The sequence below is a fragment of the Monodon monoceros genome, unplaced genomic scaffold, assembly GCF_005190385.1.
Source record: "Monodon monoceros isolate NGI ecotype Baffin Bay Population unplaced genomic scaffold, NGI_Narwhal_1 Super_Scaffold_11, whole genome shotgun sequence".
Taxonomy (NCBI): Eukaryota; Metazoa; Chordata; class Mammalia; order Artiodactyla; family Monodontidae; genus Monodon; species Monodon monoceros.
Genome location: NW_021703767.1, coordinates 87277243 through 87565600, shown reverse-complemented (window position 1 = coordinate 87565600; position 288358 = coordinate 87277243). Strand labels below are relative to the sequence as shown.

Here is a 288358-nt window from a genome sequence, read left to right as displayed (position 1 = left end):
GGAGAAACACACCAAGACACATATTTATCAAACTACCAAAAATTAAATACAAAGAAAAAATATTAAAATCAACAAGGGAAAAGCAACAAATAACATACAAGGGAATCCCCATAAGGTAACACCTGACCTTTCAGCAGGAACTCTGCAAACCAGAAGGGAGTGGTTTGATTACTCCAACCAAGATTACTCTACCCAGCAAGGATCTCATTTAGATTCAACGGAGAAATTAAAAACTTTACAGACAAACAAAAGGTAATAGAATTCAGCACCATGAAACCAGCTTGACAACAAATGCTAAAGCAACTACTCTAGGCAGGAAACACAAGACAAGGAAAAGACCTACAATAACAAACCCAAACAATTAAGTAAACGGTAATAGGAACATAAATATTGATAACCACCATAAATGTAAATGGATTAAATGCTCCCACCAAAAGACATAGACTAGATGAATGGATACAAAAATAAGACCCATATATATGCTGTCTATAAGAAAACCACTTCAGACCTAAGGACACATACAGACTGAAGGTGAAGCAATGTAAAAAGATATTCCGTGCAAATGGAAATCAGAAGAAAGCTGGAGTACCAATTCTCTTATCAGACAAAGTAGACTTTAAAATAAAGACTATTACAAGAGACAAAGTAGGACACTACATAATGATCAAGGGATCAATCCTAGAAGAAGATATAACATTGTAAATATTTATGCATCCAACATAGGAGCACCTCAATAAATAAGGCAAATGCTAAGAGCCATAAAAGGGGAAATTGACAGTAACACAATCATAGTAGGGGACTATAACACCCCACTTTCACCAATGGACAGATCATCCAAAATGAAAATAAATAAGGAAACACAAGCTTTAAATGATACATTAAACAAGTTGGACTTAATTGATATTTATAGGACATTCCATCCAAAAACAACAGAATACACTTTCTCTCTAACTGCTCATGGAACATTCTCCAGGATAGATCATATCTTGGGTCATAAATCAAGCCTTGGTAAATTTAAGAAAATTGAAATCGTATCAAGTATCTTTTCCAACCACAATGGTATGAGACTAGATATCAATTACAGGAAAAAATCTGTAAAAGATATGAACACATGGAGGCTAAACAATATACTACTAAATAACCAAGAGTTCACTGAAGATATCAGAGAGGAAATAAAAAAAATACCTAGAGACAAAGGACAATGAAAACATGGCAAACTAAAACCTATGGGATGCAGCAAAAGCAGTTCTAAGAGGGAAGTTTATAACAATACAAGCCTACTTCAAGAAACAAGAAATATCTCAACTAAATAACCTAACCTTACACCTAAAGCAATTAGAGAAAGAAGAACAAAAAAAACCCAAAGTTAGCAGAAGGAAAGAAATCATGAACATCAGATCAGAAATAAATGAAAAAGAAATGAAGGAAATGATAACAAAGATCAATAAAACTAAAAGCTAGTTCTCTGAGAAGATAAACAAAATTGATAAACCACTAGCCAGACTCATCAAGAAAGAAAGGGAGAAGACTCAAATCAGTAGAATTAGAAATGTAAAAGGAGAAGTAACAATTGACACTGCAGAAATAGAAAGGATCATGAGAGATTACTACAAGCAATTATATGCCAATAAAATGGACAACTTGGAAGAAATGGACAAATTCTTAGAAAAGCACAACCTTCTGAGACTGAACCAGGAAGTAATAGAATATATAAGCAGACCAATCACAAGCACTGAAATTGAGACTGTGATTAAAAATCTTCCGACAAACAAAAGCCCAGGACCAGATGGCTTCACAGGTGAATTCTATAAAACATTTAGAGAAGAGGTAACTCCTATCCTTCTCTAACTCTTCCAAAATGTAGCAGAGGGAGGAACACTCCCAAACTCATTCTACGAGGCCACCATCACCCTGATACCAAAACCAGACAGAGATGTCCCAAAGAAAGAAAACTACAGGCCAATATCACTGATGAACATAGATGCAAAAATCCTCAACAAAATACTAGCAAACAGAATACAACAGCACATTAAAAGGATCATACACCATGATCAAGTGAGATTTATCCCAGGAATGCAAGGATTCTTCGATATATGCAAATCAATCAATGTGATAAACCATATGAATGAATTGAAGGAGAAAAACCATATGGTCATCTAAATAGATGCAGAGAAAGCTTTCGAAAAAATTCAAAACCCATTTATGATAAAAGCTCTCCAGAAAGTAGGCACAGAGGGAACTACCTCAACATACTAAAGTCCATATGTGACAAACCCACAGCCAACATCGTTCTCAATGGTGAAAAACTGAAACCATTTCCACTAAGATCAGGAACAAGACAAGGTTTCCCACTCTCACCACTCTTATTCAACATAGTTTTGGAAGTTTTACCCACAGCAATCAGAGAAGCAAAAGAAAGAAAAGGAATCCAAATCAGAAAAGAACAAGTAAAACTGTCACTCTTTGCAGATGACATGATACTATACATAAAGAACCCTAAAGATGCTACCGGAAAGCTGCTAGAGCTAATCAGTGAATGTGGTAAAGTAGCAGGATACAAAATTAATGCACAGAAAAATCTCTTGCATTCCTATACACAAAAAACGAAAAATCTGAAAGAGAAATTAAGGAAACACTCCCATTTACCATTGCAACAAAAAGAATAAAATATCTAGGAAAAAACCTACCTAAGGAGACAAAAAAACTGTATGCAGAAAACTATAAGACACTGATGAAAGAAATTAAAGATGATACAAACAGATGGAGAGATATACCATGTTCTTGGATTGGAAGAAGCAACATTGTGAAAATGACTATACTACCCAAAGCAATCTACAGATTCAATGTAATCCCTATGAATCCACCAAGGGCATTTTTCACAGAACTAGAACAAAAAATTGCACAATTTGTATGGAAACACAAAAGACCCTGAGTAGCCAAAACAATCATGAGAAAGAAAAACGGAGCTGGAGGAATCAGGCTCCTGGACTTCACACTTATACTTCAAAGCTACAGTAATCAAGACAGTATGGTACTGGCAGAAAAACAGAAATATAGATCAATGGAACAGGGCAGAAAGCCCAGAGATAAACACATGCACATATGGTCACCTTATCTTTGATAAAGGAGGGAAGAATATACAATGTAGAAAAGACAGCCTCTTCAATAAGTGGTGCTGGGGAAACTGGACAGCTACATGTAAAAGAATGAAATTAGAACACTCCGAAACACCAAACACAAAAATAAACTCAGAATGGATTAAAGACCTAAATGTAAGGTCAGACACTATCAAACTCTTAGAAGAAAACATAGGCAGAACACTCTATGATATAAATGACAACAAGATCCTTTTTGACCCTCCTCCTAGAGAAATGGAAATAAAAACAAAAATAAACAGATGGGACCTAATGGAACTTAAAAGCTTTTGCACAGCAAAGTAACACATAAACAAGATGAAAAGACAACTCTCAGAATCGGAGAATATATTTGCAGATGAAGCAACTGACAAAGGATTAATCTCCAAAATACACAAGCAGTTCATGCAGCTCAATATCAAAAAAACAAACAATGCAATCCAAAAATGGGCAGAAGACCTAAATAAACATTTCTCCAAAGAAGATATACAGATTGCCAACAAACACATGAAAGGATGGTCAACATCACTAATCATTAGAGAAATGCAAATCAAAACTACAATGCGGTATCACCTCACACCACTCAGAATGGCTATCATCAAAAAATCTACAAGCAATAAATTCGGAGGAGGTATGGAGAAAAGGGAACCCTCTTGCACTGTTGGTGGGAATGTAAATTGATACAGCCACTATGGAGCACAGTATGGAGGTTCCTTAAAAAACTACAAATAGAATTACCATACAACCCAGCAATCCCACTCCTGGGCATATACCCTGAGAAAACCATAATTCAAAACGAGTCATGTACCACAATGTTCATTGCAGCTCTATTTACAGTAGCCAGGAAATGGAAGCAACCTAAGTGTCCATCGACATATGAATGGATATAGAAGATGTGGCATATATATGCAATGGAATATTACTCAGCCATAAAAAGAAATGAAATTGAGTTATTTGTAGTGAGGTGGATGGACCTAGAGACTGTCATAAAGAGTGAAGTAAGTCAGAAAGAGAATGATACCGTATGCTAGCACATATATATGGAATCTAAAAAGAAAAAAAAATGGTTCTGAAGGACCTATGGGCAGGACAGGAATAAAGACTCAGATGTAGAGAATGGACTTGAGGACACAGGGAAGGGGAAGGGTAAGCTGGGACGAAGTGAGAGAGTGGCATGGACATATATACACTACCAAACGTAAAATAGACGGCTAGTGGGAAGCAGCCGCATAGCACAGGGAGATCAGCTCGGTGCTTTGTGTTCACCTAGAGGGGTGGGATAGGGAGGGTGAGAGGGAGACCCAAGAGGGAGGAGATATGGGGATATATGTATATGTATAGCTGATTCACTTTGATATAAAGCAGAAACTAACACACCATTGTAAAGCAATTATACTCAAAAAAGGTTGTTAAAAAAAATGAAATCATGTATGAGACCACCATAGTAGGCAGAAAATTTAGAGCAGTTTGCTATTTGTGTGGATTGCAGTAGTGGAGGGGCTGAGCCTGGCTCACTTAGCTGCTTGAGTCTGCTCGCCCCATGCATGGTTTCCCTATGTAGCATTTGCAAACACCTTTTGACAGTTTCAGAGAAAATTTACATGTTGCTTGGCATCATTTTAGTGTCAACGTATTTAAAAATCAAATTCTAATTTGGAAAATCATTCTATATTTCACATATTTGAGATTCTCTATTAACTAGAATAGAAAACCCACTTTCTGACCTTGCTAGATAACAGTATATTATCTGAGCAGATTTCAAAAGTAGGTTGAGTAAGTGGCTTCACCTGTGATTACATTTGAAGCGTCAAATGGCCCCTGGGCAAAAATATCTCCCTTATATTTTACAGGTCACACCTGAAAGAGAATTTTATAAGGACCCTTGATTTAAGTGGTTAAGTAATTTACCTTATCTAGGCAAGTAATATATTAGCAGGGAATTCAATCCAATTCAATGTGAATGTGTTGAATGTCTATGATGTACAAGGCATTATATTTTTAGGAATATAATGTGTTTTAGGAATACAAGGATGAATAAAACATCTTTCCCTCAGAAAGCTTATGGTTTGGTGGTGGATTCTGGCAAGTGTACATCTACTTACATGATATAGTTTTTTGTTTATGGTAGGAAGAAATATTTTGATGGGTGATACTGGTGAACTTTGAGAAGAGGTGTGGATGCTGCTGGGAGAGGTTGAAGGCTACAGTCATATGGAATTCATGGGTAGATTGGTGACTTTGGTATCAGTCAATGAAATGTGTACCAAAAAGATAAGATGAGGAGTGTTATAAACACATTTTGTTTCCTCTAGAAGCTTGAATTTTACATCATAGTGCTGTTGGAGTGTGGCCAGGAGAGACCAGCTGACTGGCTGTCAAGAAACCTAACAAGGTAGAATATACCTTGGTTAATTTACCCCAGTCTAGGATTTAGTTCTTAGCTCTGTAGACTCAGAATCTCTGTGTGATCTCCCAGAACTAATTAAACCCATGGATATTGCCTTAGGTTCACAAAGCTTACAAGAGATGTGTGTTTAAAGCCACAATAGAATGCCAATGATTAATTTGTCATAAAAATATATGATTGTCAAGTCAATTTTCATAGTATACAGAATGAATTCTCTTTCTGTGGGAAAAGTTTCAGAATGTTGTTAGGTAATCATGAGATCAGAATAAGGACAATTATTTTTGTAGTTTAAATATTTAATAGCATCAGACTCTGATGCTTCCATCAGTTAACAAAAGGCCTGTAACTGGTGGCTTATAGGACATTTGGAACTTTGGGTCAAAATTCTGCCTTAGATCTTGAGTCTCCTAATTACTAGGTTCCCCACTATGTTCCCCCTAACGTTATAAATTTCTTGTGCATCTTTCCAGAGATATTCTACGGCTATACCAGCAAATATATATTTATATACATGTATTTCTCCCCTTTTCAGCTAAATGATAGCACGTTGCACACGCTATTCTACAATTTGCTTTTTTTATGAAACAATACTATATGTATGTTTAAGACATATTTTCTATGAGTAGCTAAAGTACTGACTTATTCCATTTTTTTATAGTTGTGAAAAATTCTATTGTAGAGAGTGTCATGATTTATTTAACCAGTCCCATACTGATGGGCATTTCATTATTTCAGTCTTTTGATATTACAAACCACGTAGCAATGGCATATCTTCAATGTCTTTGTCTCTGTTGGCTTAGCAGTCCCAGTTCGTTTTCTTCTTAAATTTTATGTTCCTCAAGATTTTATCCTCTTCTCACAGTACTCACTGACCCTGGCAAATCATATTCATTTTCATGGCTTTAATTATCGTCTATATGCTGATGCTTCTTACATCTGTATTTTTAATCCATATCTTTCTTTTCATGTCCAGAACTGTATATGAATTGCCTGCTGTACAGTTCATTGGGATGTCCAATGTGAATGTGAAGTTTGATATGTGCTCAAATGGATCCCTTCATATTCACTACTCCTATGCCCCCATCAAATATGTTCTTCCTTAGTATTCCTCCTACCTTGATGACTGACTCCACAATCTCCCAGTTGCCCAAGGTAGAAAGTTGAGAAGAATCATGACTCCTCTTCAACATCTTCATCCAGTCACCAAGTATTGTTTTCCATTTTTTTTGAATGTGTTACATTTAATTTTTTAGTAAGTGTTGAAGCAATGTTGAGAAAGAGTTGAAAGCATTTTCTTCCTACAGTCCTAATTAGAATAGTCAGAATGTTGCTTTTTTTTCCTGATAACAACCAAAACATTTATTCTTAATAGTATACATTGAGAACTGTTGATTTGATTTTATTTTTTAATAGTTTCAAAATTTTTTTAATTAATTTTTATTGGAGTATGGTTGTCTTAAAATGTTGTGTTAGCCTCCACTGCACAACAAAATGAATCAGGCGTACACATACAGATATCCCCTCCCTTTTGGATTTCCTTTGCATTTAGGTTACCACAGTACATTATGTAGAGCTCCCTGTGCTATACAGTATGTTCCCATCAGTTGTCTATTTTATACATAGTATCAATAATGTATATGTGTCAATCCCAGTCTCCCAATTCCTCCCACCCCACCCCTTTCCCTCTTGGTATCCATTCATTTGTTCTCTACATCTGTGTCTCTATTTCTGCTTTGCAAATAAGATCATCTATACCGTTTTTCTAGATTCCACATATATGCGTTATTATACAATATTTGCTTCTCCTTCTGACTTACTTCACTCTGTATGACACTCTCTAGGTCCATCCACGTCTCTACAAATGACCCAATTTCGTTCCTTTTTATGGCTGAGTAATACTCCATTGTATATATGTACCACATCTTCTTTATCCATTCCTCTGTTGATGGACATTTAGGTTGCTTCCATGTCCTGGCTATTGTAAATGGTGGTGCTATGAACACTGGAGTGCATGTGTTTTTTTGAATTATGGTTTTCTCTGGATATATGCCCAGTAGTGGTATCGTTGGATCAATCACCAAGTATTGTTGATTCCACTTTTTTTTTTTTTTTTTTGGCTGCATTGGGTCTTGGTTGCTGCACGTGGGCTTTCTCTAGTTGTGGCAAGTGGGGGTTACTCTTCGCTGAAGTGCACGAACTTCTCATTGTGGTGGCTTCTCTTGTTGCAGAGCACGGGCTCTAGGTGCACGGGTTTCAGTAGTTGCAGCACGCGGGCCCGAAAGCATGCAGGGCTTCAGTAGTTGTGGCATGTGGGCTCAGTAGTTGGGGCACATGGACCTTAACGCATGCAGACTTCAGTAGTTGTGGCACACGGGCTTCAGTAGTTATGGTGCGTGGGCTCAGTAGCTGTGGCGCACGGGCTTAGTTGATCCACAGCATGTGGGATCTTCCTGGACCAGGGATCGAACCTGTGTCCCCTGCCTTGGCAGGCAGATTCTTAACCACTGCATCACCAGGGAAGTCCTTGATTCCACTTCTTATATACTCTCTGTGATGTTGTAAGAAATATATATATTTGGTCATTCAGATGACCAAAAGGTATTTCTCATATATATTTGGTCTTCATCCACAGTTCCTGGCTCACAGCTCCCCAAACCCTTGGAAGTTCCTAAGTGTTGAGAGTGATAAATGTATCTTTTGTTATGTGAATGTACTGACTTTTTGAAGCATCTAAGGAGTGGGGTTGGTTGCTGGAAGAACCAGCAGTGATTAGAGGGTTGGGACTCAGTCCTACCCCTTGATTTCCAGGGAGGGGAGAGGGGCTGGTGGTCGAACCAATCACCATTGGCCAATGATTTACTCAATCATGACTATGTAATGAAGTCACCATAAAAACTGAAAAGGACAGTTTTTGGTCCTTTTTTCGGAGAGCTTCCACATCAGGGAAACAGAATGCTTCTGCATGCCACTCTGCCGGGCCCCAAGCTCCATGAGGACAGACACTCCATTGTTTGAGACCTTTCCCTATCTATCTCTTCATCTGGCTGTTGATTCCTATCCTTCAATATTCTTTTACAATAAAACAGGCAATCTAGTTAGTAAACAAGTTTACTGAGTTCTGTGAGTCATTCTAGCAAATTAATTGAACCCAAGGTCATGGGAACCTCTGATTGATAGTCAGTCAGTCAGAAGTACAGGTAACAGCATAGACTTGTGACTGGCATCTTAAGTGGAGGGCGGTCTTGTGGGACTGAGCCCTTTATCTGTGGAATGTGATTCTATCTTTGGGTAAAGAGTATCCGAATTGAGTTGAATTCTCAGACACTCTGCTGGCATCTGAGAATTTCTTGTTGGTGTGGAGAAGCCCACACACACGTTGGTATTTGGTCCGGGGATCCTATTTACTCTCAAATACTGTTTTTGTTCCTACATGTCAGTGGTTCTCAAAGTGTGGTCCCTGGACCAGCAGCTTTAGCATCACTGAGAACTTATTAGAAATGCAAATTCTTGAGATATGCTTCAGGCACACTGAATAAGGAACTCTGAGGCCCATGGGGCCCAGTGGTTTTTTTTTTTTTTTAATATATATATATTTTAACATCTTTATTGGGGTATAATTGTTTTACAATGGTGTGTTAGTTTCTGCTTTATAACAAAGTGAATCAGTTATACATATACATATGTTCCCATATCTCTTCCCTCTTGCGTCTCCCTCCCTCCCACCCTCCCTATCCCACCCCTCCAGGCGGTCACAAAGCACCGAGCCGATATCCCTGTGCCATGCGGCTGCTTCCCACTAGCTATCTACCTTACGTTTGTTAGTGTGTACATGTACATGACTCTCTCTCGCCCTGTCACAGCTCACCCTTCCCCCTCCCCATATCCTCAAGTCCGTTCTCCAGTAGGTCTGTGTCGTTATTCCTGTCTTACCCCTGGGTTCTTCATGACATTTTTTTTCTTCTTAAATTCCATATATATATATGTTAGCATATGGTATTTGTCTTTTTCTTTCTGACTTACTTCACTCTGTATGACAGACTCTAGGTCTATCCATCTCATTACAAATAGCTCAATTTCGTTTCTTTTTATGGCTGAGTAATATTCCATTGTATATATGTGCCACATTTTCTTTATCCATTCATCCGATGATGGACACTTAGGTTGTTTCCATCTCCGGGCTATTGTAAATAGAGTTGCAATGAACATTTTGGTACATGACTCTTTTTGGATTTTGGTTTTCTCAAGGTATATGCCCAGTAGTGGGATTGCTAGGTCACATGGTAGTTCTATTTGTAGTTTTTTAAGGAACCTCCATACTGTTCTCCATAGTGGCTGAACCAATTCACATTCCCACCAGCAGTGCAAGAGTGTTCCCTTTTCTCCACACCCTCTCCAGCATTTATTGTTTCTAGATTTTTTGATGATGGCCATTCTGACTGGTGTGAGATGATATCTCATTGTAGTTTTGATTTGCATTTCTCTAATGATTAATGATGTTGAGCATTCTTTCATGTGTTTGTTGGCAGTCTGTATATCTTCTTTGGAGAAATGTCTATTTAGGTCTTCTGCCCATTTTTGGATTGGGTTGTTTGTTTTTTTGTTATTGAGCTGCATGAGCTGCTTGTAAATTCTGGAGATTAATCCTTTGTCATTTGCTTCATTTCCAAATATTTTCTCCCATTCTGAGGGTGGTCTTTTGGTCTTGTTTATGGTTTCCTTTGCTGTGCAAATGCTTTGAAGTTTCATTAGGTCCCATTAGTTTATTTTTGTTTTTATTTCCATTTCTGTAGGAGGTGGGTCAGAAAGGATCTTGCTGTGATTTATGTCATAGAGTGTTCTGCCTATGTTTCCCTCTAAGAGTTTGATAGTTTCTGGCCTTACATTTAGGTCTTTAATCCATTTTGAGCTTATTTTTGTGTATGATGTCAGGGAGTGATCTAATCTCATACTTTTACATGTATCTGTCCAGTTTTCTCAGCACCACTTATTGAAGAGGCTGTCCTTTCTCCACTGTACATTCCTGCTACCTTTATCAAAGATAAGGTGACCATATGTGCGTGGGTTTATCTCTGGGCTTTCTATCCTGTTCCATTGATCTATCTTTCTGTTTTTGTGCCAGTACCATACTGTCTTGATTACTTTAGCTTTGTAGTATAGTCTGAAGTCAGGGAGCCTGATTCCTCCAGCTCCGTTTTTCTTTCTCAAGATTGCTTTGGCTACTTGGGATCTTTTGTGTTTCCATACAAATTGTGCAATTTTTTGTTCTAGTTCTGTGAAAAATGCCCTTGGTAGATTCATAGGGATTGCACTGAATCTGTAGATTGCTTTGGGTAATATAGTCATTTTCACAATGTTGATTCTTCCAATCCAAGAACATGGTATATCTCTCCATCTGTTTTTATCATCTTCAGTTTCTTTCATCAGTGTCTTATAGTTTTCTGCATACAGTTTTTTTGTCTCCTTAGGTAAGTTTATTCCTAGGTATTTTATTCTTTTTGTTGCAATGGTAAATGGGAGTGTTTCCTTAATTTCTCTTTCAGGTTTTTCGTTTTTTGTGTATAGGAATGCAAGAGATTTCTGTGCATTAATTTTGTATCCTGCTACTTTACCACATTCACTGATTAGCTCTAGCAGCCTTCTGGTAGCATCTTTAGGGTTCTTTATGTATAGTATCATGTCATCTGCAAAGAGTGACAGTTTTATTTGTTCTTTTCCAATTTGGAATCCTTTTCTTTGTTTTTCTTCTCTGATTGCTGTGGGTAAAACTTCCAAAACTATGTTGAACAATAGTGGTGAGAGTGGGAAACCTTGTCTTGTTCCTGATCTTACTGGAAATGCTTTTAGTTTTTCACCATTGAGAATGATGTTGGCTGTGGGTTTGTCACATATGGACTTTAGTATGTTGAGGTAGTTCCCTCTGTGCCTACTTTCTGGAGAGCTTTTATCATAAATGGCTTTTGATTTTTTCGAAAGCTTTCTCTGCATCTATTGAGATGATCATATGGTTTTTCTCCTTCAATTCATTCATATGGTTTATCACATTGATTGATTTGCATATATTGAAGAATCCTTGCATTCCTGGGATAAATCCCACTTGATCATGGTTTATGATCCTTTTAATGTGCTGTTAGATTCTGTTTGCTAGTATTTTGTTGAGGATTTTTGCATCTATGTTCATCAGTGATATTGGCCTGTAGTTTTCTTTCTTCGTGACATCTTTGTCTGGTTTTGGTATCAGGGTGATGGTGGCCTCGTAGAATGAGTTTGGGAATGTTCCTCCCTCTGCTATATTTTGGAAGAGTTAGAGAAGGATAGGTGTTACCTTTTCTCTAAAGGTTTGATAGAATTCGCCTGTCAAGTCAACAGGTCCTGGGCTTTTGTTTGTTGGAAGATTTGTAATCAGAGTCTCAATTTCAGTGCTTGTGATTGGTCTCTTCATATTTTCTATTTCTTCCTGGTTCAGTCTCAGAAGGTTGTGCTTTTCTAAGAATTTGTCCATTTCTTCCAGGTTGTCCATTTTTTTGGCATAGAGTTGCTGGTAGTAGTCTCTTAGGATGCTTTGTATTTCTGTGGTGTCTGTTGTAACCTTTCCTTTTTCCTTTCTAATTTTATTGATTAGAGTCCTCTCCCTCTTTTTCTTGATGAGTCTGACTAATGGTTTATTAATTTTGTTTATCTTCTCAAAGAACCAGCTTTTAGTTTTATTGATCTTTGCTATCATTTCCTTCATTTATTTCTGATCTGATTTTCATGATTTTTTTCCTTCTGCTAACTTTGGGGTTTTTTTGTTCTTCTGTCTCTAATTGCTTTAGGTTAGGTTGTTTATTTGAGATGTTTCTTGTTTCTTGAGGTGGGATTGTATTGCTATAAACTTCCCTCTTAGAACTGCTTTTCCTGCATCCCATAGGTTTTTGTTCATCATGTTTTCATTGTCATTTGTTTCTAAGTATTTTTAATTTCCTCTTTGATTTCTTCAGTAATTCTTGGTTTTTAAGTACTGTAATGTTTAGCCTCCATGTGTTTGTATGTTTTACAGATTTTTTCCTGTAATTGATATCTAGTCTCATAGTGTTGTGGTCGGCAAAGATACTTGATAAAATTTCAATATTCTTAAATTTACCAAGGCTTGATTTATGACCCAAGATATGATCTATCCTGGAGAATATTCCATGAGCACTTGAGAAGAAAGTGTATTCTGTTGTTTTTGTATGGAATGTCCTATAAATATCAATTAAGTCCATCTTGTTTGATGTATCATTTAAAACTTGTGTTTCCTTATTTATTTTCATTTTGGATGATCTGTCCATTGGTGGAAGTGGGGTGTTATAGTCCCCTACTATGATTGTGTTACTGTCAATATCCCCTTTTATGGTTCTTAGCATTTGCCTTATGTATTGAGGTGCTCCTATTTTGGGTGCATAAATATTTACAATTGTTATATCTTCTTCTAGGATTGATCCCTTGATCATTATGTAGTGTTCTACTTTGTCTCTTGTAATAGTCTTTATTTTAAAATCTATTTTGTCTGATATGAGAATTGCTACTCCAGCTTTCTTTTGATTTCCATTTGCATGGAGTATCTTTTCCCATCCCCTCACTCTCAGTCTGTATGTGTCCCTAGGTCTGAAGTGGTTCTCTTGTAGACAGCATATATATGGGTCTTATTTTTGTATCCATTCATCTAGTCTATGTCTTTTGGTGGGAACATTTAATCCATTTACATTTATGGTAGTTATCCATATGTATGTTCCTATTACCATTTCCTTAATTGTTTTGGGTTTGTTATTATAGGTCTTTTCCTTCTCTTGTGTTTCCTGCCTAGAGAAGTTCCTTTAGCATTTGTTGTAAAGCTGGTTTGGTGGTGCTGAATTCTCTTAGCTTTTGCTTGTCTGCAAAGTTTTTAATTTCTCCATCAAATCTAAATGAGATCCTTGCTGGGTAGAGCAACCTTGGTTGTAGTTTTTCACTTTCATCACTTTTAATATGTCCTGCCACTCCCTTCTGGCTTGCAGAGTTTCTGCTGAAAGATCAGCTGTTAACCTTATGGGAATTCCCTTATATGTTATTTGTTGCCTTCCCCTTGCTGCTTTTAATATTTTTTCTTTGTATTGAATTTTTGATAGTTTGATTAATACGTGTCTTGGCGTGTTTCTCCTTGGATTTATCCTGTATGGGACTCTCTGCACTTCTTGGACTTGATTGATGATTTCCTTTCCCATATTAGGGAAATTTTCAAGTATAATCTCTTCAAATATTTTCTCAGTCCCTTTCTTTTTCTATTCTTCTTCTGGGACCCCTATAATTCAAATGTTGCTGCATTTTATGTTGTCCCAGACAGTCTCTGAGACTGTCCTCAATTCTTTTCATTCTTTTTTCTTTATTCTGCTCTGCGGTAGTTATTTCCACTATTTTATCTTCCAGGTCACTTCTCCATTCTTCTGCGTCAGGTATTCTGCTATTGATTCCTTCTAGAGAACTTTTAATTTCATTTATTGTGTTGTTGATCATTTTTTTTGCTCTTTAGTTCTTCTAGGTCCTTGTTAAAACGTTTCTTGTATTTTCTCCATTCTGTTTCCATGATTTTGGATCATCTTTACTATCATTGCTCTGAATTCTTTTTCAGGTAGACTGCCTATTTCCTCTTCATATGTTTGGTCTGGTGGGTTTTTACCTTGCTCCTTCATCTGCTGTGTATTTCTCTGTCTTCTCATTTTGCTTAACTTACTGTGCCTGGCGTCTGCTTTCTGCAGGCTGCAGATGTGTCGTTCCCATTGTTTTGGTGTCTACTCCCTGTGGGTAGGGTTCGTTCAGTGGGTTGTGTAGGCTTCCTGATGGAGGGGACTGGTTCCTGTGTTCTGGTGGATGAGGCTGTATCTTGTCTTTCTTTTGTGTAGAGCCACATCTGGCGGTGTGTTTTGGGGTGTCTGTGACCTTATTATGATTTTAGGCAGCCTCTCTGCTAGTGGGTGGGGTTGTATTCCTGTGTTGCTAGTTGTTTGGCATAGGTTGTCCAGCAGTGTTGCTTGTTGGTCATTGAGTGGAGCTGGGTCTTAGTGTTGAGTTGGAGATCTCTGAGAGAGCTTTCACCATTTGCTATTATGTGGAGCTGGGAGGTCTCTGATGGACCAATGTCCTGAATTTGCCTCTCCCACCTCAGAGGCTCAGGCCTGACACCTGGCCAGAGCACCTAGACCCTGCAGCCACACGGCTCAAAAAAAAAGGGAGAAAGAAAGAAAGAAAGAAAGAAGAAAATAAAATAAAGTTATTAAAATAAATTTTTTAATTGTTAAAAATAAAAAAGTAATTAAAAAGAAAGAAAGAAAAGAGCAACCAAACCATGAAACAAATCCACCAATGATAACAAGTCTTAAAAACTATACTAAAAACAAAAACAAAAAAATGAACAGACAGAACCCTAGGACAAATGGTAAAAGCAAAGCTATACAGACAAAATCACACAAAGAAGCATACACATACACAGTCACAAAAAGAGAAAAAGGAAAAAAATTATATATGTAACAGAAAAAGGAAGAAAGCAACCAAATCAGTAAACAAATCTATCAATGGTAATAAGCTCTAAATACTAAGCTAAGATAAACATAAAACCAGAAACAAATTAGGTGCAGAAAGCAAACCCCAAGTCTACAGTTGCTCCCAAAGTCCCCTGCCTCAATTTTGGGATGATTCGTTGTGTATTCAGGTATTCCACCGATGCAGGGAACATCAAGTTGACTGTGGAGATTTAATCCGCTGCTCCTGAGGCTGCTAGGAGAAATTTCCCTTTCTCTTCTTTGTTCACACAGCTCCTGGGGTTCAGTTTGGATTTGGCCCTGCCTCTGCATGTAGGTCACCTGAGGGCATCTGTTCCTGCTCAGACAGGACGGGGTTAAAGGAGCAGCTGATTAGGGAGCTCTGGCTCACTCAGGCCGGGGGGAGGGAGGGGTACGGAGTGCGGGGCGAGCCTGTGGCGGCAGAGGCCAGCATGACATTGCACCAGCCTGAGGTGCGCCGTGCGTTCTCCCAGGGGAGTTGTCCCTGGATCACGGGACCCTGGCAGTGGCTGGCTGCACAGCCTCCTGAGAGGGGAGGTGTGGATAGTGACCTGTGCTTGCACACAGGCTTCTTGGTGGCTGCAGTAGCAGCCTTAGCATTTCATGCCCGTCTCTGGTGTCCACACAGATAGCCACGGCCCGTGCCCCTCTCTGGAGCTGGTTTAGGCGGTGTTCTGAATCCCCTCTCCTCACGCACCAGGAAACAATTGTCTTTTGCCTCTTAGGCAGTTCCAGGCATTTTTTCTCATTTCATTTTTAAAAGGTTTCCACTAATTTTCTTCGTTTGAAAACCCATTTGTTTGAAATAAGACAGTGATCTCACAGTTCCTCAGGTCATTATTATTATCTTAAATTTTTCTGCACTGTATCTGCACAGAAGTATCAGGTAATGGAGCAATGGAGTAATTAGCATGTTAGATAACAGAATGTTTGTTGAAATTCATTGCGTACAATGTGATTCTTTTATAGCAGTTTAAAATCCCACTTCCTTTTACCTCCTTTCATAGTGGTAACTATATATCCCGGGTCATTTCTGTTAATCTCCTGTCTTCTAACTAACATCAGTGTATAAATAATGTTCATAGTACTCTGTAGAACACAGACCCTAGAAAGTTTCCAGCCACAGTCTGAATTCTATGAAAGGGCAATCCCACAGCAAAAAGTCTCAGAGCAGAGTACCTTCTTCTGTTATGTATTCAAAGACACTTCTCTTTTGCCAGGAAATAGCCCCCATATGGAAACTCCAGATCTATAACTATTGAAGAATATTCATTTTTATCTTATTCAGGAAGATCTTCTAACTCCAGAGAACTAACTGCAAACCTTAAGATGTAAAAGACTGCTTTTTTATGTATGAAAAGAAGTCCAACCACTTCTCACTGGAGATGAAGAAAATGTCGGCACACTAACTCAGAAGATGAAACAGGAGCCACCACTTGGGAAGAGATGACAGTGAAATGTGGAAGGAGGCAGAGGAGATTTAAGAAATCAGATTAGCTGTGTCTTAATTACCAAGATTCCAAAATTAATCTAGACACATATTTCTGAATTCATTTTCAGTGGGATTTTATCTCTGCTCCCCTTTATTTTAACTCAATTGGGGCATTATTGTCAGAACACAGCAGTCTCATGTGATGAACTACATTTTAACTAAGTCATTATATGCTGTTGGAGAAGATTTGCTATTCTGCTTTAGTCACATTCAAATAAGTGCCAGTATTATTTAATACACTGTAAATATTTCAAATCAAAACCTTACCCAAGGGCTTCCTTGGTGGCACAGTGGTTAAGAATCCACCTGCCAATGCAGGGGACATGGGTTCGATCCCTGGTCTGGGAAGATCCCACATGCCACGGAGCAGCTAGGCCCGTGCACCACAACTGCTGAGCCTGTGCCCTAGAGCCCTAGAGCAGCAACTACTGAGCCCAAGTGCTGTGACTACTGAAGCCCGTGTGCCTAGAGCCATGCTCTGCAACAAGAGAAGTCACCACAATGAGAAGATCGTGCACCACAACGAAGAGTAGCCCCAGATCACTGAAACTAGAGAGAGCCCATGCACAGCAACGAAGACCCAACGTAGCCAAAAAAAAATAAGTAATTAATTAATTTTAAAACAACAACAAAATATAAACCTTACCCAAATAATCCTCACACAACTGGGAAGGGAGCACCATCACTGAGCCATGCTGAGTATATATCAAATACCTTGATAGAGTAATAATGGCCTATTAATCAGAGCACAGGTTAAATGGGCCCACCATCTGCTCTACATCAATATTCTGATAAACTATTTAAAGAAACAGCAATGTCACTACCATCCTATACCAACCCACGCTTTCAGAATGAAAGACACTGGGTCAATTATCAACTATTTCCACATAGCAGTAACAGTCATGGATTTGCGCAACTTGAATCTAAACCTAAGTACTAAAATAAATCACGGGCTCCCGGCATTAAAATATTCAGTCCTGTTTTTTAAAAAATTAAATCTTTGAATATTTTTTCAGGTTCCTCAGTACACATGTCATAGCAAAAATTCCACTGTGCTGGAATTGACTTATAGTCACATTTAATGATTGAGTGCCCACTACGTACAAGACTCTGGGTCTCAACAGTGATCAAGAGAAACACCATCTCAGCCATCATATTACTTATGGTGTAAGTTCTGGTTTCTAGTCTCAAATCTACAACTCAGCTTGAAGGTAGTGACATGATCTTGGACAAGTCACTTAATCTATCAGCCTCTTTTTTCTCATCTGTAAAATATAGAAGTTGGACCAGATCCTTACGAGCACTAAAATACTACGGGTATTCATACTGCTGCCGCTGCTGGGTCTGCATCACAGGAAGCAGACTGAAGTATTCATTTTCCAAACATCAACTGGACAGTGTGAAGTTTACTGACTTGTGTCTTACCATGAACACACAGGTCAACTATGTCCAGTTTTAATCTTTAAAGCTTCACCTCAGATAAGACTTTTGGGTCCTTGAATGCTATTGGGAAAAAAACATCATACTTAACACACACAGTATTAACATTTAAGAACTTTCTTTTATGAGTTGAGAAGCAATAACAGAGGGGGCTAATAATTTATAATTGTGAAGGATTAATTCATGTCTTCAGCTGTGAACATGAACACACAGTGCCCCTTCATCCATATAAATGATTCCATCTGGATATCTGTGCTGCTACTAAATTCATCAAAAGGTCAAATGAGTTTCAACTTTCAAAAGAAGAATATAGATTTACTCCCTGTATACCTCCTTGATGTTTTAATTATTATTTATACTTATTCAGCGTCGTGTATTTAGTGGGACTGAGAATTCAGAATTAGGAGCTATGATCTGAAATCTAAAGTTTCCAGGTCTGCTTAAAAGTCATAGAATCCCAAATCTGGAAGAAATTCAAGTCTAACTCCCTCACTTTAAAGGTTATATACATATATATACACACATACACATACATATATACCCCAGAGAATTACCTGATTTTCCCAATATCCTATAGCTAGCAAGTGACATTGAGGACCTGAACCCAGACATTTTAGCTCTTTCCATTAAGGGAAAATAATCCCTCAATATACACAAATGACAAGACCATATCCAAAATTCTTTCTAGTCTAAATTTCTAGGCTCCCTGGAGATGGTTAAAATCTAGAAGGTTCGTATACTACTGAACACAATTAGGCCTTCCATTTTCTGAGTGGAACTGAGAGCAGCACTCTGTCAATCTGAGTTCTTAGTTGCAAGTAACAAAAGACTTCAGCTGATTTAAGAAGGACAAAAAAAAAAAAATTAAGGCTTTCTGGGTAGTTTCTAGAATCATCAGAAAATATGGGGAAAAGGGGGTAGGAAAATAGAAACAAGGGGAACTTGACAGCAGCCAAGACCAAAACAAAACTGAGGTCCTAGACCAGACTGGTGGCGACAACACCACAGCAGTCCCCACACTCTAGACCCTGCATGCTGCTGCCATCACCCTAGACTGGATTCTCTACTGGCCTTGGTTATTTGCTGCAAATCCAAAGAACAGTCAAGGTGAAGCCCTGCACCTAAGCCCTAGCTACATGGCAGGTTGAAGAACATGCATCTGGCCTTTTCAGCTTCTAGCATGGAACGCAAGCTTTGCCACAGGAATTCCCCAAATATAGGAAGGGGTCAGATCCAGAGAAGCTAACCAGCTAGCTAGACAAAATGGACTGATGGACATAAATAAACCCTTGTTCACAACAAGTAATATATTTGAGAAACTTAAAGAAATACATCCATGTCTACAAAAATTAAGCCCCTCTAAGGGTGACTGAAACTGATCACTATGCAATATTCCAACTAACCTCAAGAATTTAATAATAGTGTAGAAGCCAACTATAGCATGGTACATATAATATATATAGGAAGATCCACATTATAACATTTATGCTATCATCTTTGGGTGGTGGGAAATGAGTAATTTTGACAAATTTACTCTCAGCTAGAGCTTCTAAATTTTTCTGCCACTTATATACACTTATATGTATTACATATGTAATAATTTCTTACCAAAATAATAATGAAGGGAAGAGCTTTCTAATTCTACTGGTAATTTTACATGATTCCAGAGATTTTAACAATATATGATGCTTTCTAAGAGAGCACGTATAGCATTTTATGACATTCACCAAAAAAAACCCTTTTAAATGTTAATTTTATTTTTGCAGTTGTTCTAGAAACTTAAAGATTCACATTTTTCTGTAAATAATTTCCTTAAAGACTGGAATCTTTTAAATTACTTTTAAAAGGAGGGGGCACAGTTCTGGTTAAGAGGGAGTTTAACCTGTCAAAACACCCTGTATTTTTCTCTTTACCAATTCATACATTTCCTTTCCTGACAAGCTTTATTACCCTCAATTGCAGTTGCCTATAACTCTCTACTGCTCTTGCTCCTGGAGGGTTAATTTATAACATTTGGATTTCTTGGCACTCTTTCTTTCTTTTCCCCAAATACCCAAGCCCTCTACCCCTTAATTTTGCTAGTTAATTCTGTGCCCAGTCACTATTTATAGCTGGAAATAATCCCAGATTCGGACAGCTGGTCTTGTTTGGAGATCTATAATCTCATTTAGTTTTACCACATATGACTCTAGGCCACAAACACATTAGGGCATGTATGTGAACTAAGAAGTTTAATAAACATGAAGCATATGTGCACAAACACGGATCCTATATTGTAAATTGCATACCATACTTTAAGGGAGAATGGACTGATAGTACAGCTAAGAGTATCTTTGGCACCGTTTTAGGCAGGGACAAAGTTTCCCCTCCAGGTCAGTAGGCTCCTAGCATCCTGTGAGCAGACCATGGTGTTTCCTATTGTTTCTTTCACCTGGAGCATCCTCCCTGAACCTCTCCACCAGCCTAAGGCCTACACATTGCTCAAAGATCAGTTCAAATTCTGCCTTTTTCCTGAGAGATATACAAATGTGTAGCTAAAAATGAAAAAGGGGAATACAAGCCTTGAAGACAGATATAAATAATAATCATAGGTACCACTGCTACCAAGTACCAGATTTACTTTTCACATCATACCACCCTTATAAGCATGGAATGATTATAACTATCATGTTACAGACAATGTAACCATTCTGTGACCTTAGAGAACTTTCAGTCTGATGGAATCAAATTTGTGCAAATTCACACAAAGGGCTAAGGGAGAATTTGCCCAGAGAATAAGAGTTTATTATAGCCTGGATTTGGGGGAAAACCCCTGCAAGGAAGCCCATTTTACAGACAAGGAAACAGGTTCACAGAGGTTAAATGTTCACGATCACAAACTAATAATTGGTGGAGCCAGAAAGCAGACACAGCAGGTCTGTCTGAGCCCAACATTCCCCCTCTTTCCACTATGGGAAGTTAACATATTCATTGTACGTTCCCAACACTAAGTGTATCAGTTACCTAGGGCTGCTGTAACAAATTACCACAAACTTGGTGGCTTATAACAATGGGAGTTTATTCTCTTATAGTTCTGGAGACCAGATACCTAAAATCAAGATGTCAGAAGGATTGGTTCCTTAGAGGGAGAATTTATTCCATGCTTCTCTCCTAGATTGTGGAAGGTACAGGCAATTCTTGGTGCTCCTTGACTTGTAGGTGCATCATTCCTATCTCTGCTTCCATCTTAACATGGCCTTCTCCATGTTTCTCCTTTGTGTCTATCTTAAATCCCCCCTCCCTTCTCTTATAAGGAAACTAGTCATTGATTAAGGACCCATGTTAAATCCAGGATTATCTCATCTCAAGAACCTTAACTTAATTACATCTGCAAAGACCCTATTTCCAAATATCACATTTTGTGACCTTTCCTAAGGTCAAATTGACAGGTACCTGGGGTTAGATCTTGGACTTATCCTTTGTGGGAGACATTATTCATCTCACTACACAAAGCACATTGTTTACAAGCCTGTTCTAACTTTTACTTCTTGGCTGCAGGCCTCAAGTTCATCCAGGGGTTTGTGAAGAATTCTTGAGCATGTGCAAAGACTTGGGCATGTAGGCCATCTTCCAGACCACCAAGAATAAGTGGGAGTTTACCAAGACCCACTGTAAACTGCCTCATTCCCTTTATCTCCCTAGTAATTTTCTCACTAGTCTGTTGGTTTCTTGTTTATTCCAACTAGGAGCACAACATCAGGCTAGCTGCATCATTAACCTTCCGTTTATTTGCCATTTCTGACAATAATTGAGGGCATGGGGTTTCCCACTCTCCTCTCCAAATCAAGTCAGGCCCCTCTAGTGGCTAACCTGCTCTTTTTCATGGCTTGCTCCACCCTGACCAAACTATCACATGCTAGAACTGTGGGAGGTGGAATGGAAGCAGCCCAGGTTAATACAGCACAGACTCATTGCTTGTACCCGAGGTTCAGCAGTTGTTGTAAAATAAATACTTATCAATTTGTTGTATGCCCTAAGTCAATTTACAGATCTCTGAAATGGTTGTTTTTGGTAGTGTTATCCAGTTTTATCATTGCTTTCTGAGAAGAGGATTTGCTATGCTCCTTACTCTACTGCTCCAATCTCTCAATATTAACTAAAAATAGAGCCATTGGGCTTCCCTCTTGGGGCACTGATTAAGAATCCGCCTGCCAGAGCAGGGGACACGGGTTTGAGCCCTGGTCCAGGAAGATCCCACATGCCGCAGAGCAACTAAGCCTGTGCACCACAACTACTGAAGCCCGCATACCTAGAGCCCGTGCTCTGCAACAAGAGAAGCCACCACAATGAGAATCCCACGCACAACAGTGAAGAGTAGCCCCCGCTCGTCACAACTAGAGAAAGCCCATGCACAGCAATGAAGATCCAACGCAGCCATAAATAAATAAATAAATAGATAGATAGATAGATAAATAAATAAATAAATATTAATTTAAAAAAAAATAGAGCCATTGCCACATTGCAATCGTACTCTCAGTAGTGAAAGGAGAGAGGCAGAGAAGTTTCCAGAAATGCTCTCTCTGCACAGTTGGGATGGGACTAGACGGAGTGGGAACTGACAATAGTTTCTTTTTCCCTTCAAGCATATTTATTGTCTACATTTCTCAATATCTCAATAGTAAAAGAAAAGAGTATTATTGCCTAAGCCTATATTTTATAGATGAAGGGAAGAGTTCAAGATCTAGATAAAATAATCCATCCATCAAGATGCAAATTGCTACAGCAATTGCAGGTTACTCTGTATACATAGTCAAAAAATTCTCACCTATTGTCATTGTCCAGGGACCATACTGATGCATTTTAAATATTTATGAAGGTTTGTTTTAGTTTTATAAATCTATAAACCTGTTATTATGAAGTTTCCATAGCTCTTCTTTCTGACGAGGAAGCCAAATCATTGAAAACCACTCCTATTTATAATATAGTCCAGTTAAAAGGTGATAAATGCAATCGTTCATTATTGACTTTGGGGCTATTAAGGTACAAAGTAACTGTATCTACTTCTCCATCTATTCTTTCACCTGCACATGCCCATAAACATAACTGCAAGATAGTCTTTATTTCAGAGGCTACAAACTAGTAAACTCTGGCTGAAACAGAGGTTTTATTTAGCTCTTATAATACATTTTAAAATATTGAGCTAATAATTAAAAATCCTCATATTTCACATAAAAAAATGAGCACCTGCTTTTATTTTGAAAAAAGGGCAAGCAGTCTCCAACATGTTGCAACCTCCACCTATCCCGGTAGTTTCGCTGACATCGAGAACCAAAGTCAGCTGCCATCAATCACTTCACTTGTGTTATTTTTCTTTTTATGGTAGAGAAATATTTTTTGTAAAAATATCTTTATTAAAAATAGGAAGACAAAATAGAAACTAAGAGGGCTATTTGATTATCCTTCACCCTGTTCTCTTCACTTAATGCCCTTTGTCTAACCCCTATAGGCATTTGAATTTGTGATCTTCCCTTTTTGTTCCTAGATTAAAACCAAATAATCTCTTGAAATAAAAATAATTCAAGATTGTGGGGTTCTTGCTTATCAGGTTGGCCTATGCCAGAAGGTAGTCCAGAAGCTGTCCAAAAATCAATTGATTGCATAGTATAGTGGTTACATGCCTAGATCCTAGAGCCAGATTATTTGAGTGCAAATTCTGACTTTGCCACTATAGATTTTGTGACCTTGGGCAAATTACTTAAAGTCTCTGAGATTCAGTTGTCCTGCCTGTAAAATGGGGAAAATAATAGCATCCACCTTGTAAGGTCATTTGAGGGTGAAATTAAGTGCTCAGAACTGTGCCTGGTAAGTGGTAAATGCTATATACATCTTTGCTATTATTCTTATAGAAAAGCAACCACCCCTATAAGCACTCCCACATTGTCGAGTGTCAGTGGAAACAATCATGCTTTGTAAAACTAATCTATCCCCAGGACACATATAAACATTTTTATGAAATTATGTCTACACAATTAAAATTGGTTAGAGAACAAAGCAATTAACTAATAAATTGAACTAATGTAGACAGTTAATTTGCCTGGATAATTAATTCAGGTCTTAATTTTTTTTAACCTTTCGAAGCAACTAGTAGAGCTTGGATCCTGAAATGTCTAAATATCTACATCAAATCTCCAAATTACTCACTTTGCCTACATATTCCTAGTTGGTTATTTTTTTAAGTAATTTGTTTAAAAATAATAACAATTATGTCTTCAACAAAAAGTTGAAGTTCTACAAATATTAACGTCCCATCTAAGTACAAGTCCCTTGAGCTCCCTACTCTACCTCTGAATTTTTCCTTTCTGAAAGGATGTGCTTACAACTCAACTTCCTTCCCATTGTCCTTAGAACCTCTGCTTGGACGGTTAGAGATTTATGGTAATCTGAGGCAAGGAAAGGAAAGAAAGTAAAAATGTACCTAATTCAAAGGAATACACAAAGCATCATTTATAATTTAACAAAAATAGATCAAAGGCAGCTGTTAGATTCCAATACATGCATTCCTTTAATGCAGTAAGGGGAAAATATAAGGGCATGAATACCACTGAATAACACAGAGTGAGTCTTAATTATCTGTCCTGGAAGCAACCTATTCGCTTAAACATTGCCCAGCAATACAGGGAGATCCCTGCACCTCAGCCCCAACTAGAGCCCTAACTATGAAATCTGTAGTCCCAGGAAGGACCCATCCTAGGCCATTCTGGTTTCCAAAGGCTCTACTTGCAACTTCAGAATAATTTGTGATGTCCACTGGAGACTCCCAGGGCAAAACTAGACATTATGTTGGTGGATTTGATCAACCAAATCAAAATAGCTACATCAAAATGTAAAAGATTTTTTTAAATTACCAATTAATGTGTGCGACAAACATTCCTCATGTTTACCCCAATCCTGGAGCTCAGGGATAGAGGGTCAGCTTCAGGAATGATACGTCTCACATGACAAGGAATTTTTTTTTCTTGCAAGTTTAATGGTTCTCAGAAAATGACCAACTTGGGTGTTCTAGACGCTCTCATAGAAATAGAGAGGACACTACCAAGGGCCAGTTTCAAGTTTCAAATGGGGCCACTGATGAAGACGTTAATAAAGCAATGAATACCAGGTTCTGACCATACAATAAGTATTTTAAAAGTTCAGGGGTCAAATTGGAGCTAACTTTTCCTACCCCATCTGTCCAACAGCTCCTCCCTGCTTTCAAACTCACTTTGCCCTCACTAAATTAATTATTTCATAAAACTGAATTAAGCACTGCCAGGTGAAACAATTTGGACTCCTGGAAAAGAGCCAAAATATATTTTTCTGCAAAGTGTTCACCTAGAGAATCAAACTACCCACAACACTATAAAACACAGACAAACAATATATATGCATGAGCAGAGCAATTGAAGGGCCCCATGTATTTTTGGATCAATGCAAGCTTTGGACCAAGCAAGACTGAGGGAAAAGAACAGTGAACTAAAAGGTAAAAGAATGGGCTGTAATCCTGAATGCTTACACAACACGCACTGCCTGTGTAACCCTGCACAGAACATTGTTCCTCTCTGACACCAGTGAGTGAAGTGACCAGATTAGATAGAAAAGTTCCCTTTTAAGGAAATTAATTTTACAATTTTCTATGAAAGTAACTTATCATGTGTTTTCTAATTATTTTCTTTTCTGAGATGTTTTTATATTCTCCCTTTTTGCCTTGTTTTACATTACATTTCATTATTTTGTGGTTCTGTTAGCTTGATAATTTATACTTTCCACAAGTAGCCTTTTAGTGAATGCCTTAGATTCTACACATACCTCTGACTTTTTAAAAAAAATTATAGATGATCTGAAGTTTTCTTTCATATTGAAGTACCCCAGCAAGTGTGCTGCTAAAAATAATTTTCAATTTTTCCAAAAGACATTACTATTTTCAAATAATATTTATAAATGATACATAGAAGTGGTTAAAGTTTGTTTCTTTAGATATCCAATTGTTGCAGTACCATCTTTGAAATCACTTTTATTTCTCTATTAAAGTACCTTGGCACATTTGTTGAAAATAAATTGAACATGTATGCATGAAAAAAAAAAGAAAAAACAAGAAAAGTTCCCTTTCGGCTCTGACTAGAACTTAATACGAAGAATACCAAAGACCTTCAAAAGGCTTGTTGCTGTATTCCATAATGGTACGGTTTAAATTATTAGGAAAATCCTGAGCTTTTCAGTTCAGTGGTGTTTCTTATAACAGGCTTTGTCCAGGATATCATAAACTGAGCCTTTAAATACACACAGAACGTAGAGTAAAGAACCAATTAGTATAAAGTAGAATTAAACATGGAAACTTCCTAGGGGCATAATCTGTGAAAGAAAGTAAACAGTATGTTTAAAACTACAAATCTCCCCCAGAATAAAAATACACAAACACGCATTTTGCATACAATTTTAGAAGACTCACTGACCCTTAGAAAGTTTTGAGAAAAACTGGAATCTGAACATGAGAAATTAAGGGGACAGAGGAGGGTGACCTAATGAGGGCTACCTAGCCAGTGTGGGACAAGGGTATTATGTGATACTTTGCTTAAAGTCTAAATGCATTGTATTTGACAGCTACTTTATAATATAAAAAGCTTATTATGACTAGTCTTCAGTTAGAAGGCAAATACGGCATTTTTAGTCACATTCCAGCTTTTGAAAACATTAACATAATATTTTCATTCATTCATCCCGAAAAGGAAACGCTGTTCATTTTCATTCAAAGACCAGTTTCCTTTTCATTCTTAAAAAAAAAATAAATAAATCTGACAAAAGGCATGATGAGGTGCCCTCTTCTGTTTCTAAACAGTTAATGCAGGGTTATTGAATCCAAGCAATTTTTGGAGGATTTCATATTAAACTGTGAACACAGCAGGATTTTAAAATCCTACTCTATTGACCTCCAGCAATTGGAATATCTCCTTATGCAGCAGAAGTTCCTCTTTGCCAATTAAAGAGTCCTCATTCCTCTCTCTGTGTAATAGTATACCCTGTTCCTGGCTGAGAAGAAAATAAAATTAACCTTGGGCTGGAGGCTGTGTGCCTGATTTCCCTGGGCGAGTGAATGAGCTCACCAAATGTATAAATAATGTGCCCAAGTCCCCTTGTTGCTCAGTTTTTTTATATTCACTGCCCACAGCCTTGAGCACAATTCCAAACTGTTAATGTGTTAAATATTTTCATCAGGGCTTGATTCCAGTTGCTGAAAAACCAATACGATAACAGTAAACCCAGAAGGGCAGCCCAAACTTCCTGTTCTTTGTTGGCAGAGTTTTGCTGTGCAACTTGCAAAGTTTGACAAATTATGCAAAGAACCAAATGTAAAAGGAGAGTTCCGAGATCCACATTGAGGTGCTGGAGCACAGTTTTAGTGGAACTGCTTCTGGGCCGCTGCCAGTAGCCTCTGGGCAGGAAGGAAATGCAAATTAAAAGGAAAAATTAGGCCATTTTAGAGCAAAGCCATTTTTCAGCAAACGCTCAGTGCTAACACTAAAGAATAAAGAAGGCATTATGTAGTTTTAAATTGAATTAATTGATTCTTTTCCTGGGTTCTTCTAAACTGCTTCTTTCCCTCTTCCCTGGAGGCACTGAGGGGTTTTGATAAGAGCAGCGGGCTGTTCTCACCCTTGGTACTTCATACAACCTCTTCTCATCTCATTCAACTACAGAAAGTGAGTTTGTCCTTATGTAGGATGTGTAACCTTTGCCAACATCAAAGCTATTCGTTTTTTTTTTTTTGTCTTTTAATCATCTTCAAAACTAAACAAATAACTCTAATCTAGAAAACTAGACTTCGGAATCAGAAGTGAATTTTAGACACCTCTCTAGTACTTACCAGTCCTTTGAACTTGTAAGATTCAGAAATAGATGTTTCCTGTTACACTATCAAGTGGCTGTTAAGATAAAATGAGATTATATATGGAAGTTCACTTTAACACTATTCTTTGCCCTTTATATTTATTAACTCATTTAATCCTCGCAACAGCTTTACAAAGTGAAGACTATTTTATTCCTATGTTACAGATAAGAAAACTGAGATAGAGAAATTAAGTATTTTGCCTAAGTTCTCCCAGCTACTAATGTCAGAATCTCTGACACTCAGACCCAGGTAGTCTGGCTCCAGAGCTCAGACTTTTTACAACTACGCACACCGCTTTCCAGTATGGATGTCAAGGGTTGTCATTCATTCATTTGTTCAGCAGATATTTATTGGCCATCTACCATGTGCCACACACTCTTTGATTATAAATGAAAAATGATCAAATCAATAAGATTTTTATTACTTTTCATTTTCACTTTCTTCACCCTACAGAAAATGAACAAAACGCAGAAGGAGAAGAAGAAAGAACCCATCACTGAGACCCTTTTCAAGATAGTCTCATAGAACCTTACGATGCTACCGTTCCGAGGAGAGGACCCCTCTGTGGCGCAAACTCAGTTACTGCTGATAAGAGGGTCTAGGGGTGGGGGAGACAATGGTGCACAGCAGACAGCCTCCCCCTCCACAGCAGGTGCAGAGGGGGGAAGGCCACAAAAGCACAGGCAAGCTAAATCGGGACCAGGATTTCCTGCTCACTGAACAGCAGAATCACTAAGCAGCAAACCCCAGAGCCCCACTAATCTTCAGCCTGCTTCACTAGGTTCTAGAAGATCCAGGGAGACAACGTGAACTCTGAACACACTTGCTGGACGGAAAGCGCTTATGGTGTTAGATGTAATGACCAGGCGACCTGTAGTGAGTGACCCCCACCTCAGCAAGGACTCCAAAATTGGTAGCTCTATACAGGAGACACAGATGTCGTATTTAATTTGTAAAACGAGGGAAAGGAGATTCAAGTCCCAGAATTTACTTATAATCATCTAGAAAAAAAAAATCATTAGAAAAAGGATAATTAATTGTTTTAATGCTAATAAGGCTTTCTCTTCCAAAGTAATCAAGAACGTCAAATAAGTTTAACTTCATTAGTCAATCACCTTCCCCTGTAGTAAGTTATCTTGGCTATTATTTACCCTACTTTTAAGAAAGGGAAAATTTAAATGATCAAGAATAAATAGGATTGTGATATTGTGACATAATAAGAGATAGATATTTGGACTTCATCCCTGATTACTGGCACAGAGTTCCTAAAACCCTTCTAATTTCCTAAGTCATAGGGGTGAGAGGAGTGTCTTTTGCTGTTCATAATAAGCCCCTTTCAACCCCACCTGACTTTATGCTAATGAGGTGACACTCAGCAGACTGCTAGATAGTTTCAGGATGGGGCTGGTAACCAGAGTAACCAATAGTGTGATTAGAAGGTTGGAACTTTCAGCCCCACCCCTGACCTCCAAGGCAAAGAGAGGGACTGGAAATTGAGTAATCACCAATGGCCAATGATTCAATCAGTCATACCTACATAATAGAACCTCCATAGAAACCCTAACCAACAGCGTTTAGAGAGCTTCTGGGTTGGTGAATGCATTCATGTGCCAAGAAGGGGGCATATCCCAAATTCCATGAGGACAGAAGCCCCTGCGCCCTTTCAATCTCACCCTGTATACTTCTTCATCTGGCTGTTCATTTGCATCCTTCAAAATATCCTTTATAATAAACCAATAATAGTAAGTAAAATGTTCTCCTTAGTCCTCTGAGCTGTTATGGCAAATTATTGAGCCTGAGGAGGGGCTCAGGGGACCCTCCAATTTGTAGCCAAGTCAGACAGAAGTCTGGGTTACCTGGGGGCCCACTACGTGCAATTGGCTTTTGAAGTGAAGGGCAGTGTTATGGGACTGAGTCCTTAACCTCAGGGTTCTCTAACTCTGGGTAGTTATTGTCACATTGAATTAAATTGTAGGACAGCCCTATTGGAGTCCACAGAGAATTGGAGAATTGCTTGGTGTGGAAAACCTACACATTTGGTGTCAGAATTGTTGGCAGTAAACACAGATAATAGCAGAGACATTCAGGCATTCCTACCGGAAGCTACAAAATGTCACCTGCCAGGAAAAAGATTCCCCTATCAGGGAACATGCACACTTTCTTCACTTGAAAATGTCGATTCCTTTTTGAAAATTCTGGCTAAGTATGGGCTCTGTCCTCTCCCATAATCTGCCCTTCTGATGAATAGTAACAGTATTAACTTGGAAAGCGCAACATCCCTCTCTCACCATACTTTTTGCCCCATCTTCTAGGACACTTGGAAAGAGGAGGATCTTGGAGACCATTGTTGTCAATCAGTTCTCTATCACACTACACACACACACACACACACACACACACAGAGTGTGTGAGTGCATATACACCATCCTGACCCTGAACAAGCTGGTAATCTTCAAAGACACAGGTGGAATGAGTAAGAGGTGCACTAAGTTCACAGAGGCCAGTCAAGCAGTCCAAGGGTAATCCTGGGCCCCAGAGTTCAGACATTTACTCAAAACAACACATCAAAATCATCTCAGAAAAGTGAAAGAGTAGACAGAAATAACTACAGATATTATTCAAAAGCAAACTGAGGGGTTAATGGTGTGGGGGATTATAAAATGGAAAAGAAGAGTGAGGCTTCATCGCCAGTGGTGCTTTTCTGCTGAGTAGGGCTGTCATTTAAGAAGCAGAAGGAAAACAGAGAGCATCCATGACACTGTGATGCCTGGAAACTTTTCAAATTCAGCTTTAGATAGAGGTTTGGGGTCCGAAGGAGGCTCAACATATCAAGAGGGATTTAGGTCTCATCTTTAAAAAGCACCTGAAAAGAGAGAGCAGTTAACACACTGGTAACCAAGGGTTAACAAGAGAAGATGTGAATTCTGTAGATTTTTGGAACACACATTCTTCCAAAGGCAGAAGAACCAATTAAATGACATAGGATCACAGATTCTTGGAAAATGTTTTAGAGATGTAGACCCTTGTTCCATTCCACATGATTCTGTAGCCTTTGACTGAAAATTTTTCTTTGTTCATTGGGATGAAATTTGCCTCCATATAACTCACATTTACTGATCCTAGGAGTAGTGAGAATAAGTCTCTGTGACAGTTCTTAAAAAATGAAGGCAGTTATCAATCCCTCTCCAAACCTGCTCTTCTCCAAACCAAATAGCTACAGTTCCCTTTGAAAGTCAGATGACATGGCTCCTAGGGTCTCTCAAAACCCTAGGAGCTCTGTTTTGGCGTCAAACTTCAGTGGCCTAATAATCACCTGGAATGCTTGTAAAGTTGAGAGGAAGCCTGCCAGCCACACCCCACCCCCATGTTCTGTTGTAGTCAAATATCTAGAATGGGACCTGAATCAGAATGTTTAGGTCTCTCTTCCTGATGCAGGTGGCCTAAGACCCACACTTGAGAAACTGCTAGTATATTCTTGCCACATTAAAGTGTGATGTCACAAACTGGATGTGGCACTTCAAACTCCCTCCTACTAATCCAAGGTCGAGTGAAACAATAACCCTCTCTGATCTGGACACACAAGCCTATTTTCAAAGCCTCACCTCTTTTGGATAAAATATTTTGTCAATTCTGTCCTTTGGGAATATAACTACAGAGCACATTAACTTTAATGTCTAAGTGAATATGTTTTATATGACCCAAATCATAACTGTGAAAGTTGTATTTGGAGTTTTATTATGATGGGAGCAGATATAATTCAAAAACAGTCTTTTAAGTCCTGACCCTGGTCCTGCCTGACAGGAAAGATCCTGACAGCCTAGGAATATTCTTACACACTGATCTCTTTTTAGTTGAAACGTTTTTACTATTATTATAGTCTTTGGAGAATTATTTACTATTCTAAAACTTAATCATTTTATGTGCCTATTCTTACTTTTGATCAGAGACCACCCTGTCAGTATTCTTCATAAGTCCCCAGTGTCATAGGATCTGTGGACAATTATAAGAGCTCCTTCTAGGAAAAACAAAAGACAGTACAGACTCCATTTTCATTTGGGGTTAAATGGGTGGAGACACAATGTCTTACCCAGCAGAATAGTGAAGTGGAAAGTAGCAACTCCAGGTTCAAGTATGAATCAGGAACAAGGCATGAAGCAATGTCCTGGCCGGACATCGGATATGCCCAATTGGAGCGAGGCCTCCGCGTGACCAGAGACAAGTCCCCATATCAGATTTCAGGTGTGACAAGAGAATAGAGGCTTCCCTTGTCCCTGATCTAAACAGAGAAACTTTGAAAGAAACTAATTTAAGAGCCAGACTGGTTCAGACACCCCAAAAGAATAATGTTTATGAAAATAAAACAGAAGATACCGATCATCAATGTTTACAAAATAGTTCAGAGAGGTGCCATCAGCCAGTTTCCTCTACTAGTAACAATGTATATAACTACAGTACAATATCAAAATCAAGAAATTAACATGGGTACAATCCACAGACCTTATTCAGATTTCACCTGCTTTATATGTGCTCCTTTGTATACGTTTCTATGTGGGTATATGGTTCTCTGCAATTTTATCACATATGGAGATTCATGTAATATTATAATATTATGATATATTATCATGATATTATGATACCATATCATACCATAATAATATTATCAAGCTTTAAATAGGAACATGATGATTTATTTTTTAAGCTTCCACGTTGTTGGTGAAGTTATGGAACTAGTATTGTAATGAAGTTCAACCTCACTATTAATCAAAGAAATCCTGTGTAAAATTTTAAAAGACTCTTTTTTCCTTTTAAATCAGCAAATTTTCCTAACTGATAATATTCAGCGTTAGAGTATAGTAAGTCTGGCGTGCTCATGGTCTGCTTCTAGGAGTCAAAATCAGTACAACTGTTCTGGAAACAAATATATATCAAGGGCCTTTTAATTTTTTTCCCCCTTCTGATCTAGCAACTCCCCTTCTAGAAATATAACCTAAGAAAATAATCAGAGAATTGGACAGTTATCAGGAAAATATGTTTACTTAATATTATCTACACTAGTGAAAAACTGAAAACAGACTAAATGTCACAAAAAGGCCATTGAAGCAATGCTATGTTATACAACAATTAAAAGTGGTGCTTTTCAGGGACTTATAGCCTAAAGAGAATCCCTATAATAAAATATTAAGTAGAAATAGTAGCTATAGCTCATACCTCACATTAGTTTTGTGGAGATGTATTTTTAAAGCCCTGGGCTTCTGCTTCTGGGAAGGTGGGGAGGATGTACTTTTCTCTAGTCCTCCTGCTAAGGAAAATGTTATATGTAAGACAATCATAGGAATAATCAGAAAGGTGGAGAAAGGAAGGCCCAATGGCTAGGGACCTCAAGATGCAAGGAATGATATGGTCGTGAGTACCCTGGATTTTCTGTTTGCCTCATATATCCCAGACTTGTACAACAGCTAAGGAAGCCAGCTACTCAATAAATAAGGGCAGATATTTAAAACGCTCCGACAGCGGTGGGATAGGGAGGGTGGGAGGGAGGGAGACGCAAGAGGGAAAAGAGATGGGAACATATGTATATGTATAACTGATTCACTTTGTTATAAAGCAGAAACTAACACACCACTGTAAAGCAATTATACCCCAATAAAGCTGTTATAAAAAAAAAAAAAAAAAAAAAACTCCGACAAAAGCCTGCTGTCTCTAGCCAAAGGACTAGGAGAGGGGGAGCCAAGCAAGATAGTAAATGTTCAGACAGAAACAGCTATACTCTAGGCAAATACCACAGAAAAACCTGTGGTTCCCAACCCCACCCATGCCAGCCAAGGCTGAGTGGGGAGCTAGACTTCCACCCTCACCAGGCACCCCAACACCCCTGCCAGAGTTGCATCTGAGAAGGCCAAGTAGAGAACCTGGACTTGCATTCCCATCAGCCAGTAATGAGCCCCCACTCTAACAGTATCATTGGAGATCACATGGGAGCCTGGACTTCCACCTCCACTTAGTGCCCCCTGACATCCCCAGTGGCGGATCAGAGGAGGCCTACTGATGAGTCAGGATCCTCACCACTGCCCAGCAGTGATGAGGCCACTGGGTGTCAGTTGAGGCTATCTGGGGAGCAATAACAAGGCACTCCAACCCCTTCCAGCCAGGCAGGTGTCAGTGGAGGCCAAATGGGGAGCCAGAATTCCCACCCCTGAAAGGCAGTAATAAAGAGCCTCTTCTTGAATGTCAATAGATGCCAAGTTGGAAACCTGAACTTCCAGCCTCACTTGGCTGTTTCAATGTTCTGCCACCATTTCCCTGCTGGAGCAGGGCTTCACGAATCCAGCTGATACAGAAGGTTTAATTAAGATCCAAGGTCTTATAACAAAATGCTACCCAAATGTCCAGATTTTGTTAGAAAGTCATCTGTCATACTAAGAAACAGGAAGATCTCAAATGGAATAAAAAAGACAATTAATAGATGCCAACATTGAGATGACAGAATTATCTGACAAACATTTTAAATTATCTATCACAAAAATGTTCAATGAGCAATAATTAACACACTTGAAACAAATGAAAAAAATTGAAAGCCTCAACAAAGAAATAGAAGATATAAAGGAGAGTGAAATGGAAATTTTAGAAATGAAAAATACAATAACCAAAATAAAAAACTCAGTGAATGGGCTCAGGAGCAGAATGAAAGGGACAGAGGAAAGAATCAGTGAAATAGAAGATAGAATGATAGAAATCACCCAACCTGAACAACCAGAAAGAAATACATACTTTTAAGAAATGAACATAGCCTCAGGGACTCGTGGGATGATAACAACAGATTGAACATTTGTGTCATCAGAATTCTAAAAAGGGAGGAGAAAGAGGAAGGGGCTGAGAAAGGACTCAAGGAAATAATGGTGAAAACTTCCCAAATTTGGCAGAAAACATAAACCTACAGATTCAGTTTGGGAGAAAATCCCAAATAAGGAAATCCAAAGAAATCCATACCAAAACACATTATAGTCAAACCTCTGAAAATGAAAGACAAAGAAAAACTCTTAAAAGCAGTAAGAGAGAAATGACATGCCATCCATAGGAACGAACTATTTGAATGAAAGTGTATTGCTTATTCGAAACCACAGAGGCCAGAAGGAAGTGGCACAACATTTTTCAAGTGCTGGAAGAAAGAACTGTCAACTCGGAATCCTATATCTAGCAAAAATAACCTTTAGGAAGGAAGAGAAAGACAGTACATTCCCAGATGAATAAAAACTATGAGAATCTGTCACCAGCATACCTACCCTAAAAGAATAGCTAAAGAAAGTTCTCTAAACAAAAAGGAAATGATAATAGTAGGAACCTTGGAAATACAAGGACCAAAAATATGGGTAAATACAATAGACTTTCCTTCTGCTCTTCAGTTTTCTAAATTATGTTTGAGAGTTGAAGCAAAAAATATTACACTGTCTGATATAGTTCTAAATGTATGTGGAGGAAATAGTTAAGACAATTATAAGGAAGCAAGGGTAAAGGAAAGTAACAGGGGTAAGGTTTCTACACTTCATTTGAAATAGTAAAAGGACAACACTAGCAAACGGTAACATTAGGTATACATAATGTAATACCTAGAGCAACCATTTAAAATGTTATACAAACAGATATCACCAAAACACTATAGATAAATTAAAATGAAGTCTAAACAATGTTCAAGTAACCCCCAGGAGGGTAGGAAAAAGAAAACAGAAACAAAAAGCAGAGAGAACAGAAAACAAAAAATAAAATGGCAGTTTTAAGTCCTAACATATCAATAATTACATGGAAATGGTTTAAATACAATAATTAAAAGGCACAAGTTGGCAGAGTGGATTAAAAATCATGACATAACTATATGATGTCTATGAGAAGCTCACTTTATTTTCTTTTTTTTACTTTTTCTTTTTTTATTGGGCTATAGTTGTTTTATGTTGTGTTAAGAAACTCATTTTAAACATAGCAATATAAGCATGTTGAAAGTAAAAGGATGGAAAAAGGTATACCATGAAAACATTCATTTAAAAAGCAGTAGTGGCTATATGAATATCAGATAAGTCTTCAGAGCAAAGAAAATTACTAGAGACATTATATAATAATAAAGGGGTCAATCCACCAAGCAGATATAACAGTCCTAAATTTAGATACACCAAATAATAAAGTTCAAAATATGTGATGCAAAAATGATGAAACTGAAAGGAGAAATAGACAAATTCACAATAGTTAAAGACTTCAACACTCCTTTCTCAACAATTACCAGAACAACTAGATAGAAAATCAGCAAGAATATAGAACTCAAAAACTTATCAATCAACATGATCTACTCATTCATAGAATATTCCATGCAACAGCAGAATACATATTTTTTTCGAGTTCCCAAAGAATATATTCCAAAATAGACCATATTCTGGGCCATAAAACAAACCTCGACAAATTTTTAAAAATTGAAATCAGGCAGGGAATTCCCCAACAGTCCAGTGGTTAGCAGTCCACGCTTTCACTGCCAAGGGTGTGGGTTTGATCCCTGGTCAGGGAACTAAGATCCCACAAGCCATGCAGCACAGCCAAAAAAAAAAAAAAAATCAAGCATCATTCTTTGACCACAGGGTAATCAAACTAGAAATCAAAAATAGGAAAATCTCCAAACACTTGGAAGTTAAGCAATATGCTCCTCACTCTTAAATAATCCACGTCAAAGAGGAAGTCTCAAGGGAAATTTTTAAAAATATATTAAACTGAACAAAGTGAAAACACAACACATTAGCACTAAAGCTGTGCTGAAAGTGAAATTTACAGTGTTAAATGCATAATTAGATACAAAGAAAAATCTCGAATTGATAATACAAGCACTTGCCTCAACAGTCTAGAAAAAGAAGAGCAAAATCAACTCAAAGCAAGCCTAAGGAAGGAAATAGTAAAGAGAAGAGAAGAAATCAGTGAAATTGAAAACAGAAAAACAATAGAGAAAAATCAATCGAATGCAGAAGTAATTCTCTGAAAAGATCAATAAACCAACAAATCTCTAGCAAGACTGACAAAGATTAAAAAGAGAAAAGACACATATTACAAATAAAATGGAGCTAGCACTACAGATTCTGCAGCCAACAAAAGGATGATAAGGGAATACTATGCATTTGAAATAGTACATATAACAAACATTGACAGTTTAGGCAAACTCAACCAAGTATCGAGATTTTGCTAGGTTACTCATTTTAATAATAATTCCAGCAATAAGTTAATTGAAGCTTGAAAACAATACCTTCTTTTCATTTTCTTATCTTTTAAAACAAAAACATTCCCTCTAAACCACTGTGGGTACTGCCCCCCAATCAGGTTCACCGTAGGTACCTGCTCAAAATGCAGATTTCTGGGTTCAAGCCCAGGTTTACTTAATCCAGACCCCTGAAGGTGGGGCTAAAGAACCAGCACCCCAGGGATTCTAGTGCACACTGAAGCTCGAGAACTCCAGCCTCACCTCAAGAAGCCCTGAGGTGAAAACAGCCTGATTGTTTTCAGAATATTACCTTTCGTTCTTCATTCTTGTTCTATCTTTTGCTACCATCCCATGAGTGAAAAATAATTGCCGTAAGTAAAGGGCTTTTAGCCTTGCTTCATAAAGCAAAGATGATGATGCAAACAAGATTTTCACAAAACTAAATATGGAAAAACCAGCCTCAATGGGAAAATGCAATTTCCCTTTCCCACATTTTTTTTCCCATTACTTTACCCATATATGCATCCACACTTTTGGTTGTTTGGTTTGTTTACTTCGATTTAGGCTCCTGACTAAATTTGTTAAACGTAGTCGAGTGTTGCATCCCTGAATCAGGCATAGCGTCCTGCCATCACTCCATGCAGCTATATTCCTGCCTGTGTTGTGGTGAATCAGTTGTGCATGTCTTCACAGGATGGTTATGAGACAATGGAAAGATTCCCACAGACATCAAGCATGTAACGTTTATTTAATGGTAAGGATGTGAAAACTTTGAAGATGGTTGTGTAAAGCAGGCAATAACACAAATAGAAGCAAATACATTCCACAGGGAGATTCATGGCTGTGGATAAACCACCCTTCTGGGCATGAGAATTTGCTGGGCAGGAGACATCTTTTCCGCTCTCATGGAGACTGGTGCCTCTCTGTTCTGGAAACCACCCGGACTATGCCAGACTACCAAACACCCCCAAATCCTTCCTAGGTGTTTACAGCAATGCTGGGGAAAGCAAAGGTACTTTTTCCAGAAGCATGTTGCCCCATGTTCTGGACAGTCTGTCCATTCCTGTATCATTTCCAGAATATGTCAGAGCCTCAAGCACTGTGGTTTCTGGAAGTGCCACAAGGAAAACCAACAACAGAGGAATGGTGCCATTTGGCAAAAGTAGAAGTTTAGTTGCCAAGAACTTGACAATGTTCTAAGAGGCAGGCACAGTGTCACTCATATTTTAGGAGCTTTTGAAAAACAAGACCAAGACCAATTTACTCTTCCTTCTTTTTCACTTTCTAGTCAAATTCAAACAAGGTCACCACCTTCTACAATCACACTGGCTGGCTTTGTCTCCTGCTCCATTGGGAAAATTTAGGTCAACTAACATCACCCATCTCAGCTTTCTTTTCCCTAAGTATGTATTTTCTACATTAGCTTCCCTTAAGAAACCATGAGACATAGTGGTCAAGAGCATGAACTTTGAAACCAGATTACCTGGCCATCTGACTATGTACCAGCTGTGTGATCTTGGGTAGTTACTTAACCTTTCTGTGCCTCAATTTTCTAATCTGTAAAATGGGGATAATAATAATACATACCTCACAGGATACAAGAGTCCTTGTGAGGAAGAAAGGCTTACACTTGTTAAATATTTTGAAAACACTCAGAACGTGCCAGGCACATAGTAGATAGTTTTTTGGCTATCATTACTCCTATCTCAGAGAATGAAGAATCCTTCACCTTTTAGAGGTAAGCACCTGCATCTGCACCCCTGATGCCCTTCCCATCATCTCCAACAAGAGCGGACTCCATCAGTGTCTTCTCCCTCTATCTGCAATCTCTCCCTCTCTCCTAGTTCTTTCTCCTCAGCCTTTAAAGATGCTCGAGTGTGGAGGAGTTAGGTAAGGGTCCACAGAGGAATCTAAACTGAAGCTGGCCTTGAAGGCTGAGTAGGAATTTGCTGATGGAAGGAGGGGAGCAGGGAATCGGCATAGGGCTGCAGGAGTGGGGTTTCAAGCAAAGCAAACAGCACTAGCAAAGGGCTTTGATGTTGCCTGGAGTGCCTGAGGACTTGCTCTGGGTGGTCATGGTGTAGAATACCTGGAGTGAGTCGCTAAAGGAGAGTCTCTAGGACACGGTCACAACTGCAAAGACCTGCAGAACCAGGAAGGTAAACTGAACAAGTCAAGTGGGCTGGTTAAGAAAATTGGGAATGGAGGAGGTCTTAGCCTTGGTGCCCACCAAGCAGAGCCTGCGACAGGGGCTTAAGTACAAGCAGTTTATCTTAAGGAGGTCTTCCCAAAGAATGAGAGTGAGGGGCTGGAAAGAGTGAAAACGAGGAGAGAAAACCAATCCAAGAGTGAAGGTGATCTGGTTACTGCGGTGGAAAACTGCAGCTCCGTTCCACTGGGGACTCTCCAGGAGCTATGGAGAATTACTACATGGAACACAGCTTGGAATTATTCCCCCAAGACATAAAAATAGGGAGTATTTATCAGCTGGCTCTTGATCCTCATTACCAAAGGGCTGCCACATAGGTTATTAACACCTTGACGCTTACAGGTTTGCACCTATAACAGAAAGGTTAGAGTTCCTTCCTGCTTTCCATCCTGCAGCAGCAGAGGAGCTGCGGGGCAGAGAGCAGGCTTGTAGTTCCAGAAGCCCCAGAAGAGTCCAATAAAGGGTGGCGGCCCGGCTGTTTTTGCAAAGTGGAGAGCTCATGCCCCATCCAAAAAGTGTAGCCACAGCTCACACATCATCACCTGACTTATACAGAAATGCTGCCCAATATGGCCAGAAATCCAAATTTTTATGGTAAATCCATTGGCTTTAGTCTCTTAGGAACTAATTCTAATTTTTCTAAAACACTGTGGGGCTAGAGAAAATATATCTGCAAGACAAATTCAGCCTTAGGCTGCTGGTTTGTGAGCTCTACTTTAAAAAGACTTTGATTTAATTCTATGACAATAGGGAAGCAGTGAAGGTTTTAAAGGCAAAGAATGACACGGCCAGATTTGACTTAGGCTCCTTCCTCAGATGCTTGGCTTTTACTCTTCAGGGCAACAGTCTATGAATTCCAAAAGTGGCAACCACCTGTGATAGGGCAATTACAAGGTAGCACATAAATCTCTCTTGAAATCCAGCACAGGCCACAGTTTTTCTAACTGGTAGTGACTCTGTAGAGTCCTTGAACCCAAAGATGAATTCCTGTTTTCCTCGCCAGCTACCAAGTGATAAAATGGTGATCACATGCAAAGAAACATGAAGCTGCTCATTTTCCTTCCTCGGTCCACTAAGAAGGACTTGGCAGGAGGGCACGTGGATGAAATACATGGCGGCATCAGGCAAAAGCCATTCTGAGAGTGCCCATCTGCAGAACACAATGAGCATTTCCTAAGGCTTTTGCTTGTGAACCCATTGGGTGGATACTGTGCTGTCAGCAATCAAAGAGAATTCCTAAGGAACAAACTTCATCATCCTCATACACAGGTGGAGGAAGGGAACAGAGGAAAAACAGCGTCACACTCAGCAAACGAAAATCCCCCAGGCTGCTGACTGCGAGCCACGGGCACTAGAGGAAAGCGACAGTGGGTCCTCACGCAGAAATAGAGGCACAGTTCTCGTCCCAGGGAAAGGCTTTGCCTTATAGTTTTATCCATCCAAAACAGGAAACATATAACTAAGGTGTCGCTGCTTGCCTTTTAAAATACAATTCTGCTACAGCAGTGAACTCTTCAGCTTTGGTCATTTGTTTTAATTCTCTAGCGTGTATTTTTAAGCTGTAACGGGGGTGAATAAATTCATATCTAGTGTCACACATGGAAGAATTTAGCAAATCTGGGCTAGAGATGAGAACATATGGTTAAATAAGAAGCACTATAACAGATACTAAAAGTTAAAGGGCTTAGAAAACTTCTCCAGTAAAACATAAAAGCTATATACTTAGAGATACAGTGAAATAGGTTTGGAAGGATGCACATCATGCTAGTAGTACGAGTTACCTCTAGGAAGGGAAAAGTGGGGTTGGGGAAATGGGGATTTTAAGGAGCATTTTCCCTTTTCAAAAGTGTTGGAATATTTGACAGTGAAAATGTTTGTATGTCTACTTACGTGATTAAACATGAACTTAAGTAATGGGAAAAAACAAATTTTTGAGAAAGTTCCTTCAGGTCACATAAATACACTTCAAAATAGCTGATCCAGTTGTGATTTAATGCTCTGTTCTATAACTTATTTGCAAAAATGCAGCGTAACTGGATAGGTGAATAATTATTCCCAAGACTCCACTGAAGGTCAGAAATGTTTCCAATTTTAGTGTTGGGCAGAAAAGCCCACATCACTAAAGGGACAACGTCCCAGGTTCTCTTTCTTTGGGAAGCGGCAGTTTTTATGCACTCAAATCCTATGCCCTGTCCAGTAAGTGGGTGGCAGCTTCCCCCAGGAAGAGCCCCAGACTGGATGCTGAAAATGGAGTGCTTCACAGCCCGCTGAACACAAAGCACAGGGCCTCAGCATCCTGCAGTGTGATCTTTCTTAGGACTAACGTATTCTAACTTTCTGTCAAACTGCACTTTTTCACTCAAAATTTCTTAAGTGGAAAGGAAATTTTGCAACAAATTTTAAGAGAGATAACATTAACAAAGTGCTCTTTAGAAGATTATCTGATATATAGTTAGTACCTTACAAGTGTGAGTTAAGCAAATTAAGCTCTATGGACTAAGAACTAATTGTACTTAAAATAGGACAAAGCATTTGCTCAAGTGTTTTGAAAATTTCCTGCAATAGAAATTCCATCATAATATCTACCTGCCTGCTCTAGCCCCTTGTTGGTAAAACTGTCCTTTCTAAAGAGCCATCCCAGTAAAAGCCAAGCAACACACACAATGCAGCCACGGCTGTTTTGGTCCAAGCAGTCATTCTAAATCTTGGCTACATATTATAATCACCTAAGAAGCTTTAGAAGTCTCAGGAGACGCAGGCAAATCCTAGAGCAATTAAATCAAAATCTTTGGGGAATGACCCAGGCATAAGTTTGCTGTTATTGTTATTGCTGTTGGCTTTAACTCCCCAGGGGATTCAACTGTGGGACTGTTTGAGGACAACTGATCAAATTTTAATATGCCTACAAATCCCCTGGGGATCTTGCATAAAGATAGGTTCTAATTCAGTAGGTCTGGAGTGGAGTCTGGGATGCTGCATTTGTAACAAGTTCTGAGGTGATGAAGCAAGGATCCAGTTTCTAGAGTCTATTGAGATAAATTTGTAAAATCCACTGCAGTATTGTTTCTAAAAAGGAAATATTGAAAAACCACCTAGATGTTCATCAACAGAAGGATGAATTCAGACAGTGGGACACTATATAGTATTTAAAATGAATAAATTATAGCTAAATGTATATCGATAAATCTCAAAAACAATGAGAAAAAAGAAAAATAGAGATATCTGCATATTGTGATGCCATTTATATTAATTTTGAAAGCATAAACAATACTATATATTGTTTATGATACATATGATATTAATATAGTAATGTACGTGGAATAATAAATACCAAGTTCAAGATGTGGGTTTTTCTGGGGAGAGATGAGATTAGAATTGGGAAAATGTGCACAGTGGGCTACAGCTGAATCTGTACTTCAAAATATCAGAATAAAATATGGCAAAATGTTAGGATTTGATAGCGCTGGCAAGCTTTGTGATGAGTATATGTACGTCTGTTTGGTTTTCCTCTATATTGCATATATGAAATAATTCATAATTTTTAAAAGTTTAAAATTTTTGTACACCCACGTTCATAGCAGCATTATTCACAATAGCCAAAAGGTAGAAGCAGCCCAAATGTCCATCAACAGACGAATGGATAAACAAAATGCAGTATATACATACAATGAAATATTATTTGGCCTATAAAGGAAAGGAACTCTGACACATGCTACAACTTGGATGAACCTTGAGGATATTAAGCTAAATGAAATAAGACAGTCACAAGAAGACAATTACTGTATGATTCCACTTAAATGCGGTACCTAGAATAGTCAAATTCATAAAGACAGAGAGTAGAACGGTGGTTGCCATGCTCGGGGTGGGGTGGTGGGCGGGAAAGAGCGTTTTTTAATGAGTTACATAGTTTCAGTTTAGGAAGAAGAAAACAGTTCTGGAGTTGGAGGGTGGTGGTAGTTGTACAACAATGTGAATATACTTAATGCCACTGGACTGTAGACTTAAAAATGGTTAAAATGATACATTTTGTTATGTATATTTTACTACGATTTTTAAAGGTTTTTAAACTTAAACAAATCACAAGAATATATACATCCATCAGTAGAGGACCAACAAAAGAAATTTTGGAATTATACAAGGGAACACCACACTGTCAAAAAGAATGAGATCCACATGTGTTGGTATAGAATGACTGCCAAGGCACATTGGTCACTGGAAAAAGTGTATGAAATGCCACCATTCATATTGCATAGAATATCTCTGGGAAAATAGCTAAGAAACTGGTAACTGTGATCGCCTCTGAGGAAGGAAACAGGGAAGCATGAGTTCAGGGGTGAGATCAAGACTTATCTATTCAAAAAACTCAACTGATTTTTAAATGATCAATTCTCTAAACTATCCATACTACTAAGAGGGATGAAAATAAATAACTAGAACTCGCACCTAATACCCCAATTCTGAGTAACTGAATGTTAGAGAGGTTAAGTGACATGCCCAAGAGCACACAGGTAACAGAACTGGAACCAGTTATCTTAGTATGTACTTTTTCTAAACGTTTGAAATATTTAATAAAAGACTTAAAAATATGTCTCTTTATGGACTGCTAGCTTATTGAGGCAGAAAACATTATGTTCTCCAAAATAAATTATGTTTGAGAAAACCTCAGTATTATCTAGTTTAGTTTGTATATTGTCAGCATGATTTACACATGTCTGTTAACATTTGTCCCTGTATATAATTTTTTAAATTTTCAACAATCTTCTTTGATGATTTTTCTAGTCCTTTCCTTCTAGTTTGGGACCTTTGTTGACCATCATTTTAATGTAGTTTCCATGCTTGTTGTTCACATACCCAAAAATGTATGGATAATGGATTCTTTAAAGCAAAATAGACATTTTTTAAAACATCACCAAAAAAATCATAGACACATATGCATATATATACAGACATATACATACATATGTATCCTGAATCCAGATCTGCCACTTTTCCCACTCTGCACACTTTAGCAGATAAAGTTGTAAAAGAATACACTCCTCAATATCTCCCAAAGACATATCTGCCTTTGCTTTATTTATGGATAAAAAGTCTTTTCCACCACTAGGTGTTTTTTAGCCAAAGATCCTGCTTCAAAGGTAGTGTACCAACCACATTCAAACTGCTAACTGCAAGATTTAAAGAGTCCACAGGGTGGCACTATATACCTTTGGTCAAAGTCCATAACCTGGTAAGCTGTTTCCAGAAAACAAGGATAGAGAACACCCTCTATCATCAGCAAAGATTAAAAAATTGAGGCTAATATGAAAGACATCTTGTTCCTGTCTGGAGGGTTGGCTGCCAGCCAAAACACATTTGAAGCTCCAATTACATACTTAAAAACTTATCCAAAATGCCAAGCAGAAGTTATAGACTGCCCGTGGTGGAGCATATTTCTTCCAGTGGCAAATTTCCGTCTGTTCCTTTGGACATACTTCATTACAAGTATTTGATCATCTTAAAACATATTTCCATCTACTCCCCCCAATACACATCTCTCTCTGTCTCTCTCTCTGTCTCTCTCTCTGTCTCTCTCTCTCTCACACACACACACACACACACACACACACACACTATGGAGTGTATTTTCAGGTGACTTTTGTTTTCTGATACAGGGTAAGAACTCATAATCACATCTCTATTAAATAATATTTATACTTCAAAATAGTTACCTGTCTTTATCTTTTTCTAAGTTCCCAATTTTCAACAGTCTATGAATGTCTCACAAGTAGGAATAAAACTTGGTGGGTTAAGTTTCAACTCAGATGATAAAAATCTTAAAACTTATCACAACAAGATCTATTTCTGATCTTAACAATCTTGTATCAATTTATAACAGACTGGGAAAGTTCAGTGTTAGTCTTTGCCATACAGGCAATTTTAAAAGATAATACCCCATGCTTGACCTTGAATAGATTTTCAGCAAACACATAAGCCTCAGAAATGCCTGAAGAAAGAAAATCTGACAAGCTCAAGTGGTTTAAAACTCTGTTTTTATGCCCATTATCGTGGCTTTCTTTTAAGCTAAAAATCTCCTGTAGATGATTTAATAAAATGTGACGATGCCTTGAGTATTTTACAACACACAGACAGATTCAATACAATCTGTTCACTTCATTCAGAAACATTTTTTCTGTGCAGACACAAGAATTTTTCCCACGACAGTAAGCGTATGTGTCTTGCATCCCAATTAAAAAAAACCACAACAGCACCTTCCAGGCCTATAATCTTCTTTTTAAAATAAGCATTCAAGTTCAAAAGCACATTGCATACAGTTAACCAGGGTGCTTAAAAGACCATACCCCAGTAATATATTGTTTATATAAGCTGATTATATTTGCAAGAGTATTTTATATGTGAAATACACAAAAGATTAGCGGGCATATACGCCTTTTAATATGTGTTTATTTCCAGAAGCAGCAGTTATGGTCCCGCTAAGCAACTTTTCTCAGAATTTGAAGGAAAGATAAACTTTAAAATACATCAACAAAATTGAGAACTCGCTCCAGTCCCAGGTGAACTCCAGTGATGGGGGAAAGGGGTAGGTAGCATGGGCAGCTGGGTCAATTCTACTGCAAGCCCAAGTAGCTGACAATACTCTGCATGAGTTCAAGAAGCAGGTGGTAGAGTACATGCAGACTGATGAATGGTGAATCCACAGCCATCAACCATCTGCATCAAAAATAACACCTCAGCACCTCAGTGCTGACAATGTACCTTCTTTCCTTGATCTCCAACTCATAAGCAAATGATGTGCAGACAAGAATCAGAAACTCTTTTATTAAATTGAACGCAAAATGACTGTTATAATAATGTCAAGCCTTTATCAGAAATCAATACATAAGTGAGTATACACAGCCAAAATGAGCCATCAACAAAAGCAGTGTAAATTTTAAATAACTTTCAGATTTCTCTATCCAATATGCTGAAGAAAATAAAACCAAAAGAGCAATTTCAGTTTCACAATTCACAGTTGAGTGGTTTTAATCCCATGACACTTTTGTCATTTATGTAGCCTCAGAACACAAACAGATTTCCAAAGTGGTGACTGGCACATAGCATATACAGCATATACAGATGTTAAACCCCTGTATGACATTTAGGGAAAATTGTAGGAAACAATCCCAATTTCATACAGTTTTGGCTGGCATTTTTTAGCTATATCCTTTACCAGAGACCTTGTCCTAGTGAAACAGTAAAAGCAGTTTTAAAAGTTTGCCATGCCATTAAATGAAGGGTTCTAAAGCCTCCCTTGGTTTTCCACGATTTTATTCTCTAATTTAAAACAATGGCTGCGCAACATTAACAGTGAAAGCAAAATCAGTTTTGCTTCTGGATCTAGAGCATACTTCCAAGAGAGGCAACTTATTGTCCTAGCAGATACATGAAATGCTGTAGAGCAGAGTCTGACATACTCTAGTAAGGCATTTCAAAGCAGACACACCACACCCAAAGTAAATTATTACGGCAGCCGAGGATACCACAAGGTGAACACCAATTAATACAGAATAACATGAAATTCTTACAAAACGACACACTAATTTACAAAACCACAGAAATATGCTCAAGTACCAAAAGAAGGCAAAACAATGACCAGCCACTCTAAAAGAGTTTTGTTCCCATAAATGCCAGATTTTTCAGAGTAGAAATAAACTGCTTTATATGTGCTTTGCCCTAGGGTAATATCGTTCATCCAGACACATGGGGTTACTTTTCCTTAAAAAAATATATCGTGTAGAGAATATACATATAATCAGCGATATAGAACATTTATTTTCACTAGTGAGGGGGTCACTTAAGCACTTACATAGAAAGAGTTATGAATGAATAAGAAAGTTATATAATGCAAAAGGAAATCTGATAAAACCTGTATTGTTAGTGAGATTTTTAGCAGTTGCATTGACTTAATGAGGAACTCTGACCATGGAAAAATCTTAAGTTCAAAGAATTGTGAAATGTCTAAAAGTGAAAGTCTAATTAGTAAAAATACATATTTTCATTTTAAGGGCCCCAAAGGAAGTGTTATTTTGAAAGCCATGAATTTTATCAAGCAAGCACAAGAACATGCATCAGGAATACTGACGTTTCAGTTCTGACTTACCCGCTGAATCTTCATGACCTGCAATAAGTCACTTAAATTCTTCCGATTTTGTCCACAAAAAAATTGGCATAAAAATAAAGGCATATGTCAAAACTTTTCCCTAAACAGTACTAGAGTAAAGCTGAAGATGGTTACTAAGGCTCACAATTTCAACAACTCATCGTACAGTACAATCATTTTTAATCCTGCTAATTATGGCTAAGAGAAAGCACGGGCAATTACAATTCTCAGGGAAGTCAAAGGCTTTAGATAAATTAATGGTTCCACTTTCTAAACTACTCAATCTGTTCCTGTAGAGTTGATTAAAACAGCTAATAGTCTACGGGGTTGACTCTTTACTCCTCTCTACTTTCTGGTAGAACATGTGAAAGTAGTAAAAGAAGTGATACCATGGGGAAAAGCAGCAGTAGATTGAAATGAGGTATAGCTGATTTAATAAACCCCAATCAGTAATTTACAGTTTTCTAAAGAAGCTGCATAGTTCAGCAAAAATACATCATAAGAGGAGGGGTAAAGAAAAAATTCTTGTCATGAAGCTTTAAAATGTATGACAATTAGCATTTAAAACAACCAACACCCGAAAACTTCAGTTTGAAAAGGAGTCGTCTTCCCTCACTCTAAACACATACAGAAACTGAAAGTGGAAGGCTAAAGTCCACAGGAGAAAAGGACATATGTTAATTGGCTCAGGTTTTCAACTTCATACACAGCTTTTTAAAAGATGTTAATATGCAGACAAATATTAAACTACAGTTAATGCCACCTATGCTAAAGTGTTTAAGGGAAATGTCTGAAATTTACATTAAAATGTGTATTTTTTTAAAACTCCATTGTTTGATGGATAAATAGAGGGATAGACAGATATGCAGTAATACAAGTACTGGAAAATGTTGATGGTAGAATCTAGTGGTAGTGTATTGTAAAATTCTTCAACTCTATGTTTAAAAATTTTCATAATAAAATGTCAAGAAAAATGTTAACATTTCTACAAGAAAATTAATTTAGCACTGTGTTTTAAAGACTCAAAGTACTCAGGCAATTTAAAATTTTAAATTAATTGAAGCAAGGAAAATTTTGTTTTAAAACACCTTGAACCTGATTTGTGAAGATGCCTGTTTTTAATGTAGAGACGAACTAGTACAATTAATAAGTATTGTGAAGACAGTCTCTTCACACACTTCATTTGCAAATACATAATTCTATCCTCTCTACAGATAAGTTTGAAAAAGACACTGGAATAAAGTTTTTCCAGACTTCAATATCAAGCTCTCCCAATCCACCACACTACTATTCACTAAATATAAATGTAACACAGATCAAGGCGAAAAACAAAAATCAATGACTGTTGCCAGCCTGGGACAACTGGATTCATTTTCAGGATGTATGGTTCCTGATCAATAATGATACAGTCTTACTCAATATCAAATTGAGATTGCATAAAGAAAAAAAAAAGATGTAGAACACAGAATGCGCATAAAGCTTTGTTATTCCAAGCTCCTGTTTTATGAATCGTGATTAATGGCAATAATTCTATCATCTCTTCTCTCTGTGAAATGCTAAAACTTGCTAAAGGCACTCATATTCTGGGCTTATCAAAGACAGGGTCACATGGTACCATAAGCCAGGTTTTTTTTGGTAGCTACCCAGAAAGGGAGTTGATAAATGATCCTCCCATTCATAACAAGAAGGCAAAGTCAAACAGCTATCAGTAGAAATATCATATGAGAAGCTATTTACACAGCTATTTGTCCATTCAGTTAGATTGACAGTAATAGCTCACAATGGCAGGGGTCCACCACCAAAAAACTAAAGCAACAACAAAATATTCTTTATTATGCCTGAAGCTCCTGAAGGGTGATTTTGCTGGTTAAAAAAAAAAAGTTGGTAAGGTGGAATATTTTTAAAATATCTGTTCAAAAGCCTGCATTAAACTTTTGCCTATACTGACAAAACATTTCTCTATCTCTAAAGCAGCTCTGTTGTCTTTAGTACATGTCCCAACAAGTTTTTTTAGAAGGTACTTCCAGCCTATGTTCTGACACTGAGGAAACAAAACAGATTAGGTTCCAAATCCATCACTCCTAGGCCTCTCTGTAGAGCATATTATGCAGAACAGCTACCTGTCTCCCCTGACACAAGCAAGACTCGTTTCACATGGGTCACTGGATAGTCCTCAAACTGTCGTTGCTCATAATCCCAGCCAATTCAGGAGTGAAGGAATCATTAATCCCACCACTAATCTATCTACAGAGGAAGATTTAACCAGATATAGATATATACATATATCCTTTTATCCTTGTTCAAAGTGTAGATAGTGTAGCTACAAGCAAGCACACCAGTACTGGAGAACAGCTCTGTAAAATAAAGTGGAAGATCTCATGCTTTCCTTTTAGTTGTTTAAGTAAGAGGGACATGGGGATGATCTCTGATAGCCATGGTTCTTCATTCAATCTCAGGGTTTCAAAAACTCTAAATGGTTTTCTAAGTTTACCAACTAATGAAAAGGGGCAATAGGGAGGAGGAGTTGGAGGCAGAACTTCTTCTAAATGAATCGTATAAAACAAGTATTCACCTTGCGGAATTCTGTGCTATAAGAGACAAGCAGACAAACGTCATAAACAACATGCACATATTTACAAGTTGTGGTACGTGATACACAAAGACAAGACCAACACAGTGTTTTCAATGTGGGGTCCAAAGGATTACATGGCACACTCGGTTCTGTAGCTGAACATTTTTGAAAAAACACTTCGAAGGCATAAGCAATCCAATCTTTTAATTGGAACACAAAAATTTTTCCTTCACAACTTCTTGCCCTCGATATCTTAGAAGAGTTTCTAATTGTTCTCTTCGAACACTGATTTTTGAATGACAACTTACACAAAGATATTCACAGAGAAAAGAGACGTTGATGCTCTGAGTTCTTCTTGCAGATAATTACTGGAAGCTACTTACTTGACTAAAGGTTTTCCATTGGTTAGGCCTCTGTCCGTCCTTATATACAGAATATAAAAAGATACTAACATGATTCCTGGGGAGCACAGAGTGCAAATTCTAAAGCACAATAAAGAGCAGGACTCGATTTCACTAAATGAAACCAAATGAGATCACGTATCACTGACTGCAGTAGTAACAATAGCCTTCTTTGACAGGGGAAAAAAACCCACTGTCTGTAAGGAATGCATGAGTATGAGAAATTGTACCATGAAGAGATGTATTTATTTAGGCATTTCCTTTCTGACACCTTTGTCACACTTTGTTTCACCTATGGAACACAGGAGAATATTGCAAGGTAACAAGCTCAAAACATAACCCACTGTCACAGAGATGTGTGATTTTTTTTGGACGTGTATGTAACCTTTATAAATGATCATAGAAGTTATTTATCAACTTCCTAGAGTTTGGAAATTAAGGAGCAAACCCAGCTATTGTAGGCAATATGGTATCTAAAGTGTCATATAAAACAAACACATCACTCTTTTTTAGTGCAAAGAAATGTAACAAGTAAGAATTAACACTACAAATCTAACTTTTTTCTTTAAAAGAAAATGAGTTTATGGATTCATAACATCCATTAAGGGCACTGAGAGATGAGAAACCTGAATATGCAAGGCCAGGAAAAACATTAAGGCCTTAAGTCCACTGCTGTTATATATATATAATGAAATTGTTACGTGGGGAGAGTAGAGGGAATCCTTCCTTTAATTTTATTTGCAAAGGAAAAACTGAAAGTGGATGAATGCCACTTTTATAAAATGTAAATTTTTATCCACAATCTTTTACTGTTATCTAAGGATTCAATGAAATCTTCTCTATGGTATCACATAAAGCTATATGTACATAGTTTTATACATATATGTGTGTATATATATAAATACATATATATACACACACACATACCTATACATGTGTATACATATATATAGTCACACATACTGAGAGGGGAAAAAATGAGATTTTTAAATAATCACAGAACCATGTGGCCAGAACTGTCATATTAAAATCTACCAAAAAATTATACTTAGCAGCAAAATGAGTAACCTACTGACCAATAAGATAGGCTCTAAATTGCCCTAAAATAATCAATTATACTTTATAGGTTACTACAAAAAGGGTTATTATACTAAGAGTCACAGGTCTACATAGAACCTCAACAGAATATTATTTCATTCTTTTGTTTCTGGGAGAAAATAAAATTACTAAGCAATTTTACTTTTAAAAAAACCACCACTTCAACAGAAGGGCAACTTGGTGGTGTACCAGAGGTAAATCACAAAACTTAATTTTAAATATGGGTCTGGTATTTAAAAATTGTTCAGAAGTACTAAAGGAGAGGAATGATGATTATAATTTTCCTTCTTCTCATCTCTTTGCCTACAGAATTTTCAAGGAAAAATAGGAGTTTTATTTTTAATTAATAATATAAGCAATCAAAAGTGAATTTACCATAGTACACAGATACTGCTCAATATAAACTACCTGGTGAACATGGCCTTTCAAAAGAAGTATGGATGAGCACCAGTCTTATCCATGTAAATACAGTAAATAGGTAAAATATGGTTAATGAAAGTTCATAGAATCCTCCATTATTTAATCTAGATGTAACACTAGAGCTTCTCATTTTAAAAACAAAGAATAAAAATAATAATACTGTTGAAATTATCAGATATGAAAGTAATCTATAATATATTTTTATTATCTTCAAGGAAGCTAGATTATAAAGAATAATACCAAAGTTCAGGTATTTTTCTATTGGAAATGATGATACTAAAATTTGATTAACTTTTTAAAAAAATTCTTCTCTATCTCAGAAATAGTAAAGGTGTGGTATTTTTCAGGACAGTCAACAAACTAGCAAGACAAAGAAGAATGTAAGTAAAACGTAAGGATCTGTTTACCTAAAAAGTCTACGAAAACAAACATCAAGGGATCTGAACTTACAGTTGAGACCATCATATAAGTACATGTTATTATCATCAAGTAACTCTAAATTGAAATATCAAACACATTTCATTTCCTAAAACCAACTGAAAAAAACGTATTTTTTTTTTTAAGTCACATCTATTCTAAACTCATTAGATATTCAAATGTGAGGCTTGGAAAGCCCACAACATAGCTGCGGCATGAAAATGAGCTTATTGGATAAGCTAATTCAACTGGGGGAAGAAAAGAGGTGGGAAGAAGGTGAATTTAAATTTGTGAAATTCACAACTGGAAATGAAGTTTCACTGTTTGGAAGTACACAAGCACATTAGAACTGTCTGAATCCAAGAAAACCTGCATTTCAATAATTGGAGGACAAGATAAAGAGAAAAACTGTCCTGGGAAGGACTCTAAAGCAGTTTTACATAGTATATCCTACTGACAACGCATTGAGTTGAGGTGGTGATTCCAAAGAAGCCTTGGGAAACTAAAATCTTTGCTTACCTGTTTTTACTATGATCTGAAGCAAGAACTCAATAAAATTATTTATTTAGCAGTACGTAACACTAAAATTGCAGAAAAAGATGACGTTTTTAAATAGCTAAAGCTCTATGTGGTCAGGCTACTAGTTGACCAGAACTCGGTCAAGATAAAAAGTTATTTCTCATGGGGTAGGTAGGTCACAGGCTTTAAGCAGCTCAACACAACTGACCTGAAAAAGCATCATGACCTAAGCATGTTCTCTTCCTTCCCCAGTTTTGACACCTTGTGGTATCACTGCAGGTTAGGTGTATTAACATTAAGCAGAGGAATGTACTCATATCAAAAGAACCACAAAGCAGAACATGTTGACAGAAGGCAAACAACAGGCAGGACAAGCTGCTCTATCTGAATATGACAATCACTATACATATCCCAGATTCTCCATCTCATTCCTGTACCGCTGTTCAGACACCTTGCTTTTATGTTGCTTGCTCTCTAAGTGCTGCCGGAATTCCATTTCTTCGCCGGCCCCAACATTACACATGGAACAGTAAAACTGGCCACTTGGAGTAACGCACATGGCCAGATCCCGTGGAATTCTCTGCCGAGAGCGGGGATTGAAGTAAGGACCTGCTAAAGCAAGAGGCAAAAGTAATGTACTCACTTCAGCACACTAAGTGAATGGTGGTCTGACCAATTATCACTGTAATTTGTAATTCTAAGCTCAAAGTATAAAATTCACAGATTCCTAGCTTTAAAAGAATGTAAAGTTAATGGGTGTTTTAAATTACAATTTTATACAGGTTCAACTTAAAAAGCTAAAATGATTCCTCCAACTATCGTCAGAAATGTTACTGTAGAGCCAGCCCCAAACTCTAAATGGCAATGTCTCTAAAAAGTAAATATAATTTAAAAAATACTTTCATTTCCAAGCATTATATAAAAATCTGTATAATTATGCTAATTCTTTAATCCAAAAATTCTAAGAATTATACTAAGAAAATGTTGAGAATTTTTGCATAGAGATTTATGAGCAAGGACATTTATTTCATCAGAGTTTATAAAAGCTTTTTTGGGAGGGTGAGGGGAAAGGAAAGATCCAAAAATATAACTCGAAAAATCATGGTAATGAATGCAATGAAAAACTATACAGTCACTAAAAACAAGGTTATAGAAAACTCTTTAGTAACAATATTTGATTATAATATGCTATTAAGTAAAATAAAAATATCACAAAATATGATTACATTTCCATTTTACAGAAGTAACATACACAAAGAATTGGAATGATGTAGGTGGAATTATTGATAATTTTTTTCTTTACGTAACTGACTTCTTAAGTTGGACCATTAGCTCAATCATTTTCTGCTTTTCCTTTCTACTATAATAATAAACATTTAAGGCTTTTCTCAAAATGTTACTTTAACTGCATGCTACAAATATTGGTGTATTTTTATTACTATCTGGGTCTAAGAATTCTCCATCACCAGTATGATTTCTTCTTTGGCCCATGAGTTATTTAGAAATGTTTAAAAACTTCCAAACACATAAAAATTTTGTTTGCTTTTTTATATTTTTATTATTGACATCTCATTTAATTGTACTCTGATCAGAGAACATAAGTCTAAACCACCTTCTATCCTAAAGTTTTTTTAATCTAATATTAAGAGACCTACCTCAGCTTCCTTCATTTCAGCTGAATATTTTTTACCTAATCTTAAAATCTTTGTCTTTTAACTGGGACTTTAGTAAGTTTACATTTATTGCAATTACTGATATATGTGTAGATTTTCATTAATCTTATTACATTGTGATTTCTATATGTTCCTTTTTTCTATGCTTCTCTTGCCTTTCCAATTAGCTTTTTGTTGTTGTTGTTTGTTTTACTGTTCACATGAGTGACCTCTGCTCATATGTGTATGCATTGGAGGCTGGGGTAGGGAAAGGATGAGGGACTGCTCAGTCCTACTCTCCCTACTGAAGGTAATCAGAAAATGCAGGAAATATTCCTATAAACTAGTAATTCTGAACTGAAGGTATATATCAGAATCACTGAGGAAGCATTTTAAAAACACACATATGTCTGAGTACCACTCTAAATTTACTGATTGAAAATCTCTAAGTCATGGTTCAGCCATGTGTATTTTATAAAAACTCCCCAGATAATCTGAGTCACTATCCTGGTTGAACACCACTGCTATAATTTTTATTTTCCCCAATAAATGGGGATTTAATATGGTGCAACTTTAAACCAAACAGCCCATTTTTATAACTCATTTAAATGTCTCAGCTGACAAATACCAGAAGAAACATAAAGGTACTATAAGAGACCTTAAAACATAGACTTGGTTTAAAATCAAAATAAATAATACTCTAAATAGGAAATAAATAAATAAGACCTGAAATAAACACCAGCTTGAAAAACCACTAGACCAATTCCACAAAACAACAGCTAACCCCAAATTCTCAGGGCTATCTATTACCATTAAAGGAAATAAAAATAGAGGAGACCATTTGCAGAATGTAGTGAAGGTATGTGGAAATCCATAGAATACCTGAATTATTCTGTACTGCATACATATTTCTCCTATTAGGCATCATCTTATATTCATTCCCTTCTTTCCGGGTCCGCCGTTGACCAACCTCTGAGGATTCTCTGGAGAAGAGAAATTTTAAGAGTGAGACTTCTAAACAAGGATCCCTTTCAACTTTTTTCTCTCTAGAGACAGTTAGTCTCACATAACACGCTGGCCTAAGAGAAAACAGCAATACCTACGAGAATGAGTTACTCTGAGCTTCCGCCAGCCGCAGCCTCTTGGCATGATTCTTCCCTTGATAGTGAGCCTGGGCCACAGCCGGAGAACTGAAGGAGGCATCACAGAGCTTACAGTAATCATTCTCTGTGGCCAGAATCACTCTGCCTCCTGGCTTAAAGGAGCTCATCTGACAGCAAAGACACGAGAAACAAGGTTTAAAAATGTGCACTTTATTCTCTTCTTCTCCTCAAAGTTCCTTCCTTCTAAGAGTTGAAAAATAACCGAACGTTATGGCATGACCACGAACACTCAGCTTTATAAGGACAGGAAATAATTCATTCCAGAAAGAAAAAAAGAAAATATGGCTGGGAGACAATCGTGGTTTTGCATTACAGTCACCTGTGTACCAAACTGATGAATGCCTCATTGCTATCTCCATTGAAGAAATTTTAGAAAAGAAGTTTAAAAACCCAATATGGAAGATTTAGGGCAGTACAGGTAAGGCCTAAAATCACATTACCAGAAAGAACAAAGTCCTCCCAGAATCCACCAACAAGTATTTACTGAATGCCTACTGTTTATAGGGCTTGCTAGCTAATGCAAAAGTGATATACAGACATGTATTTAAAAAATGAGCCCCTATCCTCAGAGTCTGTAAATTAGCTACAGATATAATATAATTAGGGGGGAAATAACCAGCAGATCCAGACAATTGTATTCAGGTTGGGAAACAGTGAGTTAAGGGAAACCTAACACAGTGCCTGGAAAACAGTATGAACTCAGTAAGTATTGCTGGGTTAACAAAACATGACACATTAGATTTTGGCTAAAGAAGAATAAAATATACAATAAAGAATCTGGAAAGCATATCATATCAGGACCAGCTGAAGGAAATAGCACTGTTTCACCTGGAAGGGAAGATTTTTCTGGGGACAGGATAACTGTTTTCAAAAATCACAAAGGGCTATGCTATCAAAGAAGCCTAAGGCTGTTTGCCCAGGAGGGTGGAGCCAGTTGAAAACAGTCCCTAACAGGAAGCAGCTGTCCATTTTTAGAGCAGCCTTCAGGTATTAGCACTGTGACAACTACTCAGCCTGAAGATCTCTCTGGGTATTTTCCTGTCCTCTGATTCTCTTTTTAACATATCTCATTTTCCCCACAAACTCATGAGGACATGAATAGCTGATATTGCTATCCACACTGTAAGTACTGAAAAACTGACACTCAGAAAAGTAAAATTATACCATGGTGTTTAGGAGTAGAGGTCTAAGGTCAAGAGAAATCATTTGCTCCACCACTTTATAAAATTTGTAACACGATGGACAAGTTACTTAGTTTACCTGGGCTTTTAATAAACTTCCAGGTGAAACCAATGCTGCTGGCTCATGGATCATACTTTGAGAAATAAGGTCAATACCTCTGAGTTGTTGCAAGCATTAAAAGAAGTCAGGACCCAGGCCAAGAATGAGGCAAGGGAGGCACTTGCCATGGGCACACAATTTAAGGGAGCATCAAAAAACTCAGCAATCAGGATTAAAAATACTTAATGGGGGGTTTCCCTTGTGGCACAGCAGTTAAGAATCCGCCTGCCACTGCAGGGGACATGGGTTCGAGCCCTAGTCCGGGAAGATCACACATGCCGTGGAGCAGCTAAGCCTGAGCACCACAACTACTGAGCCTGTGCTCTAGAGCCCACGAGCCTCAACTACTGAGCCCACGAGCCACAGCTACTGAAGCCCGCGTGCCTAGAGCCGTGCTCTGCAATGAGAGGCCACCGCAATGAGAGGCCTGCACACCGCAACAAAGAGTAGCCCCCGCTCGCCACAACTAGAGAAAGCCCGCGTGCGGCAACGAAGACCCAATGCAGCCAAAAATAAATAAATAGAATAAAAGAAAAATACTTAATGGAATATTTTTATCAATCAAACTTATTGCAAAAAAATCAATGAGGAACAAAACAAAAATCAAAATTTTAAATAAAGACAGGATCAGCAACAGTGCCATGCCAAGCCACATTGCTGCCTAAGGCAAAAGGAAAATTAATAACACTTATCCTGTCTTTAAGTTTTTGACATTTTGTTCACCATTGACTTTTTCACATTAATTTTGAATTTTAAAAATATCACATTATTTATCTTGATTACTGAGTATTTTGGCTCCCTCTTAAATTCTGTGCCTAAGTCAAGTGCATCCCTCATCTCACCCTAGGCCCAGCTCTGAATGAAGTAATGCATGAAAAGTGCTTAGCAGAGTACCTGGCATAGTAAGTACTCAATTAAAGTGATTATTATTTATTATTATTTATGACCTATAGAAAAATAATACTTCAAAGACAGAGTAGCATCCATACTTCAGAGGCTACTAAAGTACAGGAATATCTTGCCTCAAAGCACCTGATCTATCTCCCAAAGAGTGAAAGGAACTTGGCTCTCAAGTGTGTGTCATGATACCAAAGTCCAGAAAGAGTTTATACAGGCTCTCTGCATAGAGGTAAGAAAAGGGCAGCCTCAAGAAACTGATCTTGCTGGAAGGCAAAATATAAAGTCAATGGGATTAACTGCGATAGAGATATAAATGTTTAAAAATCTCTCATTCAGGGCTTCGCCTAGACATTCAGGGCCATTTAACCCAGAATTTTGAGAAATGCATAGAGAAAGACTCATGAAATAATTTTGTTTCGTCATTTCATGCACCGTAACCAAAGCCAATGAGAAATCTTGGGATTCATGGATTTTTGCATGCATTAAATCCAGCACCACGGAGTTCAAGGAGTTAAAAGCACTAAGTAGGACCTTTTAGGAATATTTGCTCAACTGTACCTTGATGGGCACATAGACAACAAATTTTACCCATGACCATCTGTGCATAGGACAGTGCCCACCTTGACACATGTGTCTCACCTGCGGAGGGACTGGAACAGCTGGAGTAGCCACAGGTTCCACTGCATTGCTCATTCTGGCAGGAGGAGGACAGCTGTTTGCTGCATAGTAATTTCGGAGTTTCTTACCATGATTTTTACCCTAGAAGTAACATGAAATGAGAAATCACTGTGAGGAAGATTTGTCAAATTGAGTTAATGTATTTATTAATAAATAAATTTTATTCTTTCAGAGATATGCAACAGTGGGATAAACAGACCACTAGCTAGATTTGATTATTACATCTTAAAGTAGAAGAGTCTACTCTTTGATTCTAACAGAATGATTAAGTTTATCTGGGAACGATAAGAGAACAAAGCCAAAAGACATTAATTTCCTATATATTTCTGGAAAAGTACCACATTTTCCAGATCTGTGTCCTCTCCCAACTTGTTGCCATTCATATGCCACTGCCTAAATATGAATTTTATGACACTCTGATCTAATCTACTTTGTAAGTCAGTAATGAAATGGATAATCCAATTACTTTTACAAAAATAGCACTTACAGAGCATCTTTTTACTTACAAAGAACTCTCATATGCATTAGCTCATTTGCCACTCACAAAAATCCTGTAAGAGGAATTTGTTAATGTTATCCACATATGACAGCTGAGAAACTGCAATCCAGAGAGTGTGGGGAACTTGCCCCCAACACCTTCAGGAGGTCTAGCAATGGGGCCGGAGCTTGAGGCAGGCCTTCTGAATCCAAAGCAAGGCCCTTTTTCAGTACAGCATGATGGCTTCAGGATACACCGTGAACCTCTATTAAAATGGCTTTCCTCTCTCATCATGTTTCGTTTAATTTATTATTCGCAAGTTTATGGCTGAGCTGATACAAACTGGTGGGAAGGGTCAGTGGTCTAAAAGCATTCTAAATGAGGGTAAAACCGTATATTACTCTTTAAACTGCACTGTAAAATCCAAACCTGTAGACAAATATTTATTCACCATCTACTACATGCTTAGCCCTAGAAATAAATAGGACTAGCATATGGTCTAGAGGAGGAGACAGATACGTAAGCAGTTAAAGGAATGAGCTAAGTTCCACTTTTTGGCCACTGGAATGCTGTAAAGGTGCTTTTACCATGGTCACAGTGATCTCCAGGAGTCAAATACAACAGTCACGTCTGTGCTGTCATTATGCTCTAACTCTAAGTAGCACCATACTATTCATACTCCCTCCTTCTATTGTCTTCTATGACTACCTCTTACCTCCCTACCTCTCATTCTCTAAATGCTGCAGCGTCCAATGCACTACCCTCAGCCCTCTTTTATCTCCATCTATACACAAACTCTAGGTTATTTTACCCAGTCTCCCAGCTTTAAAATAGAATCAATAAGTTGGTGACTCCCAAAATTACCTATATCCATCCCTGTTATGAGCTAATTGCTTGTGTCCCTCCAAAATTCCTATTTTGAAATCTAATCCCAATGGGATGGTATCTGGAGGTGGGACCTTTGGGAGGTAATTAGGTCATGAGGGTAGAGCCTAATTAGTGCCCTTTAAAGAAGAGGCCAGAGAGCTCCCCGGCCCTCTTTCCACCATGTAAGGATATAAGGAGATCTCCTTATATCCTTACATATAAGGATATAAGCCTGTCTGCAATCTGGAAGAGGACTTTGCCAGAACCCACGCATGCTAGCTCTCTGATCTCAGACTTCCAGCCTTTAGAACTGTGAGAAATAAATGTTTCTCGTTTAAGCCACCCAGCCTATGTAATTTTATAGCAGCCCCAACAGACTAAGACAATCCCTGACCTTCAGAGCCATATACCCAACTGCCTTCGTGCGATCCACACATTGCATTCTTAAGAGGCATATCCAACTTAAAACATCTAAAACATAAATTTGGGTTCCCTCCCCACCACAGAACTTTCTCATCAGTGCCACCACCACTATTCATCCACATGTCAGTAAATGGCACTACTCTCCACCCAGTTACTCAAGAAAAACCGAGGGGTCTTTTTCTTGAGTCCATCCCTCCTTAAAGCCAACACATGCAATCCATCAGCAAGTCTTGTCAGCCTACCTCCAAAATATGTTTCCTAAGTCATTCCATTTCTTTCCATGGACACTCAAATGCCACAGTAATCTAAGCTACCAACTTTTTTCACTTGTAGTAGGCAGCACCTCCTAATGGTCTCTGCTCTACACTCTCATCCCCCTAGCATTCTCCTCATAGAAGCCATACTGACAATTCTAGACATAAGTCACATCTTGTCACCTCTCACTTAAAATATTCCGATGGCCTCCCACAACTCTTACCTGTAAGTCCTATTTGATCTGGTCCTGTCTATTCTCAGACTTGATTTCACACAGCACCCCTTCCTCCTCATCACGTTCCTGCTTCACGGCCCATCATGCTGGTCCTTAAACATGCCAAACACATGGACTCTAGGGCCTGTGTACTCGCTATTCCTTCTGCCTAGAATGTTCTTCTTTCCAATCTCTACATGGCTGGCTCCTTCTTATCTTTCAGGTCGCAACTCAAACAGCATCTCACTCAACCTGAGGTGTCACCCCCATCGCCCAAACCCACTCCCCACACACACTCTCCATCACACCGCCACACTGTCTGCTCTCACTTTATCATAGTGCTACTTATCACTATCTGAGATAATGTTTGCTTATATTTTTCTCTTTCCTACCCTCTGGAATGTAGACTCCTTGAAAATAAGGGCCTCGTCTGTCTTGTATAGCTCCAATTTCTAGAACAGCTTCTAACATATAGCAGGCAATCAATAAATATTTGCTGGATAAATGAATCACTATTATAGTGGAGATAAGGAACAAACTAATTAGGAGAACACAGAGAAGGAATGGCTTACTTCTGCCTGAGTGTGTCAGGGAAAGCTTCCCTGAAAAGGGGACATGTGAGTTATCTTTTAAAATGAGCAAGTTTACTAGGCAGGTAGGGAGTGAGGGGAACGAAAATTGGGAAAGAGGAAATAGTGTGAGCAAAGGCCCAGTCTGCTGGAGAGATGGTCTTCAGGATCCTTTGGAAAAGAGGTAGGAATTGATATACACAGGGAGCTAATTATTCATGGTTTTGTCCATGATACAGAACTCAGACTTTAGAGGCAGTAGGGGGGCCTCTGAATGACTTTAAGCAAAGCAGTTACATGATTGGATCACATTTGGTAAATATCATGGGAAATGTGAAGACAGAGAAGAGAGTCAAAGACAAAGCCCTAGGATGATACAATATAGTGCAGTAGAGAATGAGGATCCAGAAAAATGAGATTGAGAATGCCTGGTTTATGAAGTAAAATGAAAACCAGAGAAGTGTGGCATTGTGGAAGCCTAGAACAAGGTGTTTCAAAAGAAGAATCTAGGTATATACATTATTAACCCAGGAACTTTTACTTCCAGGTATTACAAAACAGAAACACACATATAAGGAGGTATCTATAATAAATGTTCCCAGAAGGACGGTTTGTAACCACTGAAAAGTGGAAACAACTTGACGGTTTGTAACCACTGAAAAGTGGAAACAACTTAAGTGTCCAACTACAGGATAATGGATAAACTGTTCATACAATGTAACACTATACTGTAGTGAAAGTACACATCTTAGGCCATGCGTGTCAACATAAATGATTCTCATAACAAAATGCTGAATAAAAAGAACATGTTGGAAAAGAAGATATGTAAGAGTAATCATTTTAATCTGGGGGTTAAAATATGAAAACCACTACATTTTTTTATAGGAAGATACATATGTAGCAAAAGTACAAAAAAGTGGGGGGCATGAACAATAAATACCAACTTAGTATAGTGGCTACATCTGGGAGCATAGGAGCATCTACTGTTGGGAAAGGACACAGCTTCAATTGAATTGATAATTTTCACTCTTGAAGCTAGATGGCAAATACACATGTTCATTATATTATTTTAAATACTTCTTATGTCTGAGGGACTTCAAAATGATTTTAAAACACCAATAACAAAAAAGGGAGTGGTTCACCAGGTCAGGACAGAGAAGTAATACTTGGATTTGAAAAGACACAGGTCAAGAATAACTTTGGTAAGAACCACTTCAGTAGAGGAGCAGGGGATAAAAGGTCATATGAAGCGGCTTAGAGAGAGAATGGGAGATGTGAAAATGGAGACAACCCATATAAGCAGCTATATAGAAGAGTTCTACCATGACAGGGAGCAGAGAAATAGGGTACAGAGTTAGAAGGGGAAATGGGTCAACAGAAGATTTTTTTTAAGACGGCTTAGGCTTCTTTGCATGACAACAGGAGGAAGTCAATAAAAACAAAAGAACAGATGATGCAGGAGCTAAAGCATAGCTATAGAAGCACAGTCCATAAAAAGGCAGAAGAAGATGAGGTACACAGGACTACAGGAGGGATCAACTTCAGATAGTGTCAAGCATTTTATTTCCAAAGCAGTATCCACAGTAGTATTCGAGCAGATACTGCATCCATACATAATGATAATAATGGCAATTAACAATTTTGAGCACTTATGTTACAGGCAGTATTATAAACACTTCATAAATATTATCTCATTTAACCTTCACAAAATCCCTATCAAGTAGGTATAATTATTATCCCTATTTTACATATGAGGAAACTAAGTTCAGAGAGTTAAAAATTTGCCCAAGAGCTTTCAGATAGCTAGGTAGAGGCTGCCCAGATTTGCATTTCTACATATATCCTCTATGAACAATATAGAACAATAAGAAAAACAAATAAAACTGCACAAAAACCATGTCCTCCATACAACTAGAAGCCACAGAATGTCCAGACTCCAAAATAACTGTAAGTGAAAAAGAAAAAACATCATATCCCAGTGAGTAATCACTCATGCTCCTGCCACAAGCCTTCACAGTAAGTAAGAGCAGTCCAGCAAAAACTGAAGGACAGAGAAAAGAGGAAGCTAGCAGCAGGCCTAAAATTGTTTTATGACCACTACCAGAAAAAGTAAATCCCTTAATTTTATAAATACTAAAACATGATCCAGTCACTGACTGCTGGAGAGGGACTTAAATGTACACATGATCTGAAGTGGGTATCTTCAAAGTGGCTTCTAGAGGAGAAAAGAGGCAAAAAGGAAGGGAGAGGCACCCTTTGGCAACTGGCAGGTGAAAGGGAAAAGAAGCAAAACAGGAAAAGTTAGCGTCCTTTAGGACAAAACGGAACAAAACGAAAATCAGAGGACATGCAAACACTCTCCTGACCACCGTAAAAAAAAAAAAAACACCTCACAAATTATTAAAGAACTGGACTTTGATACAGTAATAGAAGAGGTTGCCATTGAATTAAGAATCTCATAAACTACCCAAAATCCACATAATGAACAGGCAAAAACAAATCAATTCTATACAAAGTTACTACCAAAAAAAGCAATACATCTCAGCAAATGAACAACCCCTCAAAGGAAAAAAAAACAGGGCTTCCCTGGTGGCGCAGTGGTTGAGAGTCTGCCTGCCGATGCAGGGTACATGGGTTCGTGCCCCGGTTTGGGAAGATCCCACATGCCGCGGAGTGGCTGGGCCCCGTGAGCCATGGCCACTGAGCCTACGCATCCGGAGCCTGTGCTCCACAACAGGAGAGGCCACAACAGTGAGAGGCCCATGTACCGCAAAAAAAAAAAAAACAGAAGAAAACAACACTCCAAACTGAATTAAATATAGTATTCAAACAAAACTTTGAGGATATAAAAAATCACCTTGAATCAGGAATTCAAAATGTACAAAGAAAAATGGGCAAAATGTAATGAGAAATGAAAAGAAGGAAAATTAAACCCAGGAAAGAAAAAGATAATTATGCCCAAAATGAGGAGTAAATACAAGTGTCAAAGAAGAATAGACTCAAATGAAAATGTAATAAGAGGCATTGAAGAAAGACAGAAAAGCAGTCAAGAAAATAAAAATGATACAAAGAAAAAATTTTAATGGGTCAGAGAGGAAGCAATGGAAATGAAGACAAGTAAAGAAGGAATAACTTATGTAAAACTGGAGTCCCTGAAGAAGAAAAGCAAAACAATCAAACAGAACTAATATTTGAGGTACTTCCCTGGCGGTCCAGTGGTTAAGACTCCGCACTTCCAGTGCCGGGGGTGCAGGTTCAGTCCCTGGGTGGGGAACTAAGATCCCACATGCCACTCAGCATGGCCAAAAAAAAAAAAAAGAAAAACTAATATTTGAAACTATAATTGTCCAAAATTGTCTAAAATTGTCCAAAAGTAAATGAAGATCTGAATCTACATACTGAAAAGGCATACCAGGTATCTGGGAAAATTAACCCAGAACAGTCAAATCTGGGGTAGATCTTTTAAAAGGTATGAGACTTCAAAGAAAAAGAAAAAAGTCCTCAAGCTCTCCAGGCAAAAAGATCAAATAACTTACAAAGGCAAAAGAATTAGAATGGCATCCACAATATGCAAAACAAGGCAATAATGGAGCAGCATTTTTTAAAAAATAAAGTGTGAAACAAGGATTTTATGTCCAGCCAACTCTTCCTATATCAAGTGTCAAGACTATAGAAAAACAGTTTTAAATATATAAGACCTTAGGAATTCAATACTTAAAAGTCACTCTTCAGAAACCTATTAGAGCTTCATTCAACAAAGAAATGACTGGGAAAACTTCAGCAAAAAGGCTGATGGTAAGTATTTTCATATGTCTAATTGTATCAAAGACTAAATAAAAGGTGAAGATGAGGGTGAAAGATCAATGTTCAAATATTATACATTATGACACAATGGAAATAATGCAACAAAAAATGGGAAGAAAAAGGACAGGGGAAAGTAGAATAAGCTATTGATTCTGCAATAGGCAACTGTCGGGATACCATTAAAAACTGACAAACCAGACATTAAAACATTAAATAACCAAACAGGCTGGTAAAATCATTTTAAATAGTATAAACAATATGAAAATGGACTACAAAGGATGGTATGGTGTGACACTTTTCTAAATATACCTTTATGTATGATTCTGACTTTTAGAACTATGTTAACATTTTACAGACTTAGAAAAAGAATCAAAGCCAACAAGAATTGGGGAAGACCCGAAATGAAATACATACAAACAGAAATAAGCCTAACTATATGAAAAAATAAATACCATAACCGCACTGAAGGCGGAGGGAAGAAAAAAACTATTCACATATTCACATAGTCTCAAAGTATCTCCCCCATGATACTTATTAAGCACAAAAAGAAAACCAGTAGCTTTACAAAGGACAAACCTAGCAGGTAGCACCTTTGTAAACTAAGTAACTTTGTAAAACAGTATTTTAACTACACACTGTAATGCTAAAGACAAAAAGAACAATGCACAAATATTTTCTTCTCATTAGTAGGCTTGTTTTTCAAAAGGACATAGATTATCAATCCCTGAACTACTTTATGTGTACTGTGAGTGAGTGAGTGTGTGTCTGTGTTGTGAATAATGAAAGTCCAGGTTTCTCACTATCAAAGAAAGGAGTTAAACATTAAGATAAGGTGGAAGGCTGGAATGAACACTGTCATGTTGTATTGAAATTTTAAGCATCAGCCTGAACTCAGTTTTCAATATGTGTACGTATAGATAAATACAAATGTATGTATACATACATATATATTACTAGCTCTGTCATGAGAAGATCTAGAAGCAATGACACTGCAGTACCAAAGGGCACACCTAACACTTAGATTTTGGTTTCTAAATACCATTCTCCAATAAAAGAAACCTGGCTCCTTGAAGAAATGGTTGGCATGGGGAAGGTACAACAAAATACTGGAACATTTTGTATTGTCAGAAAGTAAGGAACTATGCAAAAAATTATGGAGACATATCAAAAGAACATTAGCAGCAGCCTGAAGGGACACACACTGGTCAAACGTGAGACAGTTAAAACATCAAAATAAATTACAGTAAGTGTTTATATCCCTGGAATAAAATAAGAATCCATAATCCATAGTGATATTCATTAATTAATTAACTAATTAAGAAGAAAAAAGTTCTCCTTTAAAGTAAAATTCTAACTATAAATGTAGAAAGAATGATTAAAACAGAAAAATCACCATTTGGCAAACACCACAGTAATAATTGTTGCCAGGAAGAATCATCAATAGATGCTAAAATCACTGAGTAAAAATATAATGAGAAATATTCACGTAGTCTCAAAGTATCCCCTCATACGATACTTATTAAACATGAGAAGAAAAATAATAACTTTATAAAGGAGAACCCTGGCAGGCACCACATTAACCAGTGATCAAAGTTAACAGCACCAGTGATGCAAAATAGTCACATCATGTCCTTCCCAATATGAGGAACTGGGAAGGACACAACCTTGGTTCTATGGTATTCCTGTCCAAAAAACCACATAACCTGAATTTAAGCATGAGAAAACAACAAACAAACCCAAACTGGGACATTCTACAAAACAACTTTTCAAAAATTGCAAGATGGTAAAAAGCACAGGAAAACTTAACCCATCCAGATTAAAGAATACATAACAACTACATGCAAAATTTTATCCTGGATTGGATCCTGGAATCAGAAAAAGTACATTAGTAGACAATTGGTGAAATGTAAACAGTCTGTGGATTAGATAATATTGTTATCAGTGTTGATTTCCTGATTTTGCTAATTACACTGCAGTTACATAAAATATTAAATTTGGAGAATCTGATGAGGTGCATTCAGAAATTTTTTAGAAGTGTTTTGTAAGTTAAAAGTTACTCAAATTAAAAAGTTAATAAAATAAAATAAAACTTGCCCAAAGCCACAAGTAAATGCCAGAGCTGGGAACACGCTTGTTCCAGAGCCCATATCAACATGCTCCACTGCACCTTAGGACAACTAAACACAATTAAAGACTAACTCAGGTACCAGGAACTGTTCTAAATGTCTTAAACATACTAACTTGCAGGTATTATAAGTATCATCATTATCATCATCATCTTCATGAGGCACAGAGAAATGAGGAAATATTTCCAGTATCATACATCTAGTAAGTAGTAAGACTACAACTCGAACACTAGCCTAACCCCAAAGTCCATGATTTCATGTTCTTAACTAATATCCTATAAAACAGATGCTAGAAAAGAAAATAATAAGAAATCAAAAGATCCTTAAAAATTAAAGATGTGATTGTCAAAATAAAAAAAAATTCAACATAGCATTAGAATTTAAGAATATCTCTCAGAAATTAAAGAAATAAGAGAGAAGAGATAAGAAGTATGAAGAATCAATCCAGCTAATCCAAGATAGAGCTAACAGAATCACTGGGAAAAAAAAAAAAGAGAGAGAAAATATAGAGAAGAATATTATCAAGGAAATAGTACCTAAGAAAATTCCCCAGAGTTCAAGAGAAACAGGAGTATGCAAACTGAAAGGATCCACTAGTGCTGACAGGGACAAATGAATAAAGACCCAGACCTAGACACATCCATCATTGTGAAATTTCAGATACCAAGGATAAAAAGGAAAGCCTAAAAACTTCCAGAAAAAAAAGGTCCAAATTAAAGTGGGTCACCCATAAGAGAATAAGAATCTGAATAAGATTTCTCTTCAGCAACACTAGGAAGACAAAAAACAAAACAAATCAAAACAAAACACACACATACACAAACACAAAAAAATGCAGTATAGCCTTTAACATTCTTAGGAAAATAATTTTCAGCCTGGAACTGAACTGTCAAATATGAAGATATAATACAGACATTTTTAGAAACACAAAGGCTCAGAAAAATTTATTTCCCATTCATCACTCCATCACTTTTTTATTTTTTTTTTTAAGATTTTTTTTTGATGTGGACCATTTTTAAAGTCTTTATTGAACTTGTTACAGTACTGTTTCTGTTTTATGTTTTGGTTTTTTGGCCACAAGGCATGTGGGATCTTAGCTCCCCAACCAGGGATCAAACCCACACCCCCTGCATTAGAAGGTGAAGTCTTAACCAGTGGACCTCCAGGGAAGTCCCTCCCTCACTTTAAAGAGAGAGATGTGTTGTAATATAAATTTATATTTATCCTTTCTTCCTTCAAGTAAGGTGAAGATGTACTCCAACAAAACAAGATTAAAAAAAAAAAAAGAAAACATGTATATTTAGAAATAGTAGCCTAAGCTATAGAGTAATGAAGAGAAGTTCAAAATTAACAGCTGTGCAGCAAAGCCAGAGGGCAACCAGTTGAGACTGGAGAAAGAAGATAGAGGGATCCAGAAGACGGGGCGGGGGGAAGGATCCCACACAATAGACAGAGTGATCAAGAGTTGGAAGGGAAAATGAGGATATGATAAAAATACATTATGTAAGAAAAAGAAAGGAGAAAAGAAAAGCAATAAAAAACTATAGGGAATACAAAAATCTACACAATGAAGTCATGATCCAAATGTAAAATATCTAGTCCAAATTAGAACAGGAAATCAGTGGGTTTCATGAAGATAAGTGAAATGGACTGTAAACAATAAACAGAAAGATTAAGAAACTAGTAGATTTTTTTAAGGCATAAGATTCTTCTCTGTATATTTTTTAAAAGTGTGAGAAACTCAAAGAAAAACAAAAAGCTATTTCAAAGTTATAATCCACCTATGAAGCAAACTAAAATGGACATGATTTTGAGTAACTGGTGACTTAAAAGAAAGGGCTACCCATCTGAGCACCTCTTTTAAGTAGCATGGAATCATGACATTGGAAACAAAGAGAAAGAAACAGCTTTGCAGTGAATATTTCCCTACTGTTAATAATGCAAAAGCTGAATATCAGTTTTCAAGGGTCGGAATCAACCTGCAAATATGAAGCATGGGAAACTTAATTTGATTACAGAATAAACAAAAATGTGATAAACCTTGATAGTGTCAAAATAAAACTACAGCCAACCCAAGATGGGAGGTAGAAAGAAGAATGGAGAAGAAAGAAAAGGTAGGGGATGGATAAGGAAGAGAGAACAGGTGATTACTGCTTTTCATTATAAGTACTTTGTTCTATAGGCATTATTTTGTGAAAAATATCTTTTAATGTTTTAAGGAGAAAGCTGTTACCAGTGCAAATGCTACAAAGAGGTCAAGTGAGAAAGCTAGATTTGGCCTGTAAAATCACGGATGACCTTGAAAAGACCATTTCATGAGAATATTGGAATGGAAACCAGAGTACGGTGGGCTGGGAAATGAAGACCTGAAGAGGACAAGTATGCCCAGCAGAACTCTAAGGACAGGAGAGAAGAAAAGAAAGGTTGCTAACAAGAAGAATTAAAAAGAAAGGGAAGGTTGTTGTTGCTATTTTTATTTACATGGGGGAAAAACCTAAGCATGTTTTTAATTTGACTAAGGTAAAGAAGAGACGACAGGTGATGAAATCCAGAGTACAGGATGAGGAATCAGCCTTGTACAGAAGAAGGGATATCTATTCTTCTGGAATACAAAGAAATGAGGTAGGGATGGATTCAGTTTGGGAGGCGGAAAGGCGGTAAGATCCAGCTAACAGGATCACAAAGAGCTTCTTCATCCACTAATGAAGTGTATTTTGACCATTCTCAGTACACTGCAAGCTCATATGAAAAACAATCAGATAGGAAATTTTTGAAAACATAAAAATTAGCTGAAATTAGAGATTATGCTATCCAAAGTTGGGTGATCAATGTGAAAATGTATGTGCCAAAATCAGTACTTTAAATTTGGGGATAACATCAGTTACATTCTCTGTATTATGAATTAAGATCACTACCTTCCGTACTACAATTCTAGAGCTACTTTTTCCCCCTGTGTTCTATCTCTCTTTCTTTCTTTCTTTTTTTTTTTTTTTTTATATATTTTGGCTGCATTGGGTCTTTGTTGCTGTGTGCGGTCTTTCTCTAGTTGTGGCGAGTGGGGCCTACCCTTCAGTGAGGTGCGCGGGCTTCTCATTGCAGTGGCTTGTCTTTGTTGCAGAACACAGGCTCTAGGCACACGGGCTTCAGTAGTTGTGGCACGCGGGCTCAGCAGTTGTGGCTTGCAGGTTCTGGAGCAGGCTCAGTAGTTGTGGCGCACAGGCTTAGTTGCTCCACAGCAATGTGGGATCTTCCAGGACCAGGGCTCGAACCTGTGTCCCCTGCATTGGCAGGCACATTCTTAACTACTGCGCCACCAGGGAAGTCCCTATCTCTCTTTCAAATTAACCTGATTACTATGATAGGTTATTATTTGGCTACTAAATATTACAAATAGAAATCTATGTTTATGACAGATTTTTAAAATTTACCTTGAGTAACTAGTTCTTTTTCAAAAGAGTACAGGAATTAACAGAAAAAAAATTGTTGACTTTATTTTAAAATGTAGATGCTTTAGCAAAATTTATCCATGCTTTTTGCTTTTTAAATTTCTGTTAATGACCTTCCATCCTAAAGTGGTTCTTCCTCTAGGCATTTATGCTGCTGAAACAGTGTTATGTTACTCCATGACAGGCTTACCCTAAGTAACCTGAAGCCTGCAGACGAATTTTAATAAAATGAAGACATGTTTTTCCTCCAATGGTTTTACTTTAAATTATAACTAAAACCATGATTTTGAGACCACAAAAATATGTACCCTCATTAAAAATTAAACAACAGCTAAGGGTATTTTGAAGCAAGCTGACTGGGTTAAAAAGCTCTGGGAATAAAACTAAATCTGTGATGATCACTGATACGCATGGGTCATTGCTAAGGCAGCCCCAACTTAAGAACACAGGGATAGCAGGGAAAGATCGCAGTGAGCTTAAAGGGAAGTATTTATTGAGCAGTTTCCATTGTATGTCCTGGATTACTGGAACATGATACAGTCAGACTCTAGTGTAACACCACTCAAACCAGACTAAAGGTTGTTTACAATACCCTGGGCAATTTGAAACTTTGAGATTTCAACAATGGCATCAACTAACTAAAACATTTTGAGTAGTGTAATCAACCGTGATTTATTACCTCACATGAATGTGTTTCTAGCTTATAAATAAGCTACTACTGACCCCTTTTATCTCACACATAATTGAAATAATGAATTTGTAGTATTGGTATCACTCTGTATTAAAAATTACAAAGCAGGCGTTTAGAGTTGAAATAAAACTTTACTCCCACCATCTCACCAGCCATTAGCTTTATTAGTCTACAATCATTGCCATTCTGCCTATTTCTGGTTCGCAATAAGACTTACTCATCAGTCTTACTCTTGTCTTTAGCAGCCTTTTAAAATCACAGCCTATTCATGTACCCTTGGTGCAGTCTCTGATGCATCTTTCAGGCTAACATTTCTATGCTTTGCTTCTATGTTGGTTCATCCACCTCTAGGTTGTGTTCATGTTCTGATTGTTTATTATTCTGATTTACTCTTTGATCCACACTCTCTCATCTTGACATTTCTATCTCGTTGAAATCCAGATTTCACGTCTAAATTAGCTTTCGTCTATGCTACCCTAATGAAATTGCTCTGTACTTGTATACATGAACTGCTTTGCTTTGTTCCTCTGCAGAAAACTTCTTCTTCTTTAAGAATTACCAGTGACATTGGTTTCATTCAAATCTTTGCTTCTAAGCTCTTAGGAATAGGCTTTTATTACACCCAAACTTTTCATTTTCCATTAGGTTCCACTCTCTTGATGCCTGCTTGCTTCTTCTCTACTCTAACCTTCCTTAGTTTTTGGCTGCTTAAATTGTTTCTATGACAGGCTGTCCTTTTCCTCCAACTTTTCCACTTAAAAATTCTGATTATTGAGAAATTTATCTAAAATTCACTTCCATTTTCTTATATTTTCTAGTTTATATATTCACTGTATCACTGAGGGAGCTGAAATTAAGTATATATTACTCATAAGCTAAAAAGTTCAGAGCGCACACACACACAAATGTAGAAGAAAAGAAAAAATCTAAATAAAGGTTGATTCTCTTTCTTATTTAGTTTAAGCCTTAGAATCCAACGACCCTGCTCAAACTGAATTCTCTCTATGTATAACCAAAAGCATCCATCACTGTCTATGAAGTCACAAAGTGATATTAGGAGAAAAAAAGGCAGGAGGTGTATGCACAATCCATGCACACATATTAAAATTACACATTGCCCGAGAGTCTTCCCTCATAAAAGTAAACAACTCTTCTGTAAAGAGTAATTATATGTTTGTATGACACACAAGTGGGCTTGCTCCCAAGTTAATGATTTACTAGGGGCTTTACACAGCTAAAAATCAAAACTTTACAACCCAGGCTTGATTTTTCATAGTGAGTCGTAGGCCATAAAACCGAATATTCCACAGGAACAAATGAAGACAAAAATTAGCACTGTGTCTTGGATTTGAGATAAATCATCCATCCTAATAGACTCCAACCGAATGGCAAAACAGGCAAAGGAAGACCCTGTATCAAACCATCGTCGTGGAGAGTGGTACACAGACAGAATGAGAGTAGGGGTTGGGGAAAAGGAAAAAAATGTAAACTAAAACCAGAAGAGGCCTTTATGAACCAATAATGACACGTGTCAAGATCTGGGTGATAATCAACTCAACTTTTTGCACCAGAGGGCAAAACAAACCCAAACAACAGGAACTCCAGAGAAGTAACATATCATGTTTTCCCCTAAATCCCAGAGAAAACAATTCACCACCAAAATGTTTCTGATGTACAATCACAAAGTGACACAATTATCACTCTTCAAGATCAAAACAAAACAAAAAAGACTTGCACCCAGAGTAAATAAAAACTTTAAGTTGGAGAAAGTTGTAGAGGCACAATAGAAGAAACATCTTTGTAACAGTCATCTTTCTACCATACTGTCCTATTATTTTAGATATTCATGCAAAGAATAGATAGTCAAATCAATGATGACCCAGAAGATACACTTTCATTCAATGGCATTTGGCCTCAATTGCTTCTTTGAGCTCTTTTCTCAAAAAAAGGATATAATTTTATATACAGAAAACAATCTAGAATAAAAAGAAATACTGTACTCTCTTTCTAGCCAAAATTTAATTTTCCATTTGTTCTTAGGTAATAACATCCTTTAAAATTGTCCTTTCCACTAGTTATTCTACATGGAGGTGGAAGCTTTACATCTTAGAAATAAGTAATAGCTCATACTAAAGGCTAAAAGGAGTCAGAGTATGATTATTAAAAATGAAGAACAGGGTTCAATACTGCAATGTCATTTTATTCTCGCTACAGAAAGATACCTGTGTTTTCCTTAGCAGTGACAGAGGTCACCAGGAAAAGCATAAGATTCATAGACAGAGAATACCCTGAACTGATACAAACTGTATTAGCTAGAAGAGAATATTTATAAAACTAACTCTTCTAAACAATTTTGACACTGGATTGAGTTTGGTACACCATGTTTCAAACAGCTGTTCTCCTTAGGATCACAGGTTCAAACGCGCATAGACGATTTACATTTAACAACTGGTAAGCTGTCAAATGCCACACAGCTAAGTGTAGGAGGTTGAGAGAGACGCCATCCTATGAAAAGCGATGCTTTTTTTTAAAGTAGGAACATTGTGTTTTTAGCCAAACAAACTAATACTTAGCCATCTTATTATTCCAGGCACAACTGGTCATTTCAGAGACAACTCTGAATTGGGCAGAGCCCTGAAATGTTCTCCCACTAAATGCCTGATTTTTCTCTTCTTCCCTTACCTGATAATGAGCCTGGGCTTGCTGTGCTGAGTTCAAGGTGACATTGCAGAGCTTGCAGTACAGGGGCTTACATAGCTCCTCCAGGGCAGTGTCTTGCTCCCCTCCCTTAGGTAACTCTTCTTCCCCGGCCAGAGGCAAGGAAGCCTCCTGCCCAAAAGGCTTCTGCGGCGGAAGCGGCAAGGTTCCTGTAGACCTGGCGGCCACTGACATAGGAGGAGAGGATGAGGGCCGCTTAGGCGGAGGAAGCCCAGCGTGTTGCAAGAGGATCATTGGGTAGGAAAGACTTGGGCATAATCCAGTGGGTGACGAGAAGTCGGGTCTTCAAATCTGAATCAACAGCAAAAGAATACTTAAAAATGTGTCCTCTGCAATATGACGTGTAAATGACCACACCATCTGCCCCTTCCTCTACTTCTCCAAACCATCTTTAGGACTCCTTTCCTTTTACCTCATCCAGCAGACTGCCCCTGTGTGTTAATCCACACTGACACAGTGCTCTTCCACTGAGAACAGCTTTATAGATCTGGCTTGATTTTGCTTGGCACAGCTCCAAATGCAGTCCCTCTGGCCCAGGAACATTATTAACAGTATTGCATCCGTGGCTAATTAAATCTAAAAATCACATGGCTGAAATGGACATCAAAGGTCACCCAGTCCAGACCCCTTCCCTCAGGCACACTTAAACACTCCTGATGATAATAATGCATAGACAAAAAAAAAAACACCACCAGCAAAGAACCTTAGCAAATATCTCCTTTCCGTGCAAACTAGTCTTTCTATCCAAATGATATCAAAAAGAATGAAATAAAGAGTTTCACTGCTCAGATTACTGCCAGCACTTCTAGAACTAGCTAAAATATCACAGAACTCTAGGAAAAAATCTGAGTTACCTTGTGACAAAAATAAATAAAAGTGTACCTTCTGATCAACTAGTAATATTTAAATAATTGAGCCAATGACTCCTCAGAGCAGAGGCTGCAAGCAGACAACCTATACGCCACATGCAGCCACAGATGTGTTCTGCTTGGAATATACAGTGTTTTGTTTTGCTTTCATTTTTAAATTGAATTAAAGTTAACATTTAAAAATCAAAAGATTTGTGGCTCCTCTTGATAAAAGGGTGATCTGGCAACACTTGGCCCATGGTCCTACACGGGCAACAATTAGCTAGTTAGTGCTGACAGGCACTGTCCCGTGGTAGCCAAGCTTGCCTTCTCTAGGCCACCTCAGTCCCCACTCAGCCTGCTGCCTATATTCATATTACTGGCCTGCTCCCCGTAAGCTTGAGTTTAAGACCCCACCTCATATAGCCTTAGACGGTATTCATGAGTCCACTATAAAATCAGAGTATTTTCTCTCCCTCTAGAGGTAAATTACCTACATGAAATAGTGTATCAAGTAAATGTCCAATGGCATACTGAATCACACTACCACAAGCCTCAATATAATTCTCGTTCCTCAGTATTTCGACTACTTGCTTTCCCCTTCTTATTAAATAACTGATAGTCTCTATTCTGTTTCCCTCAGAGAAGACCCAGTATGTTCCAATCCCACTTCAATTTTATCTATGATTTCTCCAGTCTCCCACCCAGATGGCAACTTCTAACCCTGAGTATCTCAAAATGAACCACAGTATGCACTTTGAGTTCCCACAATTCTAATTAACCCAAATTAAAATCCTTATTTCAAACTCCTCTATTCTTTTCACTCTCAATACTATTAAAACCTCTTTTCTTGGTCAATAGAATATGGCTATTTTAAGCTGCTGGAATTTTCCATCTGCAATAGAAATGTGTACATTTTATGACAATAATAGATTTACTAAAATTAACCAAGAACATTTCGAAAAGTTAAAAGTCTCTTTTACCACATTTAATAAGTATATACACATGGAAATTGCAACCAAGTAACAGCTTTTATACTAAATTCAGGGTCTTGGGGTAGCAAAGGACATCAGTGCAATGGGAAAATAATATAGTAAAGGACAAAGTACATAAATTATTAGTCATAGTACTTAACAATACTTCTCATTAAACATAATATTTAGAAATACAACAATATTATTTTATTCTCAAGCAGAAGTATGCTGTCCATTTCTCTGAGAATATTTTTTTAAAAAGCAATACAGATTTAGAACATTTAAAAAGTCAGGGTCTCTATAACCATATTATTTCTCTCAATTAAGTCAAAGACATTCAGAAAGCAAATGCAGATACAGATATTTTGAAAAGGGAAACTAAGGAGACAAAGACCACTTTTTTAAAGTTCAACTACTTAATTATAATAATTCATAATATTAAAAAACTACACATACCACCTGTACAGAGACATACTGATACCAAAGTGCCAATGACAAGCTGTCAGCTCAGAAGAGAAATGGTGGAGGAGGGTGTCAAAACATCTGGATAAAGGAAATCAGCAATATAAACAGAAAATCAAATGCTACCAAATGCCTAGACATGTCTGGACTTGTTTTATGAAAGTTTACTCCCACTTGAGGAAATACCAGCATGTGTCTCCCCCAGTGTTGTCTACAGGCTTCCATCAAAATAAAGGCCTGATAAAATCCCCTGAATTGAAGAAAAAATTCTCACCAAGTACAGACTTACCCATTATTGCATCTTACCTTTATAATGTTTAAAGAATAGCTAGACAGTCCAAAATTCTTTCTTGTAATATTTAACAATCGAAACGATGTCAACTCCCCCCAAAAGCGTCTGTGCATGACAATTACATCAGGTATTTCTATACTTGCAAAAAAAAAAAAAAAACTAGCAGAAAATAAAAAACTAAAAGAAATACTAAAACGAAGCCTTCAATGAAAGCAGGAATGGTGGAATATAAAGAGACTCAAAGCACTTGCGACTCAGATCTGCTCAACTACTGCATTAGATTAAAAGAAACTAACTTGATAGCTGATGTAAATAAAATATTCCTTGGATCATAAAAGCCATTCAATTTGATGCTTGAAGTGGCATAAATGAAGGATTTATGGTGGTTAATATCCCGGTTTGGAAGGGGTTGAGGGGCAATAAAGAAAATCAAAGCTTCAGTGTACCCTATTTAAAGAAAACGAATGATCATATAGCATAGTTTTCATGATCGGACTGGGGCCTACTCTTCACTTACTGTATTAAAGACAACCACTTTCTCATTTGGAGAAATCTTCTTAGGAAAGGGAACACAATAAAGGAACAGGTTACTGGCACCTCAACAAACTAGGGAAGTCCGTAATTGGGAATTCTGGAAACGAGGGAAAGACGGTGAGCGTTATTCAAAGGTCATCAGAACGCAGCGAGAAGGAATGAGAGAGAGGAAAATAGAAAAATAATCAGTTGAGGTAAGGTATATCACATAAGGAAGACCCAAAAGAACGGAAGAATCTGGGGGAGCAGAGGCCTTGGTGGATTGGCGAATGTTCTCTAGGCTCAGCTATGACGGTTCCTAATCCCAGGGAACCTTTCACGTTATTTGAATCAAAGCTACATATACTTCAGCATCGCCCACATATACCTTACATTCTTAAAATGTGCATGCATACACACGAGCGCGCGCACACATACATACACATACACACGCACCTCAATCCCATAAGGATGCCATCACGAAAGATGGAATCCCCGGTCTCCCACGGGGCGGGGGCAAGCGCGAGGGCCAAGGCAGCTGCACGCCTAAAATGATCCAAACAGTACACGTGAAATGCTTATAAACAAACAGATAAATAAAAGCAGCGCAAGTCTGTCACGTGGAGGGCAGGTGGAAAGACCGCACCGGAAAGGAACTCCTAGTCCCGTCGCTCCTGTGCTCGTCCTAAATGCCCCGAGGCTCGCGATCGCCCGCACTTACCGGAACCCCCAGAACGCTCCGGGAGTCTGGGCGCCGCGTCTGCCCGGGACGCCCGCCGCCCTCGGTCCTACGCACCCCGCTCGGCCCGGTTCAACTCCGCCTCCCTCCCCGCAACTTTCTCGCTGGTCCCGCCGAGCCCCCTCCGCAGCTAAAGGCTGACTGTCAAAAGTCAGTCCAACCGGACCCACAGGGAAACAGCTGCAGGAAGTGACTGCGGAACCCGGAGGCGGCGGAGGAGGAGACTGAAGGCGCCGGCCCGGCGTCGCCAGTGCGCATGTGCCTGGTGGAGCAGGCCCCGTGGCGGCGGCAACTACAGCGGCGGCGGAGACTCCAGCCCCGGGCTGGTGGGGCGCGCGCCCGGCAGGTGCGGGGACTGTGAGCGCAGGGACGCTGAGCAGGAGCGGCGAACCAAGGCACGAGTCAGAGGGAGGATGCACCACCGCGAGTCCTAAGACCTGTTCATCATATAACCTGGAAAGTTGATCCAGAGCAGAAACCTGGGCAGAGTTTTTGCAACTTTCATCTCCTGTCATTGAGATCCAAACCTTTTTCATTCCAGCCCCACCCTCAGTCCGCTGATTGCCGGCTAAGGCGGCAGAGTGGAGTGGCCAAAATATCCAGGATCTTTTAATCTGCTGCGACAGAACCTTTAAATTGCACCTTTCCCCAGGAAGGAGGAAAACTAGTCCGGCTGCGTACTCATTGGTCTCCAATCACACGAGAAAACACGGAGGGAGAAGGAGAGTCAGAGACAGACAGACAGACTTGCCCTCTCCCCAGCATCAGAGTGGGCAAGGGATAGAGAAGACCTTCTCTTGAGCGCGCGCGCGTGCGCACACACATACACACACCAGCCTCGCCTGCAAAACAGGAAAGACTAGGAAGAGACTGGCTAAGGCCAAAATGTCACATCCTCTCATAGTCAACCTCAACACTTTCAGGGTTGACATTGAAAGATGAGCTGAGAAAATTCCAGCTCTAAAATTCTGTTAACTTGTAAATTAACCCATAGGAATATTTCCGGGGGGGGCACGTAAAATATGCATAACATAAATTTACCATTTTCACCATGTTAAGTGTTCAGTTCAGTGGCATTAAGTACATTCACAACGTTGTGTACTTATTTTTTAATCATTAATTAAAATGTCAAGGAGAGCTACTTATAGAAAGATGTGCCTTAGTAGTAGGCAAACTACTGCAGGAAATTAAAGCTGTTTCTTTGGTTGAAACACACCATCCAATGCCACCACCAACACACCAAATTGACTGTTTTCTAGAAATGACTTAATAAATACATTGACTGTTTAGCAATCACACCCACAGCTAGTGTACACAGGCCATTTGGGGAGAGTAATCCATCATGCTTAGGTAGAAAACAAATTGTTTTTCTGAACGAATTTTCTGTTTATGTATACATACTTTATATGTCAAGTTTTTAAATGGCCACATTATTTTTAAGTAGTCTGGTTTGATTCTTCCATCTGAAACTGTCCAGTTTCCCCATCGCCATTTATTGAAGAGGCTGTCTTTTCCCCATTGTATATTCTTGCCTCTTTTGTCATAGATTAATTGACTATATAAGTATGAGTTTATTTCTGGGCTCTCTATCCTGTTCCATTGATCTGTCTGTTTTTATGCCAGTACCATGCTGCTTTGATTACTGTAGTTTTGTAGTATAGTCTGAAGACAGGGAGCATGATACCTCCAGCTCTGTTCTTCTTTCTCAAGATTGTTTTGGCTGTTCAGGGTCTTTGTGTTTCCATACAAATTTTAGAATTATTTGTTCTAGTTTGTGAAAATGCCATTGGTATTTTGATAGGGATTGCATTAAATCTGTAGATTGCCAGGGGTATTATTGTCATTTTAACAGTACTAATTCTTCCAATCCATGAACACAGTATATCTTTCCATCTGTCTGTGTCATCTTCAATTTCTTTCATCAGTGTCATAGTTTTCTGAGTACAGGTCTTTTACCTCATTAGGCAGGTTTATTCCTAGGCATTTTATCCTTTTTGATATCATGGTAAATGGAATCGTTTCCTTAACTTCTCTTTCTGATAGTTTGTTGTTAGTGTATAAAATTGCAACAGATTCCTGTATAATAATTTTGTATCCTGCAACTTTACCAAATTCATTGATTAGTCCTAGTAGTTTTCTGGTGGCATCTTTAGGATTTTCTATGTATAGTATTGTGTCATCTGCAAACAGTGACAGTTTCACTTCTTCCTTTCCAACTTGGATTCCTTTTATTTCCTTTTCTTCTCTGATGGCTGTGGCTAGGGTTTCCAATACTATGTTGAATAAAAGTGGCAAGAGTGGACATTCTTGTCTTGTTCCTGATCTTAGAGGAAATGCTTTCAGCTTTTCAACATTGAATATGATGTTGGCTATAGGTTTGTCATATATGGCCCTTATTATATTGAGGTTATTCCCTCTGTACCCACTTTGCTGAGAGATCTTTATCATAAATGGATATTGAATTTTGTCAAATGCTTTTTCTGCATCTGTGGGGTGATCATGTGATTTTTATCCTCCCTTTTGTTAATGTGGTGTATCATGTTGATTGATTTACAAATACTGAACCGTCCTTGCATCCCTAGGATAAATCCCATTATATCAAGGTACATGATACTTTTAACATATTGCTGAATTTGGTTTGCTAATATTTTGTTGAGGATTTTTGCATCTACATTCTGTGATATTGGCCTATAATTTTGTTTTTTTGAAGTGTCCTTGACTGATTTTAGTATCAGAGTGAAGCTGGCTTTGTAGAGTAAGTTCAGAAGCATTCCTTCCTCTTCAATTTTTTGGTATAGTCTGAGAAGGACAGAATTTCTTTAAATGTTTGGCAGAATTCATCTGTGAAGCTGTCTGGTCCTGGACTTTTTTGTTTGGAGATTTTTAGATTACTAATTTAATTTCATTACTGGTAATTGGTCTATTCATATTTTCTATTTCTTCCTGATTCAGTCTTGGGAAATCATGCATTTCTAGGAATTTATCCATTCTTTCTACATTGTCCATTTTATTGGCATGTATTTGTTTGTAGTGATCTTTTATGTAATTCTGTGGTGTTAGTTGTAACCTCTTTCATTTATGATTTTATTTATTTAATTTTTAATTGCTTTCTTGATGAGTCTGGCAAAAGCATTATCAATTTTGTTTATCTTTTCGGGACTTCCCTGGTGGCACAGTGGTTAAGAATCCGCCTGCCAATGCATGGGACATGGGTTTGATCCCCGGTCCAAGAAGATCCCACATGCCATGGAACAACTAAGCCCGTGTGCCACAACTACTGAGCATGTGCTCTAGAGCCTGCGAGCCACAACTACTGAGCCCACATGCCACAACTACTGAAGCCCACACGCCTAGAGCCCATGCTTCACAACAAGAGAAGCCACCGCAACAAGAAGTCCGGGCGCCGCAACAAAGAGTAGCCCCCGCTCGCCGCAACTAGAGAAAGCCCGCACGCAGCAACGAAGACCCAATGCAGCCAAAAATAAATAAAATTTTTTTTAAGTTTTATCTTTTCAAAAATCAGCTCTTAGTTAAATTAATCTTTTCTATTTTTTAAGTCTCTATTTCATTTACTTCTGTTCTGATCTATATTGTTTCTTTCCTTCCACTAACTTTTGGTTTTGTTTGTTCTTCTTTTTCTAGTTCCATTAGGTGTAAGGTTTTGTTATCCACTTCATGTGAATGCAAATGTTCATGATCCTCTTTCCTCACTGGGATGGAAAAGAATTTATTTACCAAAATCAGTGACCACAAATAATGTACCTGAAGCCACATTCATCTGTTCTAACAAAAATACTACACCCAGCATGACTACTGCAGCGAGGCTATTACAGCGAGATAGTCTACAGTTATTCTGCAGGATCTATATGGCTTCTGCAGAGGCCAGTCTGGTGAATTAAATCGAGATTATCATCTTTGCATCTTTTAGATATTTAAGGGACGCACTCCACTGTCTTCTCTGGGATGCAACATTGTTTTTGATTCACTGTTTTGGCTGGGGGTAAGGGTGAGAAGTTTCAAAGGCTTCCCCTTAGTTTTCCCTGGTATGATATTTCTTACCTCACAAACCAAGACCCATTATGGGGCTATGACATGCTTGACATAACCAAGAATGTCGTTCCCAATTTAGCAACATGAAAATGAACACCGGGTGGGTCTGCAGTCTAATGGACCAGTGGGAAGTCACACTTTGATCAAGACTCCATTCATTACCTGCCCCCCATGTGCTTCCAAACTAATAGGGCGTATTATGGACTGAATGTTGGTGTCCCTTAAAAATTCATATATTGAAGACCTAGCCTCCAGTGTAGCTCTATTTGGAAATGAGTTCTGTAAGGACATAAGTAATTAAGTAATTAAGATTAAGTGAGATCATAAGGGTGGGGACTTGATCCAGTAGGATTGGTGCCCTTATAAGAAGAGACAACAGAGAGTTCATTCTTTCTCTCTTCACATGTGCACATAGAAGAGGTCATGTGAGCATACAGGGAGATGGTGACCACCTACAAGCGAAGAGAAGAGGCCTCAGAATAAAACCTACCTTGGGGGCTTCCCTGGCGGCGCTGTGGTTGAGAGTCTTCCTGCCGATGCAGGGGACACGGGTTCGAGCCTTGGTCTGGGAGGATTCCACATGCCGCGGAGCAGCTGGGCCTATGCGCCACAACTACTGAGCCTGCGCGTCTGGAGCCTGTGCTCCACAACAAGAGAGGCCGCGATAGTGAGAGGCCCGTGCACCACGATGGAGAGTGGCCCCAGCTTGCTGCAACTAGGGAAAGCCCTCGCACAGAAACGAGGACCCAACACAGCCATAAATACATAAATCTAAAAAAAAACCTACCTTGACATCACCTTGATCTTGGACTTCCCAACCTCCAGAACTGTGAGAAATAAATTTCTGTTGTTTAATCCATCCAGTCTGTAGTATTTTGTTATGGCAACCCAAGCAGACTAATATAGGGGCATTATGACACTTTGGGTTTCTGTTTATCAATGTCAACTTATTTCCTGCAGCGTTAATAGTCTTCAACATGTCTGGACAGTTCCCTTTCCTCAGTGAACAGAACTGTCACCTGAATAAATGGCCATAGGTCCCTTTGGGCAAAGACTGAGGCTACCATCAGGGCATGTACTTCGTGTGGTATTTCAGAGAACTTCCTCCTGGGAATCTAGCTACCTCTTCATGTAGCAGGTTCTGGACCTGAACACTGACTCAGGTCTGGGCAAGGGATCATCTCTTTTCAAATTAAGGTAAGATTTACATAGCACAAAATTCATCATTTTAACCACTTTAGAGTGTACAATTTAGTGATTTTTAGCACATTCACAATGTTGTACAATTATCACCCCTATCTAATTCCAAAACATTTTATTACCTCTAAAAAGAAAATCTGTACCTATTAAGTAGTTGTCACTATTTTCTATCCCACCAACCCCCCACCAGCCCCTGACAACTACTAATCTACTTTCTATCTCTATGGATTTGCCTATTCTAGACATTTCATATAATTGTATTCATATAATAGGTCACCTTTCATCTTTACTTTTTAATGGAAGATAACCCTTAGTTTCCTGCTTATCCATTGCCACTTTCTTTTGATTATAGGTACTAAACAGCACCTTCATTGCCTGCTCATCTCTTTTGTCTCTAGGGATGCCATGCTCTGTTAATCATCTTCACAATGTTATGGGGTTCAAGCCTGCCTCTATGAACTGAATGTTTGTGTCCCCACAAAAGCCATACACTTAAAGCCTTAATCCCCAATGTGATGATATTTGGAGGTGGAGCCTTTGGGGAGTAATTAAATTCAGATGAGATCATGATGGTAGTACCTCCATGATGAGATTAGCATCCTTGTAAGAAGAGGTGGGGACCAGAGCTTCTTCTCTCTACCATGTGAGGATACAGCAAGAAGGCTGCTGTTTATAAACCAGGACGAGGGCCCTCACCAGAAACCACCACACGTGCTGGCACCTTGATCTCCGACTTTCAGCCTCCAGAACGGTGAGAAATAAATTTCTGCTGTGTAAGCCACTGAATGTATGGTATTTGTTATAAAAGCCCAAGCTGACTAAGACAGCTGCCATTCCAGCCCCTCTGGACATTACAATAATTGCAACCCCCTGGCTTCTGGCAGATAAGCATCACCCTCTGGCCTCTATAACTTTGGGGTCCCATTGTTCCCATTGCTATCATGAGCCAAGCTCTGTGACAACTTCTCCTTCCATCAGTTATAACCTACAAAGGAGAGCCACCACTGACCTTGTTAGCTATTCCCCTCTCACTTATGCACTCATGATGGTCTTGGTAATGATGTGTCCTCTGGGTCTTGGGCTATAATTCCTTGGTGGGTTTTCTGGTGGTGCATAATATAAACATTTTGGCATGCCCAATCCCTAAGCCTTCCTAATCCCTAATCCCTTCCTCCACCATCAGCCATGGTAGTTCAGGCATTTAAATTTCATTCAGCCTGGGCCATTGCTTTCTCCAAGCTTCTAAGAGTCATCTTAGCTCTGAGTTTGCACCATCCTCTGGCATCCTTGTCAGGATGTTAAATCTCATATCCTAAGAAAGTGGCCCCAAGTCAATAACCTCTTCCTTATCCAGTCTTAAATTTTAGTCACTTTGATCAAGAACCTTCCCGGGCTCCTGTCAGTACATGCTGACTCATTTTTGCAGCTCCTTTGGTTGGTCTCTTTCTTTCCATGTCAAGTCCAGCATGTCCTTGGATGGGTTATGTTGTGACTTAATCTTAGTTATTGGTCTGGAAGCCAGAAGAGGAAGCAAGGACAGATCTTGAGGGAGCCTCTACTGCTTTGCAGAAGAGAGTCCTCTGTAGTGTCTTCCCCCATGGGGGATAGAAGATAGGAGTACTAGCTCTTAATACGGAGGGGCAGGATATCTCTGCAGGCTCTGACGGTTCAGAGGAATCTGGGGATTCAAAATCTTTGAGGTTATCCACACAAATATCCTCATCCCATACATCAGGGACCCAAGTTTTCCAGCCAAAGCCCTACCTTGACATAGCAGTCCTGCCTTAGCTAAGAAGTCAATTGTCTTTGAAGACCGGTGACTCAAACTAAGTACTGAGTATGGTTTTCAGCAATTTTTGTTGTCTCATTGCAGGAGATAAAGGCCTTTTGTAATTACCAAAGAGGTCTTATGACATTCACACTTAGTTTTCAAGTGTTTGTTAAATGCCCTCAACATTTCTTTAGCCCCCTGTAAAGCATCAATGCAACTTACTATCAGTCAGCAAATTTCATGTCATTGTTTTCATTGTTCACCCACTACCACCCTGGCACTTTTCAAAAGCTTGAATTATTGTACCAGTCAAGGCATTCTCCACCAGAACATTTTCCCAAATCACCAATGGTGAAAGTGTAAACAACTTGGCTGCCATCTTGTGCTAGAAACTATCTTTGCCACACATACCACTTGGGATGCCAGCCAAATGGTGAATGATCCAATTCATAATCTTCACTGCTGGTGCCTTACTGCATCACTTCAGGTCCTTGAGTAAGCAGACACTAAGGTAGTATTAGGAGTGCAAGAGTTTTATTGGAGGGTGAGACCTATCAAAGTTAGAGGGAATAAAGCAGGACTAGGCAGGAAAATCCATCAAAAACCAATGTAGATCTGACAGTCTTGGCATACCCAGTGGGGCTCTCCAGAATAAAAAAATGCCTATTAGAACTCTTGTATCCTACTTTATGATATGTTTATTTGAATATAGAAACAATGTTTTGAATTAGTCATTGCTAGGGAAAATTTTAGTAAAAGCATGTCTTGTGGTAAATTGACAGAATTCTGTAACAGTGAACACCAATTTGAAAAATTGGATTCAAGCAAGCTCCTACCAAACATATTTTCAATTTCTTCTCAATTTTCTCTATTCTCTTGAGGTAAGAATATTTTGGAGACCCAGAACCCCATAAATGTGTAGGTAGGGATTACAAGAGGTTTGTTTGTGTGTGTTTGCTTTTACTACATTTCAAGCTATGAAGGGAAATCATCAAGAGGAGGCACTCAGAATGCAGCTACAAAGATAAGTGGGTGCAAGCAGAAACATCAGGCTAATTTAATGTTAGACATTCTGTAAGAACAAGTCACTAGTGACATAAGAAAGACTGATAGGCTCCTTAATCCAGGGTCAGTATATTTTACAATTTGGGGATTACTTGTCAAAAGACTTTTTCAATGAAGAAAGTGAGATTTTACCATTAAAGCTATAATTTCCAATCACATGTATATTTAACAGTCTCAAATGGTTCATGACCCTCAAGATCAACCTTCTTCTTCAATCCTCAAGATTTACCCTCAAAGTTCATTTTTCATTGAAGCAACACTATTGTTTTCAGTAAAAACATTCACAATTTATCATTTTTACCATCCTGTGAAATGTTCTCAATAAATTCTACAGTATTAGCTAATAAATTCAGGAGATAAGCACCTCCCAACTTTATATGTGATAGATTTCACCACATTTATTAATTTTTTCAGTTTCTATTCTGTTCACTAAAAATCCATCATCTTGTTGAAAATATTTTTGTTTGTACTTTGCAAATAAATATGAATTCACAAATATTCTCACTGTAAACAATAGTAAACAAAAATCAGTGAGAAGCTAGATCAATAATGTTTGTCATCAACATGTTTGCATACATGTTTTGAGCATATAAAAATGTGTCCTTCAACAGTATAGTTCAGAAAGGTCAATTGTTTCAGCTTGGATACCAATTTTTGAGGCAAAACATATTTTAGCTAAATCTGCAATACCAAACCTTCTCCAAACATTCTCCCATTCAGTAGCATCGTTGTCCACAAGAATTCTGAAAATAATTTTAAAGGCAGCTTTAATTATTTCATTTTTGTTTAAAACTTTTAGTGATTTTCTTCATAATTTGTGGGGTTGGTTTTTAAAAACCACTGAAAGATGGGTCATTTTATGCAGTTACTCTGACTTTATCCCCATAAGTCACGCTAAGGTTCAAGCTATTTTGCACCTCCATAATAATAAGACTCATGCTTGAAGAAGCACCAATGGTAGAGTCCTGTACTCCTCACCAAATATACATGTGCTACTCCACATTTCCTTAGACATTTGCAGTTAGATAAGCCTGTGTGACTAGCTTTGGGTTGGGAAAGAAAATAAGGTATGTCATTTCTAACTCAAAGCTTTTAAGAGCCAGTATGTGATCTTCCAATCTGGAAGCCACGTTTTGAGATAACAGTCACAATATGGAAGCAAACTAGATTCTTGAGTCCCTGTTTGGAACAGAGCTGCCCTGCAGAGCAACTGGACCCACAGTTGACTGGTCAAGTGAAAACTAGCCACTGTACCATTAAGCCACTAAGATTTTGAGGTTAATTTGTTAACCTAGCATAGCCTAGCATCTGAGTACATTCTACAATTTTTTTTTTAAGGGAATAGTTTTTTTTGGTTAGTTGTTTTTAATTTTACTAATTTATTTATTTATTTTTGGCTGTGTTGGCTCTTCGTTTCTGTGCGAGGGCCTTCTCTAGTTGTGGCAAGTGGAGGCCACTCTTCATCGCGGTGCGCGGGCCTCTCACTGTCGCGGGCTCTCTTGTTGCGGAGCACAGGCTCCAGACGCGCAGGCTCAGTAATTGTGGCTCACGGGACTAGTTGCTCCGCGGCATGTGGGATCTTCCCAAACCAGGGCTTGAACCCGTGTCCCCTGCATTGGCAGGCAGATTCTCAACCACTGTGCCACCAGGGAAGCCCCATTCTACAAGTTTTGATTACTGCTGACTCTCCCTACTGTGATTGGAGTAATGCTAATTCTTTTATTTTCTGCCAATAAGATAGTCTTCAGGGAAAATGCCACTCGCTCACAACCTTTGATCATTTCAGTTATTTTCTTTATTCGAGTATGAATAATTTACATATTCATAGGTTTTAAGCTTATACTATACATCAAAATTTTCATTTGCCACTACCCATGGGTGGCCCTAGTTGAAAATACAATTTTAAATGTATAATATTACATTTTTAAGAAGAAAAAGAGAGGCATTACAGTAATTTTTAAAGCAGAATTTCAGGTATATTTGTATTACAAGGGAACTCGCCGCCAAGGAAAGTAAAACTAAGTTTCATATTTATAAACAAAAGATTTAATTATGGGAAATTATGTTAGGAAGTTGAGCTGATTTGTGAGAAAATTATTTTCTACAATCTAAATCATATATAAACAAATACACAAACAAATGTATGCAGGGGTTTGAAAAGAGGCTACCTTTTCAAAATGTTAAATGTGTGAGCCTCGGCAGGGTGACTGAAAAATCACATGGTCTAGATCTAGGGGGCAGAGGATGAATAATAGAGTGGAAATGGGTTCACAGCAAAAATGTACCCAATTGGGAGGGGGCAAAGGGGCAAATAAACAAGGTTTCCTTAATGATACAAAAGTCCAAATTTCCCAGTAATTCTCGGTATATAAAAATATTAAAACATATAAAACTTGAACAAATGTAAAACATAAAACTGGTAAAAGACATAAAAACGCAAGATAACTACTGATTTTTCTTGTGGACTTATGTGACAAAATGTTTTAATAAAAAATATTCACGGGCTTCCGTGGTGGTGCAGTGGTTGAGAGTCCGCCTGCCGATGCAGGGGACACGGGTTCGTGCCCCGGTCCGGGAAGATCCCACATGCCGCAGAGTGGCTAGGCCCGTGAGCCATGGCCACTGAGCCTGCGCGTCCGGAGCCTGTGCTCCGCAACGGGAGAGGCCGCAACAATGAGAGGCCCGCGTACCGCAAAGAAAAAAAATTCACAACTTTCCCCCAAAATCTTCACATAAATTTAATGCTTCAGAAAGATGGGACATGTTAATTCTTTGGTTTTAAGTATCCCCAGTACGCTGATATATATAGTCCCAGGGACAGAATTACCTCAATTTGAGAAACGTCACTCCAATTTCCCTAAAGATTATTCTGTATTACACTAGTACATCTGAACACTTTCAATTTTGAGTGTGTAGATTTTTCATATCAGTGCTTTCACTTAGTGATATTTTGTTTCTATGCCACCAGTTTACATTAAGGGGTACCAGACAGTTCATGTTGCTACAATAGAATATCATAGCCTGGGTAGATTAAACAACATTAATTTATTTCTCGCAGTTCTGGAGGCTGGGAAATCCAAGATCAAAGTGCTGGCATATTCAGTGTCTGGTGAAAGCACTCTCTTCCTGATTGGCATATGGCCATCTTCTTGCTGTACCATCACGTGGCAGAGAGAGAGAGAGAGAGAAAAGGAGAGAAAGCGAACGCTCTTAGGTCTCTTCTTACCAGGACACAATTCCCACGGTGAGGACCCTGCCCCTCCATGACCTCATGACCTCATCTAAATTTAATTACCTCCCCAAAGCCTCACTTCCCAATATCATATAACATATATATGATAAATTTTGGAACATAAAAATAAAATTCATATGTAACTCATACCTGAGCTCTTTTAGATATATTGTTGAGAGCTTGTCTATGATTTCATATAATGTTCTCTTTATGCAGTTCCATGAAATAAATTAAATTTGTTTCATATCTCAATCTGGAGGGGGGGATGGGAAACAATTTTCTTTTTCCCACAAAACTGCTTTGTTTTTTAAATTAATAATGCTGAATCTTTTAACTGGATCGTGGTGAAGCCGTTTGCCAGGACGGCCCCCAGTGATCCCCAATGATCATATTCTTGTGTAGTTGCATCTCACAATGTAATAGGGTTGGTCTGTGTGACCAACAGAATACTACAGAAGTAATGGTATGTCATTTCCAAAACTAGATCACAGAAGGCAATATGGCTTCCTCTCTTGCCTTCTCGCTTAAATCAGTCACTCTGGGAAATCCAGCTGTCATATCATAAGGACACCCAGGCAGCCCTGTGGAGAGGTATGGTGAAAAATCAACGCCTTCTGCCAACAGCCAGCCAAGAACCAAGACCATCAGCCTCAGCCAACAGCCATGTGATGAACTATCTTGGAAATGGATCCTGCGGCCCCAGCTGACATCTTAACTTCAGCCTTAGGAGAGACCTTGAGCCAAAAGCAGCCAGCTACACCCCTCCTAGATTCCTGACCCTCAGAGATAATAAATGTTTGCTATTTTAAGCAGCTAGGTTTTGAGGTAATTTGTTATACAGTAATAGATCATTTATCAATCTGCTTCCCTCTTTCTTTTGACTGTTAGGAATCCTAGATTCATATATAAGGCTCACCTCTAAAATTTATACAGGACTCTCAGCATGTATTTTTGTGTTCTAACATTATTTCCTTATTTTTATTTTTCTCTTACCTCAGTTTCCTCTTCTATTTATATACTCTTATTACAATATATGCTAAAGCCACCTCAAATAGTTTTTATGGGAATAAGGCAAAGTATTTTTTATGACAAAATGAAGAAAAATAACCAGAGGAGGATAACAAGATGAAAGTTAAGAAGTTACTATTCCATGCTATACCTAAGTTTAAAGCTTTCTTCAACATGGAAGAAACAAAGCTATTATCTGAGGCTTTCTTAAAGGATTTGAATGTAAGTTCTAGATAGGAAAAAATAAAAATATTCAACAGAAGTATAAGCTATTTGAAATGAATGTTATGCTTTTATCCTCTGAGTAGTGATTCGGAACCACTAGTCCACAAAGATAATTTCACCAGTCTGCTAGAAAATAAGAAAAATAAGGGCAATGCAGTCAATTTTCCATTAAATTAAATTTATTTAACTTAAATTTGGCTGTTTATATTGAGATTATGTTCTTTCTAATCTTGATGTATCTTCTTTTAGAATATGGTAATGATAGTGTATTGTGGGGTTTTTTTAATGTTCTTAATCACACAATTTCCCCATTTCTCCCAATATTTATGTGATTTTGTTTGGTTGTATCTTATTAAATGTTCCCTGTGCATGAAACCACTAAATGCAGAAACCACTGCTCCTAGAGAAGTATTGAAGGATGGTGGTGAAAGTGGCAGGGCAGTGCACAGATTTCAAGGCAAGGCCATGTTTGAGGGACAAAAACATACATACTTTCAGTATACACTTTGTTTTCATAACACGAACTCCAGACAAGAGAGCTCAACCAACGTGCACCTCAGGCCCTCCCCCTGGAGATAATACAAGAGATTATACAACACTTTTGCTCACTTAACATTACCTACATTCTGAAGAATGTCTACAGATAATATATGTACAGTAAGTCCCCTACATATGAATGAGTTCCATTCCAAGAGCACGTTTGTAGGCCCAATTTGATGTAAGTGCAACAAAGTTAGCCTAGGTACCCAACTAACACAATCGGCTATATAGCACTGTACTGTAATAGGCTTACAATGCTTTTCACACAAATAACACATAAAAAACAAACACAAAAAAATAAAGAAAGCATTGTTAATCTTACAGTACAGTACTTTGAAAAGTACAGTAGTACAGTATAACAGCTGGCATCCAGGGGCTGGCATCGAGTGAGCACGCAAGAAGAGTTACTGACTGGAGGAGGGAGAGGAGGTGGAGGATGGTAGAGCTGAAGGATCGTCAGCAATAGGAGACAGAGGGCAAGCTGCACTTTCAGTCACGCCTGACGTTGATGGCACAGGTTCTGGTTCCTTGCTGGATTCAATTCTATCTACCCTCTTGAAAAAACGATCCAGTGACGTCTGGGTAGTAGCTCCTTTTCTCGCTGTAGGTGACATGGTAGCACTGGATTGTATTCTGAACGACTGTTGCAACCTTCGTGTACCATTCTACGTTCGGGTCCCGTGCCTCAAAAACTAACAGTGCCTCCTCAGATAAAGAGAATCCCCTTGCCATTTCCTGCATCGTGAATCTCTTTGGTTCTTCAGTTACTTCTTCCTCTTGTCTCTCTTTGTCCTTTCTCTGGACCTCCAATTCCATCAGGTCTTCATTAGTAAGCTGCACAACCTAAGTACACAAAAGCACAACCACTTGCAGAGGATGCATGCACGCGACAATGTACGCCAGACATGTGAACTAACTTATGTGATTGGACGTGAAAAGGCACGTTCGCATCTTTCAAAGTTTGCAACTTGTAGGGGACTTGTTGTACTATGTTTCAAATGCATAGAACTGCTAGGCATAACTAATCAAATTCTATGAAAAGTGGTCTAAATTTATGGCAGGTTTTTATATATGTGTCATCTTCTAATTACTAGATACAAAAATATAATTTCAATGAGATGGGCATAATAAATTTTTTTATGTTTTTAACAAGGGGCCCTTGCAATAGTGGGAAACTGGTGCTAAACAAATGTTTTTGAATAGGTTAGAGGGGCTTGAAAGCAGAATATAGAAAAGAAAAAAGTGCTTGAATCTTCTTTCCCATAATACAAGCTCCTGGGAAAAGTTCTTAACAGTGATAAACTCTCAAACTGACACATAACTTTTTTTTCTCTTCATAAGGTTAAGTGGTTCCTTGCTGCTATCCCCAAATGAAGTAAAATTGCCTCACTTTTAAAAAAAGGTGAAATTCTTTCTTTTTTCAGATTATCTGAAGAATGTGTTCAAGTCTAATATCCTATTTATGAGATAATAATAAGACCAATTCCATAAACTACCCTAGAAAATCAGTAATTTCTTCATAAAAAAGAGCTCCAGTTTCCACAAGTAATATAAGTAGATGGCTACAGCCTGCAACTTGTCATAGAGGAGTCAAGATATTCTGCATCTCCTACGTGCTTTGAATATTTAAACATGCTTCCAGTACTTACTGTACTTTCCATTCCATTTTCTCTCCCCCCAGCTTTAGGTTTCTTTGTGATAAACTGCATATTATAAACACACATCTTTCCCAATACTGGATATTGAATCCTTTTAATTATAGAAACATGTTCAGACTTAATCTTCTGGATTTTTTTTTAACTGTGAGAGGATGAGGATATGTCTGAAACTATTTTGCTACCTTTTAGCAGATGGACTTAAAAGAAGAATGGCAACCAGTTAACTTTCCTTATTGCTCCAAAAATTCTTTCACTATAATCCCCCACCCTTCAGGAATTGTTTTCTAATCAAGGTTTACATTCCCCTCAAAACTGGAGAATAAACAAAGCTCAGCAAAGTAAATAGCAAGAAAAATCACTGTATCTTAGAGACTGAAAGATAAAAACAAAACAAAACAAAAATCTAAACTCAAGCCTCGAATTTATAAAAGAGGACAGTAAGGGCCATGTGTCTTGATTCATGTCACACCACCACTTCCAACAGGAGCTAGAATTAGAATTCAGGTCTCCTGGCATCGGCTTAGAGTTTCTTCTATTTAGGAATTCATGATGTTGATGGTACAACTGGATAGAGAATTGAGGAAAAGGAGAAAGATAAAATATTCTAATAAATCATTCCAATTCTAATTTGGTACTTCTCAGAGGAAACTTCAAGGGCCCCTAAGCCTGGAAGGGCAGGAAGTCCTCCTTCTGGAGTCTCTTCCATCACAGCAAGTACTGGCTTCAAAAACAACTTAATTTTACACTTGCCTTGAAAGTCTAGTGATGATGTCATGGCTGACTTACCCAGCCAACTCTCCTTCAGGACCACAAGTTTTCTAAAAATGAAATAAAAACCAAAGCAGTATTTTCCTCTGCACAGAATAAAAAAGAAAGGGGATGGGGTGGAGGGAGAAAGAGAGGATGACACTGTAATAGGCATATGACAAATTAAAGCCAGAGAATAAATTAAATGGCATTTTCTGACCTTAATTTACTTAGGGTTTTTTTTAATTATCAAGAAATGGTAAGATACACATCATTTTAAACATTAAAAATCATCTAGAGGAAAACATTAATGAACTTTCAGCAGGTGGAGTACATGAACCCAGGAGAGAGCAACCTTGGACAGAGGGTATTCCAAATTGCACCACATTCCACTGCACTACCTCATATTGTTAATTTTTAAAATTATATGAGTTACCTTTTGTACCCACAATTCCTTGAATTTTATATCAGGTTCTTTCACTGACTTAGCTTTCATCCCACTGTTGGTGGTATTGCAAATTGAGACAGCCACTATGCAAAACAGTATGGAGGACCTTCAAAAAATTAAAAATAGAACCACCATATGATCCAGCAATTCCACTCCTGGGAATACATCCAAAGAAAACAAAAGACACTAATTCAAAAAGATACCTGCCCCTGCCACATTCATAGCAGCATTATTTACAACAGCCAAGATGTGGAAACAGCCTAAGTGTCTACTGATGGATGAATGGATAAAGAAGTTGTGAGATATGTAACGAGGAAATCCTACAATTTGTGACAACATGCATGGACCATGGAGGCATTATACTTAGTGAAAGAAGTCAGAGAGAGAAAGACAAATACTGTACAATCTCACTTATATGTGGTATCTTCAAAAAACAAACAAACGAAAAACCCAAACTCCTAGAAAAAGAGATCAGACTTTGATAACCATAGGTGAAGGGATGGGGAGGGGGAATTGGAGGAAGGTGGTCAAAATGTACAAACTTCCAGTTGTAAGACAAATAAGTCCTAGGGATGTAATATACAACAGGATGACTATAGCTAACACTGCTGTTCAATAAATAGGACTGTTGTTTAGACAATAAATCCTAAGAGTTCTCATCACAGCAGATTTTTTTCTTCTTTCTTTCCTTTTTACTGTATTTATATGGGAAGATGGATGTTAGCTGAACTTATTATGGTAATTATTTCACAATATTTTAGATTAAACCATCATGCTGTATGCCTTAAACTCAAACACTGATGTATGTCCATTAGTTTTCAATAAAACTGGGGGAAAAATTACAACATCAACTTTATTACACTAGATGGCAGCAAATAATTAGAAGGACCAAATAAAACATTTGAGTATCACATAAATATTGAAGCGCTGGAGTGAGTAGAGACATAATGGTAATATTTGAGAAAGAAAAACAAAACCTGGCTGACTCATAAACATTCTTTAAGATTTATCATTTATATATTCCTTCATTCAACAAACATTAACAAATTACTAAACAAAAATTTAGACTACAAAAAGTACTATGGGAGTACTTCCTCTATGCAGATTCTATAATTCTTAGATACCACACGAGGACTTACTTTGTTGCTCTTGTACAAAGAGCTATGTTTTGGTGTTTGAAGACTCCCCATTTACTGTATAACTTTGATACATAGTAGGTTCTCAGATTTTACATTCAGTTACTTACTAGTTTCCAGTCACAACATGCACTCTCATACCTCTGTAGTTTTTCATATGTTGTTCTCTATATCTGGAATTATGCCCAACTCCCCACCACACACACACACACACACACACACACACACACACACACACACACCACCCCTTTCAAGTGCTTTCTCTTTGTCTGACCTTCAGTGACTATCATAAGCATATCAGAGCTCACTCTTCCAAGTTCCCACAGCATCCTAAGAATGCCTACAATAGTGGGGAGTTCTGTGTTATATTTGACTGTCTTCTCCACTAGACTATGAGCAGTGTGTCACATTTTTATATAGTCACCACCCAGCACAGCTTCTCTTACAGAGGAGGCCTTCTGTAAAATTTTGTTGAGTGATTTAGCTGTGTTACAGAAAATCAAGCTTCTGTGTTAGAGGTCTGCTTATGACTAACAAATGTAAGTGCCAATATCTTATAATTCGTTGTGGTACCATATGGATAAGACTTGTAAAAGTGGTCAATAGACCAGAATTCCCTCCAAAACAGAGTTAAGGTTCATGATGACACATTGTTACATAATACCAATACAGGAACATGTCCGAGATATTGCACGTTCGGTTCTACACCATCTCAATAAAGTGAGTATCACAATAAAGCGAGTCACATGAATTTCTTGGTTTCCCAGTACATATAAAAATTTAGTTTACATGTAATGCTATATTACGAGTGCAATAGCATTATGTCTAAAAAAGCATATATATCTTAATTTAAAAATACTTTATTGCTAAAAATTGGTAAGCATCATCTGAGCCTTCAGTAAGTAGTAATCTTTTTGCTGGTGGAGGGTCTTGCCTTGATGTTTTGATGGTTGCTGACTGATCAGGGTGGTGATCGCTGAAGTTTGGGGCGGCTGGGGCAATTTCTTAAAATAAGACAACAGTGAAGTGTGCCACGTCTATTGACTCTTCCTTTCACAAATGATTTCTCTGTAGCATGAAGTGCTGTTTGATAGCATTTTACCCACAGTAGAGCTTCTTTCAAAATTGGACAACCCTTTCAAAGCCTGCCACTGCTTTATCAACTAAATTTATGTAATATTCTAAATTCTTTGTTGTCATTTCAACAATCTTCTCAGCATTTTCACCCGGAGTAGACTCCATCTCAAGAAACCACTTTCTTTGCTTATCCATAAAAGGCAGCTCCTCAAGCTTAAAGTTTTATCATAACGTTGCAGCAATGCAGTCACATTATTAGGGTCCACTTCTAATTCTAGTTTTCTCACTGTTTTCACCACATTTGCAATAAAATCCTCCTCTAAAGTATTGAACTCCTCAAAGTCGTCCATAAGGATCAGAATCAACTTCTTCCGAACTCCTACTACAGTTGATATGTTGACCTCTTCCAATGAATCTCAAATGTTCTTAATGGTATCTAGAATGATAAATCCTTTCCAGAAGATTTCCTATTTACTTTGCTCAGATCCATCAAAGGAATCACTATCTATGGCAGCTATAGTCTTTAAAAAATATATTTCTTTTTTTAAAGATTTATTTATTTATTTTTGGCTGTGTTGGGTCTTCATTTGTGCACGCGGGCTTTCTCTAGTTGTGGCAAGTGGGGGGCTACTCTTCATTGGCGGTGCGTGGGCTTCTCATTGTGGTGGCTTCTCTTGTTGCGGAGCACGGGCTCTAGGTGCAGGTTTCAGTAGTTGCAGCACACAGGCTCAGTAGTTGAGGCATGTGGGCCCTTGAGCCCATGGGCTTCAGTAATTGTGGTGGGTGGGCTCAGTAGTTGTGGCTCGCAGGCTCTAGAGTGCAGGCTCAGTAGTTGTGGTGCACGGGCTTAGTTGCTCCAAGACATGTGGGATCTTCCTGGACCAGGGATCAAACCCATGTCTCCTGCATTGGCAAGCAGATTCTTAACCACTGTGCCACCAGGGAAGTCCCTGAAAAATATATTTCTTAAATAATAAGACTTGGGCGCTTCCCTGGTGGCGCAGTGGTTAAGAATCCGCCTGCCAATGCAGGGAACACGGATTCAAGCCCTGGTCTGGGAAGATACTATGTGCTGCAGAGCAACTAAGCCCATGCACCACAACTACTGAGCCTGAGCTCTAGAGCCTGCAAGCCACAACTACTGAAGCCTGAACACCACAACTACTAAAGCCCATGCACCTAGAGCCCATGCTCCACAACAAGAGAAGCCACCGCAGTGAGAAGCCCATGCACCGCCAACGAAGAGTGGCCCCCACTTGCCACAACAAAAGAAAGCCAGCACACAGCAACGGAGACCCAACACAGCCAAAAATATATACATAAATTTATTTTAGAAAATAATAATAAGCTGAAATTACTCCTTAATCCATGGGCTGCAGAATGGATGCTGTGTTAGCAGACATGGAAACATTACTCTGTTGCACATCTACATTGGAGCTCTTGGGTGATCAGGTGCATTGTCAATGAGCAGTATTATTTTGAAAGAAATCTTTTTTTCTGAAGAGCAGTTCACAACAGTGGTCTTAAAATATTCAGTAAACCATGTTGTAAACAGATGTGCTGTCATCCAGGCTTTGTTGTTCCACATATAGAGCACAGGCAGAGTATATTTATCATAATTCTTAAGGGCCCTAGGATTTAGGGAATGGTAAATGAGCATTGGCTTCAACTTAAAGTTACCAGCTGCATAGCCTCTAACAAGAGAATCACTGTGTTCTTTGAAGCTTTGAAGCCAGGCATTGACTTCTCCTCTCAAGCTATGAAAGTCCTAAATGGCATAGTCTTCCAATATAAAGCTGTTTTATCTACATTGAAAATCTGTTTAGAATAGCCACCTTCATGGATCTTCTGGATAACTTGCTACAGCTTCTGCATCAGCACTTGAGGCTTCACCTTGCACTTTTATGTTATGGAGGTGGATCCTTAAACCTCTTCTAGATTCAAACTTTTCTTTTGCAGCTTCCTTACCTCTCTCAGCCTTCATAGAATTGAAGAGAGTTAGGGCCTTGCTCTGGATTAAGCTTTGGCTTAAGGGAATGTTGTGGCTGGTTTGATCTTCTATCCAGACTGCTAAAACTTTCCACATATCAGCAATAAGACTATTTTACTTTCTTATCATGCATGTGGTCACCGGAGTAGCACTTTTAACTTCCTTCGAGAACTTTTTCACAACTTGGCTAACTGGCACAACCGGCCTAGCTTTTGGCCTATCCTGACTATCAACATGCCTCTCTCACTAAGCTTAATCATTTCTAGCTTTTGATATAGAGTGAGAAACATGCAACTCTTCCTTTCACTTGAACACTTAGAGGTCATTGTAGGGTTATTAATTGGCCTAATTGCAATATTATTGTGTCTTAGGGAATAGAGAGGCCTGAGGAGAGGGAGAGAGACTAGGGAATTGCCAGTCCATGGAACAGTCAGTGTACATACAACATTTATCCATGAAGTTTGCCGTCTTATATGTTCGTGGTGCCCCAAAACAATTACAGTAGTAACATCAAAGATCACTGATCACAGATCACCACAACAAATATAATAATAATAATAAATTTTGAAATATTGTAAAAATTACCAAAATGTGACACAGAGACATGGAGTGAGCCAATGCTATTGGAAAAATAGCGCCAATAGACTTGCTCGACACAGAGTTGCCACAAATCTTCAATTTGTAAAAAATGCAATGTCTGCAAAGTGCAATTAAATGATATATGCCTGTAATAAGGAGTAATATGAGGTGGAGAAAGAGAAGCAGAAAAGGAAGAAAAGAATGAGAAGAGAAGAAAGGAGAGAAGAAGGGGAAGCAGATGGAGAATAAGAGGAAAAAAGGGAACAGGGTGCCAAGTGCTCTTCTAAGCAACTTAGCTCATTAAATCTTTATAATACCCCAGGGTAGGGTCTATTTTTATTCCCATTTGACAAAAGAGGCTCTTAACATTTGAAAAACATACTCAAGGTGACAGACAGTAGGTGATGGAGTCTACAATGATTCCACTGACCTTTAGTTTTGTCTGAAACCTACCATCAGACTAACTCAACACTCAATCCACTAGTTATACAAACAATATGCAGGTTTTCTTAACACAGCCTTATAACACCTTGGTTTATCTATCATACAGCTTTAGGAATAGAAGAATTCAATTCAAGTAAAACAGTAAAGAGGCACCACTGAGTACTTCTAACCTACACTATATTAGAAATCTTTGCCAAAGATGCTGTGGATTAAGGAATCTGAGTACTGATTATAGTTGATGATATCATGAGCAAAACAAACAAAGAGTAAAACAAACAAACACCTCTAAAATACATTCATACATCTCTTTCTCTTACAGGCTATTTAAGTTTTTCCTTTTACTTTGTTTTTCTTGATTCCTGTAGCAGATGTTAGCTGTCTGTTTGCCTCCTCTCCCATGACCTCATGTCCAGAATCTGTACCCCCTTCCATCTCTTTGGGTATTTTGTCAACTATCCTGAGTCCAAAAAAAAAAAAAATTCAAAGGAATTAGAGGAAATGTAGTGAGGAAAAGAAAACTTAAAATAAGCAAATAAAGATTACTAATGTCCTATGAAATGACAGAAGATAGGGCATCAGAAACAAGAACAGGATGCTATAAAAAGAAACATTCAGAGGCAAGATACGTTAGTTATCTATTGCTGCATGACAAATTATCCCCCAACTAAGCAACTTACAACAAACATTTACTATCTTACACAGTTTCTGTGGGTCATGAATCTGGGAGGAAATTAGCAGCATGGTCTGTCTCAGGGTCTCTCATGAGATTACAGTCAAGCTGTCAGCTGGGGCTGCAGTTTTCTGAAGACTTGACAGGGGCTGGAAGATCTTCCTTCACAAGACTTATTACATAGCTGTTGGCAGGAGACCTTAGTTTCTCACTACATGGAACTCTCTGTAACACTATTGTGTGTTCTCACAACATGGCAACTGGCTTCCCCCAGAGCAAGTAATCCAAAGAAAGAGCAATAAGAAAGCCACATTGCCCTTTATGACCTGGTATGCAAAAATCACACACTCTCACTTGTACTTTTTTTGTAATCATTAGAAGCAAGTCACTAAGTCTAGCCCATACTCAAAGCGAGGATTATTAGGCTTTACTTTTAGATGGGTGCACCAAAGAATTTGTGGAAATTCTTTAAACCACCACACAAGAAGAAAAATAGTTCTAGGAAATTAAAAATATGATCAAAGCATGACCATCAAAATAAAAATTTAGTAGGCACATTAAAAGGTAAAGTTAAAAAGTCAGAGATGGTTACTCTCAGAAAAATGGTAAGAAAAACACAGTTTTAATCCAGATGCTCAAATTCCCAAATAATTGGAATTTCAGGAAGAGAAAACAAAGAAAATAAAAGGGGGGATAATTAAAGTAAAAATTTTCCCCAAATTGAAGGACACATCTCTAATTTCTTAAAAGAACTTCCCCACTGCCTAGCACAAAGCGTGAAAAATGACCCAAACCAAAACATGATAACACTAGAAATAAAAAGGAGATCCTAAAAGCTTCCAGAGTGGATTTTTTTTTTTTAATTACAAGTTCCCAAGCACTACACTTCTGGTAATCAAATTCAATACATTTGCATGGGACCAAAAATCTTTATACTATTTAGCTCCCCAAGTGTTTTTAAAACTTAGTCAAGGGACTTCACTGGTGGCATAGTGGTTGAGAATCTGCCTGCCAATTCAGGGGACACGGGTTTGAGCCCTGATCCAGGAAGATCCTACATGCCGTGGGGCAAGTAAACCCGTGCTCCACAACTACTGAGCCTGTGCTCTAGAGCCCGCGAGCCACAACTACTGAAGCCCACGAGCCACAACTACTGAAGCTGCATGCCACAATTACTGAAGTCTGTGTGCCACAACTACTGAAGCCGCGTGCCTAGATCCCATGCTCTGCAACAAGAGAAGCTACTGCTATGAGAAGCCCACGCACCGCAACGAACAGTAGCCCCCACTTGCCGCAACTAGAGAAAGCCCACATGCAGCGACGAAGACCCAAAGCAGCCAAAAATAAATAAATAAAATAAATAAATTTATAAAAAATAAAAATTAGTCAAGTTTGGAAACCATTGGTTTAAAGAGTTCTGAGGAGAACGAGGTAAACATTTTCATACTGAAGTATCACTTTTCTAAAATTGTTGGACATATTTTTCCAATATTCTGCTATAAATAAATCCACTTTTTTGGGGTGCAGTGTTTAAGGATCCACCTGCCAGTGCAGGGGACACGGGTTTGAGCCCTGGTCCAGGAAGGTCCCACATGCTGCAGAGTAACTAAGCCCGTGCACCACAACTACTGAGCCTGCACTCTAGAACCCGTGAGCCACAACTACTGAGCCCACAAGGCTAGAGCCTGTGCTCCACAACAAGAGAAACCACTGCAATGAGAAGCCCACGCACCACAACGAAGAGTAGCCCCCGCTCGCCGCCACTAGAGAAAACCCGTGCGCAGCAACGAAGACCCAACGCAGCCAAAAATAAATAAGTAAATAAACAAAATAAATAAATCCACTTTTTTTTGTGGGTGGCAGAATTATCCTCATTTTATAGAATCATAGTGGAAAGAGGAAAAAAGAATTTCTAAAGCACACCTTAAACTAAATTTTAGTTCCATGTAACCTTCTCAGATTTATACACAAGGAATGGAAACCTATTTTCTAACAGCATTAAAGAAAGAATAAAAGGAAATGACTTAAACTACAGCAAAATAGCCTCAGGGTAAGGAAGTTTCCTGACATTGAGATTTGTCAAACACTAACATGGGTTTCTAGGGATGTTATGAAATATTCACCTTGGAGAGTTTTTAGAAAATGTTTCCCATCTGTCTGAGTTTAGAGAATAAGCCTGAAGAAAAGAAGATGGTTGGGAAGATTAAATATATTTGTTTACTCAGTAAGTTCTTGTTGAACTACTACTAAGTGTCTGGCACTGTGCTAAGTGTTGGCGGGTATTTTAAGACAGCACTTTTCAAATTTATTTGATCATGGAATACTTCTCAAATGAAAGTTTGTGAATAGGTCTCCATCAAGGGAACTTCTAACATATAATGCTTATTTGCATAAAAAGAAAACAGAAAAAAGTCTCACAGATTAACTGCTACAAGAAAATAAAAAGTAATAATTATTAACAAAATTTACCAAGCTTAATAAAACAGCCTTCATTTCATATTCTTGTTATAAAATGATACACATTTATTAATTACATTTATACACACTTACATAAAAATATCAACTATACTTTTTCAGAACTTGCAGTTCATCCAAGTGATCAGTACAAGATACAAATCTGTTCTATAATCAATTAGAAATGTAATGGGGGTAGTTGGAGTAGGGAGTTATTCCACAGAGCAATCAAAAACTGAAATATCTATCAGTACAATTACAGGGAACAGGACACATACAAGCTTTATAAGAAGAACCTGAGAGTAATTTACTGAAACATATCAAAGAACCCTTGAATAAATGGAGAATGGAAGATTCAGTATTGTAGAAATATCAGTTCCTCTCAAATTAACCTATGGATTCAATGTAATTTTATATAAATTTCCGTGTGTGGATGGGTAGGTGAGTTAGTATAACATGGAAACTGATTATAAGTTCATCAGGAAGAATAAATACATTAAAATGGACAGAAATGGATGGCACATTGATCGTAGATGTTAGTTCCTCTTCTTCCAGTCCCACCTAAAAATGACATTAAATGGATTCTTGAAAGAGATGAATAAACTCCCAGGGAAAAGGAGGACAATGGCAAATGATATCAGCAAATTTTGGGAAGATGGAAAACAAATAGAAATGATAACAGAAAAGAAGAGGAAGGTAAGATGCCTATCAAAGAGAAGCATGTTGATTTACCTCACTGAATCCCTGACAAGCTCAAAATATGGATGAGTCAAAGCCTAGTTGTGAGGATGAGAGGCAGGGATGAAAACAGAGAAATTCGTCAAAAGTTTGTATGCAAAATGACTGGAATAACAGGTTATCTCCTCAATTCAGCACAGCCAGATCACTATCCTCTTTGAAGAAACTGAAATCAGAAAGGCTCTATGCTTAGACAAAACAGGCACAGCAAAGAGCAGGAGAGAAGTACGTTGTAAAAACCTGAATTCTGAGTAGTGAGGAGCTAGGATCCTTCCTTCATCCTAGGAATCCCAATGATCAGACACATATCTCACAAGCAGAAGACTAGAGGATCCTTTTTTAAAAAGAAACTGAGCAGCTCTGGGACAATTACATACTAGCATCTAATACTAATGTCTAGGGATTCTAACAGCTGAATCACGCTACCTTGAAGCCTACCACTCAGCCTTTTTAGTACCTCATTCTAAAATATAAATGGATAGTCTGGGTCACCAAACATTTGAGGAAAGTCTCTAACATTTAATACTGAAACAAACAAAAGAGGGGTGGAGAGTGAGTGAGGGGGAAGGAACCCCAATCCAGAAGGAAGAAAATATACAAATGAAAACATCCAGACATTTTGTTATGCTCATTGGCTGGGTACAGGGACAACATTTTTTTTTAAGGACAGGATTTTATTTTAAGTAACAATCAGAGAATAAGAAATAGCTCTGGAAATTTTGGAACATAATCATAAAAACTAAAAATTCAATAGAGGGATCAGATTGATATGTTCCAGATGGTACAGCAAAGGAAAGGTTAAAGAGACAGACTATAGTGCAGATAATATTAACAAAAACCAAAAGAAGAATGATACAGGAGGTATAAATATATGACTAAAAAGAATTCCAAAAGAAGAAAATGGAAGAAAGAAAACAATCAAAGTAAGTTTTTCCAAAGGACAAGAATTCCCGGATTAAAAGAATCTACTGAGTACCCAGGAATATGGATAAAGAAAAACTACACCAGTATCATTAAACCCTAGTACCAAAAATCATAAAATTATGGTACACTTAGAATAGAGAGTTTAGAACTCTCAGAGAGAAAAACAGATCACTTAAAAGTAAATGTGGACTTCCTGGTGGTGCAGTGGTTAAGAATCCACCTGCCAATGCAGGTGACACGGGTTCGAGCCCTGGTCCGGGAAGATCCCACATGCCTCAGAGCAACTAAGCCCGTGTGCCACAACTACTGAAGCCCACGCACCTAGAGCCTGCGAGCCACAACAAGAGAAGCCACTGCAATGAGAAGCCTGCGTACCGCAACAGAGTAGCCCCCACTCGCCGCAACTAGAGAAAGCCCGCGCGGCAACAAGTCCCAACTCAGCCAAAAGTTAATTAATTAATTAATTAATTTTTAAAAAGTAAATGCAACAATTAATTTAGATCATTTTAAAATGGTGACAATTGAGTCAGGCAAGAATCGACAAAAATTCTAAAACTGGTAGGTGAAGTAATTTGAGAACAGAATATATAGTCAAGAATTTCCACATACTTTATTTATTAACTATAAAAGGAAAAATAGTAAGGTATAGTGGAGCAATCTGACAGATACCATTTTAACCAAGTGATCGAAGTTAGTATTACATGGTGGTTGCCAAGGGGAGGCGGGGGTTGGGGGAGGGATGGAGTGGGAGGCTGGGGTTAGTAGATGTGAGCTTTTATATAGAGAATGGATAAACAACAAGGTCCTACTGTATAGCACAGAGAACTATACTCAATATCCTATGATAAACCATAATGGAAAATAATATAAAAAAAGAATGTGTATATATATGTATGTATGTATAACTGAATCACTGCTGTTCAGCAGTAATTAACACATTGTAGATCAACTATACTTCAATAAAAAAGTTAATATCACAAATAATAGGGCAAATTGACATCATGTACCTCCTGATAAAATGTACTGAAAAGAACACAACAACATTTATGCAGTATTCCTGCCAAAAATGTATAACCTGAATCTAAGCATGACAAAACATCAGACAACCCCAAATTGAGGGACATTCTACAAAATAACTGGCCTGTTTTTTTCAAAAATGTCAATGTCATAAAAGACAAAGAAAGTCTGAGGAACTGTTCAATATTACAGAGACATAAAAACTTGGAAACTGAATGCAGTGCATGACCCTGGATTGGATCCTGGTCATTTTAAAAATGGACATTATTAGGATAAATGGTGAACTTTTAATAAAATCTGTGGATAAAAGTATTATAACAAAGTTAAATTTCCAGATTTTTATAATTTCACTGTTGTTATTTAAGTGAATGTCTTTGTTCTTATGAAATACACACTTGAATATTTAATGGTAAAGGGATGTGTTCTGTGAAATTTACTCACAAATGGCTCCAAAAAGATGGGGATTACAATGGTATCTAATTTCATGATAGCAACATAGTTACAAGCCAATGGAGCAATGCTCCTAAAGTTCATAGGGAACATGATTTCCCTCCCAGAATACTATACTCAGCTGTATTATCAGTTTTCTATTGCTATAGAGCAAATTACCATAATCTCAGTCACCCATTTATTATCTCATAGTTTCTGTGGGTTAGAAGTCTGAGGACAGAGTAGTTGGGTTTCTTGTTCAGGGTCTTACAAAGCTGCAGTGTCAGCTAAAGCTGTGCTGTCATCTGGAACTTAAAGTCCTCTTCCAATCTCATCTGAGTTGTTGGCAGAAGTCAGTTCCTTGAAGCTATATGACAGAAGAGCTTGTTTTCTTGCTGTCAGCCTGGGACTGATCTAAGCTCCTAATGGCTTCCCCTCACGTCATTGCCATATGGCTCCCTCTTCTCCCAACATAGCAATTTGCTTCGTCTTCAAGACCAACAGGAGAACATCTCTCTGATGTTTCACCTTCTCTTGAAGGATTCACCTAATAACGTTAAGAGCCAGTCAGGATAATCCCTCTTTTTATTAACTCAGAGTCAACTTATTAGTAAGTTATTCATGGAATAATACCCCATCATATGTACTAGTACCATTCACACTTAACAGAAGTGTATTATGCATCAGGGAAAGGAAATCTTGAGGACCATGTTAGAATTTGGCCTGCCGCATCCAGCTAAACATTTGAGTTTGAGAAAATCTGGTTTTCAACCCCAGCACCACATTAGAATCTCCTGGAGAACTATTAAATCTTGGTATCAGAATTCTCATTTAGTTGATTTGAGGCAGGGTCTGAGAAGATTTTGCTTTTGTTTTTGCTTTTAAGGCTCTCCCATGTAATTCCAATATGCAACCAGGGTTGAAAACCACTTGTTTACAATGAAAACCTTTTCAGATATACGAGATCTCAAAGAATTTACTTCCCATTCACCCTTTCTCAGGAAGCTACTGGAGGAGTACTCCTCTGAAATGAGGAGGTAATCAAGGAAGAGGAAAGCACAGGATCCAGAAAACGACTCTAAAATAGGGAATAGCAGAGGGATGTCCCAGACGACAGACTGCAGGAGCCTAGGAAGTAACCATTCTGGACTGGAACAGGAGGATGAAGGGCTCCAGGATGAGGGTCTCTGAGAAAAAACAAGTGGAATTAATAGACTAGCTGATATTTCTGAGCATTGGATGAAGAGAACTAGTATTAGGCACATGACAGAATTGATATGTAATTGGAAAAAATAGTAAGAATAGGTACATAGAAAAATACACATTTGATACATGATGCAATTATTTTCTTAAGGAAAATTAAAAGCTTTTCAAGACAGAAAAGCACACACTACTTGGCTATGAAGTTAACAATATTAATATAGTCATAATGTAAATACTGATCCTTAACTGAAAATTATAATTACACTGAGACTATAAAAGGAGGGGAAGCAAGGGTGTATATGTGTCTATGTAAAAGAGCTAAATCAAGAAATTGCAAAATAGAGCTTTAATACAAATTATAGGATAGAAGGGATGGGGAACTACTGTTTTCTATATAATCTTTTCAGTATTATATTTTTTAACTATGTGCATGTATTAACTGTGTTAAAATTTTTTAAAAAAGAGCAAAAGGAAGCACATGAGTAATACTGTTAAAATAAATTGATAATGGAATGTCAGGTTTTGTTTTTACCAGATATTCATTTTTATTTATTTATTTATGGCTGTGTTGGGTCTTCGCTTCTGTGCGAGGGCTTTCTCCAGTTGCGGCAAGCGGGGGCCACTCTTCATCGCGGTGCGTGGGCCTCTCACTATCGTGGCCTCTCTTGTTGCGGAGCACAGGCTCCAGACGCGCAAGCTCAGTAGTGGCTCACGGGCTTAGTTGCTCCGCGGCATGTGGGATCTTCCCAGACCAGGGCTCGAACCCGTGTCCCCTGCATTGGCAGGCAGATTCTCAACCACTGCGCCACCAGGGAAGCCCGGAATGTCAGTTTTTACTCAACAGACTAGAAAAGTTAAAAATTCTTACATGATAAATTGTTACAAAAGATAAGGGGAAATTCACAACTGGTAGGATGGTAAATTGGAATAGCAACTGGGGAAAGCAATTTAGCAGTTCAACAAAATAGAAAACATGGGCACGCTACTACCTAGAAATTCACATTCATGCATGAGCCATACAAGGATATCCGATGCAGTATTGCTTGTAATCTGGAGAAATTGAAAATAACCTGACCATTGATTGGCATATCACTAAAATGCATTGGTTCATTCAATAAATATTTATTGAGTGGCTGCTATATGCCAAGCACTGTTCTGACAACTGGAAACATAGCAGTTACTAATACACACAAAAATCCTTGCCTTCATGTAGTTTACATTCTTGTAGAAGGAGATATAGAATAAACAAACAAAGAAGTTCATAGTATGTTTGATGGTAATAGGAACTATGGAGAAAAACAAAGCTGGGAAGGGCTAACAGGAGCCCTGGGAGAGAGTGTGTGTGTGTGATTTTTAAAAGGATGGTCAGGGAAATCCATACTGACATTTGAATAAAGACTTGAAAGAAGTAAGCAAGCAAGCCCAGTGAATACAGGAGTTGGGAGTGGAGAGAACAGTGTGCCAGGCCTTTAAAATAAATAAACTAGATCAACATATACCAACATAGATAGATCTCAAAAAGATAAAGTTGAGTAAAAAAATGTACCAAAACACTACTTTTAAAATAATTTTAAAATAATAATACTACTTCTTGTTCCTAGATATAGGTAAGTAAAGTATGAAAATGCAGAACTTTAGAATAAAACTAAGAAGGAAAAATACCAAATTAAAAATAGTGGTTGGTTCTGGGGAAGAAAGAATTAGAATGCAGCTTGGGTATGGGGTCAGATAATGCTTAGCTTTACTGCAATATTTTATTTATTTGATGTGAAACAATAAATTTCACTCAGACATAACAGACTGCTAGATAATTGTTAATTCTGGGTATAAGGAAAATGGGTGTTATATATTTTTTTGTACTTTTCTGAATTTAAAATTTCTCAAAAAGATTAGCCGATACATTTTTTAAAATTATTTATTTATTTATTTGGTTGTGCCAGGTCTTAGTTGCGGCAGGTGGGTTCCTTAGTTGCAGCATGCATGTGGGATCTAGTTCCCTGACCAGGGATCGAACCCCAGCCCCCTGCATTGGGAGCACGGAGTATTAACCACTGTGACACCAGGGAAGTCCCTAGCCAATACACTTCTGAAGAGAATAATGAGAGCAAAACTGATCTATCAGATATCAAAATGAATAATAAAGCTACCATGATTCAAATACTGCCATGCTAGCATAGTCAGAGAGATTAATGGAACCGAGTAAAGTTCAGAAATAGATTCAGAGGTATATAGGAATTTACTACATGATAAATATGGCATTTCAAGTAAGTGAAGAGACTAGAAAAATGGCAAAGAGGTAGAATAAGTCATTTACTAAAGAAAATGAATCTCAATCTTCATCCAAGTTGTGTGTATCAGCAATTTGTTCTTTTTTCCTGCTAAGTAGTATTATATGTCATGGGTGTACCAGTTTCTTTAACTATTCATTTATTGAAGGACATCTAAGGTAGTTGTAACTTTTGACTATTTTGTAAAATAATTTTTGTGTGTATATATATCAGGGAAAAAAGACTAGAAGATGTACACCAAAGTAAAAATAACCATCATTTACCTTTGGGGAGACTTTTTTTCCTTTAAACATTTCTTTAATGTCATTTTTGTTTGTTTATTTGGTTTTTGGCCATGCCACACGGCAGGCATGTGGGATCTTAGTGCCCAGACCAGGGATCAAACCCGTGCCCCCTGCAGTGGAAGTGCAGAGTCTTAACCACTGGACCGCCAGGGAAGTCCTATTGTCATGTATTATTTTTAAAGAGTAAAAATAACATTTGAGTGAAGCAGCTTTTATAAAATTACATTTGCCAACATTTAAATGAGAACAGTGGTTTTTGCCTTATTATCATATAACACCCACTAACTATTAGGATGATGTCATTGAAATGGATACTCTTACTACAAAATCAAATCTCCTTCTACAATTTGTTTTTATTGCAGCACAATGTAAAATTTTTGTTTCACATGAGAATTGTACACCAAAGTGAAGAAGAAAAGGAACTACATGTTTTTCAACATTCAGGTATCCCTGAGTTAGGGTGCACTGAAAATCACTTAGCTATATTAAAAGATTTGTTTTACCCAACATTGAAATGTCCCTTCTATTAGAACATCATTATCCTACACTTCTAACACCCTGATATTTAACTAATATAAGAGGTTCCTAACACAAATATTCCTGTTGTTTCTTAGGCAGAAATATTTTAACAAAATGGTATGTAAATCCTTAGACTATACAATGGCACTAAAAATATATTTGGCAACCATAGAATTAGTTTTACCCATAGCTACTGAGTATAAGAAAATTGTTCTTTCTTGTGGTCTACATGCAAAAATTTTTAACAATGTTGAATTTTTTAAAATGCAGTAAAACTGATTATTTTTCCCTTAAGAGCTGTTTCTCCCAATTGAACTTCATAAAAATACCTGCAAGGTATATTAGTAGCTAATGCTCCCTGAGGTAAAGATAAAAATTTGAAATGAATGGGAAAATACAGGTTCTTAGCAGAGAAATAGAAACCAAAACAAAGAGCCAATTAAAAATTGAAAAATACAATATCTGAAATTTTAAAATTCCCTTGGTGGGCTCAAAAGCAGAAATGGATATAAAAGATAAAAGTAAGTGAAATGGAAGACAGATCAATAGAAATTATCCAATACAAACAAGGGAGAGAAAAAAGGTTGAAACAATGAACAGAGCCTTAGAGAGATGGAGGACAATATCAAAATGTCTTAACATTCTCGCCATTGGATTCCCAGAAAAGGAGAAGGAAATTGGGTAGGAAAACACATGAAGAAACAACTGCTGAAAACTTCCCAAATTTAGTGAATTACATAAGTTTTCAAATTCAGGCCCTCAGCAAACCCAAACAGAATAAATTCAAAGAAAAACAAAACAAACAAACAAAAAACCCTCAACACATAATCAAACCATTGGAACAAAAAATGTCAAAACTTGAAATAATCTAGAGAGAATTTTCAAGACAAATTACATACAGGGAAAAAACTATTTGAATGATCATAGATAGGGAAGACAGTAGAACATCTTTAAAGCCATAGGGGAAAAACCCTGTTAACTCAGAATTCTATGACCAGTGAATATATCCCTTAGGAATAAAAAAAAAATAAAAATATTCTCAAATGAAGGAAAACTAAGAGAATGTGCCAACAGCAGACTTGCTCTAAAAGAAATACTAATTGAAAGTCTATAGGCTAAAAGGAAATGATACCAGAAGGAAACATGGGTTTTCAGGTATGAAAGAAGAGAAATGGAAATGGAAAATGGATGAGTAAATTTTAAATATTAGATTTTTCCACTTAGGTTCTCTAAAATATGTACAGGAATACCTTAGAGATATTGCAGATTCAGTTACAGACCACCTCAATAAAGCAAATATCACAATAAAGCAAGTCAAATAATTTTTTTGGTTTCCCAGGGCATATAAAAGTTATGTTTACACTATATTGTAGTCCATTAAATGTGCAATAGCATTATGTCAAAAAATGTAAATAGCTTAATTTTAAAATACTTTATTGCTAAAAAATGCTAACCATTATTTGAGCCTTCAACAAGTCATAGTAGCAACAAGAAAGATCACTTATCACAGATCACCAGAGCAAATATAATAATATTGAAAAAGTTTGAAATATCATGAGAATTACCAAAATGTGACGCAGAGACATGAAGTAAGCAAAAGCTTTTGTAAAAATGGCACCAATATATGTGTTTGACTCAGGGTTGTCACAAACCTTCAGTTTGCAAAAAGAATGAAATGTCTGCAAAGTGCAATAAAGTGAAACATGATAAAATGAGGTATGCCTGTATAACTGTTGAAAGCAAAAATTATAAAATTGTCTAATGGGGTTTCCATATATATCAATATAATACATATACCAACTATACCATAAAGGTCAGTGAGTGGCAGGGAGAGGGACCTATATGTCTGCAAGGTGTCTTTCCACATTTTACTTGAAGTGATGTAATACACTCAGTAGACTGTGAAAGTTTATGTATATATATTGTAAGCCATAGAGCAACTATAAAAAAATACGAAGATATAACCAAAAAGATAATACATAAATTAATTAAAATGTAATATTAAACTACTCAAATAATCTGCAAGAAGGCAGGAAAGTAGGAACAAAAAACAAATTTTTTTTAACATAGGGAACAAACAGAAAATAACTAATAAAATAGTAGGCCTAAAGGCAATCATATCAATAATTACATTAAATGTAAATAATTTAAACACAGTGATTAAAAAGAGAACATCAGATTGGATTAAAAAACAGAGACCTTGGACTTCCCTGGTGGTCCAGTGGTTAAGAATTCGCCTTCCAATGCAGGGGAAGTGGGTTCAATCCCTGGTCGGGGAACTAAGATCCCACATGCAGCAGGGCAACCAAGACCACACGCTGCAACTACTGAGTCTGCACACCACAATTATAGAGAAGCTCGCATGCCGCAATGAAGAGCCTATGCGCCACAACTAAGACCCAATGCAGCCAAAAATAAATAAATAAAAATTTAAAAATAAAAAAGAGAGACCTAAGTATTGTCTACAAGTAACCCATTTTAAATATAACAATATAGATAGATAAATAAAAAGACAGGAAAATATATATCATACAAATACTAATTAAAGAAAGGTGGAGTAACTACATTAATATTAGAAAAAATAGATTTCAGAACAGGGATATTACAAGGGACAAAGACAGTACATAATGATAAAAAGAGGCAATTCATCAAAAACACATAACTCTAAATGTGTTTACAGCTAACAAGAGAGCTTCAAGAAACGTAAAGCAAAATTACACAGGAATGAAAGGAAATATAGACAAGTCCACAATTATAGTTGGAGACACCAATGCTCCTCTCCCAGAAATTGACAGAACTACTGGAGAAAACCAGTAAGGATATAGAAGATCTAACATTATCAAGCAACTTCACATGATTAACATAGAACATTCCACCCAGTAACACACATGAAATGTTGTATTATAGGGGCACATAGGACATTTACCAAGATATTCTGGGGCAAAATAAACCTTAACAAATGGAAAAGAACTGAAATCTTTAAAGTATGTTTCCTGGGACTTACCTGGTGACACACTGGTTAAGAATCTGTCTGCCACGAATTCTATCAAACATTTAGAGAAGAGCTAACACCTATCCTTCTCAAACTCTTCCAAAATACAGCAGAGGGAGGAATACTCCCAAACTCATTCTACGAGGCCAGCATCACCGATACCAAAACTAGACAAAGATGTCACAAAAAAAGAAAACTACAGACCAATATCACTGAAGAATATAGATGCAAGAATCCTCAACAAAATACTAGCAAACCGAATCCACCAACACATTAAAAGGATCATAAAACATGATCAAGTGGGGTTTATCCCAGGAATGCAAGGATTCTTCAATATATGCAAATCAATCAATGTGATAAACTATATTAACAAATTGAAAGAGAAAAACCATACGATCATCTCAAAAGATGCAGAAAAAGCTTTTTTTTTTTAAAAAAAAAAACCATCTTTATTGGAGTATAACTGTTTTACAATGGTGTGTTGGTTTCTGCATTATAACAAAGTGAATCAACTATACATATACATATATCCCCATATTGCCTCCCTCTTGCGTTTCCCTACCACCAGAAAAAGCTTTTGACAAAATTCAACACCCATTTATGATAAAAACTATCCAGAAAGTAGGCATAGAGGGAACTTACCTCAACATAATAAAGCCCATATATGACAAACCCACAGCCAACACCATCCTCAATGATGAAAAACTGAAAACATTTCCCCTAAAATCAGGAACAAGAAAAGGATGTCCACTCTCACCCCTATTACTCAACATAGTTTTGGAAGTTTTAGCCACAGCAATCAGAGAAGAAAAAGAAATGAAAGGAATCCAAATCGGAAAAGAAGTAAAGCTGTCACTGTTTGCAGATGACATGATACTACACATAGAGTATCCAAAAGATGCTACCAGAAAACTACTAGAGCTAATCAATGAATTTGGTAAAGTAACAGGATACAAAATTAATGCACAGAAATCTCTTGCATTCCTATACACTAACGATGAAAAATCTGTAAGAGAAATTAAGGAAACACTCTCATTTACCATTGTAACAAATAGAATAAAATACCTAGGAATAAACCTACCTAAGGAGACAAAAGACCTGTATGCAGAAAACTATAAGACACTGATGAAAGAAATGAAAGATGATACAAACAGATGGAGGGATATACCATGTTCTTGGATTGGAAGAATGAACATTGTGAAAATGACTATACTACCCAAAGCAATCTTCAGATTCAATGCAATCCCTATCAAACTACCAATGGCATTTTTCACAGACCTAGAACAAAAAATTTCACAATTTGTATGGAAACACAAAGACCCCGAATAGCCAAAGCAATCTTGAGAACGAAAAACGGAGCTGGAGGTCTGGCTCCCTGACTATACTACAAAGCTACAGTAGTCAAGAGAATATGGTACTGGCATAAAAACAGAAATAAAGATCAATGGAACAGGATAGAAAGCCCAGAAATAAACCCACACACATATGGTCACCTTATCTTTGATAAAGGAGGCAAGAATATACAATGGAGAAAAGACAACCTCTTCAATAAGTGGTGCTGGGAAAAGTGGACAGCTACATGTAAAACAATGAAATTAGAACACTTCAAACACCAAACACAAAAATAAACTCAAAATGGGTTAAAGACCTCAATGTAAGGCCAGACACTATCAAACTCTTAGAGGAAAACATAGGCAGAACACTCTATAACATAAATCACAGCAAGATCCTTTGTGACCCACCTCCTAGAGGAATGGAAATAAAACCAAAAATAAACAAATGGGACCTAATGAAACTTAAAAGCTTTTGCACAGCAAAGGAAACCATAAACAAGACGAAAGGACAACCCTCAGAATGGGGGAAGTATTTGCAAATGAAGCAACTGATAAAGGATTGCTCTCCAAAATATACAAGCAGCTCATGCAGCTCAATATCAAAAAAAAAAAAAACAAACCAATCCAAAAAAGGGCAGAAGATCTAAACAGACATTTCTCCAAAGAAGATATACAGATTGCCAACAAACACATGAAAGGATGCTCAACATCATTAATCATTAGAGAAATGTAAGTCAAAACTACAATGAGGTATCACCTCGCAGCAGTCAGAATGGCCATCATCAAAAAACCTACAAACAGTAAATGCTGGAAAGGATGTGGAGAAAAAGGAACCCTCTTGCAATGTTGGTGGCAATGTAAATTGATACAGCCACTATGGAGAACAGTATGGAGGTTCCTTTAAAAACTACAAATAGAACTACCATATGACCCAGCAATCCCACTCCTGGGCATATACCCTGAGAAAACCATAATTCAAAAGGAGTCATGTACCAAAATGTTCATTGCAGCTCTATTTACAATAGCTAGGTCATGGAAGCAACCTAAGTGACAATCGACACAGGAATGGATAAAGAAGATGTGGCACATATATACAATGGAATATTACTCAGCCATAAAAAGAAACGAAATTGAGTTATTTGTAGCAAGGTGGATGGACCCAGAGACTGTCATATAGAGTGAAGTAAGTCAGAAAGAGAAAAACAAATACTGTATGCTAACCCATATATATGGAATCTTAAAAAAAAAAAAAGGTTCTGAAGAACGTAGAGGCAGGACAGGAATAAAGATGCAGACATAGAGAATGTACTTGAGGACACAGGGAGGGGGAAGGGTAAGCTGGGACGAAGTGAGAGAGTGGTATGGACTTATATACACTATCAAATGTAAAATAGATAGCTAATGGGAAGCAGCCACATAGCACAGGGAGATCAGCTCGGTGCTTTGTGACCACCTTGGGGGTGATAGGGAGGGTGGAAGGGAGACACTAGAAGGAGGGGATATCGGGGTATATGTATATGTATAGCTGATTCACTTTGTTATACAGCAGAAACTAACACACCACTGTAAAGCAATTATACTCCAATAAAGATGTTAAAAGAAAAAAATGTATGTTTGAGACAACTTCAAATTTCCATACTTTCTGGCTTAAAGTCAGGGCAGAATAGCCTGAGACTGCCTGAAAAGCCTGCTTCCATTTCCAACATTCTATATTTGTGAAACAGGGTTTTCTGCAGTGACAGCAACCAAAACAAGATTATGGAGTTGACTGGACATAAGCAACACACTTCCGGTGTCACTGTCTCCCATCACCCCCAGATGGGACCATCTAGTTGCAAGAAAACAAGCTCAGGGCCTCCCACTGATTCTGCATTATGGTGAGCTGTATAATTATTTCATTATATATTGCAATGTAATAATAATAGAAATAAAGTGCACAGTAAATGTTATGCACTTGCATCACCCTGAAACCATCCCCCCTGCCCCAGTCCATGGAAAAATTGTCTTCCATGAAACCCGTCCCTGGTGCCAAAACGGTTGGGGACTGCTGATACAGATGCCTAACATATTCTAAACACTGAATTACAGGGAAAACACCTTCGGAAGCAAGATAAAACACATGACAGATCAATGGTCACCAAATAAACCAAATACATCAATCGTGAATTGGGCAGTAAATGCTAATCCTGCACCTCTGAGTAATCATACATTCAAGTACCAGTTATGGCATTTTCTGCTGTGACACATGGTTTCTTAAAGGCAGATTATCACATAACAAAAATCATTTAATTAGCATTTTTCTATTACAAATTAATTTTAGAAAAATTATATACCTAGCATAATTTTTCCTCACTAAGGACTATCTATTAATATCTCACTAAACTCTGGGCCTGGAAACACAATTTGGGAAATGCTGCCTTACGCTTGCTTTTTTTTTTTTTTTTAATTTCCTGCTCTTGAGTAACACAGTGTTCTGAAAGTGCTGAAAAACACTGGTTCAAGAAAAATATTTATAAACTTAGACCCCTGAAATGTGAGATGAAAACAAGAGCTTAAGAAAAGAAAGCACAGTAAATACAGAAATACAGTCAAATGAAACTATGACCACATATAGGAATGGATCTTATTTAAGATTGGGTATGGATGTGTGCTCCAGCAAAAACTGGTCATTGGTTAGCTTTTTGCTCTGGATGACAAGTTGGACTGTAACATCTCTAGAGTGGGTCACTTCCAAGTCCTCTGCTCCTTAAAATTCAAGGGAGAGCCCTAGTTTGAGGACTTGTATCACAGATTTCTACTATCACCGTTCCTACGGCTTTTCAATACAATGAAAGGCCACTAGGGGGAGAAACACGCAGAAAAGCGCATCCTTATCAGTTGTGATCTCAAAAGGCAACAGATCCTATTACTCTCAAGCAAAGAGAGGTTTCTATGGTACGCAGTACCAATACACCTTGCATCTAATCTGCAACCGAAATGGCTTTTCTGCAGTCTCTGTGGGCGCTACGCGAAAAAAGCACGTATTCTGAATAGTCAGAAATGAATCCTACAAGCTGACTCAAATCTGGGGGAAAAAAGGACATTGCAAAAGGTCTCCCCTGCAAAAGGTCTCCCCGAGTGAGTCAAAGAATTGCGGTGGGATGTGGCAGTGCATTCCTCTTTCCGGATGGGCTATAACTTAACCTTACGTTGGCAGAAGGACGCGTAGCAACGTTTTGTAAAAGGCCTTGTTTCTAGTATTCATATCCAATTCTGGTTAGCCACTGACAGAGGCGGTTAGCCACCACATCCCCTTCCCTCGCCCCTTAACTAGAGGAAATCTCATTTCCTCCACGGGCGTAAAAGTGAATGGACCCGCTTCCTCCCAGTACTCCTCTCTGTATCTCTCGCTCGTAGAAACAGATGTACGACACATATGCCGCCACAGGATGACGAAACAGCCTCACTACTGCAAAAGACAACAGCATTAAATACCAGCGCGCCAGAAAAGCACCCATAACGCCTCCCCAGCTTCAGGAACAACACCAAAGCGCAAGCGCACTGGCACACTGTTACCCGATTTACCCACTTCCCACTCCTCGTCTCCGCAGTTTCACTTCCCTTCATTTGCTCATCTGCTTCCGGGGCATAGTAGGCTCGGCCCCTCCTCAGCTCTCACCCTCCTCCTCTGCCCGAGGAGGGGGGAGTCGAGGGGGTGGGGAAGAGTTCGTTGTTTGTTTACACGATGTGAGCGGAAAAAGAGACCAATAAAGTTTATTCTGGAAACAAAAGGAAAAAAACAGGGGTGACAGAGAAAGGAGACGGGGGCGGGGGCGTGTGGTTGGGGCTAGCGAGGAGAGGCAACGAGAAGGAGAAAGCGGCAGTTCCGGTGCCGCCGCTGCGGCCGCTGAGGTCTCGGGCTGCTGCCGCCGGGCCGCTGGGGCTGGGGCTGCCGGCGAGGCAGGGCTCGGGCCCGGCCGGGCAGCTCCGGAGCGGCGGGGGAGAGGGGCCGGGAGGCGGGGGCTGTGCCGCCCGCTCACCTCTCCCTCGGCGCCGCCGCCGCCGCCGCCGCCCGCGGGGCTGGGACCCAATGCGGTTAGAGCCGCGGAGCCTCGAGGAGCCCCAAGCGTGAGTAGAAAGCGGACTGGCCGGGAGCGGGCGCGGTCGGGATGGGGCCGGGTGGGTGCTCGTCTTGGGCGGGGGCTGCCTGCCGGTCGTTTCTCTCAGCGTCGGCCCGCATCGGAGTTCGCTTGCGATCGCCGCTCCCTCTACCCCGCCTGCTGCTGGCCTCACCCAGATGCAGAGGCGAGGGTTCGCCGCTCCCTCTTTTCTCCCTCTGGCCGCAGCCTCGCTCCTCGTTTCCTTCCTCTCCCATTTTTGGGGATGGGGCGGCTAGGACTGAGGAAGTGCGCCCAGGGCCTCCGCCCCGGCCGCGGTGGCTCGGTCCCCCTCGCCCTTGCACATCCACCCGGCCCGCGAGCACCGCGGCGTGAGGGATCCCGGCGCCGAGCCGCGAGCTGTTCCTGAGGGGCTGTCACGCCCGAGGACTCCGGCCCCGCCAGCCCGGCGACCCTGCGTTTGCCTCATACTGGGTTTAAATCGCCCGGCTGGGGCTTGGAAGGAAAACCTCCCCCCCACCCTGCTGTTCTCCTCCCACCCTTCCTCTCGAAGTTGTTGTTTTCGTCTTAACCGAGACAGTCAAACGTATTGGATCTTTCATTCATAGACCTGAGACGTTGTCTCGTGATTTGTGCCTTTACTAATTCTGTTATGTGGTGCCTGCTTCATAGCTCCTAAGTGGCTCGGAAAGGTAGGGTAGCGCCCAGGATTGGGCTGTGTCAACACCAGACGTTCGGCCAGTGTGTTTTGATCGCGGTTTGAGGGGTTTATTTTAGGATGCAAAAGGAATAGTGGTGGTGGTGGCTAGTTACCAGACTTAGGAATCGAAAGCTCTTTTCTTGGTTGTCAGTAATTGGGGAGCTGTTTACGTAGTTATATAAAGGGTAAGGGGAGCGCAACAAGAGGGGATTCTGTAAAAACAGCCTACATATTCTTTAGTGAAGTAGAGTTGTGATTTTGTTTGGTGAAGCTTCCTCATTCCAGCACTGCGCCTTTGTGCACATGCAGGACATGGGTTTGCGAGATGATGTTTTGAATCGTAGTTTGTGAGGCCTGGGAGAACCTCTAGAAAACTTGGGTAGGTGAACTCCTGGTAACTCAAGTCGTCGGTAGTTAACTGCGGCCACATTTGAACTACTGTGGGCAGTACTGATCGCATGTTTTCCTGCTCAGAAGATGGGTTCTCTGGGTATTTGCTTACATTGCACCGTACAAAATTTGTTTATTTGCTGGATTGCGTGTTGTTAAGGAAAGACCTGCAAAATACTTAAGATACCATATTGCTAATTTAATTTGTATAAATCAGAACACGTCTTTATTAATGGACTCCAGAAGCAATTGCAGTGTAAGAATTTGTTAATATGTCTGTGTATTCAAGTTTTAACATTTTTTAACTGAAGCATTGAATTCTGGTTGACAGCCTAGATCTCCATCTAAACATCACATGTCCTGGAAAATTTTAATTATCAGATTAACTGTTCTGCAGTGTCATCAGCCAAAATTATCTGAAGAGGGCCCAGTGTGTGTGTGTGTGTGTGTGTGTGTGTGTGTGTGTGTGTTGGTGTTTTGTTTTCTAAGTTTTTTCATTTCACGTTTTTGGATAAAATTAAATTTCATCCATAACTTTTTTCAAAAGTTTCTTGTGGGTTTTTCATCATTGTAAAATAGAGTGCTTTCCTATTAAAATCACAAAATAGGTCATTGAAAGAAGTGATAGCACATCGTAATAGTAATAGCATCATGAAATGAAGGTGAATGAATATTAATAGTTTATCATTGACTATGAATATAAAGTTTGAAAGGCATTCCTATCAGTTTCAGTTAAAGAGTTAAAAATGAACCACATATAAATGCAGAACAGTGTTTTTATATGTCTAAAGTTTTTTTTTTCAATTTTAAGTAAATTGGGTAGAGCATTAAAGAGATATCACTAAATACAAATGCTGTACTTAAACCCCAAAATTAGCACGTGAAAGTGTATATTCTCATGGGCAAGGTATATGTGAAAGTGAGACTATAAAAGAGCAGTGGCTTTGCCTGGCTCTGGATGGAACAGCCCTTCTTGAGGCAGAGCTTCCTTCCTGTCAGGGGAAGATCCTCTCCATCCCAAATAAGTATTCCCTTAAAAAAAAAAAAGTAAATTTATAAATTAAATACATATATGATAAGGTAGATCATACATTTCCTAAAACAGTTTACTTTGTGTATAACTTTCCTTATTAGTGCCCTTTACTGAATAAAGAATTTTTAACATTAGCTATTACCATTTAAAGGGCATTTTGCTCTGTTGATCTGTTTATTTGCAAAGGGCTAAAACTTAATCCCGTTTGATCTCTTTAGAAACTAAAATAGTATTAAAAGGATCAGTTCTCTATTTTATTATTTAAATATCTTGAACTTCAAGGTAGGGGTGATTCTTTAAATGAAATGTGTTTCTTAAGCATCATAAAAGATTTTATCTCTGGTGAAAATATTTATAATCTTTAAAATTGTGCAACTTTAGAAGCATAAATCTTGGAAAACTATGGTTTATATTTTATTAGCATAGTTATTGAGCTATTTTATTAAATATATTTATCTTGAGCTACACAACAGCCCTGTAGAGAAGGCAGTATTACTGTCTCTGAGAAATGACATTTTAATCTAAGGTCAGACAGGTGTCAGGTGACAACTCATTGACAAAACTAATGCTTTTGACTCCTTTCATTTTATCATGCTACCTCTAACCTGCTCCAGCCTGCTTTTTAATAGGTAAAGAAACTAGGGCCCAGAGATACTAAGATCACCTTTTCCCTTATTTGCAGTAATAAATGTATATGTTTAATTCCCCATATAGCTTAAACAGTGGTTTTTGATCCTGGCCACATATTAGTATCATCTAGTTAGCTTTTTAAAAATATCAGTGCCGGGGTCTCATTCCTAGAGATTCTGATTTAATTGGCCTGAGAGGGACCCCAGACATCTGCTTATTTGTTTTTAGGTTCCCCAGGTAATTCTAATAGACACGATTGTAAAGCCCTTGCTTTCGAAGACCTGTATGATTTGTTTCTTGCTTCTCTCTCTAGGTTCATCTCTTCCTCCTCCTCCTCCAGCTCACTTGGCCTTTTCCTGCTTCATGTGCAAATGCTGTTTGCTTTTCCTGAAACATTTGCATATTTCATACCCTTTCCTTAACTGGTTGACTCCTACTCTTCTTTCATATCAACTCCTTTGAAAAGTCTAGTCTGGGTTAGGTGCCCTTGCTTCCTGTTCCCATAATATCTTGTACTCCTCTGTCATAGCATTGACTCACTGCATTGGTAATTGCCAATTTATTTGTTGGTATCCTCCACCAAGATGTAAATCATGAGAAGGATAGGGGCTCTATCTTATATACAGTTGTATTCTCATTGCCAAGCACAGTAGCCAGTACATAATAGGCAGTTATTCACTGAATAAATAAATATATTGACAACAGACTTCTTTACAACATGTAATAATTTATAAATGCCAATTAAGCTTTTATTCTTGCCAAACACATTTATTATTTTTGGTCACTAAATATGTACATCCCTGCACCTGCCACACATATGAATTTTATTTGGAGACAGTTGAGATGTTCTAAATTACATATAAATTATATCAAGAGTGATACTCAACCTCAAACACACACACACACACACAAATAATTATACACAGAACTGTGCTGGAAATCAGGAGATATGAATTCAAATCCCAGCCTCACCACAAGTGTGTGACCTTGGGCAAGTCTCAATCTTTTGGGGCCTCAGTTTCCTCATCTGTAACATAGAGGAATTGTACTGAATGTTCTACATGGTACTCAGTGATCTTGCCTTAAAATCCTATGAGTACTAAAAATATTGTCTTTGGAAAATCTGAACCTGCTTGGATCAAAACCTGGCTTCTATACTTACTGGCAGGATTACTTTGGACAGATTTCCTAATGTGTATAATGGGAGTAATTACTACTCAACAGACTTGTTGTTGTTGTTGTTGAATTAAATGAGATAATATAGATCCAAGAAAGTTTTTGTCCTGGATCAGATGTTTAAAAACATGTTCATTTCCTTTCCCCTTAAAAGGTGTTAGATCTCATGATTGGACTTATTTGAGATAAGAAAAAAGACAGTTTATGTAATAAATCCTGTTTTCCACTTTGCTGACTGCTAGCTCTACAGATATGACTAGGGACCAAAAACCACGTGGCTTTTAGTTTCATTTTCTTAGAACCTTATTCCACTGTCAAAACATCCAGGTGTGAGTCAACCTGCTTGGGAAAGAATTATACCTAGAAGTTTGAACCATGACAGGATAGCAAGTATCAAGCTATCTATACATCCATAATACATAATATGGAGGAAGGAAGAATCTAAACTGATGACCTTATGCCATCTCCAAAGATAAGTAAAATCAGACTTGACCATTCCAAAAGAATGGACAGATTAAAACTAAGGATGATTTACAAAAGAAGACCCAGAGATTTTGGTGAAACCTCTGTTTGCCAGACCTTAAAATTCAGGAACATTTATTTAGTAATTTCTAGGAGATACAGGGAGTATACCTCTGGTCAAGACCAATTTCAGAATATTGTTCTCAATATCAGAAGTGGTTACAGATATCAGCAGACTGAAGTTATTGATACCTTTCTCTATTTGGGAGCCATGTATCTTAATTTTATATGGTTATTTTAACCTTCATTTATTTGGTAATAGAGTTACCTTACATACAATGTAATAGTATCTCTGCTGAAGTTTCTGGATACAAATCTTATTTTTGTATAAAGCAAATTGACTTGTCTGAGTTCTCCCTTAAGTTTATGTTTAAAGTGAACTTTATTATCTTTTTAGAAAAAGCACTGTAATAAAAATTAAAAATAGCGGGTAGGAGAAACTGGAGTCTTAAGGGTGTAAAAAAGGAAGCATGAGGGAACACACAGTGGAGTCTGAGGATTCGATTTAAAGGCTGGAGATTTCCATCATTCAGAAAGGTTATTCAACCTTAGATATACTGGTAACGTTTTATAGACATTTATATTATTCACATTTAATCCTTTATTAACATGAATCAGTTGATGCTGGTTAAGGAATTTTTAGATGTTCTCTCTCCCTCTCCTCAACTATACAGTTTGGGGAGTTTAAAGTTAAAATGCTTCAACAAAAAGTTTATAAATTTATAGTAAAAGTGGTGGTTTAGAGTTTTTTCTTCAAGTTTAATATTTCTTACAGTGAAACTGTTTTTAGTATGGATTATGGTGCTGTGGTCTCGATGGCTGAAAGACTGAATTCCAATCCCAAACTGCTACTTTGTGTTTGTGTAAGGGGGAGAGGAGGCAGACTGTATCACATCTTTGCCTCTCTTTCTGCAATGATACAATAGGAATTATAATATGTTGCTTGCTAATAATTCATATAATTAATGACATAATTTAAATGATCCAAATTGCATAAAATTATTCATGGGGAAATGTGTACATATTAATCGTTATTTTAAATTTATACTTAGTACAAGAATAACATATTTCGTATTTGGTCTGACAATTAAACACTCATTTCTTCTGTATCATTTTGCTAGTTAGCTTGATAGTTTATCTAAATTGCACTCATTTATAAGAGGTTAAGTTTTAGTAACACTTAGTATATAATTGGAATTGTTACAAAGGAGTCTCTGTATCAGGGCCAGCATTGCCATTTGAAATAAGTGTGGGATTTAAAAAGAAAAAAAACAGTAAGAATTTTTACAGGCCATACTTATCTGCTACACTTCAGATTTTAAATATTTGTGTAGTGGAAGCCAAATAAGTCAGTGTTGTGATGTGAAAAAAGCTACATTAGGATAGAATCATTCTGTTCTGATCATAACTCTCTTGCCATACTCACCAAGAGTTAGTAAGATTCAGTGGAGAGATACATCTTATAAAGTACTGTAGAGATTTAAAGCAATATTATGAAGATAATTTTAAGCATAAATTTTTTAACAGGAGGAGACCATGTTTGTGTTCATTTTTATATCCTCAGCACGTAGCATAGTACCCAAAAGTAGGTGATCAGTAAGTGATATTTTTGCAGTAGAATCATAATTGGGAATCAAAACACTTTTCATATCTTTCTATCAATTAGTAGCTATATATTTTAAACTATCTGAAAAGTATATAAATTGCTGTGCCAGTCTTAGGTGATCATTTACTGAATATAGATTTTAAGTAGATAGGAAACACATTTCTATAAGTTGTTAACTAGTGCATATTTCTACTGATGTTTGTAGACATTTTTAACAAAGATTGATAGATTAGGAGAAGCCGTGTCCTAAAAGAACATTGGGTCAAGAGTCTGAAAATCTAGGTTCTATATTGAACTATTAACTAGCTCTTTGGCGTTAGATCTTTACCTTTTAGCACTTTTCTTTACCTGCAAAATTTCTAAGCTTCTTTACAATTCCAAAATGCTATGAGATTCCTAGCATTTTAAAGTCTCTTTCTTTTTTTTTATTTTAATTTTTTAATTTATTTTTTTGGCTGTGTTGGGTCTTTGTTGCTGCACATGGGCTTTCTCTAGTTGCGGCAAGCGGGGGCTACTCTTCGTTGCGGTGCATGGGCTTCTCATTGCAGTGGCTTCTTTTGTTGTGGAGCACAGGCCCTAGGCGCATGGGCTTCAGTAGTTGCGGATCGCGGGCTCTAGAGCGCAGGCTCAGTAGATGTGGTGCACGGGCTTAGTTGCTCCGTGGCATGTGGGATCCTCCCGGACCAGGGATTGAACCCGTGTCCCCTGCATTGGCAGGCAGATTCTTAACCACTGCACCACCAGGGAAGTCCTAAAGCCTATTTCTGATTTCAGGGAAGAGTAAGTTAAGCCACTCCTTAGAGGGAAGATGGTCCTATCTCAGTTTGTTGTATCTTCAGAAGCAAAAATCTTTTTTTCTGCCTTTTTATAAATTTGCACATATTTGAAGGCCCTTTGTGAAATTCTGTGACAGAGAAAAGCTGCCATCAGAAAAGAATGGACTGGAAAGATTTTCTTTCTTTCTTTCTGAAACCTTCAGTGACTTTGGAGGATCAAAGTTGTACAGGCATGGCCATTTTGGTTACTGGCAAAGGCATTGCCAGTAAGCGACTGACAGGCATTGAGAGTAGATCATCCATTGCACACCAGTTGCCAGGGTTATGAAGGCCAGAAAACCTGTCACAGCACCCTTAATAGCCATTGGCAACCATCTTTACTTTAGTTAAAGACTTCTAGGAAAATATGTTCCATACTTTCCTTTGGTAACCCATCCCACTAGATGGTTTTCAGAAAATATGTTCTAATCTTAGAAACATAATTCCAGAGGCATAGTAACCCTCTTTTCTAGATGTATCCTCTGTTGTGCAGACAGATATATGAAAAGATGACAAAAATAATTGTCCTTGTCAGAAAACAATGGTGTGTATGCTACTGATTTGTTGTTTCTATGAATGTTCAAATTACCTTCAACTTTTGAATAGTTTTTAACCAGCAAACTGTTCAGGTAATGAGGTATTATTTAGAGTTATTTTGAGTATGTACTCATTTTCCAACAAGCTAAGCAGATTTCTGTGGCTTTTCTTTGACAGATCATCCTTTTCCAAGTACTCTTCTGATGGACTTACTGCAGGTCTAGACCTGAAAGTACTATTGCATTTTGAAACAATTGACTGCCTTTAGCCTAACTAAAAGCAAGTGAATTGTGTGTGTGTGTGTTGGGTTTTTCCTTAGGAGGTTAACTTCTTGACAAGTACAAAAACCTTGGAGTTCTCTGCTAAATAAGCTGCTTTTCTGGAATATAGATTTATGGGGCATGTGATCAAAAGTAAAGCAGCATTAATGGGAAAAATTGTCAGGAAAAAGATTGAAATTAGGCACAACTATAAAATCAATCTGAAATCAAATCATATATGACCGCAAAGAAAGGAAAAATTGTATTTTCACACTGTCGTTTTTATACTTATTGTAAGTATTAGCAGTAACATCATTTTAAATTTATTTTTCCCATGAAGATTTCCTTAAAATCTAATGGCTATTATTTGCAGTTGAGACCTTGATTGGCAGCATCTTAAAGTATTTATGAAAGTGATATTCATACTCTTTTTCTCTAAGTATATACCAGTTGTAAAAGTTGAACATGACTTTATCAAAGCAGTTTCTGTACTAATCTTGATAATTACAATGGTAGTAAAATCAAAAGCAGTTTATAATATTAGCGATTTTATGGTTCGGGGACTGGTAGTTTGTTTTCACTAGAAGTGACCAACTTTCAAATTTCTCAGTGATATTGTAGGACTTAAGATTTCCTTAAAATCACTGTGAATAATTTTGACTATTTCTATGCAGTGAAATGGCTCTTTTTACAGCCATGTGTTGTTCACAGACACTACTAATATACAGCTAAATGATCTACTAATGAACAACGACTGAAGCACAGCTGAATGTATCATGCGATGGTGTTTTGTTGAGTTTAAATATCAGATATATAAATTTGTTATGTACATTCCTCCTGCAAATAATTTTTTTCCCCAGCCAAAATGGGAGCAAGTAATCTGACAACAGTACAGAATATTTGAAGTCAGAACAGTCTTAGAAAATACACAAAATATGGTCAGTGTATGTAGGCTTCTTTAATTTTCTTTTCCTAAATATATGTCACAATGGCTAAGAGCATGTGCTCTGAAGCAAGACTGTCAAAATTTCTAGTTTTGTAATTGAGGGCAAATTATTTAACCTGTCTGGGTTAAACATTCTCTGGGTTAATACGTATTTCCTCATTTGTAGAAAAGGGATAATAGCAATACCTACATCATAATATTATAATGAAGGTTAAATGCCGAATACATGAAAGCATTTACAACAGTGCCTAGTACATAGTAAGCACTTAATAAATATCTGTATGCTACTTGAGAGCACTAACCATGTCATATTCATCGATTTATTTGGGGGCTTTAACATTATGTAGTGAATTGAACCCTGTACATTTTGAGGATTTACTAATGAATCCTTTCTCTGGAGAGTGAACGGTAAGGTTCCTTTCTAACAAGCTTCTTGACATTACTGCTTGCTTTTTGTTCTATTACAACTTTTTAAAGTTTCATTCTCACTCTGGGAATTTGAATTCTATTTCATACCTAGTCCTAAGAGAAGTTAGCATATAGAGATTTAGCATGATCGGAATGAAGGTTTAGTGGACAGAAAGGAATTAAGTAAATGGACGTACATTTTTCACACCTAGTCTGAGCTTCCTATGGATTGTTTTTCCCTGTCCATTCCTGGAATCTCAGAATCCTCAGATGTCCTTTTTCTTTTTCTTTTTTGTTGAAGTATGGTTGATTTATGATATTAAATTAGTTTCAGGTATACAACATAGTGATTTAGTATTTTTCTAGACTATACTCCGTTTAAAGTTATAATAAAATATTGGTGGAGATCACCGGGGAAGATGGCGGAAGAGTAAGACACGGAGATCACCTTCCTCCCCACAGATACACCAGAAATACATCTACACGTGGAACAACTCCTACAGAACACCTACTGAACGCTGGCAGAAGACCTCAGACCTCCCAAAAGGCAAGAAAGTCCCCACGTACCTGGGTAGGGCAAAAGAAAAAAGAATAAACAGAGACAAAGGGATAGGGACGGGACCTACACCAGTGGGAGGGAGCTGTGAAGGAGGAAAGGTTTCCACACACTAGGAAGTCCTTTCGTGGGTGGAGACTGCGGGTGGCAGAGGGGAAAGCTTCGGAGCCACAGAGGAGAGCACAGCAACAGGGGTGCGGAGGGCAAAGCGGAGAGATTCCCGCACCAAGGATCGGTGCCGACCGGCACTCACCAGCCCCAGAGGCTTGTCTGCTCACCCGCTGGGGCGGGCGGGGCTGGGAGCTGAGGCTTGGGCTTCGGTCGGAGCACAGGGAGACAACTGGGGTTGGCGGCTTGAACACAACCTGCAGGGGGGTTAGTGCACCACGGCTAGCCGGGAGGGAGTCCGGGGAAAAGTCTGGACCTGCTGAAGAGGCAAGAGACTTTTTCTTCCCTCTTTGTTTCCTGGTGCGTGAGGAGAGGGGATTAAGAGCGCTGCTTAAAGGAGCTCCAGAGACAGGCGTGAGCCGCGGCTAAAAGCGCGGACCCCAGAGATGGGCATGAGACGCTAAGGCTGCTGCTGCCGCCACCAAGAAGCCTGTGTGCGAGCACAGGTCACTATCCACACCCCCTTCCGGGGAGCCTGTGCAGCGCGCCACTGCCAGGGTCCCGTGATACAGGGACAACTTCCCCGGGAGAACGCATGGCGCACCTCAGGCTGGTGCAACGTCCTGCTGGCCTCTGCTGCCGCAGGCTCGCCCTACACTCCGTACCCCTCCCTCCCCCCGGGCTGAGTGAGCCAGAGCCCCTGAAGCAGCTGCTCCTTTAACCCCGTCCTGTCTGAGCGAAGAACAGACGCCCTCCGGCGACCTACACGCAGAGGCGGGGCCAAATCCAAAGCTGAGCCCCGGGAGCTGTGAGAACAGAGAAGAGAAAGGGAAATCTCTTGCAGCAGCCTCAGAAGCAGCGGATTAAAGCTCCACAATCAACTTGATGTACCCTGAATCTGTGGAATACATGAATAGACAACGAATCATCCCAATTTGAGGAGGTGGATTTTGAGAGCAAGATTTATTATTTTTTCCCTTTTTCCTCTTTTTGTGAGTGTGTATGTGTATGCTTCTGTGTGAGATTTTTTCTGTATAGCTTTGCTTCCGCCATTTGTCCTAGGGTTCTATCCGTCCATTTTGTATTTTATTTTTTTCCTTAAAAATTTGTTTTTTCTTAATAATTATTTTTTATTTTAATATCTCTATTTTATTTTATCTTTATTTTATTTTATCCTTTCTTTCTTTCCTTCCTTCCTCCCTCCCTCCCTCCCTCCCTTCTTCCTTCCTCTCTTTCTTTCTTTCTACTTTTTCTCCCTTTTATTCTGAGCCGTGTGGATGAAAGGCTCTTGGTGCTGCAGCCAGCAGTCAGTGCTGTGCCTCTGAGGTGGGAGAGCCAACTTCAGGACACTGGTCCACAAGAGACCTCCCAGCTCCACATAATATCAAATGGCGAAAATCTCCCAGAGATCTCCATCTCAACACCAGCACCCAGCTTCACTCAACGACCAGCAAGCTACAGTGCTGGACACCCTATGCCAAACAACTAGCAAGACACGAACACAACCCCACCCATTAGCAGAGAGGCTGCCTAAAAAATCATAATAAGTCCACAGACACCCCAAAACACACCACCAGACGTGGACCTGCCCACCAGAAAGACAAGATCCAGCCTCATCCACCAGAACACAGGCACTAGTCCCCTCCACCAGGAAGCCTACACAACCCACTGAACCAACTTTAGCCACTGGGGACAGATACCAAAAACAATGGGAACTACAAACCTGGAGCCTACAAAAAGGAGACCCCAAACACCGTAAGATAAGAAAAATGAGAAGACACAAAAACACACAGCAGATGAAGGAGCAAGATAAAAACCCACCAAACCTAACAAATGAAGAGGAAATAGGCAGTTTACCTGAAAAAGAATTCAGAATAATAATAGTAAAGGTGATCCAAAATCTTGGAAATAGAAGAGAGAAAATGCAAGAAACATTTAACAAGGACCTAGAAGATCTAAAGATGAAACAAGCAATGATGAACAACAAAATAAATGAAATAAAAAATACTCTAGGTGGGGGCTTCCCTGGTGGCGCAGTGGTTGAGAGTCTGCCTGCCGATGCAGGGGACATGGGTTTGTGCCCTGGTCTGGGAAGATCCCACATGCCGCGGAGCGGCTGGGCCCGTGAGCCATGGTCGCTGAGCCTGCGCGTCTGGAGCGTGTGCTCCGCAGTGGGAGAGGCCACAACAGTGAAAGGCCCGCATACCGCAAAAAAAAAAAAAAAAAAAATACTCTAGATGGGATCAATAGCAGAATCACTGAGGCAGAAGAATGGATAAGTGACCTGGAAGATAAAATAGTGGAAATAACTACTGTAGAGCAGAATAAAGATAAAAGAATGAAAAGAACTGAGGACAGTCTCAGAGACCTCTGGGACAACATTAAATGCACCAACATTCGAATTATAGGGGTTCCAGAAGAAGAAGAGAAAAAGAAACGGACTGAGAAAATATTTGAAGAGATTATAGTTGAAAACTTCCCTAATATGGGAAAGAAAATAATCAAGTTGAGGAAGCACAGAGACTCCCATACAGGATAAAGCCAAGGAGAAATACGCCAAGACACATATTAATCAAACTGTCAAAAATTAAATACAAAGAAAACATATTAAAAGCAGCAAGGGAAAAACAACAAATAACACACAAGGGAATCCCCATAAGGTTAACAGCTGATCTTTCAGCAGAAACTCTGCAAGCCAGAAGGGACTGGCAGGACATATTTAAAGTGATGAAGGAGAAAAACCTGCAACCAAGATTACACTACCCAGCAAGGATCTCATTCAGATTTGATGGAGAAATTAAAACCTTTACAGACAAGCAAAAGCTGAGAGAGTTCAGCACCACCAAACCAGCTTTACAACAAATGCTAAAGGAACTTCTCTAGGCAAGAAACACAAGAGAAGGAAAAGACCTACAATAACACACCCAAAACAATTAAGAAAATGGGAAGAGGAACATACATATCGATAATTACCTTAAATGTAAATGGACTAAACGCTCCCATCAAAACACACAGATTGGCTGAATGGATACAAAAACAAGACCCATTTATATGCTGTCTACAAGAGACCCACTTCAGACCTAGAGACACATACAGACTGAAAGTAAGGTGATGGAAAAAGATATTCCATGCAAATGAAAACCAAAAGAAAGCTGGAGTAGCCATTCTTATATCAGACAAAATAGACTTTAAAATAAAGACTATTAAAAGAGACAAAGAAGGACACTACATAATGATCAAGGGATCAATCCTAGAAGAAGATATAACAATTGTAAATATTTATGCACCCAACATAGGAGCACCTGGATACATAAGGCAAATACTAACAGCCATAAAAGGGGAAATCGACAGTAACACATTCATAGTAGGGGACTTTAACATCCCACTATCACCAATGGACAGATCATCCAAAATAAAAATAAATAAGGAAACACAGCTTTAAATGATACATTAAACAAGATGGACTTAATTGATATTTATAGGACATTCCATCCAAAAACAACAGAATACATATTTTTCTCAAGTGCTCTTGGAACATTCTCCAGGATAGATCATATCATGGGTCACAAATCAAGCCTTGGTAAATTTAATAAAATTGAAATTGTATCAAGTATCTTTTCCGACCACAACGCTATGAGACTAGATATCAATTACAGGAAAAGATCTGTAAAAAATACAAACACCTGGAGGCTAAACAATACACTACTTAATAATGCAGTGATCACTGAAGAAATCAAAGAGGAAATCAAAAAATACCTAGAAACAAATGACAATGGAGACACGACGACCCGAAACCTATGGGATGCAGCAAAAGCAGTTCTAAGAGGGAAGTTTATAGTAATACAATCCTACCTTAAGAAACAGGAAACATCTCGAATAAACAACCTAACCTTGCACCTAAAGCAATTTAAGAAAGAAGAAAAAACCCCTAAAGTTAGCAGAAGGAAAGAAATCATAAAAATCAGATCAGAAATAAATGAAAAAGAAATGAAGGAAACGATAGCAAAGATCAATAAAACTAAAAACTGGTTCTTTGAGAAGATAAACAAAGTTGATAAACCATTAGCCAGACTCATCAAGAAAAAAAGGGAGAAGACTCAAATCAATAGAATTAGAAATGAAAAAGGAGAAGTAACAATGACACTGCAGAAATACAAAAGATCATGAGAGATTACTACAAGCAAGTATATGCCAATAAAATGGATAATCTGGAAGAAATGGACAAATTATTAGAAATGTACAACCTGCCAAGACTGAATCTGGAAGAAATAGAAAATATGAACAGACCAGTCACAAGCACTGAAGTTGAAACTGTGATTAAAAATCTTCCAACAAACAAAAGCCCAGGACCAGATGGCTTCACAGGTGAATTCTATCCAACATTTAGAGAAGAGCTAACGCCTATCCTTCTCAAACTCTTCCAAAATATAGCAGAGGGAGGAACACTCCCAAACTCCTTCTACGAGGCCACCATCACCCTGATACCAAAACCAGACAAGGATGTCACAAAGAAAGATATCTGCAGGCCAATATCACTGATGAACATAGATGCAAATATCCTCAACAAAATACTAGCAAACAGACTCCAACAGCACATTAAAAGGATCATACAGCATGATCAAGTGGGATTTATCCCAGGAATGCAAGGATACTTCAATATACTCAAATCAATCTGTGTGATAAACCATATTAACAAATTGAAGGAGAAAAACCGTATGATCATCTCAGTTGATTCAGAAAAAGCTGTTGACAAAATTCAACACCCATTTATGATAAAAACCCTCGAGAAAGTAGGCATAGAGAGAACTTACCTCAACATAATAAAGGCCATATATGACAAACCCACAGCCGTCATCGTTCTCAATGGTGAAAAACTGAAACCATTTCTTCTAAGATCAGGAACAAGACAAAGGTGCCCACACTCACCACTATTATTCAACATAGTTTTGGAAGTTTTAGCCACATCAATCAGAGAAGAAAAAGAAATGAAAGGAATCCAAATTGGAAAAGAAGAAGTAAAACTGTCACTGTTTGCAGATGACATGATGCATAGAGAATCCTAAAGATGCTACCAGAAAACTGCTAGAGCTAATCATTGAATTTGGTAAAGCAGCAGGAAACAAAATAAATGCACAGAAATCTCTCGCATTCCTATACACTGATGATGAAAAATCTGAAAGAGAAATTAAGGAAATACTCCCATTTACCATTGCAACAAAAAGAATAAAATACCTAAGAATAAACCTACCTAAGGAGACAAAAGACCTGTATGCAGAAAATTATAAGACACTGATGAAAGAAATTAAAGGTGATACAAATAGATGGAGAGATATACCATGTTCTTGGATTGGAAGAATCAACATTGTAAAAATGACTATACTACCCAAAGCAATCTACAGATTCAGTGCAATCCCTATCAAACTACCACTGGCATTTTTCACAGAACTAGAACAAAAAATTTCACAATTTGTATGGAAACACAAAAGACCCTGAATAGTCAAAGCAATCATGAGAACGAAAAACGGAGCTGGAGGAATCAGGCTCCCTGACTTCAGACTATACTACAAAGCTAAAGTAATCAAGGCAGTATGGTAGTGTCACAAAAACAGAAATATAGATCAATGGAACAGGTTAGGAAGCCCAGAGATAAAAGCACGCACATATGGTCACGTTATCCTTGATAAAGGAGGCAGGAATGTACAGTGGAGAAAGGACAGCCTCTTCAATAAGTGGTGCTGGGAAAACTGGACAGCTACATGTAAAAGTATGAGATTAGATCACTCCCTAACACCATACACAAAAATAAACTGAAAATGGATTAAAGACCTAAATGTAAGGCCAGACACCATCAAACTCTTAGAGGAAAACATACACAGAACACTCTATGACATAAGTCACAGCAAGATCCTTTTTGACCCACCTCCTAGAGAAATGGAAATAAAAACAAAAACAACAAATGCGACCTAATGAAACTCTAAAGCTTTTGCACAGCAAAGGAAACCATAAACAAGACCAAAAGACAACCCGCAGAATGGGAGAAAATATTTGGAAATGAAGCAACTGACAAAGGATTAATCTCCAAAATTTATAAGCAGCTCATGTAGCTCAATAACAAGAAAACAAACAACCCAATCCATATATGGGCAGAAGACATAAATAGACATTTCTCCAAAGAAGATATACAGACTGCCAACAAACACATGAAAGAATGCTCAACATCGTTAATCATTAGAGAAATGCAAATCAAAACTACAATGAGATATCATCTCACACCAGTCAGAATGGCCATCATCAAAAAATCTAGAAACAATAAATGCTGGAGAGGGTGTGGAGAAAAGGGAACACTCTTGCACTGCCGGTGGGAATGTGAATTGGTACAGCCACTGTGGAGAACTGTATGGAGGTTCCTTAAAAATCTACAAATAGGACTACCATATGACCCAGCAATCCCACTACTGGGCATATACCCTGAGAAAACCATAATTCAAAAAGAGTCATGTACCAAAATGTTCATTGCAGCTCTATTTACAATAGACTGGAGATGGAAACAACCTAAGTGTCCATCATCGGATGAATGGATAAAGAAGATGTGGCACATGTATACAATGGAATATTACTCAGCCATAAAAAGAAATGAAATTGAGCTATTTGTAATGAGGTGGATGGGCCTAGAGTCTGTCATACAGAGTGAAGTAAGTCAGAAAGTGAAAAACAAATACCGTATGCTAACACATATATATGGAATTTAAGGAAAAAAAATGTCATGAAGAGCCTAGAGGTAAGACAGGAATAAAGACACAGACCTACTAGAGAATGGAGTTGAGGATATGGGGAGGGGGAAGGGTAAGCTGTGACAAAGTGAGAGAGTGGCATGGACATATATACACTACCAAACGTAAAATAGATAGCTAGTGCGAAGCAGCTGCATAGCACAGGGAGATCAGCTTGGTGCTTTGTGACCACCTAGAGGGGTGGGATAGGGAGGGTGGGAGCGAGGGAGATACAAGAGGGAAGAGATATGGGAACATATGTATATGTGTAGCTGATTCTCTCTGTTATAAAGCAGAAACTAACATACCATTGTAAAGCAATTATACTCCAATAAAGATGTAAAATATATATATATATAGGCTGTCTCCCGTATGCTATGCAACATATCCTTGTAGCCTATTTATTTTATACTTATTAATTTGTACCTCTTAATCTTCTACCTCTATATTTTCCCTCCACTTCCCTCTCCCCGCTGGTAACCACTGGTTTGTTCTCAATATTTGTGAGTGTGGTTTTGTTCTGTTATATTCACTCATTTAATTTTTAGATTCCACATGTAAGTGATAACATACAGTATTCGTCTTTCTCTGTCTGGTTTATTTTACTAAGCATAATACTCTTGAGGTTCATCAATTTTGTTGCAGATGGCAAAATTTCATTCTTTTTAATGGCTGAGTAATATTCCATTGTATACATATATACCACACATTCTTTATCCGTTGGTGGACACTTAGGTTGCTTCCATATCTTGGCAATTGTAAATAATGCTGCTTATGAACGTTAGGGTGCTTGTATCTTTTTGAACTAGTGTTTTTGTTTTCTTTGGCTGTATATCTAGGAGTGGAATTGTTGGATCATATGGTAGTTCTATTTTTAGTTTTTTGAGGAACCTCCATACTGTTTTCCTCAGTGGCTGCACCAGTTAACATTCCCACCAACAGTGTACAAGGGTTCCCTTTACTCCACATCCTCACCAACTTTTGTTATTTATGGTCTTTTTGATGATAGCCATTCTGCCAGTTGTGAGGTGCTATCTCATTGTGGTTTTAATTCACATTTCTCTGGTGATTAGCAAGCTTGAGTATCTTTTTGTGTGCCTGTTGACTGTCTGTATGTCTTCTTTGGGAAAGTGTCTATTTAGTCTAATGCACACTTTTTAATTGGGTTGTTTGTTTTTTTGGTGTTTAGTTGTGTGATCTCTTTATATATTTTGGATATTACTCCATATCAGTCATATCATTTGCTGATATTTTCTCCCATTCTTTAGGTTGTGTTTTCATTTTCTTGATGGTTTCCTTTGCTGTGTAAAAGCTTTTAAGTTTAATTAGGTCTCATTTGTTTATTTTTGCTTTTGTTTCCTTTGCCTTGGGACACAGAGCCAAAAAAACATTGCTAAGATTTATGTCAGAGAGTGTTCTGCTTATGTTTTCTTCTAGGAGTTTTATGTTTTCCAGTCTTAGGTCTTTAATTTATTTTGAGTTTATTTTTGTATATGGTATGAGAAAATGTTCTAATTCCAGTCTTTTACATGCAACTGTCCAGTTTTCCCAGCACCGCTTATTGAAGAGACTGTCTTTTCTCCACTGTATATTCTTGCCTCCTTTGTTGTAGATTAATAATTGACCATAGGCGCAAGGGTTTATTTCTGGGCTCTCTATTCTGTCTAAGGATCTGTTTTTGTGCCAGTGCCATAGTGTTTTGATATCTGTAGCTTTGTAGTGTAGTCTGAAGTCAGGGAATGTGATACCTCCAGCTTTATTGTTTTTTCTCAAGATTGTTTGGCTATTTGAGGTCTTTTATGTTTCCATATAAATTTTAGGATTGTTTGTTCTAGTTCTGTGGAAGATGTCATGGGTATTTTGGTAGGGATTGCCTTAAATCTGTAGATTGCTTTGGGTAGTATGGACATTTTAACAATATTAATTCTTCTAGTCCATGAATACAAGATATCTTTTCATTTCTTTGTGTCATCTTAAATGTTCTTCATCAGTGTTTTAGAGTTTTCAGAGTATAGGACTTTCACATCCTTGGTTGAGTGTATTCCTAGGTATTTTATTCTTTTTGATGTGATTTTAAGTGGGATTGTTTTCTTACTTTCTATTTCTGGTAGTTCATTATTAGTGTATAAAAAAAGCAGCAGATTCCTGTAAACTAATCTTGTATCCTGCAGCTTTCCTGAATTCATTTATTAGTTCTAATAGTTTTGGTGTGGAGACTAGGGTTTTCTATATACAGTATCACATCATCTGCAAATAGTGACAGTTTTACTTCTCCCCTTCTAATTTGGATGCCTTTTATTTCTTTCTCTTGTCTGATTTCTGTGGCTAGGATTTCCAGTACTGTGTTAAGTAGAAGTGGCAAGAGTGGGCATCCTTGTCTTGTTCCTGGTTTTAGAGGAAAAACTTTCAGCATTTCACCATTGAGTATGATATTAGCTGTGGGTTTGTCATAAATGGCCTTTATTATGTTGAGATATGTTCCCTCTATACCAACTTTACTGAGGGTTTTTATCATGAATGGATGTCAGATTTTGTCAAATGCTTTTTCTGCATCTATTGAGATGATCATGTAGTTTTTATCCTTCCTTTTGTTAATGTGGTGTTTCACATTGATTTGCAGATACTGAATCATCTTTGCATCCCTGGAATAAATCCCACTTGATCATGGTATATGATCCTTTTCATATATTGATGAATTGTTTGCTAATATTTTGTCAAGGATTTTTGCATCTATATTCATTCAGAGATATTGGCCTGTAATTTTCTTTTTTTGTAGTGTCTTTGTCTGATTTTAGTATCAGGGTAATGGTGGCCTTATAGAATTAATTTGAGGGTTTTCTGTCCTCTTCAATTTTTTGCAATAGTCTGAGAAGGATGGGTGTTAGCTCTCCTTTATATGTTTGGTAGAATTCCTCTGTGAAGCCCTCTGGTCTTGGACTTCTGTTTGCCTCCAGCAGCTGTCTTAATAGCACTCTGCCATTGAAGCAGTACTTGTTTCATGCTACTAGGTATTTCCTTTCCCTGTCTTTATGCACTAAGTGGTAATTGTGTCATATTGTCACATAGTTGCTATGTTACATGGCTTTTGTAGAATTCTCATGTCATGTTTTAAAGCTGCTTTTATTTCACTTCTCTATTATACCTGCTATGAAGTCTTAATGAATACAGATTTAACTCTTTTGTGTATCATTCTGTTTGTTATCTAGTTTACACTGACTGGGCATTGTGTAAACCTTACAAGTTATTTGCTTGAAAATAAGGAAAGCAGCCATGTATGCTGAATATTTTCATCAGTTCAGTCTGTTAAGTCTTTGCCTTAATCACTAATGATGCTACCTGGCATCATTGATGCAAGTTTCTATGGCATCATCTACAGTAAGTCCCCTACACACGAACCTTCAAGTTGCAAACTTTCAGACGTGAGAACGTGCATTCGCACGTCCAATCACATAAGTTAGTTCACGTGTCTGGCATACATCGTCACGTGCGTGTGGTTGCGCTTTTGTGTACTTTACTGTACAGTACTGTATAGAGTACAGCAGTACAGTATCTTTATTTCAAGCCCAGGATGTCTGGAAGCAAGTGTAAAAGCAGCGGTGATGTAGCTGGTACTATACTGTACTTTTCAAGGTACTGTACTGTAATATTAAAAATGTTTTCTTCATTTTTTGTTTGTTTTTTACATATTATTTGTGTGAAAAGTATTATAAACCTAATACAGTACAATACTATATAGCCGATTGTGTTAGTTGGGTACCTAGGCTGACTTTGTTGGACTTACTCTCAGAACAGAACTTGTTTGTATGTAGGGGACTTACTGTACCTGGTTTCAGTACTGTGGTTGGCACCTTATATAAATGAGACTATTAGTTCATATTTAAGTTTTTGCTAACTATATGTGAATTTATGTTTTCTTACCTCTTACTTTTTAACAGTTTTCACCAGACTGCCCTTTATGGTCATACAAGGTAACTTATTTTTCTCAAGTTGATGATCCCATAGTCTATTTCTCTCATGTACCAGGTTAATAATAACAATAAAACCCACACACTTTTTTTGTTTTTGTTTTTTTTAACATCTTTATTGGAGTATAATTGCTTTACAATGGTGTGTTAGTTTCTGCTTTAAAACAAATTGAATCAGTTATACATATACATATGTCCCCATATCTCTTCCCTCTTGCATCTCCCTCCCTCCCACTCTCCCTATCCCACCCCTCCAGGTGGTCACAAAGCACCGACCTGATCTCCCTGTGCTATGCAGCTGCTTCCCATTAGCTGTCTATTTTACGTTTGGTAATGTATATATGTCCATGCCACTCTCTCAATTAGTCCCAGCTTACATTTCCCCCTCCCCGTATCCTCAAGTCCATTCCCTAGTCGGTCTGCATCTTTATTCCCGTCTTGCCCCTAGGTTCTTCTGACATTTTCTTTTCTTTTCTTTTTTTTAGATTCCATATATATGTGTTAATATATGGTATTTGCTTTTCTGTTTCTGATTTACTTCACTCTGTATGACAGTCTCTAGGTCCATCCACCTCACTACAAATAACTCAGTTTCGTTCCTTTTTATGGCTGAGTAATATCCCATTGTATACATGTGCCACATCTTCTTTATTCATTCATCTGTTGATGGACACTTAGGTTGCTTCCATGTCCTGGCTATTGTAAATAAAGCTGCAGTGAACATTGTGGTACATAACTCTTTTTGAATTATGGTTTTCTCAGGGTATATGCCCAGTAGTGGGATTGCTGGGTCGTATGGTAGTTCTATTTTTAGTTTTTTAAGAAACCTTTATACTGTTCTCCATAGTGGCTGTATCAATTTACATTCCCACCAACAGTGCAAGAGGGTTCCCTTTTCTCCACACCCTCTCCAGCATTTATTGTTTCTAGATTTTTTGATGATGGCCATTCTGACCGGTGTGGGAAGATATCTCATTGTAGTTTTCATTTGCATTTCTCTAATGATTAATGATGTTGAGCATTCTTTCATGCGTTTGTTGGCAATCTGTATATGTTCTTTGGAGAAATGTCCATTTCGGTCTTCTGCCCATTTTTGGATTGGGTTGTTTGTTTTTTTGATATTGAGCTGCATGAGTTGCTTGTATGTTTTGGAGATTAATCCTTTGTCAGTTGCTTCATTTGCAAATATTTTCTCCCATTCTGCGGGTTGTCTTTTGGTCTTGTTTATGGTTTCCTTAGCTGTGCAAAAGCTTTGAAGTTTCATTAAGTCCCATTTGTTTATTTTTGTTTTTATTTCCATTTCTCTAGGAGGTGGGTCAAAAAGGATCTTACTGTGATTTATGACATAGAGTGTTCTGCCTATGTTTTCCTCTAAGAGTTTGATGGTGTCTGGCCTTACATTTAGGTCTTTAATCCATTCGGAATTTATTTTTGTGTATGGTGTTAGGGAGTGTTCTAATTTCATTCTTTTACATGTAACTGTCCAGTTTTCCCAGCACCACTTATTTAAGAGGCTGTCTTTCCTCCACTGTATACTCTTGCCTCTTTTATAAAAGATAAGGTGACCATATGTGCATGGGATTATCTCTGGGCTTTCTATCCTGTTCCATTGTTCTATGTTTCTGTTTTTTTGCCAGTACCATACTGTCTTGATTACTTTAGCTTTGTAGTATAGTCTGAAGTCAGGGAGCCTGATTCTTCCAGCTCCGTTTTTCTTTCTCAAGATTGCTTTGACTATTTGGGGTGTTTTGTGTTTCCATTCAAATTGTAAAATTTTGTATTCTACTTCTGTGAAAAATGCCATTCGTAATTTGATAGGGACTGCATTGAGTCTGTAGATTGCTTTGGGTAGTAGAGTCATTTTCACAGTGTTGATTCTTCCAATCCAAGAATATGGTATATCTCTCTATCTATTTGTGTCATGTTTAAATTCTTTCATCAGTGTCTTATAATTTTCTGCATAAATGTCTGTCTCCTTAGATAGGTTTATTCCTAGATATTTTATTCTTTTTGTTGCAATGGTAAATGGGAGTGTTTTCTTGATTTCACTTTCAGATTTTTCATCATTAGTGTATAGGAATGCCAAGGATTTCTGTGCATTAATTTTGTATCCTGCTACTTTACCAAATTCATTGATTAGCTCTAGTAGTTCTCTGGTAGCATCTTTAGGATTCTCTATGTATAGTATCATGTCATCTGCAAACAGTGACAGCTTTACTTCTTTTCTGATTTGGATTCCTTCTATTTCCTTTTCTTCTCTGATTGCTGTGGCTAAAACTTCCAAAACTGTGTTGAATAAGAGTGGTGAGAGTGGGCAACCTTGTCTTGTTCCTGATCTCAGTGGAAATGCTTTCAGTTTTTCATCATTGAGGACGGTGTTGGCTGTGGGTGTGTCATATATGGCTTTTATTATGTTGAGGAAAGTTCCCTCTATGCCTACTTTCTCGAGGGTTTTTATCATAAATGGGTGTTGAATTTGTCGAAAGCTTTCTCTGCGTCCATTGAGATGATCATATGGTTTTTCTCCTTCAATTTGTTAATATGGTTTATCACGTTGATTGATTTGCGTATATTGAAGAATCCTTGCATTCCTGGGATAAACCCCACTTGATCATAGTGTATGATCCTTTTAATGTGCTGTTGGAGTCTGTTTGGTAGTATTTTGTTGAGGATCTTTGCATCTATGTTCATCAGTGATATTGGCCTGTAGTTTTCTTTCTTTGTGACATCCTTGTCTGGTTTTGGTATCACGGTGATTGTGGCCTCGTAGAATGAGCTTGGGAGTGTTCCTCCCTCTGCTATATTTTGGAAGAGTTTGAGAAGGATAGGTGTTAGCTCTTCTCTAAATGTTTGATAGAATCTGCCTGTGAAGCCATCTGGTCCTGGGCTTTTGTTTGTTGGAAGATTTTTAATCACAGTTTCAATTTCAGTGCTTGTGATGGTTGGTTCATATTTTCTATTTCTTCCTGGTTCAGTCTCAGAAGGTTGTGCTTTTTTAAGAATTTGTCCATTTCTTCCAGGTTGTCCCTTTTATTGGCATATACTTGCTTGTAGTAATCGCTCATAAGCCTTTGTATTTCTGCAGTGTCAGTTGTTACTTTTCCCGTTTTCATTTCTAATTCTATTGATTTGAGTCTTCGCCCTTCTTTCCTTGATAAGTCTGGCTAATGGTTTATCAATTTTGTTTATCTTCTCAAAGGACCAGCTTTTAGTTTTATTGACCTTTGCTTTCATTTCCTTCATTTCTTTTTCATTTATTTCTGATCTGATCTTTTTGTTTTCTTCCCTTCTGCTAACTTTGGGGTTTTTTTTTCCTTCTTTCTCTAATTGCTTTAGGTGTAAGGTTAGCTTGTTTATTTGAGATGTTTCCTGTTTCTTAAGGTAGGATTGTACTGCTATATAACTTCCGTCTTAGAACTGCTTTTGTTGCATCCCATAGGTTGGGTCGTTGTGTTTTCATTGTCATTTGTTTCTAGGTATTTTTTTATTTCCTCTTTGATTTCTTCAGTGATCTCTTGGTTATTAAGTAGTGTGTTGTTTAGCCTTCATGTGTTTGTATTTCTTACAGATTTTTTCCTGTAATTGATATCTAGTCTCATAGTACTGTGGTCAGAAAAGATACTTGATACAATTTCAATTTTCTTAAATTTACCAAGGCTTGATTTGTGGCCTAAGATATGATCTATCCTGGAGAATGTTCCATGAGCACTTGAGAAGAATGTGTATTCAGTTGTTTTTGGATGGAATGTCCTATAAATATCAATTAAGTCCATCTTGTTTAATGTGTCATTTAAATTAAAGCTTGTGTTTCCTTATTTTCATTTTTTATGATCTGTCCATTGGTAAAAGGGGGGGGTTAAAGTCCCCTACTATGATTGTGTTACTGTCGATTTCCCCTTTATGGCTGTTAGTATTTCCCTTGTGTATTCAGGTGCTCCTATGTTGGGTGCATAAATATTTACAATTGTTATATCTTCTTCTTGGATTGATCCCTTGCTCATTATGTAAGTGCCCTTCTTTGTCTCTTGTAGTAGTCTTTATTTTAAAGTCTACTTTGTCTGATATGAGAATTGCTACTCCAGCTTTCTTTTGATTTCCATTTGCATGGAATATCTTTTTCCATCCCCTCACTTGCAGTCTGTATGTGTCCCTAGGTCTGAAGTGGGTCTCTTGTAGACAGAATATATATGGGTCTTGTTTTTGTATCCATTCAGCCAGTCTGTGTGTTTTGGATGGAGCATTTATCCATTTACATTTAAGGTAATTATCAATATGTATGTTCCTATTACCATTTTCTTAATTGTTTTGGGTTTATTATTGTAGGTCTTTTCCTTCTCATGTTTCCTGCCTAGAGGAGTTCCTTTAGCATTTGTTGTAAAGCTGGTTTGGTGGTGCTGAATTTTGTTAGCTTTTGCTTGGCTGTAAAGATGTTAATTTCTCTATCAAATCTGCATGAGATCATTACTGGGTAGAGTAATCTTGGTTGTCGGTTTTTCTCCTTCGTCACTTTAAATATGTCCTGCCAGTCCCTTCTGGCTTGCAGAGTTTCTGCTGAAAGATCAGCTGTTAACCTTATGGGGATTCCCTTGTGTGTTATTTGTTGTTTTTCCCTTGCTGCTTTTAATATGTTTTCTTTGTATTTAATTTTTGACAGTTTGATTAATATGTATCTTGGCATGTTTCTCCTTGGATTTATCCTGTATGGGACTCTCTGTGCTTCCTGGACTTGATTAACGATTTTCTTTCCCATATTAGGGAAGTTTTCAACTATAATTTCTTCAAATATTTTCTCAGTCCCTTTCTTTTTCTCTTCTTTTTCTGGAACCCCTATAATTCGAATGTTGGTGCATTTAATGTTGTCCCAGAGGTCTCTGAGACTGTCCTCAGTTCTTTTCCCTCTTTTTCTTTATTCTGCTCTGCAGTAGTTATTTCCACTATTTTATCTTCCAGGTCACTTATCTGTTTTTCTGCCTCAGTTATTCTGCTATTGATCCCTTCTAGAGAATTTTTAATTTCATTTATTGTGTTGTTCATCACTGTTTTTTTGCTCTTTAGTTCCTCTAGGTCCTTGTTAAGCATTTCTTGTACTTTCTCCATTCTATTTCCAAGGTTTTGGATCATTTTTACTCTCATTTTGAATTCTTTTTCAGGTAGACTGCCTATTTCCTCTTTATTTGTTAGGTCTGGTGGGTTTTTGCCTTGCTCCTTCATCTGCTGTGTTTTTCTCTGTCTTCTCATTTTGCTTAACTTACTGTGTTTGGGGTCTCCTCTTCGCAGGCTGCAGGTTTGTAGTTTCTGTTGTTTTTGGTGTCTGTCCCCAGTGGCTAAGGTTGGTTCAGTTGGTTGTGTAGGCTTCCTGGTGGAGGGGACTAGTGCCTGTGTTCTGGTGGATGAGGCTGGATCTTGTCTTTCTGGTGGGGCGGTCCACGTCTGGTAGTGTGTTTTGGGGTGTCTCTGGCCTTACTATGATCTTAGGCAGCCTCTGTGCCAATGGATGGAGTTGTGTTCCTGTTTTGCTAGTTGTTTGGCATAGGGTGTTCTGCACTGTAGCTTGCTGGTCATTGAGTGGAGCTGGGTCTTGGCGTTGAGATGGAGATCTCTGGGAGATTTTTGCCATTTGATATTATGTGGACCTGGGAGGTCTCTTTTGGACCAGTGTCCTGAATTTGGCTCTCCCACCTCAGTGGCACAGCCCTGGCGCCTGGCTGGAGCACCAAGAGGCTGTCCTCCACACAGCCAGGTACGTGGGGAGTTTCTTGCCTTTTGGGAGGTCTGAGGACTTTTGCCAGTGTTCAGTAGGTGTTCTGTAGGAATTGTTCCACATGTAGATATATTTCTGATGTGTTTGTGGGGAGGAAGGTGATCTCCCTGTCTTACTTTTCTGCCATCTTGAAGCTCCTCTCCCCCACACTCTTTTAAATACATATATTATTGTAATTAATTTATATGGAGATTGCTTTAGAAAGTATCTAATTTTGGCATAATTGTTCAACATTTTTCATTTTTACTTTTTTAAATAATTGTTATCATACTCCCCAACCTTTTTTTTAATAGATCTTCATTGGAGTATAATTGCATCACAAAAATGTGTTAGTTTCTGTTGTACAACAAAGTGAATCAACCGTATGCATACATATATCCACATCTCCCTTCCCTCTTGAGCCTCCCTCCCACCCTCCCTATCTCACGTCTCTAGGTCATCGCAAAGCACCCAGATGATCTCCCTGTGCTATGCTGCTGCTGTGTGTTAGCATATGGTATTTGTTTTTCTCTTTCTGACTTACTTCACTCTGTATGACAGACTCTAGGTCCATCCACCTCACTACAAATAACTCAATTTTGTTTCTTTTTATGGCTGAGTAATATTCCATTGTATATGTGTGCCACATCTTCTTTATTCATTCATCTGTCATTGGACATTTAGGTTGGTTTCATGTCCTGGCTATTGTAAATAGTACTGCAGTGAACATTGTGGTATATGTCTCTTTTTGAATTATGGCGAAACATTTTTTTTTAACTAATTAATTAATTATTTTAATTTTTGGCTGCATTGAGTCTTCGTTGCTTCCCGCAGGCTTTCTCTAGTTGCAGAGAGCGGGGGCTACTCTTCGTTGAGGTGCGCGGGCTTCTCATTGCAGTGGCTTCTCTTGTTGCGGAGCACAGGCTCTAGGGCACGTGGGCTTCAGTAGATGTGGCACACGGGCTCAGTGGTTGTGGCTCACGGACTCTAGAGTGCAGGCTCAGTAGTTATGGCACACGGACTTAGTTGCTGCACAGCATGTGGGATCCTCCCGGACCAGGGATTGAACCCGTGTCCCCTGCATTGGCAGGTGCATTCTCAACCACTGCGCCACCAGGGAAGCCCCCAAACATTTCTTATGCATGTAAAACTGTATAGAATTTTGTATCTTTTGGGTGGGGGGATGATATTCGTAATGAAAACAAAACAACACAACAGTGGACTGCCCTTGAACTGACAAAGAATTTATTGACAGAATGTGGGAGAAAATTTGCTCGATTTTCTAAGTGTACCTGTTAGTGTGTGTGTGCGTGTGTGTGTATATGTATGTGTATATATATATATATTTTTTGAGTTACCTCAAAACCAAGCTTTAAATCTCACGAATCTGGGAAAGGGGAAGGTTACGGACTTCGTATATGTTATATCCCTTAATCTTCACAGTAACACTTCAATACGCATCACCTCTCCATCTCAGATTAGGAAATTGAAGTTACACATGTATTCAGTACAGTGGAGTCCCGTCACATTTAATTTACAAGAATTCAGTTACATATACTCAGCCAAAAGTAAAAACATGGCAAAAGTAATCATAAATATTGCAATCACATCCCACTACTGAGCGTTTGCTTTAAAGTAGATGTGAGATTAAAGATGTGAATTTGCTCTCACCTCAACAGGTCTCAGTGTGTAGGTCTGAACTCACTGTGTTGAGTATGATTCTGTTATTCAGACATATGTAGTGTTCATACAACATGGCCTCCAGTACCAATTCTCTAGTGCTGAACTAAAGAAACAGCAATTTGTTCCAGTGTTGGAAGAAAAACTGCTGTTTTAGATTGGTTGAGCAATTGTGGTGATTTCCAAGGTGGCCTTACAGTTGTGCCCACAAGAATTTATGCATGTGCATTCTCTCTGGTACATGCCTGCACCTGCATAAATCCACACCATTTTAAATACAACATATATTTTATATATTCCATATATAAATTTATTGTGTTCTAGATTGCTGTATATATATTATATCTTTACACAAAATATATTTCTATACAAGGTGGTATACAAAAAATGTAGATTGCAATTTATGGGGGATTTAAGAGATTCTTTTCAAGGAAAATGTTGACTCTGTAAATCTGCAGACTATGTATGTATTGTTTGCCACTGTATACCCAGAGTCTAGCATGTAACCAAGTACAAGGTTTATTGAATAAATGGGCAAAAAAGTTTAATCATTCAGCTACATATTTTTTTTAAATACAAATATATATATGGTGATCACATTTTCTAAGCCCAGATTTTGAAGGCACTTTTGAAACATCTGCTTTATTCTCCAGATGGATTAATCTTAAGTCATATTAGAACAATCCAGAAAATAGAATATTAGAAATAACAACTATCTCCCATTTGGTCCTAATGTGACCACTAGACTTACTGTTATTTATGTTTCTTTCCTTTCTCCTTTCTGTTCTTTTATATGCATATGGATTTGCTAAAGGAAATACAATTATACTAGGAAAAATTTATTTTATGAAAACTCTGAATGGGTTTCTTCTCTTTCACCTAAAGAACTGGAAAGACTGAAGGATAGAAAATGTAAATAAGGTGACAAATCTACATGTTATCCTCACCTCCTTATGTAATATTGATTCCCTTTGTACAAATACTTTTTGAATTCCTATCTGATTTGTGTAGGGAAAGAGAACTTCCCCTAGGTCCCTGGAAAGAGCTGAGCTGCCATGTGGTGGGGGAGGAAAGGTTTGATGCAGTGAAACAGGTTATTTGCTTATAATTCTAGATCAGAACCAGAATATCTAACCTGCCTGCTAACTACGTGACACTGAATGAGCCACTTACGTTTTATAAGCCTGGAAAGTTGATACTGGATGGCTAGTGACTGAAAGAGATGTTTCCAGGGTACTGTGTTCCAGAAATGAGCTTATGCAAACAAACTTTAAGAATGTAGAACTCAAATAAGAATGTAGAATTCAAATAAAATAGCAACTCTAAATAAAATAGGAGCAAGAGTAATTCAACAGTATATTAAGTCTATTTTACGATTACCAAGTAGGAACTATTCTAAGAAGGCAAAGATGGCTTAATATGAAATTTTATAATGCATAGATCAATAAATCCAATAAGGGAAATAAAGATCATATCAGTAAATATGGAAAAGAAATTAATAATTGCCTTTTGTCTCTTTAAAACCAGGAACAAAGAGAATTTTCTTAAAAAGTATATCAAACTGAAAGCTAAAATAATGGTTAATGGTGAAAAAGTAACCGTTTTTAAAAATTTGGAAACCATTATCACTATATTATTACATAGCATTGTTCTGGAAGTTCTGACCAATAAAATAAGACATGAATTAGAAAGAAGAGGAATAGATACTGAAAAAGAAGCTGCACAGTCCCATTTTCAGTGTTACATAATTGCATTCATAGGAAAACCAACTGAGAAATTACTAGAATTAATAAGAATATAGAGTAACTAGATTTAAGACAAATAGTTTAAAATCAGTGGTTCTCCTTTATGGTAGCAATAATTGTTTAGCAAATATAATAGAAAAGAAATCATTTTTAACAGCGTACAGAAAAAGGTTAAATTACGTTCATAAGAAATGTGTGAACCCATGTGAAGAAACCTAAAAACTATTAGGATATGGACAGAGTACAGGTGTAATGAGGACAATGTCATGTTCCTATGAGAGAAGTCCAACTATTACAAATACCAGTTTTTCTCAAGTTAACTTACAGATTTAACATAGTCCTAACTTTTAAAAAATGTGTTTGAGAAATTAACAAGATAATTCTTGATTTTGTCCAAGAGACTAAACAGATAAAATGGGATAACTTTTAAGTGAAAAATCAAGAACAGTATCAGAGAGCTAACCCTGTAGCCCTATCAGATATCAGAACATACTATAAAATTGTAGTAAATCAAGGAGTTGGATACTGGTAAAAGCATTCATAGGAAAGTCGGTAAAAGGGAATAGCGATCCCAGAAACAGACATTCTAAATATATAAAAGTAGTTCAAAAATCAGTAGAGAAAGGAAGACATTCAATAAATGTTTCTGAGAACAATTAAATAGTTACAAAAACAAAATCAATTTGATATTTAGCTCATCTTATGTACCAAAATAAATTCTGGATAAATTGAAGAGTGAAGTGGAATAGAGTAAATATTCTTATGCTAATCTCATTTAAGAAATATATTTATCTGGATGGGGAAATAACTTCCAAACATAAAAGAATTGCCAGGGGAAAGTTTATTACATTTGACTCTCAAATAAAACATTGGCATTTATTCTGTCTATTTCTCCCACCTCCCCTCCTACTCCACTTCCCAATACAAGTGAACAAACTGAAAGATGTGCAAACCAGGATTATAAATTTGCAAAAATATAATATAGAGATGTTTAAGTTTTAAGGTGTTCATACAAATACTTCTAAAAACACCGTGATCTATGTAAATGAATGAGCAAAGAACTTGAAAAAACTAAAGAAAAAATAAAAACATATGGGAATATGTTTTTCCCAGAAAGGTAAAGAAGTGAAACTAAAAGATACAGTGATATATTTTTACTTTCTGAATTAGCAAGAAATTTTTTCTCACGTTGTTGCTGGTTAAGGTGCTGTGAAATGTCCTTGCTTGTGTATTTTTATTGGCAGTCGAAATTGATTCAACCCTTCTGGAAAGCAAGTCAGCGATTTTTTTTTCTTGCCATTAAAATTAACATCCCTTTTGATCTCTTAATTCCATTTGTGTCATTAAAATAATAATATAAATTTTATTTTTTAAAAAAATTTTTTGGAGTATAATTGCTTTACAATGGTGCGTTAGTTTCTGCTTTATAACAGAGTGAGTTACCTATACATATACATATATCCCCATATCTCCTCCCTCTTGTGTCTCCTTCCCACCCTCCCTATCCCACCCCTCTAGGTGGTCACAAAGCACCCAGCTGATCTCCCTGTGCTATGTGGCTGCTTCCCACTAGCTAGCTATTTTACATTTGGTAGTGTATATATGTCCATGCCACTCTCTCACTTCATCCAGCTTCCCCTTCCCCCTCCCCATGTCCTCAAGTCCATTCTCTACGTCTGCGTCTTTATTCCTGTCCTGCCTCTAGGTTCTTCAGAACCATTTTTTTTTTTTTACATTCCTTATATATCTGTTACCATACGGTATTTGTTTTTCTCTTTCTGACTTAACTTCACTCTGTATGACAGACTCTAGGTGCATCCACCTCACTACAAATAACTCAATTTCGTTTCTTTTTATGGCTGAGAAATATTCCATTGTATATATAAGACACATCTTTATCCATTCATTTGTCGATGGACACTTCGGTTGCTTCCATATCCTGGCTATTGTAAATAGAGCTGCAATGAACATTGTGGTACATAACTCTTTTTAAATTATGGTTTTCTCAGGGTATATGCCCAGGAGTGGGATTGCTGGGCCCTATGGTAGTTCAATTTTTAGTTTTTAAAGGAATCTCCATACTGTTCTCCATGGTGGCTGTATCAATTTACATTCCCACCAACAGTGCAAGAGTGTTTCCTTTTCTCCACACCCTCTCCAGCATTTATTGTTTGTAGATATTTGATGATGGCCATTCTGACTGGTGTGAGGTGATACCTCATTGTACTTTTTTTTTTAACATCTTTATTGAAGTATAATTGCTTTACAATGGTGTGTTAGTTTCTGTCTTATAACAAAGTGAATCAATTATATATATACATATGTTCCCATATCTCTTCCCTCTTGCGTCTCCCTCCCTCCCACCCTCCCTATCCCACCCCTCTAGGTGGTCACAAAGCACCGAGCTGATCTCCCTGTGCTATGCGGCTGCTTCCCACTAGCTATCTATTTTACGTTTGGTAGTGTATATATGTCCATGCCACTCTCTCACTTTGTCACAGCTTACTCTTCCCCCTCCCCATATCCTCAAGTCCATTCTCTAGTAGGTCTGTGTCTTTATTCCCATCTTACCCCTAGGTTCTTCATGACCCTTTTTTTTTTTTCTTAGATTCCATATATATGTGTTAGCATACGGTATTTGTTTTTCACTTTCTGACTTACTTCACTCTGTATGACAGACTCTAGGCCCATCCACCTCATTACAAATAGCTCAATTTCATTTCTTTTTATGGCTGAGTAATATTCCATTGTATACATGTGCCACATCTTCTTTATCCATTCATCCGATGATGGACACTTAGGTTGCTTCCATGTCCTTGCTATTGTAAATAGAGCTGCAGTGAACATTTTGGTACATGACTCTTTTTGAATTATAGTTTTCTCAGGGTATATGCCCAGGAGTGGGATTGCTGGGTTGTACGGTAGTTCTATTTTTAGTTTTTTAAGGAACCTCTATACTGTTCTCCATAGTGGCTGTATCAATTTACATTCCCACCAACAGTGCAAGAGGGTTCCCTTTTCTCCACACCCTCTCCAGCATTTATTGTTTCTAGATTTTTTGATGATGGCCATTCTGACCGGTGTGAGATGATATCTCATTGTAGTTTTGATTTGCATTTCTCTAATGATTAGTGATGTTGAGCGTTCTTTCATGTGTTTGTTGGCAATCTGTATATCTTTTTTGGAGAAATGTCTGTTTAGGTCTTCTGCCCATTTTTGGATTGGGTCATTTGGTTTTTTGTTATTGAGCTGCATGAGCTGCTTGTAAATCTTAGAGATTAATCCTTTGTCAGTTGCTTCATTTGCAAATATTTTCTCCCATTCTGAGGGTTGTCTATTGGTCTTGTTTATGGTTTCCTTTACTGTGCAAAGGCTTTTAAGTTTCATTAGGTCCCATTTGTTTATTTTTGTTTTTATTTCCATTTCTCTAGGAGATGGGTCAAAAAGGATCTTGCTGTGATTTATGTCATAGAGTGTTCTGTGTATGTTTTCCTCTAAGAGTTTGATGGTGTCTGGCCTTACATTTAGGTCTTTAATCCATTTTCAGTTTATTTTTGTGTATGGTGTTAGGGAGTGTTCTAATTTCACTCTTTTACATGTAGCTGTCCAGATTTGCCAGCACCACTTATTGAAGAGGCTGTCTGTTCTCCATTGTATATTCTTGGCTCCTTTTTCAAAAATAAGGTGACCATATGTGCATGGGTTTATCTCTGGGCTTTCTATCCTGTTCCATTGATCTATATTTCTGTTCTTGTGCCAGTACCATATTGTCTTGATTACTGTAGCTTTGTTGTATAGTCTGAAGTCCAGGAGCCTGATTCCTCCAGCTCTGCTTTTCTTTCTCAAGATTGCTTTGGCTATTCGGGGTCTTTTGTGTTTCCATACAAACTGTGAAATTTTTTGTTCTAGTTCTGTGAAAAATGCCATTGGTAGTTTGATAGGGATTGCATTGAATCTGAAGTTTACCTTGGGTAGTATAGTCATTTTCACAGTGTTGATGCTTCCCATCCAAGAACATGGTATATCTCTTCATCTATTTGTATCATCTTTAACTTCTTTCATCAGTGTTTTATAGTTTTCTGCATACAGGTCTTTTGTCTCCTCTTAGGTAGGTTTATTCCTAGGTTTTTTATCCTTTTTCTTGCAAGGGTAAATGGGAGTGTTTCCTTAATTTCTCTTTCAGATTTTTCGTTGTTTCTGTATAGGAATGCAAGGAATTTCTGTGCATTAGTTTTGTATCTTGCTACTTTATCGAATTCATTGATTAGCTCTAGTAGTTTTCTGGTAGCATCTTTAGGATTCTCTATGTATAGTATCATATCATCTGCAGTGACAGCTTTACTTCTTCTTTTCCGATTTGGATTCCTTTTATTTCTTTTTCTTCTCTGATTCCTGTGGCTAGAACTTCCAGAAGTATGTTGAATAATAGTGGTGAGAGTGGACCACCTTGTCTTGTTCTTGATCTTCGAGGAAATGGTTTCAGTCTTTCACCATTGCAAATGATATTGTCTGTTGGTTTGTCATATGTGGCCTTTATTCTGTGAGGTAAGTTCCCTCTGTGCCTACTTTCTGGAAGGTTTTTGTCATCAGTGGGTGTTGAATTTTGTCAAAAGCTTTTTCTGCATCTATTGAGATGATCATATAGGGTTTTTCTCCTTCAGTTTGTTAATATGTTTTATCACATTGATTGATTTGCATATATTGAAGAATCCTTGCATTCCTGGGATGAATTCCACTTGATCATGGTGTATGATCCTCTTAGTACGCTTTTAGAGTCTGTTTGCTAGTTGAGGATTTTTGCATCTGTGTTCATCAGTTATGCTGGCCTGTAGTTTTATTTCTTTGAGACATCTTCTTATTTTGGTATCAGGGTGATGGTGGCCTCGTATAATGAGTTTGGGAGTGTTCCTCCCTCTGCTATATTTTGGAAGAGTTTGAGAAGGATAGGTGTTAGTTCTTCTCTAAATGTTTGATAGAATTCCCCCTGAAGCCATCTGGTCCTGGGCTTTTGTTTGTTGGAAGATTTTTAATCATGGTCTCAATTTCAGTGCATGTGATTGGTCTGTTTATATTTTCTATTGCTTTCTGGTTCAGTCTCAGAAGTTTGTGCTTTTTTAAGAATTTGTCCCTTTCCTCCAGGTTGTCCATTTTATTGGCATAGAGTTGCTTGTAATAATCTCTCATGATCCTTTGTATTTCTGTAGTGTCAGTTGTTATTTCTCTTTCATTTCTAATTCTGTTGATTTGAGTCTTCTCCCTTTTTTTCTTGATGAGTCTGGCTAATGGTTTATCAATTTTGTTTGTCTTCTCAAAGAACCAGCTTTTAGTTTTATTGATCTTTGCTATCATTTCCTTCATTTCTTTTTCATTTATTTCTGATCTGATTTTCATGATTTTTTTCTTGCTGCTAACTTTGGGGTTTTTTTTTTCTTCTTTCTCTAATTGCTTTAGGTGTAAGGTTAGCTTGTTTGTTTGAGATGTTTCTTGTTTCTTGAGGTAGGATTGTATTGCTATAAGCTTCCCTCTTAGAACTGCTTTTGCTGCATCCCATAGGTTTTGGTCGTCATGTTGTCATTGTCATTTGTTTGTAGGTATTTTTTGATTTTCTCTTTTTTTTGTTCAGTGATCTCTTGGTTATTTAGTAGTATATTGTTTAGTCTCCATGTGTTTGTATTTGTTACTGATTTTTTCCTGTAATTTACATCTAGTCTCATAGCGTTGTGTTCGGAAAACATACTTGATACAATTTCAATTTTCTTAAATTTACCAAGGCTTGATTTGTGACCCAAGATACGATCTATCCTGGAGAATATTCCATGAGCACTTACAAAAGTGTATTCTGTTGTTTTTGGATGGAATGTCCTATAAATATCAATTAAGTCCATCTTGTTTAATGTATCATTTAAAGCTTGTGTTTCCTTATTTATTTTCATTTTGGATGATCTGTCCATTGGTGAGGGTGGGGTGTTAGCGTCCCCTACTATGATTGTGTTACTGTCGATCTACCTTTTTATGGTCATTAGTATTTGCCTTATGTATTGAGGTGCTCCTATGTTGGGTGCATAAATATTTACAATTGTTATTTCTTTTTCTTGGGTTGATCCCTTGCTCATTATGTAGTGTCCTTCTTTGCCTCTTGTAGTAGTCTTTATTTTAAAGTCTATTTTGTTTGATAGAATGGCTACTCCAGCTTTCTTTTGATTTCCATTTGTATGGAATATGTTTTTCCATCCCCTCACTTTCAGTTTGTATGTGTCTCTAGGTCTGAAATGGGTCTCTTGTAGCCAGCATATATAAGGGTCTTGTTTTTGTATCCATTCAGCCAGTCTATGTCTTTTGGTCGGATCATGTAATCCATTTACATTTAAGGTAGTTATTGACATGTATGATCGTATTACCATTTTCTTAATTGTTTGGGGATTGTTATTGTAGGTCTTTTCCTTCTCCTATGTTTCCTGTCTATAGAAGTTCCTTTAGCATTTGTTGTAAAGCTGGTTTGGTGGTGCTGCGTTCTCTTAGCTTTTGCTTGTCTCTAAAGGTTTTAATTTCTCTGTCGAATCTGAATGAGATCCTTGCTGGGTAGAGTAATCTTGGTTGTAGGTTTTTCACTTTCATCACTTTAAATATGTCCTGCCACTCCCTTCTGGCTTGCAGAGTTTCTGCTGAAAGATCTGCTGTTAATCTTTTTTTTTTTTTGCAGTACGTGGGCCCCTCACTGTTGTGGCCTCTCCCATTGCAGAGCATAGGCTCAGCGAGCCCGCTCCGCGGCATGTGGGATCTTCCCTGACCGGGGCACGAAACCGTGTCCCCTGCATCGGCAGGCAGACTCTCAACCCCTGCGCCACTGGGGAAGCCCTCTGCTGTTAATCTTAATGGGGATTACCTTGTATGTTATTTGTTGCTTTTCCCTTGTGGCTTTTAATATTTTTTCTTTGTATTTAATTTTTGATAGTTTGATTAATATGTGTCTTGGCGTGTTTCTCCTTGGATTTATCCTGTATGGAACTCTCTGAACTTCCTTGATTTGATTTACTATTTCCTTTCCCATATTAGGAAAGTTTTCAACGATAATCTCTTCAAATATTTTCTCAATCCGTTTCTTTTTCTCTTCTTCTTCTGAGACCCCTATAATTCGAATGTTGGTGCGTTTTATGTTGTCCCAGAGCTCTCTGAGACTGTCCTCCATTCTTTTCATTCTTTTTTCTATATTCTGCTTTGCTGTAGTTATTTTCCACTATTTTATCTTCCTGGTTACTCTTCCATTCTTCTGCCTCAGGTATTCTGCTATTGATTCCTTCTAGAGAATTTTTTTTTCTTTCTTTCTTTTTTTTTTTTTTGCGGTACGTGGGCCTCTCACTGTTGTGGCCTCTCCCGTTGCGGAGCACAGGCTCTGGATGTGCAGGCTCAGCAGCCATGGCTCACGGGCCCAGCCACTCCGCAGCATGCGGGATCTTCCCGGACCGGGTCACAAACCCGTGTCCCCTGCATTGGCAGGCGGACTCTTAACCACTGCGCCACCAGGGAAGCCCTAGAGAATTTTTAATATCATATTTTGTGTTGTTCATCATTGTTTGTTTGCTGTTTAGTTCCTCTAGATTCTTGTTAAACGTTTCTTCTATTTTCTCTAGTCTATTTTCACGATTTTGGATCATCTTTACTATCATTACTCTGAATTCTTTTTCATGTAGACTATTTCCTCTTCATTTGTTTGGTCTTGTGGTTTTTTACCTTGCTCCTTCATCTGCTCTGTGTTTCTCTGTGTTCTCATTTTGCTTAACTTAGTGTGTTTGGGGTCTCCTTTTTGCAGCCTGCAGGTTCATAATTCCCATTGTTTTTTGTGTCTGCCCCCGTGGCTAAGGTTGTGTGTTTCAGTGGGTTGTGTAGGCTTTCTGGTGGAGGAGACTGTTTCCCGTGTTCCAGTGGATGAGGCTGGATCTTGTCTTTCTGGTGGGCAGGACCATGTCCGTTGGTGTGTTTTGGGGTGTCTGTGACCTTGTTATGATTTTAGACAGCCTCTCTGGTAATGGGTGGGGTTGTGTTCCTTTCTCGGTAGTTGCTTGGCATAGGGTGTCCAGCACTGTAGCTTGCTGGTCGTTAAGTGGAGCTGGCTCTTAGCATTGAGATGGAGATCTCTGGGAGAGCTTTTGCCATTTTATATTATGTGGAGCTGGGAAGTCTCTGTTGGACCAATGTCCTGTACTCGGCCCTCCCACCTCATAAGCACAGGCCTGACACCCGACCGCAGCACCAAGAGTGTGTCAGCCACATGGCTCAGAAGAAAAGGAAGAAAGAAAGAAGGAAAGAAGGAAAAAACGGAAGGAAGGAAGAAAAGAAAGTTATTAAGTTAAAAAATTATTAAAAATAAAAAACATTAGAAAGTAATAAAAGAAAAAAGAAAGAAGAGAGCAACCAAACCAAAAAACAAATCCACCAGTGATAACGAGTGCTAAAAACTATACTAAGAAAACAGACAGACATAACCATAGGACAAATGGTAAAAGCAAAGCTATGCAGACAAAATCACACAATGTCCCCTGCCTCAATTTTGGGATGATTCGTTGTCTATTCAGGTATTCCACAGATGCAGGGTACATCAAGTTGATTGTCTAGATTTAATCTGCTGTTCCTGAGGCTGCTGGGAGAGATTTCCCTTTCTCTTCCTTGTTTGCACAGCTCCTGGGGTTCAGCTTTGGATCTGGCCCCGCCTCTGCATGTAGGTCGCCTGAGGGTGTCTCTTCCCACTCAGACAGGATGAGGTTAAAGTAGCAGCTGATTAGGGGGCTATGGCTCACTCAGCCTTGGGGCAGCGAGGGGTACGGAATGCGGGGTGTGCCTGTGGCGACAGAGGCCGGCATGATGTTGCACCAGCCTGAGGCGCGCCGTGCGTTCTCCCGGGGAATTTGTCCCTGTATCACGGGACCCTGGCAGTGGTGGGCCGCACAGGCTCCCGGGAGGGGAGGTGTGGATAGTGACCTGTGCTTGCACACAGGCTTCTTGGTGGCGGCAGCAGCAGCCGTAGCATTTCATGCCCGTCTCTGGGGTCCACACTGATAGCCGTGGCTCGCGCCCATCTGTGGAGCTCGTTTAGGCAGTCCTCTGAATCCCCTCTCCTTGTGCACCCCTAAACAATGGTCTCTTGCCTCTTAGGCAGGTCCAGACTTTTTCCCGGACTCCCTCCCGGCTAGCTGTGGCGCACTAGCCCCCTTCAGGCTATGTTCATGCAGCCAACCCCTGTCCTCTCCTTGAGATCTGACCTCCAAAGCCAGAGCCTCAGCTTCCAGCCCCCACCCGCCCTGGCGGGTGAGCAGACAAGCCTCTTGGGCTGGTGAGTGCTGGTCGGCACCGATCCTCTGTGGGGGAACCTCTCCGCTTTGCCCTCTGCACCCGTTGCCGCCCTCTCCTTCATGACTCCAGAGCTTCCCCCCATGCCACCTGCTATCTCTGCCAGTGAAGGGGCTTCCTAGTGGGCTTCCTAGTGTGTGGATACTTTTCCTCCTTCATGGCTCCCTCCCAGAAATGCAGGTCCCACGCATATTCTTTTGTCTCTGTTTTTCCTTTTTTCTTTTGCCCTACCCAGGTACGTGGGGAGTTTCTTGCCTTTTGAGAAGTCTGAGGTCTTCTGCCTGAGTTCAGTAGGTGTTCTGTAGGAGTTGTTCCATGTGTAGATGTATTTCTGGTGTATTTGTGGGGAGGAAGGTGATATCCAGGTCTTACTCCTCCGCCATCTTGAAGGTCTCTTAGTAATGTAAATTTAAAAACAGCTGAAGTATACAAGTAAGCTGTGCTATATCTTTCATGGAAATGGGCAGTCAGGAGGCTATCGTTTATGAAGAATTTACAAAAATTTGAGGAAATTTTTTGAAGTGAAAAAAGCAAGATACAAAATCATATGAGCACAACTATATAAACCAATGAAGTAAACTAAAAATATGCATATTAAAAATCTTTAAGAGACTACATCGAAAAATGGTAATAATAGTTGTCTTAGGTACATTTTTCACTGTTTTGTTTTCCTCATTCGTTCATGTACCACTGTAGTTCGAGTATGTACGGAGCACAGTCCCAGGTTCTTAATAGACACTTCAGTCAGTATTTAAGTCAATGAACTTCTATAATAAGCATGAGTTACTTTTACTTTGAAAGAAATATGAATACAACCCACATCTAAGTTAAGGAGAGTGTGGGAAGTGTTCTAAAAAGGAACCTGGTTCTATTTTATGTGATCCTTTTCTGTTAATAACATCACTACTTGCCTAAGCTAGAAATTTCTGTTAACCTTGGACTCTGACCTGTCAAATCCAACTGATCACCAAATCTTGGATATTTTTCTTCGAAATGACTCTTGATTTCATCTCTATCTGTTCTCATAGTCACTGCCTTAGTTTAGTCCTTTCCTGTGTCACTCAAGTATCCCAACAAGTCTCTTCACTTTTCTACTCCTCTCTGTTTTACTTTCCACACTGCTGCCAGAATTATCAGACATATAAATAATCAGCAGAATTTCGTATATGTGCTATAATAAATAGGTTTTATGGAAGTAAGCAGGGGAGAGATTGACACTGCCAAAATACCACCCTAAAATACAAAATTGATCTGCTTAAAGCGTAGTAATTCCTTGTGACCTACATTGCTGCTTTTTGAGCTTTAGGTGTATTAGAATCACCAGGGGGAACTTGTTAAAATATGAATTACCCAAAGCTTAGAAATTCTGATTAGGTGGAGCTCTGGGCCTGGGAACATGCATTTTAACAAGGATTTCTGCTCTCGAGCCTCCTGCATGTGATCCCAGGACAAGATTTTAAGGAACACTGACCTCAAAATAAAGTGCAGTCTCATTCATTTACTGTAATTCTCACAATTTGGCACCATCCCACTTTTCGTACACATTTTCTACACTGTCCCTCGTGAAAATCTTGCAATCTAGCCATTTTGAACTGCCTCAGAGTCACCTAGGCCTTTCTGGACTCCTGTGCTTGTTCTCATGCTGTTCCTCCTACTCAGAGCTCCTTTTGCTATGGTTCCTTCTACCCAATAACTTGTTGACCTGGCACACTCTCTTCAGCTTCTGTGTAAAGTATTCCTGGGCTCAACACTCCTAGGCAGAGTAGACCTCTCCCTCCTTTGTACTTCCATAGCCTCTACTCATTGCAACACACACATATTAAGTTATGCTTATTTATTTACATATCTGTCTTCTCAATAGACTATGAGCCTCTTGAGGTCAGAGATGTCATTTTATTTATTTATTTATTTATTTATTTATTGGCTGCATTGGGTCTTCATTGCTGCGCGTGGGCTTTCTCTAGTTGCGGCGAGCAGGGGCTACTCTTCATCGTGGTGCACAGGCTTCTCATTGCAGTGGCTTTTCTTGCTGCGGAGCACGGGCTCTAGGCACGCAGGCTTCAGTAGTTGCGGTACGTGGGCTCAGTAGTTGTGGCGCACAGGCTCTAGGGCACATGGGCTTCAGTAGTTGTGGTGCGTGGGCTCAGTAGCTGTGGCTTGTGGGCTGTAGAGCTCAGGCTCAGTAGTTGTTGCACACGGGCTAAGTTGCTCCACAGCATGTGGGATCTTCCCGGACCAGGGATCGAACCCGTGTCCCGTGCATTGGCAGGTGGGTTCTTAACCACTGCGCCACCAGGGATGTCCCAAAGGGATGTCATTTTATTTATCTTGTATCTCTAGCATAAGCCTGGCACATAATTGCTTAATAAATGTTTGTCATGTGAATAACAGTCCAGTAAAGAAGGCAGGGGAGGAATGATTAGTCCCACTTTTCAGTGAGAAAAATGAGGTCTTAAAAAGTTAAATATTTGCTTCCAATTACCCAGCTTGTTAGTACTATAGACTTGAGATTTGCCCCCAAGATATTTGGCTGCTTTTCTGGTTTTAGTATTTACAGGAAAGTTAGACAGACTGTCACTGTAAAATTACACACACACACACACACACACACACACACACACACAAACAACCTTTTAAGCATTTTTTCCTGCTTATGTATTAGTTGATCTTTTATCATGTTTGAGGGAGAAGGTGTTTTAATAAACTTTTTTATCATATGTCACAATTTATAAATAATATCTATTCCTCTAGGGCAAGAACTGATTACTGGATATTAAGCTATTGTCTCTCAGTGTTAACGTCCAATCTCCTATCCTCTGCTTTGTGATGCTTTGTATCCCTTTCAGAAACCATATTATAGTACCTAATGGGGTGTCCACAAATATTGTTTAATTAAATGCAGCTGACATTTATGTAGTTAGCATTTTATTCTGCAGTAATTAAGACAAAAAACTATATAAATAAATACACACACACATATATAGTACATAGATAAGTATTCAAGTGGGTTTGCGTTGTATTTTTTAAAGTTCAATTTCCAAAGTTTAGTTGTGTTTAGCCTTGCTATAGATTTCAGTCTTGATGTGTTGATGGAAATCAACGACCAGCTGCAAAGTTCAGATCCAGTATGGCATAGAATACATCTAGCTATGGCTTAAACCAAATGTTAGCAATGAAATATTTAGTAGCAACTGTTCTTTTAAAAGAAACATTTTAGATAATTAGAGTCATCTTGTAATATCCTTACACCCAGCTGTCATCTTTTTACTTTTTCTGCCAATATTTCTGGAACTGAAATCAAGAAAATGGAAATTAGGGTACCACACTTTGAAATACACTAAACACTTGAAAAACAGTTATATCTTATAAAGATTTCCGAGTTCCTCAGTCAGTGTCTCAAAACATTTTATAGAAAGGAAGAATGTATAATAACCTCCAAAATTAAACTGAAATACAATACATTAGTAAATAATAGCATTTGAGAAATTGAAGAATTGCCTTTCTGAATAGTCACTGGACATGAAGATTACTAAAGTAAATTTGAGCATTTTAATTTCATTTAAAAAATTTCCTGCTACTGTTAATTTTGTTACCTGTTTGATCAGCATCTCACTATCCTTCCATTCTCTCTTTCTTTAGTTTTTGTCATTACTTTCTGCTTTTAATATACTCAAATGTCCATTTTCTATCACATCAACTTTTAATATTCCTGATATCCCAGCATTAGACAGTGGTATTAGTACCCTATTTTCCTTTTAAGTTTTGTCCCACTCTTCCACAGCACGTTATATATACAGTTACTTATATTGTCAAGTAATGATAACTTTTATATTCTATTCTATCAGTATGACCATACTTAAATCCTCTTCTGTTTTGACTATAGGAGGATTTTAATAGCTTATGCTAGTAGTATTTACATTAATATGATTATTTAAAAATGTTCCACTCCATGACCATGTAGAGTGCTAGGATTAGATTTCTTTATATGTTCAACATCATGAACCACACAGAGAATATTCTTAGCATTTAGATCACATGGTTACTCTTTTTATACACTCCACAAGTTGCTGAAAATTGTGCTGTTTTGCTTCGTATTTTGAGCATGGTTTTATTATACATTTTTGTTGTTTTTTCCTCTGAAGTTTCAAATTGCCTGTCTTTTTTCCCTGTTGTGAAAATAAGCATGTACATTATTCAGCATGCCATTAATACTTCGTGACTCCTCAGTTCCTTTATTTGCTGCTTAGAAGCTGTTGTATTCTTTTTTCTGAATACTTTTTACTTTGGCCACACAGATTTCATTCTGGTTTGGGCTTATTACTTTCTATGATTGATGTAAAACTTTTCCTAGGATTGCTTTTTCTTATAATAAATAAGATTTATTTATTTATGTGATTTGGCCTCTGAGTCAGTTCTGCCATCTCTAGCGTATATCTTCCTCTTTCTTGACCTCCATTTTTGGTTGGCTTGAGTAGTAACTCACATGCCTTAGAATTGGTTCATGGGAGGTAAAACCCATGGAAATACTTTATATTTTCTTTACCTATGATAATTTGCTGGGTATAAAATTCCTGATCAAAACACTTTCTAACAGATTCTAATTACTGCCTAATTTTTCACTCCTTTTGTTGTTGATGAGAAGAGTTGTCAGTCAGATAATCGTTCCTTTCCATATTACCTATTTTTCCCCCTCTGAAAGCCTTTAGGCCCTTATCTTTATCTTTTATTGTCTAGTATAGTTTTTTTTTTTACACCTATTCTGCTCAGTGGTCCCTTTTAATCTGAATATGTAAGTCTCTCCAGCCCAGAAATATTTTTCTTTTATTTCTTTAATTTCCTTTCTTCCATTTTTCTCTTATTCTAAAATAAGAAGTATTTGGTTATTGGACATCTCATGTCTTCCCCCTCCCCCCACCCCTTGTTTTCAATGTATGTCTTTTCACTGTATGTTCTAGCAGTTTTTTTAAAATTTTGAAATTCCAGTGTTTTATCATTTAGTTTGCATTTTATTATGAAGAAAGATGAGTAATTTTCATAAGTTTATTAACTATTTGTGTTTGTTTTTCTATGAACTCTCAGTTCATATCTTTTGTCCATTTTATATTGAATTGTTTTATTTATACAGTAGGGATTTCTCCCTTTGTCAGTTATATGAATAGCAGATAGTTTTTACTACTTTTTCTTTTGTCTTTGCCTCTGGTGTTTTTTTCCTACATACAGGAATTTTTGTTTCTTATACAGTTGCATTTATCAGTCTTTTCTTTTTATGGCATCTCTGTTTTACTGAGAAAAAACTTACACATATTAAAAACGATCATCTCGTATTTTCTTGTACTTTTATGGTTTTATTTTTACATTATGTTTGTTATTCTAAGTAGAATTTATTTAATGTAAGTTGTAAATTGGGAACCCACTCTTACTTTTTTTCAAGTTTCCAGATACTTGTACCAAATTCTTTTCCCTATTAATTTGAAGTGACACCTTTATCGTATAATACATTCTTTGTCTATTTTAAAATTTTCTCTTGTTTTTTAATTTTATTTATTTTTGGCTGGGTTGGGTCTTCATTGCTGCACACAGCCTTTCTCTAGTTGTGGCAAGCAGGGGCTAATCTTTGTTGTGGTGCACAGGCTTCTCCTTACAGTGGTTTCTCTTGTTGCAGAGCATGGGCTCTAGGTATGCAGGCTTCAGTAGTTGTGGCATGCTGGCTCAGTAGTTGTGGCGCACAGGCTTAGTTGCTTCGTGGCATGTGGGATCTTCCTGGACCAGGGATTGAACATGGGTCCCCTGCATTGGCAGGTGTATTCTTATCCAGTGCACCACCAGGGAAGTCCCTTCTGTTCTATTCTATTAATCTGACTCTTCATAAGCTGTATCTTACCATTTTAATTATTGTAGTTTTATTATATGTTTTAATGTATGGTAGGGCTAGACCCTTCTCTCCCCCTGATTTTTCCCATCCCCCAATTTTTCCTGGGTTTCCTGCTATTTTAATTTTTTTTTACACTATAATCAGCATGATTAATTCTATACATATGAATCATATTGATACTTTATTGGTATCATGTTCAGTGTACAGATTATTTAAGTGACAATTGACATCTTTATGAATTTGAGTCTTCTTTACTAAGTATGTAGTATTTTTTTCCATTTCTTCAAGTCTTTTATGTTTCTCAGGAACATTTTAAAGTTTTCTTTATATATCTTAAAGTAAGGCAGTAAAAATTCAACTTTTTTTTTCCCTCCAAGTGGCTGGTCACTTCTACCAGGACCATTTATTAAGTAATTTATCCTAGTACCCTAATTAGAGATTCTGGGTTCTTTCCTATACAAAATTGCAGCAATGACTTGGGTTCATTTCTGAACTCAGTTCTGTTCCTTGGGTCTACATAGGCCCATACTATATATACTATTTTTGTTACTGAAGCTTTGATGTCTATTAAGGCTAGTCTCTTCTCATTATTCTTCTTTCAAATATTCAGTATATTAAAAGCTATTGTAAAATTTGTTAAACTGTTCTGGAGCCACACACACACAAAGAAAATTACAGACCATTCTCATTTCAAGTATTTACTCTAAATAAAGTATTAGCTAACAGATTCAAAGTTTGTTAAAACATACACATACATGTACACATGCACTCACACCCCACAATCAAATGGCATTTATTCTAGAAATACAGGCATCATTTTAATGTTAGGAAATCTGTAACACTTATAAACACACATATTCTTTCCTTTTCTCTCCCTCCCTCCCTCTCTTTCTCTCTCTCTCTCTCTCTCTCTGTCACACACACACACACACACACACACACACACACACACACACACTTTAGTAAAATAGTAATAGAAAGCTGTTCCTTGATGTATTAAATAATAGCTGTCCCAAGCCAGAATCTTTGCTCAAGCTCAATAATGAAAGATTCACATTCCATTCATGTTATGAATAACATAAGGAACAATCAGCTATTTTCTCACCTTTTTTTGTGTTGGTGTACAATACTGGTACAGTTAAATGAGAGAAAGAAAACAAGTATAATGAAAGGAGAAAACAAATTATTATTTGCAAATTTTACTTTCTGTCCTCACTGCCCACTCATATCCCGCTCCTCAAAGTGTAGCCAATGTTAATAACATGGTTAATTTTAGGGGGTGACCTGGGAGGGGATATAGAAATATATATTTATGTAAAATACTTTTTAATCCAGGTTTTTAGTTTTATTAGTATACAATTATAATCAACATTTTTTTTCAAATATCTCCTGAGTCTGTCGTTGTATTCCCCTCTTATTTATTTATTTATTTTTATTTATTTTATTTGTGGCTGTGTTGGGTCTTCATTGTTGCGTGCTGGCTTTCTCTAGTTGCAGTGAGTGAGGGCTACTCTTCATTGTGGTGTGTGGGCTTCTCATTGCAGTGGCTTCTCTTGTTGCGGAGCATGGGCTCTAGGTGCTCAGGCTTCAGTAGTTGTGGCTCGCAGGCTCTAGAGCACAGGCTCAGTAGTTGTGGCGCATGGACTTAGTTGCTCTGCGCATGTGGGATCTTCCTGGACCAGGGCTTGAACCCGTGTCCCCTGCCTTGGCAGGCGGATTCTTAACCACTGCCCCACCAGGGAAGCCCTGTATTCCCCTTTTAAGTTTTTAATTTTCATCATCAAAATAAATGTATCTTCCAGTAATGACAGTGTGAAGAGATTGGGTGATTCCCCTTCATAGAAAATAAGTATAAGAATGCTGGAGTAACTGTATTAATATCAGCCAATATATTTTAAAACAAAGAGTAATACTAGAGATAAATTATAAAATGAACACAGCAGCAAAATATGAAATTCTAAATATATGTGCACTTGACAACAGAGACACAAAATCCATGAAGTAAAAAACTGCCAGAATCAAAAATAGAAATAGGCAGTTAAACATTCAGAGTTGCAGGCTTCAGTGCTCTTCTCTCAACAATTGGTAGATTAAGTAGGCAGAAAAACAGGATATATAGAAGACTTGAATAAGGCAATCAACCAATTTTACCTAACTGACATCTACAGAATACCACAGCCAACAACACATTCAAAGTGCATTTGAAACATTCATCAGGATGAGCCATATAATGGCCTACAAACATAAAATTTGTTGGTAAATATGAAAGGATTGAAATTACAGTGTGTTGAAATTATGCAGTATGAATTAAATTAAAGGAATTAAACTAAAAGTCAATAAAGAAATGAGGAAAATTCCCAAATATGGGGAAATTGAATCATGTGTTTCTAAGTAAGCTATGGGTGAAAGAAGAATTCATAGGAGAAGTTAGAAAATATTTTTAACTGAATGAAGAAAATATTTTAAACTGAATGAAAATAAAAATACAGCATATCAAAATATTTGGTATGTAGCTAAAGCAGTGCTAAGAAATTAACTTATACCTTTAAATGCTTATATACTAGAAAAGAAGAAAGGTGTAAAATCAGTTATCTAAGCTCTTGCCTTAAAAAGCTAGAAAAGAGGGCTTCCCTGGTGGCGCAGTGGTTGGGGGTCCACCTGCCGATGCGGGGGACACGGGTTCGTGCCCCGGTCCGGGAGGATCCTGCGTGCTGTGGAGCGGCTGCGCCCGTGGGCCATGGCTGCTGGGCCTGTGCGTCTGGAGCCTGTTGCTCCATGGCGGAAGGGGCCACAGCAGTGAGAGGCCCGAGTACGCCAAAAAAAAAAAAAAAAAAAAGCTAGAAAAGAAATAGTAAGTTAAGCCCAAAGTAAATAGACGAAAGGAAATAATAAAGATCAGAGCAGAACTCAGGTAAGTGGAAAACAGAGAAAACCAATGAGATGAAAATCTCATTCTTAGAAAGTTCAGTATAATTGATAAACCTTTAACTAGAATAATTAATAAAAAAGATGTAAATTAACAATATTAGGAATAAAAGTTGTTATTACAGATACATAGATACTTAACAAGATAATAAAAGAATATTATGAACAACTTTACACCAACCAGTTTGACAACTTAGGTGAAATGGACAAATTCCCTGAAAAATATAAATGACCAAAAACTGACTCAAGAAGAAATAGAAAATTTAAATAGACCTATATAGAATAAGGAAATTCAGTTAGTAATTAAAACCTTCCAACAACAAAAAAATTCAGGCCAGTGGCGTAATTGGTAATTCTGTCAAACACTGAAGAAAGAAAAAATATAATTCCTCCCCAAATTTTCAGAAAATACAGGCGTAAGGAGAACATCACAACTCATTTTATGAGGCCAGTATTACCTGGATACCAAAGCCAAAGAAAGACATCACAAGAAAAGAAAACTAGCAGTGAATATTCCTCATGAACATAGACACAGAAATCCTTAACAAAATATTAGCATATTAAATCTAGCAATATATGAAAAGGATAATACATCATGGCCATGTGCGATTTATCCCAACAATGAAAGACTGGTTTAACTTCCAAAAATCAATTCAGTGTAATACATAATGCTAATAAGATAAAGTTGAAAAATTGTATGATCATCTCAGTGGATGCAGAAAAAGTATTTGATAAAATTCAACATAAACACATAATAAAGTCAGCAAACTGGGATGAAGGCAACTTTTTCAACTTGATAAAGAATATCTATGAAAACACAACTAAAATCATACCTCATGATGAATGATTTTGTTTTTCCAATTAAGATCAAGAACAAGGCAAGGATGTTGCTCTCACCACTTTTATTCAACATTATGCTAGAGGTCCTAGCTGATGCAATAAGAAAAAGAAACGAAAGGACAATACAGAATAGAAAGGAAGAAGTAAAACTGTTTTATTCACAGCTGGCACGTGTGTAGAAAGTTCTAAGGGATCTGCATTAAAAAAATTATAGAACTAATGCATCAATTTAGCAAGGCTGTAGGATACAAGATAATTAACAAGGATTAATTATATTCCTATATACTAGTAACGAACAATCCAAAAGTGAAATTAAAAAATAAAACCACATTAGCATTATGTAATTACTTAGAAATAAATTTAACAAGATATGCAAAGCCTGTGCACTACAAATTTTTGCTGACAGAAATTAAAGAAGATCTAAATTAATTGAGAGTTACATCATGTTCTTGAATTGGAAGACTGAATATTGTTAGGATGGAAGTTCTTATGAAATTGATCTATAGAGTCAATGCAGTTTGAATCAAAATCTTGTCAGTCTTTCATAGAAATTGAAAACTGGTTCCAAAATTTATATGGAAGTGCAAGGACATAAAGCAGCCAAAAAAAATTTTTTTTAAGTATGAAATCTGAGGACTTAACAGTACCTGACTTTTTGGACTTGCTGTAAAGCTACAGTAGTCAGTATAGTACAGTATCGGCATAAGGATTGACATATAGATGGATGGGGAGAAAATGAGAGTCTAGAAATAGAACCATGCTTAATGTAGTTGATTTTTTACAAAGACACCAAGGTAATTCAAGGAGGAAGGAATAATCTTTTCAAAAAACGGTGCTAGGATGACTAGATATCCATATGGAGGAATTTTTTGAATTCTTAACACTATCTTCACACTAAACCCCAAAATTTATTTGAAATGGATCCTAGACCTAAACATAAATGATAAAAAAATAATCATGCTAAGCGAAAGAAGCTAGACACAAAAGATTCCATACTGTATGCTTCCATTTATATAAATCTCTAGAATAAGCAAAGCTATTGTGACAGAAGCCAGGTTAGTAGTTACCGAGGACCTGGGGTAGGAGTGGAGATGGACTGTAAAGTAAGAAAACTTTTCGTGATGAGTAATTGAAGTGTTTTTAACTTGATTGTGGTGGTAGTTTTCGCAACTGTGTACATTTGCCAAGACTCCTCGAATTGAATTTTAAGTTATACCTCAAATAAAGCTGAAATAAAAATAGTACAATCATGTATTTTTAAAATACTATGAAAAGTTAATAAAAACAGCAGTTTACTACCCCTCGTTTCTCCTGTCCTGTCCCCCTAACCTGTCTTGTCCCATGTCATTCTTCAGAAAAACCATTTTCAACTATTTTATCTACTTTTTCTATTTACCACCTTATAATAATGGGGTATGTATACTCCTGTCTCTTGGTCCACCAATGTTTAACATACATTGATTTCCTCTTATAACATGATTTTAACTCTCAATGCCTTCCTTCACCTTATCTTGTCATCCTGATGTATTTAACTATTACTGGTTAACCATACTTAGTGCTTTCATTATTATGACCATAAAAGTATTGTTCAACAGTGAAGCAAACAGCGCATATGGTTATGTCTTTTCTTGTACAACTTTTGTTGTTGTTGCTGTTTCAATTAAATAATTACGTCAGTTTAAAATTTTGCTTAGTTAAGGTTGCATCTGAGTCTGTCTTCCCAGAGGCTTCAAACCATCTTTGTAATAATAACTTTCACCTGTAGGATAATTAGTTTGGTTATTTTCCTAAGATACCTTCCTAGAGCCTTCAATTTTTCTGATTTAATCTTCACTGCCCTCTAGGTCTGTTTCACAGCTGTTGTCTTATGACTTCTCTTTGCTCTTATCCTGAAAATTCCCTACCCCTGCTTCCTGTGTTGGAGGCTTGATTTCCCATGTCCCATACCTTCATGGTGTACCCTCTCATTTACAGGACCATACCCTCTAGTGGCTTCCTGAAAAGGGATAACTGAGAGGTAAATTGTTTGAGATTTTACATACCTGAATATGTCATAGTCTACTCCTGTAGTTATGTGGATACTTTTGGTGAGTGTAGAATTCTAGATTGAAAATCATTTTTACTCAGAATGTTTAAAGTATTGCTGCTGTAATATATTCTGGCTTCCCGTTTTGCTATTGCATGATCTAGTGCCATTCTGGCCCCTGATCTTTTATTTGGCTTGTGTGGGGGGTTGGGGGGTGGGTGGGTGTCTTTAGAAGTTATTATTATCTTCCCTTCAGGCCTGGTGTTCTGAAATTTTATGGCACTGTATCTTGGTGTGGGTCTCTTCCTTTATTGTGCTATGCACTCAGTAGGTCCTTGCTTTCTGCAGACTTACATCTCTCAGTTCTTGGACATTTTCTTGCCTTTCTTTTTTGATATTTTCTCTCTTCTGTTTTCATTGTTGTTTCTGGAATTCCTACAAGTCAGATATTAGACTTCCTGAATTGCTCTTTCTAGTTTTTTACCTTTCCCCCCTATTACTCATCTCTTTCTTTTTATTCTGCCCTCTGGAAAATTGCCTTGACTTTAAACTTTTATTGAATTTTTTTTTCAGCTCTTATTCTCTGATTCTTTTTTTCTTACTGGTTCTTCTTCTGGTTAATGATGCAATATCTTCTCTTATCTGAGAATATTTTAATTAGTTTCTTTGACATTTTCTTCTGTCCCATCATTCTCTTTGTTTCTCAGCACTCCTGTTTTGTTTTGGTCTCTGTCTTTAATATTGGAGGCTTCCTCAAAAGCATAAAGATCCTTGGCTGTCATTCATATTTAAAAAGTATTAAAAGCTGATAAAAAGCTCTGAGTTTGAGGGCAGAGCTCTTGTCTGTTAGTGGACTGTGCTGTAGGAAATCCTTAAATGTCATGATCTTACTCTATGTTAGTCAGTTTTGGCTTCTTTTCTGGAGAAAAATCTACCATCTCTTATGTGGGGCTACTTATATGTTCTAGAGATTTACTGAAGAAAGGGGCTTTGAATCTCATTAGACTTTCAAATAATCCTCTGGTTTTAGTCACAACTTTACCCTTAGCTATTTCTGTGTCTATTTAAGTCCAAAGACTTTGGGGTTTAGTTTTTCCAGAAACTATGCCTTCTGATTTCCGAAGGATTGGGAAGCCATTGACTACACTAAGAGGAGTTGGAGACCTGAAGTTCTAATAGTTCCAGGTATTTCCTTGTCCTGAACCTTTCTTTCTTTCTTTTTTTAATAGATCTTTATTGGAGTATAATTGCTTCACAGTACTGTGTTAGTTTCCATTGTACAACAAAGTGAATCAGCCATATTCATACATATATGCACATATCCCCTCCCTCTTGAGCCTCCCTCCCACCCTCCTTATCCCATCCTTCTAGGTCATCACAAAGCACCAAGCTGATCTCTCTGTGCTATGCTGCTGCTTCGCACTAGCTAACTGTTTTACATTCAGTAGTGTATATATGTCAATGCTACTCTCACTTCACTCCAGCTTCCCCCTCCCACCCCGTGTCCTCAAGTCCATTATCTATGTCTACGTCTTTATTCCTGCCCTGCCACTAGGTTCATCAGTACCTTTTTCTTTTTTTAATTCCATATATATGTGTTAGCGTACATTACTTGTTTTCCTCTTTCTGACTTACTTCACTCTGTGTGACAGTCTCTAGGTCCATCCACCTCACTACAAATAACTCAGTTTTGTTTCTTTTCATGGCTGAGTAATATTCCATTGTATATATGTGCCACATCTTCTTTATCCATTCCTCTGTCGATGGACACTTAGGTTGCTTCCATGTCCTGGCTATTGTAAATAGAGCTGCAGTGAACATTGTGGTACATGACTCCTTTTGAATTATGGTTTTCTCAGGATATATGCCCAGGAGTGGGATTGCTGGGTCGTATGGTAGTTCTATTTTTAGTTTTTTAAGGAACCTCCACACTGTTCTCCTTAGTGGCTGTATCAACTTACATTCCCATCAGCAGTGCACGAGGGTTCCCTTTTCCCCACATGCTTTCCAGCATTTATTGTTTGTAGATATTTTGATAATGGCCATTCTGACCAGTGTGAGGTGATAACTTATTGTAGTTTTGATTTGCAGTTCTCTAATAATTAGTGATGTTGAGCATCTTTTCATGTGCCTCTTGGCCATCTGTATGGCTTCCTCGGTGAAATGTCTATTTAGGTCTTCTGCCCATTTCTTAATTGAATTGTTTGTTTTTTTTATATTGAGCTCCATGAGCTGTTTGTATATTTTGGAGATCAATCCTTTGTCCATTGTTTCATTTGCAAATATTTTCTCCCATTCTGAGGGTTGTCTTTTCGTCTTGTTTATGGTTTCCTTTGCTGTGCCAAAGCTTTGAAGTTTAATTAGGTCCCATTTGTTTCTTTTTGTTTTATTTCCAGTACTCTAGGAGGTGGGTCAAAAAAGATCTTGCTGTGGTTTATGTCAAAGAGTGTTTTTCCTCTAAGAGTTTTACAGTATCTGGTCTTACATTTAGGTCTTTAATCCATTTTGAGTTTATTTTTGTGTATGGTGTTAGAGAGTCTTCTAATTTCATTCTTTTACATGTAGCTGTCCAGTTTTCCCAGCACGACTTATTGAAGAGGCTGTCTTTTCTCCATTGTATGTCCTTGCCTCTTTTGTCATAAATTACATCACCATATGTGTGTGGGTTTATCTCTGGGTTTTCTATCCTGTACCATTGATCTGTATTTCTGTTTTTGTGCCAGTACCATACTGTCTTGATTACTGTAGCTTTGTAGTATAGTTTGAAGTTGGGGAGCCTGATTCCTCCAGCTCTGTTTTTCTTTCTCAAGATTGCTTTGGCTATTCGGGGTCTTTTGTGTTTCCATATGAATTGTAAAATATTTTGTTCTAATTCTGTGAAGAATGTCATTGGTAGCTTGATAGGGATTGTATTGAATCTGTAGATTGCTTTGGGTAGTATAGTCATTTTCACAGTATTGATTCTTCCAATCCAGTAACATGGTATATTTCTCCACCTGTTTATATCATCTTTGCTTACTTTCATCAGTGTTTTATAGTTTTCTGAGTACAAGTCTTTCGCCTCCTTAGGTAGGTTTATTCCTAGTTATTTTATTCTTTTTGTTGTGATGGTAAATGGGATTGTTTCCTTAATTTCCATTTCTGATCTTTTGTTGTTAGTGTATAGGAACGCCAGAGATTCGTGGCATTAATTTTGAATCTTGCAACCTTACCAAATTCATTGATTAGGTCTAGTAGTTTTCTGGTGGCATCTTTAGGAATTTCTATGTATAGTATCATGTCATCTGCAAACAGGACAGTTTTACTTCTTCTTTTCCAATTTGTATTCCTTTTATTTATTTATTTTCTCTGATTGCCATGGCTAATATTTCCCAGAAATATGTTGAATAAGAGTGGCGAGAGTGGACATACTTGTCTTGTTCCTGATTTTAGTGGAAATGCTTTCAGTTTTTCACCATTGAGTATGATGTTTGCTGTGGGTTTGTCATATATGGCCTTTATTATGTTGAGGTAGGTTCTCTCTATGCACAATTTCTGGAGAGTTTTTATCAGAAATTGGTGTTGAATTTTGTCAAAAGCTTTTTCTGTGTCTATTGAGATAATCATATATGGTTTCTATTCCTTAATTTGTTGGTGTAGTGTATCACATTGATTTGCTTATCATGAAGAATCCTTGCACCCCTGGGAGAAATCCCACTTGATCATGCTATATGATCCTTTTAATATGCTGTTGGATTCTGTTTGCTAGTATTTTGTTTAGGAATTTTGCATCTATGTTCATCAGTGATATTGGTCTATAATTTTCTTTTTTGTGATATTTTTTTCTGGTTTTGGTATCAGGGTGATGCTGGTTCATAGAATGAATTTGGGAGTGTTCCTTCCTCTGCAATTTTTTGGAAGAGTTTGAGAAGGATGGGTGTTAGCTCTTCTCAGAATGGTTGGTAGAATTTGCCTGTGAAGCCATCTGGTCCTGGACTTCTGTTTGTTGGGAAGATTTTAAATTACAGTTTCAATTTCATTACTTGTGATAGGTCTGTTTATATTTTCTACTTCTTTCTGGTTCAATCTTGGAAAATTGTAACTTTCCAAGATTTGTCCTTTTCTTTGTGGTTGTCCATTTTATTGGCATATAGTTGTTTGTGGTAGTTTCTTATAATCCTTTGTATTTCTGCAGTGTCAATTGTGATTCCTCCTTTTTTATTTCTAATTTTATTGATTTGCGTCCTCTCCCTTTTTTTCTTGATGAGTCTGGATAAGGGTTTACCAGTTTTGTTTATCTTCTCAAAAAACCAGCTTTTAGTTTTATTGACCTTTGCTATTGTTTCTTCATTACTATTGCATTTATTTCTGCTCTGATCTTTATGATATTTTTCCTTCTACTGACTTTGGGTTTTCTTCTTCTTTCTCTAGTTGCTTTAGGTGTAGGGTTAGATTGTTTATTTGAGGTTTTTCTTGTTTCTTGAGGTGAGATTGATTGCTGTAAACTTCCCTCTTAGAACTGCTTTTGCTGCATCACATATGTTTTGGGTCGTTGTGTTTTCATTGTCATTTTTTTCTATGTATTTTTTAATTTCTTTGATTTCTTCAGTGATCTCTTGATTATTTAGTAGCACACTGTTTAGCCTCCATGTATTTGTGTTTTTTACAGGTTTTTTTCCTGTAATTGATTTCCAGTCTCATAACGTTGTGGTCAGAAAAGATGCTTGATACAATTCCAATTTTCTTAAATTTTCCAAGGCTTGATTTGTGACCCAACATGTGATCTATCCTGGAGAATGTTCCGTGTGCACTTGAGAAGAAAGTGTATCCTGCCACTTTCAGGTGGAATGTTCTATAAATATCAATTAAATCTATCTGGTCTATTGTGTCATTTAAAGCTTGTGTTTCCTTATTTATTTTCTGTTTGGATGATCTGTCCATTGGTGTAAGTGGGGTGTTAAAGTCCCCTACTATGATTGTGTTACTGTCGATCTCCCCTTTCATGTTTGTTAGCATTTGCCTTATGTATTGAGGTGCTCCTATGTTGGGTGCATAAACATTTGTAATTGTTATATCTTCTTCTTGTATTGATGCCTTGATCATTATGTAGTGTCCTTCCTTATCTTTTGTAACAATCTTTATTTGAAAGTCTATTTTATCTGATATGACTATTGCTACTCTAGCTCTCTTTTGATTTCCATTTGCATGGAATATCTTTTTCCATCCCTTCATTTCAGTCTGTATGTGTCCCTGGGTCTAAAATGGGTCTCTTGTAGACAGCATATGTATGGGTCTTGTTTTTGTATCCATTCCCACAGTCTGTGTCTTTTGGTTGTGGCATTTAATCCATTTACATTCAAGGTTATTATCGACATGTATGTTCCTATTACCATTTTCTTAATTGTTTTTGTTTTGTTTTTGTGGGTCTTTTTCTTCTCTTGTGTTTCTCACCTAGAGAAGTTTCTTTAGCATTTGTTGTAAAGCTGATTTGGTGGTGCTGAATTCTCTTCACTTTTGTTTGTCTGAAAAGCTTTTGATTTCTCCTTCGAATCTGAATGAGCTCCTTGCTAGGTAGAGTAATCTTGGTTGTAGGTTTTTCTCTTTCATCACTTTAAGTATATCCTGCCACTCCCTTCTGGCCTGCAGAGTTTCTGCTGAAAAATCAGTTGATAACCTTATGGGGATTCCTTTGTATGTTATTTTTTGCTTTTCCCTTGCTGCTTTTAATATTTTTTCTTGGAATTTAATTTTTGTTAGTTTGGTTAATATGTGTCTTTGTGTGTTTCTCCTAGGGTTTATCCTGTATGGGACGCTCTATGCTTCCTGGACTTGGATGACTCTTTTCCTTTCCTGTGTTAGAAAAGTTTTCCACTGTAATCTCTTCAAATATTTTCTCAGACCCCTTCTTTTTCTCTTCTGCTTCCGGGACCCCTATAATTCGAATGTTGGTGCGTTTAGTGTTGTCCCATAGGTCTCTGAGATTGTCTTCAATTCTTTTCATTCTTTTTTCTTTATTCTGCTCTTTTACAGTTATTTCCACCATTTTGTCTTCCAGCTCACTTATTCGTTCTTCTGCCTCATTAATTATGTTACTGATTCCTTCTAGTGTAGTTTTCATTTCAGTTATTGTACTGTTCATCTCTGTCTCTTTGTTCTTTAGTTCTTCTAGATCTTTGTTAAACATTTTTTGTTTTTTCTCAATCCGTGCCTCCATTCTATTTCCGAGATTCTGGATCATCTTTACTCTCATTACTCTGAATTCTTTTTCAGGTAGATTGCCTATTTCTTCTTCATTTATTTGGTCTTGTAGGTTTTTACCCTGCTCCTTCATCTGTGACATATTTTTTTGCCATCTCATTTTTTTTTTTCCCTTTTTTTAACGAGTGCGATTGTGTTCCTTTCTTACTGGTTGTTTGGCCTGAGGCTTCCAACACTGCAGTTTGTAGGCTGTTGGGTAGAGCTGGGTCTTGGTACTGAGATGAGGACCTCCGGGAGACCTCACTCCAATGGCTATTCCCTGGGGTCTGAGGTTCTCTGTTAGTCCAGAGATTCAGACTCAGAGCTCCCACTGCAGGAGCTTCGGCCTGACCACTGGCTTGTGAACCAAAATCCCACAAGCCGCATGGGGTGGTTTGCTTGGGGGTTCTTCCTATCTCCTCGGGCGTCGGGGTCCCCCACCAGCATCCAGCAGGTGCCCTAGTTGTCGGGAGATGTGAGCTCTGCGTCTTTCCACACTGCCATCTTGACTCCTCCCCTCCCTGGTCCTGAACCTTTCTGAGGTTCTGTGAGAATTGGCTTGCTTATTATCTATAGACAGTTAAATTTAATATTCCTTACTTGACTTACCATTTTTTATTCCCCTGTCTGAGCTATTTGTAAATTACAAAAAAAAAAAAAAAATTAGCCCTTTGTCATATATGTCGCAAATATATCTTCCCAGTTTGCCAATGGTCTTACAATTTGGTTTATGGTACTTTTGCCAAAAAATCTTTGACTTTTTAGTCATATTTCTCTATCTTTTTCTGTCTGACTTTTCAGTATTGTAGCATTAATATATAAATAAACCATAGTTTTCCTTTATATGAACAATAACCAATTATATAATGGAAAAGAAGAACCCATTCACAAAATTAACAAAAAGATCACTTATCTGCAAACAGTTATCTGTTATCTGTAACAGTTACCTGTTAATAAGCCATAACAGAACTTACATAAAGAAATCTTTTAAAATTCTACTGAGAAGGCAGAAATTTCTTGGACAGGATACAAAAAGCACTAATCATAAAAGAAAATTAGATAAATAGGACTATCAAAGTTAACATTTTTTGCTCATCAAAAGACAACAGGAGGATGAGTAGACATGCCACAGAATTGAAAAAAATATTCTTAGTACTTACAAGTGACAAAAAAACTTATTTCCAGAATATATAAAGAACCTGAAATCAACATTTAAAAAAATCAACTACATGGGGCCTCCCTGGTGGCACAGTGGTTGAGAGTCCACCTGCCGATGCAGGGGACACAGGTTCGTGCCCGGTCTGGGAAGATCCCACATGCCACGGAGCGGCTAGGCCCGTGAGCCATGGCCGCTGAGCCTATGCGTCCAGAGCCTGTGCTCCGCAACAGGAGAGGCCACAACAGTGAGAGGCCCGCATACCACAAAAAAAAAAAAAAAAAATCAACTACTAAATAAAAATGGGTAAAAGACACAAATAGACATTTCACAGAAGATATACAAATGGCTAACAACACATGAAAAGATTTTCAACATCATTAGTCATTAGTAAATGCAAATTAAAACAATAGTGTTTTAATTTGTAGAGCTATCACTACCTACCCAGTAGAATAGCTAAAATTAAAAACTGATACCACTAAATAGTTATGAGGATGTGGGGCAGCTGGAACTCTCTTTTATTGCTGGTGGGAATACAAAATGATCAACCACTTTGGAGAACTGGTAGACAGTTTCTTATAAAGTTAAACATAACATTTACCTTATGTGTCAGGAGTTTACTAAAACCAGGTTTGATGGTTTGCTAGGAGGACTCACAGGACTCAGCATGTAGTCATACTCATTGCTGTGATTTATTACAGCAAAGGATACAAAGCTCAATCAGCAAACGGAAAAGGTTCGTTGGGAGAAACCCAGGGGAGACCAGGTGCAAGCTTCCAAGGGTCCTCTCCCAGTATAGTCACGCAAGGTACATTTAATTTCTCCAGCAAGGAGTTGTGACAACATGTGAAATGTAGCCAATCAGGAAAGCTTGTTAGAGATTCAGTGCTGCACAAGTATAGCTTTAGAGGCTGATCCCTCTGCCCAGCACATACCCAAATTTCAGAAGGAAAGCAGGCATTAGACGTAAACCATATTGTTTCCAATGAACAGTTCAGGTACAGTGAGCCACTCTTATCAGTTAGGGGGTGGAAATCCTCCCAGTATCCAACATCCAAATTCCCAGACACTAACCAAGAGCTAACTTTGCAAGCAGAACTTTTTAAGGATAAGCAGTCAGTCTATACTCTGTAGAACCCAGCATTTCACTCCTAAGTATTCACCAAGAGAAATAAAAGTATATGTCCACTAAAACAAAAACAATAAAAACTGATGTAAGAACGTCCATAGCCAAAACTGGGAATAGCTCCAACAACTGGAGAATAGATAAACAAGTTGTAGTATATTTTGGAATGCTACTTGGTGATTTAAAGGAACTGATTAGTGATACATTAACAACATGGATAAATCTCAAAAATAATGAAGGAAAAGAAGCCAAATACAAAAGAGTATATACTGTGTGATTTGATTTACATGAAGTCAAGAGCCAGAAATACTAATCTATAATTACAGAAATCAAAATGTGATTGGGGCATAGAGAGAAGTTAACTGGAAAAGAGCATGAGGGGACATTCTGGGGTAATAGAAATGTTCTGTATCTTGTGTGGTGGTTACACAGGTGTAAAAAGCTATTAAAAATCATCAAACAACATTTACGATATAAGCAGTTCATCGTATGTTAATTATAATTCAATTTAAAAATAACTACTGAGGAACATTGAAAAATAGATGTGGAAATACATACTTGAATAGGAAGATTATTTTGTAAACATGTCAGTTCTATCTCAGCATAAATCAGGTGTTCTTAATCAAAATATGACCAGGTTTTGCTTTGAGCTGTTTTTGAACTTAACAGAATGATTTTAAAGTTCATCTGGAATTGAAAGTCAAGTTTAATGAGACTGTGAGGGACTAGAGGGAAGGCATTTGGGTTGAATTTAAAGAATGATTGAAATGGCAATGAATAGGAATGGAGATTGAAGAAAGATCATGGACCCTATTTACAAATGCAAAGAAGACTGAAGAGAAAAGATTGATCCAATAGGATTAGAGTTTGGAGTGTGGGTCAGGAGGGGGAGAGTAAAGGCAGACCATTGTTGTAATGGTTCATGAGGCTTTGAGTTTGAGCTATGTTTTGTAGATACTAGAGATTCATCATATTATTTTAATTGAGTAATGGTATAATTAGATGTGTGTTTTAGGTAGCCACTTCTAGTGACACTGTGGATAATGAATTGGGAAGGGGAAAAGTTAAATAGTGTATGTTTTCAGGGCTTTTTGCCTTAGTTTATACTGCCCACTTAACCTGCTGTGCCCTCTGTACCTGTCAGAAATCCTTTTCATTTCATCTTATAGAAAGCAATTGCTTAATGAATGCTCGTTGAATTATAAACAAGTCATTGTTCCATGTGAGAACTCTTTAAGGCCTAATAGTGATAGAGAAGATGGCCAAAAAAAAAAAAAGATGAATTTGAGGGCAGTTCAGTGGATGGAAGTGACGTCATGCAAGAGGAGTTGAGAATTCCAAAGGTTCTAACCTTGGAGATTGAGAGAGTGGTGATGTCATGAAAAATCCCCACATTTGAGTAATAAGCAGAGTAAGAGGTACCAACAAAAGAAACAATTAAAGGAGTCCAGAAAAATACCACAGAAAGATTATTTTGACTTTTTATTGAGGAAACTTTGGGGAAAAACTTTAAATCATTTATAATATTAATAGTTCCTTACCTTTGTAATTTAAATTTTTTAATTTTGAAGGTATTTTAACATGAGATATAACATATGAACCTGAGAACTTTTTGACATTTACCATTGTAGAAATATCCACTTTTAGAATGTTCTCTATGTATACTGTATTGTAGTGACTTTGTAATAGATGCTCAAATAGCGAGAGAAAAGTAGAGAATGTGTGAGTGAACACGTGTGTATGTGTCTGTATTTTGTCCTGGGAAAATGACATCCTGACAGGACAGAAGAACAAAAGAACAGTATTGAAAATAGCTAGAGTAAAGGTTGTTTTTCTGTCACCACACAGCAGATATGGAGAGTAGTAAAAGCAGACAGATGGACAGCTGTGCTAGTTTTGGAGTGTTCTAATAGAGAAAAGAAACATTCTGTTCCTTTTATTCAGAAAATGAATTTCTAGGCTAAATTACTAGTTTCAGTAATAAGTTTCATATTCTGACCAAAGAAACATTTTTTTTTACCCTGGGGATAATGACTCATGCTCTTCTCAGAGTTTTGCTTTTGTGGAAACTAAAGTGCAGTCATAAATACAGCACTGTTATTTGGATCTTAGTGTTAATGATACTATTGTGAGTAGACTAGTGATGAGTAAGAACACTAGTATTGTAAGGCCACTTGTAACAAAGGAACCAAGCACAGGCTTTAATTAGCTGATTCCTAGAGATGTAAAAGTCGATTAAAGATAAAAACTAATAAGCTAGTTATCATGATTTTGTTGATTATGCTATAAAAATAGAACATACTTTTATCTTTTTAAAAAAAAAAACTTCATTGTTTTAAAGACTTTGTGACAGAAGGTAAATTTCTGACTTCCAGTAGTGACAGTGGAGATACTTTATTTTCTTCTGTGCATTCTTTTCTTATATCACTGAAAATTGGTATGAGAGTATCAAATTATAATCACATAGACCATAAAGCAACTATCAAATAATAGAGATTATTAGTATTGACTAGATAAGTTAAAAGTTTATGTTCCAGTTTTAGTTTAACCTTAATCTTGCAATTTAAGAAATAGAGGTTTAAACGTGCTCTTTATGTGCCGTAATAAAAGCTCTCATGCTGAATTTTCACCACATCAGGATTCTCCAATGTGTCCATTCCTGTAATAACCATTATTGAGCACATACACAAAAGTCTCTGTTAATGTCCCCCACAGTGTCTCTCTTCAACCTAGGAACTGTCCCGTATCTCTTCACTTTAATCTTTGCAATCATTCTCTTTCTTGAGATACTACTCCCTAGTGAAGGTTTAGAATTTTAGCTCTTTAAGTTCCGTTTTTCAAACTTTCTTATGGCTCCCTCTGTGCATTTATTTTAATTTCAGCAAAATTAACTAATGAATCATAATGTGTGAAGCAGCTGTTGGGATAATAATTTAATGACTTACATTCAGTAACCAGTTTTAAAGTTTTTGTCAGTTGATACATATTAAAGAAGCACTTTAACTTATTGAATTATAAGGTAATTTATTGTTTAACTTTATGCCTTAGGTGATCAACTGATGACATATTAAGCAGCAGTGGATAAAATGGAAATATTCTACTTACTGATCACTTATTTTGCTGTTTATACACAGTTACACCCATTTCAGTTTGTCATTCTCATTGCTCTCATGTTAAGGTATAGTAACCATGATTTCCCAGATACTTGGTACATTGTACTATATCAAGTATACATGAATAGTAAGTGTTTGAAAAGGCAAAGTGCAACCCATCTACTAATATTTCTCTTCCATCATTAAATGGATTCTAAAGTATCTTACCCATATTGTGTTGGCTAAAAAATTGAGTTTTTAAAAAAATATCTATGCTTACATGACTATACATTGTTGTTGTTATCGTTCGTAGGACTGCTTCTCTTCACATCTTGACTAGGTGATGTTTGTCCTGCGGTTAAGCTACCCTCTCTCTGATTGCGCTTCTGGGAGATCTGCATTCCTTTGCTTGCCAGACAGCTATCCTGTATTACTCCAAATTTTGCTTTAGTGAAGTAGCCCTTTTTACCAGATATCAAATACTGAAGTATGATAAATCACTATTAAATTTGGTCAATAATTGCTTGCAGGGGAGTTTTTCACTATTACTAGTATAATACTAAAGTATTCTGTTATTGCCAGAAAATGGAGCAGATGGCAAGGAGTTACATCAGAATATAATATTACTGTTTGGTCTTTATCATTGAAAAAGCAAAATTTTAAAATCAAGTTTCTACTGTATTTCATGTCTTTCATCCGGTGTTGTAGCATCCCTCTTGAACTGCATTGTTACCTGTAGATAGACTTGGGTGGCGCTCATTGAACAAATAATACAATATCTTACATTTATTAGAGTATAGTTTGAAGAAAATGGAATATATTTTCAAGTAGCTCTCTATAGGTTTATTTGATTAAGTTCAGTAAAACTAGGAACTGCTTGTTTTGGCCAATAAATTTGGCATGTGAAATAAGCAGATTAAAAATAGACATTATATGATCATCTTAAGTGAAATTTAATGAAGTAAAATGTGAGTGCCCTATACATTCTATGCTTTGTATCTATTCGTAGAATGCCAGTAATATATCAATAGATATGACATAAAAGAAAGAATACTTGAAGAGATTACTATAATGGCCTCTAAGAAAGGTAACCAGTTCAAGGAAAAGTGTGAGATTGTGATATTGGGACTAAAGGTTAATAGCAAGGGCAGATAGATAACTAGACAAAAATGTCAGGGACCTATGTATTGATATGATAACCAAGGTTATGCAGTACATCTTCGGCCAGATTTCCCCAGCCTAATCTAAATTAAAAACTAAAATATATTTTCATGACACTGTATTATACTGATGCTTAATTTTGTAATACAGCCACTGGGGACTATGCCTTAGGATGAATGAAGCTAAAGGTAAGGCCCTTCTAGTATTTTTAGTAAAAGTTCATTGGATAGTACCTGTTTCCACAGAAAACATACTAAAATTAGAATGACAGCAGAAGACTAGCATGGTCCCTGTGTAAGGCTGATACACACATTCAAGAAGTACTCCATATTTTTAAGTTAATGTTTTTATTTGACTCACCAGCAGGCTGTTTTCCTGCCATAAAGGAAATTGGTGGAGTCCAGTTGTACTTTCTTCTTAGCCTGTGAGTATTCCCAGAATCACCACCATGATCATTGCAGCGCATTCCAGACCTTGTCATTCAATTTTGAAAATATTGTCCTTGCAGCAGCCAGTTACAGCAATGATATATAAATATATGCTTTGTTCATTATTTGTGTGTGGTAGTATGTAATAATAGTTACAGACACCATAGCTTAAGTTTAATAACACTGCATAAAACTCAGGAAGTAGAGAAATCCATTGGAAACTGTAGACCATAATGAAGCTTTATGATTGGCCCCTCATTCTCTCTCCTAGATAAGTTTGGCCTTGTGACAGATAGTACAATCTATAAAATTTGGAATGTTAAGTTGGTAAAAAATGAAAATAATACTACCAAAGTAAAGAGACTTTCTATGAAATATATCTGGATGCAATTAGGTGAATATATTATGTCTGCTAGTACCCCTAGTCAGAGTTGCTAGCTCCAACTTTATTGGATCAAACTAGAGTGAAAATTTACTGTTTTGGTATTTAGGGTGTTTTTTTCCTTTCTCTGTGGATACTAACTACTTGTTCTGTACAAGGAGGATAGAGCAACTCATTTTACTGAGAAATCTGTAGCTGACACAAGTTTCACTTTGTTTATAATGATAGCTTAAGACTTGTTATGCAGGACTCATCTTTTCATCATTGTCAGGAAAGACCATAAGGTTAATCAGTGGGGTGCAGACAAGTTTCAATACATCTAGACACTAGAGAGGTACCACCAGAAGTAATAGTAATTGACTAGAAGTCCCAATAGTGACCAAATTATGTCTTCATCCTCTGACATAAGGAAATAAGGTAGCTGTTCATTCTTGATAAAGAGAAGAAAAGACAAAGAACAGTGTGAAGCAAATGTTTTCCAAAAGTTCATCTGCCCTCACCCATAGTAGCAGGAGAACTTGAAAGATGACTGTTGAGATATTCAAAGCCATGGAAAGGCTTATGAGGGCATTATGCTAAACCAGAAAGAAACAAAAATAAAAGAGGAAAAGCCATTTGTAAACTTCAGGAAGAGAAGTTCTCATTCCTGATGACTTACGGAAACATCTTGCCTTCAGCTTATTACAGGTCTTTAAAAGAATCAAGTCAAGTGAGCTAGAAGACACATTGCTAGTGTTACCTTTTTCTAGATGTTTTAATTTAATTAAGATGTTTACTGAAGATATTCTTAAACTCTTTAATGAATTTATCTAGATGGGCCCTGGATGATGTACTCTTTTGTCTCTCCAAAGGAGTACATCCAAGTCCCGGATAGGTGTTAGCTTCATTAGCGTAAAAAAGAGTGAAGTTATGTTTTGTGAAGCCCCAGACTTTTGAAAGAAAAAGAGGGAGAATTAATTTTGATACTGACTTTAAGTTGGAAAGTAGATCCCTTTCATACTTTTTTAAATGAACCCATCAATCAAGAAAGGAACAGTGTGTAGTTAGCATCATCTATATAACTCCAAGTAATAAATAGTAATAAATAGACTTTCTTTCTGAAATATATGGGACATGAGTCTCATTTGTAAAGGGGAATTAGAAAGGACTGTGAGGCCTATTTTTTGGTTATCATCAGTAATAAGTTTGGTTATAAACTTTGACTTCTAAGAGATTAAGATTTCAGGACCTTTTCTCTTCATCTTCCATGGGAGCTAAAATTTTTGCTTAGCAGGAAATTGGAGTAACATTTCAAGAACTGCTCCATATTTTGCATTTCTTTGTAGTAGGCCATGCTTCCTTACTGGGCTGTTCTCTTCATTGATCTCACATTGGTTAAATTTTCATGGAGGCAATCAGGTGCATAATTAGGCTTCTGTTTTCACTGTTGTGTTGAAGTATACTCTTGACTCTTAAATGTAAATACAGCTGCTAAACGTAAATATAGAGTTGTTTCTCTCTGTATATAAAAGATACTACTTTGTAACCATTTTTCAAGGAAAGTATCTTTTTTCTCATTAAAAAATTACCCTTTACATTATACCAAATTTCCTTTAAGTATCGCTTCTGTGAACTAAATAGTATCTTACTAAATGTACATGAGCTATGTTGTTGGTTTTTAGCCCCAAAAGATCATCGAACATCACTGCTTATTTCCAGTCAATCCAGATATGATTAAAAGGCATTTATTTTAACATGAAGAGAAAGTCGGTAGTATGGTCTATTTCATTCCCCTTTACTTCTTGCTTTCCCTCACTGGTCATTATTTTTTTTCAGTCCAAAGAGCCAAAATTACTTGTTACCATGACTTTGAATTTTTATTTCTATTATTCATTGCAACTTTCCTCCTTTTTCTTTAAATGAGAAAAACCAGTAGAATCTCATGTGTAAACTTAAAGAAGTAGATTTTACAAATTATGTATAGCATAATTCTAAAATAAGAATTTTTGTATTTCCAGCTGCTTTTGTCTTGTGTCTCTTTTGTTTTATCATTATTGAAATATGTTAGATGACCATTTGATGCTTATGCTCTGCTGAAAATGTACGGACTGAGTTAAACAGGCCTCATCCTTTAGGAATTTCATGTTTCAGTAAGAATACAGAGACAAATACAAAGATGGGGACAGAGACATCTGTACAGATATCAAATATATCAATAAAATATTCATCAAAAATTTTTTTTAAATCATTAAAAAAAATATCTTTCATCTCCTTACAATAGGCCTGAAACAATAAAGTTGTGTCCCTTTCTGGACACATGGATCTAGATAGCATTGATCCAGTAGATAAGAGAGAGGGAACTTTTATTGAATTTTTATGCTCCAAGCACTATACTAAGGATTTTTTTACATGTATTATCTCATTTAATTCTTATAACATCACTATGAGGTAGTAACTTTTTTTTTCACTTTGTGCAAATAAAGAAACTGACTGAAATTTCCTCTCCTGGGGAAATCTTAATAATTGCAGAGTTCTTCATAGGGTCAGCAGAGCTGAGGGTGATGGAGCGAGCAGTGATCTGAACCAAACCAAAACCCTCAGGTTAGACCATTTCTGCTCTGCCATTAAAATAAGACTGTTTTCATATATGCTACTAAATACTGAATAATACCATAATTGAAAAAACGTAGAGGTTTCTAAAACGTTTTCAGGTTCCTTGGTTATTCATTTGTTACAGGTGTTAAGATGTTAAAGCTTAAGTCACCTGGTTAGATTCTCTTTATGGAATGGTTAGCTTTGTTCGTTTCTTTGGGCAGAAGGAGGCACCCTTAACCGTGTCCACCTGTGTTACCAATGCTTGCTATTAGTCACAAGGTGGCCTGATTAATAAAGAGGAATCAAAGAATTGGAATTTACTACTCTTTTCTACAAATAGAAAAACAAGGCAAACTATTAATGTATTTTTTATTTGAAGTATTATTCATTAAGTGAATGGGAATTCTAGAGTTACCTGATTTACAGTTTACTTCTGACTGCCTGCTGCCTGTTTTACATGAAGCTGTGATAATCTGTCTTGACTCCCTCACAAAGATGAGAAAAATATTTTCTGGAAAACTATGTCAGTGTGGAATCATTTGTCCTATTAAATTGTGTGCTACTATGAAATATCTCTTATTGTGTTTTCCACATTGTTAACCATATTTACTTCATAATCCTGTCCTTCCAATTTTCACCTCTATTAATATTTAGGCCCCTTTGAGCTTAAATTCTAAGAACTTTTAATTTATCCTATCACACAGTAAAATTTGAATTTTTATAAGCTCAAATTGGGGAAATTAGTGACTATATTTTGAGATTTGGTATGTTTTCTTTATGTATCTATATAAAATATGAAAATTAAAATTATAATTTAATAATCTAAGATCAAATATTTATTAATCTGTATTTCACCTTATTAATGACTTATGTTTGTTTACCACATTTTTTTTAGTTAAGCGTTTTTTTATTAATTTATTTACTTGGCTGCGGCGGGTCTTAGTTGCAGCACGTGGGCTCTTCGTTGCGGCGCTCAGGCTTCTCTTCTAGTTGTGGCGCGCAGGCTCTAGAGTGCACGGGCTCAGTAGTTGCAGCACGGACTTAGTTGCCCCATGGCATGTGAGATCTTAGTTCCCCGACCAGGGATTGAACCCGTGTCCCCTGCATTGGAAGGTGGATTCTTAACTGTTGGACCACTAAGGAAGTCCCTGTTTACCACATTTGATTTTGCTACACATTTGTTCACATTTATTGATAATCAAAAATCTGTCAGTAGAGAGACTTCCCTGGTGGTGCAGTGGTTAAGAATCTACCTGCCAATGCAGGGGACACGGGTTTGAGCCCTGGTCCGGGAAGATCCCACATGCCGCGGATCAGCTAAGCCCGTGCGCCACAACTACTGAGTCTGAACTCTAAAGCCCGCGAGCCACAACTGCTGAGCCCTCATGCCACAACTACTGAGCCCAAGAGCCACAATTACTGAGGCTGCGTCCTACAACTACTGAAGCCCGCATGCCTAAAGCCCATGCTCTGCAACAAGAGAAGCCACCGCAATGAGAAGCCCATGCACCGCAACAAAGAGTACCCCCGCTCTCTGCAACTAGAGAAAGCCCGCGTGCAGCAACGAAAACCCAACGCAGCCAAAAATAAATAAATTTATTTTTTAAAAAAACCCATCAGTATAAACATTGCTGACCTAGACCTTAATTGTCATTATTTTAAAAATCCATTAGCAAGACCCTTCCTAAGCCCATCTATGGACCTCATGTTAGGGAACGCTTATGTTATATAATGCATTAATTAAATCTCTGAAATGTATTTTCATAACACCTTTTTTATAGCACTACAAATTTAATGGTGAAAATGAATTGCATCACCTTCTAAAGGAATTTAAATTTTCTATATCCTGGTCATGAGAACTTGATTTTCCAACCCGAAGTTGTTAAGGTCTGTCTGAATCACTAAAAGAATGAGTTAGTTTTCTCATGATCTGCTTGTAAAGGTTAGTGAAGGACAGCACTTTGAAAGAAATGGATAATACGCATCCTTCCAGAGCTCCTGTATATTACAGCTGTCTGTTTGGACTCACTCCAACAACAGCTCAGTGACTCTTAGAGGAAGAGAATTTTAGAGGCCCTAACTGGGGCTCAGAATAATTGTACTGAAAGACACTTGCTTCCCATGCATAACCACTGCAGTGAAATTTGTTTAAAATGGTTTCTTATCCCTTAAATCCAATTGATCTCTCAGTGCTTTTGATTTTCCTTTACAAGGTATCTTTGTCTATCTCTTTTCTTGCTTATTACTGTTGCTACCACTCTTTTGTTCAGGGCCTTGTTACATTTTCCCTGGGATAATTTCAACATATTAGTTTTCCTACTTACTCATTTATGCTGTAGGATTATAGTGACCCAAATAAAGACCCTATCCTGGAAAAGTTCACAGTCTATCAGGAAGTCAAACATGGATGTAGATAATATAATAATAATGTATTAAGGTACAGCTATAGAAATATATAAGAGGCTGGGTAACATTAAGAAAGGAAGTAATTAACTCTGGAAATAAATATTAAAGAGATTAATCAAACCATGGAATTACTGAGATTTAAATCATGTTATTTCGGTAGTAAGTGTAGAGGCAAGTTTTTGTTCTCTTGTTCTAAATAAACTAAATGTTCATTTGTAATTTTTTAAAAAAACAGAAAAGTTTATTTTCTAGTTAATGAGCAAATAGATGCAGCTGAGATGCAACAGTGGCAACTGAGTTAGCCACAAAACTACTTTAATGTTTTCCTGTTGACCTATCTGAGAATGAGGGTAGAAAATATCTTGTCAACATATGTCTAAATAGATACACATTTGTAAATGTGTCAGTGAAATCAGATAACATTTGCTAAATGTATCAGTTAAATAAAAAAATGGTGTTTGTAAAACCTTTGGTCATTCAACATTTATGCAGCTTCTATATTTTGGGACATATATATCTAGAAAATACAAGGTGCTTATTTTAGCAAATTGTGGCTGTTTGGGGTGATTAAGCTGCAATCGAGTCCGTATAGATATCCCCTAAATTTGCAAGTGTACACTTAAAAATAGCTTTCTTATTTTTAATGACTTTCTATTGCAGATGTAATATTGATATTTTAGAAACAAATAACTGTTTTAAACATAATATACTTCTGAAATTAAAATCTGAATTAAAAATATATAAGATATGCTTTATGTATATTTTAAAGTAATCAAGTTAGAAAAGGTCTCTGCTGTCTTAGCCAGTGTTTATAGAGACTCATAATCCACAGTCAACTAATAGTTTTCTGTACTCTGCCTTGGTGATATTGACTCTAGAGTATTGTACTAGATTTTGGTTGCTGCATTTTGAGATGAATATTATTAGCAAAAGAACACATCCAGTGATAGCAAAGAAGATGACAACAAACTGTCTCACCTGAATTATGGTTAAAGGAATTGGGATTAAAAGACCTAGGGAAAATTCTAATCTCTGTCAATATGTGAAGAGATAGAGAAGGCAGAACTGTTGGAATAAAGAAGTTTAGGAATAACAACCTTTAGGAATAACTTTAGAAGTGCTTCACAAAAACTTCTACATCAGTTAGTGAGCTCCTAACACTGAAAATATTTAAGTGACTTATGAGATACTTTAGCATTTCAAGATTTTAACTTCACTGGCTTAAAATTAATGTCTTTGTTTTTGTTTTCAAAGTACTTAGATTGAAAGTATAGGGTTGTGGTTGTAAAGATAGGGTTGGGATGACTTATTAGCCATCGTGCATTTAGAAAATTCTCCAGTTGCTATCAAGTAATTCTGATACCTTTTCAGAGGTAGCAAACTTTTTCTGTAAAAAGCCAGATAGTAAATATTTTAGGTTTTGCAGGCCACATGGTCTCTGTAGCACCTGCTCAACTCTACTGTTGTAGTGCAAAAGCATCGTTGACAATACGTAAACACGGTTTATTCGCTGTGTTCCAATTAAACTTTATTTACAAAAGCAGGTGGTGAGTTGGATTTGGCCTGTGGGCCATAGTTTGACAACCCTTGCCTTAAATGATGAAATCTGGAAATAACATTTTAATATAAATGGAGAAAGGCTTTCAATTTAGGAGTTAAAAACAAATTGTCAAAATGTCATTGTCTTTTTGGGCTGAAAGTGCACACTAAGTGTTCAAAATACTGAATTGCCCATTGAAGTAAGAAGCCTAAAAGTCAAGTGACAGTGGAGAGTCTGAGACTATTTTGTACTGTTCATTTCTGCTGCATATTTTGTCCTTAAAGGTGTGTTTACTCCTGCTGAGCAATATCATCCATCCCGCATGGACTGCTAATGCAGACAGACCCAACCCCTACCAAGACATAAATGCAGGTTCAGGCCTTCTAAGAACAAAAAAGACTTTCAGTGCCTCCTGCCCAAGCACAGTAATTTTTAACAGTAATTTTAATACCAGAACAAGGAAGTAAACAGAAGTCCCTGATCAGCAAGTTATCTGTTACATGTTTTGTTCTAACCTCATAAAGCAGAGGTTCTCATATCATCATTTGGTCTGTTGGCCTTTAGCTAATAGACTGTTAGAAAACGATGGCCAAATGTGGATGCTGAGTAGAAATGAATAACAGAAGAACAGGAGGCTACTCTCATAAGGCAGTCTGGCCACAGCTGAGAAGTGACCATTGACTGCTAGAAAACCAGGGGATGAGAGCGTTTTTAAATCAGTCTCCACCCTGGGGTCATTGGTTTTAGAGTCAGAAATACCCTCAGACTCCTCAGTAATACTGAAAAGCTTTGCTATCTTGTATTTTCGTATAGCACAGTAGTTCATTTTATAATGAGGACTGTAATTCATCAAGAAAAGGGTAAGTTGTGAAATATATTTATACATACTCTTTTAGGAAGACAGAACTGCCCCAGTTGAAATAACTCATTATTAGATATATTTAAAAATTAGGATAGGGCTTCCCTGGTGGCGCAGTGGTTGAGAATCTGCCTGCCAATGCAGGGGACACGGGTTCGAGCCCTGGTCTGGGAGGATCCCACGTGCCGCGGAGCAACTAGGCCCGTGAGCCACAACTGCTAAGCCTGCGCGTCTGGAGCTTGTGCTCCGCAACAAGAGAGGCCGCGACAGTGAGAGGCCTGCGCACCGCGATGAAGGGTGGCCGCAACTACAGAAAGTCCACGCACAGAAACGAAGACCCAACACAGCCAAAAATAAATAAATAAATAAATAAAATTAAAAAAAATTAGGATAAGCAAAACCAATTTATTTCCTAACAGTTCTGAATAATTGTGATTTGTCAGTATGTGACTATTTAGTCTTGGCATTCTGAACTCCAAAGCCCAATAGAGTAGTTCCTTGACTCTTAAAGTGTTTTCTTTTTAGCAAATACATTTTTGTCACCTCAGACCTCCAAATTGCATAGATTCATATTTTAAATATTAATCTTAGAGTGATTTATCCCCCTCTACTGCTTTTCAAATAAGTTTTTCTTTGTAAATAGGTTATGCCCATAAGTTTGGATAATTCCACCTTTTTTATCAACATTTAATTTTTTCTGTAGTGTAAAGACCATTTATTTAAAACATTACATACTCTGATTTCTTAACTTTAGGGATTTTCCTCCAAATTTGGGAAATTGAGAAAATTAAGTTTTTATACCTTGGTTTAATGTTTATTTGGTTATATCCTATATTTAAAAACAATTTTTTTAAGAAATCTGAATTTAAAAATCATGAAAAAAATGTCATGTCATTCTTGTGTTCAAAATACTTCAGAGACTCCGTTTTACTTAGAGTGTACTATATAAAATTCAAACTCCTTAAAATGGAGTCTGCTCACCTTTCTGGCCCCTGCCTACCTCTCACCCCTCCTTCTTTATCACATATCCTACCTATTCTCATGCACTTCATACTCAAGTAATAAAAACAGCTTGTATTGCTGGTAAAAGGTGCATTCTTTCATGGTCTGTGACTTTGCACACATACTCTTGTGGCAATCTAAAACACCCTCCTCGTCTAGCTCTCCCATGTCCAAGCCACCTCTTCTCTGCAAAATCCCTACTAATCTGTAATACTCAGACTTTACCTCTGTGATGCCTTCCCTAGCCTCCTCAGGCAGTTGGAGATTTCCTGTGACTTTTCCAAAGTTCATATTCTGTCTTATAACAATTTTCCATTGTTAAAGTTGTTCCTGTGTCTTGTCTTTCCCCAGTAAACTAAACAACCAAAGAGAAAGCATCTATTTACCATTGTTTTCATACTATTTAACCTAGAACCTGGCACAAGCAAGTATTTCTCCAAAAAGGAGGATTCCTCACACCTAAGCCATAAATAGCTGTACCAATTAAATGGGGATACTAGGGGTTTGGGGAACTAGAAGCAGCTGCAAAAGTACCAGCATCTGAGCCACATTCTAAACTCATCTGTGAGCCTTGCAATACCAGTGCTACCTTCAAGTTTCAGCACTTGACACTGGTGCTGCTTTATGAAGCTGAAGCTCCTTATTTACTTGCTTCCCTCTGTAAAAGAACCCAAGCCCCTTTTTCCCATCCCTAACTGATGCTAGTCCTGAATAATTCATAATAGCTTGAAAAGATAATATGGGTATACTTAACAGGTTTATTAATAATATTTAACATTTTTGAGTGCTTACAGTGTGCCAGTCTCTTTGCTTACATGTTTTTCATATATTACCTCATCTAATACCACAGTCTGATGAAGTATATGCCATTATCCCAACATAACAAATTGGGGCAGTGGGCGGCAGGGGTGGGGAGTGATATAAGGTGCCGTGAGATGAATTAAACTGCTCAAGGCCATACAACTATTAACTAAGGCAGACAGAATGTGAATCCAGTGTAACTTCAGAGCCCATTCTCTTATTTACCACCAGTGAATATTCCTGCCATAACTGAAGCCCAAATAGCAGCATGGTTATAATGTACACTTTGAAATCATCTAGACCTGGATTCAAAATCCGTATCTAACATTTACTGGTGGCGAATAACTTTACTTCTCTGACCTTCGGTTTTCTCGTATGTAAAATGGTTATTACCTACACCAAAAGGGTTATTGCCTGCATAAGTGCAAGATGCATACTAAATACTAAGTGTTAGCTCCATGTGCCTCTTCTACACTTCTGTTCTTGTGAGCTCTGAGGTAATGGTTTGAACAGAATAAGGCCTGGCAGAAGACGACAAATAAAGTTAGCTTCCTCTCTCTTCTGTATAGTACTACCAGAGTGTCGACCAGTGCCTGCCTTCCAGGATCGCCAAGTGTTTTATAGCTGTGATTGCATTTATTCTCTTAATGAGAAGGGCATGTCTTGAGTATTTACTAGTTGTTAATTGCCCATAAATATACTATAGTAGAATAAGGATTAGAATCAGTGATCTCCTGTTGTACTAGACTTCTCTTTTGCTAATTCTTAGGAAACATATGGGACTCTGGGGGTTGTTATTTATTATATATAAAATAGTTGCCCGCATGATTCCGTAACATAGATCAGTTAGTGCCATTCAACAAAGAAAACTATAAACACAGCTGCTGTTTTAGTGTGGTTTGTGGTTTGGTTTTGTTTTTGTTTGAACTTTTTTGTGCAGGCAGATCATCATTTAAAAGTAGTCATTTGGCATTTTCCCTTGCATTCTTCAAATTTTTTTGTATGTTTTTAAAAAGCTTAGCTTAATTCAGTTTATAATTATGCACTCAGATTGATCCATCTGGTCTTTTTGCTAGCCAATGAATTTTCTTTTAAAAGTATAGAAAATAGGATAATTATATTTTAAATCCTATAACTTCAGTGAGTCCCTTTTATAAATTTGAAGAAAATATTTTCAGGTATTAAAAAATAATTTTTTATTCCTTATTGTCTTTCAATTGATTTCTGTATTTCCAGAGGTAGGGAGAGGGCTTGAAATTTCTCCTATTTCCACTCCTCACCTCCTTCATATGTTATAACTCTGAAGCATACCATAAACACTTGTTTGCAACTGAGAATGGGTACAGCAGAAATGTCTGATCAAAATAGGTTCTATTGTTCTCTCTAGGTTGCAGTGGCTGTGAGGAGAAAGATGGATTGTAGGGGGCAAATGTAGATGTAGTAAGACCATTTAGGCCTTTGCAGTGGTCCAGACAAGAAATAGTAGTGGCCCGACCCAAGGTACTAAGAGATTCAGGATATAGAATTAACAGAATTGGTTGATGGATTAGCTGTTGGCGAGCATGACATAAAGGAGTCAGAGATAGGTTTCTGGATTAGATATATCGTGCTCCTCACCTCTTTCTCACTGTGTTTGTTCAGCTCTAGCTTATCCCTAAAGAATTTAGTTTATATGTTACCTCCTATGGAAAACTTTCCCACTCCAACTTCCATTAAGTTAGGTGACCACTCTGTGTGCTTTTATAGCACCTGGCACTTCATGAGAACATTTTTTTTCTGTTTTGTACCTGTGAATTTATTACCCCACACCCATATACACATAACCTTCACACTCTTGATTTTGTCTTGTGAGGGCAAGGGCCATGCCTGTATTACTTATCATCATATTCCCAGCACCTAACATGGTCCTGGGGACAACATCAATACATTTTTGGTGAATAAACAAAGTGTCATTTATAGCTATTGTCTACAGTGCCTGATAGAGTAATTGAATACGTAAGTTATCTGGGCTCTTTTTTGATTCATTCCTCTTGCTTAACTTTTATTTCTTCTTTATTTTCTTGATATCTCACACCTTATTTTTTCTTATATCTTTACAGTTTAGCTTACTGAATAAAAGAAAATATAAACAGCAAGAAATAAAATTTTGTTTTGTGGGTTTTGACAGTATCTTCCAAAGGAACCCCTAAGGTTGTTGACATCTAAAATAAATGAGGGCTTCAGATTGTAATAATACTTAATATTTTTCCAAATAATATAAGTGCTTAACACAGTTTGTTGGAACGTTAATACTGACAAAAAGAGTCATTGGATATGTAGATCAGTTCATTTCAATCAGAAGTATTAGGACTGGGTTATTTGATAAAAGGGATGGATCATTGCAAATTCATCATCATATCTCAAGGAAAATGCATTGATGACACTTTACATTATAGTGAATATATAACTAAATTATACTTAAAAGCTTATTATACTTAAGCTTTATACTTAAGTAAATTTAATTATACTTAAAATACTTAGGGCTTCCCTGGTGGCGCAGTGGTTGGGAGTCCACCTGCCGATGCAGGGGACACCAGTTCGTGCCCCGGTCCGGGAGGATCCCACATGCCGCGGAGCGGCTGGGCCCGTGAGCCATAGCCACTGAACCTGCGCGTCCAGAACCTGTGCTCTGCAACGGGAGAGGGCACAACAGTGAGAGGGCCGCGTACCGAAAAAAACCAAAACAAAACAAAAAACTTAGATATGGTCTAAGATATCACTTAGACAATAATCAATACAAAAAAGGAAATTACAATGATTTTTCTTTCTTTTCTTAAGAAAGAAAAAAAGACTAAGCTATGTAAATTCTAGTTACCACAGGGTGGAAGTAGGGGTGTAAAAGCAAAAGGATTTGACTTCTCTAGCCTTTACTTTACTCATCTGTAAAATAAAAACAATGCACCCATGATCTAAAAGAGCCTTTCCAGCCCAAATTCTGTTGCTCCATAAAATAGAAAAGAATGATATATTACGGGAATTTTGGTTTCAGTTGCAACTTACTATTTATTCTCTCCATAGCCCCAGCTCTGTCTTGTTAAGAACTGACTTTAAAAGTCCATTCAAATAAAACTTTTTTTATTGAATGAATTTATTAAATACAAGTGATTTTTTTTCTAATTTCTGCTTTGGAATCAGTTCTTCTAGCCTAATTAGGAGCAACAATCTAAGATGAATTGTAATTACTTACCCTAATCATTTCAAACTACAGAAAATGAATTTTTGCATTTAGTAATACCATAAATGTATTCTTTGATGGTTGTTTCTCTTTTAATATATGTTTTCTTTCTTTGGTTTAGATTTCTGCTTTGGGACAGCCACGCATCTAATTCCTTAAAGTACTTTTATATGTAAAACTTGTAAAGGATCAGAACAATGCCTCCAAGACCATCATCAGGTGAACTGTGGGGCATCCACTTGATGCCCCCAAGAATCCTAGTAGAATGTTTACTACCAAATGGGATGATAGTGACTTTAGAATGCCTCCGTGAGGCTACATTAATAACTATAAAGCATGAACTATTTAAAGAAGCGAGAAAATACCCTCTCCATCAACTTCTTCAAGATGAATCTTCTTACATTTTCGTAAGTGTTACCCAAGAAGCAGAAAGGGAAGAATTTTTTGATGAAACAAGACGACTTTGTGACCTTCGGCTTTTTCAACCCTTTTTAAAAGTAATTGAACCAGTAGGCAACCGTGAAGAAAAGATCCTCAATCGAGAAATTGGTATGATAAAATTTTGAAATGGCCTTGTCATTCTATTCTAAATGCAAATAACTATGAAGCTTAACTATTTTCTCATTAGTAAAATATTTTGTCTGAACTGGTTAATTACCTTTGTAATCTTAAATAGATTTCAAAATAAAAATCATTACAAATCTAAAGTTTTTTTGACTGTTAGGCTGAGGAACTGTTTTTAACACCTTGGTATTATTCTGTAAAGTTTTCTTTAAGAAGTATCATTTGTAGGGATGATTTATATTTGTTATATCCCAGTTTTGTTTTGTCTTTTAAAAAATAATTGATATGAATAATTTTGCTACCTTTGCTCCAAATTGCCGAACAGATCATATTTTATATATTAAAAGTATTTGCGATCTTGTCAATTCTTACTATATGTATTCATCAAAAATTTTATTAACAAAGAGAAACTTCTTTATTGTGATCTTCCATATCTACCAAGTTCCCTATTTACAATAAACATGGTCTTACTGTGTGTTTAACAGAATGTTATATTCTCTATATAATTTTTTTAAGGTTTTGCTATTGGCATGCCAGTGTGTGAATTCGATATGGTTAAAGATCCAGAAGTACAGGACTTCCGAAGAAATATTCTCAATGTTTGTAAAGAAGCTGTGGATCTTAGGGATCTCAATTCACCGCATAGTAGAGCAATGTATGTCTATCCTCCAAATGTAGAATCTTCACCAGAACTGCCAAAGCACATATATAATAAATTGGATAAAGGTAAGAAAATTGTAAATCTACCATAATTGGTCACTGTAGTGAAAACTTTTATCTGTGCGTATATCTTTGTACAGTCTTTTTTTTGGGGGGGCCCAGCTGCTCCGCGGCATGTGGGATCCTCCCGGACCAGGGCACGAACCCATGTCCCCTGCTTGGGCAGGCGGACTCTCAACCACTGCGCCACCAGGGAATCCCTGTAGTCTTTTTATCCTAGCTAGATGATAAGCTTCTTGAAGGCAGGGAATGCTTTACTGACAAGATATAGCTGAGTGCCAAGTACACAACTTTTTTTTTTTAAATCTTGAATTATTTTATTTGTGTGTGTCCTCATGAAATGTGTAATACTTTGTGTGATGTATTTTCTTTATAATTGAATTTATTATTTGTTTTTTATTGGGGTATAGTTGTTTTACAATGTTGTGTTAGTTTGTGCTGTACAGCAAAGTGGAGTTCCCTGTGCTATACAGCAGGTTCTTATTAGTTATCTATGTTATACATATTAGTGTATATATGTCAATCCCAATCTCCCAGTTCATCCCACCCTCATCCCCCACTTTCCCCCCTTGGCGTCCATATATTTGTTCTCTACATCTGTGTCTCTATTTCTGCCTTGCAAACTGGTTCTTCGGTACCATTTTTCTAGATTCTGCATATATGCATTAATATACAATATTTGTTTTTCTCTTTCTGACTTACTTCACCCTGTATGACAGTCTCTAGGTCCATCCAGGTCTCTACAAATGACCCAATTTCATTCCTTTTTATGGCTGAGTAATATTCCATTGTATATATATACCACATCTTCTTTATCCATTTGTCTGTCGATGGACATTTAGGTTGCTTCCATGACCTGGTTATTGTAAATAGTGCTGCTATGAACATTGGGGCACGTGTGTCTTTTTGAATTATTGTTTTCTCTGGGTATATGCCCAGTAGTGGGATTGCTGGGTTAGATTTTTAAGGAACCTCCATACTGTTCTCCATAGTAGCTGTATCAACAGTGCAAGAGGATTCCCTTTTCTCCACACCCTCTCCAGCATTTATTGTTTGTTGATTTTCTGATGATGCCCATTCTAACCGGTGTGAGGTGATACCTCATTGTAGTTTTGATTTGCATTTCTCTAATAATTAGTGATGTTGAGCATCTTTTCATGTGCCTCTTGGCCATCTGTATGTCTTCTTTGGTAAAATGTCTATTTAGGTCTTACACCCATTTTTAGATTGGGTTGTTTGCTTTTTTGATATTGAGCTACATGAGCTGTTTGTATATTTTGGAGATTAATCCTTTGTCCGTTGATTCATTTGCAAATATTTTCTCCCATTCTGAGGGTTGTCTTTTTTTTCAGGTACACAACTTGCGTGCAGTAAGTAGTGATTGATTGAATGAATGTGTCCATATGGTGCTGATCCCTTGGTGAATTGTTTATCTCAGAATAAAACTGAAAGCAAAAAAAGCATTGAGTTTGAAATTCACTGTTACAGAATTATAGCTGATTATCTTTTTACAAATAAAAATAAGTATAAATAGAAATATTTTATGAAATTTTGGGGAAACGTCACACATTCTTACTATATGCAAAGAAAAAGTAAATTTCCTAATCTTAATGTTAGATGCAGTATTTAACTCTGATCATAGTGAGTGATAATATATAAGTCGACTTTTGACAATATATCAATTTCTAGAATTAAGTGTACATGAGAATATATAAACTAATTGTTTTAGAAATGAAAATATCATTGTGTCAGATAAATATTTGTATTTTTCAGAATAACAAAGTGAAGTTTTTAATTGAAAGTTATAGAATAGGTTAACTTAATACACTATTAAATATAATATTCTCTCAGTAGAATAAATTAAGACATCTTATTACTATTTTAGACATATTTTTCAAAGTAGTTTAATGCTTATATAACATAAGGTCTTCATTAAAAGTTCATTTCTGGGCTTCCTTGGTGGTGCAGTGGTTGAGAATCCGCCTGCCAATGCAGGAGACACGGGTTCAAGCCCTGGTCTGGGAAGATCCCACATGCTGCAGAGTGGCTGGGCCCACGTGCCACAACTGCTGAGCCTGCGCTCTGGAGCCCACAGGCCACAACTGCTGAGCCCCACGGGCTGCAAGTGCTGAAGCCTGTGTGCCTGGAGTCTGTGCTCCATGAGAGGGGCCACTGCAGTGAGAGGCCCGCGCACCGCAACGAAGAGTGGCCCCCACTCGCCGCAACTAGAGAAAGCCTGCGCACAGAGCAAAGACACAACGCAGCCAAAAATAAATAAAGAAAATAAAGAAATTTTTTAAAAATTCATTTCTACTTTAGCGTACTTTTTAAAATGGAATGCTCTTTTTATTTTTCCCCACTATTTATGAAATATTTCCAACATATAGAAAGTTTGAAAGAATTTTACTCTGGATACCTACACCACTCTAACATAGTTTTAATCTTTTCATTTTCATTATTTTTTTTTTTGGTCCCCCAGCTTAAAGCTTAATTATTCTTCTTAAAAGGAAAAAAAATAGAAAATTTATTTTTTTCCCCTTCCTCCCCCATCTTTTCTCTCATTCTGATTCAGCATCTTTCTTTAAGTCTCCATGATTCTTTCCCACAGTTCCCAGAAACTCTTCCACTTAAGGTACTATTGAACCTTTGATGCCATCATGAGTCACTCTTCACAGGGGTTGTATCTGTGAAGTATGTCATGTAGTTTAGAATGGAAATTAGCTTGGTCTCAGGTAATTGAGACACACAGTAGTCACAGTTTTGTGTGCTTGCCTTAAAACATGAGGTTTGGGCATGGTTTGGCAGCCCTATCAGATATGAAGATTTGGTCGTTCTACCTGATATTTACCTGTATTTAATTAAGGTTGATTGTAAGTCATTATGGTTAGTGCATACTTTTGGAAATTTGTCTCTTGAAAAATGAAATATATGTGGTGACTGCATCTAATATTATTTTCCTATTATAGGGCAAATAATAGTGGTGATTTGGGTAATAGTTTCTCCAAATAATGACAAGCAGAAGTATACTCTGAAAATCAACCATGACTGTGTGCCAGAACAAGTAATTGCTGAAGCAATCAGGAAGAAAACTCGAAGTATGTTGCTATCATCTGAACAACTAAAACTCTGTGTTTTAGAATATCAGGGCAAGTATATTTTAAAAGTGTGTGGATGTGACGAATACTTCCTAGAAAAATATCCTCTGAGTCAGTATAAGGTGAGTAACAAGTTTCAAAGATCTTACTTTTAAATTTAAAAGGTAATCACATTGGGAACTGGTATCTGTATTTAGGACATAGTTTTTGAAAATTAAAAACAAATTTTTTTTGGCTGTGCTGCACAGCTTACGGGATCTTAGTTCCCCCATCAGGGACTGAACCCGCACTCCAGCAGTGAAAGTGCCAAGTCCTAACCGCTGGACTGCCAGGGAATTCCCAAAATTAAATAATTAATATTAGTAAATAGATTAATAAGTTTATTTTTTACACTATATTTAATTTGAGAGACTGATGAATTTGAGATGACAGATGCTATTCTTTTAGATTTTATATAATTAATATTTGGGGACCTGACTACATATATGGGTAAGCTGATTAATGTTTTACAATTGTAACAATAGTTATATCATTATTCAGATACAAACATTTGATTTGGTGACTGTTTAATTGTGCCATGAGGTAAGATATAATAATGCTTCAGGTATTCTACATGCAAAAAATGCATCGTGTGCTTTTCTGGATAGGTCCAGTTCTATAGTGGAAATACTTTTATAGCCAATAGGAATTTTAAATAACATGGAACTTGCCCAAAAGGCTTTTCATGTGCCTTACTTTTTTTAAAAAGGGTTTGTTGTGTTCATTTGAATAGGCAGTGTAAGCAATAAGGTAAATGTGTTCTTTGTCAAAAAAAAAAAAAGTTGGCAGTTATACTAATCCCCAAATATGGGGTATTTAATGATTTTTATCCCCTCCCAAGCAGTGGCACTAGAAGGAATGAAAATAAACATTTCAAAAAATCCATGATCTATAGTTAATTAAGGTGTACTATAAATACTTCCCTACTCTCTATTTCTATTCATTAAATAAATACCTATAAGAAGCAACTGTATTTGTACCAAGCATATGTCAAGTGCTGATTTACAATACCAAGCAAGACATGGTTCTGGCTTTTAGGTTGCTTACAGTATAGTAGGGCTTATGGGTAAGAAAATAGGTTTTTGTAATATGTGTACAGTTGCTTGAAAATCTATCCTAACTACCATTTCAGAGTTCAAACCAATGCATTTTAATATTTTTTAAAACATATTCCATAATTTTATTAGTCTCCTCTCTTTGTGGCTTTTGGGTTTTTTTGTTCTGTTTTTTTTTTTAACAAAACAAATATTTCTCAAGAAATGTTGGGACAGAAGAACAAGTGGGCAGCAGCACTTGGATTTGACATCAGTATGACTTAATAGATTGAATGGCAGAGGCTTCCTAAATGATGTTGCTTTTCCTTTAACAAGCACCTGCCGTATGTTTTCAGTTGGCTAGAAAACATCTACCTCAGCTTTTAGTTCTTTTCTGTAATTCTAATATCTAGTGTTTTCATAATGAGTATCTTCTTATCCTTATTTTTAATTCCTTTTTTCTTTTCTTTCTTTTTCCTTCCAGTTAAAGGTAGAACTACAGTCTAAAAAGCTGACCTTTGTTTTTCTTTTCTTTTATACAATTTATATTCCAAGATGTGTTTGGTTTATCTGTGCTAAAACCTAACTCCCAAATGTTAGTTTTTTAAATGTTATAAATATAGCAACTGCTAAGAAATGTGTCTATAATGTTTGATTTTTTAATTACCTTTGCAGATTAGTATGTAAATTCTCATAGTACTCTTATATGTTGCCTTTAAAATGAAAAACCTTACAAGAAATGCCTTCTCTCCTCCCACCTTAATCTCTTACAGTATATAAGAAGCTGTATAATGCTTGGGAGGATGCCCAATTTGATGCTGATGGCTAAAGAAAGCCTCTACTCTCAACTGCCAATGGACTGTTTTACAATGCCATCTTATTCCAGACGCATCTCCACAGCTACACCATATATGAATGGAGAAACATCTACAAAATCCCTTTGGGTTATAAATAGTGCACTTAGAATAAAAATTCTTTGTGCAACCTATGTGAATGTGAATATTCGAGACATTGACAAGGTAAGGTCAAGTGTTGATGTTTATTATTGTATATAAATTATTTTATATAAATCTTTTTTATTGAAGTATATAATAATCTGTTGACCTACAGTATGTTTTCAGCTGGCTACAAAACATCTACCTCAGCTTATAATCATTTTCTGTAATTCTAATATCCCTAATTCTAATAATTCTAATACCCATAATTCTAAGCTCTTAAAACCAAACTTTTACAGAATTCATTTGGCAGGAAAACCTGACCTAACCTGAAGCGAGGTTTTTTACAGTCTTTATTTATCCCACTTAGTGTAAATATCCAAATGTTTTATTGCAGAAATATTAATTTCTTTACGGAGTGCTGCTTTAACTGCTAAGAGTACTAAGTAATATTTAGTATATGTACCAATTTATCTTTCTAAAATATGAAAAACTCTGAATTACATACCTGCCCTAAAGGGATTGTGGGCCTATCTTGATTTTTAATAGTGTAATGTCCGCCTGAAGGCAGCAGTACATTTTGGTGAAGAATCTGCATCAGTATTAATTTACTATACATGTGAAGAAAAAGAGAACAGAGAAGCTACATCTGAACAGAAACTTTAGTTGATTCTCTCATTCATATCAGTTACATTGTTTTGATAATGTTTAATATTGGTCTGGTCTAGTATGTATGTGTGCATGTGTATATATACATATATATATATATATGTATGTGTATACACATAACTTTTTATTTTCCTTAGATCTATGTTCGAACAGGTATCTACCATGGAGGAGAACCCTTATGTGATAATGTGAACACTCAAAGAGTACCTTGTTCCAATCCCAGGTAAGGAAGTATATATGAGTTTATATTTCCAAAAGTCATATTAGTGTTTAGCAGTATAATAAATAAAAGTAGTATAGTTTACATCATTAGTTTTATACAAGTCATATATAATTACCAGACATTTACATATAGAACATGAGGACATTCCGTCTAATGAGTATCAATCACAGGATCACTTTATTGATTCTCCCTAAAACGTTATCGGAAGGGTTTTTCTGATCCTCTCTTCTCATTGTGTCAAGGAGAGAACAGAATGTGGTTATAGTTTTGTGCTGATTATTCCTTACATTAGATCCATAAACCTAGCATTTTATTCCTTTTTTATCTCCATTTGCATTTCCATTAAGAAGTGAGACTTGGCAAACAACTTTAGAGCTGGACTACTCTGAGGCAGTTTTCTTTACAGTACTCCCAAGAATACATATTTATGACATTCAAATAAAGAATCTTGGGGAACAAACCAGTTTCTTAGTGGGAGCGGGTGTTATTGGGAACATTTTTAAATGATTACTGCCTAGATAAAATGAAGAAATAGGTAGTATAATTCAACAGCTTGACATCCTGCCATTTCTTTGCTTCTCTGTATAGAATCATTTGGGGATAAAAGTTTATTCTTGAAATTAATAGTAATATTTTAAGAGAACTCAAATTGGAATTAAATGTTAAAGATGGATTTTTTAGACTAGCAATAGAGCTAACTAGTGGATCTTCCAGAAGTAAATTTCATAATCAATTCAGACTGAGTTCTAGGAGAGTCAAGAAAAAGTTATGGTGTTGTAATTAAATTGATAGAGGTGAGAGAGCCTACGTAAAGTTCAAAGAGATGGTAGCCTTCTCTACCAGGAGGAAGGGAAATAGTTCCCCGCCCCGCCTGAACCATCATAGGTCAGAAACTATCAATACATCATTCGGGGTAGAAGTTATGCTGTGGCAACAGACCACACCAGAATCTTCTGAATTTTTTGTTAGAACAACAAATGTTTATTTCCCACTCACACAGCATATCTGTCACAGGTTAGGTGGGTGGTTGTGCAAGGAGCAGAAAAACAATATTTGAGGAAATTATAGCCAAAATTTTCCAAATTTGGTGAAAACTATAAAACCAACAATCTAAGGAATTCAGCAAGCCCCAAGCAAAGACCCCAAAATAATGTTGGATAGATTTATCCTAGTTCTTTCAAGTACCAAGAATAAACAGGCTTTAGAAAAATAAATGGTAAATTTATTTAATAATATAAGATTAAACTGTCAAAATTTTAATATCTTAAAATAGCTATTCATAAAGGACTTATATTTTATTGTCTTTCCTTTAAGAATATCTGTAAGGTAAAATCCCTGTGGTAGTAGTATAAAGATTTAAGTAAATTTTAAAACTTTTCTGCATTTACAGAAAAGATCAGAGGTAAAAGTGTATTAAGTTATTAGAAAGATAGAATCTTAAAAATTCTTACTGAGATTAAGTGATTGTTCTAAATCTGTTCTTTCTATATGCTAAATAAATTTCTTATAAATGTACCAGTTATCTCCCAATGTCAAAATCAATTTGGAATATATATATAAAACCATTGCCAGAATAAAGAACTTAATTGGGTATGGGTGGGGTGTGTGTGTGAAAGGAACATGCTTTATTCGGTTAGCATAATACTGAACTACATTAATAAGACACAGTTCTCTTAGAAAGTGTGTAGAAAATTTCTCACTAATTATGAGCAATTCTAAAAATTTCAGAGTAGTACAAAGTACTAGGTACATTTGAGATACATCTTCTAATTTTTCTTGAATTACTGTGGACTTATCAAATCTCACAGTATTTCTTTTCCCTGCATTTGTTGTCTCCTTTCCCTTTCGATTTCCTTCTAGCTAAGTTCCCGCATTTTAAATGTCTTCTCTGTATAAAAGGACAATATATTTCTTTTTATCTTTGCCCACACTCAAGCAAAGATACTAGAATAAATAGAACTTATTTTACTGATGGCTTTATAACTTAGTCTGACTAATTAAAAGTAGAATTCTTATACTGTTTTGTTAATTAAGTCTTGTTTTATTTATAATCAGAAAACAGAACAGAATTATAAAGAAGCCATTTGAAAAGTTTTCCAAGTTAATATCTAGCACTTGAGCTTTTAACATGGACCAGTTGCTGTTCTAAGTGCTTTACTTATGTTATCTCATTTAATCTTCAAAACAACTCTCTGAGAGTAGGTACTATTATTAGTCCCATTTCACACATGAAAAAACAAACAAAGCGAGGGTTACACAAAGCGAGGGTTACACATATAGTAAAATAGTAGAAACAAGACTTTACTCCAGGTAGTCTGACTTCTGAGTCCAAGCTTTTAGCCATTACTATAATGATTTTAATTAAAAAAAAAAAACTACTACTTATTATACTTCGCTCTTTACCAGTATGTTTACCAAATATAGACATAATTTTGCATGTAACATCCAATAAATTGAAGGGAATTTATCATAAAAATTTGAATAATTTTTATCATCACTTGTTGTAGGAGCTTCTTATGCTTTCCTTATTATGAATGTCAAGTTTTATTACCTCTTGTGAAGTAGTTAATTACTCTAAAATTTACATACTTTCTCCTTACGTATCCTTTATTTTATTTACATACTGACTTATTTAAATTAATGGGCTCTTCTGGATGAAACTACATCATATATAAAAGTAATTAAATATAATTTTAATCATAATAGGAAATCTAATTTTATCTTACTTAGTTTCCCTTTTCTCTTTGCCTCTTCTATAAGCTAATTTGTTTTTTATTTTTACTGAAATATAGCACAAATGCATAAATCATAATTGCACAGTTCAGTGAATTATCACAAGGTGATAATACCTATATAGCCACTGTGCTGGTCAAGAATTAGAACATTTACCAGCATTCCAAAAACCCCTCCTCACACTACTTCCCAATCCATTAATCTTCTCTCCTCCCCAAAGATAACTACTATCTTGATTTCTAACACTATTGGTTAGTTTTGGTTATTCCTGAATTTTATATAAATGGACTGAAGGAGTAGATATTCTTTTGTGTCTAGCTTCTTACACTCAATATTATGTTTGTAAGATTTCATCCATATTGTAAATAACTGGTGTTCATTTCTATTGATATATAGTGTGCCATTATATGAATATACTACCATTTATTCTACTGTTGGTCATTTGAATTTTTTTGAAGTTTGGGGATACTGTAAATAATTCTATTAACATTCTGTGCAAAAATGCATACATTTCTGTGGTTTTATACCTAGAGGTGGAGCTGAGTCATGGTTCAGTTTTAATAGATTATGCTTTCCAAATTGGTTGTACAAATTACACCTCCCCTAGCATGTATGAGATTTCCTGTTACTGCACCTCCTTACCACCCCTTAGTATCATCAGTCTTTATAGTTTTAGCCATTCTTTTTTATAGTGATATCTTTTATTTTGCATTTTTTGAATGACATATTGACTACTTTCTTTTTTTTAAACATTTATTTATTTATTTATTTATTTTTGGCTGCGTCAGGTCTTAGTTGTAGCCCGCAGGCTTCTCTCTAGTTGTGTCGTGAGGGTTTTCTCTTCTCTAGCTGTGGTGCGCAGGCTCCAGGGCACGTGAGCTCAGTAGTTGTGGCCGCGGGCTTAGTTGCCCTGCGGCATGTGGGATCTTAGTTCCCTGACCAGGGTTCAAACCCGAGTCCCCTGCATTGTAAGGCAGATTCTTTACCACTGGACCACCAGGGAAGTCCTGATATTGGCTACTTTTTCATGTGTATTAGCCATTTAAATATGACCTTGTGAAGTCTTTGTTCCAGTCAATCTCTGGCTTGGTTTTCATTTGATTTATCTTTTTCTTGATGATTTGTAGGAGTCATTTATATACTCTAGAAAAAGTCTTTTTTGGTAAATTATTTTTTTCTTAATTTTTCATAGGTGGAATGAATGGCTGAATTACGATATATACATTCCTGATCTTCCTCGTGCTGCTCGACTTTGCCTTTCTATTTGTTCTGTTAAAGGCCGAAAGGGTGCTAAAGAGGTAAAGTATTTCAAAAGGAACAATCATTCACCTCTAAAAACTCCTAATTATACTGCTGATTGAATTTTTTCAAGAAATGGATATTATTTTTCTTTGTTTAAAAAATTAATAAGCATTTTAAAATAATATATTTATTTAAAGAAGAATAGCTTGATAGAGCTTCCAGAATTTATTTTATGATGAATATGTCCTGAGTTCATACTGATAAAATTTTTAAACTTGCAGAGTGACTACATACAAATATCTGTCTTGCTTGCTTTGGTTCATATTTCCTATTTATAATTAAAAAATACATGTAATTTCAAATGGGAAAAAGGAAAGAAACTATTTATACTTTGAAAAAATTAATGTGACTTGTTATAGATACCATGAAAAAGACAGTTGTTGGTTTCTCCTTTCTGGGAAAGAAGAGTATCAACATTTTGAAATGCGTTTTATAATTTAATCTACAGAGTAGTGAACATTTTTCTGTTTTGTTAAGGAACACTGTCCATTGGCCTGGGGAAATATAAACTTGTTTGATTACACAGATACTCTAGTATCTGGAAAAATGGCTTTGAATCTTTGGCCAGTACCTCATGGACTAGAAGATTTGCTGAACCCTATTGGTGTTACTGGATCAAATCCAAATAAAGTAAGCTTTTTATTATCATAAATAAGATTTTTTTTCTTTTTTGTGTGTGTGACAGTCAAGTGTAATATGTATAATAACTTTTATTCCATCTCTTAGGAAACTCCATGTTTGGAGTTGGAGTTTGACTGGTTCAGCAGTGTGGTAAAGTTTCCAGATATGTCAGTGATTGAAGAGCATGCCAATTGGTCTGTGTCCCGAGAAGCAGGATTTAGTTATTCCCATGCAGGACTGGTAAGGCAAATCACTGAGTCTTCCTTAAGTATCAGTCATAATCAGTGCTTTTGGCTGCATACTGTTACTCTTTGTATAGAGAAGGTTTCATGTGTTTTAGTCACACTCGAATAGATACTTCAGGCTCTAGAACAGTATTGCAATAAAATAAAATTCTGTATGCTAATATTTTTACTGCAGCTCTGCCTTTTCTTAGTTTAGCCTGCCTCATTTGACAAATATTTATTGAATACTGACTATATGTATATATTTATTATACGATAGGTACCAGGTAATAAAGTTGTGACCTAAAGAGACCTCCACTGATTATACAGTCTAATGGTGAAAATAGGCCTGAAACTGGTAAACACAGAAATATAAGATCATAAATCATGGTGAGTGCCATGAAGGAAACAATAGTGTGTCAAGAATGACTAACATAGGGTTTTGGGGAGAAAGGCTAATGTATTTTGGGTTCAGGAAAGACCTCTCTGGGATAATAACCTTGAACTTGAAATCAAGGTATACGTATGTTGTTAGTTGAGCAAGGGAGCAGAGGAAATAGCATACCAGTATAGTCCAGACATGCTAGAAAAGAATATATATAAAATGGAGTTTAAATATTGATATATTTGTCTGATCTTGGCTGTAACTTTTGAACCGCAGTATAACTGCGTTCAAAGATCATAAACTCTCCTTGGTGCTTTGTGTCCACCTAGAGGGCTGGGATAGGGAGGGTGGGAGGGAGGCACAAGAGGGAGGAGATATGGGGATATATGTTTATGTATAGCTGATTCACTTTGTTATACAGCAGAAACTAACACACCATTGTAAAGCAATGCTACTCCAATAAAGATGTTAAAAAAATAAATAAGATCATAAACTCTCCCTTATTTCTCAAGGGCAAAAGTGTCAGTACTGAGAGAAGAAGGTATTTTTGTTCTTTGCTGTCTCTTTCCCCAGTTTTCTAATTTATCACCATTTTCTTTGGCCTAATTAAAGGTTATAGATAGACCATTCAATGAATGTGGGTCCTGAGATAGGCCTACCCCCAGTAACAGTAATAGTAGCACCCTGGGGTAGCCTGGAATCCTATGCTTAGGAACTTTATTAGTTTAACTTTATTAGTTGTATTCTCAGTAAGGAGTTTACCAATCCCTTTTGTAAACAGAATAATAATAATAGTAATAATAATCTTCCTGCCTGTGTACTTTCAGAACTATGTAGAAGATATTTTGTTAAGTAGAAATTAATTTAAAATCATTACTGAATTCTGTCATTTACGGAAGGAACAATTAGCTTTTTTGAAGTTAAAAAGGGATTCTCTTTCAAAACCCTACTCTGTAAGTTTAATTCTTTGAATATACCTAACATTTATTAAGTGCTTACCATATACCAAACGCCATACCAATTACTTTTCACGTATTACCTCATTTAATCTTAAAAGCAGTCTCTATGAGGGTACGTGCTATTATAATTCGTATTTTACCAGTAAGGAAAAGGCTTAAGGAGTTTAAATAAGTTATCCAGTGTCACTGTTTAATTAGTATTAAGTCTTTTACTCTTAACCATTCTAACTAGACAGGAATTCCTTACTTTTGAAATTGGGGGTAAAATACTGATGAGCATTTCCATAAAATGTCCATAACCCTATCCAATTTGTTATACCTTTAAACTAACTGAATTACAAGAGTCAAGTCACATACTTGGAAACTCATTTATTTCCTATTTTATTCATACATTCAGCCATTGAACTCAGTTTGCCATCAGGGCTTGTTGGAGCCAATTTTAGCTCTTGAGTTTCCTTTTTGAGCAGTTCTAACTCTGTAAGGATTGATACTTTATGACTTTTTCTTCCTTAGAAGAATTTTTTTTAATTTCAAAAAGAAAAAAGAAAAACTTTTTTTTAAAATAACAGGTGTTGGTGAGGATGTGGAGAAATTGGAACCCTTATCCATTGTTTTTGTTTTTTTTAATTTTATTTATATTTAGGCTGCATTGGGTCTTTGTTGTTGCGTGCTGGCTTTCTCTAGTTGCGGTGAGCGGGGGCTACTCTTCGTTGCAGTGCGTGGGCTTCTCATTGCAGTGGCTTCTCTTGTGGAGCACGGGCTCTAGGCATGTGGGTTTCAGTAGATGTGGTGTGCGGGCTCAGTAGTTGTGGCACACAGGCTTAGTTGCTCCACGGCATGTGGGATCTTCCCGGACCAGGGCTCGAACCCGTGTCCCCTGCATTGGCAGGCAGATTCATAACCACTGCACCACCAGGGAAGTCCCTGTTTTTTTTTATAATAGAATAAAACTGACTCTATCTTTCAGTTACCTTTGGATCTATTGAAAACTTTTATAACTCTTAGAAACAATAATAGGATCTTAGTTTTCCAATATCTTAAAACATTTTACTATTTCATCATTATTCATTAATTAATTCCAACTATGCTAAAAGAAAGACTAAAATAATATAAAAATATAAAAGGATAAAATAGCCTAGAAGGATGATACAGTAGTGAGATAAATCATCACTAGTACATCATCCTTCAGTTTTCTCATTGCATAGCCCAGTGTTTTGCATCATCTTTCCAGATATATACCATCTTTGTAGTGTTTTGTTGCTGTTATTTTTTAGGCTTTAATTGAACACTGTTAATAATTCAGAATTTTTCCCTTTCCACTGATAATGCCAAAGAGAAGAAAATTGACAGAGGAAAATATTTCATAATTATTAGCAAATCAGAGTATGAATACAAAGAGACAGATAATAGCACTTTAAAGCAAAGTTTCTCAGCCTTGACATTGCTGACATTTGGGGCCAAAAACTCCTTTGTTGTAGGGGCTGTTGTGTGCATTACAGGATGTTTAGCAGCGTCCCTGGCCTCCACCCTCTAGATGCCAGCACCACCACCGCCACAAGCTGTGATGATCAAAAATGTGTCCAAACAGTATCAGAGGTTCCTCTTAGAAGGGACAGAATCACCCCAGTTGAGAACCACTATTCCAGGCTTGAATGATGATGTTAAAATTGATCATGTCAGTGAAATATCAGATGACAATATCCTAGATGAATTTTTCTCAAACTCAGGAAACGATGAGTGAACAGTATATCTCCAAGGACAAAAAATGACTAACATCAGTTAGTCATTCTGCAGGAATGACTTTATCACACAGTATTTCTTAACAAGAACCCAGCCCACACCTCATCTTTTTCAGTATTCTTTCCATCTTTTATGATGTTGTGCATCAGAATTTACTTAGTAAGTAGATAAATGCTGCAGCCAGTTATGTATAAAAATGACTGGAAGGAAAAAGGTGATGTAGAAATTTTTTAAATCCTTGGATTGATTATTCTGATATCTGTAAGTATAAAAAATAGAAATGTTTTGCAGTTATGAAGCAAAGAAGATGGTTGTCCCTTCTTCAATAAAATTATGAGTCATCAAAGTTTTCAAAAGTATTTTGACAATGCAGGTGTGAGAAGAAAAACCAGAAGTAATGATAAACTAGAACTTACTAGAAATGTATTTGAAATCTGGGATCAGTATTCACAAGATGGATATATTCAGGTTCACACATGACAGTTGATGAGCAAGTTTGTTGCATTCAACGTATGTTGCCCATTTTGGATTATAAATTTGGTTTTACTGTGTTTATATTCTTATTAAGATGTCTAATAAAATTGTTTTTCACCATCACTTTATTCTTCTTTAAATTATTTTGTATTAAAAATATAAACAAAAATCGGTAAGTAAAAGAACTAAGAGTCCATTGGAACCCAGATGATAAGTTCTAATGACTACTTTTTCTGATGAGTTGAGGGTTAAGTATTCTCTTACCTGGACTATTGCAGTAGCCTCCTAACTGGTCTCCTGCTTTCCCCAAAGCAACCAGAATAATATTTATAAAAGGTAAATCAAGTAATAGTATTCATCCTTTAAATAGCTTCGCTAAAAGTAAAATCCAGACCTTTTACCCTGACCTGCAAATTTTACATGCTCTGAACATGACCTCCTGTCACTCCTCTCCCTCATCTACTGGACTTCAGACACCCTGGTCTTCTTCCTGTTCCTCCTTCACACCAAACTCATTCTTTCCTTGGGGCACTTTCACTGTTTCCTTCATCTGCAGTAGTCTTTCCCTGGTCTTAGTGTGGATGGTTCTTTCTTGTCATTTGGATCACAAATTAATACTACCTTCTCAAAGGCCATTCCTGAACACCCAGTCTAAAGTAGCCACTCAGTCCTTCTCTGTCACAGCACCCAGAGTATCTTATCTATATCTACTCCAGTATTTTTATTTGTTCATTTAATTTCCCACTGTAATAGAGGCTCTGTTAATACAGGGTGTTTTACTATTTTCTGAGCCCAACAGTAAGAACAGGACAAGGTACACAGTACATGTATTAATAAAGATTTGTTGAGTGAATATGTGCCAGTAATATTTCTTTATGCTGTTGGATAAATTAACAATATTTAAATGTATAAAAACCAAGTAGCATGGATGTCTGCTTTCATTTTTAGCCAATCGGAATATGTGTAACTCATCCTAAGGGGTGTGTGTTTTGCATGATACATTAATATGCATTCATAATTATTCACTATGCGGTTAATACATTTGTATTTAAAGGGAATAAATACATTACCTGGAATATTGGAATTACACCAAAAGTTATGGTATTTTCTTTTTCGTTTCCAAACATTCAATGTGCAGTGTTTTAATGTGGATGGTTTTTTTTCTCCTTTTTTCCCTTATTTTTACTTTTAAAATTAGAAAGCCTTGCAAGTGATTATAAGGATATTTTCAGGGAAGGATTATGAAAGAATTTATATTTTTATTTTATTATTTTACTTTTTAATTTTCTCTCTTATTCCAGAAACATTAGCAGATTAGTTAATAGGATACTAGGAAGGGTCCTCATCAGGAAGAGAAGTAAATTGTTCACTACCACCCCCTAGTATCCAAATCTAGCCTTATCCCTGACTGATTTTGGCACTTAACTGTTCTTTGGTTGGTGGTAATGTTAACCAAGTAAATTATTGGATTTGTTCCACAAATAACTGTCTTAAGTTTGTTCTCCCCATCCCTGAAAATAAAGTCTTGCAATGAGAATAAACTGTTTTTTAACAGTTAATAAGCAATGTAAAGTTTATTGAAAATTAATTTTCTTTTTTTGCAGATCACTCATCAATCGAGGGGGGGTATGGCAAAGAAAATTATATGATATTACTTTATTTTACAGAGTAACAGACTAGCTAGAGACAATGAATTAAGAGAAAATGATAAAGAACAGCTCCGAGCAATTTGTACACGAGATCCTCTATCTGAAATCACTGAGCAAGAGAAAGATTTTCTGTGGAGCCACAGGTAAGTGCTAAGAAAGAGAGTCTCTGTTCCTTCTATTTCAGAAGAAAGAACTGACTTTGGCTGATCTTGCCATGCTTCTGCCATTACCTATTAGAGTAAATAAAGCGTAATTTACATGATTTTTAATTACAAACATCACCCTTTTTTGAACTGTGGGTATCAATCAGTATTTCTAGAAAATCATGCTGCATTGGTAATAACCTTGCAGATTGAAGGCTTTTTTAAAATTCTGAATCCTTAACATGACATTTTTTAGGATTTGTTTTTTTGGTTTGTTTTCAAATAAAATTTAAGATCCAAAAAAAAAAAAAACAAAACCTTAGTTTTAGATCAATTTAGTTGTGATTTAATTGGTCTAGATATTTTCATTTTTAGGAGTTCCTTCCATTTTTCATTTTTTCTTACACTTCCTTAAAGTAATACTGTAATGCCTTATTTTCACTTCTGTAGAAATTATCCTGCAACTTGGTAAGTGTACCCTGGTTTATTTAAATAAGGCAGTTGCAGTGCATTCTGCAGAAAGTTCATTTAAATAAAAATTTTTTCCAGTGACCACAGTAGAAGTGGTAACTCTTCTCATGGTTCATGCCGAATAAGTAGATGAATAATAGGAGCTATATAGTGTTATAACATAAATTCATAATTTTCCCTAAGTACCTGTCCTCCATTTGGGTTTTCCTTTAGTCTTCCATGCCATTATAACTATCTATGTACATGTATGTGCAGCTATAGTGTTAAACACAGGTTTGTTTTGATTTTAAAGAAGGCTAGTAATGGTAAGAAGTTTTAAAAGTGTTTGGAACTTCTTAAAGATTGCATAGTCACAAATTTAGACATCTAGGCCTTTTGAATAATATGTAAGAATTTTTTTTGTTTTGTTTTGTCTTTTCCACACAGACACTATTGTGTAACTATCCCTGAAATTCTACCCAAATTGCTTCTGTCTGTTAAATGGAATTCTAGAGATGAAGTAGCTCAGGTAAATGCATGTTTGAGATTACTGAATAACTGTTGCACAAATTTGGTATGTCATTCAAATTGTTTTTTCTCAGAAAGTCTGCATAAATATAAGAAATGAAATAGACTATGTTTTAAATTGATTAATAATGATAATACAGATGGTCCTCGACTTAGCATGGTTCACCTTAAGATATTATTACTTTACAATGGTGAGAAAGTGAGATGCATTCAGTAGAAACTATACTTCAAATTTCAAATTTTGATCTTTTCTCAGGCTAGCAATATGTGGTAAAATAGTCTCTCCTGATACTGGGCAGCAGTTAGCAAGCCACAGCTCCCAGTCAGCCGGATGATCGTGAGGGTAAACAACCAGTATCCTTACAACTATTTTGTACCCATACAGCCATTCTCCTTTTCACTTTCAGTACAGTGTTCAACAAATTGCATGGGATATTCAACACTTTATTATAAAATAGGCTTTGTGTTAAATGATTTTGCCCAGCTGTGGGCTAAAGTAAGTGTTCTGAGCATGTTTAAAGTAGTCTAGGCTAAGCTATGATGTTCAGTAGATTATGTGTATTATGATCTATTATCTCACTCATACACAGATGTACTGCTTGGTAAAAGATTGGCCTCCAATCAAACCTGAACAGGCTATGGAGCTTCTGGACTGCAATTACCCAGATCCTATGGTTCGAGGTTTTGCTGTTCGATGCTTAGAAAAATATTTAACAGATGACAAACTTTCTCAGTACCTAATTCAGCTAGTACAGGTAAAATAGAAAAATAATGTTTTATTCTAAATCCATGCACCTTCCAACACCTACTGTATTAGCTGGGTTTATGCATTTTTAAAAGTCAGTTTTATTACCAGTAGTATCTATTTTCTTCCTAAAAAATTTTTCTTTAAATCCAACCATGCAGAAACTGACCTTGATTGATCTAGAGTTGTTTTTATTTTTGTTTGTTTGTTTTTAATCACATAGGTCCTAAAATATGAACAGTATTTGGATAACCTACTTGTGAGGTTTTTACTCAAAAAAGCATTGACTAATCAAAGGATTGGGCACTTTTTCTTTTGGCATTTAAAGTAAGTCAAATTATTTTCCCATTTAATTCTTTATATATATATTACTTGTATTCTCAGTTGATGTATAAATATGTATTACTTATATACTGTTGTTTTTGTTTGTCTAGAAGAGTTTTCCATACTGAAAGTATATTGTACCAGTGATGAACTTCCCTCAGCCTTTTCTCTTTAACATTAAGTAAGCAGTAAAATTAAAACTAAATTTTATACAAGAATGAGAGCTGAAATATTTTTAAAGATTTTGATTCTACTTTAAGCAAAGTAAAATTTGCTAGGTCCAGATTAATGTTGCAATTGATTTCACCATATGTGTGGATTAAGATATCCCCCCACCCCCAAAAAACCTTGCCTTGGAATTCAGAACAATAATGACAAAAATCCCAAGTTTCTTACTAGAAAATAAGCTAATTAAGAATAAAAAATATTTTGCAGAATATGCTATATCTAATACACAAAGTGAGAGGTCATAAACCATGCACTTTTTTATAAATTTAGAAACAGATTTGTAATTAACATTATTTTTTAAATTTTAAAATAAATTTAAAATGGAATCTAGAAACTAGGTTTAAAATAACTTAAATTCAGGGACTTCCCTGGTGGCACAGTGATTAAGGATCTGCCTGCCAATGCAGGGGACACCAGTTCGATCCCTGCTCCGGGAAGATCCCACATGCCATGCAGCAACTAAGCCCGTGTGCCACAACTATTGAGCCTGCGCTCTAGAGCCCGAGAGCCCTCGTGCCACAACTACTGAGCCCTCGTGCCACAACTACTGAACTCTCGTGCCACAACTACTGAAACCCATGCGTTTAGAGCCCGTGCTCTGCAACAAGAGAAGCCACCTCAACGAGAAGCATGCCTACTGCAATGAAGAGTAGCCCCCGCTCTCCACAACTAGAGAAAGCCTGTGCACAGCAACAAAGACCCAATGCAGCCAAAAATAAATAAATAAAATAAATTTAAGAATAACTTAAATTCAGACACAGTACAGAAAAGGGACATGTATGCAGAAGAGTCAAATAGTGTTCACTGAGCTCTTCACTCCCTCTCTATTCATTGTATTATTTTTGTGCCTAATTTCCTTTTTTCATGTTTATGTATTTTGTGCTAAGATTAGTAAATGAAAAGTAGTTGAAATAAACCTAAAATCTAGTTTTTTTTAAATTTATATCTCCAGGAACTACCTGAAACTCTTAATTGTTTTGCTTCTAAATGATAGGTTTTAAATGATTTAAAACCTATCATTCGTTAGTATGATTGTATTAGTTAGTATTAGTTACATGATTATAACATTTTTTGAATTTAGAAAATGGGTTTCTTAAAAAAGGTTATGTGTATACTCATTAAAATCAATTCTCTCTCTCTCTCTCTCTCTCTCTCTCTCTCTCTCTCTCTCTCTCTCTCTCTCTCTCTCTCTCCCTCTCCCTCCCCCCACCGCCCCACTGACCTTTTAGATCTGAGATGCACAATAAAACAGTTAGTCAGAGGTTTGGCCTGCTTTTGGAGTCCTATTGCCGTGCATGTGGGATGTATTTGAAGCACCTGAATAGGCAGGTTGAGGCTATGGAAAAGCTCATTAACTTAACTGACATTCTCAAACAAGAGAAGAAGGATGAAACACAAAAGGTATGTGACTCTTCAGTTTGTTTTTCAGACTCCTTCATTGCAGTGGGGCAGGGTTATTTGAGAGCCCAGTATATATGCAGATCATGGGCCTTAGAATTAGGCAGATTAAGATTTGGATCCAAGCAATGTAATGTTAGACACATTATTTAGTCTCTTGAGATTCATTTTCCTCATCTGTAAAATGGGAATAATACTTTCCTCATAGGGTTGATGTGAGAATTAAATCATACAAGATATGCAAAGTACCTCTCATGGTCCCTAGAACATGGGAGGTGCCCAGTAAATGTTAGTTCCCTCCTCTTTCCCTTCATTTCTCTTTTATATAGCCCTAAGTCTTTTTTTTTAAATTTTTTTATTGAAGTATAGTTGATTTACAATATTGTGCTAATCTCTGCTGTATAGCAAAGTGACTCAGTTATATACATATATATATTCTTTTTTTATATTCTTTTCCATTATGGTTTATCACAGGATATTGAATATAGTTCCCGTGCTATACATTAGGATCTTGTTGTTTAGCCCTAAGTCTTTTTTTTGGCTGTGTTGGGTCTTCGTTGCTGCGCACGGGCTTTCTCTAGTTGTGGCGAGCAGGGGCTACTCTTCGTTGTGGTGTGTGGGCTTCTCATTGCAGTGGCTTCTCTTGTTGCGGAGCATGGGCTCTAGGCACGCAGGCTCAGTAGTTGTGGCTCGCGAGCTCTAGAGTCCAGGCTCAGTAGTCGTGGCACATGGGCTTAGTTGCACCACGGCATGTGGGATCTTTCTGGACCAGGGCTCGAACCTGTGACCCTTGCATTGGCAGGCAGATTCTTAACCACTGCGCTACCAGGGAAGTCCCAGCCCTAAGTCTTAAAAATGATTTTTCCTTACTCTGTGTCATTTCTTTTCTTTTAATAATGACCCTGAAAATGAGTGGAAAGTTTAAAATGGACTCTTAGTCACACAGTAAATATATCACACACTTGAGTCACCTGCAGTCTTGCTTAGTGTACCTGAGAAACATGAAATGTAAAGGTTTTCATGACCTTTTCCTACTCCTTATCCTTTATTCAGTCCAACACACCCTACAGTAAAAAGTGAGATCATTCCTCACCTCTAGTGAAATGAAAAAAGAAAATCCCAGTTTATTAGTGAGTCCCCAAAGGACAGGCAATGTAAATTAGTAGTACTGAATACAGTTTTTCAACATTTTCATTAATGTTGCTTGAAGAAAAAAACAACTTTAAAAGAAAGTTACTGTATTAATCTAAATGTCATACAGTATGTGACTGAGTTGATTTTATTGAAATTGTGGTATGTAAGTTCAAATACAGGTTATTAGAAAATAATTGTATTGTTTCTGCTGCTGGAATTGTGAGCAAGAAGAAATTAGACTGCTTTGAAATAATAAAATTTATTATATTGTAACTAAGGTAAGAAAAAAGAAATTAGATATTAGTTAAATTTGTAAATATAAGCACTTCTTCTAAAGTGAAGTTTTCATATCACAGATTGGCTTAAAAAGTGGATTAAAAAAGTGATTAAAAAAGGATGTTTCTTTCCACTTATGTACTAGAACCTTGAGTATAGTATGAGACTTTTCCCAACAATTTCTTTTAGACTCACTAGACCTTTTTTATTGAACAGAGAATGTGGTGTTTTCTGAAAAGCTTAAAAGTAAGGTTATTAAGCTAATGTGATATCTCCACAGTTTTTCCTCTAGAACAAAGGTCAGCGAACTTTTTCTTAAAAAGCTAGATAGTAAATATTTTAGACTTGGTAGGCCATGCAGTTTGTTGTAACTACTCAGCTCTGCTATTCTAGTGTGAAAGCACCAGTATCTAAGTGAATGGGCATGACTATATTCCAAGGCAATTTGACTTACAAAAACTGGCAACTGACTTACAAGCCATAGTTGACCAAGCCCTGCTCTAGAGCCAGAACACTGCCTCTGTCAGCATGCAGAGCTTTTGTCACAGGAAGGTGCACAGTACTGTCACTCTCACCTCTCTGTCTGAGTTGTGCAGCTCTGTGTTATAGAAACCCTTCTAATTAGAATGCAGCCAATCCAGGATATGGATTCAAAGACTACACAATAATGAGGTTCCAGTGTATAAAAGAGATTAGCAATTAGTTTTACCTTTATCAAATCAACTTCTAACCATGATTATGCTCATTTATCAGGTACAGATGAAATTTTTAGTTGAGCAAATGCGGCGACCAGATTTCATGGATGCTCTACAGGGCTTTCTGTCGCCTCTAAACCCTGCTCATCAGCTGGGAAATCTCAGGTAAGGTACTTTATTGCAAGTTTTATTGATACATTTAAACAAGTACTTTCTCTGGAGAAAGTCTTGAAAAAGTCAAAATGTCATTGTGTTCAATAATATATGCTTGTCTCTCCCCTTTTCCTACCCTGCAAAATAAGAGTAGTAAAATTTTCTTAAGCTCAGACCTGCATTTATTCAGAATGAGTTTTTACTACTTTAATAATAGAATTTAAAACTTTTTATGGCCAGAATTTCTGGTATCATTGGATAAGAAATGGAATGTAATATCTGTAAAACAAATGAGATGTCCCTATATTTGTGGAAAATTCACATTCCATTTATAAGAAATTTTTAAGCTTAATATGTATTTTTTCTTTATACTACCTCAGAAATTAATTCATAAATAAAACTGAGGAGAAAGTTTAAAATTGTTATAACACTTCAAAAAGCTGTATAGTATATATATTTTAAAATAAATTGAGGCTACAAAGAATAACAAAGCTAAGGTGCCTAGTAAATTTTTCAACTATTTTAAAGGCTTGAAGAGTGTCGAATTATGTCCTCTGCAAAAAGGCCACTGTGGTTGAATTGGGAGAACCCAGACATCATGTCAGAATTACTCTTTCAGAACAATGAGATCATCTTTAAAAATGGGGATGGTAAGGAAGAATATTAATGGACTTATGATGCATGAATTTAGTTATATTTTTATACACAGGATATTTATGAACCCTGAAGATTATTGAAAGCCATTTAAGGAATATGCATGTGGTAAAATATATAATATTAAGCAAATGTCTTAACCTTTAGAATATGTATTTATAATTATTGAAAAGGAAGGAAGTACTAGGTTTAGAATCAGAAGGCCTGAAAATCATTTTGTCCAGCTGTGTATCCATTCACTCCATAAATATTTGACATGCTAGGCCCTGAAGTTGTAAGGATACACAAAACAGAATCCCTGCCCTCTTATAGAGTTTACAGTCTAGCAGGGAAAAGAGACGTTAAACAAATAACTACAAAAACAAAATTACAACCCTGGTACAAAGGAAAAGTGTAGTCTGCTAAGGAATCATAAAAGAAGGTCCTAATTTATTTGGAGAACAGGCTGTGGGGGAATACATTTTTATATACTAAACAAATGTATCATTGATGGGTTTTCATTAGGAAATGACCTTTCAGCACTGAATTCTGTTAATCCAAATATTTTAATATAAACATGTTCAAGTTTAAGGATTCAGAAAAATAAGTAATTTAAATATTTTAATTTAATTTTTTTGTGAAATACATGCCACGTTATCCTACATTGTTATACATATGTGTTTATGCAGATACTTTAGAAATGGGTTAAAGACTAAGATTATTGCTTCCTTACAGATTATTTTGAAGAGCAAACATAGTTCTGTATATTTTCTGTTTGAAAACATTGTGATGATGTGATACTCAAATTTGTGCTTGTGGCATTAAGTGTTGGTATACATATTCTTTGAATTTCAGATTTACGACAAGATATGCTAACACTTCAGATTATTCGCATTATGGAAAATATATGGCAAAATCAAGGTCTTGATCTTCGGTAGGTAACCAATAAGACAACATGTATGCTGAAAGTTATCCTGAAAAAGTAAACCATTAGTAAATTTTAATTGTAAAATATATTAATTATAAACAATATAGAGGCATATACCTATAAATAAATGTATGGAGTAATAATTAACACTAGTTGATTACACTGTGGTACTTTCTATTTGTACTCTTCTTCCTTGGCTTAGAATAGCTAATGAGATTCAGCTAGGTAAGAAGAGCTATCCCCAATAAGCTGATAAAGACTCTGCAACTGGTCACTAACAATCTTTCCTTGGTATCTGCAGGGGATTGGTTCCAGGACCCCCGCCAATGCCAGAGTCCATGGATGCTCAAGTCCCTTATATAAAATGGCATAGTATTTGCATATAAGCTGTGCACATCCTCCTGTATACTTTGTCATCTCTAGGTTACTTATAATGCCTAGTGCAATGTAAAGGCTATGTAAATAGTTGCCAGGGCACAGCAAATTCAAGTTTTTCTTTTTGGAACTTTCTGGATTTTTTTCCCCAAATATTTTCCATCTGCAGTTGGTTGAATCCGAGTATCCAGAATCCTCAGTTATAGAGGGCCAACTGTATTTAGGAGCAGGACATAAACAAGAGACACAAAAGGCCCCATTTTTTATTCAGAAGTTAAAGAGTTTAAAAGAAGTTTTCTTTCATTATATAAGTTTTCTAATTCTAAAACTTTATAAATTCTCTAATCTTGAGTCAGTTTTTCAGCAAAATTTATGAAAGCAACTAATCTTAAAGTTTTTGCCATTTTGTTGGTTTCTGCCCAACCTTCCCAGTTATCAGCATCATCTCCAAGTTTTCTATCCTGCCACATCTTCTCCTAGTCATTTTTGTGTCTAATATTTTATCCTTCTTTTACTTGTCCCTTTGCAAATTCAGGCAAAGTCCACCCTCTTCAAAAGTACTTTTGTCTGTAACTCTGGTAATTACAATATTTAATTGTAAATTAGTAGCTATGCAAAAAAGCATCTAAAGTTAAATGAGCTAGATCGTTGGAAGGTAAGTTGTATCTTTGGAAAGTTGTTATGTTTTTTAACTTAAGTAAATTTAAATTAAAAATTTTATAAAGTTTAATATCTTTAATAATAAGCTTGTAGGACTATGTAACGCTTTAAACTATGAGCATGTTCAACAGTAATAAAATTAAGAGAAAATGCTCAGGAGTACCACCTTAAGAAATTCCTTTATTTACCAGAGCAGATAGAAGAAAAGATTCCACAAGGAAAATGGTAAAAAGGGTAGGAAGACCAGAGTAAGTGATTCACAGAACCCAGAAAAGGGGAGAGATTCACAAACAGTTTACAGTATCAGGTGCTTCAGGAGTTATAAGAACTATGAAAAAGGCCTTGGATTTGATGATTCATGATTAGCTTTAAGAAGAGTTGAGTCAGTAGAGTGATAGAAATTAAGCTACAAGGAATTAAGTGAGAAAATAAAAATAAGTTTAGACTGTTACTCTTTTAGGAATTTAGGAAGTAAAGGAAAGGTGGAAAGAATGGACAGTAGCATATGAGAACAGGAGAGCAAGAAAAACCATACTTCAGTACTTATGTGCCAATGGGCATATTAGGTGCTTTTTTTTCATTGTCTCTTTAAATCCTCACATCTCTACCCTTGACTACATGTCCTTTTTAATATTACATGTGATGAATGGGAAATACCCATAAAGCACTTCGACTGCACACCAAAGTATGGTTGTATCAAGGAAAAATCATTGGTGGGTTATTTGAGTTGTGGGCTAAACTAACTGCTTTTATCATGGAACATCATTTTTACTTAAAGAATAACTAACAGACAAGCTATGATTATTCAGACATGGATATTTGGTAAACATTTTCTTGAAAATGAACAATATGAGACTCTTCAGGGAGAACAGCTGACAGTATTTGTTGTCAAAAATCAAATTTAAGCTTTCAAGTAAAAATTAGAATTTTGAAAACCTTGTATCTACTGCTATGAGCTTCCCCCAAATTAAAGACTTTTCTGATGAGATCAGTGATAATGTTAACAATTGTGATTTTTTTTAGTTGGTATAATGAAAAGGAGATCAACATTTGGAAGATCTCCATAACTCAGTGAACTAATATCTTCCAAATGACCAATATAGGATATTATAAAGTCATATATGGGTAGAAATTCCATTCAGAGGCAAGATAAACAAATGGGTCTTCATGTAACAGAGCATGAAAAGTTTACTGTTATGGTTTCACATTCCACATTGCAACTTAAGAAACTATCTCTTGTCAAGTTTTGGAACAGTAGGAAAGAAAAATATGTACAATTATCTGAAAAAGGCTATTACTCCCTTTTCCAAATACATATCTGTGCGAGGCCAGATTTTCTTCATATGCTTTGGTCAAAACATTGCATTAGATTGGATACAAAAGCATTCATGAGAAGCCAGCTGCATACTATTAAGCCAGACATTAAAGAAATTTGAAAAAATGGGAAACAGTGTCACTCTTCTAAGTTTTTGTTTGTTTGTTTTTAGGGTTTTTGTTTTGTAAAAGATAGTATTTTTATGTAAATGAGTATAAATATTACTTTAAATGAATTAATACTTTAATTTTAAAATTTTCTCCATTTTAATGTCTAATGTCAATAGATATAACCCACATAAATAAAAGCTCTTTGGTATCCTTGATAATTTTTAAGAGTTTAAAGGAGTCCTGAAACCAAAAACTTGAGAACTGCTACCCTAAGGTATTGTTTAGATGTCAGTTAAACATCTTTAAATTCACCCATTATTTTTAAAGTCATAAATGTTTATAAACTTTGAATAGCCACAATAATTTTCTTCATGCTTTTCTCATACACAATTAAATGCTTTCACAGTTGGAGGTTATAATAAATGATGGCAGATAATTTGATTTTTCTAGGAATATTTGTCATGTTGTAATAAAAGAAAAGTAAAACTAGGTTAAAGGAGTAAAGGTCATGCATGAAAAATTTGCAAATAGAATATTCCTGTATTAGCCTTGCTATTTTAGGGAGCGCCCTTCGAGTTGCTACATGGAATGATGCTTGATTCATGAATCTCCTAATAAAACCAATTAGATCTTCACATTAAAAAAAAGATAAAATACTTGCTGTTTTAAAATCCCATCATTTAACTGCAGTCTTGTTCCTTTTTCAGAATGTTACCTTATGGTTGTCTGTCCATTGGTGACTGTGTGGGACTTATTGAGGTGGTGAGAAATTCTCACACTATTATGCAAATTCAGTGTAAAGGAGGCCTGAAAGGTGCCCTGCAGTTCAACAGCCACACACTACATCAGTGGCTCAAAGACAAGAACAAGGGAGAAATGTGAGTTTATTATTCTTTTCTTTCTATGCTAGTAGAAGTTTGTATCTGATAGACAAGATTTTTAATGGTTGTGTATATTTCTTTGAGTTAGACCAGAAAAGAAAAAAAAAAAACTGTATTTACATTGGAAAAAGATATGTTCAACCTTTGAAACATTTGAGATTATTGAGTTTAAATGATCAGAATTGCTTATAATTTGGTGAAATCCTGTACATTCACCTTAAGAATCTACAATGTGTTTTTCTTAATGCTTATTTTTTTAAAAGTTAAGGTTAAATTAATTAAAATTAAAAATTTTACTCCTAATTCATTGTTAAAATGATTAGAAAAAATTTATTTTAATGACATAAGTATTTTTTCACTATAATAAGAATTATGCTTTGGTCAGAGAATATCTAGAAATTTTCTTAGAAACCTTTGAACACTTGAGAATCCCAGAGTTCCTCAGATCTTCAAACATAATTACTTCCTCCCCCTAATGTCAGCGATTGTTTTCATTGTTTTAATACAGACTTTACTAAAAGACTTTGACCATCTTTTCCCAGTTTGGACTGGATCATTCTGTATTTCCATACTAACTCAAAGGTGTTTATTTCTTCTTTGTAGATATGATGCAGCCATCGATCTATTTACACGTTCATGTGCTGGATATTGTGTTGCTACCTTCATTTTGGGAATTGGAGATCGTCACAATAGTAACATCATGGTTAAAGATGATGGACAAGTAATAGCTTCCTCTTTTAAATGTGTCAACATTCTTTTTTTTTAATATTTTTTTACTTATTTATTTGGCTGCACTGGGTCTTAGTTGTGGCATGCGGGATCTTCGTTGCAGCATGTGGGATCTTTTAGTTGCAGCATGCAGGATCTTCAGTTGCGGCATGTGGGATCCTTTAGTTGTGGCATGCAGGATCTTTAGTTGCAGCATGAGGGATCTTTTAGTTGTGGCATGTGGGATCTAGTTCCTTGACCAGGGATCGAACCCGAGTCCCCTGCATTAGGAGCACAGAGTCTTAGCCACTGGACCACCAGGGAAGTCCCTCGACATTCTTAAATTTACTAATTCAGGACATTGTATTTCTGCATTTGTCAAACTATAACATAATTTCTTATTTTTGAAAGCTGTTTCATATAGATTTTGGACACTTTTTGGATCACAAGAAGAAAAAATTTGGTTATAAACGAGAGCGTGTGCCATTTGTTTTGACACAAGATTTCTTAATAGTGATTAGTAAAGGAGCCCAAGAATGCACAAAGACAAGAGAATTTGAGAGGTAAGTTCAAGACATCAAAAGCACAAAATAAAGAATTCTTGCTGCTCTACCAAAACAATCGATATTTTTCAAGCAATTTAAAAATAAATGTTTTATTAACATTGTAGCATAAACTGGATATTTTAATGTGTTTATTTTTATTTATTTATTGTGTAATGCTGTGAAGGAAATGGAAAGAAAAACCAGTTTAATTTATTGAGTTAGTTAAGGCCTAAAAAGAAAGTGATCCTTAAACTTCATAGTACATTAAAAGTTTTTGTTCACTGCTGTTTAAAAATTGGATTCCACTTTCTCTTTATTAACAAATCATCTGTAGTGCTTCAAACAACACTTTTTAGTCATACAATCTGAGGAATTCAGTCAACCATCAATACCATGTTTATTCATAATTTGTCTTAACCACCATATGGGGTATCATTAGTCTATCTTAAACCTTAAAGTACTTTTAAAAACCTTTTATAAAATTCTCTTTTATCTATAACTCAGTCCTGGCCCTAACCTAATCCCTAGAGGCTTTAGTATGGACCAGTTCATACATTTAATAAATCCTTATTAAATTGCTAATGTGCCAGGCATTCTTTTAGGGGCTGATGATAGAGCAGTAAACAAAGTGCTTATGGACTCACAGAGTTCACATTCTGGTGTCAGGTAAAGGGAATAGAAAGTGTTGGTAAGAGGAGTAGGGAGAAGAATGCTGTATTTTATAGTTTTGTCCAAGAAGGCCTCTCTAACTTTGTGACATTTGAGCAGAGACCCGAAGGTATTAACACGTTTTACTCCATACTAACCAAACTGTTCTTATTACTTGTAGGTTTCAGGAGATGTGTTACAAGGCTTATCTAGCTATTCGGCAGCATGCCAATCTCTTCATAAATCTTTTCTCAATGATGCTTGGCTCTGGAATGCCAGAACTACAGTCTTTTGATGATATTGCATACATTCGAAAGACCCTAGCTTTAGATAAAACTGAGCAGGAGGCTTTGGAATATTTCATGAAACAAATGAATGATGCACATCATGGTGGCTGGACAACAAAAATGGATTGGATCTTCCACACAATTAAGCAGCATGCTTTGAACTGAAATGATTAAGAAACTGAAAGCTCAGTATCTGGATTCTATACTGCACTGTTAATAACTGTCAACAGGCAAAGACTGATTGCATAGGAATTGCACAATCCATGAACAGCATTAGAATTTACAACAGGAACAGAAATAAAATACTATATAATTTAAATAATGTAAACGCAAACAGGGTTCGATAGCACTAAAATCGTTCATTTCAAAATTAAGCTTTAGAATAATGCGCAATTTCATGTTATGCCTTAAGTCCAAAAAAGGTAAACTTTAAAGATTGTTTGTATCTTTTTTTAAAAAACAAAACAAAACAAAAAAAAACCCAAAATATATAGAAATGATGGAGAAGGAAAAAGAATGATGTTCTTTTTTTGTCGTGCAAATGTTTTATGTTTTGAAATGTGGACACAACAAAATCTATTATTGCATTAGGTCCAAGTAAACTGGAGTTTGATGTTAAATTACACTAAGATTGGAAAATAATGAAAATTTTTATTTTTCCATTGCTGTTCAATTTATAGTTTGAAGTGGGTTTTTGACTCCTTGTTTGATGAAGAAAAATGCTTGGGGTGTAAGGGACTCTTGAGATTTCATCAGAGACTTTTTCTTTTTAATAAATCAAACCTTTTGATGATTTGGGGTCTTAATCTGCAAAGTTTGGGAAGCAGTCACAAATGAGACCTGTTATAAGGTGGTGTTTTGGGGGTTTTTTTCTGGACAGTATTTACAAGAATCTGATTCTTATTTCCCAGGGAAATTCTGGGCTCCCACAAAGTAAATAATCATCATAGAGAAAGAACGAGCAGGAATAATTCTTGCTCCAGAATTGTACAGTATTCACCTTAGATTTTTTTTCTCCTTTTGCAATGAATTGAATACATTTTTCATGCATGTTTTCCAGAAAATAGAAGTGAGTATTAATGTTATTAAAAAGATTATTTTTTTTATTAAAGGCTATTTATATTATAGAAACTATCATTAATATATATTCTTTATTTACATGATCTGTCCCATAGTCATGCATTGTTTTGCACCCCAAATTTTTTATTGTTTGTAGCAGCATGGTCAGCTTTTCTGTTGATCTGTGGGTGAGGCTCAGGCACTATCCCATTTATACCAATGACTAGTGTATAACTACTTAAGGAAAACAGATGAAAGTTCCTCCTCTTTCCTTTTATTTTCTTCTGTTTTCACTTGAATCCCCCATCTTCCATCCTCTTTTATAGTTGAGAATGCCTCAACCATATGAAATTAGTTACCAAAATTAACACAATTTAGACTATCTTCCTGATTGCTTAACCCCTCTACCAAGGTATGTTCATGAATAATACTTTATAATAGGCGGAATAGAAACCATGAACTTTTTACCTTTTTAGCCTATTTATTCAGTATCTCCATAATAAAATTAGGGCCTTAAACCATTTTAAGATCATGTCCCATTTCCGAGTTGTCAGGGCTCACTCTCCAACTTTATTAAATTGCATTTGAGCACAGGATACATTCTTAAACATTTTGAAAAACATTAACCCAAGATGTAGGGGCTAAGGCTAGTTATCACTCTACAATCTGATATTTTACTCAGTATTTCAAATGAATGATTAATGCCCTAGGACATAGCTTTAGCAAATGTCCAGGTGCCACACCAGAAAAAGTGCAATAATTTACTGACAGTTTTCTAGACTAGGCATATTATTGGAGTACAACTTTATGAAGACTGCACATTTTATACAGCATCACTTAAAAAATATTCATTTATGAAATCAGTTACCTATAGTAGAAGTCTTGAATAGTGAACGGGACTCTAATACAAATAATATTTGACTATTTTAGAACCCTTAAAGGGCATAATTACTGGAGATTTAGGTACCTCACTAAAGCATGTACATAATATTGCCAGCAAGAAAAATAAATTTGGGAACTTATTTAGGGAACTTACTTCCCTAAACTGTCTTAGAATAGTTAAGAAGAATTTAAACTTTGTTTTAAGCAGGAAACCAGATAGATTCTTTTGCAGATATAGATTTCATAACATTAAAATTTCATGATTAACAATTAGTGTCTTTTAGATTTATTCAGTTAATACATACTAACATCCCAGTATTTTCTATATCAGGGATTAATTACAGGAAAACTCAGTGAAATGGTACAGATCTGAAGCTTTGATGGTGGAAACTGAAGTTTTTAACAGAGAACTGTGTTTTACTGAGTGCCAAAAAAGCTTTGAGCTTCCTTGCACAAAGTTTATACAATTTTTGCATTTTTCACATCAGTCCAGATAGTTCCCCTTCCCCTAGGACCTCTCCACCATTAAAACACAAGCCACATAACTTTTATCATTTACGTTTATTTTTAAGTTATTACAACCAAATTAATTCCGTTTGAAGAAATGTAGACAAATTCTATAAAGAATATACATTAAATGAACTAGCTAAATGCAAAGTACATTTCAAACAAATCCAAGCAGAGTTTATGTAAACAACCTTAAAAATAAGGGAAAAGGGATAGGTAGTACTCAGAAGGCAAGGAACCAGAAATTGAATTAAATGCTACATGGGGTGACTAGGATATGTTTCAAGTCAGTGATAATATAGCTACTTCCAGGTACTTGAGTATCAGAGATCAATTCCAGTTGGTCAGTTTCTATGGCTGACCATCCTTGTCATTGAATGTGGTATAACTGAGCATTGGCTCAACAATTTCATTTGGTCACTTAAGCAATATTTCCTTCAATGACTATTTTGGAGAAAAGAAGAAAATCAGGTTTAAAGAAAATAAAACTAATTTAAACACATTCTAGCAAGAAATAACTATTTGAAAATCATGCTTTAACTTTTTATCATTTTCAGCTATATAAAATCATTTATTTTGAAGATTTTTAGAATGCTGTTAATTTAAAATCTGTTACTCATGTTGTGGAATTTGGTTTTTTAAAAAGATGTTTCTCATTGGGTTTTTTAAAGAAGAATGGAATTTGGTCACTATTTTACGATAGAACCTAAGCTTTTTGTGGTTCTTAGTGTCCTCTGTAAAACTTAGTGTCAAAGTAATCAACTTTGAGGTTTTTCCCTTCCAATCTGCTTTATATTACAAGCCCTTTAGGAAATGGGAACCTGGTGAATATACAATGAATTGTAAAATATTTTAATGTGTAACTTTTTCAACTGTGAAACTATGACTATTGGTTTTTTGAAGAAAACAGCTGCTGATAAAGTATATTGTGTAAAGTGTAGTTCTTATTAATCAGGAAAATAATCAATTACTTGATTAGAATGTATATACCCTCTTGGATTTTATTTTAAATGGATTGGTGATTTTCAAATAGGTAAAACACAGTCCATCTGTATTTTTTTTCCATCAAAAATCTAGTGATTTGGCATTTATTAAAAAAATTATGAGCAGCCTATTTTAAAGGCACCATGGAAATTTCACAGTACATAAACTTGGGTTTCTTAATGATTTGTAAATCCATTTAATTCATATCATGACCAGTAGCTCATGCTTGCCAACTTTTGAAGAAATTTAATTTCCAGCATTATTTTAAAATCAGCAAGTTAACTTTTTCTGAATGTTGTAAGTTCCTTTTGTTTCTATATCTGCACAAACTGCAGACCTGGGCTGGACCCACACATTCAAAATCCACCTTAAAAGTTGATTTTGATGTCCAAGACATCACTAAAATACTTCAGTTTAAAGACCATATGTGGTGTTATGGATTGTGGTGCTTCTACCATTTAAAAACAACTTTCATACTTCAGATGTTTTTGAGAAGAGGGGAATGTGGAGGGAGGAGTTGCTTGAATGAATTACATCCTTCATATCCATCCTGCTCAGATTGGGCACTAAGAGATGGCTGCAAGTTGTGAGAGTATATTGTGCGTACCATGAGGGAATTAACTCTTCATCAAGGATGGGATTGTGAAGGCTGAACTATATAATTTAGCACTGATAGAATCCTCAGACAATATCAATAATTCTTGGTGACAGAGAATAATACAGCTGGGCTGTTTTTTAAAATATAAAGACAAACCATTTTTATTTTTTAATTATTACATTAAAAATTGTAAATGTATCTTATGTGCCATGGCCTGGGAAGCCTTTTTTCTTTTCTCTTCAAAGTTATTTTCACTTTCTGAAAAGAATATAGTGTTTAGCTCAAGATAACTCTGGTCCTGATAAAATTGGATGGGTAACTCTACCTCAGAAGGTTAATAAGGAAAAAAAATGAGTCAATAATTCAGTACTTCCGGCTCTGATACGACAGAAATTTGCAGGGCACTGTATTTTAGATTTATAAAGTCAGAGTTGGCATGCCTTGTTTTTAATGGCATTGGAGACATTAAGAAAAAATTTGTGTTAAAATTTAATCTTTGCTCCAACCATTAGGAAAAGGCAGTAGTGCCAGGAGGTTCATGGTACTGGCTTCTTGAATTCGGCATTTGAAATTAGTTTTGTTTTCTTTATTATTAGTGAAATTGGTGTGTGTGTATTTGCAGACATTTCTATTTGTATACGCAGTGCTTGCTAGCCCTAGTCAAGAGGCATCCTTTATAAAAGGTGTAAACATCAAGGTTCTAAAATTCAGAAGAGTTTAAAATTGATTAGGAGTTTCCCAAGTTGGGATGTTAGTTTTTAAACAAGCTTATTTCCTTCAAGTACTCCACTTGAGTAAGGTTTTGCACTTTTTATCAATGCAGCGCCATTCCTTTTGCTTGGTTTTAGATATGTTCATATTTCAGCCATGCTAGTTAGCATAAAGTGATAGTTACGAGCCATAAGAAAATCTTACGACTTAATTTTTACACAACTACATTTAAGAGTTTTAGCAGGGAAGAAAAAAGTAAAATCAGTCCACTGTACATATTAGTGTAGTTTGGTAGCTGATTTTCACTACCAACAGTAGACTCCAGTCCTCATGTTGGTAAGTATGGGGAGGGTAATGCATTTTGTAAGCATTAAATTAAGTTTATGAATCTATCTAAAACATTATTTAATCTCTCACTACAATAATTTTGTGGTTATGCTAAGAGCCATGTATACTTTTAGGTGATTCTTTCTTTTGTCAATCCTTCTAGGATAGCAAGGAGGCAGAAAACCTTCACTGTTCTATTATTTTCTCAGAATATCTTTAATAAGACTAAACTCCTTAATTCTAGTATAAATTTCCAAATGTGGTCACTATCCACTGATTTCATAAGAAAAATCCTCTTATCAGATTTATGTTCCTAAGAGTACTGGACAGCTTGGCCTTCATCTGATTTGTAGAAATGTTTTTGGCTATGGAACCAAAGTATCTAATGCAGTTAATGGTTTCAATGTGACTCAGTCCTCAGACTTTATTGGATTGAATAAAATCTAAAGGAATGTATGCTTTTAGAACGTAACATCTTGGGAATGTGGCACTACCAAAATTAGAGTACTGATACATCAACTGTTGACGTTGGAAGCTTCAAAAAGGAGTTCCCATCACCCTCTTTAGCCCGATTTATTGTAGCAAATCTATTTCACTATATTTTGTCATTCAATGAGTTGGAGTCCTGTGGTATACTGCATTAGTTAGGAGGAAAATGTTTTTAAATGTTCTTTTAATGATGGCCCAAAAAGTATTCGACACAGCAAGTGCATGTGTTATTGTACTGAGAATATAGAATAATACAGTGTCACTAAATTTAAGACCTCTCCCCAGTCTTGCTGTTCCTGGCAAGAAGTTTGGCCTGTGACTGCACTTACTGTTTATGCTCATCAGAAACTGTCAATGTCTGCTTTACTTTAACTTTGCAGTCTGTAACGTCACACTGTTTATTAAAAAAAAAATATTACTTTGACTTGTGTCCAAACAATCCTTAGTGTACTATATGTTAAACAAAAAACTGTGATAATTATATTTTGCCATTTCTTTTCAATACTTAACAGCACACCAGTGTTGCTAATAATCAAAATTTAGCTGAATTTGAGTTCTTGTCAATAATGACTAAGTATAGTTGACTAAAAACCTGAAACTATTATGCCTTAAAAGCCAATTTTTCTGTCCCAGTAAAGTGAGGAATATTAGAGAAATACCTGTTTAAATATTAACTTCCTTTAAGCATGAAGAATTATGTGCTTGTATTTTAAGCAGAAATATATGTGTACACATACATGTATGAATGTGTTTGTATGTGTGGACAGACTTTTCCCAAGTCAGTTGATGACTAGAACCTAAAAGTGAAGTTCAGCTAGAAGCAAACTGGTTTTGCATTCAGCTATCATAAACCTTGCAAAAGGTAAGTCTGGGCTTTTCTTGAACCAGTAATTCACATGGGCATTGATATTTAGTACTTCTAAGCAATTCACAGCAAATAATTGCTAAAATTTTGTTTATTTTCCAAATGGTTAGAGTGACTTTGAGTTAACATTGTTGTAAACTGACTTTGTTCTTCAAGCATAATGTCTCTCTTTCCTGAGATGGACCAAGTAGCCACTAAATAAATGGAAAATTATAGTATTTGAAACACTTTAGGTTTCACACTTTCATGCACTTCAGGTTTCAGACTGTTTTGAATTTGTTAGAAGAAAAATCCAAAGAACTGCATATTGTTAGATGGGTGTCAAACTTACTAAGAAATGGAATAGATATGTGCCCTTAATTTAAGAAATCTAGAGAATCTCAATTTGCAGAATGATTTAAAGTGTGTATGCATACATATATTTTATTATGGGGAAGTCTTTGGCATGCAAAATAATTTATTACGACCTTTTAAACATCATGTTCCGGACCTTAAATGCATATGATATTTAGCCAAGAGAAGGTGGGGAGGAATCCTTTCCTGCAGCTCCCTACCCCAGCCCCTATACCCAGCTGTCCAACAAAAGGTACCAAGACCGCTTGAATTTATTTTTAATAAGAATTGTGTATACTTAAGGTTTACAATATGATGATTTGATATACATAGTGAAATGATTGCTACAGTCAAGCCAATTAACGTATCATCTCCTCACATAGTTACCTTTTGTGTGTGTGCGTGATGAGAGCACCTAAACTCTATTCTCTTAGCAAATTTCCAGTATTCAATACAGTATTATTAACTATAGTCATCATGCTGTACATTAGATCTCGAGATTTATTCATCTTATAACAAAGTTTGTACCCTTTAACCAACATCTCCCCAATTTCCACCACCTCCCCGCCCCTGGTAACCAGCATTCTGCTCTCTGCTTTCTATGTATTTGACTTTTTTAGATTCTACATATAAGTGAAATGCAGTTTTTTCTTTTCTGTGTCTGAATTATTTTACTTAGCACAATGCCCTCCAGGTTCATCCATGTTGTTGCAAATGGCAGGATCTCCTTTTTTTTAAGGCTGAAAAATATTCCATTGCATGTATTTATACACACACACACACACACACATATATATATATACACACATATATACATATATATATATATATATATCACAATTTATTCATCTGTTGATGGACACTTAGGTTGTTTCCATATCTTGGCTCTTGTGAATAGAGCTGCAGTGACCATGGGAATGCAGATATTTCTTGGAGATCCTGATTTCATTTCCTTTGGGTATATACCCAGAAGAGGGATAAGGCTGACTGAAAACTGAAACTTAGCAAAAGTTTTGTTATCTACTAACAAACATTTTTGAGCACCTCTGCTACGTACCAGAAACTAAGCTAGGTGTTTTACATCTCTTCCTTGTTTCTTCCCTAAAAATAACCTCATGAAAGAAGAGATCATCCCCATTTTATAGATAAGAGTGGCTCAAACAGTTCAGCTGAATTGCCCAAGGATACATATCTGAAAAGTTGTAATTATGGCCTACAAATTCAAAAAAATTGTACTCTGAGATACATGTTCTCGCCATTATTCCACACTAGAAAGAGGAGAAAACACCAAAATTGTTCACTGCTGGTGAAGTCAATAGTGCTCTGTTATTCATTTTATTTAATAATGTGTGACTTGCACTTATTTGCTAAAAAGAATTAAATTGGCTTAGAGTCAAAGTTTCTGTTTTGATTATATCTACGTATAAAAGTTGTTTCAAAAGTCATTCTTTCTATTGTCCATGATGTACAATTTTTTTAGTAAAATTGTAAAGATACTTTGAGGAACACTGGTTTCAAAACGAACTCTGTTTTCAACTCATATTCACCTTAACCTGGAAAGCACTTGTTCGGAGAGTCTTGTGACAGTATTTAATAACCATGGTTGATTCATTAATTAAAGTACGGACAATTGTTGACTATCCATGTGGGACTTTTCTATGATGCGGATTACCTGAGATGAATGTTAAATTCCATCCAGTACAGCTTCTCCCTACTTCATAGCACATTTCTAGCTATCTCTCACTCCCTCCAGAATGTACACAAAGAACAAAATGCACTTATGGAAAGCATAATTAGAAAAACTTGTCGCTCAAAGAAAAATCACATGGTACACGGCAAGGTTAAGTACAAATACGGCTAAGCTTAGTGAACTTCCTAGGCAGCGGCTTTCCTCCTTTCTCATGGATGGTGAGGTACAACAGTAGGTCCACATTTTCTGAAATTATCAGATTATTATCTTCTATAGTGAATGAACTGCTCTTCACTAAGACTTGAGAAATGTTTTAATGTGAACTATGTTGCATAGAACTAGACTGGCTGTTCAGTGCTCAATAGCTTAGAAACCCTCCTCATTTATTTCCACAATGACAAGTTCTAGCTAGAGCTGATATTAGATGAAGCACAATGACTGTGAGCTCATTTTGCCCTGTGGAAACAAAAAATGCTTCCCGGCTGATGTGGAGAGATTTGGAGTAAAAAAAGATGGTGAATTTATATGTATTTATAGAATAAATAAATACCTAATGAGATTTTTCTTTCCCACATGAAATGTCATACCTTGCTTCTACGCGGTTAGTTTGCAAGCAGGCATAATTAGGTCCTCAAGTGCAGAAATTGCAGGTATCTGAAGGCCCGGACTTTGGCCACCATCTTAAGATTTCTCTGCTCCTTCCTTTGCTCCTCCCAACACTCCACAGTTTGAATTGATGCTGTGCCATGTAAGGAACTTTGCACTTACCTCGTCTCGGAGTGCAGTGCTATATTTTTCACGTAAGAGGGACAGGTATTGTGTTAATCTCACCATGCCAACTATCAGGGCGCCATCTATCAGTCATGAAGGCCAAAATAAACGGTGGAAGATAACCATTTGGTCATATTTTTTATGAGAATGACGTCTTCGGATCGGCTGTCTGGAGTGTGGAAGCATGAAAAGGGGGTCCCATTTTGTGATCAAAGAATTCCTTTATGTTCAGAGCACTGTCGAGCAAATCATTTCTATCCCAGTAGCACTTAGGTGTATAGAAGCACTAGGAATATGGAGGAGGAAGAAAGGTGAGGGCACTGTCTCTGAAAACAAGCACTTAAACAAAAGCTTTAATTCTGAAATCGCTTCAGACTGAAGCTATGAGGAGTTTTAATCTCAGAAGGTGATGAAACCTATTACATAGCTCATGGGGAAGGGTTGCCAGGAGGGCAAATATTGAAATGGCCATTTCTGAGCGCTAAACAGGATGTGGGAATAAAGACATTGAGGTTTATCACCATATCCACCAAGCACTTACGACAATGTGCCAAGGGCCCACAAAACTGTTTGAGACCTTAAAGATTACTGCATCCAAAATAGAAAACCAAACTCATCAGATTGAAATTAGTGCTTAAGTAAACACAACAAAGTGTAAAATGTCAACTAATCTAATACAGCTCAACTTTTATAGTTATGTGAAAATGTTCCCTTTAAATCATATGAACCTGTTCAGTATCCTTTAAAGGATATTCTTTAAATTTCTTTGATAAGAAAAATTACTTGTTTGATTTAAGGTGGACTGTAAGTACATTTTAACGTTTTTGATATGATGGGAAATGGGACCTCTAAAAATAAGACTGCCAAAAATAAGAATGATGAATAATTCTGTTCATTGGCCCAGTCTTTAAATTCTAGACACCAATATGACCTCTCTTTTCTATATACCCCATTTTTCCTCCAAGAATGCTTTTAGCTTCATTTATCCTGATTGGGTTATTGTCACAATGTTCACTGGAAGAAAACAGATTTATCTAGAGTTGGCTACTGCACCTTGCTAGGGACAGTCTGCCATGGAAAAGTTGCTGTAATTAGAACTGTTTCATTACATGAACTTTACACTACCTTGGAATTTATCTGGACAGCCTCTTCATTATAATGTAGGAGCACTTTCTGACCTGAATGGGTGAGCTTCACAAACACCTGCAGACACGGGTACTTGCCCTGACATCGGCAGTCCACACCACAGGTGAAAGACAGTCCATCCAGTCGTCCAAGATGTGCGTGTGGATGATAGTGCAGTTAGATTCTTCTCTCTTGAGTGCTTCAATTTGGAAAAAAATAAATGATTTTCACCCCTAGAAAATTTAGTCCCATATTTCTAATGTGGTAACCCGAGGCGTCTATTTCAAAGCAATGTAGGATGATTACAGAAGGCATCTAACGATTTGGGAGCATGGAGAAGCTTGCAATGGGACAAACAGCAGCAAAGTGCCAAGTTCCATCTCAATTATGACCCTCCTTGCATATTTCTCACTATAGATCAATGGTTTTCAAACTTCAGAATCACCTGAGTGGGTTTCTTAGAATGAAGAATTTGTTAAAACGTGGGTTCTATGACTTCACTCCCAGGATTCGGGTTCAGTTGACCCAAGTTGAGGCCCATGAATCTGTATATTTAATAGTATTTAAGTTGCAGGTACTTGGAGAACCACACCTTGTGCAATATTATCCCAAATACCATAACCACAAAGATTCACACTCAGAAATCTTATCTCTCCTGCCTCATCATCTCAAGATGCACCCACTGGCTTGTCCTGGTGAAAATGTGCCTTTGGAAGAAGTCCAACCACAGGGCTCTTAGACAACATAGCCTCCGAAAGTTGTGGTAACAAGGTACAATTCCACTCTACTTCCAAAGAGGCAAATGCAAATCATATGAGGAATCTCTCATTAGAAAACTTGCCATGTTTTTACTATTAGTAATTTCCTTAAGGTCAAGAACTATATCCTATTCGTCTTTATGTTCCTCAAAGCATAAAGCACAATGCCTCTCACACAGTAGAAGCTCAATACGTGTTGTACTGAATTAAATTTTACTTGGAAAACATTCCTTGAGAATTTACACATGCACTGCATATACAGAATGTCACAGGTGCAATGAGACGGGGCAGACAAAATTCCTGCCCATGAAGACTTTGCGGTGGTGTTGAAGAGAAAGGACACTTGTGTATAAAATAATTAGAGAACAGGTCCAAGATAAAGTAAACGAGAGTGAGAGGAAAGGCTCTGATTGAATGCACAGGTCCACCTCCTCATGTATCCTCACACTCACATCTAGGTGAGTCTTTGTGTTTATTTCCCTGTGCCTTAAACACAAGAAGTTAGATTAGCAAATTCTAAAGCCAGAATGTTTGAAAAGCATTGTTTAGCTAGGTTCAGACTGCACTCTCATTAAGATCTTGGACTGTATGTAATCATTTTTCTTTATTAACATAACAAACTGAGACACACTGCATTTTAATATGATCTCAAGGCCCAGGGCATAAAAAAAAAATCACTAGATATGGCCTTAGAGGAATAAAATACTGGGCAAGTGAAAATGCAAAAATGGAAAATAAGGTTCCTTCACAGGTTTAGCACTGGCCTGATTTTCACAAAATTAATTTCTCGACTTATTTAGACCAGGCATCTTAAAGTATTTAGAGTTGTCTGCCTTTCTGTGTTAGAACTTAAAACTCTCTAAATCCTAACCAAGTACCAAACAGAGTTTGATCTGAACCTTCCTTGAAGATTTCAGGAAGCTCCAATATAGAGAGTGGGATATTCTTTCCTATGTACAAGGGCCAGACCAGAGGCTTTCAGGTAGAACCAGGAATGTATTTAAGGCTGAAACATTCAGCATGTTCTTTCAATAGTATTGTGTGTCTATTTGTCTACAAATAGACAAATTCCATCGTTTGATTGAGAAATGAGGGTATAAGGGAGTGGGGATAGGTATGAGCTACCCAAGCCTCTCAACTGTTATGAAGCAAAACCTGCATCTTTTATGAAGCAAAACTATTCTCTGGTGGCACAAGATCACAAGGCAAGAGAGATGAGAACTCACCACTCTTAAACATTCCCTTAATTACTTCCAGCAAACTATTTCCAGAAATGCTTAGAAAAGTAAGTTTTAAATATGAGTAACAGTTTGGTACTAGCTTACAGAAGGTAACTTCAAACCATCTCCCAAATATATCACATTTAAAAAAAATAATCTGACCTGCACACACATGCACACACTCACACATTTATTGAACTTATGTAGATGTATGTAATGCAGATATAGATACATAGATGGAAAATGGAGTAACAGGAAAAGGAAGGTAGAAAGCTAGAATGAAGGCAAGAGTAAGGTACAAAAATGTAGCCTCCAGACCATAAGATCCCCTATAGTTATAAAAGCTGGGCCACAAATTTGGCTCTGAGCTTCCTAGCAGCCAAAGCAATGAAGGAAACACAACCAGATAAAAGATTCCTGGTGTCCACTGAATAAAAGCAAACTGGTTGATCAGAAGCAGAACAGATTCTCCTGCTGCTAATATCAGAGAGACAATTCCCCTGGAATCCTTCCAATGGTGGCACTGTGTGCTATAGTGGAGGATAACCTCCATATTATTGCCCTAACAATGGTAACTCAGGAATGGTGGGAGATGAATCTGATATCAGAATAACAAAAGCAGGCCATACAGTTCCTTTCCTATGACCTTTTTCTTCACTGAACTCCTAGGCCTCCCTCTTCCCCTACCCCCTGGGCCTTCTGTTGCTCTTCGGCTAGCCAAAGGGGAGGTATACCTTGCTTACCCCTTACTCAGTGCCACCCTCCTCCAAAGTACCCCATGTTGTGTGAGCCTGTCTCCAAAATTAAACAGCTCCTCTACAACCCTAATCAACACTCCCATCCTCCTCACTGCAGCAAACTTCAGTTAAGTATCAGGAGGCAAAGAGTCTTATATCAGAATGAATAGGCAGATTCTTTACTGGCTATATGACCTTGGGTATTCTACTTGGCCTTTCTGAGCCTCAGCTTTCTCATTCATAAAATGAAAGTTAAGTAATAAAATAATACTTCCATCATGGACTTGCTATAGGTTTAAATAGGATAAAATATAATATATATTTGACATATATATTTAATAAATGGTAACTTATTACATGTATTTACTAAGGAAACTACTTAAAAGGAAGAAAACTAATATTTATTGAGCAACTACTATGTGCCAGGTAGCTATTAGCAAACTCAAAAATCTCAGACTCAAAAAACTTTTGTTATGCTCATGCAAAAGCTCATGCCCATCCCCTTCCCTGGGATATCTACATGTTAAAGAAAGACTTTACTACCTACAGAAATATCTAATATGTGGACCATTGTTGAAAGAATTTTGAGATTGGAGGAGGGGAGTGGCAAAGGAGTATCTTCCACTTTCTTACCACCTCTTCCTCCACACCCAGTTGCCTCCCAGCACTGAGAGAGGAACAGGGATTCTGGAGAAACCAAAGCCAGCCTCCCCTCCCCTCCTCTACCACTGTGCTTGCACCTGATTTGAACTGGAAATTCTAGGTCTCCTCTCTCTGTTTCTTACCTGAGCATGAAGGGCTTTAGGATGGTTATTCCAAGCAAGAAGAACATTAGGACAGAGAAGCCTGTCATTGCAAACCCTAGCAGCATGGCTCAGTCCTCTGCAGCACTGGATGGCAGCTTCCTGTGCACATCTGGCGGTTCTCCGTCATTGTAGTCTATGTTTCTCTTCCTCCCCAAGGTAGAAAAGGCTGTCCTTTGTGGGAAGAGGGAAGGAGATATTTCAGTAAGCTCATAAAGAACTGGGAACAGTGGTGATTATTCTGTGGAATATAGAAATATTGAATCACTATGTTGTACACCTGGAACTAGCATAGTGTTGTAGGTCAATTATACTTCAATTTTAAAAATTAAATAAACTATTTGTTTTTAAAAGCCTAAGTTTAAATTCTAACATTTCTAGAAGAAAACATAAACCAAATCTTTTATGATCTTGGTGTAGGCAAATATTTCTTAGATACAACACACAAGCACAATCTGAAAGAAAACAAACTGGTAAATCGGACTTCATCAAAATTTTAAATTTCTGCTCTTCAAAAGACACTGTTAAAAGAATGAAAATCAAGCCCAGACTGGAAGAAAATACTGGGAAATCATTTATCTGATAAAGGACTTGAATCCAGAACACATAAAGAACTCTCAAACTCAGTAATGCCACACAATCCAGTTAACGATTTCAACAGCCACTTCAAAGAAGTCATATAAAGAGCAAATGAGCACATAAAAAGATGCTCATTAGTAACTTGTACATTAAAACCACACAGAGATACCACCTCACCCCCACTAGAATGGGTTTAACCAAAAAGACAGACAATACCAAGTGTTAGAGATGATGTGAAGGAACTGGAACTCTCCTACACTACTGATGGGCATATAAAACAGTATAACCACCTTGGAAAACAGTTGGTATTTCCTAAAAAAGTTAAACATATATGGGACCATATGACCCAGGTGTTCCATTCCTACGTATTTATTTACCAAGCAAAATGAAAGCATATGATCATACAAAGACTTGTACACCGACGTTCATGGCACCCCATTTGTAAGGAAACTGAAAACAACCCAAATTTTTATCAACAAGTATAAACTCGTACATTCACACAGTGGAATAACACTCAGCAAGAGAACTGATAAACACAGTACTCATGACGAACCTCAAAATAATTATGCTGAGTGAGAAAAGCCAAACAAAAGAGGCCACGCTGTATTATTCCATTCCTACAAAATTCTAGAAACTGCAAACTTATCTTTAGTGACAGAAAGCAGATTAGCGGTTACCTGGGGGTTGGAGGAAGATGCAAAAGGACACAAGGAAACTTTCATGGTAGTAGGTGATGGATATGTTTTTTATCTTGATTGTGTGATGGTTTCACTGGTATACACATGTCAAAGCTTACCAAATGGCACACTTTAAATATGTGCCATTTGTCATATTTCAGTCATAAAGTGTTTTTTGACAAATGTTAAAAAAAAAAAGTGGGAACATTTACCAACCCATGGGGGATGGAGGGATTATACCATTTGCCACCCACCTGAGGGTTGTAAGCAGGCTTGATGTAACACAATGAGATCTTATATTCAGAGCATGGTTAAAAGTCCATCTAAACAAGCTAAAATGATGTGTTATAAAATTTTTTTTTTCATGTAACAAAACTAAGGAATGTTGCCTGTGTTAAGTCTTTAGGGATCTGTTTAATCAATGACTAGGAAAGAATTACCTATAAGTAGCTTTCATTCATTTTATGTAAATAGTGCTATAAACTTACTTATCTTCCAGGGAAATTGCATATTTCCCCTGAAAATGTTTTTTACATTCTTTTATGAATTCCATATGGAAAGAATGACTCCGCAAGCTCACATTTGGAATTAATAGCATCCTGAAGTAGGATCTGACTTGTTCTTTCATATCCAGCTGTTGAGAAGGCAGCACATCCACCACATGGCTTTCTGGCCCAGGGCGCAGTCCGTTCAGAACAGTGAGGGCCTCGCTGCAGGCGTCTCCCTCGCCCACCTCTCCTCTGTCCTCATACAGCTCCACACAAGTGGCCCTACGCCTCTTCTCTCCCTCTCTCTGTTCTGCTCTAGCAAAGGAGGTGATAAATTCTTTCACAAGGGGGCATCCAGGGATCAAAGTCCAAAACAAAGGTTGCCAACTGGTGACCCATGGACAGTATCCAGCCCACAGATGTGTTCTGTTTGGCCTTTTCTGTGTGTGTGGTGTTTTTTTTTTAATGTGGGATTCGTTGCTAACACTTTAAAAATCATGAAATTTCTCACAAAGATGCTGATTTCTACTTTTTTTAAATAAATTTATTTATTTATTTTTGGCTGCATTTGGTCTTCATTGCTGCACGCAGTCTAGTTGCGGCGAGCGGGGGCTACTGTTCATTGCGGTGAGCAGGCTTCTCATTGCGGTGGCTTCTCTTGATGCAGAGCACGGGCTCTAAGCGCGCGGGCTCAGTAGTTGTGGCTCACAGGCTCTAGAGCACAGGCTCCGTAGTTGTGGCGCACGGGCTTAGTTGCTCTGCAGCATGTGGGATCTTCCCGGACCAGGGCTTGAACCCGTGTCCCCTGCATTGGCAGGTGGATTCTTAACCACTGCGCCACCAGGGAAGCCCTGATTTCTACTTTTGAACAAACATCACAAGGTCCACATTCCTGCCTATGAACAAGCTGGCCAAGTCGAGTAGAGGCTGCCCCTGTGGACAGGGGTGTCTTCTCCAATCTGCAACAGTCCCACAACTTCCTATGGTCACTGTCACTGATTTGCTATTCCCTGTTCAGCAGGCATTTGTGTCCTGGAGGTACTTCTATTTTAAGAAGCTTAACGAAATCTTAAGCCAAACAAATGCAGGGTAAAAATTCAGGGTCCATCAAGCTGTGTAAAAAGCTTACCAAATTCTGAAGGTGAGCAAAAACCCTGTCAAGGGAATCGTTTTCCTCCAAAAGCATATTTTATAGTTTATCTTCCATCCTTCCCCCTTTCTCTCCCTAATTCCCTTTCTCCCTAGCAGTATCTTCGAGTCCAAAGAGACCGAAGGGAATGTCGGGCGATCCAGGGTATTCCAGGAGGCTGGTCTGGGAAGCACTGCTCTCAGGAGATGGTAACAGTGTCGTTATACTACTCTGGGAATCAAGGACCTGGTTTGGGGATTTTTAGTCTCCTTTGATATTTTACCTTCTATCATCCCACCCTCAGAGAATGGGAAGGCAAAAAAAAAAAATGTAACGAAAGTTAAGCCAGTATATTTTATAGTTTCTCAACAAATATGATAGCTTGATTAAGAGTTTTAGCCCTAAAGGAAGGTTTGGATATTTTGTAGGTTCCCAATACCCAACACCCAGCATTTCCCTCGTGTTCTGAAACTGGGCTTTTAGTTGCTTTGCACTGTAAAGTATCCGGAGGTTTATCATCAGATATCCATCAAATCCATGCACAAAGAGGGTTATTATGAGGTCTCTTTGCCATTTCTGACATATTGATTTAACATACCCAGTTATAACTGACATAACTTAATTCTGATCTCATTTAGGAATAAGACAGACCTGGTAGTATAATAGACTATGTTTTATCTTTCTAATATTTCTGTCCACTTTGTTTCAAGGCTTCATGAAAAGTTGACAACCTCAGAGACCTCTTGTGAAGAAGTTATTTCATGTTTGGAGGGAAAGATAATACAAAATAATTGCTAAAAATGAATACACAGCTATATAGTTTTAAAATTTATTTTTATTTTATTTTTGGCTGTGTTGGGTCTTCGTTGCTGCGTGTGGGCTTTCTCTAATTGCGGGGGGGGGCTACTCTTCGTTGCGGTGTGCAGGCTTCTCATTGCTGCAGAGCACAGGCTCTAGGCGCACAGACTTCAGTAGTTTTAGTGCGCAGGCTCAGTAGTTGTGGCTGGCGGGCTCTAGAGCGCAGGCTCAGTAGTTGTGGCGCACGGGCTTAGCTGCTCCGCAGCATGTGGGATCTTCCCAGACCAGGGATCGAACGCATGTCCCCTGCATTGGCAGGCGGATTCTTAACCACTGCACCACCAGGGAAGCCCACACAGCTATATTTTTATTATTGTAATAATAATAGTCTTCTATTTCTCCAGCAAAATGGACTAGATACCCACTTTAACTGTAAACATAAAAATTCTGGTCAAAACTTAAAAAAAGAGTTTGAAATACTCAAAGGACAAAAACTATGTGAAAGTAGGAACCCAGAAGGGAAAGTAGACTGGAGTAAATTTTAACCTTGAGGACATTTGCAGAACTTGGTGACCTTGAGCTTCAGTCTCACAGTTTGGGGGTGGGGAGAGACACAGGGACAGGAGACAATGCCCAGGGCCTATCCAAGGTGTGGGAGGTAATGCTCTCCACGAGAGCTGGGACCCATAAGACCTTGTACTCAGTGTAAGGCTGAATTGGAAGTAGCCACCTCCCACACACAACTCCCTAGGAGACTGCAAAGAAAATACCTTACTCTAACCTGACACTGAGTACAGGAGGAAAACTATAATCTCCCCTGAGATTTCATAACCTTAAGGTGATACTTAAGAGAGTTTATAGCCAGAATTCACACTACCTGGGAAATCTAAAACCCTCAAGCTAAGAATTTCACTTAATCTTATCTCAAGTAGTTAGTGCCTTCTGGCAGCTGGCAGAAGCAAAGAGATAAATTCTCTGGAGGAGATCACCTTCAACCTAGGTCTCGAAGGAATCCTATAAAGTTTCAAGGAGTATGTACTCTCATTCTAAAGTCATAAAGCACACAATAAGGACCTTGGAGTGAGAAAAAGCAACAGAATCAGATCCAAAAAAATACTTCAGATATTGGACAACATATAAAAATATATCTACAATATGCTTGAAGAAATAAAGGAGGGATTGGATATCAGAAAGAGCAAAAGACTCTAAAACATGACCAAGCCAATATTAAAAAGAACCAAATAGAATTTCTAGATATGAAAAATGAAATAATTGACATAAAAAGCTCAATGGATGACAAGGACCTACTGTAGAGCACAGGGAACTATATTCAATATCTTGTAATAACTTATAATGGAAAAGAATTTGAAAAAGAATATATACATATAATATATATTATATATATATGTGAATCACTTTGCTGTACACCTAAAACATTGTAAATCAATTATACTTCAATAAAAAAATCAGTGGATGGATTTAATAGTTGGATTAGATACATCTGAAAAGATAATTAGTAAATAGATGGACCTGCAAAATAAATAAAGTATATTGCTAAATATACTTTAGCTAAAGTATAATACAGAGATTTCTTTAATGGAAAATATTGAAGAAAGGTTAAGAAGCGTGGAAGATAGATAGAAAGGTTCTAACATAAAGTCTGTTCAGAATTCCAGAAAAAGAAGAGAAGAAAGCCAAGCAATATTTTTAAAAAAACAATAAAAGTACAGAATTGCTGAAGACCCAGTCCACAGATTCCAGAAGCCAAGTGGGATAAAATAAAATGAAACCCACACCTATATACATCACAGAGATATTGCACAGACACCAAGACAAGAGAAATTCTTAAAAGCAGCCAGAGAAAAAGACAGATTAACTTCAAAGGAATGACAATTAGGCTGAAACCTTACTTCTCTGTAACAAGAAAAGAAGCCAGAAGACAGGAATATTGTCAATATGCTGAGAGAAAACAGAACTCTATACTCAGCAAAAGCCTCTCAAGAATAAGTATGAAATAAAGGCATTTCAGACACACAAAAGGCTGAGTTTGCCATCAACAGACCTTCACTAAAGAAAAAGGTCAAATATTTACTGCAGGCAGAGGGAGAGCAATCCAGGTAGAAGAGCTGAGATTTAGTCAAAAATGAGGAGCAATTACAGGAGTAAATAGGTAAGTAAAGATACAAACCTTACAAAATAACAATAATAATAAAACTTCAATAGTTATATATTTAAATTTTTTAATTAAAATGGTGATGGTGATGATGTCATCTTGTGGGGTTAAAAGAAAAGACAAATACATTATAAGAGCACGTACCTTATAGGAGGTGACAGTGTTACTGTGTTCTAAATTACTAATATTTTTTGAGGAGATGATAAAGATATTGATTTCACTTTGATAAGTTCAAGTCTGCATGCTAAAATTGTTGGAGTATCCACTAAAAGAGTACAAATAGGTGATATAACTTCCAAACCAGTAGAGAGAGAAAGAATGAAAGGGGGAAAAAATCAATCCAAAAGAAAGCAAGGGAGAAGGGGAAAAAGAAAAACTCATGGAAAAGACAGGACAGATAGAAAGCACAAAAACATGATAAAATAAATCTAAGTACACCTGTAATTACAATAAATCTAAATGGATCAAATGATCCAGTTAAAAGATAAAGACTGTCCGACTGGATTTAAATATATGTTTTACATCTAAAACACACAGATAGGGAGGATCTTCAAGATGGTGGAGGAGTAAGACATGGAGATCACCTTTCTCTCCATAAATACATCAAAAATACATCTACATGTGGAACAGCGCCTACAGAACACCTACTGAATGCTGGCAGAAGACTTCAGACTTCCCAAAAGGCAAGAAACCCCCCACGTACCTGGACGTGTGGCTGACAGGGTTTTGGTGCTCTTGCCAGGTGTCAGGCCTGAGCCCCTGAGGTGCGAGAGCCGAGTTCAGGACACTGGACCACCAGAGACCTCCTGGCCCCACGTAATATCAAACAGTGACAGCTCTCCCAGAGATCTCTGTCTCAATGCTAAGACCCAGCTCCACTCAATGACCAGCAAGCTCCAGTGCTGGACACCGCATGCCAAACAACTAGCAAGACAGGAACACAACTCCACCCATTAGCAGAGAGCCTGCCTAAAATCATAATAAACACACCACCAGACACGGTCCTGCCCACCAGAAAGACAATATCCAGCCTTATCCACCAGAACACATGCACCAGTCCCCTCCACCAGAAAGCCTACACAACCCTCTAAACCAACCGTAGCCACTGCGGGCAGACACCAAAAACAAAGGGAAACTACTAACCTGCAGCCTGCGAAAAGGAGACCCCAAACACAGTAAGTTAAAAAAAATGAGAAGACAGAAAAATATAGCAGATGAAGGAGCAAGGTAAAAACCCACCAGACCAAACAAATGAAGAGGAAATAGGCAGAAGAATTCAGAGTAATGATAGTAAAGATGATCCAAAAACTTGGAAATCCAATGGAGAAAACACAAGAAATGTTTAACAAGGGCCTAGAAGAACTAAAGAGCAAACAAACAATGATGAACAACACAATAAATGACATTAAAAATTCTCTAGAAGGAATCAATAGCAGAATAACTGACGCAGAAGAACGGAGAAGTGACCTGGAGAATAAAATAGTGGAAATAACTACTGCAGAAGAACAAAAAAAAACCCCAAAGTTAGCAGAAGGAAAGAAATCATAAAGATCAGATCAGAAATAAATGAAAAAGAAATAAAGGAAACAATAGCAAAGATCAATAAAACTAAAAGCTGGGTCTTTGAGAAGATAAACAAAATTGATAAACCATTAGCCAGACTCATTAAGAAAAAAGGGGGGAAGAATCAAATCAACAGAATTAGAAATGAAAAAGGAGAAGTAACAACTGACACTGTAGAAATACAAAGAATCATAAGAGATTACTACAAGCAATTATATAATAATAAAATGGACAACTTGGAAGAAATGGACAGATTCTTAGAAAAGCACAATCTTCTGAGACTGAACCAGGAAGAAATAGAAAATAAAAACAGACCAATCACAAGCACTGAAATTGAAACTGTGATTAAAAATCTTCCAACAAACAAAAGCCCAGGACCAGATGGCTTCACAGGCGAATACCATCAATCATTTAGAGAAGAGCTAACACCTATCCTTCTCAAACTCTTCCAAAATATAGCAGAGGTAGGAACACTCCCAAACTCATTCTACGAGGCCACCAACACCCTGATACCAAAACCAGACAAAGATGTCACAAAGAAAGAAAACTACAGGCCCATATCACTGATGAACACAGATGCAAAAATCCTCAACAAATCACTAGCAAACAGAATCCAACAACACATTAAAAGGATCATACACCATGATCAAGTGGGGTTTATCCCAGGAATGCAAGGATTCTTCAATATATGGAAATCAATTAATGTGATAAACCATATTAACAATCTGAAGGAGAAAAGCCATATGATCATCTCAATAGATGCAGAAAAAGCTTCCAATAAAATTTAACAACTATTTGTGATAAAAACCCTCCAGAAAGTAGGCATAGAGGGAACTTACCTCAACATAATAAAGGCCGTATATGACAAACCCACAGCCAACATCGTTCTCAATGGTGAAAAACTGAAACCATTTCTACTAAGATCAGGAACAAGACAAGGTTGCTCACTCTCACCACTCTTATTCAACACAGTTTTGGAAGTTCTAGCCATAGCAATCAGAGAAGAAAAAGAAATAAAAGGAATCCAAATTGGAAAAGAAGTAAAACTGTCACTGTTTGCAGATGACATGATACTATACATAGAGAATCCTAAAGATGCCACCAGAAAACTACTAGGACTAATCAATGAATTTAGTAAAGTAGCAAGATACAAAATTAATGCACAGAAATCTCTTGCATTCCTATACACTAACGATGAAAAATCTGAAAGAGAAATTAAGGAAACACTCTCATTCACCACTGCAACAAAAAGAATAAAATACCTAGGAATAAACCTACCTGAGGAGACAAAAGATCTATATGCAGAAAATTGTAAGACACTGTTGAAAGAAATGAAAGATGACACATACAGATGAAGAGATATACCATACTCTTGGATTGGAAGAATCAACTTTGTGATAATGACTATACTACCCAAAGCAATCCACAGATTCAATGCAATCCCTATCAACTACCAACGGCATTTTTCAGTGAACTAGAACAGAAAATTTCACAATTTGTATGTGAAACACAAAAGACCCCCAAATAGCCAAAGAAATCTTGAGAAAGAGAAACGGAGCTGGAAGAATCAGACTCCCGGACTTCAGACTATAATACAAAGCTACAGTAATCAAGACAGTATGGTACTGGCATAGAAACAGAAATATAGATCAATGGAACAGGATAGAAATCTCAGAGATAAACCCACGCACATATGGTCACCTTATCTTTGATAAAGGAGGCAAAAATATACAATGGAGAAAAGACAGCCTCTTCAATAAGTGGTACTGGGAAAACTGGACAGCTACATGTAAAGAATGAAATCAGAAAACTCCTTAACACCATACACAAAACTAAACTCAAAATGGATTAAAGACCTAAATGTAAGGCCAGACAGTATCAAACCCTTAGTGGAAAACATAGGCAGAACACTCTATGACATAAATCACAACAAGATTCTTTTTGACCCACCTCCTAGAGAAAGGGAAATAAAAACAAAAATAAACAAATGGGACCTAGTGAAACTTAAAAGCTTTTGCACAGCTAAGGAAATCATACACAAGACGAAAAAACAACCCTCAGAATGGGAGAAAATATCTGCAAATGAAGCAACTGACAAAGGATTGATCTCCAAAATATACAAGCAGCTCATGCAGCTCAATATCAAAAAAAAACAACAACCCAATCCAAAAATGGGCAGAATACCTAAAGAGACATTTCTCCAAAGAAGATAGACAGATTGCCAACAAACACATGAAAGGATGCTCAACATCACTAATTATTAGAGAAATGCAAATCAAAACTACAGTGAGGTATCACCTCACACTGGTCAGAATGGCCATCATCAAAAAGTCTACAAACAATAAATGCTGGAGAGGGTGTGGAGAAAAGGGAAGCCTCCTACACTGTTGGTGGGAATGTGAATTGGTGCAGCCACTATGGAGAACAGTATGGAGGTTCCTTAAAAAACTAAGAATAGAACTACCATATGACCCAGCAATCCCACTACTGGGCATATACCCTGAGAAAACCATAATTCAAAAAGAGTCATGTACCACAATGTTCATTGCAGCACTATGTCCAATAGCCAGGACATGGAAGCAACCTAAGTGTCCATCGACAGATGAATGGATAAAGAAGATGTGGCACATATATACAGTGGAATATTACTCAGCCATAAAAAGAAGCAAAACTGAGTTATTTATAGTGAGGTGGATGGACCTAGAGTTTGTCATACAGAGTGAAGTCAGAAAGAGAAAAACAAATACCATATGCTAACATATATATATATGGAATCTGGAAAAAAAAATGGTTCTGAAGAACTTAAGGGCAGGACAGGAATACAGACGCAGACATAGAGAACGGACTTGACGACACGGGGAGGGGGAAGGGTAAGCTGAGATGAAGTGAGAGAGTAGCACTGACATATATACACTACCAAATGTAAAATAGATAGCTAGTGGGAAGCAGCCGCATAGCACAGGGAGATCAGCTCAGTGCTTTGTGACCACCTAGAGGGGTGGGATACGGAGGGTGAGAGGGAGGTTCAAGAGGGAGGAGATATGGGGATATATGTATATGTATAGCTGATTCTGTTTGTTATACAGCAACAACACAACAATGTAAAGCAATTATACTCCAATAAAGATGTTAAAAAAATAAATAAAACACACAGATATACAGAAAGGTTGAAATTTGGTAGGCAAAGTCTATGAAAAGGTGATATGAACGTTAAGGTTAGAAAGCATTATTAGAAGTAAAGAAGGTAATGACATTGATTTAAGGTTCAATTCACCTGGAAGATATAATGATACTAATTTATATGTACCTGATAGCATTGCCTCACTGACAGAATGATAGGAAGAAATAGACAAAATCCACTATCAGACTGACATATTTTTACATACTCCCCCAGTAATTGATAGCTCAACCAGACAAATCAGTAAGGAAATAGAATTGAGCAAAGCAATTAACAAGGTTTTTCTAAATGATAAAGGCAGAATATTGTCCCCTATAGAATATATATTCTTCTCAAACATACATGAAATATTTGAGACCTAATCACAAACTAAGCCATAAAGAAAGCATCAATAAATGTCAAAGGATTTGTAACAGTAATGAACTTATTTTGTATGCTCATTTTATGAAACTTTGAAAATATAGGTAAGTCTAGAGAAGAGAATAAAAATCACCTACAGTTCTACCTCTCAGAGAGAATTATTATTCACTCACTGGGTTATTCCCCTCGTCTATATTGTCTTAAATAGAATGAGATCACACTGGATATATATATATATTTTTTTTTAAGCTTGTATTTTTCAGTTAACATAATAACCACTTTCCCATGTTGGTAGCAATTCTTTGTAACCCTTCTGTTGGCTACATAATATTCTATGAATTGGATATACCATAATTTCCTTAACCATCTCCTTACAGTTGAATATTAGGTTGTTTCCAGTTTTCTGAGTTCATAAACAGTCCTGTAATTAAGTTTGTGGTATTTACAAGCACCTTTCATCAAAGGACCTGAAAGTGCTTAAGAGTGATCTAATTTTATTCTCCAGCCAGTGAGATGAGCGAATAGCATTTTCATTCCTCTTTGCCAGCAATAATCTTCACTTCTAACCAATGTGTTACCTGGAGGCATTTTATTATAGTCAAGGCATTACCCACCCCTTCCTGTTGCTCCCCTGCAGACAGAACTGACTTTCCCACCAGCCCTGACTACCGCAGTTGCTACAGGTGCCTTCTGGCTTAGCGTGAGGCAAACTCAATTTCAAAGAGCTTGAACATGTTCATCTGTGATCCCTGTGGAAGCCCGCAGCCTCTTCCTCCAACACTGTAACTTGGGCAGTGTTCCTTAGAAGGATGATGCGGTTGATGAAAGCTTGATAATTCAGCTGACATTCATTTCACATGTGTATGTAATTTCTAAGCGCTGGGTATGTTAAATAAATATTTCCCTGTAATTTGTTTGTGTTGCAGAGATTTGGGTAATTATTTTTACCCTTCTATTTTTTAATTACAAAATTATTTAACAAATTCTTTTGAAACAGCAATGGAGGTTGAGAAAAGTCAACATGGTTCATGTAGTTCAGCAAGAGGCAAGATGGGTGATCCAACTGTGCATTTCAGAAGTGAAAATGGGATGCTGTATTGCTTTGGGGAGAACACAACTGCTCTGCTAGCTAGTTAATTATGTTATGAACGGGGCATTAAAAATTGTTCCCTTGCATGTTTGTCATTTCATCTTCTGCCATACAATGACTCACTTTGATTGTCTTCTCACAAAAGCATTAGTTCACTTGTAGGAGAGAAATGTTTTTGCCTCTATCTCTTTCTGCGGTTTGTTCCTTCCTCCTCCAGCCCCAACCTCCGTCCAAACCCCTACCTCTCACTCTCCTGCATTCTTTCTCCCCAATACATAAAGACTCATGAGTGTAAAGAACAATGGGAGTGGGCAATGTGATGACCATTATGATCTTTACTGTTTCCACTTTCTCAGCTCCCAGCTCCACTTGAGCCACTAACAAACCATCCAGGTTTCCAGATAGAGTGAACTTAGCTGTGAAATGTACCCTCCCAGGAGTAAGCTGGCAAGTTTTAATATCTCATTCCTCAAACACCCTCAGGTATTGCTCTTCTCTCCATGTTGGTGCCCACTTCTCAATGCCCCACTGCCCCATGCCTGGGGGCAGGCAGAAGTACAGCCCCTCTGCTTTGCATTCCCCTGCTCCTCAAGATAACCTGTCTCACTTCCCCCTTAAATAGTAGAGGCTGGTGGTTAATAACCACAGCTAAAATGTGAAATGGAATAGTATAGAAAGTAGTACATAGAGAGTATGCTAAGGCATGCAGAGACCATTACTATCTCCATCAGCAGACAAGAGGATGGGGCAGAGAGAGGCTAAGTGACTTGCCCACAGTCATACAGCTATTTAAGTGATGGAGCTGGATTTGAACCTAGGCTGTTACTCCAAGACCCAAGCAGATTTCACCAATGCGACAAATGCTGGCAGTAATTTCATTTAACCAACAGACATTTGTTGAGCACCAACTATGTGCTGGGCCATGTTCTACTGCTGGGGAGCCAGAGAGGAGTTTAAAAAGATCCCTAGCCTCCAAAAACTTGCATCCTAGATGAGGAAGCCAACAAGAAAGGATGCAACCCCTGGATAGCAGTGCTGCTGGGGAAGCCTCCAAGGTCCCCTGGGAGGCATGACAAGTGGACACCCTCAGAGGATGAAGACCAAACTCAACCTCCAAACTCCTTATGGCCGCTCTTCTTCTAGCCACTTGTTCAGCGAGATGCCCATGAAAGCTGAGAGATTGTGGTGGTGACTTACCTCCCCTGGCGTCTCCAGCCGCCCTGGAGTTTAATTTGCATGGGGATGCTGAACAGCTGCATGAGACCAGGGGGTTGGGCAAAATGGACTCCTTCCACCTGAGCCATAGCCTCTGAGGGCACCAGAAGGGTAAAGTTTAAACATCAACAGAAGTGGGGTCCCAGGGAGCCACCAGTCCCCAGCGCAGGCAGCCATCGGAAGCACCTGCGCCTCCAGAGCTGCCAGCTGGTGGTATGCGGTGCCCGCTCTCCTGGGGAGGTGGTGGGTTAGGGCTGGCCTGTCTGGGGCTTCCGCAGATTCCCGGCAAGGCAGGGCGGTCCGTCCAAAAGGCTCAAGGCCCTAAGTGGTTTTCTGCAGCCAGACCTTCTCCCCGTGGTCGCCCGATGCCTGCCGCTGCCTTATCACCTGGGTTCTGCTTCAGCAGCCGGTGCATCGCCATAGAGACCTAAACGCTTGTGGAAAGTTCTGAGGCCCAAGGGACCCTGTATAATTTGCGAAGGACATACGCAGTTCAAGGTTTATAAAAAGAGGAAATGTTTTGCCCTGGCCACGTTTCCTTTTTCATAAATTTTCTGTTAGAGTGCAAGCTCAGAGGATGGATTTTTTCTGGTTAATTGTATGTTCTGATTAACAGAATTCATTTCTATACCATATGTGATTTCCCAAATTTTCAAGACTCAAAGGGTCATAAAATAACTCACCATTAAAACTATAACAAAGTTTAAAAAAACTGTATCAAATGATATTTTATCTTTCTTTGATAACTAAAAGACATTTGGGGGATCTTTCGATACCACGAAATCATGAACATAAATTACTATTATATTGTAGCTTACCGAAATGATGATAGAATGTTAGGTAGACTACTTTTGCTGCATGTTTTTTAGTAAAGGTAGTATTATCTTAACATTTTCCAAAACATTGGTGTTAGCAAGAAGGTAAGCATAATCTCATCTATAAACATCATATATATAGAGCCATATTTATTAACTGTTACTTGCAGCTGTATTAATATCACTTAATGAAAAAAACATATTTATATACTTATGATTTGTATTAATTTTCTATTAGAGTTATAGACTAGTTCCTTTGTAAATTATTTGTTTTTAATGAACTGATGCAATTTGGAATAAAAACTGATACCAACTAGAATTTTTTCCTTCTGCTTCCTACTTGAAACAGCCTTTAAATATATAATAAATCTTCTTTTTCAGATTTAGACGTGCTAATAAATTCCCCTGCAATTTGGTATGTAACTCTCTTTGAAGAAATGATTGGTTTTCTGCTATTTTTACGTATTTGATTCAACCTCAGAAATAGGGTACTTTCTGAGCCCCTAAGACCCCCTACTTGAATTTGCACTCGCCTTTACTGGGACTTCCCATTTTATAGTTCTAGTTCCACCTAAGTGAAAATACACATGCAGAATCTTTAAAAATTCATTTTAAGAGGGTGTGAACAAAAAAAGTGCGTTATTTTAAATTACCTTTAGTCCCAATTCAAAAGTTCTGATAGATCCAGACAGATTTATTTTGGGTCCTGGACAAGTCTGGGTCTGGTATGTCTTAGAAGTAGCTGGCATAGTTGGCCATCTGAGATTGACCTCAGACCCAGCCTATGCTTGGTTTTTTTCTTCCTTTTTACATAGGGTCATGATGGTAAATGGGAAGGAGTAACTTAACCTGTTACCCTTTGATTTTCTTCCCGGTGCCCCTTCACTTGGTAACTGACTGGCCTCTCTGTCCACCAATAGCAGGCCACACTCCCTTCTCACCCTTACGACGAGTGCCCGACACACACACACTCCACTCAAGGCTCACAGCCTACCTCTCAAGAAGAACCTAGAGTGATTGCTATGAATTGCAATCCCAATGCATCCATTCAGGAACACACAGGCTAAGCCAGAAGGAGTGTGGTGGTAAGAGACGCCCGATGCACGGACCTTCACTGTACATGAGGATCTCTGATCCCCACCCTTGGTCCCTCAGACCATCCCTGAGTCCCCAGCTTACTCTTTCCTCTCAGAGTTGCTGGAGATCACTTCCTACTCCACAAAAGCCATGAGTCAACCATCAAGCCCACCATTTGGGCCCCCTCCCTCTCTGGGCCAGAGGATTTGGGCACTGCATTCAAATCCCAGTTTTGTAACTTCAGGTAACACATTATACATTCTCTGCCCTGGTTTTCCTTAGTAAAAAGAAAGTAAATAAAAATTCAGTGTGAGCTGTGTGAGTGTGATGTAACTTAATTAGTGCCCATAAACTGCTGTGAGATCTGAAGATGAAAGGGGATGTTACTGCCAAATGATGGCGTCATGGATTCTTGGCTCCACATTTTCTTTTGCACTAAACAGGTGCTTTACTCAAGGGAAAAAAGAACCATCTCCCTTTCACCAGGCTAGAGAAACCACTTCCTCACTCATTTTCATATTCTCTCAATTACATACTACTTATTCTTTAGTAATATGAATTCTACGAATTCTTTGGTAGCTGAAATTCTCCATGTTCATGAGAACTGTATCTCTCTTCAAAAATGGAGATGTACAAATCATATACAACAACCTAAAAAGTATACAACAGCTTATGTTCTTTGTCTGTCTCTGTTATTTGTAGGTGAATAAATAAACCTCTAACTGAACAATCATCCTGGTATGAATAGTTTTTGCTGGTGCAAGCAGCAATTTAAACTGTCAAAAGTAGAATAATATGTGATCTTACATTCTCTTTGCAGGAAAAACAAACAATAAGGAAGTATGATTTGTGCTACACATTTACAGAGCCTTAGATGGTATCTTCCTTTTCCTTTATCATAATGACTAACTCCAGACATCTGTGCTAATCCAATGGCCACTGACCCCATATGACCTAGGCTCATGTCAGAAAAACCAGTGTCACCCCTCTGCAGATGGTCTCCCTGCTCTGATGAGTGATAATACTAATGACTAACGTTTACTGAGTACTTACTATGAGCCAGGCATGGTTCTAAGGCTTTACATGCATTAATTCACTTCTTGGGCATTTTTAAGAGCAGAGAGCTACACTGAGTTACAAAACCTCACAAGAGCCACAGAACTGGTCCAACCTGGCATAGAAAAAGCTCATTAGATAATTGAAGCAGAAACTAATAGAAACAATAGCTGAAATTGTTAGATAGTTCAAGAGCCCTTGATTTATGGTCCCGTTTGAAATCCACTGTGACCAAGTCTTCACCAGGTGGCACAGGGCACAGACATATTTTATAATAATGTAAGTCAAGGTAACTGATCACTGCTTGAATGGTACTTGATTCCAAGTGTGACCTAGTCAATACAGATTCCCAGGCCTCATCTTTGGAGATTCTGATCAAATAGTTGGGGTGTAGCATGCAGGAACATGCACTTTGAAAAGCTCCTCATGTGATCCTAATACAGGTGGTCCTACATTCATACATTGGAAAACCCTGGGTCACATTATGGGTCTAATAGGTCTTGGAGGCCTGGTCCTTGGGATCCTAAACACTGCTTCTAGTCCCAGATCACTAGACCTCTCTGGAACCCAGCTTATTCCTCTATGCAATGAGGGGATTGGAACAGATGTTTAATGTACTTTCCATCTTTAAGATCCAATAAAGTATATGAAACCATAAGTTAGTTTGCAAGGAAAAGTTCTCTCCTGGAGTGACAATAATGCAAGAACAGGCCACCTCAGCTGCTGAGTGACAGTGCTCACCTAGAAAAGAAGGAACCCAACCAACCGCCCTCAACCTACTTCTCCTAGAAAAGTAATAACAATTTAGGCACCCTGAGCAACGCTGCACCGGGTGTCGTGCTCAGTGCCTTGGGAACGGTATTTCCCTTAGTCACATAACCCAAGGAGGTAAGTATTCACTCATTTTGCAGATGAGGACACAGAGACCCAAATCACAAAGCCACAGCAAGAAGGGGCAGGTCCAGGACTCCAGAAGAGATCAGATTCAAAGCCCAGCTTTTACTAACAGTCTGCCTTCTCACTCAGTGGCTTGGGACATGTGCCTTATTCTCAAGGTTTGCCCAGGAATGTTGGTGACCAGGTCTTCATAGAGACAGGATGTTCATAAGTTTTGATAGGTCCGCGTGTCTTAGTTACTTTTAGATAAATTCTTGTTTCTGATTTGACCAAGCCCTCATTTCTTGTCAGGTGATATGTGGTCATTAATTCTAATGCATCCTGTAAAATGATAGAATAACTCTGTTAACAAAAACTCAATCAGAATTCTCAATTAACTAAAAGTTGTTTGTTTTGTTTTGTTTCCTGTTTCTCTTTCCGAGGAGAAGAAAACGAAGTATATGAAAATGAACTTATATGAGACACTTAATTTTTTAAAATTCCAGGAGAGTTCCTAGGTTTGTAGAGATACAGATCACTCTCCTTGTTCAGGTAATTTTTGGCTAGTGGACTTCTGATCCCACTGCAGATACCTTTAATGTCCATTCCCTGTGAGCTGAAAAATTTAGCTCCATGAGGGTCTGAGTCTGTCTGTTTTATTCATTACTGTACCACCAGCTCCTAGGACAGTGCCTAGCACAGATGCCAGAGAAATAGTTCCTGAATGACTGAACAAGCTGGACACTACCTCAGAAATTATTCTGTGGATGGCGTTAAAGGCAACCACTTCAAACCAGTTGGGATAGGCTTGCAAGATTGAAGCATTTGGCTATTCCTGTCTACATCTTCCATTTATATCTACAGCCTCTCCACGGTGTGACTTAAAGTTCAAAATGATGGTTGTGAGGATCTGCAAGATTCTTAGTCATTCTATCCAACAAGCATTTAGTGAGCTTCTCTTAGTGTAGAGTTCAATTACAGTCACATATTAAACAGCAGTGATTCTCAAAGGGGACAGAGCCACCCCGTGGTGGACATTTTGGAAATCCGTCGGGTGTTTCTTGGCTGTCACCATGATTGGAGTGGACAGCCAGATGTGGCAGATGTCCTGTAGTTTGCAGGCAAGTCCCACACAACAAACAACTGCCCTGAGTGCCATGGAACTTTCCACGTTCCCGCTGGACATTCATGTAGATGAAAAGTCTGTTAATAATGATCTGAGCTAAAATCAAACACTATTTTACACACGAACACAAAATATCTTGTGTTTGACTGGCTTTTGCATTTTTCAATATTTGTTGAATTTTCCAAAATACACCTACTGTGAAAATTGAGAGAAATGTGTATTTGCTTTGTTCAGAACTTTATCAAAAGTTCTTCACCATTTTGGAAACGTATATCACCATCAGCAAAGCTGCACGTGGTATCTGAGTTACCAATATAATAAAACCGAAATCAGCCTATGTTTTCAGCTGTCACATCCAATGTGACTATCCATATAAATGTCAGCATGTGTACTTCACTGTACCACTGATGTGGCCATGCCTAAGAATTCGCATGGAGAATTACATACTTAATGGGAATTTACTCAACTTTAATTTCTTCTACATAATACAGTTCGGGCATTATATTTTTTAAACATATGTAGGTAGGTTATATCATCTATAGATCTCATTTCAGAATAGTAAAGTATTGATATTTGCTATGAAGGGGACATTGGGTCTGAAAGGATTGAACACTACTGTCCTCCTTGTTAAGAAAGCGGAGGGACTTCTCTGGTGGCGCAGTGGTTAAGAGTCCGCCTGCCAATGCAGGGGACACGGGTTCAAGCTCTGGTCCGGGAAGATCCCAGATACCATGGAGCAACTAAGCCTGTGTGCCACAACTACTGGGCCTGCACTCTAGAGCCCACGATCCACAACTACTGAGCCCACGCACCTAGAGCCCGTGCTCTGCAACAAGAAAAGCCACCGCGAGGAGAAGTCTGCGCACCACAATAAAGAGTAGCCCCCACTCGATGCAACTGGAGAAAGCCTGTGCACAGCAACTAAGACCCAATGCAGCCGAAATATAAATAAATTAATTTTTTAAAAAAGCCCAATGTCTGGCTGATAGCATGGGCTAAAAGAATGTTAATTCTTGTTCTTATTAACCTCTTAGCTAATATCCTATAACACAAACTCCCTTCTGGGATGTTCCTACTTGTATAGACTTAAGAAATCATTTGTAGCCATTTGCTTAATTCCTGTCTTCCTCGTTGGCCTACAAGCCCCACGAGCAGGGGACCGTATGTATTGTTTCCCTCTGTCCCCCTCGCCTGTCACAGGATGGTGCACAGCACTCGAGAAAAACAGGAACCAACTGAACAGTATTAATACTGTCCTTTAAATCAGTGTTCCCCAAACTTGGTTAACCAGGAAACCCTTTTACCATGCAAGAGCAATTATCATCACACAGAACAAGTATTCCTTCAAATATGTTTTGAAAAACACTGGTCTACAGGTTAAAATTCAAGTGCCTTATGGGGTCCAGACGGCTCTGGTTTGGTCTCATGCCACTCCCAGTCCATGCTTTTCTGTTTTTTGTTCTTGCTATTCCCTCCCTGCCATCTATCCTTTATCTGACCTGCTTGTATTCATCCCCCAAGACTTTACCCTACCGTGGCCCTCACCAAATGAGACCGAAAGCATCTGCCCTCTTGTCTTGCATCACCCTTCAGAATATCTGCTCCTCAAAGACAAGGACGCATCATACTCATCCTTGTCCGCAAACCCTAGCACAATGCCTGCGATACAATACACAACTTAAAAATGGTTGGTGAATAAACAACGAATTTTCTTTCACAATGAAAATTTCATCTCAGGGGTGACATTACATAAAATTACCAAATGAATTATGTCTTTAGGTCTTAAATCTGTGATAACACAGTGAGCCAAGTACAGAATAAGCCCATCAATGAATCAAAAGTGAAAAGAACGAGCCTGAGCTAACCCTCATGTTCTGCGTCATTAATCTACACGTGGGCAGGATGAGGTAGGTGCCTCCCCTGCACAGACGCTTTTATGATTAATGAGGCTGAGACTCTCAAGAGCTAGTGACTATAACTCAGGGTAGATGAAAATAGAGTTGTTCAAGAGCTGAGAATGTCACAACCATGACTCTGGAGTTACCTCCAGTGGGTCAGGACACAATTCTGAATTTCTATTCTAGGCTTATGAATAGAAGCATATGATTGGAGAATGGCTCAGATGGACTTAATTTGACACAATAATGATAATGATGACTTGAGCTCTTCTGCACACGACTGGCCAAAGTTTCAAAGGTTTCTCAGTGACATTGTTTTTGGATAAATGGCTGTTAATTACTTGATTTTATTATTGCATCACTAACCCTGACTTATCTCTTGAATATCAGATTCATACATCCAGTTTATTAACACACTCACCAACTTATATATTCCCACACAAATAACTGTGGAATTGAATTGTAACTCTATATGAGACACCAGGTCCAAAGACAAACCCCACAGAATTCCTGCTGGCAAAAAGGTCACAGTCTAACTGGGGAGGAATACAGGTAAGCAAACAAGTATACAATGCTGTGTGACAGGTGGATAATTAAAGGTTGGAAAGAGGTGCTCCAGAGCAAGGAAGAAGAGGTGCCTTAGTACTGCTTTGGGAGTCCGGGCAAGGGAAGGTTTCTGAGAGGGCAATTCCAAGCTGAATCTAGGAGTCTGCCTGATAGACCAGGTGGACAGTTCCTGGCAGAGAGCGTTAGACAGCTCCAAGTGGACAGTCCTCCAATTCGGCCTACACAAAATCCATCACATCTTCTCCCACTGGTATAGACATGATATGAGCTCAGCAATCAAGAATCATTCAGTAACATTCCATAAGTAGTTCCTTGAGCACCTCCTGTATCACAGGGCCCATTCCAGGTCTTCCAATATAACAGTGAGCATAAGAGGGGAGATTCCTGCCTTCCAGGAGCTTTGATTCTAATGAGGAAACAGATAAGAAGCAAAGACCCAAATAAAAGAATTCCAAATATATAGTGTGATGAGGAACAAGAAATGGGGTGAGGATCTAGAAAGAGATGGGAAGAGGACAGGCAACATTGAATAGGAACATGACGTTTAAGCTCAATCTGAATGGCAAGGAAAAGCCAACCAGGCTAGGGAGCAGAGCACTGCTGACTGTGGGGCAGCCAGGGCAAAAGTTCCAAGGTGGGAAGAGTCTGATCAGCAAAGGGAACAGGAATAGACTAATAACCTCTGGCAAGGACACCAACATGGGGAAGCAGCATCTAAGACTCTTGGAAGAGGTAAGCCCAGTGGCCCCCGGCCAGGTAGACAGTCCAGCAGAGCAATGCTCTGGGACATCCAGACTGTGGCCAATATTCAGGAGTCAGGATGATAGATCATTCCTGAGGGATGTTTGTCCATGTGAGGTATGGCCATAACCAACATGCCAGAAAATCAGACAGAAGGGGATTGCAAGAGTTGAGTAGGACACCGAGGCTCAGCCACTGGACAGGTCCTCAAGCAGCGCTGGAGTGCTAAGACTAAGGAGGGGAAACTGAGGTAGCGTATTGTGTGCTGAAACTCAGGCCACCCAATCACCAGGATTCACTCTCAGCGTCCCTTTGGCAGCAAAGGAGCCTGAGTCCTGGAGAACTCTGAGAGAAGACATACAGGCCAGACCACTAGACCACCGTAAAAGCCAAATCTAGCCAGACCACTGGATCCCAGGCCTAGAAGAAGGAGCCCCACAAGATAGGGGAGGGCACAGGGAAAAGGGAGGTGGTCATCTCTTGGGTGTCATCAGGAATGGCTCAAGAACTGAAGTGGGGAGGGGGGATGTACCTGAGAAGCTGGGAATCATCTCAGCCTGTGAGCTCTATTTAAATTAATGGCAGCAGCATCACCCCAGCCGTCACCCAAGCTGAAGGCTGAGTCACCTCCTCTCCTTCACCTACACCTCCGCCTCCACCTACCATCAGTGAGTCACCAGAGTCTACTGCTAACAGCTCCTCTGAACTGTCTGTTGAATCTGTGCCCTGCTCCTATTCACACTGGAACGGCTTTCTATGAGCCATCTTTCTCTCTCACAGGGCAGGGTGGAAAATGCAAGGGCTGTAGGGTCAGCCTGGGTTTGAGCACTGGCTCCTCTGGTTGCTAGTTGTGTAGTGTGGGGTTAGTTAACTTCTCTGTACCTTAGTTTCCTCACCTGTAGAATGGGAATAGTTACAAACTCCATGGGGTTGTTATTAGGGTTGGGGGAAGAACTCTGTAAAATCAAAAACACTCTCTAAATATAGGGATTTGTAACCAGGGTAAACTTATGTTTCCTTAGGTTTCAATATAGTGTCACAGAAACAACAAATCCAACATCCAAAGGTTTAGACAGTAAGTGCAAGCTGTTATTGAAGTAGTCTCTTCATAGTTTTTGTTTCAGCTAGCCAACTTCTGCTCTCCCTCTGCCAGTGCCCCAATTTCCTTGATAATGTTTGAACCCCTAGATCTAGCTGTGCCTGAAGCTAATCCACTGCTGGCTGCATTTTCCTGTTATATGAGTCAATAAATTCACTTTTTTGCTCAAGGTAGATGGAGTTGAGTTTCTGTCATCCGTCTCTGAAAAAAAGAGTCAATTTCTAAGCCATTCAGTAAAAGGAAAAAGTTTCACCAGAATATTAAAGTAAGTATTCCTATTCTCTGCTCTCCTTGATAGAAAACCTGACCCAGTCACGTGGAAAGGATCTATGAAGGAGCAAACTGGCTAGAAAATCAAATTTTCTCTTTGTACCAATTATTAATCATAAATTAAAGCCAATAACTATCTACCAATATTGACAAAGTTAAATTACCAGACATCCGTCATTTTGGCAGCAAGGAAACCAGCCTCCCTTTTAAAAGGACGTGTTACACCATGATTATTTCCAGAGCACACAATTAGGTGCCTAGCTTTGCAGCCACATGGAGCAAAAATGATCAGCAACTCCATGGATCACCCCGTCTGGTTCATCCAAGCTGAAATATCTAGGCCACATTTCCCTGCCAAGTTAAAAAGAAAAAAGAAGAAAGCTGAAAAGGAAACCCCATGTCACTATCCCGGACTGGATCCTAAACACCAAATGCAAAGATTTGTTTCCCCTTTTCCAAATTGTGTTTTATAGCATGGCCTGTCAGTTCTTACAAACCCTTATATTAATTAGCTCGATTTATTTCCATTTGCTCCTCACAAAGAGAATTATAGAAGCTTGATTTCACAAACCTGGTATGTGCCCTGCTATGCTTCCACTGTCGGGGAAGTAAGTGAAATGGGTAGAGTGAGGGGTCACACGTAAGACAACAGCACAAACTGCCTGGTAATTTGAGAGAAAACCATATCCTCATGTCCTAACACTTGGTACTGGGTTTCTTTCCATTTTCCCCATGAAGTGTTTTCTGTCCTCTGGGAAGCAGAGGATTTGTGAAGCTTCTTTTCTCAACATGAATTCTGTTATCACAGGAAGCATTTTTAAAATATATTAATGGATTTTCCTGTTTTGCATCTCCATGTGTGTGATCTTCTCTCTACTCAGGCAGAGACATACAACTCTCTGGGGTACCTGGGCAGAGAGAAGGGCATAGGATTTTCCCAGCAGGAATGTCAAGAGAAGAAGACTCCATATTCAGTTCCTGACACCCAAATATGTGACTTTGGGGTGTGCAGCAGCACAACAGATTTTGAAAAGCAGGCTTGGTCAGGAAAAAAGGGTTTCCTACATGTCCTTATGTTCCTTTTTAACAATCAAGAAGCAGATCAGGGACTTCCCTGGTGGGGCAGTGGTTAAGAATCTGCCGGCCAATGCAGGGGACACGGGTTCGAGCCCTGGTCTGGGAAGATTCCACACGCCGCAGAGCAACTAAGCCCGTGTACCACAACTACTGAGCCTGTTCTCTAGAGCCCGTGAGCCACAACTACTGAACCCACATGCCACAACTACTGAAGCCCGTGTGCCTAGAGCCTGTGTTCTGCAACAAGAGAAGCCACCACAACGAGAAGCCTGTGCACTGCAACAAAGAGTAGCCCCTGCTCGCCACAACTAGAAAAAGCCCGTGGGCAGCAACAAAGACCCAATGCAGCCAAAAAGAAATAAAAAAATGTATTTAAAAAAAAAGAAGCAGCAAATCAGGTGAACTCAGGTCTGGGCAGCTCAGTTTCTTCAAAACCATAAAAAGGATATGTTTTCTTCTCCCCTAGGACATGAGGCTGGCAGTGCGCAATCAAAGGACCTGGGGGGAAGTAACTGTCCCGGCCACCCCAGGCCTGACACACAGTGAGTGCCCCGTGACTGTTTATCCACCTGAACTGGAGAGGCTTTTCCATCCTGGTACCATTAGCATTCTGGGCTAAATTTCTCCTCGCTGAAGTATGAATTCAAGCAATAAGAAGAATCCAAGACAGATAATCCACCCACAATCTCCCCCCAGCCAACCAGCTCCACATTCCAAATTAGGAAAATGGATCAAATTCATCCCCACTTTGTTTACATATTGTTTATCTGTTTCTGGTTGATTTTTGCTGCAGCTGTGTCCCAAACTCAATGCTATTATATGCTGAAAATATAAACTCAGTTTCTTTTCCAGAGTCATATCTATGACATTGAAAATGAGGCCAGAAGGTCACTGAGTTGTTTCTCAGCATTGAAAGTGGGTGGAGCATGGACCAAATGAGTCCTGCAGGCCCAGTCACCCCAGCAGTCAAGACCCCAGCGGCACCAAGCAGCCTGAACACACCCAGCTCCTCCACAGTGAGCTCACCTCTCTAGAAGTTCTGCTGGATGCACAAGAAACATCAATGACATCAATCCTTTAAAACTGAAGCACTTTCCTAGATGGAGGGGGCAGGAATCTCATAATAATAAGATAATTGTCTAGATGAAAAGATCCACATATTAGGAAAATGGATCAAATCAACTTAAAATAAATTGTAAGACCAGTGTCATTCATTCAAAAAATATTTGTTGAGTACCTACCATGTACCAGATGCCAGGAAAAAATGTACAGGGCCAATTTGCTAACTACCCACTCCACCCCATCCCCAGGCAGAGCCCCTGCGCTACGGAGGGGCTGCTCAGGCTAGATGTGGCACACCTCTAGGCGGTGCCATTCATACCAGCTACTGTGTGAATGGGGTCCCTGGGAGTTTACCACTCTGCCAGAGGCATTCATATTCCAATCAGTGACAGAGCTATAAAGGAATAGCTACATGTGACAGGTGCAGGAATAAAGGTAGGGGTGAGGGGCCATGGGAACCTGGTCAAGTAATGAGGTGGCTCTATCCACCTAACTTTGGTAGGACTACATTTCACTTAAATGGTTGAAAATGTAGCATCTTTATTGAGATATGTTGCAAATGTAAACTATATCATATTTCAAAGACAATATGAAAAGAGTGTAAAATATCTCATGAATAGTTTTCTGAATTGGTTACATGCTGAAATGATAATATTTTTAATATATTAGGTTAAATAAAATACTTGCTTTAAAAATTTCACCTATCTCTTTTTTACTTTTTATAATGTGACTACTAGAAAAATTTGAATTACATATAGAACTCACTTTTGGATAGTGCTTGGCTAGATGATCTCAATTACATCTTCTAACAATAAATCCTATTGTTCTAGGTAGCTATTGTGAAAGTTCAGCTCTGAGGGGCTTTGAGCATGAATTTTAAAGTAGAGAGTGTGAATTATAAGGCCACTTGATAGCTGTGTGATTTTGGACAAGTTATTTAACCTCATTGGGCCTCAGTTTCCTCATCTGAGGAACAGAGATAAACACATCTACCTCACAGAGTTGATGAAAGCATTAAATGAAATAGTCTGTGCAAGGTGCCAGGCAAAGTGCCTGTGACCATGTTGAAATAAATTCTCTCTGATCTTCTTGTCTCTTTGATTGTAACTTTTAATACCCATGAGGACCAAAAGAGGAAACCGGGACATGAGAATTTTAGCACAAGCACCAGTCTTATTAAGAGCCAAAGTAAGCAGAGGTCTAGGCGGTCACGGGAAACATGTAGCTTTGTTACCATGAATCAGCCATGTCCAGGTCTGATCCTTGATGTGATCCACTGGCCCACTTTCTAGCCAGACATGCTCATGTCTCATTTTTCCCTTCCCCTTCTGTCCTCACAGTCTTTCTAATTCGTTATATTCCAGGCTTTTGAAGCTTCCTGCTCTCAGGAAGTAGATATGTTGGAAGACATAATTCAGACTGTTTGGGAAAGAAGACATGTCCCCCTCCCTTCCTGGCTATCGCTGTGGACCATGGACATTTCTAGGACGCAGGTGAGAAAAAACACTTTGTAGCAGGTGTCAATATTGTCTTACTTGGTATGGGCTCCTCATAGCCACCCCATCACCCTAACTCCCAAGAAAGGTCCCCAGACAGGATGATGAAACATAAAAAGGGCAAGGTCTATAGAAAACTTGCTTGAGGAAATGGGGCAATCCCAAGTGTCAAGGATAACAGATGTATGGCATACAATAGTTTTATTTGATCAATATTTATTCATCACAAGTTTTAGTTTGATTATTGATTATTCATACTGATGAGGAGAATAAGCTCTGGGGTCGGAAAAAACCTGGGTTTGAATGTTAGTCCTGATACCATTGTGTATTACTGGAAATTTTTCTAACTTCTCTGAGTCAATTTCCTGGTTTCCTCTTTTGGTCCTCATGGGTATTAAAAATTACAATCAAAGAGACAAGAAGATCGAGAGAATTTATTTCAACATGGTCACAGGCTCTTTGCCTGGCACCTTGCACAGACTATTTCATTTAATGCTTTCATCAACTCTGTGAGGTAGATGTGTTTATCTCTGTTCCTCAGATGAGGAAACTGAGGCCCAATGAGGTTAAATAACTTACTCAAAATCACACAGCTATCAAGTGGCCTTATAATTCACACTCTCTACTTTAAAATTCATGCTCAAAGCCCCTCAGAGCTGAACTTTCACAATAGCTACCTAGAACAATAGGCTTTATTGTCGGAAGATGTAATTGAGATCATCTAGCCAAGCACTATCCAAAAGTGAGCTTTATATGTAATTCAAATTTTTCTAGTAGTCACATTATAAAAAGTAAAAAAGAGACAGGTGAAATTTTTAAAGTAAGATATTTTATTTAACCTAATATATTCAAAATGTTATCATTTCAGCATGTAACCAATACAGAAAACTATTCATGAGATATTTTACACTCTTTTTCATATTGCCTTTGATATATGGTGTAGTTTACACTTACAACATATCCCAATAAGGCTGCTACATTTTCAACCATTTAAGTGAAATGTAGTCCTACCAAAGTTATAACGTTGTGTTTAAGAGAAAAATATTTTACACTGCTCCCGTTTTTAAATTCAAATTCATTTAAATTAAATTAAAATGTCGGCTCTTCATCAATTGCATTAGCCACATTTCAAGTGCTCAATAGCCCCATGTGGCTGGCAGCTACTGTTTTTGGACAATATAGATCTAGCCCAATCCCCCTAGACTTACAGACAAAGAAACAAGCTCAGAAAGGGTAAGTGACTTGTTCAGGGTTATTGCCAGTTAGTAGTTGAGCCAGAATGAACCCAAGCTTCTCAACACTGACCTTTCTACCACACCAAGGTAGTGAGGCACTGTTGAACTGATGGGCTGCTGTAGTTGATTTGCTGGCATTTTGGGGGTCATCCCTCAAACTAACACATGTCCATCCCAGCTCTCTCCCTTCTTGGACAAGTTCACCATGGTGACTCCTGCTTCTTCATCATGATTCACTCTGTAAACATCAGCCACTGAGTGCCCCAAAGCCAGGTCCCACACAGCCCTATTTGTAAAGAAGGCTAGAAGTATGAATAAAGATTTAAAATAAAAACAAAAAATCAATATGACAGTGACTCAAAGTTAGTCATCTTTACACTATTTCTTTTCAGGGACAATTTAATATTTACATGCCAAGAATCTTTAAGCATACCTCATTCTTCAACAGGAAGAATATGGTAAATTTCCCTTGTTAACATTATTTTATGGGTAGAAAAATGAGATACTAAGAAGTTGGGCAATTTACCTAAGATTATATAAGGATTCTGAAGCAGACTTCAGGTTGGGACACTCTATTCCTGTTTTGGGTCTGTCTCTCTAAGTCATAACACTCCTCTTAAACTACTTGCATTTTCCAAACAAGGGATGAGGTCTGAATTTAAAAGAGAAAAGATTGATGTGTAATAGCCCAATAACTGAGATTTTATCATCCAAACAAAAATCGAGGTAAAACTAATATATTTAATCCAAGATACCATACATGTTAACAATAAGGTAATACACAAATAATACAAAGGGCAACAGACACAGCACTGTGTATAGAGACTAATTTTTCATGCTGATTTGTGAGGAGTCCTTAGCAATATGACACTCATCAGGAGCAATGCTGTGGAGGTTTAGGTAGGCCCAAAATTGATTTATGTTTTACCTCAGGTCTTATATCTCATTTTTATGGGCAAAGGTAGAACCATATATTGCTCTTAACTGACTGTAGCTATGGAATCCTAAGCCTTGAATTATGCATGTAATGGCCCAGAGAGAATCATCATTCCCCAGAAAGTAGATATGCTGATAGAAAGCTGGAGTTTTCTGATCCTGCTGAATCGGGGAACTCATACAGTGAACCTTGGAGAAAATAAGGGAATAAAAAATAGGGGAGAAGGAGGTATACCATAAAGATGCCCTGGAAAAAATTAAAACCAGAAAAGGAATGAAACTTTTTTCTCTTCCAGGTTTTGGTTTTAAGATGGTGTTGTTCCTCTGCTGACATGTGACAAATAAAAATCTGCCTATTGGAAGCACCCACATAGTGTATTCATTTGGCTCTCCTTCTGCTACAGGTTAGGCCTTCCAATATCCAAAGACAGCAATCTTGCCAGCTCCCCAAAGACTTCTCCTTCTCCAAGTTAGTCATCCTTAATGCCCTCAACTCTTCTTCACAGGATTTATTCATGCAACATGACCAAGTCCTATCCCAGGTGACATGCACTGAGAACACCAAGACAAATATGCTGCTGCCCAACCCACACACATCCTGATTCAGAGCTTATTTCCAACAAGCAAAAATGCTGCAAAGAATGTGTTGATTTGCAATGAATTAAATTCTAATTCCAGGGCTTCCCTGGTGGCGCAGTGGTTGAGAGTCCGCCTGCCGATGCAGGGGTCACGGGTTCGTGCCCCGGTCCAGGAAGATCGCACATGCCGCGGAGCGGCTGGGCCCGTGAGCCATGGCCGCTGAGCCTGCGAGTCCGGAGTCTGTGCTCCGCGACGGGAGAGGCCACAGCAGTGAGAGGCCCGCGTACCGCAAAAAAAAAAAAAAAAAAAAAATTCTAATTCCAGGTAAACTGTGTTGAAACAACATTTACCCTTTGCATACTTATTTGAGAACCTTCTGTGTACAGAGCCTATATTAGGCATTTCTAAGTCAGAAGATCCTTAAGAAATAAAAGAGGAGAAAAACAGTTTTTGCCCTCAAAAACTAAGACCTTACCTTTAAGTTTATTGGTTGTGTTTTATGATTATTCTCATGCTCGTTAGTTATTTATATGCATTATTTCCTCAGGGCAGAAATTTTGCATCTTTTTCCCTGTAAACTCATAAATATAGTCAAACTAAAGTAGTGAGTGTGTATGCCTGCATGTGTTCACATAATAATAAGCATCATCTTTGTTTCCTTCTGTTACTAGGCTATCAGCTTTCAACATCCATCACCTATTCATCCATTTATTCAATGAATATTTGAGGGCCTGCCATGTAACAGGCACTGCTCTAGCCTCCAGAAAAAACAATGGTGAATACAAGAGACCCCAAACTCTGCCCCTGTAGAGCTTAGCAAAAGTTATAATTACATTTTTTATTTAAGAAATGATGCCTTGCAAAATTACAACCAGCTCAAGTATTATTTTTTAAAAATTCTCAATAAGTTAATCCTTTGGGTAGAAAAAATGTTCAAATGTAGAAACTATCAGTCATTATATTGCAGGGACAGTTCATCAGCTCTCTTAAAATTACGTTTAGAGGGCAGACAGCAGAAGCAAGAAAAACTACAATCCTGCAGCCTGTGGAACAAGAACCATATTCACAGATAGACAAGATGAAAAGGCAGAGGGCTATGTACCAGATGAAGGAACAAGATAAAACCCCAGAAAAACAACTAAATGAAGTGGAGATAGGAAACCTTCCAGAAAAAGAATTCAGAACAATGACAGTGAAGATGATCCAGGACCTCGGAAAAAGAATGGAGGCAAAGATTGAGAAGATGCAAGAAATGTCTAACAAGGATCTAGAAGAATTAAAGAACAAACAAACAGAGATGAACAACACAATAACTGAAATGAAAAATACACTAGAAGTAATCAATAGCAGAATAACTGAGGCAGAAGAACGCATAAGTGACCTGGAAGACAGAAAGGTGTAATTCACTGCTGTGGAACAGAATAAACAAAAAAAGAATGAAAAGAAAAGAGGACAGCCTAAGAAACCTCCGGGACAACATTAAACACAACAACATTCGCATTATAGGCGTCCCAGAAGGAGAAGAGAGGGAGAAAGAACCCGAGAAAATATTTGAAGAGATTATAGTCGAAAACTTCCCTAACATGGGAAAGGAAATAGTCACCCAAGTCCAGGAAGTGCAGAGAGTCCCATACAGGATAAACGCAGGGGAAACACGCTGAGACATATAGTAATCAAATTGGCAAAACTTAAAGACAAAGAAAAATTATTGAAAGGAGCAAGGGAAAAACGACAAATAACATTCAAGGGAACTCCCATAAGGTTAACAGCTGATTTCTCAGCAGAAACTCTACAAGCCAGAAGGGAGTGGCATGATATACTTAGTAATGAAAGGGAAGACTCTACAGCCAAGATTACTCTACCTGGGAAGGATCTCATTCAGATTCGATGGAGAAATCAAAAGCTTTACAGACAAGCAAAAGTTAAGAGAATTCAGCACCACCGAACTAGTTCTACAACAAATGCTAAAGGAACTCCTCTAAGTGGGAAACACAAGAGAAGAAAAGGACCTACAAAACAAACCCAAAACAATTAAGAAAATGGTAACAGGAACATACATATCGATAATTACCTTAAACATGAACGGATTAAATGCTCCAACCAAAAGACACAGGCTCACTGAATGGACACAAAAACAAGACACATATATATGCTGTCTGCAAGAGACCCACTTCAGACCTAGGGACACATTCAGACTGAAAGTGAGGGGATGGAAAAACATATTCCATGCAAATGTAAATCTAAAGAAAGCTGGAGTAGCAATACCCATATCAGATAAAATAGACTTCAAAATAATGTTACAAGAGACAAGAGAGGACACTACATAATGATCAAGGAATCATTCCAAGAAGAAGATATAACAATTATAAATATATATGCACCCAACACAGGAGCACCTCAATACATAAGGCAACTGCTAACAGCTATAAAAGAGGAAACTGACAGTAACACAATAATAGTGGGGGACTTTAACACTTCACTTACACCAATGGACAGATCATCCAAACAGAAAATTAATACAGAAACACACGCTTTAAATGACACAACAGACCAGATAGATTTAATTGATATTTATAGGGCATTCCATCCCTAAACAGCAGATTACACTTTCTTCTCAAGTGCACATGGAACATTCTCCAGGACAGATCACATCTTAGGTCACAAATCAAGCTTCAGTAAATTTAAGAAAACTGAAATCATAAGAAGCATCTTTTCGGGCCACAATGCTATAAGATTAGAAATCAATTACAGGGAAAAAAAACATAAAATAACACAAACACATGGAGGCTAAACAAGACGTTACTAAATAACCAAGAGATCACTGAAGAAATCAAAGAGGAAATCAAAAAATACCTAGAGACAAATGACAATGAAAACATGACGATCCAAACCTATGGGATGCAGCAAAAGCAGTTCTAAGAGGGAAGTTTACAGCTATACAAGCCTACCTCAAGAAACAAGAAAAATGTCAAATAAACAATCTAACCTTACACTTAAAGGAACTAGAGAAAGAAGAACAAACAAAACCCAAAGTTAGCAGAAGGAAAGAAATCATAAAGATCAGAGCAGAAATAAATAAAATAGAAACAAAGAAAACAATAACAAAGATCAATAAAACTAAAAGATGGTTCTTTGAGAAGATAAACAAAATTGATAAACCTTTAGCCAGACTCATCAAGAAAAAGAGAGAGAGGACTCAAATCAATAAAATTAGAAATGAAAGAGGAGAAGTTACAACAGACACCGCAGAAATACAAAGCATCCTAAGAGACTACTACAAGCAACTCTATGCCAATAAAATTGACAACCTGGAAGAAATGGACAAATTCGTAGAAAGGTATAACCTTCCAAGACTGAACCAGGAAGAAATAGAAAATATGAACAGACGAATCACAAGTAATGATATTGAACCTGTGATTAAAACTCTTCCAACAAACAAAAGCCCAGGACCAGATGGCTTCACAGATAAATTCTATCAAATACTTAGAGAAGAACTAACACCCATCCTTCTCAAACTCTTCCAAAAAGTCACAGAGGAAGGAACACTCCCAAACTCATTCTATGAGGCCACCATAACTCTGATACCAAAACCAGACAAAGATACTAAAAAAAAAGAAAATTAAAGACCAATATCACTGATGAATACAGATGCAAAAATCCTCAACAAAACACTAGCAAACAGAATCCAACAAAATATTAAAAGGATCATACACCATGATCAAGTGGGATTTATTCCAGGGATGCAAGGATTCTTCAATATATGCAAATCAAACAATGTGATACACCATATTAACAAACTGAAGAATAAAAACCATATGATCATCTCAATAGATGCAGAAAAAGCTTTTGACACAATTGAACACCGATTTATGATAAAAACTCTCCAGAAAGTGAGCATAGAGGGAACCTACCTCAACCTAATAAAGGCCATATATGACAAACCCACAGCAAACATCATTCTCAATGGTGAAAAACTGAAAGCATTTCCTCTAAGATCAGGAACAAGACAAGCATGTCCACTCTCACCAGTATTACTCAACATAGTTTTGGAAGTCCTAGCCACGGCAATCAGAGAAGAAAAAGAAATAAAAGGAATACAAATTGGAAAAGAAGAAGTTAAAACTGTTTGCAGATGACATGATACTATAAACAGAGAATCCTAAAGATGCCACCAGAAAACTACTAGAGCTAATCAATAAATTTGGTAAAGTAGCAGGATACAAAATTAATGCACAGAAATCTCTTGCATTCCTATACACTAATGATGAAAAATCTGAAAGAGAAATTAAGGAAACACTCTCATTTACCATTGCAACAAAAAGAATGAAATACCTAGGAATAAACCTACCTAGGGAGACAAAAGACCTGTATGCAGAAAACTATAAGACACTGTTGAAAGAAATTAAAGATGATACCAACAGATGGAGAGATATACCATGATCTTGGATTGGAAGAATCAACACTGTGAAAATGACTCTACTACCCAAAGCAATCTACAGATTCAATGCAATCCCTATCAAATTACTAATGGCATTTTTTACAGAACTAGAACAAAATAATCTTAAAATTTGTGTGGAGACACAAAAGACCCCGAATAGCCAAAGCAGTCTTGAGGGAAAAAACGGAGCTGGAGGAATCAGACTCCCTGACTTCAGACTATACTACAAAGCTACAGTAATCAAGACAATATGGTACTGGCACAAAAACAGAAATATAGATCAATAAAACAGGATAGAAAGCCCGGAGATAAACCCACACACCTATGGTCAACTAATCCGTGGCAAAGGAGGCAAGGATATACAATGGAGAAAAGACAGTCTCTTCAATAAGTGGTGCTGGGAAAACTGGACAGCTACATGTAAAAGAATGAAATTAGAACACTCCCTAACACCATATACAAAAACAAACTCAAAATGGATTAGAGACCTAAAGGTAAGACCGGACACCATAAAACTCTTAGAGGAAAACACAGGAAGAACACACTTTGACATAAATCACAGCAAGATCTTTTTTGATCCACCCTCTAAAGTAATGGAAATAAAAGCAAAAATAAACAAATGGGACCTAATGAAACTTAAAAGCTTTTGCAAAGCAAAGGAAACTACAAAGAAGACGAAAAGACAACCTTCAGAAAAAGCAAAGGAAACTACAAAGAAGACAAAAAGACAACCTTCAGAATGGGAAAAAATATTTGCAAATGAATCAATGGGCAAAGGATTAACCTCCAAAATATATAAACAGCTCATGCGGCTCAATATTAAAAAAACAAACAACCCAATCAAAAAATGGACAGAAGACCTAAACAGACATTTCTCCAAAGAGGACATACAGATGGCCAAGAAGCACATGAAAACCTGTTCAACATCACTAATTTTTAGGGAACTGCAAATCAAAACTACAATGAGGTATCACCTCACACCAGTTAGAATGGGCATCATCAGAAAATCTACAAACAACAAATGCTGGAGAGGGTGTGGAGAAAAGGGAATCCTCTTGCACTGTTGGTAGGAATGTAAATTGATACAGCCACTAAGGAGGAAAGTATGGAGGTTCCTTAAAAAACTAAAAATAGAATTACCATATGACCCAGCAATTCCACTACTGGGCATATACCCAGAGAAAACCATAATTCAAAAAGACACATGTACCCCAATGTTCATTGCAGCACTATTTTCAATAGCCAGGTCATGGAAGCAACCTAAATGCCCATCGACAGACGAATGGATAAAGAAGATGTGGTACATATATACAATGGAATATTACTCAGCCATAACAAGTAACGAAATTGGGTCATTTGTAGAGACATGGATGAATCTAGAGACCGTCATACAGAGTGAAGTAAGTCAGAAAGAGAAAAACAAATATCGCATATTAACGCATATATGTGGAACCTAGAGAAATGGTACACATGAACCGGTTTGCAGGGCAGAATTAAGACACAGATGTAGAGAACAAATGTATGGACACCAAGGGGGGAAAGCAGCGGCAGGTGGTGGTGGTGGTGGTGTGATGAATTGGGAGATTGGGATTGACATGTATATACTGATGTGTATAAAATGTATGACTAATAAGAACCGGCTGTATAAAAAAATAAAATTTAAATTTAAAAAAATTATGTTTAAAGACATGCAGAAATGCTCCAGCAGCTTATTTATCAGAAGTTGCAAGTAACTTTCTCCTACTTTCTTCACTTTATCTTTATTTAAGGGTAGTGAAGACACATTCCTCTAGAGGATTGTTTCAGAGAATCCCCTTCTTATTTGTCTCATTTCCAAGTAAACATTAGTTTCCAGATGAACTAATGGGTCTAACAGGAATTTAAAGGTCTTCAAAGCACTGATTAAAGGGGACTGACCCGTTCAGGGGATTGACCAGACCATGTTCTGCTCTCCACTTCTAGGTAATGATTAACTGGAGACCTTCCCCAAGCAATGGACATCCTTTGATGTCCTCTATTAAGTGATCTCCTGATTGGGGTAGGGGGTAGGGCATATTCCTTTGCTTTCCCTTGATGGCGCTTACTCAAATCTTACCAAGCATCTCTTGCCCAGACTCCAGGGCAGAAAACTCACGAACTGCCTGGAGGTAACATCTGAAAAGAAGAACTGACTCAATAATCCTCCTGCGTATGCACGCACGCGCGCACACACACGCACACACACACACACTAACTTAAACTCCATTTGGCAGTTTTCTAAAAGGTGGGATATGACCACATAACTCCACTCTCTATCAGCCTCCACCTATATTACTCATGAAAGGAAAGACAAACCAAATCTATTGAGAAAAAGGCACACAATTCAATTAAAAAAGAAAAAAAGACTTAAGTAGCTGCTTCACAAAACAGGAAATCCTAATTGCCAATGAAAAAGTACTAAATCTCTTTAGTCATCATGAAAGTGCAAATATAACCACAAGGTTATATACTATACTGGTACTGAAACAGAAAGCAAAGAAGGAAAGGAGGGAGGGAGGAGGAAGGAAAGGAAAGGAAAGGAAAAGAAAAGAAAAAAAGGAGAAAGAAAATACCAAATGTTGATAGAGATGCAGAACAACTGGAATGCTCATACACTGTTCGTGAGGTTGTAAATCAGTATAACCACTTTGGAAAACAACTTGATAGTATGTAGTAAAGTTGAAGATATACATACCCAGTGATGTAGCAATTATATTCCTGGGCATATATCCTAGAGAAATGTGTATACATACAAACCGAATATGTATATGAAAATGTCCATAGGAAGCAATCTATTTTCAATAGAATGGATAAAAATATAGAGTATATTCATACAGGAATATCACTCAGCAACAAAATTAATGAATTTCAACTACATGCAATAATATGAGTGACTTACAACATAATGGTGAGTAAAAAAGAAAAAAGCAAGATACAAAAGAATATATACAGTCTGATTTATATAAAGTTCTAAAACAGGCAAACACAACATTGTTTAAAGATACTGCACACATATATGGTATAGCTATAACGAAAAGCAAGAAAACAAAAAGAAAAGTAAAAGAAAGGTAACAGTTACCTTTTGCGAGAGGAGAGAAGTTGGGATCAGAAATTGATACATGGATTGGGATGAAGTGCTCATGACATTTAATTTCTTAACCTTAGTACCAGTTACATGGGTGTTTGCTTTATAGTAAATATTTGTTAAACTGTGCCAATAAGTTGATGCATATTTCTGAAAAAATGTGCAATCTTTTACAATAATACTGTTTTAGGGACTTTCCTGGTGGTACAGTGGTTAAGAATCCACCTGCCAATGCAGGGGACACGGGTCCAAGCCCTGGTCCGGGAAGATCCCACATACTGTGGAGCAACTAAGTCCGTGTGCCACAACTACTGAGCCTGCGCTCTAGAGCCCGCAAGCCACAACTACTGAAGACTGTGCCCCTAGAGCCCATGCTCTGCAACAAGAGAAGCCACCGAAATGAGAAGCCTGCACACCTCAACGAAGGGTAACGCCTGCTCGCCGTAACTAGAGAAAGCCTGCGCACAGCGACGAAGACCCAATGGAGCCCAAAATAAATAAATTTATAAAAAACATAAAAATTTAAAAAATTGAAATTAAACTGTTTTAAAAGGTTGGGAGGAGTGGCAAGCTACATAACACCACTGATCGTCTCCCTCAACCTCCTACCCAGATTGTTTATTTATTTTGATGTTTATTACTTAGAATACCATTTCTTATCTGGGGAGTGCTGTCTTTGACAAGAAATAAGAACTTTAGAGGTTATTTTTATCTAATAGATTTCCTATACATTTAGAGGAAAGCAGAAAGAAAGACAGCTTAGCAGAATTAAAAAAAGAATTAATTCTATTATTGTGCAGCCTAAACAGTCTAATGCTCATTTCACTGCCAAGTCTACGACGTAATACATACCTATGTTCTCTGAGTCTCCATCACTGGCCGTAAGGGAAGATAAGTAACTGCCTCACCTCACCTAGGTGGGGAGTGAACACATGCAAGTAAGGCATCCAGAGCATGTACAGCTTCATTCAAATCTTGTCTGAAAATAAAATGACTTCACAAAAAAAGGAAACTATGTAGAAAAAAAAGACACAAAATGTCTTTGTCACTGTCAAAAAATGTATTACTCATTTATATCAGGGACTCAAATAAACCATCACTCATTCATTCATTTGTTCATTCATTTAATAACATTTATTGAGCCTCTGCTACTGTTAGGCATTGTGGGAACTGAGTTAGACAAGGTTTCTGTTCTGAAAGGGTTTATAATTGAGTACAGAGGAGAACATCTGCACACACTTCTCTACTTAGCTCTCAACTGTTGAAACTTAACCAAGTGCCAAACACTAAATGCCAAATCATTATTATCTCATTTAATCCTCATATCAATCCTTTCATGAGTATTGCAGATGTGGAAACAGACACAGAGAAATTAATAAATTTACCCCAGGGAAAACACTCTGTAGGCTAGAATCTGGGCTTGTCTATCCGACCCCAAAGCTCATGCACTACACAGGGTATACTGCTTCTCCATACAGAACACAAGAGAGAAGAAGCTAAATGTTGTAACATACAAACCAGATATTGAAGGATATTTGCTTCCTCAGTGCTGAAATTTGTTACTACAGCATGTATTACTTAAGTAATTTTTAATGAAAAAAAATTGTAATGCTTTGGGACATTGGTCCAACTTCAGTTTTGATTACCTTAACATGAAACATAATTTTCCAAAATCTTAATTTAGGAACATTTAGAGTGGGGAGATAAATTCAACTAAAACAATTCTTGAATCATCAAGTTTTTGTAAAAGGTAAAATTTGGGATGCTACGATTGCACACTCTCACCAAGAGATTATCACACTAAGTGAAGTAAGTCAAACAAAGAAAGACTAATACCATATGATATCACTTATACATGGAATCTAGAAAAATGATACAAGTGAACTTATTTACAAAACAGAAACAGACTCACAGAGGTAAAAAACAAATAAATGGTTACCAAAGAGGCAAACAGGGGCAGAAAGGGGGATAAATGAGGAGTTTGGGATTAGCAGATACAAACTACTATATATAACATAGATAAACGACAAGATCCTACTGTATATAGCACAGGGAACTATACTCGATATCTTGTAATAACCTACAATGAAAAAGAATATGAAAAAGAATGCATGTATGTTTATGTATAACTGAATCACTTTGCTGTACACCAGAAACTAATACAACATTGTAAATTAACTATACTTCAATTTTTTAAAAATTGCACACTTGACATACTTCAAATTTTCTTTCTGATTCCTGAGTAGGGTTTTGTATTCCTGCTTCCCCTGTTGAAGTTCTAATTTTAAAACTAACACTTGTGATTAAGGACAAATAGTTAGGTCCCTCTTTTGCTTTATTACCACCACCTGCAAAGTGCCCTTGAAGCCTGCGTGAAGGAAAAGGAGGAGATTCTAGGCCGCGCAATGCGAGGGGCAGTCCTACTGCTCCTCTCTCTGGTCCGGGAGGGACCGGCAGCCTCCTCCCAGCAGGCGCAAGTGGCACAGCCTGAGGCTGGCAGCTGACAGTGTGGGAGGACTCACGGCCTAGGAACGGTCTCTGTGGGCCTGCTGTCCCACTCACTACAAAAACAGGGAGCTTGTACAGCTGACATCTAGAATCTTGTCCATTCACCCCCAGCTTTCTCTCGCCGTGTCTCATTGGTCCAGCCTGATGGTCAGATTCTAGAAGCACACTATCCAACATACGAACATTCCCACAAACAGCTTAAGCAAAACAAAAACCACAAGTGTTCATGGGGCTTCCCTGGTGGCGCAGTGGTTGAGAGTCCGCCTGCTGATGCAGGGGACGCGGGTTCGTGCCCCGGTCTGGGAAGATCCCACATGCCGCAGAGCAGCTGGGCCCGTGAGCCATGGCCGCTGAGCCTGCGCGTCCGGAGCCTGTACTCCGCAACGGGAGAGGCCACAACAGTGAGAGGCCCGCGTACCGCAAAAAAAAAAACAAAATACAAGTGTTCTCTCAACTCTTTCCCCCACCATAAAAAAGTCATTTTGACTATATTTCTCACATATTTTTCAGTAATTCAGAAGAGAGGGTGAAAACAATTAAAAGGAGGCAACCTGAAAAATAAGAAGGTGGGGGGAGAGGCAAGGTTTTCCTCATATTCTATCATGATTGAGCACTTAGAAGATTGAGCAAAAATATTACGGGAATTGAGGAGGTAGAGATAGAGGAAGAGGTGTTTCACTTGGACTTTTGAAGACTGGGCATGGCAGGCAGAAGGGGGCATGGGGGCATTACAACAAGAAAGGAAAGTACAAGGCCTGTTTGAGAAACCTTGAAAAGTCCAGTTTGACTGTGACCTAGTACAGGGAGGAGAATAAAAGGAAATAAAACTAAAGTCTGAACAGAGGAGGAGCCCTAATGGTAGATACTGAAAACCAGCCTAAGGCACTCAAAAGAACTCAGAAAGTCAGTTTTTAGAAGTGCACAATCTAGTGGCTTTTAGTACATTTACAAAGTTGGGCATCCATCACAACAATTAATTTTATAACATTTTCATTACCCTAAAAAGAAACCCACATCCCTAACCATTACCTCCTCAATACCCCTTCCCCCTCCAGCCTTAGATGACCACTAATCTACTGTCTGACTACAGATTTGCCTATTTTGAACATTTCCTATAAATGGAATCATACAATATATGGTCATTTGGAACTGTCTTCTTTCACTTAGCACAATGTTTTCAAAGTTCATGTATGTATCAGTACGTCATTTCTTTTTATTGATGAATAACACATCATTGTGTGCATATACCAAATTCTATTTATCCATTCATCAGTTGATGGACATTTGGATTGTTTCCACATTTTGGCTATTGTGAATAATGCTGCTCTGAACACTGGGATACCAATTTTTGTGTGGGTGCAGGTTTTCAATTCTCTTGGGTATGTATACCTAGGAGTAGAATTGCTAGGTCATATAGCTACATGTTTCTTTTTGAGAAACTGCCGGAACATTTTCCAAAGCTATTTCACTATTTTACATTCCCACCAACAATGTATGAGGGTTCCAGTTTCTCCATATCCTCACCAACACTTATCTTTTTATTATTATTATAACCATCCTAGTAGGTATAAAGTGATATTTCACTGTGGTTTTGATTTGCATTTCCCTGACGACTAATGATGTTGAGCATCTTTTCATGTGCTTATTGAGTATGGTGTATCTCCTTTGGAGAAATGCCTCTTCTTTGCCTGTTTTAAACTGGGCTATTTGTCTTTTTATTATTACGTTGTAATAGCTCTTTTTATATTCTAGATACTAGTCTCTTATCAGTTGTATATTTGAAAAAGTTTCCTTCCAATCTGTGATAAATGGGATGTCTTCGAGGCACAAAAGTTTTTAACTTTAATGATGCCGAATTTATCTAGTTTTTCTTTTATTTCTTGTACTTTTATCTAAGAACCCATTGTCTAATCCAAAGTCACAAAGTTTACACCTATGTTTTCCTCTAAGAACTTTATAGTTTTAGCTCTTACATGTAAGCCTTTGATCTTTCTTTTTTTTTTTGGCTGTGCTGCATGACTTCCGGGATCTTAATTCCCCAACCAGGGATTGAACCCACCCTCTCAGTAGTGAAAGCACAGAGTCCTAACCACTGGACCGCCAGGGAATTCCCATCTTTGATCCATTCTGAGTTAATTTTTGCTCATGGTATGAAGAGGCAGATCATTTTTTATCTTTAATCTTTTAAATTCATCAAGATGGGTTTTAGACAGAGTAACCTGTCAGGAATATGTAGAATAGATTAGTTTGGTAGGAGACTAAAGGTGGGGAGGCTACTGGAGAAATCCAAATACATGGTAATAAAAGCAGCATAAATTAAAGACCTGAAGTAGGGGCTTAAGCATCAATTTTTTTTTTTAAAGCTCACAGATGATTCTAATGTGCAGTCAGCTCTTAAAGGAAGAGGTAGAAAAATATACTGGAGAACAATGAATGATAGACAAATGCAAGAGGGTCCTTCTAAGTGGCTGTGTCTAAGCAAGGTTAGTCCTGGGGTCACTCTGGTCTGGACCGACTACACTCCTGGGAAAAGAAGAGGTGCAGCAGGACCTCTTAGAGAAAGGCTGGAAATGCCCATCAGTGAATGAGCATATGCTGCTGAAATTTTAGAAAAAGCACCTCAGAATTTAATAAGTTTGAGTCCCTGCTTTAAATTACCTGTAAAGCACAATTTCCTCTTTTGTAATAGGTGAGAAGCGCTCATGCGTTAGACATCATCCTTATTTCATAAACAAGCAGCTGACTACCTCCACACATTCCCATCAGATGCATCTCTCACTACACTAAGTGGTTTTCAACTTGGAGGAACTAGTCATGGAAATTCACCTGATGAGATGATGAAGTTTGATTAGGAAGTTCAGTCACAAAGGAAAGAACTGTCTTTTGGGAAATGCTTTCTCCATTCAGAAACAGGAGACTAATTGTAAGAAAACACCTTAGCAAATTAAACTGAGGCATTAACATATTGGGTAAATTAGCATTTCCACCCTGAGGAAGCTCAAAGTAGTTTCGGCTGACCTTTACGAACTTGGTTAACCAACTCTGCATAGACTTTAATCCTACAAAGTCTAATTTAAAGGTTGCTTAGAATACATTGTAGACTGGTCTCTCATTTAGAACTATTTGTTGAGTTGTATGTATTTATTTTATTTTATTATTTTTTAAATTAATTTTATTGGAGTATAGTTGCTTTACAATGTTGTGTTAGTTTCTGCTGTATAGCAAAGTGAATCAGTTATATGTATACATATATCCACTTTTTTTTTTTTTTTGCGGTACGCGGACCTCTCACTGTTGTGGCCTCTCCCGTTGCGGAGCACAGGCTCCGGATGTGCAGGCTCAGCGGCCATGGCTCACGGGCCTAGCCGCTCCGCGGCATGTGGGATCTTCCCGGACGGGGGCACGAACCCGTGTCCCCTGCATCAGCAGGCGGACTCTCAACCACTGCGCCACCAGGGAAGCCCCTATCCACTCTTTTTTAAATTTCCTTCCCATTTAGGTCACCACAGATCACTGAGTAGGGCTCCCCGTGCTAAACAGTAAGTTCTCATTAGTTATCTGTTTTATACATAGTAGTGTACATATGTCAATCCCAATCTCCCAATTCGTCCCGCCCCCCTCCTTCCCCCTTTGGTAACCATAAGTTTGTCCTCTACATCTGTGTCTCTATTTCTGCTTTGCCATTAAGTTCATCTGTACCATTTTCCCAAATTCCACATATAAGCAATATTATATGATATTTGTTTTTCTCTTTCTGACTTACTTCACTCTGTATGACAATCTCTAGGTCCACCCATGTGTCTGTAAATGGCACTATTTCCTTCCTTTCTATGGCTGAGTAATATTTCATTGCATATATGTATCACATCTTCTTTATCCATTCCATGTCAATGGTTTATTTTATTTTAAATGCTCATTCCCTAGCCCTTATCTGAGAGTTCTTTGATGAAATATATTTGAGGTGGGGCACATGTTTGTATTTTTAGAAAGCATGATAAGTGATTCTTATGCCAACTAGGATTTAGAATCAGAGACTTGAGTTGGAATGAAGAAATCTGCTTCTAACCAGGTCTGCCATAACTTGCTACTTTAATCTTGAGCAATTTCCTGAAATCTACCAGAGCCTCTGTTCCTCGGTACTTTCGGTGGATAGTAATGACCATAACTACCTCCCAATGTCTCATGTAGAGAAAAAAAACTGACATTCCAGATTTTATAAAAGTGCTCCAGGGACTTCCCTGGTGGTCCAGGGGCTAAGACTCTGAGCTCCCAACGCAGGCGGCCCAGGTTTGATCCCTGGTCAGGAACTAGGTCCCACGTGCCACAACTAAAAGTTCGCATGCTGCAACTAAAGATCCTGCATGCCACAACTAAAGGTCCCACACAATGCCAAGAAGATTCCACGTGCCACAACTAAGACCCAGCACAGCCAAATAAATACTTTTTTTAAAAAAGTGCTCCAAAACTGTGTCATATAAACAATGAGTTATTGTTATTATCAAATCCAATGGTCACCTTATTTTACTCAACAGTTTACCAGCGTTAGACTCATTTGGCCTCTCCCTTTTTGAAACACTGTCTTCTCATGGCTTCTCTGACATGACACTCCCCTGGTTCTCTCACCTCAGGGACTGCTCCTCTTCCATGTTGTTTTCTGGTTTCCGCCGCACTGTTGGGGCTTTAAACGTTGGACCATCCAGGGCTCGGTCAGGGTTCCCCTTGTTTTCTCTATATACACTCTCTCCCTTGGCAATCCCATCCAATTTCATGAGATCTATGATTTAACATAAGCATCTCTGTAGTCATGACTCCCAAAATTTACATCTCTAGCCCTTGTGTCTATTAGCTGTCTAAGTGCCTACTTGACCTCTCCATTTGGAGGTCTAAACTATCTCAAACTGAACACGTCCGAAAGAGAATTCCTGATTTCCCCTCCCCAAATTGTTGCTCCCTAATCCTCTCCATTTCAGTATGTACGTGTGTATGTGATTTATTACAAGGAATTAGCTTATTTGACTATGAAGGCTGTCTAAGCAAGTCCAAAATCCATGGGACAGGTAGTCAGGAAGGGAAGAACTGGCAGGCTCACACTTCGAACTTCATAGACACAAGTGAAGGCATTACGTTCTCTCTCTTTCTTTTTATTTTATTTTATTTTTTTTAACTTCTTGGCTGCACCATGTGGCATGCGGGATCTTATTTCCCTGACCAGGAATCGAACCTGCACCCCCTACAGTGGAAGCACAGAGTCTTAACGGCTGGATGGCCAAGGAAGTCCCCTCTCTCTTTCTCAAGCCATCTGACAATGGGCCAATAATCAAGTCAGTCCATGGACATTCCATGCTCCCTACCATCTGATATTGTCAAGCACAGGAACAACCTCCTCAGAAAATCTACTCAAAGATTTCTGAGTCTATCTCCCTCACTTTCTTCTGGGCCACAGACTTTAGTAAGGTAGCTTGGTCAGTGAATATGGCTGTCCCCAGACAGAGATTTTCTTTTTCACATATGATTTGAGTTGCATGGATAGAAAGGGCCACAATAGACCAAAAATTTTCCTGTTGCAGTTAATTTGCCTCTCTGAATTATTCACATGGTTCCCTTGGCTCCCAATTGCATAAGATACTGTTTTAAAGACAAAACTCTTTTTTCTTTACAATCCATGAGTTGTGGGATTTTTTCCCTGTAAGATTCTTATCCTAAAATGCTTTCTTGAGTTAAAAAAAAAAGAAAAACTTCAAATACAATTTCTCTCTTGAGACACAATTTAAGATACGAAATGTTTAATAATATCTCTAAGGAAAAGATTTTTTACTGAGATAAAATTGACATATAATAATTCTATATTAGTTTCAGGTGTACACATAGTGATTCAAAATATGTAAACATTGCAAAGTGATTACCACAATAAGTCTAGTTAAAATCCATCACGGGACTTCCCTGGTGGTCCAGCAGTTAAGACTCTGTGCTTCCACTGCAGGGGGCACAGGTTTGATCCCTGGTCAGGGAACTAAGATCCCACATACTGCATGGTACACCAAAAAAAACAAAAAAATCCATCACAAGACATAGCGACAAATTTTTTCTTATGATAGAAACTTTTAAGATCTACCCTCTTCATGGGACTTCCCTGGCAGCTCAGTGGTTAAGAATCTGCCTGCCAATGCAGGGGACATGGGTTTGATTCCTGGTCCAGGAAGATCCCACATGCTGTGGAGCAACTAAGCCCGTGCGCCACAACTACTGAGCCTGTGCTCTAGAGCCCGCGAGCCACAACTACTGAGCTCATGTGCTGCAACTACTGAAGCCCGAGCACCTGGAGCCTGTGCTCCACAACAAGAGAAGCCACCACAATGAAAAGCCCGCGCACTGCAATGAAGAGTAGCCCCTGCTCGCTGCAAGTAGAGAAAGCCCACACCCAGCAATGAACACCCAATGCAGCCAAAAAAAAAGATCTGCTCTCTTAGCAACTTTCAAATGTACAGTACAGTATTATTAGCTATAGTCATTTAAGTCCCCAGGACTTATTTCTTTTATAACATGAAATTTATACCTTTTTACCACCTTTACTATTCCACCCACCCTTCAATCTTCTCATATGTAAAGAGAGAATAGTAATATATATCTCACAGGGTTATTAAGAGGCTTAGAAGAGTACAGTGTCTAGCATTTGGTAGGTGCATAATAATGATAACTGTTACTAATAAATGATTTTTGCAGAATTTGCAATTTTATTTTATTTATTTATTTTTAGGCTGCACCGTGCAGCATGTGGGATCTTAGTTCCCTGACCAGGGATTGAACCCATGCCCCCTGCATTGGGAGCATGGACTCTTAACCACTGGACCACCAGGGAAGTCCCAGAATTTGCAATTTTAGAAATCCTTGATGTACATGAGAATTATCTGGGAAACTTTTAAAAGTTGCTGATGCCTGGGCTTCACCCTGGAGATCGATTTACTTAGTCTGGAGCCTGGGCCTTTTTAAAAATTTTTATACAATTTATGCACATCATTATTTACAGTAGATTCCTTTCCGTTAGCCAAAACTGGAAAGAAGCAACTAGCAATGCATGAGTGGTTACACAAACAGTGGTATCTCCATAACACAGAATACCACTCAGCAATAAAAAGGAACAATGTACTGTTAACATGCAGCAACTTGAATGGACCTCAAGGGCATTATGCTGAGTGAAACAAAGCCAATCTCAAAAGGTTACTATACTACTCAAAATAACTATACAGTACTACCCAAGGTAATCTACAGATTTAGTGCAATCCATATCAAAATACCGATGGCATTTTTCAGAGAACTAGAATAAATAATCCTAAAATTTATATGGAACCACAAAAGACCCAGAACTGCGAAAGCAATCCTGAGAAAAAAGAACAAAGCTGGAGGTATAACCCTTCCAAACTTCAGACTATACTACAAAGTTACAGTAATCAAAACACTGTGGTATTGGCATACAGACATATAAATCAGTGGAACAGAATAAAGAGTCCAAAAATAAACCCACACACCTACAGTCAATCTATGACAAAGGAGACAAGAATATACAATGGAGAAAAGACAATCTCTTCAACAAGTGGCATTGAGAAGCCTGGACAGCTACATGTAAAGGAATGAAAGTAGAACATTTTCTCACACCACATACAAAAATAAGCTCAGAATGGATTAAAGACCAAAGTGGAAGACATGACACCATAAAACTCCTAGAATAAAATACAGGCAAAACATTCTTTGACATAAATCTTAGCAATATCTCCTTAGATCAGTCTCCCAAGGCAAAAGAAGTAAAAATAAACAAATGAAACCTAATCAAACTTAAAAGCTTTCACACAGCAAAGGAAACCATCAACAAAACAAAAAACAACCTATGGAATGGGAGACAATATTTGCAAATGATGTCACTGACAAGGGGTTAATATCCAAAATATACAAAAAACTCATACAGCTCAGTAACAAAAAAACAACCACCCAATCCAAAAATGGGCAGAAGACCTAAATAGACATTTCTCCAAAGATGACACACAGATGACCAACAGGCACATGAAAAGATACTCAACATCACTAATTATTAGAGAAATGCAAATCAAAACCACAAGGAGGTATCACCTCACACCAGTCAGAACGGCTATCATCAAAAAGTTTACAAACAATATATGCTGGAGAAGGTGTGGAAAAAAGGGAACTCTTGTACACTGTTGGTGGGAATGTAAATTGGTGCAGTTACTGTGGAAAACAGTATGGAGGTTCCTCAAAAAACTAAAATAGAACTACCACATGATCCAGCAATTCTACTCCTGGGTATATATCTGAAGAAAACAAAACCACTAAATTGAAAAGATACACACACCCCAATGTCACAGCAGCATTGTTTACATTTGCCAAGATATGGACCTAAGTGTCTACCAACAGATGAATGGATAATGAAAATGTGATATATATATATATATATATATATATAATGGAATATTACTCAGCCATAAAAAAGAATGAAATTTTGCCATTTGCAACAACATGGATGGACCTGGAGGGTATTATGCTTAATGAAATAAGTCAGACAGAGAAAGACAAATACTGTATGATATCACTTATATGTGGAATCTAAAAAAATAAAACGAATGAATATAACAAAACAAATAGACTCAAAACAAACTAGTGGTTATCAGTGGAAAGAGGGAAAGGGGAAGAGGCATTATTGGGGCAGGGGATTAAGAGATACAAACTATTATGTACAAGCTACAAGGATATATTGTACAGCATAGGGAATATAGCCAATAAATTCAAATGGAATATAACCTTAAAAAATAAAATAAAATTTCAAGAGGGAAAAATATTGCATACAACTACACACAGGCACAAGCATGCACAAAGGAGTGTAAATAAAACTGGTAAAATCTGAATAAGGTCTATGGATAGCACCTTTTGATATTATACTATAATTATCTAAGATGGTACCATGGGGAAAACAGGGTGAAAGGTACACAGGGTTTCTCTGTACTGCTTTTGCAATATCCTGTGAATTTATAATTATTTCAAAATAAGAAGTAAAAAAAAACAAAAACTCTTTTGCACGCAACAACTTGCATAGATCTTAAGGGCATTATGCAGAATGAGGAAAACAATCTCAAAAAACCACATATTGTATGATTCCATGTATATAAAATTCTCAAGGGACTTCCGTAGTGGCACAGTGGTTAAGACTCTGTGCTCCCAATGTAGGGGGCCCACGTTCAATCCTTGGTCAGGGAACTAGATCACACATGCATGCTGCAACTAAGAGTTCACATGCCACAACTAAGGAGACTGCATGCCGCAACTAAGGAGCCCTAGAGCTGCAACTAAGACCCGGCACAACCAAATAAATAAATAAATAAAATTTTTTAAAATTCTCAAAATGATAAAAATATAGAGATGCAACACAGACTAGTGCTTTTCAGAGGCTAAATGTTAAGTGGGGGGGAAAGGGGTACATGTGATTTTAAGAAGGTAGCATATGGGGGGTCTTTATGATTATGGAATAGTTCTGTATTTTGATTGCAGTTATGGTGGTAGGAATGTCCATAGGTGATAAAATGTCATAGGGCTATACAAACACATTGTATCAATTTCCTGATTTGGATATTGTACTAAATTTAACCAAAAATGTAACTGTTGGGAGAATCTAGGTAAAGGGTACACAGGACCTCTCTATACTATGTTTGCAACTTTCCTGTGAATCTGTATTTCAAAATAGTTTTAAAAGAATAAGACCTCCAGGTGATTTATATGCATACACATTTTTGGAAATACTAACCCTTTTTGCTAACTCAGAAATATTAAATGAAGGGGAATAGAATTATGATTTGCTCAAATTGTTAGTTAACAATCTAGTCACCTGGGGAGATAATTTTTTTTTTTTAAGCCCAGGCTCCAAACTAACTAAATTAGATTCTGACACAATGATTCTCAGATTCTGGGGCCTGAGATTCTGCATTTATAACAAGATGTCGGTGAGTAGCAAAGAACAAGTACTGTCAAGAAGGGAGCACCACTACACTGAAATGATGTAGTACCACATAAGTAGATGCTT

General features: G+C 37.5%; 2 protein-coding genes and 2 pseudogenes across 5 annotated transcripts; 2 read left to right on the top strand and 2 right to left on the bottom strand.

Moving 5' to 3' along the window:
* Positions 1–46153: 46153 nt before the first annotated feature.
* Positions 46154–78253, bottom strand: ZMAT3 (zinc finger matrin-type 3). 4 transcript variants are annotated; one of them, XM_029214956.1, is made up of 7 exons: positions 77997–78164; positions 77732–77821; positions 74151–74477; positions 58557–58676; positions 55677–55843; positions 55456–55556; positions 46154–53533 (listed from the first exon to the last, which is right to left on the bottom strand). In XM_029214956.1, exons 3-7 carry the CDS (start codon positions 74418–74420, stop codon positions 53322–53324), a joined length of 870 nt encoding a protein of 289 aa, XP_029070789.1. In that variant the 5' UTR covers positions 74421–74477; positions 77732–77821; positions 77997–78164; the 3' UTR covers positions 46154–53321. The 4 variants fall into 4 exon arrangements, with proteins under 4 accessions (XP_029070789.1, XP_029070790.1, XP_029070791.1 ...); XM_029214957.1 differs by lacking the exons at positions 77732–77821; positions 77997–78164 and adding an exon at positions 74599–75970; XM_029214955.1 differs by lacking the exon at positions 77732–77821 and having other exon boundaries at positions 52913–53533; positions 77997–78253.
* Positions 78254–117729: 39476 nt separating this feature from the next.
* Positions 117730–229454, top strand: PIK3CA (phosphatidylinositol-4,5-bisphosphate 3-kinase catalytic subunit alpha). The gene is made up of 21 exons (XM_029214176.1): positions 117730–118143; positions 194804–195231; positions 195763–195972; positions 198933–199183; positions 200908–201153; positions 201876–201961; positions 205887–205992; positions 206474–206626; positions 206723–206857; positions 212067–212191; positions 213089–213170; positions 213760–213924; positions 214138–214241; positions 215696–215867; positions 218028–218134; positions 218651–218772; positions 219611–219689; positions 222851–223021; positions 223628–223745; positions 224144–224295; positions 225107–229454. The coding sequence occupies exons 2-21, from the start codon at positions 194880–194882 to the stop codon at positions 225375–225377; spliced, it is 3207 nt and encodes a 1068-aa protein (XP_029070009.1). The 5' UTR covers positions 117730–118143; positions 194804–194879; the 3' UTR covers positions 225378–229454.
* Positions 181713–181811, top strand: LOC114891416 (annotated as a pseudogene).
* On the bottom strand, positions 229448–252736 carry LOC114890314 (annotated as a pseudogene).
* Positions 252737–288358: the final 35622 nt, after the last annotated feature.

Bases quoted from the DNA above. Each gene is read 5' to 3' on its own strand.
- ZMAT3 (XM_029214955.1), bottom strand. From the start codon at position 74,420: ATGATCCTCTTGCAACACGCTGGGCTTCCTCCGCCTAAGCGGCCCTCA. The intron at 55,844-58,556 runs GTGAGACACATG...CTTTGCTGTCAG, and splicing joins CTGTTCCAGTCCCTCCGCAG to ATGAGCTCCTTTAAGCCAGG. The intron at 55,557-55,676 runs GTAGGTATTGCT...TCTCTTCTCCAG, and splicing joins GCTCAGAGTAACTCATTCTC to AGAATCCTCAGAGGTTGGTC.
- PIK3CA (XM_029214176.1), top strand. From the start codon at position 194,880: ATGCCTCCAAGACCATCATCAGGTGAACTGTGGGGCATCCACTTGATG. The intron at 212,192-213,088 runs GTAAGTGCTAAG...TTTTCCACACAG, and splicing joins GATTTTCTGTGGAGCCACAG to ACACTATTGTGTAACTATCC. The intron at 218,773-219,610 runs GTAAGGAAGAAT...TTTGAATTTCAG, and splicing joins CATCTTTAAAAATGGGGATG to ATTTACGACAAGATATGCTA.